This window comes from Staurois parvus, unplaced genomic scaffold, assembly GCF_062004578.1.
Source record: "Staurois parvus isolate SC_StPar_1 unplaced genomic scaffold, SC_StPar_1.0 ptg002366l, whole genome shotgun sequence".
NCBI classification, from domain to species: Eukaryota; Metazoa; Chordata; class Amphibia; order Anura; family Ranidae; genus Staurois; species Staurois parvus.
In genome coordinates, this window is record NW_028320162.1 from 1 (window position 1) to 206,945 (window position 206,945).

A 206,945-nucleotide genomic window follows, 5' to 3' on the forward strand; every position below is an offset into this window, starting at 1 on the left:
TGGTGGCATTTATTCACCACTGGGATTTTTATTTTTTTTGCTAAGTAAATTAAAAAGTCCAAAGATGTTGAAAAAAAGTTTTTCTTATAAAAATTTTGCAAATAAATAATATTTCATCATAAATCTTGGTCAAAAATTATTCTGTTATCTTTTTAGTAAAAAAAAAAAAAAATAACCCAAATTAGTTTATAACCAAAAATTATAATTTTTAAACATTTTGTTTTACATTTTTATTTTTTTATATTATTATTTTTTTTTTTTTTTACATACTGTCACCCTAGCAGTACTACTTGTGGGGGATGATGATTTTTTTTTTTTTACACTGATTGCTTTTACACCCATAAAGGCTGTAAACGCAATCATTTCTCCTTCTCTCTGGCTGCATTCTTGCAGCCATTGAGAACTACTGAGTGAGCTGTGATTGGTCACAGCTGGTAACATGGCACAAGGCTGCTGCGAATAGCCCTGTACCATGTGATCTCTGTGATCATTCACAGATTTCACACGTAGTAAGCAATGATGTCAGAAGTGACATTTTGCTTACTACTCTGCATGTGATCACTGATTGGCCAATCAGTGATCACATGATCGGGACCTCGCAGAGAGGTCTCGTACGATGATCAGTGTTCCACTGTGTCCAGAGGACACAGCGGGCACCGGATCGCGTTGCTGCGCACTCCCAGGGAGCGCGCACAAGCAGGGGGCGGGGAAGCTGTTTATAAACGGTCACCCGACCCTGCAGTGCCACCGTCCAGCCGTTTATATACAACGGCCGGAAGGGAGGTTGTTAAATAAATTCCAGGAGGGGCCACCAGGGGCACTCACAGGCAGTTGGAGGCAGGAAGAAGGGAGGTCTCACCAGTATAAGGCTGAGTGCTGGTCTGTGCTCTCAAAGGACTGCTCAGGAGGAGGGTCAGGGAATCTGATCTGCTCTTAGTGTTTTCAATCTCTCTACTGATGATATCTCCATCCTCATCCTCCTCGGAAGGGATCCTCATGTGTCTCTCCGTCGGCTCCTCTTGAACAGCCACCCCCCTCATGCTGTCCTCCATCTCCTTCAGCTCCTCTCCCAGCTTCTCAATGCTCAGATGAGTCCCGTTGGCCTCGGCCGGAGCTCGGTCTAGGAGTTCATCTATCAGGCTGTCTACAGATTCCGCCGTCTCCCACTTAGAGGATGCCCAGTGCTGTGGATCTCTGTGAGGACCACCTTTCTCCTCCGGTCCATTCTCTGTACCCATTACCAGTTCCTCAACCTCTGTTCTGGAGGGGCTGCTGTCCTCCACCGGTTCACGTTTCACTTTCTTCACTTCTACGTCTTCGGTGCGCCCAGGATGTGAGGCCACCCGCTGTGCACCACCCAAATACCCCTGTTCCTCTGCTATGGAGCCATTCATGAGAACGGGCCCTGCATTACCATCATGAGATGTTTCTGTGTGTCCTCCATCTAGCACCCCTCCCTGACCTCCCGCTCCCTGCCCTTCCTCCTCCTGTAAGCTTCTTTTCTTAGTCCTCGGGGTGACATTGTGCCTCCGCCCCTCCCGCTCTTTGCTCTCCTGGGTTCTGGAGGAAGGGGCAGGTGGGGAGAAGTAGTCCGGCGATACCGTGACTTCATCTGGAGTAGAGGGGGACAGACTACGGGGGCTGGGTTCCTCCCCATCGTAGGGAGCCGACCAGACCCAACAGGCCCGAGTACATCGGTCTATTCCGGCCCGGGCTTCTTGCAGGTACTCTAAATAATTGGAATCCAACTCAGCCACTTCGTCCCACGACAAGGAGCCATGGCGAGGACTTCCGAAGGTGGAGTCTGATGAAGAGAAGCTGGAGGACCTCTGAGAAGGGCTATCAGGGGTCTGACGCATGAAGAAACCCATCCGGGAGGGGGTGGAAGGTCTTGGCACAGTGTTGACAGACGACGTATCAATGCTCGGGCTGCCATGAGCTGAAAAAAACAGACACAGTGACATTCTTTACTTCACATATGTGCTTACTGCTCTTCTAGATCAGCCCATTACATACTCTGCTACAGATGCAGACTGTCTATCATGACAGCTCTCCGCTATACAGTGAGGAACACAAGTATTTGAACCCCCTGCGATTATGCAAGTTCTCCCACTTAGAAATCATGGAGGGATCTGAAATTCACATTGTAGGTGCATGCCCACCCTGAGAGACAGAATTGAAAAAAACAATTCAGGAAATCACATTGTATGATTTTTAAAGAATGTATTTGTCTTGCACTGCTGAACATAAGTATTTGAACACCTAAGAAACAGCAAGAATTCTGGCTCTCAAAGACCTGTTACTGTGCCTTTAAAAAGTCCACCTCTACTCCACTCATTAATCTAACTTAGTAGCACCTGTCTGAGCTCTTTAAAGACACCTGTCCACCCCACAGTCAATCAGATGCCAATTACTACCATGGGCAAGACCAAAGAGCTGTCAAAAGACACCAGACACAAACTTGTGGACCTCCACAAGGCTGGAAAGGGCTACGGGGCAATTGCCAAGCAGCTTGGTGAAAACAGATCAACTGTTAGAAAATGGAAGAGGCTAAAGACGACTGTCAGTCTCTCTCGGACTGGGGCTCCATGCAAGATCTCACCTTGTGGGGTATCACTGATGATAAGAAAGGTGAGGAATCAGCCCAGAACTACAAAGGAGGAGCTGGTCAATGACATGAAGAGAGCTGGGACCACAGTATCAAAGGTCACTGTCGGTAGAACACTACGCCGTCATGGTTTCCAATCATGCATTGCACGGAAGGTTCCCCTGCTCAAGTCATCACATGTCCAGGCCCGTCTGAAGTTTGCCAATGACCATCTGGATGATGCAGAGGAGGCATGGGAGAAAGTCATGTGGTCAGATGAGACCAAAGTAGAACTGTTTGGTCTAAACTTCACTCGTCGTGTTTGGAGGAAAAAGAAGGATGAGTTGCATCCCAAGAACACCATCCCTACTGTGAAGCATGGGGGTGGTAACATCATGCTTTGGGGGTGCTTTTCTGCGAAGGGGACAGGACGACTGCACTGTATTAAGGAGAGGATGAATGGGGCCACTTATTGTGAGCAACAACCTCCTTCCCTCAGTCAGAGCATTGAAGATGGGTCGTGGCTGGGTCTTCCAACATGACAACGACCCGAAGCACACAGCCAGGATAACCAAGGAGTGGCTCCGTAAGAAGCATATCAAGGTTCTGGAGTGGCCTAGCCAGTCTCCACACCTAAATCCAATAGAACATCTTTGGAGGGAGCTGAAACTCCATGTTGCTCAGCGCCAGCCCCGAAACCTGACAGATCTAGAGGAGATCTGTGTGGAGGAGGGGGCCAAAATCCCTGTTGCAGTGCAAACCTGGTCAGGAACTACAGGAACCGTCTGACCTCTGTAATTGCAGACAAAGGCTTCTGTACCAAATATTAACACGGATCTTCTCAGGGGTTCAAATACTTCTGTTCAGCAGTGCAAGACAAATACATTCTTTACAAATCATACAATGGGATTTCCTGAATTTTTTTTTTTAAATCCTGTCTCTCAGAGTGGGAATGCCCCTACAGTGTGAATGTCAGACCCCTCCATGATTTCTAAGTGGGAGAACTTGCAAAATCGCAGGGTGTTCAAATACTTCTGTTCCTCACTGTAGGTACAGGGTCCACCCACCTCATCACATGACACACAGCTCTCCACTATAGCCGCTGGGTCCACCCACCTCATCACATGACACACAGCTCTCCACTATAGCCACTGTGCCCACCCACCCCATCACATGACACACAGCTCTCCACTATAGCCGCTGGGTCCACCCACCTCATCACATGACACACAGCTCTCCACTATAGCCGCTGGGTCCACCCACCTCATCACATGACACACAGCTCTCCACTATAGCCGCTGGGTCCACCCACCTCATCACATGACACACAGCTCTCCGCTATAGCCACTGTGCCCACCCACCCCATCACATGACACACAGCTCTCCACTATAGCCGCTGGGTCCACCCACCTCATCACATGACACACAGTTCTCCGCTATAGCCACTGTGCCCACCCACCCCATCACATGACACACAGCTCTCTGCTATAGGCGCTGGGTCCACCCACCTCATCACATGACACACAGCTTTCCGCTATAGACTCTGCGTCCACCCACCTCATCACATGACACACAGCTCTCCGCTATAGGTGCTGTGCCCACCCACCTCATCACATGACACACAGCTCTCTGCTATAGGTGCTGGGTCCACCCACCTCATCACATGACACACAGCTCTCCGCTATAGGCGCTGGGTCCACCCACCTCATCACATGACACACAGCTTTCCGCTATAGGCTCTGTGCCCACCCACCTCATCACGACACACAGCTCTCCGCTATAGGCTCTGTGTCCACCCACCTCATCACATGACACACAGCTCTCCGCTATAGGTGCTGTGCCCACCCACCTCATCACATGACACACAGCTCTCCGCTATAGGCGCTGGGTCCACCCACCTCATCACATGACACACAGCTCTCTGCTATAGGCGCTGGGTACACCCACCTTATCACATGACACACAGCTTTCCGCTATAGGCGCTGGGTACACCCACCTTATCACATGACACACAGCTCTCCACTATAGGCGCTGGGTACACCCACCTTATCACATGACACACAGCTCTCCACTATAGGCGCTGTGCCCACCCACCTCATCACATGACACACAGCTCTCTGCTATAGGCGCTGTGCCCACCCACCTCATCACATGACACACAGCTCTCCGCTATAGGCGCTGTGCCCACCCACCCCATCACATGACACACAGCTCTCCGCTATAGGTGTTGGGTCCACCCACCTCATCACATGACACACAGCTCTCCGCTATAGGTGCTGGGTCCACCCACCTCATCACATGACACACAGCTCTCCGCTATAGGCGCTGTGCCCACCCACCCCATCACGACACATAGCTCTCCGCTATAGGTGCTGTGCCCACCCACCTCATCACATGACACACAGCTCTCCGCTATAGGCGCTGTGCCCACCCACCCCATCACATGACACACAGCTCTCCGCTATAGGCGCTGTGCCCACCCACCTCATCACATGACACACAGCTCTCCGCTATAGGCGCTGGGTCCACCCACCTCATCACATGACACACAGCTCTCCGCTATAGGCGCTGTGCCCACCCACCCCATCACATGACACACAGCTCTCCGCTATAGGTGCTGGGTCCACCCACCTCATCACATGACACACAGCTCTCCGCTATAGGCGCTGTGCCCACCCACCCCATCACATGACACACAGCTCTCCGCTATAGGTGCTGGGTCCACCCACCCCATCACATGACACACAGCTCTCCGCTATAGGCGCTGTGCCCACCCACCCCATCACATGACACACAGCTCTCCGCTATAGGCGCTGTGCCCACCCACCTTATCGGACATTCAGCACAATACATGTCTCTTGCATTCCCTCACCTTTGGACCACGTGGCATGTTCCTCCTCTCTCTCCGTGCACACCAGGCGGTCCTTGCGGCAACATTGCGGGATGAGGGAGAGGAATTTATCGGCGGTCTTGGAATAAAGATCTAAGTCCTTCACGGCTCGTCTCTGACTCAGCATTACATGATTACACGGGATCAGATACCTGAGCAGGAAGAACACATCGATACGTATTACTACATACCTTGGTTTTAACAGAAAATGCAGAACCCCTGAAAACGATTGTGTACCAGTAGGGATGCACTGAAATTTCAGCGGCCGAAAACAGCCCTATCGGCATTATCGGCTGATACCGGTGCCAATAATGAGATACCCGGCTTCACTGAGGGGCAGACTAATTGGCCGGGGGGTTTAGGGGGCTGTGTGATAGGTAAGCAGTGTATACAGACAGGCCCCTCACCGCCGCTAAATGTCATTGACGTTTCTTTAAACACAATTGCCGGCTTTTTTTTTTTTTAATTCACTCCGAAAAGGAGATGTAATTTGCCCTACCACAAAAGTAAACAAAGGGGCGGGGTCACTTTGTTTACTTTAGTGGTATGGCGAATGACATCTCCTTTTCGGAACTATAAAGTGAAGAAAAAAAAAAAAGCGGCAATTGCATTTAAAAACCGGCAATGAAATGAAGCGGTGGCAAGTGCGGGAGCCCGTCTGTATACACTGCTCCTCTCCTTGCACACACAGCCCCCCCTCCCCTCTACAATGAGGACCTGTCACTCATATGCTATCACATAGGTTACTATTAGTCCCCTTTGTGATAGCAATAAAATCAAAAGTTAAAAAAAAATAAATAAAAAAACACACATTAAAAGTAAAAAAAAATACAAAAAAAACAAAATTTGAGCCTCCCCACCCCCACATATACAGACATTTCAGTTTTCGGCCAAATGCACCCTGAATTTTTGGTTTTGGCACCAGAATTTTCAAATCAGTGCACCACTATATACCAGGAATATCAGATGACGGACAACAGCAGAGAAATGCGGTGCAGGTACAACCAGCTGCCATCGAGGATTATTCATCTTGACATCTTGTAGCCCCCCCATTGTATAAAGTATAACCCCCATCTTGTAGCCCCCCCATTGTATAAAGTATAACCCCCATCTTGTAGCCCCCCCATTGTATAAAGTATAACCCCCCTCTTGTAGCCCCCCCATTGTATAAAGTATAACCCCCATCTTGTAGCCCCCCCCATTGTATAAAATATAACCCCCATCTTGCAGCCCCCCATTGTATAAAGTATAACCCCCATCTTGTAGCCCCCCCATTGTGTAAAGTACAACCCCCATGGTGTGGCCCCTCCATTGTATAAAGTATAACCCCCATCTTGTAGCCCCCCATTGTATAAAGTACAACCCCCATCTTGTAGCCCCTCCATTGTATAAAGTACAACCCCCATGGTGTGGCCCCTCCATTGTGTAAAGTATAACCCCCCTCTTGTAGCCCCTCCATTGTATAAAGTATAACCCCCTTCTTGTAGCCCCCCCCCATTGTATAAAGTACAACCCCCATGGTGTGGCCCCTCCATTGTGTAAAGTATAACCCCCATCTTGTAGCCCCTCCATTGTATAAAGTATAACCCCCATCTTGTAGCCCCTCCATTGTATAAAGTATAACCCCCATCTTGTAGCCCCCCCATTGTGTAAAGTATAACCCCCATCTTGTAGCCCCTCCATTGTATAAAGTATAACCCCCATCTTGTAGCCCCCCCAATGTGTAAAGTATAACCCCCATGTTGTAGCCCCCTCCATTGTATAAAGTATAACCCCCATCTTGTAGCCCCTCCATTGTATAAAGTATAACCCCCTTCTTGTAGCCCCCCCCCCATTGTATAAAGTATAACCCCCATGTTGTAGCCCCTCCATTGTGTAAAGTATAACCCCCATATTGTAGCCCCTCCATTGTATAAAGTATAACCCCCATCTTGTAGCCCCTCCATTGTATAAAGTATAACCCCCATCTTGTAGCCCCCCCCATTGTATAAAGTATAACCCCCATCTTGTAGCCCCTCCATTGTATAAAGTATAACTCCCATCTTGTAGCCCCCCCAATGTGTAAAGTATAACCCCCATCTTGTAACCCCTCCATTGTATAAAGTATCACCCCCATCTTGTAGCCCCCCCATTGTATAAAGTATAACCCCCATCTTGTAACCCCTCCATTGTATAAAGTATAACCCCCATCTTGTAACCCCCCCATTGTGTAAAGTATAACCCCCATGTTGTAGCCCCCTCCATTGTATAAAGTATAACCCCCATCTTGTAACCCCTCCATTGTATAAAGTATCACCCCCATCTTGTAGCCCCCCCATTGTATAAAGTATAACCCCCATCTTGTAACCCCTCCATTGTATAAAGTATAACCCCCATCTTGTAGCCCCTCCATTGTGTAAAGTATAACCCCCATCTTGTAGCCCCCCAACTGTATAAAGTACAACCCCCCATCTTGTAACCCCCCCATTGTATAAAGTATAACCCCCATCTTGTAGCCCCCCATTGTGTAAAGTATAACCCCCATCTTGTAGCCCCCCCATTGTATAAAGTATAACCCCCATCTTGTAGCCCCCCATTGTGTAAAGTATAACCCCCATCTTGTAGCCCCCCATTGTATAAAGTATAACCCCCATCTTGTAGCCCCCCATTGTATAAAGTATAACCCCCATCTTGTAGCCCCCCCATTGTATAAAGTATAACCCCCATCTTGTAGCCCCCCATTGTGTAAAGTATAACCCCCATCTTGTAGCCCCCCATTGTATAACGTATAACCCCCCATCTTGTAGCCCCCCCATTGTATAAAGTATAACCCCCATCTTGTAGCCCCCCATTGTGTAAAGTATAACCCCCATCTTGTAGCCCCCCCATTGTATAAAGTATAACCCCCATCTTGTAGCCCCCCCATTGTATAAAGTATAACCCCCATCTTGTAGCCCCTCCATTGTGTAAAGTATAACCCCCATCTTGTAGCCCCCCCATTGTATGAAGTATAACCCCCCATCTTGTAGCCCCTCCATTGTGTAAAGTATAACCCCCATCTTGTAGCCCCCCCATTGTGTAAAGTATAACCCCCATCTTGTAGCCCCCCCATTGTATAAAGTATAACCCCCATCTTGTAGCCCCCCATTGTATAAAGTATAACCCCCATCTTGTAGCCCCCCCATTGTATAAAGTATAACCCCCCATCTTGTAGCCCCTCCATTGTATAAAGTATAACCCCCCATCTTGTAGCCCCCCATTGTGTAAAGTATAACCCCCATCTTGTAGCCCCCCATTGTATAAAGTATAACCCCCATCTTGTAGCCCCTCCATTGTATAAAGTACAACCCCCCATCTTGTAGCCCCCCCATTGTGTAAAGTGTAACCCCCATCTTGTAGCCCCCCCATTGTGTAAAGTGTAACCCCCATCGTGTAGCCCCCCCATTGTGTAAAGTGTAACCCCCATCGTGTAGCCCCCCCATTGTGTAAAGTATAACCCCCACTCTGGATCCTGTACACCGCACTGTTTGCCCCTCTGTGGAGTTCTCTCACCTGAGCACCAGCTGCAGTAAGACGTCCTCACAGTTCAGGTTGAGCAACGTCTGGAACAGAGTCAGTGACACCATACACAGCTGCAGGACAGACGAGGGGAGAGATCAGAGGGGACACATTGCAGGCCAACTAACATCTAATGACACCAACTAGGAAGCCCGGCATGTATGCTCCTATGTGGGGGGGGGGGGTAGAAGGAATGGGAGAGTCATCTAATGGAGGATTATTGAGTAGCAGTACATAGTAATTCATGCCTCACTCCCGGGAACAAGTTATATAGAAAGTGCGAGCTATTCTAATACTCATAGGGTCAGCACAACTAAAACTGATATTTCAGTCTGGTGTCATCAGGGATGGTGGGAACCCCTCATAATGGGCACAACGGGTGTACAGACCCGAGAACTCAGCACAGTGATGGTGGGAACCCCTCACAAAGGGCACAGCGGGTGCACAGACCCGAGGGCTCAGCACAGGGATGGTGGGAACCCCTCATAATGGGCACAGCAGGCGTACAGAGCCGGGAACTGAGCACAGGGACGGTGGGAACCCCTAATAATGGACCCAGCGGGTGTAGAGAGTTGGGAACTGGGCACAGGGATGGTGGGAACCCCTAATAATGGACCCAGCGGGTGTAAAGAGTTGGGAACTCAGCACAGGGACGGTGGCAACCCCTCATAATGGGCACAGCGGGTGTACAGACCCGCATACTCAGCACAGGGATGGTGGGAACCCCTCATAGTGGGCACAGCGGGTGCACAGACCCGAGAACTTGGCACAGGGACGGTGGGAACCCCTCATAATGAATAAGTATAAATCAGCACACATATATATATAAAATCCTCAGAAATCCCTTAAAGTCATATCAATATCCTTCCCCCGAAGTACTAATAAAACATATATTCATTGACTTAAACCCAAAAACCCACAATTATAGTGAAAAAAATCAAGACCCAAAGAGATTACCCAAAAATAAAAATTATCAAATATATATAAAAGAAGAAAAATAAAATAAAGTCCCAATATGCAAAGTGTCCAAATAACGTGTCCAAACAAAGATCAATTTCTTGATAGGAAGACGCTTCCTACTCCACTGAAGAAGATGCAAATCAATCACAGGTGCTCTTCAAATACCTCAAAAAACAAAATCTCAACATAGTATATTACCTTTTAAATCCCAGAACTAAAGTGCCACACGTGTATCATGCAAAAAAAACACTCCAGTGTCACAGCACTCATGTGAGAAAGAAAAAATTAATAAATATCACTGCAAACTATATATAAAGTGCATAATTACCGTAAAACAAACAGATTCCAGCTTGCAATCAACCACATATGTACGGAGTGTCCTTAGATTGGGATCCTCTTGTTCCTCAGGACCTCACAGACAGACCAGGAATCAGTATGTGAATTATAATCATATATAAAATTTATTGTAGCCACTTACATATAAAAACGATAAGATCAGCAAAACAGCATCCAACTCCTCGTGCCCGGTATACGATCCCCTTTCCGTGTGTAGAGGGTCTCCCGATCACCAGGTAATTCCCCCTTGCTGCTCCTATCCAGCACTATCACTTTGTAGGATCCTTGTTGACAAAGTCCGGAAGAGACGAAACGCGTCCAGGGCACGTGACGTTCCCGGAAGTGCTGCGGCAGCCATTTTGGATTCTGGAATCCCCTGTGTGTTGGAGGTCTGGAGTGTAACGGCGCACTTCAGGTGTCCCCCAGAGCTACAAAGTGATAGTGCTGGATAGGAGCAGCAAGGGGGAATTACCTGGTGATCGGGAGACCCTCTACACACGGAAAGGGGATCGTATACCGGGCATGAGGAGTTGGATGCTGTCTTGCTGATCTTATCGTTTTTATATGTAAGTGGCTACAATAAATTTTATATATGATTATAATTCACATACTGATTCCTGGTCTGTTTGTGAGGTCCTGAGGAACAAGAGGATCCCAATCTAAGGACACTCCGTACATATGTGGTTGATTACAAGCTGGAATCTGTTTGTTTTAGGGTAATTATGCACAAAAACAGCGTGCTTTGGGTGGGGGTGGTGCGGGGGTTTAACCACTTGAGCTCCGGTAGGTTTTACCTCCTTCATGGTCAGGGCATTTTTTTTCTATTCACAGCACTGTGCTACTTTTACTGGTAATTGCGCAGTCATGTAACGCTGCACCGAAATTAAATTTATATCTTTTTTTTTTTTTTTTTGTTTACAAACATTTTTATTTAATGGCAGACTACAGGAACAGCACATTATACAGTTGCAAGAAAAAGTATGTGAACCCCTTGGGATTACGTGGAGTTTTGCATGAATTGGGCATAAAATGTGCTCTGAACGTCATCTAAGTCATAACAATAGAAGAATACAGTCTGCTGAACATAATACTACACAAAAATTAGATGTTGCCATGGTTTAATGGCACATAACATGTAAACATTCACAGTGCAGGGAGGAAAATGTATGTGAGGCCCTAGCTTAATGACTTCTCCCAGAGCTAATTGGAGCCAGGAGTGAGCCAACTTTGACTCCAATCAGTGTGATGATATTGGATGTGTTGCTGACAGCTGTCCTGCCTTTAAAAAACACACACCTGTTTTGGGTTTACTGGTTTCAAGAAGCACTGTCTGATGTGAACCATGCCTCGCAGAAAAGAGCTCTCAGAAGACCTACGATCAAGAATTGTTGACTTGCATGAAGCTGGAAAGGGTTACAAAAGTATCTCCTTGAGCCTTGATGTTCATGTGTCCACGGTAAGACAGACTGTCTACAAATGGAGAAAGTTTAGCACTGTTGCTACTCTCCCTAGGCGTGGTCGTCCTGTAAAAATGACTGCAAGAGCACAGCGCAGAATGCTGCATGAGGTAAAGAAGAATCCCAGAGTGTCAGCTAAAGACGTACAGAAATCTCTGGCACATGCTAACATTTTTGTTGACACATCTACAATAAGGAAAACATTAAACAAGAATGGAGTACATGGGAGGACACCACGGAGGAAGCCATTGCTGTCCAAAAAGAATATTGCAGCACATTTGCAGTTTGCAAAAGAGCACCTGAATGTTCCACAGCACTACTGGCAGAATATACTGTGGACAGATGAAACCAAGATTGAGTTGTTTGGGAAGAACACACAACACTATGTGTGGAGAAAAAAAGGCCCAGCACACCAACATCAAAACCTCATCCCCACTGTGAAACATGGCGGAGGGAGCACCATGGTTTGGGGCTGCTTTGCTGCCTCAGGGCCTGGACGGATTGTTGTCATTGATGGGAAAATGAATTCCAGAGTTTATCAAGACATTTTGCAGGAACACGTGCGACCATCTGTCCGCCAATTGAAGCTCCGCAGAGGATGGGTGATGCAACAGGACAATGACCCAAAGCATACAAGTAATTTAACAAAACAATGGCTGCAACAGCACAGAATACGCCTTCTGGAGTGGCCCAGTCAGAGTCCTGACCTCAACCCGATTGAAATGCTGTGGCATGAGCTTAAGAGAGCGATTCACACCAGACATCCCAAGAATATTGCTACACTGAAACAGTTTTGTGAAGAGGAGTGGTCCAAAATGACTCCAGATCGTTGTGCAGGTCTGATCTGCAACTACAGGAAACGTTTGGTTGAGGTTATTGCTGCCAAAGGAGGGTCAACCAGTTATTAAGTCCAAAGGTTCACATACTTTTTCCTCCCTGCACTGTGAATGTTTACATGTTATGTGCAATTAAACCATGGCAACATCTAATGTTTGTGTAGTATTATGTTCAGCAGACTGTGTTCTTCTATTGTTGTGACTTAGATGACGTTCAGAGCACATTTTATGCCCAATTCATGCAAAACTCCACGTAATCCCAAGGGGTTCACATACTTTTTCTTGCAACTGTATATAGTTTGCAGTGATATTTATTAATTTTTTTTTTTCTCACATGAGTGCCGTGACACTGGAGTGTTTTTTTTTGCATGATACACGTGTGGCACTTTAGTTCTGGGATTTAAAAGGTAATATACTATGTTGAGATTTTGTTTTTTGAGGTATTTGAAGAGCACCTGTGATTGATTTGCATCTTCTTCAGTGGAGTAGGAAGCGTCTTCCTATCAAGAAATTGATCTTTGTTTGGACATATTATTTGGACACTTTGTATATTGGGACTTTATTTTATTTTTGTTCTTTTATATATATTTGATAATTTTTATTTTTGGGTAATCTCTTTGAACCCCTCATAATGGGCACAGCGGGTGTACAGACCCGAGAACTCAGCACGGGGATGGTGGGAACCCCTCATAATGGGCACAGCGGGTGTACAGACCCGAGAACTCAGCACAGGGATAGTGGGAACCCCTCATAATGGGCACAGTGGGTGTACAGACCTGAGAACTCAGCACAGGGATGGTGGGAACCCCTCATAATGGGCACAGCGGGCGTACAGACCTGGGAACGCAGCACAGGGATGGTGGTAACCCCTTAAAATGAGACCCAAGGCCTGAAGTTAACCCCCAGAATGCAGGAATGGGGTGGATTCAGGTCTTACCCGGGAATTGCTGGCAATGCGGCTGATGAGCGTGTTCAGGATGGTAGTGTTGTCGTGGCGATGGAGGAGGATAAAGCGAAGGAACGTTTTCAGCAGTGCGGTCTCACTGATGCTGCGCACGAATAGCTCCAGGTATGCAGTGCTGGCGATCATCTCCTCAATAGAGGTCTGGGATGGAGGGGGAGAGAAGATCAATGCAGGTAGAGAGAACAGGCAAGCGGGTACAGAGAGAAGAGGACAGTGGGTACAGAGAGAAGAGGACAGCGGGTACAGAGAGAAGAGGACAGCGGGTACAGAGAGAAGAGGACAGCGGGTGCAGAGAGAAGAGGACAGCGGGCGCAGAGAGAACAGGAGAGCGGGCGCAGAGAGAACAGGAGAGCGGGCGCAGAGAGAAAAGGAGAGCGGGTACAGAGAGAAAAGGAGAGCGGGTACAGAGAGAACAGGAAAGCAGGCACAGAGAGAACAGGAAAGCAGGTACAGAGAGAACAAGAGAGCAGGTACAGAGAGAACAAGAGAGCAGGTACAGAGAGAACAAGAGAGCAGGTACAGAGAGAACAAGAGAGCAGGTACAGAGAGAACAAGAGAGCAGGTACAGAGAGAACAAGAGAGCAGGTACAGAGAGAACAAGAGAGCAGGTACAGAGAGAACAAGAGAGCAGGTACAGAGAGAACAAGAGAGCAGGTACAGAGAGAACAGGAGAGCAGGTACAGAGAGAACAGGAGAGCAGGTACAGAGAGAACAAGAGAGCAGGTACAGAGAGAACAAGAGAGCAGGTACAGAGAGAACAAGAGCAGGTACAGAGAGAACAAGAGAGCAGGTACAGAGAGAACAAGAGAGCAGCTACAGAGAGAACAAGAGCAGGTACAGAGAGAACAGGAGAGCAGGTACAGAGAGAACAGGAGAGCAGGTACAGAGAGAACAGGAGAGCAGGTACAGAGAGAACAAGAGAGCAGGTACAGAGAGAACAAGAGAGCAGGTACAGAGAGAACAAGAGCAGGTACAGAGAGAACAAGAGCAGGTATAGAGAGAACAAGAGAGCAGGTACAGAGAGAACAAGAGAGCAGGTAGAGAGAACAAGAGAGCAGGTACAGAGAGAACAAGAGAGCAGGTACAGAGAGAACAAGAGAGCAGGTACAGAGAGAACAAGAGAGCAGGTACAGAGAGAACAAGAGAGCAGGTACAGAGAGAACAAGAGAGCAGGTACAGAGAGAACAAGAGAGCAGGTACAGAGAGAACAAGAGAGCAGGTACAGAGAGAACAAGAGAGCAGGTACAGAGAGAACAGGAGAGCAGGTACAGAGAGAACAGGAGAGCAGGTACAGAGAGAACAAGAGAGCAGGTACAGAGAGAACAAGAGAGCAGGTACAGAGAGAACAAGAGCAGGTACAGAGAGAACAAGAGAGCAGGTACAGAGAGAACAAGAGAGCAGCTACAGAGAGAACAAGAGCAGGTACAGAGAGAACAGGAGAGCAGGTACAGAGAGAACAGGAGAGCAGGTACAGAGAGAACAGGAGAGCAGGTACAGAGAGAACAAGAGAGCAGGTACAGAGAGAACAAGAGAGCAGGTACAGAGAGAACAAGAGCAGGTACAGAGAGAACAAGAGCAGGTATAGAGAGAACAAGAGAGCAGGTACAGAGAGAACAAGAGAGCAGGTAGAGAGAACAAGAGAGCAGGTACAGAGAGAACAAGAGAGCAGGTACAGAGAGAACAAGAGAGCAGGTACAGAGAGAACAAGAGAGCAGGTACAGAGAGAACAAGAGAGCAGGTACAGAGAGAACAAGAGAGCAGGTACAGAGAGAACAAGAGAGCAGGTACAGAGAGAACAAGAGAGCAGGTACCGGGTACAATACGCGTCCCTGACCGCGAGTTACAGGTGAAGTTTCATCAATATGTCAATGACATTTTTAACCCCTCGCCCTCCACAGGATCCCCCCCCCTTCCTGACCAGTCATGCAACAATGCGCCCAAATAAAATTTACGTCCTCTTTTCCCCACATATCGATCTTTCTTTCAGTGGTATTTGATCGACTGTGCGTTTATTTTTTGCACTTAAGAAAAAAAAAAAGAACAACAATTTTGAGAAAAACACAATATTTTGGACTTTTTGCTATTAAACCAGTCCAGTGAAAAATTGAAAAAAATCTAATTTCGTTATAAATTTCGGCCAAAATATATTCTGCTCCGTGTCTTTGCTAAAAAAAAAATCCCCATAGGTGTAAATTAACCGGTTTACATGAAAGTTATAGCATTTATAAATGGCGGAATATATATTGAGATTATTATTTTTTTTTAATTTTTACTAGTAATGGTGGCGATCTGCGACTTATAGCGGGACTTCAGCGGGACATTCTGACACTGGGGGGGGAATTGACTTAGTGTCACTGACATCCTCAGTGACACCAATACAGTGATCAGTGCTAATAAAAAGCACTGACACTGTACTAATGGCACTGGGCAGGAAGGGGTTAACGTCTGGGGTGATCAAAGGGTTAACTGTGTGTTGGGAGTGCTTTACTAGGGGGCGGTGTCTGTGTGCTTCACTGTAAGCACACTGCACTGGATGGCTGTGCTGTGCCGTGTACCCGAGCTGACAGGGAGAACCGTTTCGTGTAGAAACAGTTCTCCTCCCCGCCGGAGATGCTTGGCAATCACCAGGCGCCGGCGAGTAATTACCAGCTGGAACCCTGTGACTGGCGACCGCAAAAAGTAGCGCAGGTAGGGCGCATGCACGCCCCCTACCTGGAAATGCAAAATCACGTTTCTGCTATATGGCGGAGGGAATGTGGTGAAATAAAACATTTCTATATTCAGTACATACCTTATTGTAAACCCAGAGATATCATCACTAGAACTTTGTGCTTCTCTATGGGATCAGCAACTTATAGCGGGACTGCGGCGGGCATTCTGGGGGGGGAACTGACTAACTGCCACTGACAGCCCCCAGTGACACCAATTCAGGGATCAGTGCTAATAAAAAGCACTGACACTGTACTAATGGCACTGGGCAGGAAGGGGTTAACATGAGGGGCGATCAAAGGGTTAACTGTGTGCTGTGTGTTTTACTAGGGAGACATGCTGTGCAGAGAGATACAAAGCAGCATGTCCTTGCTGACAGGGAAGAGATCTGTGTTGTTTACATACAGACCTCTCCCCTATCGGCTCTGCCAACGATCATGGAGTCCTGGACCGAGAATCGGCAGCAGGAACCTGGTGATTGACATGTGAGGAGCCAATAGCGCCACGGGTAGGGAGCGAGCAAGTGTGTGCGCGCGCCCCCTGCCCGGAAATGCTAAATCACGTATATATGTGATTTTGAACATCCCTGCCGCCCTGTAGCAATACTTCTACTATAGGGTGGTTGGGAAGTGGTTCATACATCCGTAGTGTGTAAAGGTCTATGGCAGGGGTAGGCAACCTGCGGCTCTCTAGCTGTTGTGGAACTACATTTCCCATGAGGCATTGCAAAGATTACAAAACTGACAGTTACAGCTATGACTTGCAGAAGCATGATGGAACTTGTAGTCCTGCAGCTCTCAGGTTGCCTACCCCTGGTCTATGGTATCTCAGCAGACGTCTCCAACATTCCCAGGTGACCGGCCTGCAGTCTCTGGTAGCAGATGGTTTTGGGAAGTGTAGCAGAGCATTATGGGTCTGGAGGAAACCTGTCCCCGCTTCAGCTTCCTCCAATCATAACTGAGCACCTTACAGTATGGACCCGGTGGTCTCCTACCTTGTGCAATGCCGGGCCCATAACCGGGACCAGGAACCCATTATGTATGTATTCCACCAGCTGGTTCTGGACAAACGGATGAGCCACCTGTGCAGACAGAAAGACAGTTCATCAAAAAGGCCTCAACTCACCGCCAGCCCAGGCTCCGCCCACTGCTGGGCGCTAGCCCAGGCTCCGCCCACTGCTGGGCGCCAGCCCAGGCTCCACCCACTGCTGGCCGCCAGCCCAGGCTGCACCCACTGCTGGCCGCCAGCCCAGGCTCAGCTCACTGCTGACCTGCACAGCAGGTTCCACCCTCCGCTTACCTCAAGCTTAGGCTCCCACCCACTGCTGATCTCCAGTCCAGGTTCCACCCATTAATGGCTTCCAGCCTAAGCTCCACCCACCGATAGCCTCCAGCCCCGACTCCACCCACCGATGGCTGCCAGCCCAGGCTCCACCCACCGATGGCCGCCAGCCCAGGCTCCACCCACCGATGGCCTCCAGCCCAGGCTCCACCCACCGATGGCCTCCAGCCCAGGCTCTACCCACAGTTGACCTCCAGCCCAGGCTCCACCCACTGATGGCCTCCACCAACTGATGGCCTCCAGTCCAGGCTCTACCCACTGCTCACATCCAGCCCAGGCTCCACCCACTGCTCACATCCAAGCCCAGGCTGGCTCAACCCACTGCTTACATCCAGCTCAGGCTCCACCCACTAATGACCTCCAACTCAGGCTCCACCCACTACTGACCTCCAACTCAGGCTGCATCCACTACTGACCTCCAACTCAGGCTGCATCCACTACTGACCTCCAGCTCAGGCTGCATCCACTACTGACCTCCAGCTCAGGCTGCATCCACTACTGACCTCCAGCTCAGGCTCCACCCACTACTGACCTCCAGCTCAGGCTGCACCCACTACTGACCTCCAGCTCAGGCTCCACCCACTACTGACCTCCAGCTCAGGCTCCACCCACTACTGACCTCCAGCTCAGGCTCCAGCCATTGCTGATCGTTGCAGGTCCTCACCTGGGTGACAGCATTACAGAACTCCAGAGAATTCATGAAAAGGACCAAAGAGGACACCCCAATCCAGTCTTCTCTCCGCAGGAAGTGCCAGTCATCGCCACGCACCTCAATCTTACGAGGAAGAGATGAGTAGAGAGCGCTCAGCCCTGTTGCCAGGATCTGCCGACAGGAAAACATCATTGGTTATCTGTGCCAACGAGTAACCAGGTATAGAGCAGGTGTCTGACCCGGAAGAGAACACCAGGGGGCAGCAAGACCCAGCATGTGTGTCTGACCCGGGAGAGAACACCAGAGGGCAGCAAAAGCCAGCATGTGTGTCTGTCCCGGGAGAGAACACCAGGGGGCAGCAATAGCCAGCATGTGTGTCTGTCCCGGGAGAGAACACCAGAGGGCAGCAAAAGCCAGCATGTGTGTCTGACCCGGGAGAGAACACCAGAGGGCAGCAAAAGCCAGCATGTGTGTCTGTCCCGGGAGAGAACACCAGGGGGCAGCAATAGCCAGCATGTGTGTCTGTCCCGGGAGAGAACACCAGGGGGCAGCAATAGCCAGCATGTGTGTCTGTCCCGGGAGAGAACACCAGGGGGCAGCAAAAGCCAGCATGTGTGTCTGACCCGGGAGAGAACACCAGGGGGCAGCAAAAGCCAGCATGCGTGTCTGTCCCGGGAGAGAACACCAGAGGGCAGCAAAAACCAGCATGTGTGTCTGACCCGGGAGAGAACACCAGGGGGCAGGAAAAGCCAGCATGCGTGTCTGACCCGGGAGAGAACACCAGGGGACAGCAAAAACCAGCATGCGTGTCTGTCCCGGGAGAGAACACCAGGGGGCAGCAAAAACCAGCATGCGTGTCTGACCCGGGAGAGAACACCAGGGGGCAGCAAAAACCAGCATGTGTGTCTGTCCCGGGAGAGAACACCAGGGGGCAGCAAAAACCAGCATGTGTGTCTGTCCCGGGAGAGAACACCAGGGGGCAGCAAAAACCAGCATGTGTGTCTGACCCGGGAGAGAACACCAGGGGGCAGCAAAAGCCAGCATGAGTGTCTGACCCGGGAGAGAACACCAGGGGGCAGCAAAAGCCAGCATGCGTGTCTGTCCCGGGAGAGAACACCAGAGGGCAGCAAAAACCAGCATGTGTGTCTGACCCGGGAGAGAACACCAGGGGGCAGCAAAAGCCAGCATGAGTGTCTGACCTGGGAGAGAACACCAGGGGGCAGCAAAAACCAGCACATGTGTCTGACCCGGGAGAGAACACCAGGGGGCACATAATAGAGGTTTCCTATAGCTTCATAAATACAGACTCCAGGGCAGTGCACTTAGTACCTGGTCATACCAGTGCGATTTCAGGTGCAATTTGCTGCGGTGCGATTTCTAAAGTCGTTCTGCATTACCTTTTCTACACTTTTGTTGCGATCTCGCATACATGGAATATATTGGAAATCGCACTGAAAATTGAAAGAAATTGTTGAAAATATTCAAAAGTAGCAATAAAGTCTTTAGAAATTGCACCTGAAATCTCGCTGAAATCGCACACAGCGGTGTGACCGGTGACTACACTTACACGCAGACGTGGACGCCACGCACGGTGACAAGGGGTGTCTGTAAGGTGGCGGCCTATGCTCATTCTATGGGATTGCAATCACTGGGACAGAAGGTACAGATCACCCTCTAGGAACATACCACCACCCCTGAGAGGGGGAGCACACCTCCGACATGTAATAGCACAATGGCTTGCAGGATGTCCCCCCTCCAGACAGAAAGGGAAACCTAAAAATGTGGCTGTAGTTCATGAAACTCTGTAACAGTACAGGATGGTGGCGGGGCAGGGCAGTGTATAGGATGGTGGCGGAGCGGGGAAGGGCAGGATACAGGATGGTGGCGGAGCGGGGAAGGGCAGGATACAGGATGGTGGCGGAGCGGGGCAAGGCAGGGTACAGGATGGTGGCGGAGCGGGGAAGGGCAGGGTACAGGATGGTGGCGGAGCGGGGAAGGGCAGGGTACAGGATGGTGGCGGAGCGGGGAAGGGCAGGGTACAGGATGGTGGCGGAGCGGGGAAGGGCAGGGTACAGGATGGTGGCGGAGCGGGGAAGGGCAGGGTACAGGATGGTGGCAGAGCGGGGAAGGGCAGGGTACAGGATGGTGGCAGAGCGGGGAAGGGCAGGGTACAGGATGGTGGCGGAGCGGGGCAAGGCAGGGTACAGGATGGTGGCGGAGCAGGGTACAGAATGGTGGCGGAGCGGGACAGGGCAGGGTACAGGATGGTGGCGGAGCGGGGAAGGGCAGGGTACAGGATGGTGGCGGAGCGGGGCAAGGCAGGGTACAGGATGGTGGCGGAGCAGGGTACAGAATGGTGGCGGAGCGGGACAGGGTACAGGATGGGGGCAGGGCAGTGTACAGGGGGGCAGTATTGATCAGGCAGGACTCTATACAGAGGGAACAGACTGGGCAGAAGGAAACTTATATACCCTATATCAGTACAGGATGGGTGACCAGGGGGACAGTATTGGTCAGGCAGGAATCTATACAGAGGGTACAGACTGGGCAGGAGGAGACACATACTCTATACAGAGGGTACAGACTGGGCAGGAGGAGACACATACTCTATACAGAGGGTACAGACTGGGCAGGAGGAGACACATACTCTATACAGAGGGTACAGACTGGGCAGGAGGAGACACATACTCTATACAGAGGGAACAGACTGGGCAGGAGGAGACATGTACTCTATACAGAGGGTACAGACTGGGCAGGAGGAGACACATACTCTATACAGAGGGTACAGACTGGGCAGGAGGAGACACATACTCTATACAGAGGGTACAGACTGGGCAGGAGGAGACATGTACTCTATACAGAGGGAACAGACTGGGCAGGAGGAGACACGTACTCTATACAGAGGGTACAGACTGGACAGGAGGAGACACATACTCTATACAGAGGGTACAGACTGGGCAGGAGGAGACACATACTCTATACAGAGGGAACAGACTGGGCAGGAAGAGACACGTACTCTATACAGAGGGTACAGACTGGGCAGGAGGAGACACATACTCTATACAGAGGGTACAGACTGGGCAGGAGGAGACACGTACTCTATACAGAGGGTACAGACTGGGCAGGAGGAGACACGTACTCTATACAGAGGGTACAGATTGAGCAGGAGGAGACACGTACTCTATACAGAGGGTACAGACTGGGCAGGAGGAGACATGTACTCTATACAGAGGGTACAGACTGGGCAGGAGGAGACACATACTCTATACAGAGGGTACAGACTGGGCAGGAGGAGACACGTACTCTATACAGAGGGAACAGACTGGGCAGGAGGAGACACGTACTCTATACAGAGGGTACAGATTGAGCAGGAGGAGACACGTACTCTATACAGAGGGTACAGATTGAGCAGGAGGAGACACGTACTCTATACAGAGGGTACAGACTGGGCAGGAGGAGACACGTACTCTATACCAGTACAGGACGTTTGCAGTTCAGGTAGAAGCAGAGCACAGGGGGGGGGAGGACTATGAGAAGAGGAAGGATCTGGGAAGATCTGGGCCCGGGGCCAGCAGACGGCGGCTCAGGCAGGGAGGAGTCGCATTCCATCGTGGCAGCTCAGGGAGTGTGCGGGAACTGCACACAGGACGATGCCAGGATGCATTACCTCCACCACTCTTCCTGCTCCTCCTACATGGCACTCAGAACTCCTCGAGGTGAAGGCTGATGTGGCAGCTTGAGGACAAAATATCCCCCGAGGGTTCAGGATGAGAGGGTACTATGAGGGTTCCCCCACCCTGCTGACTGCTAGGATCCCAGAAATAGGACGGGATAACAATGCATGCCACACCGAATCACCCGTCCATTTATAGGACAGCATTGTGCAGGAGGAGTACGGATCACCGTTTAGTTACAGCAGCGTTGGTGTACTGAATACATGACACAAGTATTTATATAGGAGGTGATGAATGTGGGGTTGTTCACGGGCCGGGCCATCAGACCAGAAAGTGGGCCGAGCGATGTGCTTGTCATCCCAGGGTAAGTGCTGGGTTCCCATAAATACATATCACAAGGTTAAAGGGGAACTCCAGGCAAACAGAAAAACGAGGCTTCTAGAAGCAGATATTATTTATCTGTGCTGAGGAATGGATTCAAGGGAGAGACCAATGTGTGTGATGGCAGGGAGATACAGGGAGAGACCAATGTGTGTGATGGCAGGGGGATACAGGGAGAGACCAATGTGTGTGATGGCAGGGGGATACAGGGAGAGACCAATGTGTGTGCTGGGAGGGGGATACAGGGAGAGACCAATGTGTGTGATGGGATGGGGATACAGGGAGAGACCAATGTGTGTGATGGCAGGGGGATACAGGGAGAGACCAATGTGTGTGCTGGGAGAGGGATACAGGGAGAGACCAATGTGTGTGATGGCAGGGGGATACAGGGAGAGACCAATGTGTGTGCTGGGAGAGGGATACAGGGAGAGACCAATGTGTGTGCTGGGAGAGGGATACAGGGAGAGACCAAAGTGTGTGATGGCAGGGGGATACAGGGAGAGACCAATGTGTGTGCTGGGAGCGGGATACAGGGAGACCAATGTGTGTGATGGGATGGGGATACAGGGAGAGACCAATGTGTGTGATGGGATGGGGATACAGGGAGAGACCAATGTGTGTGATGGGAGGGGGATACAGGGAGAGACCAATGTGTGTGCTGGGAGAGGGATACAGGGAGAGACCAATGTGTGTGCTGAGAGAGGGATACAGGGAGAGACCAATGTGTGTGCTGGGAGAGGGATACAGGGAGAGACCAATGTGTGTGCTGGGAGGGGGATACAGGGAGAGACCAATGTGTGTGCTGGGAGAGGGATACAGGGAGAGACCAATGTGTGTGCTGGGAGGGGGATACAGGGAGAGACCAATGTGTGTGATGGGATGGGGATACAGGGAGAGACCAATGTGTGTGATGGCAGGGGGATACAGGGAGAGACCAATGTGTGTGCTGGGAGAGGGATACAGGGAGAGACCAATGTGTATGCTGGGAGAGGGATACAGGGAGAGACCAATGTGTGTGATGGGATGGGGATACAGGGAGAGACCAATGTGTGTGATGGGATGGGGATACAGGGAGAGACCAATGTGTGTGCTGGGAGAGGGATACAGGGAGAGACCAATGTGTGTGCTGGGAGGGGGATACAGGGAGAGACCAATGTGTGTGCTGAGGAATGGATTCAAGGGAGAGACCAATGTGTGTGATTGCAGGGGGATACAGGGAGAGACCAATGTGTGTGCTGGGAGGGGGATAAAGGGAGAGACCAATGTGTGTGCTGGGAGAGGGACACAGGGAGAGAGCAATGTGTGTGATTGCAGGGGGATACAGGGAGAGACCAATGTGTGTGCTGGGAGGGGGATACAGGGAGAGACCAATGTGTGTGCTGGGAGAGGGACACAGGGAGAGAGCAATGTGTGTGCTGGGAGCGGGATACAGGGAGAGACCAATGTGTGTGCTGAGAGAGGGATACAGGGAGAGACCAATGTGTGTGCTGAGAGAGGGATACAGGGAGAGACCAATGTGTGTGCTGAGAGAGGGATACAGGGAGAGACCAATGTGTGTGCTGAGAGAGGGATACAGGGAGAGACCAATGTGTGTGCTGGGAGGGGGATACAGGGAGAGACCAATGTGTGTGCTGGGAGAGGGATACAGGGAGAGACCAATGTGTGTGATGGCAGGGAGATACAGGGAGAGACCAATGTGTGTGCTGGGAGCGGGATACAGGGAGAGACCAATGTGTGTGCTGGGAGCGGGATACAGGGAGAGACCAATGTGTGTGCTGGGAGAGGGATAAAGGGAGAGACCAATGTGTGTGATGGCAGGGGGATACAGGGAGAGACCAATGTGTGTGCTGGGAGCGGGATACAGGGAGAGACCAATGTGTGTGATGGGATGGGGATACAGGGAGAGACCAATGTGTGTGATGGGATGGGGATACAGGGAGAGACCAATGTGTGTGCTGGGAGAGGGATACAGGGAGAGACCAATGTGTGTGCTGGGAGAGGGATACAGGGAGAGACCAATGTGCGTGATGGGATGGGGATACAGGGAGAGACCAATGTGTGTGCTGGGAGAGGGATACAGGAAGAGACCAATGTGTGTGCTGGGAGAGGGATACAGGAAGAGACCAATGTGTGTGCTGGGAGAGGGATACAGGGAGAGACCAATGTGTGTGCTGAGGAATGGATTCAAGGGAGAGGCCAATGTGTGTGATTGCAGGGGGATACAGGGAGAGACCAATGTGTGTGCTGGGAGCGGGATACAGGGAGAGACCAATGTGTGTGCTGGGAGCGGGATACAGGGAGAGACCAATGTGTGTGCTGGGAGAGGGATACAGGGAGAGATCAATGTGTGTGCTGGGAGAGGGATACAGGGAGAGACCAATGTGTGTGCTGAGAGAGGGATACAGGGAGAGACCAATGTGTGTGATGGCAGGGAGATACAGGGAGAGACCAATGTGTGTGATGGCAGAGGGATACAGGGAGAGACCAATGTGTGTGCTGGGAGAGGGATACAGGGAGAGACCAATGTGTGTGCTGGGAGAGGGATACAGGGAGAGACCAATGTGTGTATTGGGAGCGGGTTACAGGGAGAGACCAATGTGTGTGCTGGGAGCGGGATACAGGGAGAGACCAATGTGTGTGCTGGGAGAGGGATACAGGGAGAGACCAATGTGTGTGCTGGGAGGGGGATACAGGGAGAGACCAATGTGTGTGCTGAGAGAGGGATACAGGGAGAGACCAATGTGTGTGCTGGGAGGGGGATACAGGGAGAGACCAATGTGTGTGCTGGGAGAGGGATACAGGGAGAGACCAATGTGTGTGCTGGGAGAGGGATACAGGGAGAGACCAATGTGTGTGCTGGGAGAGGGATACAGGGAGAGACCAATGTGTGTGCTGGGAGCAGGATACAGGGAGAGACCAATGTGTGTGATGGGAGCGGGATACAGGGAGAGACCAATGTGTGTGCTGGGAGAGGGATACAGGGAGAGACCAATGTGTGTGCTGGGAGAGGGATACAGGGAGAGACCAATGTGTGTGATGGCAGGGGGATACAGGGAGAGACCAATGTGTGTGCTGGGAGAGGGATACAGGGAGAGACCAATGTGTGTGATGGGATGGGGATACAGGGAGAGACCAATGTGTGTGATGGGATGGGGATACTGGGAGAGACCAATGTGTGTGATGGGATGGGGATAAAGGGAGAGACCAATGTGTGTGCTGGGAGAGGGATACAGGGAGAGACCAATGTGTGTGCTGGGAGGGGGATACAGGGAGAGACCAATGTGTGTGCTGGGAGGGGGATACAGGGAGAGACCAATGTGTGTGCTGGGAGGGGGATACAGGGAGAGACCAATGTGTGTGCTGGGAGGGGGATACAGGGAGAGACCAATGTGTGTGCTGGGAGGGGGATACAGGGAGAGACCAATGTGTGTGCTGAGGAATGGATTCAAGGGAGAGACCAATGTGTGTGATGGCAGGGGGATACAGGGAGAGACCAATGTGTGTGCTGGGAGAGGGACACAGGGAGAGAAAAATGTGTGTGCTGGGATGGGGATACAGGGAGAGACCAATGTGTGTGCTGGGAACGGGATACAGGGAGAGACCAATGTGTGTGCTGGGAGCGGGATACAGGGAGAGACCAATGTGTGTGCTGGGAGCGGGATACAGGGAGAGACCAATGTGTGTGCTGGGAGCGGGATAAAGGGAGAGACCAATGTGTGTGCTGAGAGAGGGATACAGGGAGAGACCAATGTGTGTGCTGAGAGAGGGATACAGGGAGAGACCAATGTGTGTGCTGGGAGGGGGATACAGGGAGAGACCAATGTGTGTGCTGGGAGAGGGATACAGGGAGAGACCAATGTGTGTGCTGGGAGAGGAATACAGGGAGAGACCAATGTGTGTGCTGGGAGAGGGATACAGGGAGAGACCAATGTGTGTGCTGGGAGAGGGATACAGGGAGAGACCAATGTGTGTGCTGGGAGGGGGATACAGGGAGAGACCAATGTGTGTGCTGGGAGAGGGATACAGGGAGAGACCAATGTGTGTGATGGGATGGGGATACAGGGAGAGACCAATGTGTGTGCTGGGAGAGGGATACAGGGAGAGACCAATGTGTGTGCTGGGAGGGGGATACAGGGAGAGACCAATGTGTGTGCTGGGAGCGGGATACAGGAAGAGACCATTGTGTGTGCTGGGAGGGGGATACAGGGAGAGATCAATGTGTGTGCTGGGAGAGGGATACAGGGAGAGACCAATGTGTGTGATGGGATGGGGATACAGGGAGAGACCAATGTGTGTGCTGGGAGGGGGATACAGGGAGAGACCAATGTGTGTGATGGGATGGGGATACAGGGAGAGACCAATGTGTGTGATGGCAGGGGTATACAGGGAGAGACCAATGTGTGTGCTGGGAGAGGGATACAGGGAGAGACCAATGTGTGTGCTGAGAGAGGGATACAGGGAGAGACCAATGTGTGTGCTGGGAGAGGGATACAGGGAGAGACCAATGTGTGTGATGGGATGGGGATACAGGGAGAGACCAATGTGTGTGATGGGATGGGGATACAGGGAGAGACCAATGTGTGTGATGGGATGGGGATACAGGGAGAGACCAATGTGTGTGCTGGGAGAGGGATACAGGGAGAGACCAATGTGTGTGCAGGGAAGGGGATATAGGGAGAGACCAATGTGTGTGCTGAGGAATGGATTCAAGGTAGAGACCAATGTGTGTGATTGCAGGGGGATACAGGGAGAGACCAATGTGTGTGCTGGGAGGGGGACACAGGGAGAGACCAATGTGTGTGCTGGGAGAGGGACATAGGGAGAGAGCAATGTGTGTGATTGCGGGGGGATACAGGGAGAGACCAATGTGTATGCTGGGAGGGGGATACAGGGAGAGACCAATGTGTGTGCTGGGAGAGGGACACAGGGAGAGAGCAATGTGTGTGCTGGGAGAGGGACACAGGGAGAGAGCAATGTGTGTGCTGGGAGAGGGATACAGGGAGAGACCAATGTGTGTGCTGGGAGGGGGATACAGGGAGAGACCAATGTGTGTGCTGGGAGAGGGATACAGGGAGAGACCAATGTGTGTGCTGAGAGAGGGATACAGGGAGAGACCAATGTGTGTGCTGAGAGAGGGATACAGGGAGAGACCAATGTGTGTGCTGAGAGAAGGATACAGGGAGAGACCAATGTGTGTGCTGGGAGGGGGATACAGGGAGAGACCAATGTGTGTGCTGGGAGAGGGATACACGGAGAGACCAATGTGTGTGATGGCAGGGGGATACAGGGAGAGACCAATGTGTGTGCTGGGAGCGGAATACAGGGAGAGACCAATGTGTGTATTGGGAGCGGGTTACAGGGAGAGACCAAAGTGTGTGCTGGGAGCGGGATACAGGGAGAGACCAATGTGTGTGCTGGGAGAGGGATACAGGGAGAGACCAATGTGTGTGATGGCAGGGGGATACAGGGAGAGACCAATGTGTGTGCTGGGAGCGGGATACAGGGAGAGACCAATGTGTGTGCTGTGAGAGGGATACAGGGAGAGACCAATGTGTGTGCTGGGAGCGGAATACAGGGAGAGACCAATGTGTGTGATAGGATGGGGATACAGGGAGAGACCAATGTGTGTGATGGGATGGGGATACAGGGAGAGACCAATGTGTGTGCTGGGAGAGGGATACAGGGAGAGACCAATGTGTGTGCTGGGAGGGGGATAAAGGGAGAGACCAATGTGTGTGCTGGGAGGGGGATACAGGGAGAGACCAATGTGTGTGCTGGGAGGGGGATACAGGGAGAGACCAATGTGTGTGCTGAGGAATGGATTCAAGGGAGAGATCAATGTGTGTGATGGCAGGGGGATACAGGGAGAGACCAATGTGTGTGCTGGGAGGGGTATACAGGGAGAGACCAATGTGTGTGCTGGGAGAGGGACACAGGGAGAGAAAAATGTGTGTGCTGGGAGCGGGATACAGGGAGAGACCAATGTGTGTGCTGGGAGCGGGATACAGGGAGAGACCAATGTGTGTGCTGGGAGTGGGATACAGGGAGAGACCAATGTGTGTGCTGGGAGCGGGATACAGGGAGAGACCAATGTGTGTGCTGAGAGAGGGATACAGGGAGAGACCAATGTGTGTGCTGAGAGAGGGATACAGGGAGAGACCAATGTGTGTGCTGGGAGGGGGATACAGGGAGAGACCAATGTGTGTGCTGGGAGAGGGATACAGGGAGAGACCAATGTGTGTGATGGGATGGGGATACAGGGAGAGACCAATGTGTGTGATGGGATGGGGATACAGGGAGAGACCAATGTGTGTGATGGGATGGGGATACAGGGAGAGACCAATGTGTGTGCTGGGAGAGGGATACAGGGAGAGACCAATGTGTGTGCAGGGAAGGGGATATAGGGAGAGACCAATGTGTGTGCTGAGGAATGGATTCAAGGTAGAGACCAATGTGTGTGATTGCAGGGGGATACAGGGAGAGACCAATGTGTGTGCTGGGAGGGGGACACAGGGAGAGACCAATGTGTGTGCTGGGAGAGGGACATAGGGAGAGAGCAATGTGTGTGATTGCAGGGGGATACAGGGAGAGACCAATGTGTATGCTGGGAGGGGGATACAGGGAGAGACCAATGTGTGTGCTGGGAGAGGGACACAGGGAGAGAGCAATGTGTGTGCTGGGAGAGGGATACAGGGAGAGACCAATGTGTGTGCTGGGAGGGGGATACAGGGAGAGACCAATGTGTGTGCTGGGAGAGGGATACAGGGAGAGACCAATGTGTGTGCTGAGAGAGGGATACAGGGAGAGACCAATGTGTGTGCTGAGAGAGGGATACAGGGAGAGACCAATGTGTGTGCTGAGAGAAGGATACAGGGAGAGACCAATGTGTGTGCTGGGAGGGGGATACAGGGAGAGACCAATGTGTGTGCTGGGAGAGGGATACACGGAGAGACCAATGTGTGTGATGGCAGGGGGATACAGGGAGAGACCAATGTGTGTGCTGGGAGCGGAATACAGGGAGAGACCAATGTGTGTATTGGGAGCGGGTTACAGGGAGAGACCAAAGTGTGTGCTGGGAGCGGGATACAGGGAGAGACCAATGTGTGTGCTGGGAGAGGGATACAGGGAGAGACCAATGTGTGTGATGGCAGGGGGATACAGGGAGAGACCAATGTGTGTGCTGGGAGCGGGATACAGGGAGAGACCAATGTGTGTGCTGGGAGCGGGATACAGGGAGAGACCAATGTGTGTGATGGGATGGGGATACAGGGAGAGACCAATGTGTGTGATGGGATGGGGATACAGGGAGAGACCAATGTGTGTGCTGGGAGAGGGATACAGGGAGAGACCAATGTGTGTGCTGGGAGGGGGATAAAGGGAGAGACCAATGTGTGTGCTGGGAGGGGGATATAGGGAGAGACCAATGTGTGTGCTGAGGAATGGATTCAAGGGAGAGACCAATGTGTGTGATGGCAGGGGGATACAGGGAGAGACCAATGTGTGTGCTGGGAGAGGGATACAGGGAGAGACCAATGTGTGTGCTGGGAGAGGGATACAGGGAGAGACCAATGTGTGTGCTGGGAGGGGAATAAAGGGAGAGACCAATGTGTGTGCTGGGAGAGGGATACAGGGAGAGACCAATGTGTGTGATGGGATGGGGATACAGGGAGAGACCAATGTGTGTGCTGGGAGAGGGATACAGGGAGAGACCAATGTGTGTGCTGGGAGGGGGATACAGGGAGAGACCAATGTGTGTGCTGGGAGCGGGATACAGGAAGAGACCATTGTGTGTGCTGGGAGGGGGATAGAGGGAGAGATCAATGTGTGTGCTGGGAGAGGGATACAGGGAGAGACCAATGTGTGTGATGGGATGGGGATACAGGGAGAGACCAATGTGTGTGCTGGGAGGGGGATACGGGGAGAGACCAATGTGTGTGCTGGGAGGGGGATACAGGGAGAGACCAATGTGTGTGCTGGGAGGGGGATACAGGGAGAGACCAATGTGTGTGCTGGGAGGGGGATACAGGGAGAGACCAATGTGTGTGCTGGGAGGGGGATACAGGGAGAGACCAATGTGTGTGCTGGGAGGGGGATACAGGGAGAGACCAATGTGTGTGCTGAGGAATGGATTCAAGGGAGAGACCAATGTGTGTGATGGCAGGGGGATACAGGGAGAGACCAATGTGTGTGCTGGGAGAGGGACACAGGGAGAGAAAAATGTGTGTGCTGGGATGGGGATACAGGGAGAGACCAATGTGTGTGCTGGGAACGGGATACAGGGAGAGACCAATGTGTGTGCTGGGAGCGGGATACAGGGAGAGACCAATGTGTGTGCTGGGAGCGGGATACAGGGAGAGACCAATGTGTGTGCTGGGAGCGGGATAAAGGGAGAGACCAATGTGTGTGCTGAGAGAGGGATACAGGGAGAGACCAATGTGTGTGCTGAGGAATGGATTCAAGGGAGAGGCCAATGTGTGTGATTGCAGGGGGATACAGGGAGAGGCCAATGTGTGTGATTGCAGGGGGATACAGGGAGAGACCAATGTGTGTGCTGGGAGGGGGATACAGGGAGAGACCAATGTGTGTGCTGGGAGAGGGACACAGGGAGAGACCAATGTGTGTGCTGGGAGCGGGATACAGGGAGAGACCAATGTGTGTGCTGGGAGCGGGATACAGGGAGAGACCAATGTGTGTGCTGGGAGCGGGATACAGGGAGAGACCAATGTGTGTGCTGGGAGCAAGATACAGGGAGAGACCAATGTGTGTGCTGGGAGAGGGATACAGGGAGAGACTAATGTGTGTGCTGTGAGCGGGATACAGGGAGAGACCAATGTGTGTGCTGAGAGAGGGATACAGGGAGAGACCAATGTGTGTGCTGAGAGAGGGATACAGGGAGAGACCAATGTGTGTGCTGAGAGAGGGATACAGGGAGAGACCAATGTGTGTGCTGGGAGGGGGATACAGGGAGAGACCAATGTGTGTGCTGGGAGGGGGATACAGGGAGAGACCAATGTGTGTGCTGGGAGAGGGATACAGGGAGAGACCAATGTGTGTGCTGGGAGAGGGATACAGGGAGAGACCAATGTGTGTGCTGGGAGAGGGATACAGGGAGAGACCAATGTGTGTGCTGGGAGCGGGATACAGGGAGAGACCAATGTGTGTGCTGGGAGAGGGATACAGGGAGAGACCAATGTGTGTGATGGCAGGGGGATACAGGGAGAGACCAATGTGTGTGCTGGGAGCGGGATACAGGGAGAGACCAATGTGTGTGCTGAGGAATGGATTCAAGGGAGAGACCAATGTGTGTTGTGGGAGGGGGATACAGGGAGAGACCAATGTGTGTGCTGGGAGGGGGATACAGGGAGAGACCAATGTGTGTGCTGGGAGGGGGATACAGGGAGAGACCAATGTGTGTGCTGGGAGGGGGATACAGGGAGAGAACAATGTGTGTGCTGGGAGGGGGATACAGGGAGAGACCAATGTGTGTGCTGGGAGAGGGACACAGGGAGAGACCAATGTGTGTGCTGGGAGCGGGATACAGGGAGAGACCAATGTGTGTGCTGGGAGCGGGATACAGGGAGAGACCAATGTGTGTGCTGGGAGCGGGATACAGGGAGAGACCAATGTGTGTGCTGGGAGCGGGATACAGGGAGAGACCAATGTGTGTGCTGGGAGAGGGATACAGGGAGAGACTAATGTGTGTGCTGTGAGCGGGATACAGGGAGAGACCAATGTGTGTGCTGAGAGAGGGATACAGGGAGAGACCAATGTGTGTGCTGGGAGGGGGATACAGGGAGAGACCAATGTGTGTGCTGGGAGGGGGATACAGGGAGAGACCAATGTGTGTGCTGGGAGAGGGATACAGGGAGAGACCAATGTGTGTGCTGGGAGAGGGATACAGGGAGAGACCAATGTGTGTGCTGGGAGAGGGATACAGGGAGAGACCAATGTGTGTGCTGGGAGCGGGATACAGGGAGAGACCAATGTGTGTGCTGGGAGAGGGATACAGGGAGAGACCAATGTGTGTGATGGCAGGGGGATACAGGGAGAGACCAATGTGTGTGCTGGGAGCGGGATACAGGGAGAGACCAATGTGTGTGCTGAGGAATGGATTCAAGGGAGAGACCAATGTGTGTGCTGGGAGGGGGATACAGGGAGAGACCAATGTGTGTGCTGGGAGGGGGATACAGGGAGAGACCAATGTGTGTGCTGGGAGGGGGATACAGGGAGAGACCAATGTGTGTGCTGGGAGGGGGATACAGGGAGAGACCAATGTGTGTGCTGGGAGGGGGATACAGGGAGAGACCAATGTGTGTGCTGAGGAATGGATTCAAGGGAGAGACCAATGTGTGTGATGGCAGGGGGATACAGGGAGAGACCAATGTGTGTGCTGGGAGGGGGATACAGGGAGAGACCAATGTGTGTGCTGGGAGAGGGACACAGGGAGAGAGCAATGTGTGTGCTGGGAGCGGGATACAGGGAGAGACCAATGTGTGTGCTGGGAGCGGGATACAGGGAGAGACCAATGTGCGTGCTGTGAGAGGGATACAGGGAGAGACCAATGTGTGTGCTGGGAGCGGGATACAGGGAGAGACCAATGTGTGTGATGGGATGGGGATACAGGGAGAGACCAATGTGTGTGATGGGATGGGGATACAGGGAGAGACCAATGTGTGTGCTGGGAGAGGGATACAGGGAGAGACCAATGTGTGTGCTGGGAGGGGGATAAAGGGAGAGACCAATGTGTGTGCTGGGAGGGGGATACAGGGAGAGACCAATGTGTGTGCTGGGAGGGGGATACAGGGAGAGACCAATGTGTGTGCTGAGGAATGGATTCAAGGGAGAGACCAATGTGTGTGCTGGGAGGGGGATACAGGGAGAGACCAATGTGTGTGCTGGGAGGGGGATACAGGGAGAGACCAATGTGTGTGCTGGGAGGGGGATACAGGGAGAGACCAATGTGTGTGCTGGGAGGGGGATACAGGGAGAGACCAATGTGTGTGCTGGGAGGGGGATACAGGGAGAGACCAATGTGTGTGCTGAGGAATGGATTCAAGGGAGAGACCAATGTGTGTGATGGCAGGGGGATACAGGGAGAGACCAATGTGTGTGCTGGGAGGGGGATACAGGGAGAGACCAATGTGTGTGCTGGGAGAGGGACACAGGGAGAGAGCAATGTGTGTGCTGGGAGCGGGATACAGGGAGAGACCAATGTGTGTGCTGGGAGCGGGATACAGGGAGAGACCAATGTGCGAGCTGTGAGAGGGATACAGGGAGAGACCAATGTGTGTGCTGGGAGCGGGATACAGGGAGAGACCAATGTGTGTGATGGGATGGGGATACAGGGAGAGACCAATGTGTGTGATGGGATGGGGATACAGGGAGAGACCAATGTGTGTGCTGGGAGGGGGATAAAGGGAGAGACCAATGTGTGTGCTGGGAGGGGGATACAGGGAGAGACCAATGTGTGTGCTGGGAGGGGGATACAGGGAGAGACCAATGTGTGTGCTGAGGAATGGATTCAAGGGAGAGACCAATGTGTGTGATGGCAGGGGGATACAGGGAGAGACCAATGTGTGTGCTGGGAGGGGGATACAGGGAGAGACCAATGTGTGTGCTGGGAGAGGGACACAGGGAGAGAAAAATGTGTGTGCTGGGAGCGGGATACAGGGAGAGACCAATGTGTGTGCTGGGAGCGGGATACAGGGAGAGACCAATGTATGTGCTGGGAGCGGGATACAGGGAGAGACCAATGTGTGTGCTGGGAGCGGGATACAGGGAGAGACCAATGTGTGTGCTGGGAGCGGGATACAGGGAGAGACCAATGTGTGTGCTGAGAGAGGGATACAGGGAGAGACCAATGTGTGTGCTGAGAGAGGGATACAGGGAGAGACCAATGTGTGTGCTGGGAGGGGGATACAGGGAGAGACCAATGTGTGTGCTGGGAGAGGGATACAGGGAGAGACCAATGTGTGTGCTGGGAGAGGGATACAGGGAGAGACCAATGTGTGTGCTGGGAGAGGGATACAGGGAGAGACCAATGTGTGTGCTGGGAGAGGGATACAGGGAGAGACCAATGTGTGTGCTGGGAGGGGGATACAGGGAGAGACCAATGTGTGTGCTGGGAGAGGGATACAGGGAGAGACCAATGTGTGTGATGGGATGGGGATACAGGGAGAGACCAATGTGTGTGCTGGGAGAGGGATACAGGGAGAGACCAATGTGTGTGCTGGGAGGGGGATACAGGGAGAGACCAATGTGTGTGCTGGGAGCGGGATACAGGAAGAGACCATTGTGTGTGCTGGGAGGGGGATACAGGGAGAGATCAATGTGTGTGCTGGGAGAGGGATACAGGGAGAGACCAATGTGTGTGATGGGATGGGGATACAGGGAGAGACCAATGTGTGTGCTGGGAGGGGGATACGGGGAGAGACCAATGTGTGTGATGGGATGGGGATACAGGGAGAGACCAATGTGTGTGATGGCAGGAGTATACAGGGAGAGACCAATGTGTGTGCTGGGAGAGGGATACAGGGAGAGACCAATGTGTGTGCTGGGAGGGGGATACAGGGAGAGACCAATGTGTGTGCTGGGAGAGGGATACAGGGAGAGACCAATGTGTGTGATGGCAGGGGGATACAGGGAGAGACCAATGTGTGTGCTGGGAGCGGGATACAGGGAGAGACCAATGTGTGTGATGGGATGGGGATACAGGGAGAGACCAATGTGTGTGATGGGATGGGGATACAGGGAGAGACCAATGTGTGTGATGGAAGGGGGATACAGGGAGAGACCAATGTGTGTGCTGGGAGAGGGATACAGGGAAAGACCAATGTGTGTGCTGAGAGAGGGATACAGGGAGAGACCAATGTGTGTGCTGGGAGAGGGATACAGGGAGAGACCAATGTGTGTGCTGGGAGGGGGATACAGGGAGAGACCAATGTGTGTGATGTGTTGGGGATACAGGGAGAGACCAATGTGTGTGATGGCAGGGGGATACAGGGAGAGACCAATGTGTGTGCTGGGAGAGGGATACAGGGAGAGACCAATGTGTGTGCTGGGAGAGGGATACAGGGAGAGACCAATGTGTGTGATGGGATGGAAATACAGGGAGAGACCAATGTGTGTGATGGGATGGGGATACAGGGAGAGACCAATGTGTGTGATGGGATGGGGATACAGGGAGAGACCAATGTGTGTGCTGGGAGAGGGATACAGGGAGAGACCAATGTGTGTGCAGGGAAGGGGATATAGGGAGAGACCAATGTGTGTGCTGAGGAATGGATTCAAGGGAGAGACCAATGTGTGTGATTGCAGGGGGATACAGGGAGAGACCAATGTGTGTGCTGGGAGGGGGATACAGGGAGAGACCAATGTGTGTGCTGGGAGAGGGACATAGGGAGAGAGCAATGTGTGTGATTGCAGGGGGATACAGGGAGAGACCAATGTGTATGCTGGGAGGGGGATACAGGGAGAGACCAATGTGTGTGCTGGGAGAGGGACACAGGGAGAGAGCAATGTGTGTGCTGGGAGCAGGATACAGGGAGAGACCAATGTGTGTGCTGGGAGGGGGATACAGGGAGAGACCAATGTGTGTGCTGGGAGAGGGATACAGGGAGAGACCAATGTGTGTGCTGAGAGAGGGATAAAGGGAGAGACCAATGTGTGTGCTGAGAGAGGGATACAGGGAGAGACCAATGTGTGTGCTGAGAGAAGGATACAGGGAGAGACCAATGTGTGTGCTGGGAGGGGGATACAGGGAGAGACCAATGTGTGTGCTGGGAGAGGGATACACGGAGAGACCAATGTGTGTGCTGGGAGAGGGATACACGGAGAGACCAATGTGTGTGATGGCAGGGGGATACAGGGAGAGACCAATGTGTGTGCTGGGAGCGGGATACAGGGAGAGACCAATGTGTGTATTGGGAGCGGGTTACAGGGAGAGACCAAAGTGTGTGCTGGGAGCGGGATACAGGGAGAGACCAATGTGTGTGCTGGGAGAGGGATACAGGGAGAGACCAATGTGTGTGATGGCAGGGGGATACAGGGAGAGACCAATGTGTGTGCTGGGAGCGGGATACAGGGAGAGACCAATGTGTGTGCTGGGAGCGGGATACAGGGAGAGACCAATGTGTGTGATGGGATGGGGATACAGGGAGAGACCAATGTGTGTGATGGGATGGGGATACAGGGAGAGACCAATGTGTGTGCTGGGAGAGGGATACAGGGAGAGACCAATGTGTGTGCTGGGAGGGGGATACAGGGAGAGACCAATGTGTGTGATGGGATGGGGATACAGGGAGAGACCAATGTGTGTGATGGCAGAGGGATACAGGGAGAGACCAATGTGTGTGATGGCAGAGGGATACAGGGAGAGACCAATGTGTGTGCTGGGAGAGGGATACAGGGAGAGACCAATGTGTGTGATGGGATGGGGATACAGGGAGAGACCAATGTGTGTGATGGGATGGGGATACAGGGAGAGACCAATGTGTGAGCTGGGAGAGGGATACAGGAAGAGACCAATGTGTGTGCTGGGAGAGGGATACAGGGAGAGACCAATGTGTGTGCTGAGGAATGGATTCAAGGGAGAGGCCAATGTGTGTGATTGCAGGGGGATACAGGGAGAGGCCAATGTGTGTGATTGCAGGGGGATACAGGGAGAGACCAATGTGTGTGCTGGGAGGGGGATACAGGGAGAGACCAATGTGTGTGCTGGGAGAGGGACACAGGGAGAGACCAATGTGTGTGATGGGAGCGGGATACAGGGAGAGACCAATGTGTGTGCTGGGAGCGGGATACAGGGAGAGACCAATGTGTGTGCTGGGAGCGGGATACAGGGAGAGACCAATGTGTGTGCTGGGAGCGGGATACAGGGAGAGACCAATGTGTGTGCTGGGAGAGGGATACAGGGAGAGACTAATGTGTGTGCTGTGAGCGGGATACAGGGAGAGACCAATGTGTGTGCTGAGAGAGGGATACAGGGAGAGACCAATGTGTGTGCTGAGAGAGGGATACAGGGAGAGACCAATGTGTGTGCTGAGAGAGGGATACAGGGAGAGACCAATGTGTGTGCTGGGAGGGGGATACAGGGAGAGACCAATGTGTGTGCTGGGAGGGGGATACAGGGAGAGACCAATGTGTGTGCTGGGAGAGGGATACAGGGAGAGACCAATGTGTGTGCTGGGAGAGGGATACAGGGAGAGACCAATGTGTGTGCTGGGAGAGGGATACAGGGAGAGACCAATGTGTGTGCTGGGAGCGGGATACAGGGAGAGACCAATGTGTGTGCTGGGAGAGGGATACAGGGAGAGACCAATGTGTGTGATGGCAGGGGGATACAGGGAGAGACCAATGTGTGTGCTGGGAGCGGGATACAGGGAGAGACCAATGTGTGTGCTGAGAGAGGGATACAGGGAGAGACCAATGTGTGTGCTGAGAGAAGGATACAGGGAGAGACCAATGTGTGTGCTGGGAGGGGGATACAGGGAGAGACCAATGTGTGAGCTGGGAGAGGGATACAGGAAGAGACCAATGTGTGTGCTGGGAGAGGGATACAGGGAGAGACCAATGTGTGTGCTGAGGAATGGATTCAAGGGAGAGGCCAATGTGTGTGATTGCAGGGGGATACAGGGAGAGGCCAATGTGTGTGATTGCAGGGGGATACAGGGAGAGACCAATGTGTGTGCTGGGAGGGGGATACAGGGAGAGACCAATGTGTGTGCTGGGAGAGGGACACAGGGAGAGACCAATGTGTGTGCTGGGAGAGGGACACAGGGAGAGACCAATGTGTGTGATGGGAGCGGGATACAGGGAGAGACCAATGTGTGTGCTGGGAGCGGGATACAGGGAGAGACCAATGTGTGTGCTGGGAGCGGGATACAGGGAGAGACCAATGTGTGTGCTGGGAGCGGGATACAGGGAGAGACCAATGTGTGTGCTGGGAGAGGGATACAGGGAGAGACTAATGTGTGTGCTGTGAGCGGGATACAGGGAGAGACCAATGTGTGTGCTGAGAGAGGGATAAAGGGAGAGACCAATGTGTGTGCTGAGAGAGGGATACAGGGAGAGACCAATGTGTGTGCTGAGAGAGGGATACAGGGAGAGACCAATGTGTGTGCTGGGAGGGGGATACAGGGAGAGACCAATGTGTGTGCTGGGAGGGGGATACAGGGAGAGACCAATGTGTGTGCTGGGAGAGGGATACAGGGAGAGACCAATGTGTGTGCTGGGAGAGGGATACAGGGAGAGACCAATGTGTGTGCTGGGAGAGGGATACAGGGAGAGACCAATGTGTGTGCTGGGAGCGGGATACAGGGAGAGACCAATGTGTGTGCTGGGAGAGGGATACAGGGAGAGACCAATGTGTGTGATGGCAGGGGGATACAGGGAGAGACCAATGTGTGTGCTGGGAGCGGGATACAGGGAGAGACCAATGTGTGTGCTGAGGAATGGATTCAAGGGAGAGACCAATGTGTGTGCTGGGAGGGGGATACAGGGAGAGACCAATGTGTGTGCTGGGAGGGGGATACAGGGAGAGACCAATGTGTGTGCTGGGAGCGGGATACAGGGAGAGACCAATGTGTGTGCTGGGAGGGGGATACAGGGAGAGACCAATGTGTGTGCTGGGAGGGGGATACAGGGAGAGACCAATGTGTGTGCTGAGGAATGGATTCAAGGGAGAGACCAATGTGTGTGATGGCAGGGGGATACAGGGAGAGACCAATGTGTGTGCTGGGAGGGGGATACAGGGAGAGACCAATGTGTGTGCTGGGAGAGGGACACAGGGAGAGAGCAATGTGTGTGCTGGGAGCGGGATACAGGGGAGACCAATGTGTGTGCTGGGAGCGGGATACAGGGAGAGACCAATGTGCGTGCTGTGAGAGGGATACAGGGAGAGACCAATGTGTGTGCTGGGAGCGGGATACAGGGAGAGACCAATGTGTGTGATGGGATGGGGATACAGGGAGAGACCAATGTGTGTGATGGGATGGGGATACAGGGAGAGACCAATGTGTGTGCTGGGAGAGGGATACAGGGAGAGACCAATGTGTGTGCTGGGAGGGGGATAAAGGGAGAGACCAATGTGTGTGCTGGGAGGGGGATACAGGGAGAGACCAATGTGTGTGCTGGGAGGGGGATACAGGGAGAGACCAATGTGTGTGCTGAGGAATGGATTCAAGGGAGAGATCAATGTGTGTGATGGCAGGGGGATACAGGGAGAGACCAATGTGTGTGCTGGGAGGGGGATACAGGGAGAGACCAATGTGTGTGCTGGGAGAGGGACACAGGGAGAGAAAAATGTGTGTGCTGGGAGCGGGATACAGGGAGAGACCAATGTGTGTGCTGGGAGCGGGATACAGGGAGAGACCAATGTGTGTGCTGGGAGCGGGATACATGGAGAGACCAATGTGTGTGCTGGGAGCGGGATACAGGGAGAGACCAATGTGTGTGCTGAGAGAGGGATACAGGGAGAGACCAATGTGTGTGCTGAGAGAGGGATACAGGGAGAGACCAATGTGTGTGCTGGGAGGGGGATACAGGGAGAGACCAATGTGTGTGCTGGGAGAGGGATACAGGGAGAGACCAATGTGTGTGCTGGGAGAGGGATACAGGGAGAGACCAATGTGTGTGCTGGGAGAGGGATACAGGGAGAGACCAATGTGTGTGCTGGGAGGGGGATACAGGGAGAGACCAATGTGTGTGCTGGGAGAGGGATACAGGGAGAGACCAATGTGTGTGATGGGATGGGGATACAGGGAGAGACCAATGTGTGTGCTGGGAGAGGGATACAGGGAGAGACCAATGTGTGTGCTGGGAGAGGGATACAGGGAGAGACCAATGTGTGTGCTGGGAGGGGGATACAGGGAGAGACCAATGTGTGTGCTGGGAGCGGGATACAGGAAGAGACCATTGTGTGTGCTGGGAGGGGGATACAGGGAGAGATCAATGTGTGTGCTGGGAGAGGGATACAGGGAGAGACCAATGTGTGTGATGGGATGGGGATACAGGGAGAGACCAATGTGTGTGCTGGGAGGGGGATACGGGGAGAGACCAATGTGTGTGATGGGATGGGGATACAGGGAGAGACCAATGTGTGTGATGGCAGGGGTATACAGGGAGAGACCAATGTGTGTGCTGGGAGAGGGATACAGGGAGAGACCAATGTGTGTGCTGGGAGGGGGATACAGGGAGAGACCAATGTATGTGCTGGGAGAGGGATACAGGGAGAGACCAATGTGTGTGATGGCAGGGGGATACAGGGAGAGACCAATGTGTGTGCTGGGAGCGGGATACAGGGAGAGACCAATGTGTGTGATGGGATGGGGATACAGGGAGAGACCAATGTGTGTGATGGGATGGGGATACAGGGAGAGACCAATGTGTGTGATGGAAGGGGGATACAGGGAGAGACCAATGTGTGTGCTGGGAGAGGGATACAGGGAAAGACCAATGTGTGTGCTGAGAGAGGGATACAGGGAGAGACCAATGTGTGTGCTGGGAGAGGGATACAGGGAGAGACCAATGTGTGTGCTGGGAGGGGGATACAGGGAGAGACCAATGTGTGTGATGTGTTGGGGATACAGGGAGAGACCAATGTGTGTGATGGCAGGGGGATACAGGGAGAGACCAATGTGTGTGCTGGGAGAGGGATACAGGGAGAGACCAATGTGTGTGCTGGGAGAGGGATACAGGGAGAGACCAATGTGTGAGCTGGGAGAGGGATACAGGAAGAGACCAATGTGTGTGCTGGGAGAGGGATACAGGGAGAGACCAATGTGTGTGCTGAGGAATGGATTCAAGGGAGAGGCCAATGTGTGTGATTGCAGGGGGATACAGGGAGAGGCCAATGTGTGTGATTGCAGGGGGATACAGGGAGAGACCAATGTGTGTGCTGGGAGGGGGATACAGGGAGAGACCAATGTGTGTGCTGGGAGAGGGACACAGGGAGAGACCAATGTGTGTGATGGGAGCGGGATACAGGGAGAGACCAATGTGTGTGCTGGGAGCGGGATACAGGGAGAGACCAATGTGTGTGCTGGGAGCGGGATACAGGGAGAGACCAATGTGTGTGCTGGGAGCGGGATACAGGGAGAGACCAATGTGTGTGCTGGGAGAGGGATACAGGGAGAGACTAATGTGTGTGCTGTGAGCGGGATACAGGGAGAGACCAATGTGTGTGCTGAGAGAGGGATACAGGGAGAGACCAATGTGTGTGCTGAGAGAGGGATACAGGGAGAGACCAATGTGTGTGCTGAGAGAGGGATACAGGGAGAGACCAATGTGTGTGCTGGGAGGGGGATACAGGGAGAGACCAATGTGTGTGCTGGGAGGGGGATACAGGGAGAGACCAATGTGTGTGCTGGGAGAGGGATACAGGGAGAGACCAATGTGTGTGCTGGGAGAGGGATACAGGGAGAGACCAATGTGTGTGCTGGGAGAGGGATACAGGGAGAGACCAATGTGTGTGCTGGGAGCGGGATACAGGGAGAGACCAATGTGTGTGCTGGGAGAGGGATACAGGGAGAGACCAATGTGTGTGATGGCAGGGGGATACAGGGAGAGACCAATGTGTGTGCTGGGAGCGGGATACAGGGAGAGACCAATGTGTGTGCTGAGAGAGGGATACAGGGAGAGACCAATGTGTGTGCTGAGAGAAGGATACAGGGAGAGACCAATGTGTGTGCTGGGAGGGGGATACAGGGAGAGACCAATGTGTGAGCTGGGAGAGGGATACAGGAAGAGACCAATGTGTGTGCTGGGAGAGGGATACAGGGAGAGACCAATGTGTGTGCTGAGGAATGGATTCAAGGGAGAGGCCAATGTGTGTGATTGCAGGGGGATACAGGGAGAGGCCAATGTGTGTGATTGCAGGGGGATACAGGGAGAGACCAATGTGTGTGCTGGGAGGGGGATACAGGGAGAGACCAATGTGTGTGCTGGGAGAGGGACACAGGGAGAGACCAATGTGTGTGCTGGGAGAGGGACACAGGGAGAGACCAATGTGTGTGATGGGAGCGGGATACAGGGAGAGACCAATGTGTGTGCTGGGAGCGGGATACAGGGAGAGACCAATGTGTGTGCTGGGAGCGGGATACAGGGAGAGACCAATGTGTGTGCTGGGAGCGGGATACAGGGAGAGACCAATGTGTGTGCTGGGAGAGGGATACAGGGAGAGACTAATGTGTGTGCTGTGAGCGGGATACAGGGAGAGACCAATGTGTGTGCTGAGAGAGGGATAAAGGGAGAGACCAATGTGTGTGCTGAGAGAGGGATACAGGGAGAGACCAATGTGTGTGCTGAGAGAGGGATACAGGGAGAGACCAATGTGTGTGCTGGGAGGGGGATACAGGGAGAGACCAATGTGTGTGCTGGGAGGGGGATACAGGGAGAGACCAATGTGTGTGCTGGGAGAGGGATACAGGGAGAGACCAATGTGTGTGCTGGGAGAGGGATACAGGGAGAGACCAATGTGTGTGCTGGGAGAGGGATACAGGGAGAGACCAATGTGTGTGCTGGGAGCGGGATACAGGGAGAGACCAATGTGTGTGCTGGGAGAGGGATACAGGGAGAGACCAATGTGTGTGATGGCAGGGGGATACAGGGAGAGACCAATGTGTGTGCTGGGAGCGGGATACAGGGAGAGACCAATGTGTGTGCTGAGGAATGGATTCAAGGGAGAGACCAATGTGTGTGCTGGGAGGGGGATACAGGGAGAGACCAATGTGTGTGCTGGGAGGGGGATACAGGGAGAGACCAATGTGTGTGCTGGGAGCGGGATACAGGGAGAGACCAATGTGTGTGCTGGGAGGGGGATACAGGGAGAGACCAATGTGTGTGCTGGGAGGGGGATACAGGGAGAGACCAATGTGTGTGCTGAGGAATGGATTCAAGGGAGAGACCAATGTGTGTGATGGCAGGGGGATACAGGGAGAGACCAATGTGTGTGCTGGGAGGGGGATACAGGGAGAGACCAATGTGTGTGCTGGGAGAGGGACACAGGGAGAGAGCAATGTGTGTGCTGGGAGCGGGATACAGGGGAGACCAATGTGTGTGCTGGGAGCGGGATACAGGGAGAGACCAATGTGCGTGCTGTGAGAGGGATACAGGGAGAGACCAATGTGTGTGCTGGGAGCGGGATACAGGGAGAGACCAATGTGTGTGATGGGATGGGGATACAGGGAGAGACCAATGTGTGTGATGGGATGGGGATACAGGGAGAGACCAATGTGTGTGCTGGGAGAGGGATACAGGGAGAGACCAATGTGTGTGCTGGGAGGGGGATAAAGGGAGAGACCAATGTGTGTGCTGGGAGGGGGATACAGGGAGAGACCAATGTGTGTGCTGGGAGGGGGATACAGGGAGAGACCAATGTGTGTGCTGAGGAATGGATTCAAGGGAGAGATCAATGTGTGTGATGGCAGGGGGATACAGGGAGAGACCAATGTGTGTGCTGGGAGGGGGATACAGGGAGAGACCAATGTGTGTGCTGGGAGAGGGACACAGGGAGAGAAAAATGTGTGTGCTGGGAGCGGGATACAGGGAGAGACCAATGTGTGTGCTGGGAGCGGGATACAGGGAGAGACCAATGTGTGTGCTGGGAGCGGGATACAGGGAGAGACCAATGTGTGTGCTGGGAGCGGGATACATGGAGAGACCAATGTGTGTGCTGGGAGCGGGATACAGGGAGAGACCAATGTGTGTGCTGAGAGAGGGATACAGGGAGAGACCAATGTGTGTGCTGAGAGAGGGATACAGGGAGAGACCAATGTGTGTGCTGGGAGGGGGATACAGGGAGAGACCAATGTGTGTGCTGGGAGAGGGATACAGGGAGAGACCAATGTGTGTGCTGGGAGAGGGATACAGGGAGAGACCAATGTGTGTGCTGGGAGAGGGATACAGGGAGAGACCAATGTGTGTGCTGGGAGGGGGATACAGGGAGAGACCAATGTGTGTGCTGGGAGAGGGATACAGGGAGAGACCAATGTGTGTGATGGGATGGGGATACAGGGAGAGACCAATGTGTGTGCTGGGAGAGGGATACAGGGAGAGACCAATGTGTGTGCTGGGAGAGGGATACAGGGAGAGACCAATGTGTGTGCTGGGAGGGGGATACAGGGAGAGACCAATGTGTGTGCTGGGAGCGGGATACAGGAAGAGACCATTGTGTGTGCTGGGAGGGGGATACAGGGAGAGATCAATGTGTGTGCTGGGAGAGGGATACAGGGAGAGACCAATGTGTGTGATGGGATGGGGATACAGGGAGAGACCAATGTGTGTGCTGGGAGGGGGATACGGGGAGAGACCAATGTGTGTGATGGGATGGGGATACAGGGAGAGACCAATGTGTGTGATGGCAGGGGTATACAGGGAGAGACCAATGTGTGTGCTGGGAGAGGGATACAGGGAGAGACCAATGTGTGTGCTGGGAGGGGGATACAGGGAGAGACCAATGTATGTGCTGGGAGAGGGATACAGGGAGAGACCAATGTGTGTGATGGCAGGGGGATACAGGGAGAGACCAATGTGTGTGCTGGGAGCGGGATACAGGGAGAGACCAATGTGTGTGATGGGATGGGGATACAGGGAGAGACCAATGTGTGTGATGGGATGGGGATACAGGGAGAGACCAATGTGTGTGATGGAAGGGGGATACAGGGAGAGACCAATGTGTGTGCTGGGAGAGGGATACAGGGAAAGACCAATGTGTGTGCTGAGAGAGGGATACAGGGAGAGACCAATGTGTGTGCTGGGAGAGGGATACAGGGAGAGACCAATGTGTGTGCTGGGAGGGGGATACAGGGAGAGACCAATGTGTGTGATGTGTTGGGGATACAGGGAGAGACCAATGTGTGTGATGGCAGGGGGATACAGGGAGAGACCAATGTGTGTGCTGGGAGAGGGATACAGGGAGAGACCAATGTGTGTGCTGGGAGAGGGATACAGGGAGAGACCAATGTGTGTGATGGGATGGAAATACAGGGAGAGACCAATGTGTGTGATGGGATGGGGATACAGGGAGAGACCAATGTGTGTGATGGGATGGGGATACAGGAAGAGACCATTGTGTGTGCTGGGAGGGGGATACAGGGAGAGACCAATGTGTGTGCTGGGAGAGGGATACACGGAGAGACCAATGTGTGTGATGGCAGGGGGATACAGGGAGAGACCAATGTGTGTGCTGGGAGCGGGATACAGGGAGAGACCAATGTGTGTATTGGGAGCGGGTTACAGGGAGAGACCAAAGTGTGTGCTGGGAGCGGGATACAGGGAGAGACCAATGTGTGTGCTGGGAGAGGGATACAGGGAGAGACCAATGTGTGTGATGGCAGGGGGATACAGGGAGAGACCAATGTGTGTGCTGGGAGCGGGATACAGGGAGAGACCAATGTGTGTGCTGGGAGCGGGATACAGGGAGAGACCAATGTGTGTGATGGGATGGGGATACAGGGAGAGACCAATGTGTGTGATGGGATGGGGATACAGGGAGAGACCAATGTGTGTGCTGGGAGAGGGATACAGGGAGAGACCAATGTGTGTGCTGGGAGGGGGATACAGGGAGAGACCAATGTGTGTGATGGGATGGGGATACAGGGAGAGACCAATGTGTGTGATGGCAGAGGGATACAGGGAGAGACCAATGTGTGTGATGGCAGAGGGATACAGGGAGAGACCAATGTGTGTGCTGGGAGAGGGATACAGGGAGAGACCAATGTGTGTGATGGGATGGGGATACAGGGAGAGACCAATGTGTGTGATGGGATGGGGATACAGGGAGAGACCAATGTGTGTGCTGGGAGAGGGATACAGGAAGAGACCAATGTGTGTGCTGGGAGAGGGATACAGGGAGAGACCAATGTGTGTGATGGGATGGGGATACAGGGAGAGACCAATGTGTGTGCTGGGAGAGGGATACAGGGAGAGACCAATGTGTGTGCTGGGAGAGGGATACAGGGAGAGACCAATGTGTGTGCTGGGAGGGGGATACAGGGAGAGACCAATGTGTGTGCTGGGAGCGGGATACAGGAAGAGACCATTGTGTGTGCTGGGAGGGGGATACAGGGAGAGATCAATGTGTGTGCTGGGAGAGGGATACAGGGAGAGACCAATGTGTGTGATGGGATGGGGATACAGGGAGAGACCAATGTGTGTGCTGGGAGGGGGATACGGGGAGAGACCAATGTGTGTGATGGGATGGGGATACAGGGAGAGACCAATGTGTGTGATGGCAGGGGTATACAGGGAGAGACCAATGTGTGTGCTGGGAGAGGGATACAGGGAGAGACCAATGTGTGTGCTGGGAGGGGGATACAGGGAGAGACCAATGTATGTGCTGGGAGAGGGATACAGGGAGAGACCAATGTGTGTGATGGCAGGGGGATACAGGGAGAGACCAATGTGTGTGCTGGGAGCGGGATACAGGGAGAGACCAATGTGTGTGATGGGATGGGGATACAGGGAGAGACCAATGTGTGTGATGGGATGGGGATACAGGGAGAGACCAATGTGTGTGATGGAAGGGGGATACAGGGAGAGACCAATGTGTGTGCTGGGAGAGGGATACAGGGAAAGACCAATGTGTGTGCTGAGAGAGGGATACAGGGAGAGACCAATGTGTGTGCTGGGAGAGGGATACAGGGAGAGACCAATGTGTGTGCTGGGAGGGGGATACAGGGAGAGACCAATGTGTGTGATGTGTTGGGGATACAGGGAGAGACCAATGTGTGTGATGGCAGGGGGATACAGGGAGAGACCAATGTGTGTGCTGGGAGAGGGATACAGGGAGAGACCAATGTGTGTGCTGGGAGAGGGATACAGGGAGAGACCAATGTGTGTGATGGGATGGAAATACAGGGAGAGACCAATGTGTGTGATGGGATGGGGATACAGGGAGAGACCAATGTGTGTGATGGGATGGGGATACAGGGAGAGACCAATGTGTGTGCTGGGAGAGGGATACAGGAAGAGACCAATGTGTGTGCTGGGAGAGGGATACAGGGAGAGACCAATGTGTGTGCTGAGGAATGGATTCAAGGGAGAGGCCAATGTGTGTGATTGCAGGGGGATACAGGGAGAGGCCAATGTGTGTGATTGCAGGGGGATACAGGGAGAGACCAATGTGTGTGCTGGGAGGGGGATACAGGGAGAGACCAATGTGTGTGCTGGGAGAGGGACACAGGGAGAGACCAATGTGTGTGCTGGGAGCGGGATACAGGGAGAGACCAATGTGTGTGCTGGGAGCGGGATACAGGGAGAGACCAATGTGTGTGCTGGGAGCGGGATACAGGGAGAGACCAATGTGTGTGCTGGGAGAGGGATACAGGGAGAGACCAATGTGTGTGATGGGATGGGGATACAGGGAGAGACCAATGTGTGTGATGGGATGGGGATACAGGGAGAGACCAATGTGTGTGCTGGGAGAGGGATACAGGAAGAGACCAATGTGTGTGCTGGGAGAGGGATACAGGGAGAGACCAATGTGTGTGCTGAGGAATGGATTCAAGGGAGAGGCCAATGTGTGTGATTGCAGGGGGATACAGGGAGAGGCCAATGTGTGTGATTGCAGGGGGATACAGGGAGAGACCAATGTGTGTGCTGGGAGGGGGATACAGGGAGAGACCAATGTGTGTGCTGGGAGGGGGATACAGGGAGAGACCAATGTGTGTGCTGGGAGAGGGACACAGGGAGAGACCAATGTGTGTGCTGGGAGCGGGATACAGGGAGAGACCAATGTGTGTGCTGGGAGTGGGATACAGGGAAAGACCAATGTGTGTGCTGGGAGCGGGATACAGGGAGAGACCAATGTGTGTGCTGGGAGCGGGATACAGGGAGAGACCAATGTGTGTGCTGGGAGAGGGATACAGGGAGAGACTAATGTATGTGCTGTGAGCGGGATACAGGGAGAGACCAATGTGTGTGCTGAGAGAGGGATACAGGGAGAGACCAATGTGTGTGCTGAGAGAGGGATACAGGGAGAGACCAATGTGTGTGCTGAGAGAGGGATACAGGGAGAGACCAATGTGTGTGCTGGGAGGGGGATACAGGGAGAGACCAATGTGTGTGCTGGGAGGGGGATACAGGGAGAGACCAATGTGTGTGCTGGGAGAGGGATACAGGGAGAGACCAATGTGTGTGCTGGGAGAGGGATACAGGGAGAGACCAATGTGTGTGCTGGGAGAGGGATACAGGGAGAGACCAATGTGTGTGCTGGGAGAGGGATACAGGGAGAGACCAATGTGTGTGCTGGGAGAGGGATACAGGGAGAGACCAATGTGTGTGATGGCAGGGGGATACAGGGAGAGACCAATGTGTGTGCTGGGAGCGGGATACAGGGAGAGACCAATGTGTGTGCTGAGGAATGGATTCAAGGGAGAGACCAATGTGTGTGCTGGGAGGGGGATACAGGGAGAGACCAATGTGTGTGCTGGGAGGGGGATACAGGGAGAGACCAATGTGTGTGCTGGGAGGGGGATACAGGGAGAGACCAATGTGTGTGCTGGGAGGGGGATACAGGGAGAGACCAATGTGTGTGCTGGGAGGGGGATACAGGGAGAGACCAATGTGTGTGCTGAGGAATGGATTCAAGGGAGAGACCAATGTGTGTGATGGCAGGGGGATACAGGGAGAGACCAATGTGTGTGCTGGGAGGGGGATACAGGGAGAGACCAATGTGTGTGCTGGGAGAGGGACACAGGGAGAGAGCAATGTGTGTGCTGGGAGCGGGATACAGGGAGAGACCAATGTGTGTGCTGGGAGCGGGATACAGGGAGAGACCAATGTGCGTGCTGTGAGAGGGATACAGGGAGAGACCAATGTGTGTGCTGGGAGCGGGATACAGGGAGAGACCAATGTGTGTGCTGAGAGAGGGATACAGGGAGAGATCAATGTGTGTGCTGAGAGAGGGATACAGGGAGAGACCAATGTGTGTGCTGGGAGGGGGATACAGGGAGAGACCAATGTGTGTGCTGGGAGAGGGATACAGGGAGAGACCAATGTGTGTGCTGGGAGAGGGATACAGGGAGAGACCAATGTGTGTGCTGGGAGGGGGATACAGGGAGAGACCAATGTGTGTGCTGGGAGAGGGATACAGGGAGAGACCAATGTGTGTGCTGAGAGAGGGATACAGGGAGAGATCAATGTGTGTGCTGAGAGAGGGATACAGGGAGAGACCAATGTGTGTGCTGGGAGGGGGATACAGGGAGAGACCAATGTGTGTGCTGGGAGAGGGATACAGGGAGAGACCAATGTGTGTGCTGGGAGAGGGATACAGGGAGAGACCAATGTGTGTGCTGGGAGGGGGATACAGGGAGAGACCAATGTGTGTGATGGGATGGGGATACAGGGAGAGACCAATGTGTGTGCTGGGAGAGGGATACAGGGAGAGACCAATGTGTGTGCTGGGAGGGGGATACAGGGAGAGACCAATGTGTGTGCTGGGAGAGGGATACAGGGAGAGACCAATGTGTGTGATGGGATGGGGATACAGGGAGAGACCAATGTGTGTGCTGGGAGAGGGATACAGGGAGAGACCAATGTGTGTGCTGGGAGGGGGATACAGGGAGAGACCAATGTGTGTGCTGGGAGCGGGATACAGGAAGAGACCATTGTGTGTGCTGGGAGGGGGATACAGGGAGAGACCAATGTGTGTGCTGGGAGAGGGATACAGGGAGAGACCACTGTGTGTGCTGGGAGGGGGATACAGGGAGAGACCAATGTGTGTGCTGGGAGAGGGATACAGGGAGAGACCAATGTGTGTGATGGGATGGGGATACAGGGAGAGACCAATGTGTGTGCTGGGAGAGGGATACAGGGAGAGACCAATGTGTGTGCTGGGAGGGGGATACGGGGAGAGAGCAATGTGTGTGCTGGGAGGGGGATACGGGGAGAGAGCAATGTGTGTGATGGGATGGGGATACAGGGAGAGACCAATGTGTGTGATGGCAGGGGGATACAGGGAGAGACCAATGTGTGTGCTGGGAGAGGGACACAGGGAGAGACCAATGTGTGTGATGGGATGGGGATACAGGGAGAGACCAATGTGTGCGCTGGGAGAGGGATACAGGGAGAGACCAATGTGTGTGCTGGGAGGGGGATACAGGGAGAGACCAATGTGTGTGCTGGGAGGGGGATACAGGGAGAGACCAATGTGTGTGCTGGGAGGGGGATACAGGGAGAGACCAATGTGTGTGCTGGGAGAGGGATACAGGGAGAGACTAATGTGTGTGCTGGGAGGGGGATACAGGGAGAGACCAATGTGTGTGCTGGGAGGGGGATACAGGGAGAGACCAATGTGTGTGCTGGGAGGGGGATACAGGGAGAGACCAATGTGTGTGCTGGGAGAGGGATACAGGGAGAGACTAATGTGTGTGCTGGGAGGGGGATACAGGGAGAGACCAATGTGTGTGATGGGAGGGGGATACAGGAAGAGACCATTGTGTGTGCTGGGAGAGTATTTACTGCTTGCTCCTAATATGACTTGGGTGTCCATTCAGAGTAGAGTCCCCACGTAAAGCAAACAATACTTTCACATCCCACTGCCTGTGCCAATGAACCCCTTCTACAGGAAAAGGAGAAAATCTAGGAGAAAAAAAAATGTTCTGCATTGAAAACTTCCGGGAGTGTCAGATGTCACAGTCCCGATGTATTCCGTGTCCCTACAGCACAAAGGGACCAGCAGAAGAAATCGCAGAGTGGACCGGAGGAGGAGACAACACACCCGGAGGTAACCACAGCGTGAGGAGGGAACCCTTCCCTTGTCCACACCGATATCAGCCGGGACCCGCTTCATCATCCCGATAACTGCAGGGTCTGTTCAGGTATGGTGTGTGATAGGAGAATGGTGATCAAAAGAGAGGAGGATGATGAGGAGGAAGAGGAGGATGATGAGGAGAAGTGGAGGAGGAAGAGGAAGATGATGATGATGAGGAGGAGGAAGATGATGATGAGGAGGAGGATGATGAGGAGGAGGAAGAGGAGGAGGATGAAGAGGAGGAGGAGGATGAGGAGGAAGATGAGGAGGAAGGAGGAGGAGGAAGAGGAGGAGGAGGAGGAGGAGGAAGAGGAGGAGGAAGAGGAGGAGGAAGAGGAGGAGGAAGAGGAGGATGATGAGGAGGAGGATGATGAGGTGGAGGAGGAGGATGAGGAGGAAGAGGAGGAGGAGGATGAGGAGGAGGAGGATGAAGAGGAGGAGGATGAAGAGGAGGAGGATGAAGAGGATGAAGAGGAGGAAGAGGAGGAGGATGATGAGGAGGAAAAGGAGGATGATGAGGAGGAAAAGGAAGATGATGAGGAGGAAAAGGAAGATGATGAGGAGGAAAAGGAAGATGATGAGGAGGAAGAGGAGGACGAGGAGGAGGAAAAGGAGGAGGAGGAGAAAGAGGAGGAGGAGAAAGAGGAGGAGGAGAAAGAGGAGGAGGAAGAGGAGGAGAAAGAGGAGGAAGAGGAGGATGAGGAGGAGGAAGAGGAGGAGGATGAGGAGGAGGAAGAGGAGGATGATGAGGAGGAGGAAGAGGAGGATGATGAGGAGGAGGAAGAGGAGGATGATGAGGAGGAGGAAGAGGAGGATGATGAGGAGGAGGAAGAGGATGATGATGAGGAGGAAGAGGATGATGAGGAGGAGGATGATGAGGAGGAAGAGGAGGATGATGATGATAAGGAAGAGGAGGAGGGTGAGGGTGAAGAGGATGATGAGGAGGAAGAGGAGGATGATGAGGAGGAAGAGGAGGATGATGATGAGGAAGAGGATGATGATGAGGAGGAAGAGGAGGATGATGATGAGGAGAAAGAGGAGGATGATGAGGAGGAAGAGGAGGATGATGATGAGGAGGAAGAGGAGGATGATGATGAGGAGGAAGAGGAGGATGATGATGAGGAGGAAGAGGAGGAGGATGAGGAGGAAGGAGGATGATGAGGAGGAGGAGATGAGGATGATAGGAGGAGGAGGATGATGAGGAGGCAGGAGGATGATGAGGAGGCAGGAGGATGATGAGGAGGAAGGAGAAGGATGAGGAGGAGGAGGAGGAAGAGGAGGATGATGATGATGAGGATGATGATGATGAGGAGGATGATGATGAGGATGATGAGGAGGAGGATGATGATGATGAGGATGATGAGGAGGAGGATGATGAGGAGGATGATGATGGGAGGGAGGAGGAGGATGATGATGAGGAGGATGAGAGGATGGAGGACCTGATGAGGAGGAGGATGATGATGGGATGATGATGGAGGAGGATGATGATGAGGAGGAGATGAGGAGGAGGGGATGATGATGAGGAGGAGGAGGATGAGGATGATGAGGAGGAGGAGGATTGCTCCTGGAGTCACCATGACTCTACAAATGTGTATATTCTCAGATGATTTCCATCCTAACACTCGACCGAAGACGAACAACTCCATCGGATCAGGTTTCCCATCACACACACGGCAGACAGCTGGCCAAGTGTCCCGCCCGCACACCCTGAATGTATATTTATATAGAATCACATGTCGTGTCTCCGGGGATTTCCATGCTATAAAAATAAAACCTCCAGCCCTGGCTACAGGCAAAGGTGTCCCACAATCACACTGCGACATCCATCGCCAGGACAGACGGGCAGCAATGATCTACCTAGCAGGGCTACAGCAATAAAAACTTGCCAGGGATTCTAGAAAGCGAGAGTTTTGGCTTTTCATACAATTTTAAAGGAATATAAACATGTTCAGTGCTCTGTTGTTTGATACAGTAATGCACGCTCAGGTACCAAATGACACCAGTCAAAAAAAAAAAAAAAAAAAAGGTTCATTTTTAAAGTAGAAATCCAGGCAAAACCTGAGCAAGCTCAAACTCGCTCCCAGCCCCATGCTTGGCCCTATTATTTCAGGTACTTATATAGCGTCGTCAATATACGCAGCTCTTTACATATATATTGTACATTCACATCAATCCCCGCCCCTGAGGAGCGTACAAAGGTCCCTAACTCACATTCATACATACACATACTAGGGCCAATTTAGACAGGAGCCAATTCACCTCCCAGCATGTCTTTTGAGTGGAGAAGGTAACCAGAGTACCCGGAGGAAACCCACGCAGTACTTACCTGAGTATCCTCTTGATCCAGAGTTGTGCACGAGAGCCTCGGCTGTCCCAGGACTCCCTCTCCTCATTTGCTGAGACAGCACCAGGAGACATTGGCTCACACTGCTGTCAATCAGAGACAGTGACCCAATAAGGAGAGAGCAGGGGGTGTTGGAATTTGGGGGAGCAGAGCCGCGGCTCTAGGTGTCTTATGGACACAGAGAGCCAGGCTTGAGAGTGAGCAGTGCCCCATAGCAAGCGGCAAGCTATTGGGGGCACTTGTCAAGGGGGAGGAGCGTTGTGCACGAGAGCCACGGCTATCCCAGGACTCCCTCTCCTCATTGGCTAAGACAGCAGCGGGAGACATTAGCTCACGCTGCTGTCAATCAGAGCCAGTGAGCCAATAAGAAGAAATCGGGGGGGGGGGGGTTGGAGTTTGGGGGAGCAGAGCCGCAGCGGTGTCTTATGGACGCAGAGAGCCAGGATTGAGAGAGGGCATGCACCAGTGCCCCATAGCAAGTGGCAAGCTATTGGGGGCACTGGTCAAGTGGGAGGAGCGTTGTGCACGAGAGCCTCGGCTGTCCCAGGACTCCCTCTCCTTCTTGTCAATTAGAGCCAGTGAGCCAATAAAGAGAGAATGGGGGGGTTGAAGTTTGGGGGAGCAGAGCCGCGGCTCTAGGTGTCTTGTGGACGCAGAGAGCCAGGCTTGAGAGTGAGCATGCACCAGTGCCCCATAGCAAGCGGCAAGCTATTGGGGGCACTCGTCAAGTGGGAGGAGCGTTGTGCACGAGAGCCTCAGCTGTCCCAGGACTCCCTCTCCTTCTTGTCAATTAGAGCCAGTGAGCCAATAAGGAGAGAATGGGGGGGTTGAAGTTTGGGGGAGCAGAGCCGCGGCTCTAGGTGTCTTGTGGACGCAGAGAGCCAGGCTTGAGAGTGACCACGCACCAGTGCCCCATAGCAAGCGACAAGCTATTGGGGGCACTGGTCAAGGGTGAGGAGCCAGGAGCACCGGCAGGGGACCCGAGGAGAGGAGGATCGGGGCTGCTCTGTGCAAAACTATTACACAGAGCAGGCAAGTATGACATATTTATTATTTAAAAAAAAAAAAAAAAAAAAACCCAAACCTTTAGTACCACTTTAACTGTAGCAAAAAATATATATCTACTTACATCAGAGGTCTCACAGAGCAACGCACGTGACACTGAACCCTCAAGAACGAATCTGTCGTTAATCTATCGGCCGTTGAAGGACACCTGCACCTTTATGCCCCCATTTTTTTTTTTTTATCGGTTGATCCTTCCAGCAACACACTTCCTGCCCTACGGTGTCAACACTCGTTCACTGTTCTGTACATCTATAGCCCTCTGAGCTACACACCGAATATGCATCGCACACAGGAGCCCCCTGATGTATTAGAAGACTAGAGAAGCAGGTACAGGTACTCACAGGACAGAAGAAAGAGTTCTCGGTGATGTACCGGGCCATGGTGGGGTTATCAGAAGACATGGCCATGATGAGAAGCAAAGCATCCCGCGCTTGCTGGCCAATGACCCCCTCGTGGTGGATGAAGGGGACCAGCAAGGAGAAGATCAGGAGGTTGGCAGGACCGTCTTGCCCGGTGGAATCTTGGAAGAAAAGCTCCAGGGTGGAGGGCTCCCGGGCCAAGGAAACGCACAGCTGGTTCAGCAGTAACACCAGGTTGTTTTCCAGTACAGGTGAGGCAGGTCCGGGGGAGAAAGTGCCAAGGAGGGTGACAAGAGGGCGCAGGACAGGCTGGTAGCGTAGGAGAGGTTGGTGGGATTGGCTGATCAGCATCTCAAACAGCTTCAATTGTTCCACCTAGAATCAGAGAAAAGACAGATTGACAAAAGGACCATTACCACACAGGATCCCCCCCAACATCCCCTTCCACTGGACTGGTGAGGGCCTATAATACCCACTGAAGAATCAGCAGCAGGAAAAACTGAATAAGATAGACAAACGTTCTATAAAAGCATTCAACCTCTTGGAATTTTCATTTTTAGTTGTCATGGAACATAAAATGATAGCGGATCTCAGTTTAGTTCTGTTACATTGATCCACAGAAACACGTTCCTTAACCCCTCGCCTACAGGGCACTTATACCCCCTTATTTACCGGGCCAATTTTCAGCTTTCAGCGCTGTCGCACTTTGATTGACAATTGCGCGGTCATGCAAGATTGTACCCATATGACATTTTTATCGTTTTTTTCTCACAAATAGAGCTTTCTTTTGGTGGTATTTAATCGCCGCTGGGTGCTTTACTTTTTGTGCTATAAGCAAAAAAAGTGCAAAAAATTTGAAGAAAAAAAAAAGTTTCTTTGTTTCTATTATAAAATTTTTCAAACAGGTAATTTTTCCCCTTCACTGATGTGCGTTGATGAGGCGGCACTGATAGGCAGCACTGAAGGGCACTGATAGGCGGCACGGATAGGCGGCACTGATGATAGGCAGCACTAATGAGGTGTCACGGATAGGTGGCACTGATATGCGGCACTGATAGGCGACACTGATAATGGGTACTGATAGACAGCACTGATAGGTGGGACTGACTGACAACACTGCTGGGCACTGACTGGCGGCACTGCTGGGCACTGGCTGGTGGCACTGACTGGCAGCACTGATGGGCTGCACTGGTGGGCACAGGTGGGTGGCACTGGTGGGCACAGGTGGGTGGCACTACTGGGCACAGGTGGGTGGCACTACTGGGCACAGGTGGGCGCACTGCTAAGCACAGGTGGGCGCACTGCTGGGCACAGGTGGGTGGAACTTGTGTGTGGCACTGCTGGGCACCGATCATCAGGGCACCGATGATCAGTGCCCTGATGATCGGTGCCGATCCCCGCTCTGACAACTGCCGGTTTTCGGCAGTACTTTCCTCACGATCTGACAGCGTGAGGAAAGTGCAGCCGAGAACCGGCATTTGCATTTCCCAGTGATCAGCGTGTCATTGGACACGGCTGATCACGTGGTAAAAGGCCGCTGTGATTGGCCTTATACCACGTCACGTGATCAGCTGTGTCCGTAGGACACAACGATCACGGAGATCGCCGGAGGCGCGCAGGAGAGCGCGTTCTGGGAGGACGTCATATGACGTCCACCCAGAACTGGCCGGCCGCAGTGCAGCCGTCATTCGGCTATCTGTGGTCAGCAAGTAGTTAAAGGGCAACTAAACTCCGGAAGCTCAAAAAAAAAGCTGGCAGAAGGCAAAGGACTGGCACTGTCCGCGGTCTCCCATTCCTGGTTCTGCGCGGTCTGTCTGGAGGCGGCCATCCTGATAGAAACACGGTTTTCTCTATTGAAATGAGAGCCGAGTTCTGACACTAAAGCCTGACTCCAGGCAGAAAAAAAATGATCCCTTGCACCTAGGCTGTGCCAGCACTGCAGGGGGGTAACAGCTTGATTTGTCCAGGAGAGAGAGGAACCCGTTTTACTTACCTGATGTTCGGCTCCCCCATAATCCAGTGATGGGTTGTCCTGTGGCACCCTCACATCTAGAGCAGGCCTATGGACTCTGCTCTGGTCTTGATGATGTCAGGACCCTAGACTGCTAGAGCGAGAGTACAGAAGCTGCTGGAAGTGGTCTAGCTGTGAGGAGAAGCAGATGATTGGTCAAAGCGGAGCTCCACCCAAAAAGCTTTTGTCCCCCGCTCCCCAATAAGGATTGGCACCTTTGGGGAACGGGGGGGGGGGGGGGACACCTAGACTGCAAGAGCGAGAGTACAGAAGCTGCCTAGCTGTGAAGAGAGGCAGGTGATTGGTTAAAGCGCAGCTCCACCCAAAAGGCCTTTGTCCCTTGCTCCCCATTAAGGATTGGCATCTTTTGGGGAACGGGGGGGGGAGACACCTAGACTGCAAAAGCACATAAGCTGCTGGAAGCGGCCTAACTGCGAGGAGAAGCAGATGATTGGTTAAAGCGGAGCTCCACCCAAAAGGCCTTTGTCCTTCGCTCCCCATTAAGGATTGGCACCTTTGGGGAGCAGAGGGGGAGGGGACACCTAGACTGCAAGAGCGAGAGTACAGAAGCTGCTGGAAGCAGCCCAGCTGCGAGGAGAAGCAGATGATTGGTTAAAGCGAAGCACCACCCAAAAGGCCTTTGTCCCTTGCTCCCCAATAAGAATTGGCACCATTGGGAACAGGGGGGGGTGGGGGGAACCTAGACTGCAAGAGCACAGAAGCTGCTGGAAGCAGCCTAGGTGCGAGGAGAAGCAGATGATTGGCTAAAGCGGAGCTCCACCCAAAAGGGGAAGTTCTGCTTTAAGCCTTTGTCCCCCGCTCCCAGTTAAGGATTGGCACCTTTGGCCCGAATTTGACACGTACCCGCTCCCACTTCTGCTGCGAGTGCCTAGGCGATGGGAAGCGGAAGTTGTCCTCCTCGCCTCCTCCCTGTAGTCTTCTGGGACACGTGACAGGTCCCAGAAGACTACGGGGCCATTCACAAAGCGCAGCGCTTCTCGCACATGCTCAGTAAGCACCCGGCTGTGAAGTTGCAAGATGTCACAGCTGGGTGCCCACTCTGAAGGTGCCGCCGCCAGGGAGAGAAGAAGGCCGGTGAAATCAGCTGTAGTGAGGACACCGCTGGTCTTAGGGACAGGTAAGTGTCTGTATTTTAAAAGTCAGCAGCTACAGGTTTTGTATCTGATGACTTATTTTTTCTTTCTTCAGGTGGAACTGTCTCCTGTCAGTCCTGGCGTTATGTCGTGGTAGGTGGGACAGACCAGGTGTCTTCTGGCCTGTCAATCCTGGCGTTATGTCATGGTTGGTGGTACAGACCCGGAGTCTTCTCGCCTGTCAATCCTGGAGTTATGTCATGGTAGGTGGGACAGACCAGGAGTCTTCTGGCCTGTCAATCCTGGAGTTATGTCATGGTAGGTGGTACAGACCAGGAGTCTTCTCGCCTGTCAATCCTGGAGTTATGTCATGGTAGGTGGGACAGACCAGGAGTCTTCTGGCCTGTCAATCCTGGAGTTATGTCGTGGTAGGTGGGACAGACCAGGAGTCTTCTGGCCTGTCAATCCTGGAGTTATGTCGTGGTAGGTGGGACAGACCAGGAGTCTTCCGGCCTGTCAATCCTGGCGTTATGTCATGGTTGGTGGTACAGACCCGGAGTCTTCTCGCCTGTCAATCCTGGAGTTATGTCATGGTAGGTGGGACAGACCAGGAGTCTTCTGGCCTGTCAATCCTGGAGTTATGTCATGGTAGGTGGTACAGACCAGGAGTCTTCTCGCCTGTCAATCCTGGAGTTATGTCATGGTAGGTGGGACAGACCAGGAGTCTTCTGGCCTGTCAATCCTGGAGTTATGTCGTGGTAGGTGGGACAGACCAGGAGTCTTCTGGCCTGTCAATCCTGGAGTTATGTCGTGGTAGGTGGGACAGACCAGGAGTCTTCTGGCCTGTCAATCCTGGCGTTATGTCGTGGTAGGTGGGACAGACCAGGTGTCTTCTGGCCTGTCAATCCTGGTGTTATGTCATGGTAGGTGGTACAGACCAGGAGTCTTCTCGCCTGTCAATCCTGGAGTTATGTCATGGTAGGTGGTACAGACCCGGAGTCTTCTCGCCTGTCAATCCTGGAGTTATGTCATGGTAGGTGGTACAGACCAGGAGTCTTCTGGCCTGTCAATCCTGGAGTTATGTCATGGTAGGTGGGACAGACCAGGAGTCTTCTCGCCTGTCAATCCTGGAGTTATGTCATGGTAGGTGGGACAGACCAGGAGTCTTCTCGCCTGTCAATCCTGGAGTTATGTCATGGTAGGTGGTACAGACCCGGAGTCTTCTCGCCTGTCAATCCTGGAGTTATGTCATGGTAGGTGGTACAGACCAGGAGTCTTCTGGCCTGTCAATCCTGGAGTTATGTCATGGTAGGTGGGACAGACCAGGAGTCTTCTCGCCTGTCAATCCTGGAGTTATGTCATGGTAGGTGTGACAGATCAGGAGGATTCTCGCCTGTCAATCAAATTCTGCCATGATAGTGGGCAGGACAGTCCGGGGAATCTGAGATGGCCAGGTCCTCCCACTACAGCCATCAGCTAAGTAATTACATTGTCGCTGGTAACAAATGGACTGTAAAAGGGATGTTATACAACCAGCGGCCCGGAAGATCAACGAGCACATCGGCCACCAGTCTTACAAAAGGAAACAAGGGACACGGAGCCCTTGTTATGCATTGCATAGAATGACATTTTAGTTGGTGGCAATTTCAAATATTATCTTTAAGGGAAGGGGGGGTTGCTATCTGCTGCTTCGTTCTTCCGCTATCTGCATAAGTCAGTTATGACAGGTTTTACTGACACCAAGACAAAAATGGTGACAGGGGAGGGACCTCCAGCAGACTTGACAGCCTCAGCTATGTTTCTGTGTGCTGTGTGGAGGGAGGGTGTCTCTTCCCCAAAAATCAGCTTTCAGAGCTCTCCTGATCAAGCTCTGCAGAGTGCAATGCCAGCTCTCTGCCCCCTTTTTTCTGAAAGCTCAGACAAGCTTTCAAATTCTGCACTTTGAACGGATGTAGAGAAGAGAATACTGCAGATAAAGAGGAAAAACTTGTGTAGGAGGATTTGTTTCATCTCTGTATCTCCTGGAGCCTGTCATTTCACTGGGTATATGTGTTTACAACCACTATAAATCACATAGATATGAACGATTTCCATTGAAATCAATGGGCTGTGACTCGTCATGCGACTTTATGTGTACAAAGTGTGAACGGTGCCTTAAACTGTTTACAAGAAAACTTTATACCTTTAAAAAAAAAAAAAAACTCTTCATCGGAGATTATGGCAATGATCCTGCCTTTGTGGAGTCAGGACGGAATCCCCGCATGTGAAATTAAATTGGCCACAATTGCCCAGGGGTCTGTTCTGCCTACTCTGAACCAAGATAGCTAGAACATGAGAGATGGTGATCTCACTGGGGAAAATCTCTTTCCAAATTAGTAACCATGTAACTACAAGCCTGAAGTTGGATATAACCCACGTGCTTTGAAAGTTTTCATCTAGGCAATGTCAGGAACCTTTGACCAGCCCCCTGTTCAATCTGGAGGTCCAATGTGTGGAGGCTCAGAGAGGTGCTGGCCTCAAGTTCCAGAGGTTGGCCAAACCTGGACCAACACATGAGATCAGTCACCTTTCTCTCCTCGGTGAAGTCCCTCTGTAAGTGCCAGTGGAGGAGCTTCTGCAGAATGCCCTCAGATGCCACGTAGGCCAGGATGGGTCCCGGTCCCTCCCCGTCTCGCGGTCGCTCCTCTGCTAAAAGACTCAGCATCTGGTAGGTGTTGTTCCTCACACAGCTCATGTCATCTGTCGTCACATCCGCTGAGGACCCCCGACGCTCCAGAATCCTCAGAACCTGGAAGACAAACACAATGTGACACCCTTTCTGACCCAAGAGATCTCTGATGATACACCTGACAGTCCAAAATCTGAATGACAAGAAACCCACCAATACAAAGTGGACTCTACTACCTACATCTCTGTCAAGGGCCCCAAAGGATCCAGAATCTGCCCAGCCTGAACAGAGAGATACTTTGGATTTCTTAGGATTAGTGGTTCAGGCAACAGGTAATAGGATGCACTGTCTTCTATTATCTCAGGTCTTGGTTTATACATTTGTTGTATAATGACATGATCACTTTGATGAGCTAAAGGCAACCCTTTAACCATTTCACTTCCAGGCCAACTCTGACATTTCTCTCCTACATGTAACAATCAGCATTTTTTGTTAGAAAATTACTTAGAACCCCCAAACATATTATATATATATATATACACAGTGAAGGAAATGCATATTTGCTCCCCGGCTGATTTTGAATGTTTGCCCCTCACAAAGAAATAATCGGTCTAACAATGGAATGTTCGGTGTAACACTGAGAGACAGAATACAACAACAAATTCAGCAGAAATGCGTCTAACAAATGATGACTGATCTGCATGTTCATGAGGGAAAGAAGGATTTGATCCCCTATCATTCAGCAGGATTTCTGGCTCCCAGGTGACTTTCATACAGGTAACAAGCTGAGATTAGAAGCAGTCTCTTAAAGGGAGTGCTGCTAATCTCATTGTGTTACCTGTATAAAAGACACCTGTCCACAGGAGCAATCAAACCATCAGATTCCAAACTCTCCACCATGGGAAAGACCAAAGAGCTGTCCAAGGATGTCAGGGGCAAGATGGTAGACCTACACAAGGCTGGACTGGGCTACCAAACTATGGCCAAGCAGCTTGGTGAGAAGGTGACAACAGTTGGTGCAATCATTCACAAATGGAAGAAACACAAAACAAGTGTCAGTCTCCCTAGGTCTGGTGCACCATGCAAGATCTCACCTCGTGGGGTGTCAATGATCATGAGAACAGTGAGGAATCATCCCAGAACTACACGTGAGGATCTTGTCAATGATCTCCAGGCAGCTGGGACCACAGTCACCAAGAAAACAATTGGTAACACACTACGCCGACAAGGACTAAAATCCTGCAGTGCCCGCAAGGTCCCTCTGCTCAAGAAAGCACATGTCCAGGCCCGTCTGAAGTCTGCCACTGAACATCTGAATGATGCAGAGGAGGACTGGTGGGAAGTGTTGTGGTCAGATGAGACCAAAATTGAGCTCTTTGGCATCAACTCAACTCGCTGTGTTTGGAAGAGGAATGCTGCCTATGACCCCAAGAACACCATCCCAACTGTGACACATGGTGGTGGAAACATTCTGCTTTGGGGGTGTTTTTCTGCCAAGGGGACAGGACAACTGCACCGCATCAAAGGGACGATGGACGGGGCAATGTACCATCAACTCTTGGGTGAGAACCTTCTTCCCTCAGCCAGGGCATTGAAAATGGGTGGTGGATGGGTGTTCCAGCATGACAATGACCCAAAACACACGGCCAAGGCAACAAAGGAGTGGCTCAAGAAGAAGCACATTAAGGTCCTGGAGTGGCCTAGCCAGTCTCCAGACCTTCATCCGATTGAAAATCTGTGGAGGGAGCTGAAAGTTCGAGTTGCCAAATGTCAGCCACCAAACCTTAATGACTTGGAGAGGATCTGCCAAGAGGAGTGGGCCAAAATCCCTCCTGAGATGTGTGCGAACCTGGGGGCCAACTCCAGGAAACGTCTGACCTCTGTGATTGCCAACAAGGGATTTGCCACCAAGTACCAAGTCATGTTCTGTGAAGGGGATCAAATCCTTCTTTCCCTCATGAACATGCAGATCAGTCATCATTTGTTAGACGCATTTCTGCTGAATTTGTTGTTGTATTCTGTCTCTCAGTGTTACACCGAACATTCCATTGTTAGACCGATCATTTCTTTGTGAGGGGCGAATATTCAGAATCAGCAGGGGATCAAATACGCATTTCCTTTGCTGTACATATATATTATGTTTGGGGGTTCTCAGTATTATATATATTTATTAACAGAGGACTTAGGGAATAAAATGGTGGTTTTGCAGTTTTTTATGTCACATGGTATTTGCGCAGTGGCTTTTCAACACAATTTAAAAAAAAAAAAAATACAATTTAGTGAATGTTAGTGCACACAAATACAAGACATATTTCTTTGGTAAAATATAAAAAAACACATCTTACACCGAGAAATATGATACCGAACATGTCACGCTTTATAATTGTGTACTCCTGTAGCACGGCGCCATACTATGGTACCAAAAAATCTGTAAAAGCCTGTACAGGTTACCAGCTTAGAGGTCTGGTGCTAGAATTGTTGCTCTCACTGGTCGCGGCGAGATTTATTTATGCGCCTGCCTATGCATGCTAGCACAGGGGGGCAGGGATGTAAACACCCCTTGTGTAAGCAGTAGCAGTGGCATATCCTCTTCACCCAGAAATCTGGAGTCTGTTGGACCCCAGATCTCTCCTCTGCCCTCAAAATCTTCTGATCATGCCAATACTGGTGTGATCAGAAGCTTTCCCAATCCAAAAATGGCTTTGTTTACATCCAAGCGACAAAATACTTGTCGCTTCTGGTTTCTAATACCATAGAGATGAGCGGGGCCATTCTGGTCCCTGTTCAGCTCTATGGTAAGTCGGCAGCAGTGTCGGCTTCAGTCTTGGGCTCCCCGATGTGACAGGAGAGCAGTAGGAAGGGGGGGGGGAGCACCCCTCCTGCCACTTGTAAAATCCAGTGGCTAATTAGGATGGCTTAGGTGTCGGGAAGGAACCAGAGAGCAATAGGAGGGGGGGGGAGAGCACCCCTCCGACCTCTTGTAAAATCCAGCGGCTAATTAGGATGGCTTTTACATCACAGAGGACAAGCTGTAACTGCAGGCGCCATCCCCATCTATTCACAGTCCAAGATGTCGTATAATGGGCAGGAAGTGGTTAAAAAGGGAGAAGTCACATGACCCTGATGTTTTCAACTGAAGTCAATGAGCTGTGATACAATTAGTCCTGGATACAGTCCTAGCTATCACCCAGCCCCTAGGCTTCAAGTTCATAAACCCCCCTAGCGGTCGCTTCGGAACGATCAAACTGCCTGCGTGTGCAGTGCGTTCTCTCCCTGGCTCTCAGCTCAGCAGCATTCGCTCCAGGGATGCTCAGACTGTGCAGCCTTCCTCTCAAGCTGAGCTGAGCAGTAGAAGACGACCACGCACCTACAGTCTGAGCAGTAGAAGACGACCACGCACCTACAGTCTGGGCAATAGAAGACGACCACGCACCGACAGTCTGGGCAATAGAAGACGACCACGCACCTACAGTCTGGGCAATAGAAAACGACCACGCACTTACAGTCTGGGCAATAGAAGACGACCACGCACCTACAGTCTGAGCAATAGAAGACGACCACGCACCTACAGTCTGAGCAATAGAAGACGACCACGCACTTACAGTCTGGGCAATAGAAGACAACCACGCACCTAGTCTGGGCAATAGAAGACGACCACGCACCTACAGTCTGGGCAATAGAAGACGACCACGCACCTACAGTCTGGGCAATAGAAGACGACCACGCACCTACAGTCTGAGCAATAGAAGACGACCACGCACCTACAGTCTGAGCAATAGAAGACGACCACGCACCTACAGTCTGAGCAATAGAAGACGACCACGCACCTACAGTCTGGGCAATAGAAGACGACCACGCACCTACAGTCTGAGCAATAGAAGACAACCACGCACCTAGTCTGGGCAATAGAAGACGACCACGCACCTACAGTCTGGGCAATAGAAGACGACCACGCACCTACAGTCTGGGCAATAGAAGACGACCACGCACCTACAGTCTGGGCAATAGAAGACGACCACGCACCTACAGTCTGGGCAATAGAAGACAACCACGCACCTAGTCTGGGCAATAGAAGACGACAACGCACCTACAGTCTGGGCAATAGAAGACGACCACGCACTTACAGTCTGGGCAATAGAAGACAACCACGCACCTAGTCTGGGCAATAGAAGACGACCACGCACCTACAGTCTGGGCAATAGAAGACGACCACGCACCTACAGTCTGGGCAATAGAAGACGACCACGCACCTAGTCTGGGCAATAGAAGACGACCACGCACCTACAGTCTGGGCAATAGAAGACGACCACGCACTTACAGTCTGGGCAATAGAAGACGACCACGCACCTAGTCTGGGCAATAGAAGACGACCACGCACCTACAGTCTGGGCAATAGAAGACGACCACGCACCTACAGTCTGGGCAATAGAAGACAACCACGCACCTAGTCTGGGCAATAGAAGACGACCACGCACCTACAGTCTGGGCAATAGAAGATGACCACGCACCTACAGTCTGGGCAATAGAAGACGACCACGCACCTACAGTCTGGGCAATAGAAGATGACCACGCACCTACAGTCTGGGCAATAGAAGACGACCACGCACCTACAGTCTGTGCAATAGAAGACGACCACGCACCTACAGTCTGAGCAATAGAAGACGACCACGCACCTACAGTCTGAGCAATAGAAGACGACCACGCACCTACAGTCTGAGCAGTAGAAGACGACCACGCACCTACAGTCTGGGCAATAGAAGACGACCACGCACCTACAGTCTGAGCAATAGAAGACGACCACGCACCTACAGTCTGAGCAATAGAAGACGACCACGCACCTACAGTCTGAGCAATAGAAGACGACCACGCACCTACAGTCTGAGCAATAGAAGACGACCACGCACCTACAGTCTGGGCAATAGAAGACGACCACGCACCTACAGTCTGAGCAATAGAAGACAACCACGCACCTAGTCTGGGCAATAGAAGACGACCACGCACCTACAGTCTGGGCAATAGAAGACGACCACGCACCTACAGTCTGGGCAATAGAAGACGACCACGCACCTACAGTCTGGGCAATAGAAGACAACCACGCACCTAGTCTGGGCAATAGAAGACGACCACGCACCTACAGTCTGGGCAATAGAAGACGACCACGCACTTACAGTCTGGGCAATAGAAGACAACCACGCACCTAGTCTGGGCAATAGAAGACGACCACGCACCTACAGTCTGGGCAATAGAAGACGACCACGCACCTACAGTCTGGGCAATAGAAGACAACCACGCACCTAGTCTGGGCAATAGAAGACGACCACGCACCTACAGTCTGGGCAATAGAAGACGACCACGCACCTACAGTCTGGGCAATAGAAGACGACCACGCACCTACAGTCTGGGCAATAGAAGACGACCACGCACCTACAGTCTGGGCAATAGAAGACGACCACGCACCTACAGTCTGGGCAATAGAAAACGACCACGCACTTACAGTCTGGGCAATAGAAGACGACCACGCACCTACAGTCTGAGCAATAGAAGACGACCACGCACCTACAGTCTGAGCAATAGAAGACGACCACGCACCTACAGTCTGAGCAATAGAAGACGACCACGCACCTACAGTCTGAGCAATAGAAGACGACCACGCACCTACAGTCTGAGCAATAGAAGACGACCACGCACCTACAGTCTGGGCAATAGAAGATGGCTTAGGTGTCGGGAAGGAACCAGAGAGCAATAGGAGGGGGGGGGAGAGCACCCCTCCCACCTCTTGTAAAATCCAGCGGCTAATTAGGATGGCTTTTACATCACAGAGGACAAGCTGTAACTGCAGGCGCCATCCCCATCTATTCACAGTCCAAGATGTCGTATAATGGGCAGGAAGTGGTTAAAAAGGGAGAAGTCACGTGACCCTGATGTTTTCAACTGAAGTCAATGAGCTGTGATACAATTAGTCCTGGATACAGTCCTAGCTATCACCCAGCCCCTAGGCTTCAAGTTCATAAACCCCCCTAGCGGTCGCTTCGGAACGATCAAACTGCCTGCGTGTGCAGTGCGTCCTCTCCCTGGCTCTCAGCTCAGCAGCATTCGCTCCAGGGATGCTCAGACTGTGCAGCCTTCCTCTCAAGCTGAGCTGAGCAGTAGAAGACGACCACGCATGGACAGCTGAGCAGTAGAAGACGACCACGCACGGGCAGCTGAGCAGTAGAAGATGACCACGCACGGACAGCTGAGCAGTAGAAGACGACCACGCACGGGCAGCTGAGCAGTAGAAGACGACCACGCACGGGCAGCTGAGCAGTAGAAGACGACCACGCACGGGCAGCTGAGCAGTAGAAGACGACCACGCACGGGCAGCTGAGCAGTAGAAGACGACCACGCACGGACAGCTGAGCAGTAGAAGACGACCACGCATCTACAGTCTGAGCAGTAGAAGACGACCACGCACCTACAGTCTGGGCAATAGAAGACGACCACGCACCGACAGTCTGGGCAATAGAAGACGACCACGCACCTACAGTCTGGGCAATAGAAGACGACCACGCACCTACAGTCTGGGCAATCAAAGACGACCACGCACCTACAGTCTGGGCAATCGAAGACGACCACGCACCTACAGTCTGGGCAATCGAAGACGACCACGCACCTACAGTCTGGGCAATAGAAGACGACCACGCACCTACAGTCTGGGCAATAGAAGACGACCACGCACCTAGTCTGAGCAATAGAAGACGACCACGCACCTACAGTCTGGGCAATAGAAGACGACCACGCACCTACAGTCTGAGCAATAGAAGACGACCACGCACCTACAGTCTGAGCAATAGAAGACGACCACGCACCTACAGTCTGAGCAATAGAAGACGACCACGCACCTACAGTCTGAGCAGTAGAAGACGACCACGCACCTACAGTCTGGGCAATAGAAGACGACCACGCACCTACAGTCTGAGCAATAGAAGACGACCACGCACCTACAGTCTGAGCAATAGAAGACGACCACGCACCTACAGTCTGAGCAATAGAAGACGACCACGCACCTACAGTCTGAGCAATAGAAGACAACCACGCACCTACAGTCTGGGCAATAGAAGACGACCACGCACCTACAGTCTGAGCAATAGAAGACAACCACGCACCTAGTCTGGGCAATAGAAGACGACCACGCACCTACAGTCTGGGCAATAGAAGACGACCACGCACCTACAGTCTGGGCAATAGAAGACGACCACGCACCTACAGTCTGGGCAATAGAAGACAACCACGCACCTAGTCTGGGCAATAGAAGACGACCACGCACCTAGTCTGGGCAATAGAAGACGACCACGCACCTACAGTCTGGGCAATAGAAGACGACCACGCACCTACAGTCTGGGCAATAGAAGACGACCACGCACCTACAGTCTGGGCAATAGAAGACGACCACGCACCTACAGTCTGGGCAATAGAAGACAACCACGCACCTAGTCTGGGCAATAGAAGACGACCACGCACCTACAGTCTGGGCAATAGAAGACGACCACGCACCTACAGTCTGGGCAATAGAAGATGACCACGCACCTACAGTCTGGGCAATAGAAGACGACCACGCACCTACAGTCTGGGCAATAGAAAACGACCACGCACTTACAGTCTGGGCAATAGAAGACGACCACGCACCTATAGTCTGGGCAATAGAAGACGACCACGCACCTACAGTCTGCGCAATAGAAGACGACCACGCACCTACAGTCTGGGCAATAGAAGACAACCACGCACCTAGTCTGGGCAATAGAAGACGACCACGCACCTACAGTCTGGGCAATAGAAAACGACCACGCACTTACAGTCTGGGCAATAGAAAACGACCACGCACCTAGTCTGGGCAATAGAAGACGACCACGCACCTACAGTCTGGGCCATAGAAGACGACCACGCACCTACAGTCTGGGCAATAGAAGACGACCACGCACCTACAGTCTGGGCCATAGAAGACGACCACGCACCTACAGTCTGGGCGACCTGGAGCGCTAGCACGGCCTCCTAATCTTCTCTCAACACACAATCAAAAATAACAAATGGTTCCGATGTCTTCAGGCCCTCACCTGAGACCAGTGGTTTTTGAAGACCATCAGGCAGGTCTCTGGGTCGGCGGTCACCAAGGGTTGGAGGCTGACACTACGGCCAGGCTTGGAGCCAGCGCCTCGAGGGTTGAGTTTGCTGAGCCAGCTCATTGCTGCTGGTCTGGGATCACGGGGTGCAGGTGGGGAGGAGAGTGAGTTGAGGGGAGAACAAAGGGGACAATTAGGACACGGAGGGAGACATGACCCCAGCTCATCCCGTCTGTAGACAGGGCCTCTTCATCTTCATGCTGTCAGACTCTGCAGAGACACAGAAAAGGAAACGATTAACCGAAAAACCAACGACTGGACTTCACATCGAATTATCATCATCAGAGCTGATAGAAGACATTCTGGGGTGACCAAAAATAAACAAATTCAGACTCTCTTCATCATACATATACTGATCAGGGCCCCCACACAGTCCCCTCCTCTTCACATCAGAGCCCCCCAATCACACAGTCTCCTCTTCACATCAGAGCCCCCCAATCACACAGTCTCCTCTTCACATCAGAGCGCCCCCCCTCCCCAATCACATAGTCCCCTCCTCTTCACATCAGAACCCCCCAATCACACAGTCCCCTCCTCTTCACATCAGAGCGCCCCCCCTCCCCAATCACATAGTCCCCTCCTCTTCACATCAGAACCCCCCAATCACACAGTCCCCTCTTTACATCAGAACCCCCCAAATCACACAGTCCCCTCTTTACATCAGAGCCCCCCAATCACACAGTCCCCTCTTTACATCAGAGCCCCCCAATACCACAGTCCCCTCTTTACATCAGAACCCCCCCCAATCACATAGTCCCCTCTTTACATCAGAACCCCCCAATAACACAATCCCTTCTTTACATCAGAGCCCCCCAATCACACAGTCTCCTCTTTACATCAGAGCCCCCCAATCACACAGTCTCCTCTTTACATCAGAACCCCCCAATCACACAGTCCCCTCTTTACATCAGAGCCCCCCAATACCACAGTCCCCTCTTTACATCAGAACCCCCCCAATCACACAGTCCCCTCTTTACATCAGAACCCCCCAATAACACAATCCCTTCTTTACATCAGAGCCCCCCAATCACACAGTCTCCTCTTTACATCAGAACCCCCCAATCACACAGTCCCCTCTTTACATCAGAACCCCCCAAACACACAGTCCCCTCTTTACATCAGAACCCCCCCCCCCCAATCACACAGTCCCCTCTTTACAGAGCCCCCCAATCGCACAGTCCCCTCTTTACAGAGCCCCCCAATCACACAGTCCCCTCTTTACAGAGCCCCCCAATCGCACAGTCCCCTCTTTACATCAGAACCCCTTAATCACACAGTCCCCTCTTTACATCAGAGCCTCCCCCAATCACACAGTCCCCTCTTCACATCAGAGCCCCCCCCAATCATACAGGGTCCTCTTTACATCAGAGCCCCCCCCAATCATATAGTCCCCTCTTTACATCAGAGCCCCCCAATCATATAGTCCCCTCTTTACATCAGAGCCCCCCAATCATACAGTCCCCTCTTTACACCAGAACCCCCCAATCACATAGCCCCTTCTTTACATCAGTGTCGCCCCTAATCTCTTCCACTCCCTGTGCCTCAGTCAATGAGGTGGAAGAGACCTGGGAGAGCTTCTGCTCTCATGCACAGCACTGGATCGGGCTCAGGTGGGTAAATATGTTCGGGGGTTCCAAGTCATTTTCTATCAAGAAAAAAAAAAAACAAACAAACTGATTTTTACATGTAAACAAAAACTGTCAGAATAGCCATGGTCTTGAAGTGACATGTTTGGTATCTATTTACTCGTCTTTTATATTTTACCAAAAAATCAGGAATTATATTGTGTTTGCGATCAATAAAATTCATGAAAGTGTATTTTTTTTTTTTAAAGTTGCATTTGAAAAACGTCTGCGCAAATATCTTTTGACATAGAAAAAATTGCAACAGCCACCATTTTATTCTCCATGGCCTCTGCTTTAAGAAAATATAGAACATTTGGGGATTCTAAGTCATTTGTTTTCTAAACGCAGATTTTTACATGTAGGAGAGAAACGTCAGAATCGGCCTGGGGGGGGGGGGGGGTCAAGTGGTTAAAAAAAGCAATAGACTTTATTACCGCTAAAAGTCAATTTACTGGAAAAAAACACATTTGTTTTTTTTCTGACAGCGCATGAAGTTGATATTTCAGGAATGTAGGAAATAACCATGGGGGGGGGGGGGGGGGGGGGGATCTGGGTAGGAAAGGATACAATGTATCAATGTGGAGCTGAGGAATGTAAACAATGTGTAATATTCCACCACAGGGAGATCTCTATGGATGGGGCTTCATTCACATCTGAGAGTAGCGTTTTTCACGCATATTTTACCGCGACTTTCGCACGTTTTCATACCGCCATGTTTTCACTAGCCAATAGAGAACAATATCATCTGTTGCATCATTTGTTGCCAAGTTTTCCTGCTTCAGCTTTTCCATCAGACTTTATTTCTTTTTATTATTATTATTATTATTAATTGGTTTTTTTTTGTTAGCATAAGGGGTTAGAGTGAAGGTCAAGATGGGGGGGGGGGGGGGTTCGTATTTTATTTATTATTTTCTTATTATTTATTTTTGTTAGGGTGATAATAAATAAATGTAAGATAAATACACAAGTATATAAAAATAATTACTATGTAATAATAAATAATAATTAGCCCCTCACCCTTAAATTATTATTCAGAATAATAAAAAATAAACGCCTAAACCCGAACATCCCCATCAGAGTCCCCTTCAAAGTCCTCCTTTACATCAGATTCCCCAGCAACATCCCACCTTACATCAGGGTCCTCATCCAGATCCCAATCAGAATAGCCTCTTATATCACGGTCCCCATCAGAGCCCTCCCTGACATCAGTGTCTTCATCGGAGTCCCCATTTACATCAGGTTCCGCATCAGAGTTCCCCCTTACATCACGATCCCCATCAGTAACCCCCCGCACATCAGATTCCCACCTTACATCAGGACCCCCATCAGAGTCTACTCTTACATCAGGATCCCCATCAGAGTCCTCATCAGAGTCCCCATTTACATCAGGTTCCGTATCAGAGTTCCCCCTTACATCAGGATCCCCATCAGCAACCCCCCGCACATCAGATTCCCACCTTACATCAGGACCCCCATCAGAGTCTACCCTTACATCAGACTCTCCTCTTACATCAGGATCCCCATCAGAGCCCCCCCTTACATCAGTGTCTTCATCAGAGTCCCCATTTACATCAGGTTGCCCATCAGAGTTCCCCCGCACATCAGATTCCCACCTTACATCAGGACCCCCATCAGAGCCCCCCCCTTACATCAGTGTCTTCATCAGAGTTCCCATTTACATCAGGTTTCCCATCAGTGCCCCCCTTACATCATGTTCTTCATAAGAGTCTCCCCCCTTACATCAGTGTCCCTCATAAGCGTGCCCCTTACATCAGTGTCCCCTTCAGAGTCCCCCCTTACATCAGGTTCCTTGTCAGAGTATCTCCTTACATCAGGCTCCTCTTACGAACCCCCCCCCTCACATCGGGTTCCTCATCAGAGTCCCCCTTTACATCAGATTTCTCATCAGAGTTCATCAGCATGCCCTCTCTACATCAGGTTCCCCATCAAAATTCCCTCTCAGATCTGGTGTCCCTATCAGAGTCCCCCATACATCAGGTTCCCCATTAAAGTCCCCCCTTAGATTAGGTGTCCCTATCAGAGTCCCCCATACGTCAGGTTTCCCATCAAAGTCCTCTATTAGATCAGGTGTCCCTATCAGAGTCCCCCATACATCAGGTTTCCCATCAAAACTCTCTCTTAGATCAGGTGTCCTTATCAGAGTCCCCCATCAAAGTCCCCCCTTAGATCAGGTGTCCCTATCAGAGTCCCCCATCAAAATCCCCCCTTAGATCAGGTGTCCCTATCAGAGTCCCCCATACATCAGGTTTCCCATCAAAGTCCCCCCTTAGATCAGGTGTCCCTATCAGAGTCCCCCATAGATCAGGTTTCCCATCAAAGTCCCCTCTTAGATCAGGTGTCCCTATCAGAGTCCCCCATAGATCAGGTTTCCCATCAAAGTCAGCTCTTAGATCAGGTGTCCCTATCAGAGTCCCCCATAGATCAGGTTTCCCATCAAAGTCCCCTCTTAGATCAGGTGTCCCTATCAGAGTCCCCCATACATCAGAAGTGGAGACCATGGGCAGCCTCTTCTGACCTTAGTCCTCAATCAGCGAACACTGATGACCCCCCCCTCCCCCCCCACAGACCTAGATGGGGGATAACACCTAGTTAGCAGACCAGATGTGGTCCTCGGGCCGTAGTTTGGAGACCCCTGTCCTGAGCCCCCTGTCCTGAGCCAATCAGACATTCCCTGGGTCAGCAATGTCTGGTGTTCCTTCTTCTAACAGTCCCCCTGATCTTCTACTCTGAGGCTCTGCACTCCCAGGAACCCTCCACAGGACACACATTCCATATGGAACCTGTCTCCTTCATGGCTTGAGGACATCTGCTGGAGTGGTGGGAACTGACCTCCGGCGGTGGGGAACTGTCCTCCGGCGGTGGGGAACTGTCCTCCGGCGGTGGGGAACTAACTGTCCTCCAGCTCACATCTCCACCGCCTGTCCCCCTGCGTCTTTGCCTGCTGCTCTGTTGAAATCAGACCTGGAGATGAACCCTCGCCCCGTCGAACAATAAAGGATCTCACAGGCAGCTGAGCGGTTGAGTAGTTTGTCCCGGGGTTGGACGTCTCTCAGGAACTGCGGTTGACCTCCACCAGAAGGACGCGGCGTGCGGATTGCGACGTTCGGTCCGGCTCTGTCCGGTCTGCTGAACGTTCCATGTACGACGACACGCGAGGCTCCGATCCTCTCACCTCCAGAGGCTCCGATCCTCTCACCTCCAGAGGCTCCGATCCTCTCACCCTCCAGCACACGGCAGTGAAAGTTCTGACAAGTATCTACATAACACAAGCAGGTGTGGCGGGGAATGCCGGGACATGTCAGGGGATGAAGGACGATGATTCATAGGACTTCCGAAGCCACCGCGGGTGAACCAGCACCACAGACCCGGATCCCCGCGGGTTCTGCAAACGGTTCTGGATCAACAAAGCTGTTTTCGCCCCAGCGGCGGGGTTTACTCCCCCCCCCCCGAAAAGCGATCCTTGGTGGGTTGCTTTTCAGAGAATGGTGGAAGGACATCTCTGAAGACATTCATGCCAAACACGCACCAAACATGATAAAAATATACAGAGTGCAGCGCTAAACATTTAACGAAAATCATAAACAATACAAAAAGTCCTCCTGCAAAAAGATGTAAGAGAATGGCTGCTCAGGTGGTCAGGTGACTTGGTCCTGGTAATCGTGCACGTATGTGACAAAGTAATGCGCACTCACCAGACCCGCATAACACATGCGCCTTAGTATAAATACGGTCCAGATGTCATGCGGTAATGGGTGATCCTCCCTCAGCTGTACGGAAGGCTGGTGGTCCACTCCCCCTTAGGGATCCCCCTAGTGTGAGGTATGGTTCGGATCCAGGTCCCTCCGGTATATCCAGGAGTAGGTCTGCGAATTCAAGTGCTCCCCCAGGGGGGGGTAACAAAGATACTCCCATAGTGTAGTAGTTGGTAATAAAGCAAGGTTTTATTGAAGACAAGGCATAAAAAAACGTTGCGGACAGTTATTGATCAACAACTAACCCGTCTGAGTAGTTAAGATGGCCGCCAGAGCTCCTCGTTGCTCCGACGGCGTGTTACGGCTCCTCCTTACGCGTGTCGTGCTCCAGCACGTCTTCAGAGGGGGGTTGCCAAACACGCCATGCCGTTCGTCACTCGTACTTATGCGGAAGTACGCACATGCGCAGTAAGGTGTAGCCTGACTGGGGACGCGCGGAACGAACTGCGCAGGCGCGGATAGACGTGCGCCATTTTCCCTTGGTCTCCCCGGGTGGATAAACAATACAGACATAATGTCCGTGTATTTACTGCTAGAATGTACTAAAAATGTACAAAGCAAGAGATATAACAACAGTATTTCGGAGCAAAAGGAGGATAAGGACATTCAATGTTACCGCCATGATAATAAACATCCCATAGCGGACATTATGTCTGTATTGTTTATCCACCCGGGGAGACCAAGGGAAAATGGCGCACGTCTATCCGCGCCTGCGCAGTTCGTTCCGCGCGTCCCCAGTCAGGCTACACCTTACTGCGCATGTGCGTACTTCCGCATAAGTACGAGTGACGAACGGCATGGCGTGTTTGGCAACCCCCCTCTGAAGACGTGCTGGAGCACGACACGCGTAAGGAGGAGCCGCAACACGCCGTCGGAGCAACGCGGAGCTCTGGCGGCCATCTTAACTACTCAGACGGGTTAGTTGTTGATCAATAACTGTCCGCAACGTTTTTTTATGCCTTGTCTTCAATAAAACCTTGCTTTATTACCAACTACTACACTATGGGAGTATCTTTGTTACCCCCCCCCCGGGGGAGCACTTGAATTCGCAGACCTACTCCTGGATGTACCGGAGGGACCTGGATCCGGACCATACCTCACACTAGGGGGATCCCTAAGGGGGAGTGGACCACCAGCCTTCCGTACAGCTGAGGGAGGATCACCCATTACCGCATGACATCTGGACCATATTTATACTAAGGCGCATGTGTTATGCGGGTCTGGTGAGTGCGCATTGCTTTGTCACATACGTGTACGATTACCAGGACCAAGTCACCTGACCACCTGAGCAGCCATTCTCTTACATCTTTTTGCAGGAGGACTTTTTGTATTGTTTATGATTTTCGTTAAATGTTTAGCGCTGCACTCTGTATATTTTTATCATGTTTGGTGCGTGTTTGGCATGAATGTCTTCAGAGATGTCCTTCCACCATTCTCTGAAAAGCAACCCACCAAGGATCGCTTTTCAGGGGGGGGGGGAGTAAACCCCGCCGCTGGGGCGAAAACAGCTTTGTTGATCCAGAACCGTTTGCAGAACCCGCGGGGATCCGGGTCTGCGGTGCTGGTTCACCCGCGGTGGCTTCGGAAGTCCTATGAATCATCGTCCTTCATCCCCTGACATGTCCCGGCATTCCCCGCCGCACCTGCTTGTGTTATGTAGATACTTGTCAGAACTTTCACTGCCGTGTGCTGGAGGTGAGAGGATCGGAGCCTCTGGAGGTGAGAGGATCGGAGCCTCTGGAGGTGAGAGGATCGGAGCCTCTGGAGGTGAGAGGATCGGAGCCTCTGGAGGTGAGAGGATCGGAGCCTCTGGAGGTGAGAGGATCGGAGCCTCTGGAGGTGAGAGGATCGGAGCCTCTGGAGGCGAGAGGATCGGAGCCTCTGGAGGCGAGAGGATCGGAGCCTCTGGAGGCGAGAGGATCGGAGCCTCTGGAGGCGAGAGGATCGGAGCCTCTGGAGGCGAGAGGATCGGAGCCTCTGGAGGCGAGAGGATCGGAGCCTCTGGAGGCGAGAGGATCGGAGCCTCTGGAGGCGAGAGGATCGGAGCCTCTGGAGGCGAGAGGATCGGAGCCTCTGGAGGTGAGAGGATCGGAGCCTCGCGTGTCGTCGTACATAAAACGTTCAGCAGACCGGACAGAACCGGACCGAACGTCGCAATCCGCACGCCATAGGGGGATCCCTAAGGGGGAGTGGACCACCAGCCTTCCGTACAGCTGAGGGAGGATCACCCATTACCGCATGACATCTGGACCATATTTATACTAAGGCGCATGTGTTATGCGGGTCTGGTGAGTGCGCATTACTTTGTCACATACGTGTACGATTACCAGGACCAAGTCACCTGACCACCTGAGCAGCCATTCTCTTACATCTTTTTGCAGGAGGACTTTTTGTATTGTTTATGATTTTCGTTAAATGTTTAGCGCTGCACTCTGTATATTTTTATCATGGACTTTTAGGGGTTATTGGTACCTCATTTGTGCGCAGCAGCTTTACAGTTTAAAAGTACTAAAGGCGCTTCTCCCCACCACACGCACCAAACATGTGCCTTGCGGTTCCTGCGCGGTCCTGGCGCGGTGCAAATTAGCTTCCGTGGAAGAGTTCGTCAGGTTAGAACTGTCACACCGGGGGTCACCCAAGCGACACCGCGGGCGCTGAAACGGTGATCCACCATCTGCCCCCATCAAGAGAGAAGACCAGCTAAACATTTAGGACCCGGAATATCGCGTGGAAGCAAAACGCACGTTTCAGAGTGCGCTGACAAAACGCACATCCGTGTGATCCACGTATATCTACATACCTTAGGGTAGGGACGCACCGATATGTCGGAGGCCGATAATGGCCGCCGATAAACGCACCATTTTCCCCCCGTGATTTTGCTGATGTTTTTACCACACTAAGATGCATTTTTCATAGGTCACGCGACTCAAAAAGCGCGGAATAACGCAACACGTGTGCGTTTTTTGATGCGTTTTCAATGTATTTCAGGCCTGGGTTCACACCGACGCAGCTTGCGTTTTTTCCTTTTTGTGTTTTTAACTTTTTTTTTTGTGCATTTTCCTTTTTTTTTTTTATAACTTTTCTTTTGGCCAACTTGCTAGATTAGATGCAAAACGCATCAAAAATAAGTCAAAACCGCACTACATGAATTTTCTGCAGAATCTCCATTGAAGTCTATTGAACGTTTCGCGTTTTAAAGAGTCCCTGTCCTGCAGGAAACCGCGATAAATGGACTGCTGTGCGTTTCTGCATTCCAGGCCGGGTTCACACCGATGCAGCTTGCGTTTTGTCCATTTCGCGTTTTTGACTTTTTTGGCGCATTTTGCGTTTTATTTTTAACCTTTCTTTTGACTTTTTGTGCATTTTCTGTTTTTTTTTTAAACCTTTCTTTTGGCCAACTTGCTAGATTAGATGCAAAACGCATCAAAAATAAGTCAAAACCGCACTACATGAATTTTCTGCAGAATCTCCATTGAAGTCTATTGAACGTTTCGCGTTTTAAAGAGTCCCTGTCCTGCAGGAAACCACGATAAATGGACTGCTGTGCGTTTCTGCATTCCAGGCCGGGTTCACACCGATGCAGCTTGCGTTTTGTCCATTTCGCGTTTTTGACCTTTTTTGGCGCATTTTGCGTTTTATTTTTAACCTTTCTTTTGACTTTTTGTGCATTTTCTGTTTTTTTTTTAAACCTTTCTTTTGGCCAACTTGCTAGATTAAATGCAAAACGCATCATAAATGTGTCAAAACCGCACTACATGCATTTTCTGCAGTCTCCATTGAAGTCTATTGAATAAAAAATGCAACGTTTCACATTTTAAAGAGTCCCTGTCCCGTAGGAAACCAGAATAAATGGACTGCTGTGCGTTTCTGCATTCCAGGCCGGGTTCACACCAATGCAGCTTGCGTTTTGTCCATTTTGCAGTGCGTTTTGCGTTTGACTTTTTTTGTGCATTTTCCAGGGTTTTTTTTAACCTCTCTTTTGGCCAACGTGCTAGATTAAATGCAAAACGCATCAAAAATGCGTCAAAACCGCACTACATGCATTTTCTGCAGAATCTCCATTGAAGTCTATTGAACTTTTCGCGTTTTAAAGAGTCCCTGTCCTGCAGGAAACCACGATAAATGGACTGCTGTGCGTTTCTGCATTCCAGGCCGGGTTCACACCGATGCAGCTTGCGTTTTGTCCATTTCGCGTTTTTGACTTTTTTGGGACAGGGACTCTTTAAAACGCGCATTTTGCGCATTTGGCGCATTTTGCGTTTTATTTTTAACCTTTCTTTTGGCCAACTTGTTGCTGCTAGGCCAGATTGAATGCAAAACGCATCAAAAATGCGTCAAAACCGCACTACATGCATTTTCTGCAGCGTCTCCATTGAAGTCTATTGAACGCTTTGCGCGTTTTAAAGAGTCCCTGTCCCGTAGGAAACCACAATAAATGGACTGCTGTGCGTTTCTGCATTCCAGGCCGGGTTCACACCGATGCAGCTTGCGTTTTTCCATTTTGCAGTGCGTTTTGCGTTTTATTTTTAACCTTTCTTTTGGCCAACTTGTTGCTGCTAGGCTAGATTGAATGCAAAACGCATCAAAAATGCGTCAAAACCGCACTACATGCATTTTCTTCCATTGAAGTCTATTGAATCAAAACTACAACGTTTCGCATTTTAAAGAGTCCCTGTCCTATAGGAAACCACGGCAAATGGACTGCTGTGCGTTTCTGCATTCCAGGCCGGGTTCACACCGATGCAGCTTGCGTTTTGTCCATTTCGCGTTTTTTGACCTTTTTTGGCGCATTTTTCGTTTTTTTTTTAACCTTTCTTTTGGCCAACTTGTTGCTGCTAGGCCAGATTGAATGCAAAACGCATCAAAAATGCATCAAAACCGCACTACATGCATTTTCTGCAGTGTCTCCATTGAAGTCTATTGAACGCTTTGCGTTTTAAAGAGTCCCTGTCCCGTAGGAAACCACAATAAATGGACTGCTGTGCGTTTCTGCATTCCAGGCCGGGTTCACACCGATGCAGCTCGCGTTTTTCCATTTTGCAGTGCGTTTTGCGTTTTATTTTTAACCTTTCTTTTGGCCAACTTGTTGCTGCTAGGCTAGATTGAATGCAAAACGCATCAGAAATGCATCAAAACCGCACTACATGCATTTTCTGCAGTGTCTCCATTGAAGTCTACTGAATCAAAAATGTAACGTTTCGCATTTTAAAGAGTCCCTGTCCCGTAGGAAACCGCGATAAATGGACTGCTGTGCGTTTCTGCATTCCAGGCCGGGTTCACACCGATGCAGCTTGCGTTTTGTCCATTTCGCGTTTTTGACTTTTTTGGCGCATTTTGCGTTTTATTTTTAACCTTTCTTTTGGCCAACTTGTTGCTGCTAGGCCAGATTGAATGCAAAACGCATCAAAAATGCATCAAAACCGCACTACATGCATTTTCTGCAGTGTCTCCATTGAAGTCTATTGAACGCTTTGCGTTTTAAAGAGTCCCTGTCCCGTAGGAAACCACAATAAATGGACTGCTGTGCGTTTCTGCATTCCAGGCCGGGTTCACACCGATGCAGCTCGCGTTTTTCCATTTTGCAGTGCGTTTTGCGTTTTATTTTTAACCTTTCTTTTGGCCAACTTGTTGCTGCTAGGCTAGATTGAATGCAAAACGCATCAAAAATGCGTCAAAACCGCACTACATGCATTTTCTTCCATTGAAGTCTATTGAATCAAAACTACAACGTTTCGCATTTTAAAGAGTCCCTGTCCTATAGGAAACCACGGCAAATGGACTGCTGTGCGTTTCTGCATTCCAGGCCGGGTTCACACCGATGCAGCTTGCGTTTTGTCCATTTCGCGTTTTTGACCCTTTTTGGTGCATTTTTCGTTTTTTTTTTTTTAACCTTTCTTTTGGCCAACTTGTTGTTGCTAGGCTAGATTGAATGCAAAACGCATCAGAAATGCATCAAAACCGCACTACATGCATTTTCTGCAGTGTCTCCATTGAAGTCTACTGAATCAAAAATGTAACGTTTCGCATTTTAAAGAGTCCCTGTCCCGTAGGAAACCGCGATAAATGGACTGCTGTGCGTTTCTGCATTCCAGGCCTGGTTCATACCAATGCAGTTTGCGTTTTGTCCTTTTTGCAGTGCGTTTTTTGGTCCATTTCCAGTGCGTTTTGGACTTTTTTGTGCCTTTTCCATTTTTTCTAACCTTTCTTTTGGGCAACTTGCTAGATTAAATGCAAAACGCATCAAATATGCGTCAAAACTGCACAGCCATTCAAGTCTATTGAATCAAAAATGCAACGTTTCGCGTTTTAAAGAGTCCCTGTCCCGTAGGAAACCGCGATAAATGGACTGCTGTGCGTTTCTGCATAAAGTGCTATAAAAATCGCATAGGTGTGAACCTGGCCTCAATGGGGATGTGCGGTTTTTTTTTTTTTTTTTAACTGACCCAATCTACGCCAAAAATGCGGCATTTTTGAGCTTTCCTTGTGCCTTAAAAAAAAAAAAAAAAAAACAACCCGCAAAAGCGCTTCAAAAACGGTTCAGTGCGGGCGTAAAGGTGCTGAAAATAAATTCAGATTCATTCAATATTGATTAAAAAGTCATAAAAATATAAAAATAAATATTGTCCGTTTCTGTTTTCGGCCAAACGCACCCTGAATTTTTGGTTTCGGTCCAGAATTTTCAGTTTGGCGCACCACTGCCATGGGTGGGGGGGAGGGGGGGGGGGCTCTGAAGTTCCCAGACAGGCCTAGGAACAATGTACCTGACAACAGACAGAAAGCACCGGAAGTGATCACAAGTTCTTGGCAGGATCAGCAGGTGTTCATACGCACTTATTGAAGACACGCCCCCCCGTCTTTCCACCTCATCCAATCAGAGACCACCTTGCATTCGTCGAGGCATTTTCTGAATGGAGCGGTCAACCTCCTGCACTCAGCAAGTGGCAGCTGGGCACCGGACCCGGCCGACAGCGGCGATCACCGGAATGCTTTCCAAATACCCCGACCCAGGGGCGGACTGACCAATCAGGCACTGCCCGAGGGCCCGGGGTCAGTAGGGGGCCCCATGAGATGCCCCTGGTACCTTTCATAGGCTTTTATGGGTGTGGTTTGAGTGTGGGCGAGGACACAGGGGCCCTATGATTTCCTATTACCTGGGGGCCCCACGAGCTGTCAGTCCGCCCCTGCCCCGACCTGATTGGATGCAGCGGCTGTCTGGCCAAAATACCCCGACCTGATCGGATGCAGCGGCTGTCTGGCCAAAATACCCCGACCTGATCGGATGCAGCTGCTGTCTGGCCAAGATACCCCGACCTGATCGGATGCAGCTGCTGTCTGGACAAGATACCCCGACCTGATCAGATGCAGCTGCTGTCCGGCTAAGATACCCCGACCTGATCGGATGCAGCTGCTGTCCGGCTAAGATACCCCGACCTGATCGGATGCAGCTGCTGTCCGGCTAAGATACCCCGACCTGATCGGATGCAGCTGCTGCCTGGCCAAGATACCCCGACCTGATCAGAAGCAGCTGCTGTCTGGACAAGATACCCCGACCTGATCGGATGCAGCTGCTACCTGGCCAAAATACCCCGACCTGATCAGATGCAGCTGCTGTCTGGACAAGATACCCCGACCTGATCGGATGCAGCTGCTACCTGGCCAAGATACCCCAACCTGATCGGATGCAGCTGCTGCCTGGCCAAGATACCCCGACCTGATCGGATTCAGCTGCTGCCTGGCCAAGATACCCCGACCTGATCGGATGCAGCTGCTGCCTGGCCAAGTTTTCGAATTTCTTTGAATTTTCAATCAAAGGATATTGGGCAGGAGGCGGCCAACAGTTCCACATTTCAACCGATTTTTTGGGAACCGGACAGAATTAGCGCCAGCGTTGGGATAAACAATGGCGGCCTGTTCACACTTGGCGCAGCTCCATGTATTTTGGATACAAGGGAAAACATACATGTTCTGCTTTATACAGAACTCACTCCTAGTACCTGGGGAAAAAACCTGCATGACCAACCGAATGGGCACCCCAAACGCACGTTTAACTCGAGCAACAGTACGGGGTTGCGAGTGAGCGAGATGTGCGACTGAAATCCACTCTTACAGTTTTCACAAAGCCTCCAAAAAATGTGTTCCGATCCCAATACTTCTGAGCCAAAAACAACTACATGGATTCCTTCTCCAGCGCCAACGCGGAGCGCGGTACGTAGGCGGCGCGGGTCTCATACCTCCCGGCGGACTCCGACCTTCTCTCTGCAGGAAGACAGTCAGTGTAAATAGAGCGCAGGGTGTGTCACCCGGCTTCCTGACCTCTGTACTACACGGAATCATGGCACTGATCGATATCACATGGAAGAGGAACACGCCAGCATTCCTCAACTCGCTGTACAATGCAGACAAACGCTTGTCCCGCGCAGAGCGCGCCGGGAGCGCCGACACCCGGGACCCATCGCAAGGAAATCTCATAGAAAGTGGAGTATAGGAAATGCCAGCCGTGACCAGTCATTGATGAAATGAGAACATCCAATTACTAGAACAGGGGGGTCAAACTGGGGGCCCTCCTGCAATGCCACATGAAAAGGGGGTCAAACTGGGGGCCCTCCTGCAATGCCACAGGAAAAGGGGGTCAAACTGGGGTCGCTCCTGCAATGCCACATGGGAAGGGGGTCAAACTGGGGTCCCTCCTGCAATGCCACATGGGAAGGGGGTCAAACGGGGGGCCCTCCTGCAATGCCACATGAAAAGGGGGTCAAACTGGGGTCGCTCCTGCAATGCCACATGGGAAGGGGGTCAAACTGGGGTCCCTCCTGCAATGCCACATGGGAAGGGGGTCAAACGGGGGGCCCTCCTGCAATGCCACATGGGAAGGGGGTCAAACTGGGGTCCCTCCTGCAATGCCACATGGGAAGGGGGTCAAACGGGGGGCCCACCTGTAATGCCACATGGGAAGGGAGTCAAACTGGTGGCCCTTCTGCAATGCCACATGGGAAGGGGGTCAAACTGGGGGCCCTCCTGCAATGCCACATGGGAAGGGGGTCAAACGGGGGGACCTTCAGCTGTTGCAGAACTACAAGTCCCATCATGCCTCTGCCTTCGGGGGTCTCGCTTGTAACTGTCAATCTTGCAATGCCACATGGGAAGGGGGGTCAAACTGGGGGCCCTCCTGCAATGCCACATGGGAAGGGGGTCAAACTGGGGGCCCTCCTGCAATGCCACATGGGAAGGGGGTCAAACTGGGGGCCCTCCTGCAATGCCACATGAAAAGGGGGTCAAACTGGGGTCGCTCCTGCAATGCCACATGGGAAGGGGGTCAAACTGGGGGCCCTCCTGCAATGCCACATGAAAAGGGGGTCAAACTGGGGGCCCTCCTGCAATGCCACATGGGAAGGGGGTCAAACTGGGGGCCCTCCTGCAATGCCACATGAAAAGGGGGTCAAACTGGGGTCCCTCCTGCAATGCCACATGGGAAGGGGGTCAAACGGGGGGCCCTCCTGCAATGCCACATGGGAAGGGGGTCAAACGGGGGGCCCTCCTGCAATGCCACATGGGAAGGGGGTCAAACTGGCAGCCCTCCTGCAATGCCACATGGGAAGGGGGTCAAACTGGGGTCCCTCCTGCAATGCCACATGGGAAGGGGGTCAAACGGGGGGCCCTCCTGCAATGCCACATGGGAAGGGGGTCAAACTTGGGGCCCTCCTGCAATGCCACATGGGAAGAAGGTCAAACTGGGGGCCCTCCTGCAATGCCACATGGGAAGGGGGTCAAACTAGGGTCGCTCCTGCAATGCCACATGGGAAGGGGGTCAAACTGGGGTCCCTCCTGCAATGCCACATGGGAAGGGGGTCAAACTGGGGGCCCTCCTGCAATGCCACATGGGAAGGGGGTCAAACTGGGGGCCCTCCTGCAATGCCACATGAAAAGGGGGTCAAACTGGGGTCGCTCCTGCAATGCCACATGGGAAGGGGGTCAAACTGGGGTCCCTCCTGCAATGCCACATGGGAAGGGGGTCAAACGGGGGGCCCTCCTGCAATGCCACATGGGAAGGGGGTCAAACTGGCGGCCCTCCTGCAATGCCACATGGGAAGGGGGTCAAATTGGGGTCCCTCCTGCAATGCCACATGGGAAGGGGGTCAAACGGGGGGCCCTCCTGCAATGCCACATGGGAAGGGAGTCAAACTTGTGGCCCTTCTGCAATGCCACATGGGAAGGGGGTCAAACTGGGGGCCCTCCTGCAATGCCACATGGGAAGGGGGTCAAACGGGGGGCCCTTCAGCTGTTGCAGAATTACAAGTCCCATCATGCCTCTGCCTTCAGGGGTCTCGCTTGTAACTGTCAATCTTGCAATGCCACATGGGAAGGGGGTCAAACTGGGGGCCCTCCTGCAATGCCACATGAAAAGGGGGTCAAACTGGGGTCGCTCCTGCAATGCCACATGGGAAGGGGGTCAAACTGGGGTCCCTCCTGCAATGCCACATGGGAAGGGGGTCAAACGGGGGGCCCTCCTGCAATGCCACATGGGAAGGGGGTCAAACTGGCAGCTCTCCTGCAATGCCACATGGGAAGGGGGTCAAACTGGCAGCTCTCCTGCAATGCCACATGAGAAGGGGGTCAAACTGGCAGCCCTCCTGCAATGCCACATGGGAAGGGGGTCAAACTGGTGGCCCTCCTGCAATGCCACATGGGAAGGGGGTCAAACTGGTGGCCCTCCTGCTGTTGCCACATAGGAAGGGGGTCAAACTGGCGGCCCTCCTGCAATGCAACATGGGAAGGGGGTCAAACTGGCAGCCCTCCTGCAATGCCACATGGGAAGGGGGTCAAACTGGCGGCCCTCCTGCAATGCCACATGGGAAGGGGGTCAAACTGGTGGCCCTCCAGCTGCTGCCAAACTACAAGTCCCAAGTCTACAAGTAGTAACTGTCAATCTTGCAATGCCACATGGGAAGGGGGTCAAACTGGCAGCTCTCCTGCAATGCCACATGGGAAGGGGGTCAAACTGGTGGCCCTCCTGCTGTTGCCACATGGGAAGGGGGTCACACTGGTGGCCCTCCTGCAATGCCACATGGGAAGGGGGTCACACTGGTGGCCCTCCTGCAATGCCACATGGGAAGGGGGTCAAATTGGCGGCCCTCCTGCAATGCCACATGGGAAGGGGGGCAAACTGGCGGCCCTCCAGCTGTTGCCAAACTACTTTTTTTTTTTACTAGTATTGGCGGAAATCAGCGACTTAGAACGGGACATTCTGACACTGGTGGGGAAATGACTTGGTGTCACGGACACCCCCCAGTGACACCAATACAGTGATCAGTGCTAATAAAAAGCACTGACACTGCACTAATGGCACTGGGCAGGAAGGGGTTAACATCTGGGGTGATCAAAGGGTTAACTGTGTGCTGTTTTTCACTATAAGCACACTGCTTTGTATGGCTCAGCTATGCAGAGCCATACAAAGCAGTGTACAGGGGAGAGATCTGTGCTGTTTATTAACAGGTCTCTCCCCCGTCGGAGATACTCGGTAATCACCGGCCGGGACCCGGTGACTGACAGCTGAGGCCGCAAATGGCGGCGTGGGTAGGGCGCAGGTGCCCCCTACCCGGAAATGCGAAATCACGTATATATACACATGATTTTGTGCACCCCTGCCACCCTCTAGCAGTATTTCTGCTATAGGGTGGAGGGGAAGCGGGTAAAATATGTTCCTCAAAAGCCCCAAATTATATAAATCCTCCCCTTCTGTCTTGCACAGTTGTACCGGCTCCTCTCCTGGACAGGCGTCCTATGATTTCACTGCACACTGTGAGCTTCTCGAAATGGCTCCTCTCCTGGACTGGAATGGCTTCCTCTGATTTCACCGCACACTGTGAGCTTCTTGCAATGTGCATTAAAAGCTGCAGAAAATCAGATAGAGCTCCGCCTCATTTCCTGGCTGGAGGAAACCCAGCATCATCTAGTCTCCTCCCCACAGCCTGACTGTCCTTAGCTGCCCCTTTCATTTAGTTGATTTCAGTTCTTTCAATCATGGAGGCTGAGCATGACATGTGGGTGTCGGGCATCAGGTGAGATCTCCAGGAAGGAGCTGGGGACGTAGCCTTCCCAGGGGGCCACTGTGGGGCCCTGACTGTCTCACCATTCCCTGTTGGAAAGGAGGAATAAAAAAGGTTTCCACAAACAATCCTTCACTGCATCAGGAGGGCTGCAAACCTGTAGGCAACATGGAGTCACGGGCTGCTGGAATTGTGCACATCTTCTAAAGGGTGCGGGAGATGTTCCATGTCCGTGGGAGACGCTCGCTGTCCGCGGGAGACGTTCCATGTCTGCTGTCCGCGGGAGACGTTCCATGTCTGCTGCCGCGGGAGACGCTCCATGTCCGCGGGAGATCTCCCGTGTCCGTGGGAGGTGTACGCTGTCCGCGGGAGACCTTCCGTGTCCGCGGGAGACGTTCCATGTCCGTGGGAGGTGTACGCTGTCTGCGGGAGACGTTCCATGTCCGTGGGAGGTGTACGCTGTCCGCGGGAGACCTTCCATGTCCGCGGGAGATCTTCCATGTCCGCGGGAGGTGTACGCTGTCTGCGGGAGACGTTCCATGTCCGCGGGAGACGTTCCATGTCCGCGGGAGATCTTCCATGTCTGCGGGAGATCTTCCATGTCCGCGGGAGATCTTCCATGTCCGCGGGAGGTGTACGCTGTCTGCGGGAGACGTTCCATGTCCGCGGGAGGTGTACGCTGTCCGCGGGAGACGTTCCATGTCCGCGGGAGACCTTCCATGTCCGCGGGAGACCTTCCATGTCCGCGGGAGATCTTCCATGTCCGCGGGAGACCTTCCATGTCCGCGGGAGACCTTCCATGTCCGCGGGAGACCTTCCATGTCCGCGGGAGATCTTCCATGTCCGCGGGAGACGTTCCATGTCCGCGGGAGAACTTCCATGTCCGCGGGAGATCTTCCATGTCCGCGGGAGACGTTCCATGTCTGCGGGAGGTGTACGCTGTCTGCGGGAGACGTTCCATGTCTGCGGGAGATCTTCCATGTCCGCGGGAGGTGTACGCTGTCTGCGGGAGACGTTCCATGTCCGCGGGAGGTTTACGCTGTCTGCGGGAGACGTTCCATGTCCGCGGGAGACCTTCCATGTCCGCGGGAGATCTTCCATGTCTGCGGGAGATCTTCCATGTCCGCGGGAGATCTTCCATGTCCGCGGGAGGTGTACGCTGTCCGCGGGAGACGTTCCATGTCCGCGGGAGACGTTCCATGTCCGCGGGAGACCTTCCATGTCCGCGGGAGACGTTCCATGTCCGCGGGAGACGTTCCATGTCCGCGGGAGACGTTCCATGTCCGCGGGAGACGTTCCATGTCCGCGGGAGATCTTCCATGTCCGCGGGAGATCTTCCATGTCCGCGGGAGACGTTCCATGTCCGCGGGAGGTGTACGCTGTCTGCGGGAGATGTTCCATGTCCGCGGGAGATCTTCCATGTCCGCGGGAGGTGTACGCTGTCTGCGGGAGACGTTCCATGTCCGCGGGAGATCTTCGCTGTCCGCAGGAGATGTTCCATGTCCGCTGGAGGTGTACGCTGTCTGCGGGAGATGTTCCATGTCCGCTGGAGGTGTACGCTGTCTGCGGGAGACGTTCCATGTCCGCGGGAGGTTTACGCTGTCTGCGGGAGATGTTCCATGTCCGCGGGAGGTGTACGCTGTCTGCGGGAGATGTTCCATGTCCGCGGGAGATCTTCCATGTCCGCGGGAGGTGTACGCTGTCTGCGGGAGACGTTCCATGTCCGCGGGAGATCTTCGCTGTCCGCAGGAGATGTTCCATGTCCGCTGGAGGTGTACGCTGTCTGCGGGAGACGTTCCATGTCCGCGGGAGGTTTACGCTGTCTGCGGGAGATGTTCCATGTCCGCGGGAGGTGTACGCTGTCTGCGGGAGATGTTCCATGTCCGCGGGAGGTGTACGCTGTCTGCGGGAGACGTTCCATGTCCGCGGGAGATCTTCGCTGTCCGCAGGAGATGTTCCATGTCCGCTGGAGGTGTACGCTGTCCGCAGGAGATGTTCCATGTCCGCTGGAGGTGTACGCTTGTCTGAGGGAGATGTTCCATGTCCGCTGGAGGTGTACGCTTGTCTGAGGGAGATGTTCCATGTCCGCTGGAGGTGTACGCTTGTCTGAGGGAGATGTTCCATGTCCGCTGGAGGTGTACGCTTGTCTGAGGGAGATGTTCCATGTCCGCTGGAGGTGTACGCTTGTCTGAGGGAGATGTTCCATGTCCGCGGGAGGTGTACGCTGTCTGCGGGAGACGTTCCATGTCCGCGGGAGATCTTCGCTGTCCGCAGGAGATGTTCCATGTCCGCTGGAGGTGTACGCTTGTCTGCGGGAGACGTTCCATGTCCGCGGGAGGTGTACGCTGTCTGCGGGAGACGTTCCATGTCCGCGGGAGACGTTCCATGTCCGCGGGAGATCTTCCATGTCCGCGGGAGGTGTACGCTGTCTGCGGGAGACGTTCCATGTCCGCGGGAGACGTTCCATGTCCGCTGGAGGTGTACGCTGTCTGCGGGAGACGTTCCATGTCCGCTGGAGGTGTACGCTGTCTGCGGGAGACGTTCCATGTCCGCGGGAGATCTTCGCTGTCCGCAGGAGATGTTCCATGTCCGCGGGAGGTGTACGCTGTCTGCGGGAGACGTTCCATGTCCGCGGGAGGTGTACGCTGTCTGCGGGAGACGTTCCATGTCCGCGGGAGGTGTACGCTTGTCTGCGGGAGACGTTCCATGTCCTCAGGAAGCATATAATAAAGCTTGCCCATCGTTACAAGTGAAAACACAGATTTTATTACCACTTTAAGCGCGATCGTTTTCCCTTCCAGCCTGAGTGCAGATCGATCATGTGAGCTCCTGAACAGCCTCCAGGCTCAGTGAACACGGAAATTCCCGTCTCGGTGTGTTTGTGGCTGTCAGGTGCCAGGAGACTCGCCCGCTGGGATTACACAAACATTACAAGGTCTCATGTGACTCTGAACACCCCATCCATGCCGGGGGGGAGGAAGGTGCCAACGTCGATCGATGCCGGGTATGGAGGAGACGGAGGAAGTGACCCTGACCACACAATACCTGTCAGAGTCCTCGTGGTCACATGACATTGGCTTTTGGTTCCAGACTGGAGATAAATACATTGAGTGAAGCTTCATAATCCCACAGCCAGTCGCCGTGCGGCCCCGTCGTCAGTGCCGACCCATTGTCAGTGCGGCCCCGTCCTCAGCGCGGCCCCGTCCTCAGCGCACACATAGAGTTAACACCGTACCCGCAGGACAGTGCTGGCTGCTAGGATCCGAATCTCCCACACAACTCCCAACAGACAACACACGAGCCCCACAGAGGAGGTAGATGAAGAAGAACTGATATTACAGTGTATATTCTACCAACACTGATATCAGATCCTACACACAATCCCCCATCACTGATATCAGATCCTACACACAATCCCCCGTCACTGATATCAGATCCTACACACAATCCCCCGTCACTGATATCAGATCCTACACACAATCCCCCATCACCGATATCAGATCCTACACACAATCCCCCATCACCGATATCAGATCCTACACACAATCCCCCATCACTGATATCAGATCCTACACACAATCCCCCATCACCGATATCAGATCCTACACACAATCCCCCGTCACCGATATCAGATCCTACACACAATCCCCCATCACCGATATCAGATCCTACACACAATCCCCCGTCACTGATATCAGATCCTACACACAATCCCCCATCACCGATATCAGATCCTACACACCATCCCCCATCACCGATATCAGATCCTACACACAATCCCCCATCACTGATATCAGATCCTACACACAATCCCCCATCACTGATATCAGATCCTACACACAATCCCCCGTCACTGATATCAGATCCTACACACAATCCCCCATCACTGATATCAGATCCTACACACAATCCCCCGTCACCGATATCAGATCCTACACACAATCCCCCGTCACTGATATCAGATCCTACACACAATCCCCCGTCACCGATATCAGATCCTACACACAATCCCCCATCACCGATATCAGATCCTACACACAATCCCCCGTCACCGATATCAGATCCTACACACAATCCCCCATCACCGATATCAGATCCTACACACAATCCCCCATCACTGATATCAGATCCTACACACAATCCCCCGTCACTGATATCAGATCCTACACACAATCCCCCATCACCGATATCAGATCCTACACACAATCCCCCATCACCGATATCAGATCCTACACACAATCCCCCATCACTGATATCAGATCCTACACACAATCCCCCATCACTGATATCAGATCCTACACACAATCCCCCATCACTGATATCAGATCCTACACACAATCCCCCGTCACTGATATCAGATCCTACACACAATCCCCCATCACCGATATCAGATCCTACACACAATCCCCCGTCACCGATATCAGATCCTACACACAATCCCCCGTCACTGATATCAGATCCTACACACAATCCCCCATCACTGATATCAGATCCTACACACAATCCCCCATCACTGATATCAGATCCTACACACAATCCCCCATCACTGATATCAGATCCTACACACAATCCCCCATCACCGATATCAGATCCTACACACAATCCCCCATCACTGATATCAGATCCTACACACAATCCCCCATCACTGATATCAGATCCTACACACAATCCCCCATCACTGATATCAGATCCTACACACAATCCCCCATCACCGATATCCCAATTTTTAAAATCCGATACAAAAAGTTCGGAGTTCCTCCTAAAAGCGCCACAACAACTATACAACAGGTTCCGGCCTTCAGAGGGGCCCCGTTCCTGGGGGGGGGGGCGTTATGACGTCACCTCTGGTCTTCATCATGAGAAGATCGCCTCCTTCTTTTGTACCTTTTACCTGCCTGACAATTATGTATTATATATTCAAGCAACAAAAATCAACATTTTTTCTTGCTTAAATATTACTTTGAGCCCCCAAACATGAAATACTTTCTGAAAGCAGAAGCCCTGGAGAATAAAATGGCGGCTGTCGCAATTTTTTACGCGATATTTGCGCGGCGGCTTACCAAATGCAAACTTTCAGGTAAAGAGATATATACTTTCTTGGTGTACACAGACACAATATAATTCCCGATGTTTTGTCACGCCGAGTAAATAGATACCAAACGCATCACGCTACGAAACGGCGCCCGCCCGTGGAATGATGACAAAAATACGGCGCATTAACCCCTTGACGCAAATATGTGCTGTCTGGGCCTTGATGACGAGCGGCCGCATATTTGTGCGCCATGAGAAAATACGTATGTCCGCGACTCCTGCAAACGTCCCGATCTCCCCTTTCGATCGGGACCTTTTCCCCCCCTTCCAGTCCGGACACTTTCCCCCCCTTCCAGTCCGGACGCTTTCCCCCCCTTCCAGTCCGGACGCTTTCACCCCCTTCCAGTCCGGACACTTTCCCCCCCTTCCAGTCCGGACGCTTTCACCCCCTTCCAGTCCGGACACTTTCCCCCCCTTCCAGTCCGGACGCTTTCACCCCCTTCCAGTCCGGACGCTTCCCCCCCCTTCCAGTCCGGACGCTTTCACCCCCTTCCAGTCCAGACGCTTTCACCCCCTTCCAGTCCGGACGCTTTCACCCCCTTCCAGTCCGGACGCTTTCACCCCCTTCCAGTCCGGACGCTTTCCCCCCCTTCCAGTCCGGACGCTTTCCCCCCCTTCCAGTCCGGACGCTTTCCCCCCCTTCCAGTCCGGACGCTTTCACCCCCTTCCAGTCCGGACGCTTTCACCCCCTTCCAGTCCGGACGCTTTCCCCCCCTTCCAGTCCGGACGCTTTCACCCCCTTCCAGTCCGGACGCTTTCCCCCCCCCTTCCAGTCCGGACGCTTTTACCCCCTTCCAGTCCGGACGCTTTCACCCCCTTCCAGTCCGGACGCTTTCACCCCCTTCCAGTCCGGACGCTTTCACCCCCTTCCAGTCCGGACGCTTTCCCCCCCTTCCAGTCCGGACGCTTTCACCCCCTTCCAGTCCGGACGCTTTCACCCCCTTCCAGTCCGGACGCTTTCCCCCCGTTCCAGTCCGGACGCTTTCCCCCCGTTCCAGTCCGGACGCTTTCCCCCCGTTCCAGTCCGGACGCTTTCCCCCCGTTCCAGTCCGGACGCTTTCCCCCCCTTCCAGTCCGGACTCTTTCCCCCCCTTCCAGTCCGGACACTTTCACCCCCTTCCAGTCCGGACGCTTTCACCCCCTTCCAGTCCGGACACTTTCACCCCCTTCCAGTCCGGACGCTTTCCCCCCCCCTTCCAGTCCGGACGCTTTTACCCCCTTCCAGTCCGGACGCTTTTACCCCCTTCCAGTCCGGACGCTTTCACCCCCTTCCAGTCCGGACGCTTTCACCCCCTTCCAGTCCGGACGCTTTCACCCCCTTCCTGTCCGGACGCTTTCCCCCCTTCCAGTCCGGACGCTTTCACCCCCTTCCAGTCCGGACGCTTTCACCCCCTTCCAGTCCGGACGCTTTCCCCCCTTCCAGTCCGGACGCTTTCGCCCCCTTCCAGTCCGGACGCTTTCCCCCCTTCCAGTCCGGACGCTTTCCCCCCCTTCCAGTCCGGACGCTTTCCCCCCCTTCCAGTCCGGACGCTTTCCCCCCCTTCCAGTCCGGACGCTTTCCCCCCCTTCCAGTCCGGACGCTTTCACCCCCTTCCAGTCCGGACGCTTTCACCCCCTTCCAGTCCGGACGCTTTCACCCCCTTCCAGTCCGGACGCTTTCCCCCCCTTCCAGTCCGGACGCTTTCACCCCCTTCCAGTCCGGACGCTTTCCCCCCCCCTTCCAGTCCGGACGCTTTTACCCCCTTCCAGTCCGGACGCTTTCACCCCCTTCCAGTCCGGACGCTTTCACCCCCTTCCAGTCCGGACGCTTTCACCCCCTTCCAGTCCGGACGCTTTCCCCCCCTTCCAGTCCGGACGCTTTCACCCCCTTCCAGTCCGGACGCTTTCACCCCCTTCCAGTCCGGACGCTTTCCCCCCGTTCCAGTCCGGACGCTTTCCCCCCGTTCCAGTCCGGACGCTTTCCCCCCGTTCCAGTCCGGACGCTTTCCCCCGTTCCAGTCCGGACGCTTTCCCCCCCTTCCAGTCCGGACTCTTTCCCCCCCTTCCAGTCCGGACACTTTCACCCCCTTCCAGTCCGGACGCTTTCACCCCCTTCCAGTCCGGACACTTTCACCCCCTTCCAGTCCGGACGCTTTCCCCCCCCCTTCCAGTCCGGACGCTTTTACCCCCTTCCAGTCCGGACGCTTTTACCCCCTTCCAGTCCGGACGCTTTCACCCCCTTCCAGTCCGGACGCTTTCACCCCCTTCCAGTCCGGACGCTTTCACCCCCTTCCAGTCCGGACACTTTCCCCCCCTTCCAGTCCGGACGCTTTCACCCCCTTCCAGTCCGGACGCTTTCACCCCCTTCCAGTCCGGACGCTTTCACCCCCTTCCAGTCCGGACGCTTTCCCCCCCTTCCAGTCCGGACGCTTTCACCCCCTTCCAGTCCGGACGCTTTCCCCCCCCCTTCCAGTCCGGACGCTTTTACCCCCTTCCAGTCCGGACGCTTTCACCCCCTTCCAGTCCGGACGCTTTCACCCCCTTCCAGTCCGGACGCTTTCACCCCCTTCCAGTCCGGACGCTTTCACCCCCTTCCAGTCCGGACGCTTTCACCCCCTTCCAGTCCGGACGCTTTCCCCCCCTTCCAGTCCGGACGCTTTCACCCCCTTCCAGTCCGGACGCTTTCACCCCCTTCCAGTCCGGACGCTTTCCCCCCCCCTTCCAGTCCGGACGCTTTTACCCCCTTCCAGTCCGGACGCTTTCACCCCCTTCCAGTCCGGACGCTTTCACCCCCTTCCAGTCCGGACGCTTTCACCCCCTTCCTGTCCGGACGCTTTCCCCCCTTCCAGTCCGGACGCTTTCACCCCCTTCCAGTCCGGACGCTTTCACCCCCTTCCAGTCCGGACGCTTTCACCCCCTTCCAGTCCGGACGCTTTCCCCCCCTTCCAGTCCGGACGCTTTCCCCCCTTCCAGTCCGGACGCTTTCACCCCCTTCCAGTCCGGACGTTTTCACCCCCTTCCAGTCCGGACGCTTTCCCCCCTTCCAGTCCGGACGCTTTCACCCCCTTCCAGTCCGGACGCTTTCACCCCCTTCCTGTCCGGACGCTTTCCCCCCTTCCAGTCCGGACGCTTTCACCCCCTTCCAGTCCGGACGCTTTCACCCCCTTCCAGTCCGGACGATTTCACCCCCTTCCAGTCCGGACGCTTTCACCCCCTTCCAGTCCGGACGCTTTCCCCCCCTTCCAGTCCGGACGCTTTCACCCCCTTCCAGTCCGGACGCTTTCCCCCCCTTCCAGTCCGGACGCTTTCCCCCCCCCTTCCAGTCCGGACGCTTTTACCCCCTTCCAGTCCGGACGCTTTCACCCCCTTCCAGTCCGGACGCTTTCACCCCCTTCCAGTCCGGACGCTTTCACCCCCTTCCAGTCCGGACGCTTTCACCCCCTTCCAGTCCGGACGCTTTCACCCCCTTCCAGTCCGGACGCTTTCACCCCCTTCCAGTCCGGACGCTTTCCCCCCCTTCCAGTCCGGACGCTTTCACCCCCTTCCAGTCCGGACGCTTTCACCCCTTTCCAGTCCGGACGCTTTCCCCCCCTTCCAGTCCGGACGCTTTCCCCCCCTTCCAGTCCGGACGCTTTCACCCCCTTCCAGTCCGGACGCTTTCACCCCTTTCCAGTCCGGACGCTTTCCCCCCCTTCCAGTCCGGACGCTTTCCCCCCCTTCCAGTCCGGACACTTTCACCCCCTTCCAGTCCGGACGCTTTCACCCCCTTCCAGTCCGGACACTTTCACCCCCTTCCAGTCCGGACGCTTTCCCCCCCCCTTCCAGTCCGGACGCTTTTACCCCCTTCCAGTCCGGACGCTTTCACCCCCTTCCTGTCCGGACGCTTTCACCCCTTCCAGTCCGGACGCTTTCACCCCCTTCCAGTCCGGACGCTTTCACCCCCTTCCAGTCCGGACACTTTCACCCCCTTCCAGTCCGGACGCTTTCACCCCCTTCCTGTCCGGACGCTTTCCCCCCTTCCAGTCCGGACGCTTTCACCCCCTTCCAGTCCGGACGCTTTCACCCCCTTCCAGTCCGGACGCTTTCACCCCCTTCCAGTCCGGACGCTTTCCCCCCCTTCCAGCCCGGACGCTTTCCCCCCCTTCCAGCCCGGACGCTTTCCCCCCCCTTCCAGCCCGGACACTTTCACCCCCTTCCAGCCCGGACGCTTTCCCCCCCCTTCCAGCCCGGACGCTTTCCCCCCCTTCCAGTCCGGACGCTTTCCCCCCCTTCCAGTCCGGACGCTTTCACCCCCTTCCAGTCCGGACGCTTTCACCCCCTTCCAGTCCGGATGCTTTCACCCCCTTCCAGTCCGGACGCTTTCACCCCCTTCCAGCCCGGAGGCTTTCCCCCCCCTTCCAGTCCGGACGCTTTCACCCCCTTCCAGTCCGGACGCTTTCACCCCCTTCCAGTCCGGACGCTTTCACCCCCTTTCCCCCCCAGGCCAATTTTCAGCTTTCAGCGCTATCACACTTTGAATGACAATTGCGCGGTCATGCAACACTGTACCCATATGAATTTTTTAGCATTTTTTTAAAACAGATAAAACTTTACTTTGGTGGTATTTATTCACCGCTGGGATTTTTATTTTTTTTGCTATATAAATGAAAAAGTCCACAAATTAAAAAAAAAAGTTTTTCTTACAAAATGTTGCAAATAAATAAAATTTCATCATAAATTTTGGCCAAAATTTATTCCGTTATCTTTTCAGTAAAAAAAAATAAAAAAAATAACCCAAATTAGTTTATAACCAAAAATTATAATTTTTAACCTTTTTTTATTTACATTTTTATATTATTGGTTTTTTTTTACATACCATCACCCTAGCAGTGCAGTCACCATGGTGACACTGTACTACTTGTGGGGGGTGATGATTTTTTTTTTTTTTTTTTTTACACTGATTGCTTTTACACCCATAAAGGCTGTAAAAGCAATCATTTCTCCTCTCTGGCTGCATTCCTGCAGCCATTGAGAAATAGTGAGAGCGCTGTGATTGGTCACAGCTTGTCACATGGTACAAGGCTGTTGTGACTCATGCTGACAGCAGAGGAAGGAGGCAGTGGACAGAAATGACACTCCGTGCTCTGGACTGAGACGAGTACACACTATAGAGGGATGTGCTTTGTTCATTTTTCATGTCTGAGGTTTACAACCGCTTTAACTTACCTCACCTGTTGTGTTGAGTTGTCTTCCATTCGCAAACTCACACCACCCAGTGAATCCAGCGTTCCTATGCTGCAATCCATCGCACCGCCGCCAGCGAATCCAGCATTCCTGTGCTGCAATCCATCGCACCGCCGCCAGCGAATCCAGCGTTCCTGTGCTGCAATCCATCGCACCGCCGCCAGCGAATCCAGCGTTCTTGTGCTGCAATCCATCGCACCTACGCCAGCTAATCCAGCGCTGCAATCCATCACACCACCGCCAGCGAATCCAGCGTTCCTGTGCTGCAATCCATCGCACCGCCGCCAGCTAATCCAGCGTTCCTGTGCTGCAATCCATCGCACCGCCGCCAGCTAATCCAGCGTTCCTGTGCTGCAATCCATCGCACCGCCGCCAGCTAATCCAGCGTTCCTGTGCTGCAATCCATCGCACCGCCGCCAGCTAATCCAGCGTTCCTGTGCTGCAATCCATCGCACCGCCGCCAGCTAATCCAGCGCTGCAATCCATCGCACTGCCGCCAGCTAATCCAGCGTTCCTGTGCTGCAATCCATCGCACCTCCACCAGCTAATCCAGCGTTCCTGTGCTGCAATCCATCGCACCGCCGCCAGCTAATCCAGCGTTCCTGTGCTGCAATCCATCGCACCTCCACCAGCGAATCCAGCGTTCTTGTGCTGCAATCCATCGCACCTCCGTCAGCGAATCCAGCGTTCCTGTGCTGCAATCCATCGCACCTCCGTCAGCGAATCCAGCGTTCCTGTGCTGCAATCCATCGCACCTCCACCAGCGAATCCAGCATTCCTGTGCTGCAATCCATCGCACCTCCACCAGCGAATCCAGCGTTCTTGTGCTGCAATCCATCGCACCTCCGTCAGCGAATCCAGCGTTCCTGTGCTGCAATCCATCGCACCTCCGTCAGCGAATCCAGCGTTCCTGTGCTGCAATCCATCGCACCTCCGTCAGCGAATCCAGCATTCCTGTGCTGCAATCCATCGCACCGCCGTCAGCGAATCCAGCGTTCCTGTGCTGCAATCCATCGCACTGCCGCCATGCACCTGGTCCCGCGCCGCCATCTTCTCCTCTGACATCAGGAGCCGCCCATCTCTTCTGGGTTCTTGCAGCTGGCCCCCAATAAAGTACTCTAGGCCCGCCCACCAACCGCTGCGTGTCCCTGCTCCTGCAGTTTCCTCTGATATACAAGGGGTCTTCAAAAAATTTCCACACTTTTATATATATAATAGATTTATAAAAAAAAACTTTTTGAAGACCCCCAATGTAATGCCAATGCTTATGGGGGGAGGGGAAGGGTAAAAAAATATATAAAAAAAATATATATATATAGCTCATCGGTCAGACGACGGTCTTTCATCGCCTCTGGCTACAGACAGGGAAAACGAGCGCAAAATCAGCCCTTTAATAACCAGACGGGACGGTCACAGAGCTTCTGCTCATGAATGGGCCCTTTAAAGAAGAATTCCGCACCATCTAAGCGTGAAATGGCTGCATACCCGTACGGAAGAGAAATATATTTTCCATATATTTAGAAAAAAAAATTATACATGCGACATATATTTACAATACATTGGCCTACGCGAATATATTTTAACATGTATTCCAAAAATGTCATTTAAAATATATTTTCCAAAGGCATATATTTAAAAATATATTTTTCAAAATATATTTTCTAGATATTTTTGAACATCTAAAAAAAATGCATTTAAACATAGATTTTTAAATACTTGTAAATGCATTCCAAATGACACTTTGATATTTATGGCAGCGTGTGTTCTGAATATATTTTTAATAATATTTTCACAGATATATTGAAATACTTAAAAATATTTTTCATATATTTTGTAATAAAAATGCTTTTCAACATATATATATATATATACACACATACATATATAATGTTTGGGGGTTCTGGGTAATTTTCTAGTAAAATAATAAATAATAATGAAAAAAAATAACAACTGTGTGTGTGTGTGTGTATATACAGTTGCAAGAAAAAGTATGTGAACCCCTTGGGATTACGTGGAGTTTTGCATGAATTGGGCATAAAATGTGCTCTGAACGTCATCTAAGTCACAACAATAGAAGAACACAGTCTGCTGAACATAATACTACACAAACATTAGATGTTGCCAAGGTTTAATTGCACATAACATGTAAACATTCACAGTGCAGGGAGGAAAAAGTATGTGAGGCCCTAGCTCAGGGGTGGGCAAACTTTTTGACTTGAGGGCCGCAATGGGTTCATATATTGGACCCGGGGGCCGGACCAAGAGTAGATGAATGATGTGTATGTGTCATCCATAGTAAGTATAGTAATATTCCCCCATAGTAAGCATAGTAATTAATCCCCCATATAGTAATTCATCCCCCATAGTAATTCATCCCCCATATAGTAATTCATCCCCCATATAGTAATTCATCCCCCATATAGCAATTCGTCCCCCATATAGCAATTCGTCCCCCATATAGCAATTCATCCCCCATATAGTAATTCATCCCCCATATAGTAATTCATCCCCCATAGTAATTCATCCCCCACATAGTAATTCATCCCCCATATAGTAATTCATCCCCCATAGTAATTCATCCCCCACATAGTAATTCATCCCCCACATAGTAATTCATCCCCCATATTAATTCATCCCCCATATAGTAATTCATCCCCCATATAGTAAGTCCCCCATATAGTAATTCATTCCCCATATAGTAAGTCCCCCATATAGTAATTCATTCCCCATATAGTAAGTCCCCCATATAGTAATTCATTCCCCATATAGTAAGTCCCCCATATAGTAATTCATTCCCCATAAAGTAAGTCCCCCATATAGTAATTCATTCCCCATATAGTAAGTCCCCCATATAGTAATTCATTCCCCATATAGTAAGTCCCCCATATAGTAATTCATTCCCCATAAAGTAAGTCCCCCATATAGTAATTCATTCCCCATATAGTAAGTCCCCCATATAGTAATTCATTCCCCATATAGTAAGTCCCCCATATAGTAATTCATTCCCCATATAGTAAGTCCCCCATATAGTAAGTCCCCCATATAGTAATTCATTCCCCATATAGTAAGACCCCCATATAGTAATTCATCCCCCATATAGTAAGTCCCCCCTATAGTAATTCATTCCCCATATAGTAAGTCCCCCCTATAGTAATTCATTCCCCATATAGTAAGTCCTCCATATAGTAATTCATTCCCCATATAGTAAGTCCCCCATATAGTAATTCATTCCCCATATAGTAAGTCCCCCATATAGTAAGTCCCCCCTGTGTCAATTCACTTACCTTTGCTCCTCCGCGCGTTCCTCTCGTATTCCCGCGCCGTTCTGGTCTTCAGGGAGGACTGTGAGAGAAGAGTTCGTCACGCTGCCCCGCCTACATCCTGGCTGCCCCGCCTACATCCTGACAGCTGCAGAGTCCTGACGCCCGAGAGGAGGGAGGGGGCGGCCATCCTAGAGGGGGGGAGGGGAGAGGAGGAGAGGAGGTCGCCCGCCCGCCCGAGAGGAGGGAGGGGAGCGGGCGCCCGGCACACAGGAGAGCCGCATCTATTGTAAAGAGCCGCGGCTTGCCGACCACTGGCCTTGCGGGAGCCTAGCTCCGCGGGCCGGATTAAAAGGTCCGCCGGGCCGTATACGGCCCGCGGGCCGTAGTTTGCCCATTGCTGCCCTAGCTTAATGACTTCTCCCAGAGCTAATTGGAGCCAGGAGTGAGCCAACCTTGACTCCAATCAGTGTGATGATATTGGATGTGTTGCTGACAGCTGTCCTGACCTTAAAAAACACACACCTGTTTTGGGTTTACTGGTTTCAAGAAGCACTGTCTGATGTGAACCATGCCTCGCAGAAAAGAGCTCTCAGAAGACCTACCATCAAGAATTGTTGACTTGCATGAAGCTGGAAAGGGTTACAAAAGTATCTCCAAAAGCCTTGATGTTCATGTGTCCACGGTAAGACAGACTGTCTACAAATGGAGAAAGTTTAGCACTGTTGCTACTCTCCCTAGGCGTGGTCGTCCTGTAAAAATGACTGCAAGAGCACAGCGCAGAATGCTGCATGAGGTAAAGAAGAATCCCAGAGTGTCAGCTAAAGACCTACAGAAATCTCTGGCACATGCTAACATTTTTGTTGACACATCTACAATAAGGAAAACATGAAACAAGAATGGAGTACATGGGAGGACACCACGGAGGAAGCCATTGCTGTCCAAAAAGAATATTGCAGCACGTTTGAAGTTTGCAAAAGAGCACCTGGATGTTCCACAGCACTACTGGCAAAATATACTGTGGACAGATGAAACCAAGATTGAGTTGTTTGGGAAGAACACACAACACTATGTGTGGAGAAAATAAGGCACAGCACACCAACATCAAAACCTCATCCCCACTGTGAAACATGGCGGAGGGAGCATCATGGTTTGGGGCTGCTTTGCTGCCTCAGGGCCTGGACGGATTGTTGTCATTGATGGGAAAATGAATTCCAGAGTTTATCAAGACATTTTGCAGGAAAACGTACGACCATCTGTCCGCCAACTGAAGCTCCGCAGAGGATGGGTGATGCAACAGGACAATGACCCAAAGCATACAAGTAATTCAACAAAACAATGGCTGCAACAGCACAGAATACGCCTTCTGGAGTGGCCCAGTCAGAGTCCTGACCTCAACCCCATTGAAATGCTGTGGCATGACCTTAAGAGAGCGATTCACACCAGACATCCCAAGAATATTGCTACACTGAAACAGTTTTGTGAAGAGGAGTGGTCCAAAATGACTCCAGATCGTTGTGCAGGTCTGATCTGCAACTACAGGAAATGTTTGGTTGAGGTTATTGCTGCCAAAGGAGGGTCAACCAGTTATTAAGTCCAAAGGTTCACATACTTTTTCCTCCCTGCACTGTGAATGTTTACATGTTATGTGCAATTAAACCATGGAAACATCTAATGTTTGTGTAGTATTATGTTCAGCAGACTGTGTTCTTCTACTGATGTGACTTAGATGACGTTCAGAGCACATTTTATGCCCAATTCATGCAAAACTCCACGTAATCCCAAGGGGTTCACATACTTTTTCTTGCAACTGTATATGTGTGTGTGTATATATATATATATATATATATATATGTGTGTGTGTATATATATATATGTGTGTGTGTGTATATATGTGTGTGTGTATATATATATATGTGTGTGTGTGTATATATATATATATATGTATGTGTGTGTGTGTGTATATATATATATGTGTGTGTGTGTGTGTGTATATATATGTGTGTGTGTGTGTGTATATATATATGTGTGTGTGTGTATATATATCTGTGTGTGTGTGTGTGTGTATATATATATAATATATTTTTACTAGAAAATTACTCAGAACCCCCAAATATATATATATATATATATATACATACACACACACACATATACATACACACACACGTATACATACACACACTTATTGAAATATATTGAATACGGCCAAAATTGTAGCATTTGAAATATATGTCAATATATTTGGGAAGAATATATTAAGAATGTATTTTTTAAATATATTTATCTTCCATGTAGGTAGCATCACCACGTTGTAGCATGCGTGGTCACACATCCTCCATCAGCACTCCGCACCGGACCGAGCCAATAAAAGTTTCCAATCCTTTGTGCCATGTGAGCTTCTCATGTCCCGGAGAGCTGGGACACGCAGTTTGTGAGGGTGTCCACTCCCAATACGTTTAGCTTTTTACAAAAAATAGAAAGGTGAACCAACTCCAATCATCAATAATAATGTTTAATACCCATATGGAAGAAAATAATATTTGAAATATATTTGAAAAATATTCTTCTCAAATATATTGACATATCTTTGAAATGCTATAATTTTGGCCATATTCAATATATTTCAAAATATATTTTAAAAAAAACAAACACACTGTTAAAAAAAATCTGCAGAATATATTTTAAAAAATATATATTTTTTAGATATATTCATCAGATTCTTTCTTAACATATAAAAAAGTCATTTTAACATATATTTGTAAATGCATTCCAAAAATGAAGATTTGTATTTTTAAAGACTTACAAAATATATGAAAAATATTTTTAAAAAATATATTTCAAATATACTGTAAGAAAGACGCATTTTAACATGAAAAAAAAAAATAAAGAGAAATATATGGAATTCGGCCAAAATTGTAGTATTGGGTGGGGTGGAGTGGGGTTGGGTGGAGGGGAGTGGGGTGTGGTTGGGTGGGGTGAGGTGGAATGGAGTGAGGTGGGGTGGAATGGAGTGGGGTAAGATGGGGTTGGGTGGGGGTGAGGTGGGGTAAGTTGGGGTGGGGTGGAATGGGGTGAGGTGGGGTAGCGTGGGGTTGAATGGAGTGGCGTTGGGTAGGGTGGGGTGGGGTGGAATGGAGTGAGGTGGGGTGGAGTGGGGTGAGGTGGGATGAGGTGGGGTGAGGTGGGATGAGGTGGGGTGGGGTGGAATGGAGTGTAGTGAGGTGGGGTGAGGTGGAATGGAATGGAATGGGGTGGTGTGAGGTGAGGTGGGGTGGAATGGAGTGGGGTGGTTGGGTGAGGTGGAATGGAGTGGGGTGAGGTTGGGGTGGGGTGGTGTGAGATGAGGCGATAGGTGAAGTGGGGTGGGGTGAGGTTGGGTGGAATGGAGTGGGGTGGGTTGAGGTTGGGTGGAATGGAGTGGGTTGAGTTTGGGTGAGGTGGGGTGGAATGGAGTGGGTTGGGGTGAGGTGGGATGGGGTGGAATGGAGTGGGGAGGGGTGGAATGGAGTGGGGTGGGGTGAGGTTGGGTGGAATGGAGTGGGGTGAGGTTGGGTGGGGTGGAATGGAGTGGGTTGGGGTGAGGTGGGATGGGGTGGAATGCAGTGGGTTGGGGTGGAATGGAGTGGGTTGAGGTTGGGTGAGGTGGGGTGGAATGGAGTGGGTTGAGGTTGGGTGAGGTGGGGTGGAATGGAGTGGGGTGAGGTTGGGTGAGGTGGGGTGGAATGGAGTGGGGTGAGGTTGGGTGGGGTGGAATGGAGTAGGTTGGGGTGAGGTGGGATGGGGTGTAATGGAGTGGGTTGGGGTGGAATGGAGTGGGTTGAGGTTGGGTGGAATGGAGTGGGGTGAGGTTGGGTGAGGTGGAATGGAGTGAGGTAGAGTGGGGTTGGCTGGGGTGGGGGGACAGTGTGAGTTCAGCATTTTTTGTCCCCGCTCACATGATCACTTTGCGTGGAACATTCCGGGTATATAATACGATTTTCATGCGATTCTGCGTGTCGAGTTTTGTCACCTGAAGAGAAGCTCCTGCCCCTTTTGGGGTGACATCTTTGCTGATTGGCTACTAAGGGGTCAGTGCCCATACACAGCTTGGCCACATTGTAAAGCCCCTCCCCCAGGCTGTGATTGGACAGTGAAAGGAGAAGCGGTAGAGTGATTATCTCATCTCCTCCTCACTCTGATGTCTCCCCCTATCAGCTCCGGCTGGCATTGCAGCTTCAGAGACCAACTCCATGTGCTGTGTATATATATATATCTACAATAGAATATACAAGAATACATAGAAATGACTGAATACAAAGTATCCAACAACTGCAGATATATATATATACCTCTGGTGATGTATGGAAGTATATACTGTATATATTGGAGGGATGATGGGGGGGGGGGGCTCATGGTTCAACACCCCTTCTTGGGCAGGTATAGTTTATGGTGGGTGTATGTCGGTAGCAGTGGTAGTGGCGGTGTATATGGTGGGGGGGTCAGGGTTCAGTGACCCCATCTCAGGGAGTAATAGGTATGTCGGTGTCAGTGGTGGTGGCGGTGTACAATGGGGGATATGCGGTGGGGGTTGTGGCCCCCCCGGGTGGTATAGTTATGTCGGTGTCAGTGGCGGTGTACAATGGGGGGTATACAGTGGGGGTTGTGGCCCCCCCGGGGTGGTATAGTTATGTCGGTGTCAGTGGCGGTGTACAATGGGGGGTATACAGTGGGGGTTGGGGCCCCCCTGGGGTGGTATAGTTATGTCGGTGTCAGTGGTGCTGGCGTTGTACAATGGGGGGTATACAGTGGGGGTTGGGGGGTTGCGGCCCCCCTGGGCTGGTATAGTTATGTCGGTGTCAGTGGCGGTGTACAATGGGGGGTATACGGTGGGGGTTGTGGCCCCCCTGGGGTGGTATAGTTATGTCTGTGTCAGTGGAGGTGGCAGTGTACAATGGGGGGTACACGGTGGAGGTTGGGGGGTTGTGGCCCCCCCGGGGTGGTATAGTTATGTCAGTGTCAGTGGAGGTGGCGGTGTACAATGGGGGGTATACGGTGGGGGTTGGGGGGTACACGGTGGAGGTTGGGGGGTTGTGGCCCCCCTGGGGTGGTATAGGTATGTCGGTGTCAGTGGTGGTGGCGGTGTACAATGGGGGGTATACGGTGGAGGTTGGGGGGTTGTGGCCCCCCCGGGTGGTATAGGTATGTCGGTGTCAGTGGAGGTGGCGGTGTACAATGGGGGGTATACGGTGGAGGTTGGGGGGTTGTGGCCCCCCCGGGTGGTATAGTTATGTTGGTGTCAGTGGAGGTGTACAATGGGGGTATACGGTGGGGGTTGGGGAGTATACGGTGGAGGTTGGGGGGTTGTGGCCCCCCTGGGTGGTATAGTTATGTTGGTGTCAGTGGAGGTGTACAATGGGGGGTATACGGTGGGGGTTGGGGGGTTGTGGCCCCCCTGGGGTGGTATAGTTATGTCGGTGTCAGTGGTGGTGGCGGTGTACAATGGGGGGGTATACGGTGGGGGTTGTGGCCCCCCTGGGGTGGTATAGTTATGTCTGTGTCAGTGGAGGTGGCGGTGTACAATGGGGGGTATACGGTGGAGGTTGGGGGGTTGTGGCCCCCCCGGGTGGTATAGTTATGTTGGTGTCAGTGGAGGTGTACAATGGGGGTATACGGTGGGGGTTGGGGAGTATACGGTGGAGGTTGGGGGGTTGTGGCCCCCCTGGGTGGTATAGTTATGTTGGTGTCAGTGGAGGTGTACAATGGGGGGTATACGGTGGAGGTTGGGGGGTTGTGGCCCCCCCGGGTGGTATAGTTATGTTGGTGTCAGTGGAGGTGTACAATGGGGGGTATACGGTGGGGGTTGGGGGGTACACGGTGGAGGTTGGGGGGTTGTGGCCCCCCTGGGGTGGTATAGTTATGTCGGTGTCAGTGGTGGTGGCGGTGTACAATGGGGGGTATACGGTGGAGGTTGGGGGGTTGTGGCCCCCCTGGGGTGGTACAGTTATGTCGGTGTCAGTGGTGGTGGCGGTGTACAATGGGGGGTATACGGTGGGGGTTGTGGCCCCCCTGGGGTGGTATAGTTATGTCTGTGTCAGTGGAGGTGGCGGTGTACAATGGGGGGTATACGGTGGAGGTTGGGGGGTTGTGGCCCCCCAGGGTGGTATAGTTATATCGGTGTCAGTGGTGGTGGCGGTGTACAATGGGGGGTACACGGTGGGGGTTGTGGCCCCCCCCCGGGGTGGTATAGTTATGTCGGTGTCAGTGGTGGTGGCGGTGTACAATGGGGGGTACACGGTGGGGGTTGTGGCCCCCCCCGGGGTGGTACAGTTATGTCGGTGTCAGTGGCGGTGTACAATGGGGGGTACACGGTGGGGGTTGTGGGCCCCCCGGGGTGGTACAGTTATGTCGGTGTCAGTGGCGGTGTACAATGGGGGGTATACGGTGGGGGTTGTGGCCCCCCCGCGGTGGTACAGTTGTGTCAGTGGTGCTGGCGGTGTACAATGGGGGGTATACGGTGGGGGTTGTGGCCCCCCCCGCGGTGGTACAGTTGTGTCAGTGGTGGTGGCGGTGTACAATGGGGGGTATACGGTGGGGGTTGTGGCCCCCCCCCCGCGGTGGTACAGTTGTGTCAGTGATGTACAATGGGGGGTATACGGTGGGGGTTGTGGCCCCCCCCCCGCGGTGGTACAGTTGTGTCAGTGGTGTACAATGGGGGGTATACAGAGGGGGAGGGGTGGTGATGTATACGGTGGGGGTTGGGAATCAGCGCCCCCTCTGGGGAGGTACAGGTAAGACATGATGGGTGTATGTCGGTGTCAGTGGTGGTGTCGGTGTACAATGGGAGGGGTGTACAGAGGGGGAGGGGAGTCTCCTCAATGTAAGGTGCTGGCAGTGAGGGGGGCACACAGAGATGAATATCGGGGTACACACTCTCCCCCTCCCCCCCGGGCTCTCACCTGTCTCCTCGGCTCCCGGCCGCCATTTTTCTCCGCCGTGTTGCTGCACCTCTAAGGCTCCGCCCCCTCCGCCAGGCATGCCGGGAGATGTAGTATGTGTGCACAGAGCCAGCGGACCGCTGGTCCAGGGGCGACACCTGGCGGAGAGAGAGAGGAACTACAACCTGCCGGAGAGCACAGCCAACCGACACTGTCCCTGGAAGGAAATGTCACCTGGAATGTACCTAATAATAGTGAAGAGGAAAAAAAAGGAAAGCATTTATATATATTTTTTTTTTCACAGTATATATACTATACATTGCTCCTGCAAATGTCTCAACGTGTCCCTGGAAGTTTCCCTATTAATGACCATTCGTTGTCTCTGCATGTGTCCGGGATAATATCATAGGGAATGTTTCTTTAAAATGTCCCTAAGATGGTGTGTATAATGTCCCTGGAAATGTCCTTCATTGTCTCTTCAGTGTATCTACATATATCCTTTCCCTAATAATGTCCCTGGAAATATATATAATCATGTCCTTGAAAATAAATATAATGTCCCCAACAATTTCCTTGGAAATGTTCCAATATTGTCCCTAAATATGTCCCTAATAATATCCTTGGACATATATATATATATATACAGGGCTTTTTTTCAGCAGGAACGCGGGGGAACGCAGTTCCGGCACCTCCAGCACTGAATGTATGTAATGACCAAGGATGCTGGAGGGTCTATTGATGCTGGCTGCTGCAGGGTCTATTGATCTATTGATGCTGGCTGCTGGAGGGTCTATTGGCTGCTGGAGGGTCTATTGGCTGCTGGACAGTCTATTGATGCTGGCTGCTGGTGGGTCTATTGGCTGCTGGAGTGTCTATTGGCTGCTGGTGGGTCTATTGGCTGCTGGAGTGTCTATTGGCTGCTGGTGGGTCTATTGGCTGCTGGAGTGTCTATTGGCTGCTGGTGGGTCTATTGGCTGCTGGAGGGTCTATTGGCTGCTGGAGGGTCTATTGATGCTGGCTGCTGGTGGGTCTATTGATGCTGGCTGCTGGTGGGTCTATTGATGTTAGCTGATATTGGGTCTATTGGCTGCTGGTGGGTCTATTGGCTGCTGGAGACGCTATTGATGCTGGCTGCTGGTGTGTCTATTGGCTGCTGGAGGCTCTATTGATGCTGGCTGCTGGTGGGTCTATTGATGCTGGCTGCTGGAGGATTAATTGATGCTTGCTGCTGGAGCATCTATTGATGCTGGCTGCTGTAGGGTCTATTGGCTGCTGGAGGGTCTATTGGCTGATGGAGGGTCTATTGATGCTGGCTGCTGGTGGGTCTATTGGCTGCTGGAGGGTCTATTGTTGCTGGCTGCTGGAGGGTCTATTGTTGCTGGCTGCTGGAGGGTCTATTGATGCTGGCTGCTGGTGGGTCTATTGGCTGCTGGAGGGTCTATTGTTGCTGGCTACTGGTGGGTCTATTGATGCTGGCTGCTGGAGGGTCTATTGATGCTGGCTGCTGGAGGGTCTATTGATGTTGGCTGCTGGAGGGTCTATTGATGCTGGCTACTGGAGGGTCTATTGTTGCTGGCCACTGGTGGGTGTATTGATGCTGGCTGCTGGAGGGTCTATTGATGTTGGCTGCTGGAGGGTCTATTGATGTTGGCTGCTGGAGGGTTTATTGATGCTGGCTGCTGAAGGGTCTATTGATGCTGGCTGTTGGGAGTGTGTTGTTACTGGGGTGGATCTATTGCCACAGGAGTGACCCCCTGGCTAAATTTCATGGGCTCTGCTGTCCTACTTGCAGGCCTGGGACCCCCATGGTGGGTGTGACAGGTGGAGGGGAGGAAGACCAACAAATGTCTGTTCACTGATCTCCCCTCGAAGATAATAGAAGGCAATCTGCAGCCCCGATAGCTTCATTGGACACATCAGGGGTCTCAAGGACAGCTGGGGTCTAAGTAAAGAGAACCTGTTACCAAAGACTTTATGTCAAAGGGGGGCTGTTGTTCCTCTATGTCAGGGGTGTCAAACTAGCGGCCCTCCAGCTGTTGCAAAAATACAAGTCCCATCATGCCTCTGCCTTTAGGAATCTTGCCTGTAACTGTCAGTCTTGCAATGCATCATGGGACATGTAGTTTGGCAACAGCTGGAGGGCCGCCAGTATGATGCTCAGGCTCTATGCGATATAAAGTTCTAGGGAAAAAAAGTAAAAAAATTAAAATATACCCAAAAACTATATTTCGGATTGGATACAATGTCTCCAGGTGTGCAGTGTCCAGGTGTTAATGTTCTATATGTTGGATTGGATACAATGTCTCCAGGTGTGTAGTGTCCAGGTGTTAATGTTCTATATGTTGGATTGGATACAATGTTTCCAGGTGTGCAGTGTCCAGGTGTTAATGTTCTATATTTCGGATTGGATACAATGTCTCCAGGTGTGCAGTGTCCAGGTGTTAATGTTCTATATTTCGGATTGGATACAATGTCTCCAGGTGTGTAGTGTCCAGGTGTTAATGTTCTATATTTCGGATTGGATACAATGTCTCCAGGTGTGTAGTGTCCAGGTGTTAATGTTCTATATTTCGGATTGGATACAATGTCTCCAGGTGTGTAGTGTCCAGGTGTTAATGTTCTATATTTCGGATTGGATACAATGTCTCCAGGTGTGTAGTGTCCAGGTGTTAATGTTCTATATTTCGGATTGGATACAATGTCTCCAGGTGTGTAGTGTCCAGGTGTTAATGTTCTATATTTCAGATTGAATACAATGTCTCCAGGTGTGCAGTGTCCAGGTGTTAATGTTCTATATTTTGGATTGGATACAATGTCTCCAGGTGTGTAGTGTGCAGGTGTTAATGTTCTATATGTTGGATTGGATACAATGTCTTCAGGTGTGCAGTGTCCAAGTGTTAATGTTCTATATTTCGGATTGGATACAATGTCTCCAGGTGTGCAGTGCCCAGGTGTTAATGTTCTACATTTCAGATTGGATACAATGTCTCCAGGTGTGCGGTGTCCAGGTGTTAATGTTTCATATTTCAGATTGGATACAATGTCTCCAGGTGTGTAGTGTCCAGGTGTTAATGTTCTATATGTTGGATTGGATACAATGTCTTCAGGTGTGCAGTGTCCAGGTGTTAATGTTCTATATGTTGGATTGGATACAATGTCTCCAGGTGTGCAGTGTCCAGGTGTTAATGTTCTATATTTCGGATTGGATACAATGTCTCCAGGTGTGCAGTGCCCAGGTGTTAATGTTCTATATTTCAGATTGGATATAATGTCTCCAGGTGTGCAGTGTCCAGGCGTTAATGTTCTATATGTTGGATTGGATACAATGTCTCCAGGTGTGCAGTGTCCAGGTGTTAATGTTCTATATGTTGGATTGGATACAATGTCTCCAGGTGTGCAGTGTCCAGGCGTTAATGTTTCATATTTCAGATTGGATACAATGTCTCCAGGTGTGCAGTGTCCAGGTGTTAATGTTCTATATTTCGGATTGGATACAATGTCTCCAGGTGTGCAGTGTCCAGGTGTTAATGTTCTATATTTCGGATTGGATACAATGTCTCCAGGTGTGTAGTGTCCAGGTGTTAATGTTCTATATTTCGGATTGGATACAATGTCCCAGGTGTGTAGTGTCCAGGTGTTAATGTTCTATATGTTGGATTGGATACAATGTCTCCAGGTGTGCAGTGTCCAGGTGTTAATGTTCTATATTTTGGATTGGATACAATGTCTCCAGGTGTGCAGTGTACAGGTGTTAATGTTCTATATCTTGGGTTGGATACAATGTCTCCAGGTGTGCAGTGTCCAGGTTTTAATGTTCTATATTTCGGATTGGATACAATGTCTCCAGGTGTGTAGTGTCCAGGTGTTAATGTTCTATATTTTGGATTGGATACAATGTCTCCAGGTGTGCAGTGTCCAGGTGTTAATGTTCTATATGTTGGATTGGATACAATGTCTCCAGGTGTTCAGTGTCCAGGTGTTAATGTTCTATATGTTGGATTGGATACAATGTCTCCAGGTGTGCAGTGTCCAGGCGTTAATGTTCTATATTTCGGATTGGATACAATGTCTCCAGGTGTGCAGTGTCCAGGTGTTAATGTTCTATATTTCGGATTGGATACAATGTCTCCAGGTGTGCAGTGTCCAGGTGTTAATGTTCTATATTTCGGATTGGATACAATGTCTCCAGGTGTGCAGTGTCCAGTTTTTAATGTTCCATATTTCGGATTGGATACAATGTCTCCAGGTTTTCAGTGTCCAGGTGTTAATGTTCTATATGTTGGATTGGATACAATGTCTCCAGGTGTGTAGTGTCCAGGTGTTAATGTTCTATATGTTGGATTGGATACAATGTCTCCAGGTGTGTAGTGTCCAGGTGTTAATGTTCTATATGTTGGATTGGATACAATGTCTCCAGGTGTGCAGTGTCCAGGTGTTAATGTTCTATATTTCGGATTGGATACAATGTCTCCAGGTGTGTAGTGTCCAGGTGTTAATGTTCTATATTTCGGATTGGAAACAATGTCTCCAGGTGTGCAGTGTCCAGGTGTTAATATTCTATATTTCAGATTGAATACAATGTCTCCAGGTGTGCAGTGTCCAGGTGTTAATGTTCTATATTTTGGATTGGAAACAATGTCTCCAGGTGTGTAGTGTCCAGGTGTTAATGTTCTATATGTTGGATTGGATACAATGTCTCCATCTGTGTAGTGTCCAGGCGTTAATGTTCTATATGTTGGAATGGATACAATGTCTCCAGGTGTGTAGTGTCCAGGTGTTAATGTTCTATATTTCGGATTGGATACAATGTCTCCAGGTGTGTAGTGTCCAGGTGTTAATGTTCTATATTTCGGATTGGATACAATGTCTCCAGGTGTGCAGTGTCCAGGTGTTAATGTTCTATATGTTGGATTGGATACAATGTCTCCAGGTGTGTAGTGTCCAGGTGTTAATGTTCTATATGTTGGATTGGATACAATGTCTCCAGGTGTGCAGTGTCCAGGCGTTAATGTTCTATATTTCGGATTGGATACAATGTCTCCAGGTGTGCAGTGTCCAGGTGTTAATGTTCCATATTTCGGATTGGATACAATGTCTCCAGGTGTGCAGTGTCCAGGTGTTAATGTTCTATATGTTGGATTGGATACAATGTCTCCATCTGTGTAGTGTCCAGGCGTTAATGTTCTATATGTTGGAATGGATACAATGTCTCCAGGTGTGTAGTGTCCAGGTGTTAATGTTCTATATTTCGGATTGGATACAATGTCTCCAGGTGTGTAGTGTCCAGGTGTTAATGTTCTATATTTCGGATTGGATACAATGTCTCCAGGTGTGCAGTGTCCAGGTGTTAATGTTCTATATGTTGGATTGGATACAATGTCTCCAGGTGTGTAGTGTCCAGGTGTTAATGTTCTATATGTTGGATTGGATACAATGTCTCCAGGTGTGCAGTGTCCAGGCGTTAATGTTCTATATTTCGGATTGGATACAATGTCTCCAGGTGTGCAGTGTCCAGGTGTTAATGTTCCATATTTCGGATTGGATACAATGTCTCCAGGTGTGCAGTGTCCAGTTGTTAATGTTCCATATTTCGGATTGGATACAATGTCTCCAGGTGTTCAGTGTCCAGGTGTTAATGTTCTATATTTCGGATTGGATACAATGTCTCCAGGTGTGCAGTGTCCAGGTGTTAATGTTCTATATTTCGGATTGGATACAATGTCTCCAGGTGTGCAGTGTCAAGGTGTTAATGTTCTATATTTCAGATTGGATACAATGTCTCCAGGTGTGCAGTGTCCAGGTGTTAATGTTCTATATGTTGGATTGGATACAATGTCCAATCCAAAATATAGAACATTAACACCTGGAGACTACACACCTGGAGACATTGTATCCAATCCAACATATAGAACATTAACGCCTGGACACTGCACACCTGGAGACATTGTATCCAATCTGAAATATAGAACATTAACACCTGGACACTGCACACCTGGAGACATTGTATCCAATCCGAAATATAGAACATTAACGGATTGGATACAATGTTTCCAGGTGTGCAGTGTCCAGGTGTTAATGTTCTATATTTCGGATTGGATACAATGTCTCCAGGTGTGTAGTGTCCAGGTGTTAATGTTCTATATTTCAGATTGAATACAATGTCTCCAGGTGTGCAGTGTCCAGGTGTTAATGTTCTATATTTTGGATTGGATACAATGTCTCCAGGTGTGTAGTGTCCAGGTGTTAATGTTCTATATGTTGGATTGGATACAATGTCTTCAGGTGTGCAGTGTCCAGGTGTTAATGTTCTATATTTCGGATTGGATACAATGTCTCCAGGTGTGCAGTGCCCAGGTGTTAATGTTCTATATTTCAGATTGGATACAATGTCTCCAGGTGTGCAGTGTCCAGGCGTTAATGTTTCATATTTCAGATTGGATACAATGTCTCCAGGTGTGCAATGTCCAGGTGTTAATGTTCTATATTTCGGATTGGATACAATGTCTCCAGGTGTGTAGTGTCCAGGTGTTAATGTTCTGTATTTCGGATTGGATACAATGTCTCCAGGTGTGCAGTGTCCAGGTTTTAATGTTCTATATTTCGGATTGGATACAATGTCTCCAGGTGTGTAGTGTCCAGGTGTTAATGTTCTATATTTTGGATTGGATACAATGTCTCCAGGTGTGTAGTGTCCAGGTGTTAATGTTCTATATTTTGGATTGGATACAATGTCTCCAGGTGTGCAGTGTCCAGGTGTTAATGTTCTATATTTCGGATTGGATACAATGTCTCCAGGTGTGTAGTGTCCAGGTGTTAATGTTCTATATTTTGGATTGGATACAATGTCTCCAGGTTTGTAGTGTCCAGGTGTTAATGTTCTATATTTCAGATTGGATACAATGTCTCCAGGTGTGTAGTGTCCAGGTGTTAATGTTCTATATTTCGGATTGGATACAATGTCTCCAGGTGTGCAGTGTCCAGGTGTTAATGTTCTATATTTCGGATTGGATACAATGTCTCCAGGTGTGCAGTGTCCAGGTGTTAATGTTCTATATGTTGAATTGGATACAATGTCTCCAGGTGTGTAGTGTCCAGGCGTTAATGTTCTATATTTCGGATTGGATACAATGTCTCCAGGTGTGTAGTGTCCAGGTGTTAATGTTCTATATGTTGGATTGGATACAATGTCTCCAGGTTTGTAGTGTCCAGGTGTTAATGTTCTATATTTCAGATTGGATACAATGTCTCCAGGTGTGTAGTGTCCAGGTGTTAATGTTCTATATTTCGGATTGGATACAATGTCTCCAGGTGTGCAGTGTCCAGGCGTTAATGTTCTATATTTCGGATTGGATACAATGTCTCCAGGTGTGTAGTGTCCAGGTGTTAATGTTCTATATGTTGGATTGGATACAATGTCTCCATGTGGGCAGTGTCCAGGTGTTAATGTTCTATATTTCGGATTGGATACAATGTCTCCAGGTGTGCAGTGTCCAGGTGTTAATGTTCTATATTTCGGATTGGATACAATGTCTCCAGGTGTGCAGTGTCCAGGTGTTAATGTTCTATATTTCGGATTGGATACAATGTCTCCAGGTGTGCAGTGTCCAGGCGTTAATGTTCTATATGTTGGATTGGATACAATGTCTCCAGGTGTGTAGTGTCCAGGTGTTAATGTTCTATATGTTGGATAGAATACAATGTCTCCAGGTGTGCAGTGTCCAGGCGTTAATGTTCTATATGTTGGATTGGATACAATGTCTCCAGATGTGCAGTGTCCAGTTGTTAATGTTCCATATTTCGGATTGGATACAATGTCTCCAGGTGTGTAGTGTCCAGGTGTTAATGTTCTATATTTCAGATTGGATACAATGTCTCCAGGTGTGCAGTGTCCAGGCGTTAATGTTTCATATTTCAGATTGGATACAATGTCTCCAGGTGTGCAGTGTCCAGGTGTTAATGTTCTATATTTTGGATTGGATACAATGTCTCCAGGTGTGCAGTGTCCAGGTGTTAATGTTCTATATTTCGGATTGGATACAATGTCTCCAGGTGTGTAGTGTCCAGGTGTTAATGTTCTATATTTCGGATTGGATACAATGTCCCAGGTGTGTAGTGTCCAGGTGTTAATGTTCTATATGTTGGATTGGATAAAATGTCTCCAGGTGTGCAGTGTCCAGGTTTTAATGTTCTATATTTCGGATTGGATACAATGTCTCCAGGTGTGTAGTGTCCAGGTGTTAATGTTCTATATTTTGGATTGGATACAATGTCTCCAGGTGTGTAGTGTCCAGGTGTTAATGTTCTATATTTCGGATTGGATACAATGTCTCCAGGTGTGTAGTGTCCAGGTGTTAATGTTCTATATTTCAGATTGGATACAATGTCTCCAGGTGTGTAGTGTCCAGGTGTTAATGTTCTATATTTCAGATTGGATACAATGTCTCCAGGTGTGCAGTGTCCAGGTGTTAATGTTCTATATTTCGGATTGGATACAATGTCTCCAGGTGTGTAGTGTCCAGGTGTTAATGTTCTATATGTTGGATTGGATACAATGTCTCCAGGTGTGCAGTGTCCAGGCGTTAATGTTCTATATTTCGGATTGGATACAATGTCTCCAGGTGTGCAGTGTCCAGGTGTTAATGTTCTATATTTTGGATTGGATACAGTGTCTCCAGGTGTGTAGTGTCCAGGTGTTAATGTTCTATATTTCGGATTGGATTCAATGTCTCCAGGTGTGCAGTGTCCAGGTGTTAATGTTCTATATGTTGGATTGGATACAATGTCTCCAGGTGTGCAGTGTCCAGGTGTTAATGTTCTATATTTCGGATTGGATACAATATCTCCAGGTGTGTAGTGTCCAGGTGTTAATGTTCTATATGTTGGATTGGATACAATGTCTCCAGGTGTGCAGTGTCCAGGTGTTAATGTTCTATATTTCGGATTGGATACAATGTCTCCAGGTGTGCAGTGTCCAGGTGTTAATGTTCTATATTTCGGATTGGATACAATGTCTCCAGGTGTGTAGTGTCCAGGTGTTAATGTTCTATATTTCGGATTGGATACAATGTCCCAGGTGTGTAGTGTCCAGGTGTTAATGTTCTATATGTTGGATTGGATACAATGTCTCCAGGTGTGCAGTGTCCAGGTGTTAATGTTCTATATTTTGGATTGGATACAATGTCTCCAGGTGTGCAGTGTACAGGTGTTAATGTTCTATATCTTGGGTTGGATACAATGTCTCCAGGTGTGCAGTGTCCAGGTGTTAATGTTCTATATTTCGGATTGGATACAATGTCTCCAGGTGTGTAGTGTCCAGGTGTTAATGTTCTATATTTTGGATTGGATACAATGTCTCCAGGTGTGCAGTGTCCAGGTGTTAATGTTCTATATGTTGGATTGGATACAATGTCTCCAGGTGTTCAGTGTCCAGGTGTTAATGTTCTATATGTTGGATTGGATACAATGTCTCCAGGTGTGCAGTGTCCAGGCGTTAATGTTCTATATTTCGGATTGGATACAATGTCTCCAGGTGTGCAGTGTCCAGGTGTTAATGTTCTATATTTCGGATTGGATACAATGTCTCCAGGTGTGCAGTGTCCAGGTGTTAATGTTCTATATTTCGGATTGGATACAATGTCTCCAGGTGTGCAGTGTCCAGTTTTTAATGTTCCATATTTCGGATTGGATACAATGTCTCCAGGTTTTCAGTGTCCAGGTGTTAATGTTCTATATGTTGGATTGGATACAATGTCTCCAGGTGTGTAGTGTCCAGGTGTTAATGTTCTATATGTTGGATTGGATACAATGTCTCCAGGTGTGTAGTGTCCAGGTGTTAATGTTCTATATGTTGGATTGGATACAATGTCTCCAGGTGTGCAGTGTCCAGGTGTTAATGTTCTATATTTCGGATTGGATACAATGTCTCCAGGTGTGTAGTGTCCAGGTGTTAATGTTCTATATTTCGGATTGGAAACAATGTCTCCAGGTGTGCAGTGTCCAGGTGTTAATATTCTATATTTCAGATTGAATACAATGTCTCCAGGTGTGCAGTGTCCAGGTGTTAATGTTCTATATTTTGGATTGGAAACAATGTCTCCAGGTGTGTAGTGTCCAGGTGTTAATGTTCTATATGTTGGATTGGATACAATGTCTCCATCTGTGTAGTGTCCAGGCGTTAATGTTCTATATGTTGGAATGGATACAATGTCTCCAGGTGTGTAGTGTCCAGGTGTTAATGTTCTATATTTCGGATTGGATACAATGTCTCCAGGTGTGTAGTGTCCAGGTGTTAATGTTCTATATTTCGGATTGGATACAATGTCTCCAGGTGTGCAGTGTCCAGGTGTTAATGTTCTATATGTTGGATTGGATACAATGTCTCCAGGTGTGTAGTGTCCAGGTGTTAATGTTCTATATGTTGGATTGGATACAATGTCTCCAGGTGTGTAGTGTCCAGGTGTTAATGTTCTATATGTTGGATTGGATACAATGTCTCCAGGTGTGTAGTGTCCAGGTGTTAATGTTCTATATGTTGGATTGGATACAATGTCTCCAGGTGTGTAGTGTCCAGGTGTTAATGTTCTATATGTTGGATTGGATACAATGTCTCCAGGTGTGCAGTGTCCAGGCGTTAATGTTCTATATTTCGGATTGGATACAATGTCTCCAGGTGTGCAGTGTCCAGGTGTTAATGTTCCATATTTCGGATTGGATACAATGTCTCCAGGTGTGCAGTGTCCAGTTGTTAATGTTCCATATTTCGGATTGGATACAATGTCTCCAGGTGTTCAGTGTCCAGGTGTTAATGTTCTATATTTCGGATTGGATACAATGTCTCCAGGTGTGCAGTGTCCAGGTGTTAATGTTCTATATTTTGGATTGGATACAATGTCTCCAGGTGTGCAGTGTCAAGGTGTTAATGTTCTATATTTCAGATTGGATACAATGTCTCCAGGTGTGCAGTGTCCAGGTGTTAATGTTCTATATGTTGGATTGGATACAATGTCCAATCCAAAATATAGAACATTAACACCTGGAGACTACACACCTGGAGACATTGTATCCAATCCGAAATATAGAACATTAACGGATTGGATACAATGTTTCCAGGTGTGCAGTGTCCAGGTGTTAATGTTCTATATTTCGGATTGGATACAATGTCTCCAGGTGTGTAGTGTCCAGGTGTTAATGTTCTATATTTCAGATTGAATACAATGTCTCCAGGTGTGCAGTGTCCAGGTGTTAATGTTCTATATTTTGGATTGGATACAATGTCTCCAGGTGTGTAGTGTCCAGGTGTTAATGTTCTATATGTTGGATTGGATACAATGTCTTCAGGTGTGCAGTGTCCAGGTGTTAATGTTCTATATTTCGGATTGGATACAATGTCTCCAGGTGTGCAGTGCCCAGGTGTTAATGTTCTATATTTCAGATTGGATACAATGTCTCCAGGTGTGCAGTGTCCAGGCGTTAATGTTTCATTTTTCAGATTGGATACAATGTCTCCAGGTGTGCAGTGTCCAGGTGTTAATGTTCTATATTTCGGATTGGATACAATGTCTCCAGGTGTGTAGTGTCCAGGTGTTAATGTTCTGTATTTCGGATTGGATACAATGTCTCCAGGTGTGCAGTGTCCAGGTTTTAATGTTCTATATTTCGGATTGGATACAATGTCTCCAGGTGTGTAGTGTCCAGGTGTTAATGTTCTATATTTTGGATTGGATACAATGTCTCCAGGTGTGTAGTGTCCAGGTGTTAATGTTCTATATTTTGGATTGGATACAATGTCTCCAGGTGTGCAGTGTCCAGGTGTTAATGTTCTATATTTCGGATTGGATACAATGTCTCCAGGTGTGTAGTGTCCAGGTGTTAATGTTCTATATTTTGGATTGGATACAATGTCTCCAGGTTTGTAGTGTCCAGGTGTTAATGTTCTATATTTCAGATTGGATACAATGTCTCCAGGTGTGTAGTGTCCAGGTGTTAATGTTCTATATTTCGGATTGGATACAATGTCTCCAGGTGTGCAGTGTCCAGGTGTTAATGTTCTATATTTCGGATTGGATACAATGTCTCCAGGTGTGCAGTGTCCAGGTGTTAATGTTCTATATGTTGAATTGGATACAATGACTCCAGGTGTGTAGTGTCCAGGCGTTAATGTTCTATATTTCGGATTGGATACAATGTCTCCAGGTGTGTAGTGTCCAGGTGTTAATGTTCTATATGTTGGATTGGATACAATGTCTCCAGGTTTGTAGTGTCCAGGTGTTAATGTTCTATATTTCAGATTGGATACAATGTCTCCAGGTGTGTAGTGTCCAGGTGTTAATGTTCTATATTTCGGATTGGATACAATGTCTCCAGGTGTGCAGTGTCCAGGCGTTAATGTTCTATATTTCGGATTGGATACAATGTCTCCAGGTGTGTAGTGTCCAGGTGTTAATGTTCTATATGTTGGATTGGATACAATGTCTCCATGTGGGCAGTGTCCAGGTGTTAATGTTCTATATTTCGGATTGGATACAATGTCTCCAGGTGTGCAGTGTCCAGGTGTTAATGTTCTATATTTCGGATTGGATACAATGTCTCCAGGTGTGCAGTGTCCAGGTGTTAATGTTCTATATTTCGGATTGGATACAATGTCTCCAGGTGTGCAGTGTCCAGGCGTTAATGTTCTATATGTTGGATTGGATACAATGTCTCCAGGTGTGTAGTGTCCAGGTGTTAATGTTCTATATGTTGGATAGAATACAATGTCTCCAGGTGTGCAGTGTCCAGGCGTTAATGTTCTATATGTTGGATTGGATACAATGTCTCCAGATGTGCAGTGTCCAGTTGTTAATGTTCCATATTTCGGATTGGATACAATGTCTCCAGGTGTGCAGTGTCCAGGTGTTAATGTTCTATATTTCGGATTGGATACAATGTCTCCAGGTGTGTAGTGTCCAGGTGTTAATGTTCTATATTTCAGATTGGATACAATGTCTCCAGGTGTGCAGTGTCCAGGCGTTAATGTTTCATATTTCAGATTGGATACAATGTCTCCAGGTGTGCAGTGTCCAGGTGTTAATGTTCTATATTTTGGATTGGATACAATGTCTCCAGGTGTGCAGTGTCCAGGTGTTAATGTTCTATATTTCGGATTGGATACAATGTCTCCAGGTGTGTAGTGTCCAGGTGTTAATGTTCTATATTTCGGATTGGATACAATGTCCCAGGTGTGTAGTGTCCAGGTGTTAATGTTCTATATGTTGGATTGGATAAAATGTCTCCAGGTGTGCAGTGTCCAGGTTTTAATGTTCTATATTTCGGATTGGATACAATGTCTCCAGGTGTGTAGTGTCCAGGTGTTAATGTTCTATATTTTGGATTGGATACAATGTCTCCAGGTGTGTAGTGTCCAGGTGTTAATGTTCTATATTTCGGATTGGATACAATGTCTCCAGGTGTGTAGTGTCCAGGTGTTAATGTTCTATATTTCAGATTGGATACAATGTCTCCAGGTGTGTAGTGTCCAGGTGTTAATGTTCTATATTTCAGATTGGATACAATGTCTCCAGGTGTGCAGTGTCCAGGTGTTAATGTTCTATATTTCGGATTGGATACAATGTCTCCAGGTGTGTAGTGTCCAGGTGTTAATGTTCTATATGTTGGATTGGATACAATGTCTCCAGGTGTGCAGTGTCCAGGCGTTAATGTTCTATATTTCGGATTGGATACAATGTCTCCAGGTGTGCAGTGTCCAGGTGTTAATGTTCTATATTTTGGATTGGATACAGTGTCTCCAGGTGTGTAGTGTCCAGGTGTTAATGTTCTATATTTCGGATTGGATTCAATGTCTCCAGGTGTGCAGTGTCCAGGTGTTAATGTTCTATATGTTGGATTGGATACAATGTCTCCAGGTGTGCAGTGTCCAGGTGTTAATGTTCTATATTTCGGATTGGATACAATATCTCCAGGTGTGTAGTGTCCAGTTGTTAATGTTCTATATTTCGGATTGGATACAATGTCTCCAGGTGTGTAGTGTCCAGGTGTTAATGTTCTATATTTCGGATTGGATACAATGTCTCCAGGTGTGCAGTGTCCAGGTGTTAATGTTCTATATTTCGGATTGGATACAATATTTCCAGGTGTGCAGTGTCCAGGTGTTAATGTTCTATATTTTGGATTGGATACAATGTCTCCAGGTGTGCAGTGTCCAGGTGTTAATGTTCTATATGTTGGATTGGATACAATGTCTCCAGGTTTGTAGTGTCCAGGTGTTAATGTTCTATATTTCGGATTGGATACAATGTCTCCAGGTGTGTAGTGTCCAGGCGTTAATGTTCTATATTTCGGATTGGATACAATGTCTCCAGGTGTGCAGTGTCCAGGTGTTAATGTTCTATATTTCGGATTGGATACAATGTCTCCAGGTGTGCAGTGTCCAGGTGTTAATGTTCTATTTTTCGGATTGGATACAATGTCTCCAGGTGTGCAGTGTTCAGGTGTTAATGTTCTATATTTCGGATTGGATACAATGTCTCCAGGTGTGTAGTGTCCAGGTGTTAATGTTCTATATGTTGGATTGGATACAATGTCTCCAGGTGTGTAGTGTCCAGGTGTTAATGTTCTATATGTTGGATTGGATACAATGTCTCCATGTGGGCAGTGTCCAGGTGTTAATGTTCTATATTTCGGATTGGATACAATGTCTCCAGGTGTGCAGTGTCCAGGTGTTAATGTTCTATATTTCGGATTGGATACAATGTCTCCAGGTGTGCAGTGTCCAGGTGTTAATGTTCTATATTTTGGATTGGATACAATGTCTCCATGTGGGCAGTGTCCAGGTGTTAATGTTCTATATTTCGGATTGGATACAATGTCTCCAGGTGTGTAGTGTCCAGGTGTTAATGTTCTATATTTTGGATTGGATACAATGTCTCCAGGTGTGTAGTGTCCAGGTGTTAATGTTCTATATTTTGGATTGGATACAATGTCTCCAGGTGTGTAGTGTCCAGGTGTTAATGTTCTATATTTCGGATTGGATACAATGTCTCCAGGTGTGTAGTGTCCAGGTGTTAATGTTCTATATTTCAGATTGGATACAATGTCTCCAGGTGTGTAGTGTCCAGGTGTTAATGTTCTATATGTTGGATTGGATACAATGTCTCCAGGTGTGCAGTGTCCAGGTGTTAATGTTCTATATTTCGGATTGGATACAATGTCTCCAGGTGTGCAGTGTCCAGGTGTTATTGTTCTATATTTTGGATTGGATACAGTGTCTCCAGGTGTGTAGTGTCCAGGTGTTAATGTTCTATATTTCGGATTGGATACAATGTCTCCAGGTGTGCAGTGTCCAGGTGTTAATGTTCTATATGTTGGATTGGATACAATGTCTCCAGGTGTGCAGTGTCCAGGTGTTAATGTTCTATATTTCGGATTGGATACAATGTCTCCAGGTGTGTAGTGTCCAGTTGTTAATGTTCTATATTTCGGATTGGATACAATGTCTCCAGGTGTGTAGTGTCCAGGTGTTAATGTTCTATATTTCGGATTGGATGCAATGTCTCCAGGTGTGCAGTGTCCAGGTGTTAATGTTCTATATGTTGGATTGGATACAATGTCTCCAGGTGTGTAGTGTCCAGGCGTTAATGTTCTATATGTTGGATTGGATACAATGTATCCAGGTGTGTAGTGTCCAGGTGTTAATGTTCTATATTTCGGATTGGATACAATATTTCCAGGTGTGCAGTGTCCAGGTGTTAATGTTCTATATTTTGGATTGGATACAATGTCTCCAGGTGTGCAGTGTCCAGGTGTTAATGTTCTATATGTTGGATTGGATACAAAGTCTCCAGGTGTGTAGTGTCCAGGTGTTAATGTTCTATATGTTGGATTGGATACAATGTCTCCAGGTGTGCAGTGTCCAGGCGTTAATGTTCTATATTTCGGATTGGATACAATGTCTCCAGGTGTGCAGTGTCCAGGTGTTAATGTTCTATATTTCGGATTGGATACAATGTCTCCAGGTGTGCAGTGTCCAGGTGTTAATGTTCTATATTTCAGATTGGATACAATGTCTCCAGGTGTGCAGTGTTCAGGTGTTAATATTCTATATTTCGGATTGGATACAATGTCTCCAGGTGTGTAGTGTCCAGGTGTTAATGTTCTATATGTTGGATTGGATACAATGTCTCCAGGTGTGCAGTGTCCAGGCGTTAATGTTCTATATTTCGGATTGGATACAATGTCTCCAGGTATGCAGTGTCCAGGCGTTAATGTTCTATATGTTGGATTGGATACAATGTCTCCAGGTGTGTAGTGTCCAGGTGTTAATGTTCTATATTTCGGATTGGATACAATGTCTCCAGGTGTGCAGTGTCCAGGTGTTAATGTTCTATATTTCGGATTGGATACAATGTCTCCAGGTGTGTAGTGTCCAGGTGTTAATGTTCCATATTTCGGATTGGATACAATGTCTCCAGGTGTGTAGTGTCCAGGTGTTAATGTTCCATATTTCGAATTGGATACAATGTCTCCAGGTGTGTAGTGTCCAGGTGTTAATGTTCTATATTTCGGATTGGATACAATGTCTCCAGGTGTGTAGTGTCCAGGTGTTAATGTTCTATATGTTGGATTGGATACAAAGTCTCCAGGTGTGTAGTGTCCAGGTGTTAATGTTCTATATTTTGGATTGGATACAATGTCTCCAGGTGTGTAGTGTCCAGGTGTTAATGTTCTATATTTCAGATTGGATACAATGTCTCCAGGTGTGCAGTGTCCAGGCGTTAATGTTTCATATTTCAGATTGGATACAATGTCTCCAGGTGTGTAGTGTCCAGGTGTTAATGTTCTATATGTTGGATTGGATACAATGTCTCCAGATCTGCAGTGTCCAGGTGTTAATGTTCTATATTTCGGATTGGATACAATGTCTCCAGGTGTGTAGTGTCCAGGTGTTAATCTATATTTCGGATTGGATACAATGTCTCCAGGTGTGTGGTGTCCAGGTGTTGATGTTCTATATTTCGGATTGGATACAATGTCTCCAGGTGTGCAGTGTCCAGGTGTTAATGTTCTATATTTCGGATTGGATACAATGTCTCCAGGTGTGCAGTGTCCAGGTGTTAATGTTCTATATTTCAGATTGGATACAATGTCTCCAGGTGTGCAGTGTCCAGGTGTTAATGTTCTATATTTCAGATTGGATACAATGTCTCCAGGTGTGCAGTGTCCAGGTGTTAATGTTCTATATTTCGGATTGGATACAATGTCTCCAGGTGTGTAGTGTCCAGGTGTTAATGTTCTATATTTCAGATTGGATACAATGTCTCCAGGTGTGCAGTGTACAGGTGTTAATGTTCTATATGTTGGATAGAATACAATGTCTCCATCTGTGTAGTGTCCAGGTGTTAATGTTCTATATTTAGGATTGGATACAATGTCTCCAGGTGTGCAGTGTCCAGGTGTTAATGTTCTATATTTCAGATTGGATACAATGTCTCCAGGTGTGTAGTGTCCAGGTGTTAAAGTTCTATATGTTGGATTGGATACAATGTCTCCAGGTGTGCAGTGTCCAGGTGTTAATGTTCTATATTTCGGATTGGATACAATGTCTCCAGGTGTGTAGTGTCAAGGTGTTAATGTTCCATATTTCGGATTGGATACAATGTCTCCAGGTGTGTAGTGTCCAGGTGTTAATGTTCTATATTTCAGATTGGATACAATGTCTCCAGGTGTGTAGTGTCCAGGTGTTAAAGTTCTATATGTTGGATTGGATACAATGTCTCCAGGTGTGCAGTGTCCAGGTGTTAATGTTCTATATTTGGGATTGGATACAATGTCTCCAGGTGTGTAGTGTCAAGGTGTTAATGTTCCATATTTCGGATTGGATACAATGTCTCCAGGTGTGTAGTGTCCAGGTGTTAATGTTCTATATTTCGGATTGGATACAATGTCTCCAGGTGTGTAGTGTCCAGGTTTTAATGTTCTATATTTCGGATTGGATACAATGTCTCCAGGTGTGTAGTGTCCAGTTGTTAATGTTCTATATTTCGGATTGGATACAATGTCTCCAGGTGTGTAGTGTCCAGGTGTTAATGTTCTATATTTCGGATTGGATACAATGTCTCCATCTGTGTAGTGTCCAGGCGTTAATGTTCTATATGTTGGATTGGATACAATGTCTCCAGGTGTGTAGTGTCCAGGTGTTAATGTTCTATATTTCGGATTGGATACAATGTCTCCAGGTGTGCAGTGTCCAGGCGTTAATGTTCTATATTTCAGATTGGATACAATGTCTCCAGGTGTGTAGTGTCCAGGTGTTAATTTTCTATATTTTGGATTGGATACAATGTCTCCAGGTGTGCAGTGTCCAGGTGTTAATGTTCTATATTTCGGATTGGATACAATGTCTCCAGGTGTGCAGTGTCCAGGTGTTAATGTTCTATATTTTGGATTGGATACAATGTCTCCATGTGGGCAGTGTCCAGGTGTTAATGTTCTATATTTCGGATTGGATACAATGTCTCCAGGTGTGTAGTGTCCAGGTGTTAATGTTCTATATTTTGGATTGGATACAATGTCTCCAGGTGTGTAGTGTCCAGGTGTTAATGTTCTATATTTTGGATTGGATACAATGTCTCCAGGTGTGTAGTGTCCAGGTGTTAATGTTCTATATTTCGGATTGGATACAATGTCTCCAGGTGTGTAGTGTTCAGGTGTTAATGTTCTATATTTCAGATTGGATACAATGTCTCCAGGTGTGTAGTGTCCAGGTGTTAATGTTCTATATGTTGGATTGGATACAATGTCTCCAGGTGTGCAGTGTCCAGGTGTTAATGTTCTATATTTCGGATTGGATACAATGTCTCCAGGTGTGCAGTGTCCAGGTGTTAATGTTCTATATGTTGGATTGGATACAATGTCTCCAGGTGTGCAGTGTCCAGGTGTTAATGTTCTATATTTCGGATTGGATACAATGTCTCCAGGTGTGTAGTGTCCAGTTGTTAATGTTCTATATTTCGGATTGGATACAATGTCTCCAGGTGTGTAGTGTCCAGGTGTTAATGTTCTATATTTCGGATTGGATGCAATGTCTCCAGGTGTGTAGTGTCCAGGTGTTAATGTTCTATATGTTGGATTGGATACAATGTCTCCAGGTGTGTAGTGTCCAGGCGTTAATGTTCTATATGTTGGATTGGATACAATGTATCCAGGTGTGTAGTGTCCAGGTGTTAATGTTCTATATTTCGGATTGGATACAATATTTCCAGGTGTGCAGTGTCCAGGTGTTAATGTTCTATATTTTGGATTGGATACAATGTCTCCAGGTGTGCAGTGTCCAGGTGTTAATGTTCTATATGTTGGATTGGATACAATGTCTCCAGGTGTGTAGTGTCCAGGTGTTAATGTTCTATATGTTGGATTGGATACAATGTCTCCAGGTGTGCAGTGTCCAGGCGTTAATGTTCTATATTTCGGATTGGATACAATGTCTCCAGGTGTGCAGTGTCCAGGTGTTAATGTTCTATATTTCGGATTGGATACAATGTCTCCAGGTGTGCAGTGTCCAGGTGTTAATGTTCTATATTTCAGATTGGATACAATGTCTCCAGGTGTGCAGTGTTCAGGTGTTAATATTCTATATTTCGGATTGGATACAATGTCTCCAGGTGTGTAGTGTCCAGGTGTTAATGTTCTATATGTTGGATTGGATACAATGTCTCCAGGTGTGCAGTGTCCAGGCGTTAATGTTCTATATTTCGGATTGGATACAATGTCTCCAGGTATGCAGTGTCCAGGCGTTAATGTTTCATATTTCAGATTGGATACAATGTCTCCAGGTGTGTAGTGTCCAGGTGTTAATGTTCTATATGTTGGATTGGATACAATGTCTCCAGGTGTGCAGTGTCCAGGTGTTAATGTTCTATATTTCGGATTGGATACAATGTCTCCAGGTGTGCAGTGTCCAGTTGTTAATGTTCCATATTTCGGATTGGATACAATGTCTCCAGGTGTTCAGTGTCCAGGTGTTAATGTTCTATATTTCGGATTGGATACAATGTCTCCAGATGTGCAGTGTCCAGGTGTTAATGTTCTATATTTCGGATTGGATACAATGTCTCCAGGTGTGTAGTGTCCAGGTGTTAATCTATATTTCGGATTGGATACAATGTCTCCAGGTGTGTGGTGTCCAGGTGTTGATGTTCTATATTTCGGATTGGATACAATGTCTCCAGGTGTGCAGTGTCCAGGTGTTAATGTTCTATATTTCGGATTGGATACAATGTCTCCAGGTGTGCAGTGTCCAGGTGTTAATGTTCTATATTTCAGATTGGATACAATGTCTCCAGGTGTGCAGTGTCCAGGTGTTAATGTTCTATATTTCAGATTGGATACAATGTCTCCAGGTGTGCAGTGTCCAGGTGTTAATGTTCTATATTTCGGATTGGATACAATGTCTCCAGGTGTGTAGTGTCCAGGTGTTAATGTTCTATATTTCAGATTGGATACAATGTCTCCAGGTGTGCAGTGTACAGGTGTTAATGTTCTATATGTTGGATAGAATACAATGTCTCCATCTGTGTAGTGTCCAGGTGTTAATGTTCTATATTTAGGATTGGATACAATGTCTCCAGGTGTGCAGTGTCCAGGTGTTAATGTTCTATATTTCAGATTGGATACAATGTCTCCAGGTGTGTAGTGTCCAGGTGTTAAAGTTCTATATGTTGGATTGGATACAATGTCTCCAGGTGTGCAGTGTCCAGGTGTTAATGTTCTATATTTCGGATTGGATACAATGTCTCCAGGTGTGTAGTGTCAAGGTGTTAATGTTCCATATTTCGGATTGGATACAATGTCTCCAGGTGTGTAGTGTCCAGGTGTTAATGTTCTATATTTCGGATTGGATACAATGTCTCCAGGTGTGTAGTGTCCAGGTTTTAATGTTCTATATTTCGGATTGGATACAATGTCTCCAGGTGTGTAGTGTCCAGTTGTTAATGTTCTATATTTCGGATTGGATACAATGTCTCCAGGTGTGTAGTGTCCAGGTGTTAATGTTCTATATTTCGGATTGGATACAATGTCTCCATCTGTGTAGTGTCCAGGCGTTAATGTTCTATATGTTGGATTGGATACAATGTCTCCAGGTGTGTAGTGTCCAGGTGTTAATGTTCTATATTTCGGATTGGATACAATGTCTCCAGGTGTGCAGTGTCCAGGCGTTAATGTTCTATATTTCGGATTGGATACAATGTCTCCAGGTGTGTAGTGTCCAGGTGTTAATGTTCTATATTTTGGATTGGATACAATGTCTCCAGGTGTGTAGTGTCCAGGCGTTAATGTTCTATATTTCAGATTGGATACAATGTCTCCAGGTGTGTAGTGTCCAGGTGTTAATGTTCTATATTTTGGATTGGATACAATGTCTCCAGGTGTGCAGTGTCCAGGTGTTAATGTTCTATATTTTGGATTGGATACAATGTCTCCAGGTGTGCAGTGTCCAGGTGTTAATGTTCTATATTTTGGATTGGATACAATGTCTCCATGTGGGCAGTGTCCAGGTGTTAATGTTCTATATTTCGGATTGGATACAATGTCTCCAGGTGTGTAGTGTCCAGGTGTTAATGTTCTATATTTTGGATTGGATACAATGTCTCCAGGTGTGTAGTGTCCAGGTGTTAATGTTCTATATTTTGGATTGGATACAATGTCTCCAGGTGTGTAGTGTCCAGGTGTTAATGTTCTATATTTCGGATTGGATACAATGTCTCCAGGTGTGTAGTGTCCAGGTGTTAATGTTCTATATTTCAGATTGGATACAATGTCTCCAGGTGTGTAGTGTCCAGGTGTTAATGTTCTATATGTTGGATTGGATACAATGTCTCCAGGTGTGCAGTGTCCAGGTGTTATTGTTCTATATTTTGGATTGGATACAGTGTCTCCAGGTGTGTAGTGTCCAGGTGTTAATGTTCTATATTTCGGATTGGATACAATGTCTCCAGGTGTGCAGTGTCCAGGTGTTAATGTTCTATATGTTGGATTGGATACAATGTCTCCAGGTGTGCAGTGTCCAGGTGTTAATGTTCTATATTTCGGATTGGATACAATGTCTCCAGGTGTGTAGTGTCCAGTTGTTAATGTTCTATATTTCGGATTGGATACAATGTCTCCAGGTGTGTAGTGTCCAGGTGTTAATGTTCTATATTTCGGATTGGATGCAATGTCTCCAGGTGTGTAGTGTCCAGGTGTTAATGTTCTATATGTTGGATTGGATACAATGTCTCCAGGTGTGTAGTGTCCAGGCGTTAATGTTCTATATGTTGGATTGGATACAATGTATCCAGGTGTGTAGTGTCCAGGTGTTAATGTTCTATATTTCGGATTGGATACAATATTTCCAGGTGTGCAGTGTCCAGGTGTTAATGTTCTATATTTTGGATTGGATACAATGTCTCCAGGTGTGCAGTGTCCAGGTGTTAATGTTCTATATGTTGGATTGGATACAATGTCTCCAGGTGTGTAGTGTCCAGGTGTTAATGTTCTATATGTTGGATTGGATACAATGTCTCCAGGTGTGCAGTGTCCAGGCGTTAATGTTCTATATTTCGGATTGGATACAATGTCTCCAGGTGTGCAGTGTCCAGGTGTTAATGTTCTATATTTCGGATTGGATACAATGTCTCCAGGTGTGCAGTGTCCAGGTGTTAATGTTCTATATTTCAGATTGGATACAATGTCTCCAGGTGTGCAGTGTTCAGGTGTTAATATTCTATATTTCGGATTGGATACAATGTCTCCAGGTGTGTAGTGTCCAGGTGTTAATGTTCTATATGTTGGATTGGATACAATGTCTCCAGGTGTGCAGTGTCCAGGCGTTAATGTTCTATATTTCGGATTGGATACAATGTCTCCAGGTATGCAGTGTCCAGGCGTTAATGTTCTATATGTTGGATTGGATACAATGTCTCCAGGTGTGTAGTGTCCAGGTGTTAATGTTCTATATTTCGGATTGGATACAATGTCTCCAGGTGTGCAGTGTCCAGGTGTTAATGTTCTATATTTCGGATTGGATACAATGTCTCCAGGTGTGTAGTGTCCAGGTGTTAATGTTCCATATTTCGGATTGGATACAATGTCTCCAGGTGTGTAGTGTCCAGGTGTTAATGTTCCATATTTCGAATTGGATACAATGTCTCCAGGTGTGTAGTGTCCAGGTGTTAATGTTCTATATTTCGGATTGGATACAATGTCTCCAGGTGTGTAGTGTCCAGGTGTTAATGTTCTATATGTTGGATTGGATACAATGTCTCCAGGTGTGTAGTGTCCAGGTGTTAATGTTCTATATGTTGGATTGGATACAATGTCTCCAGGTGTGCAGTGTCCAGGTGTTAATGTTCTATATTTCGGATTGGATACAATGTCTCCAGGTGTGCAGTGTCCAGTTGTTAATGTTCCATATTTCGGATTGGATACAATGTCTCCAGGTGTTCAGTGTCCAGGTGTTAATGTTCTATATTTCGGATTGGATACAATGTCTCCAGATGTGCAGTGTCCAGGTGTTAATGTTCTATATTTCGGATTGGATACAATGTCTCCAGGTGTGTAGTGTCCAGGTGTTAATCTATATTTCGGATTGGATACAATGTCTCCAGGTGTGCAGTGTCCAGGTGTTGATGTTCTATATTTCGGATTGGATACAATGTCTCCAGGTGTGCAGTGTCCAGGTGTTAATGTTCTATATTTCGGATTGGATACAATGTCTCCAGGTGTGCAGTGTCCAGGTGTTAATGTTCTATATTTCAGATTGGATACAATGTCTCCAGGTGTGCTGTGTCCAGGTGTTAATGTTCTATATTTCAGATTGGATACAATGTCTCCAGGTGTGCAGTGTCCAGGTGTTAATGTTCTATATTTCGGATTGGATACAATGTCTCCAGGTGTGCAGTGTCCAGGTGTTAATGTTCTATATTTCGGATTGGATACAATGTCTCCAGGTGTGTAGTGTCCAGTTGTTAATGTTCTATATTTCAGATTGGATACAATGTCTCCAGGTGTGCAGTGTACAGGTGTTAATGTTCTATATGTTGGATAGAATACAATGTCTCCATCTGTGTAGTGTCCAGGTGTTAATGTTCTATATTTAGGATTGGATACAATGTCTCCAGGTGTGCAGTGTCCAGGTGTTAATGTTCTATATTTCAGATTGGATACAATGTCTCCAGGTGTGTAGTGTCCAGGTGTTAAAGTTCTATATGTTGGATTGGATACAATGTCTCCAGGTGTGCAGTGTCCAGGTGTTAATGTTCTATATTTCGGATTGGATACAATGTCTCCAGGTGTGTAGTGTCAAGGTGTTAATGTTCCATATTTCGGATTGGATACAATGTCTCCAGGTGTGTAGTGTCCAGGTGTTAATGTTCTATATTTCGGATTGGATACAATGTCTCCAGGTGTGTAGTGTCCAGGTTTTAATGTTCTATATTTCGGATTGGATACAATGTCTCCAGGTGTGTAGTGTCCAGTTGTTAATGTTCTATATTTCGGATTGGATACAATGTCTCCAGGTGTGTAGTGTCCAGGTGTTAATGTTCTATATTTCGGATTGGATACAATGTCTCCATCTGTGTAGTGTCCAGGCGTTAATGTTCTATATGTTGGATTGGATACAATGTCTCCAGGTGTGTAGTGTCCAGGTGTTAATGTTCTATATTTCGGATTGGATACAATGTCTCCAGGTGTGCAGTGTCCAGGCGTTAATGTTCTATATGTTGGATTGGATACAATGTCTCCAGGTGTGCAGTGTCCAGGTGTTAATGTTCTATATGTTGGATTGGATACAATGTCTCCAGGTGTGTAGTGTCCAGGCATTAATGTTCTATATTTCGGATTGGATACAATGTCTCCAGGTGTGTAGTGTCCAGGTGTTAATGTTCTATATTTCGGATTGGATACAATGTCTCCAGGTGTGCAGTGTCCAGGTGTTAATGTTCTATATGTTGGATTGGATACAATGTCTCCATGTGGGCAGTGTCCAGGTGTTAATGTTCTATATTTCGGATTGGATACAATGTCTCCAGGTGTGCAGTGTCCAGGTGTTAATGTTCTATATTTCGGTTTGGATACAATGTCTCCAGGTGTGTAGTGTCCAGGTGTTAATGTTCTATATTTCGGATTGGATACAATGTCCCAGGTGTGTAGTGTCCAGGTGTTAATGTTCTATATTTTGGATTGGATACAATGTCTCCAGGTGTGTAGTGTCCAGGTGTTAATGTTCTATATTTTGGATTGGATACAATGTCTCCAGGTTTGTAGTGTCCAGGTGTTAATGTTCTATATTTCAGATTGGATACAATGTCTCCAGGTGTGTAGTGTCCAGGTGTTAATGTTCTATATTTCAGATTGGATACAATGTCTCCAGGTGTGCAGTGTCCAGGTGTTAATGTTCTATATTTCGGATTGGATACAATGTCTCCAGGTGTGCAGTGTCCAGGTGTTAATGTTCTATATGTTGGATTGGATACAATTAGAGATGAGCGAATCGAAGTATCCGAAGTGGAATTCGAGTCGAATATCGGAAAAATTTCGATTCGTGCCGAATCCGAAAAACAGCCTAATTCGGACGCGCGAATCGAAATTTTTCCGAAAATGGCGGCTGACATGTGCGGCGACGGAGCGGGGATGTCGGGGAAGGCGCGCAGACAAGGCGCGCTGCCCCATAATGCATTCCTCAACGACATGTGATCGCATCAGCCAATCAGCAGCCAGCCAGCCAGCACTGTGTAATGGTCGAGGTATATATAGCGGCCATTTTTGGAAATCTTCATTTGCCTGCAGTCATTGAACAGAGGCAGACCGCTCTGTACTAGGGACAGGGACAGAGTTAGGGCCACAGAAACGAGAATTGGGGACAGAGAGAAGTTACTTAGGGACAGAGAACCATTACTCAGGGACACAGACTTGTTAATGAGGGCCACAGAATCGTTATTTAGGGACAAAGAAACGCTAGTTAGGGCCACAGAATTCATACTCAGGGACAGACAGAATTTTCACTCAGTGCCAGAGAATTGTTACTTAGGGCCACAGAAACGTTATTAGGGCCACAGAATTTTTACTCAGGGACAGACAGAATTGTTACTGAGTGCCAGAGAATTGTTACTCAGGGACAGACAGAATTGTTACTGAGTGCCAGAGAATTCTTACTCAGGGCCACAGAATTCATACTCAGGGACAGACAGAATTGTTACTCAGGGACAGACAGAATTGTTACTGAGTGCCAGAGAATTGTTACTCAGGGACAGACAGAATTGTTACTGAGTGCCAGAGAATTGTTACTCAGGGACAGACAGAATTGTTACTGAGTGCCAGAGAATTGTTACTCAGGGACAGACAGAATTGTTACTGAGTGCCAGAGAATTGTTACTCGCACAGACACAAAATTGTTACTTGCACAGACACAGAATTGTTACTCGCACAGACACAGAATTGTTACTCAGGGCCACAGAATTCATACTCAGGGACAGACAGAATTGTTACTGAGTGCCAGAGAATTGTTACTCAGGGACAGACAGAATTGTTACTGAGTGCCAGAGAATTGTTACTCAGGGACAGACAGAATTGTTACTGAGTGCCAGAGAATTGTTACTCAGGGACAGACAGAATTGTTACTGAGTGCCAGAGAATTGTTACTCAGGGACAGACAGAATTGTTACTGAGTGCCAGAGAATTGTTACTCGCACAGACACAAAATTGTTACTTGCACAGACACAGAATTGTTACTCGCACAGACACAGAATTGTTACTCAGGGCCACAGAATTCATACTCAGGGACAGACAGAATTGTTACTGAGTGCCAGAGAATTGTTACTCAGGGACAGACAGAATTGTTACTGAGTGCCAGAGAATTGTTACTCAGGGACAGACAGAATTGTTACTGAGTGCCAGAGAATTGTTACTCGCACAGACACAAAATTGTTACTTGCACAGACACAGAATTGTTACTCGCACAGACACAGAATTGTTACTGAGTGCCAGAGAATTGTTACTCAGGGACAGACAGAATTGTTACTGAGTGCCAGAGAATTGTTACTCAGGGACAGACAGAATTGTTACTGAGTGCCAGAGAATTGTTACTCAGGGACAGACAGAATTGTTACTGAGTGCCAGAGAATTGTTACTCGCACAGACACAAAATTGTTACTTGCACAGACACAGAATTGTTACTCGCACAGACACAGAATTGTTACTCAGGGCCACAGAATTCATACTCAGGGACAGACAGAATTGTTACTGAGTGCCAGAGAATTGTTACTCAGGGACAGACAGAATTGTTACTGAGTGCCAGAGAATTGTTACTCAGGGACAGACAGAATTGTTACTGAGTGCCAGAGAATTGTTACTCGCACAGACACAAAATTGTTACTTGCACAGACACAGAATTGTTACTCGCACAGACACAGAATTGTTACTCAGGGCCACAGAATTCATACTCAGGGACAGACAGAATTGTTACTGAGTGCCAGAGAATTGTTACTCAGGGACAGACAGAATTGTTACTGAGTGCCAGAGAATTGTTACTCAGGGACAGACAGAATTGTTACTGAGTGCCAGAGAATTGTTACTCGCACAGACACAAAATTGTTACTTGCACAGACACAGAATTGTTACTCGCACAGACACAGAATTGTTACTCAGGGCCACAGAATTCATACTCAGGGACAGACAGAATTGTTACTGAGTGCCAGAGAATTGTTACTCAGGGACAGACAGAATTGTTACTGAGTGCCAGAGAATTGTTACTCAGGGACAGACAGAATTGTTACTGAGTGCCAGAGAATTGTTACTCGCACAGACACAAAATTGTTACTTGCACAGACACAGAATTGTTACTCGCACAGACACAGAATTGTTACTCAGGGCCACAGAATTCATACTCAGGGACAGACAGAATTGTTACTGAGTGCCAGAGAATTGTTACTCAGGGACAGACAGAATTGTTACTGAGTGCCAGAGAATTGTTACTCAGGGACAGACAGAATTGTTACTGAGTGCCAGAGAATTGTTACTCGCACAGACACAAAATTGTTACTTGCACAGACACAGAATTGTTACTCGCACAGACACAGAATTGTTACTCAGGGCCACAGAATTCATACCCAGGGACAGACAGAATTGTTACTGAGTGCCAGAGAATTGTTACTTAGGGACAGACAGAATTGTTACTGAGTGCCAGAGAATTGTTACTCAGGGACAGACAGAATTGTTACTGAGTGCCAGAGAATTGTTACTCGCACAGACACAAAATTGTTACTTGCACAGACACAGAATTGTTACTCGCACAGACACAGAATTGTTACTCAGGGCCACAGAATTCATACTCAGGGACAGACAGAATTGTTACTGAGTGCCAGAGAATTGTTACTCAGGGACAGACAGAATTGTTACTGAGTGCCAGAGAATTGTTACTCAGGGACAGACAGAATTGTTACTGAGTGCCAGAGAATTGTTACTCGCACAGACACAAAATTGTTACTTGCACAGACACAGAATTGTTACTCGCACAGACACAGAATTGTTACTCAGGGCCACAGAATTCATACTCAGGGACAGACAGAATTGTTACTGAGTGCCAGAGAATTGTTACTCAGGGACAGACAGAATTGTTACTGAGTGCCAGAGAATTGTTACTCAGGGACAGACAGAATTGTTACTGAGTGCCAGAGAATTGTTACTCAGGGACAGACAGAATTGTTACTGAGTGCCAGAGAATTGTTACTCAGGGACAGACAGAATTGTTACTGAGTGCCAGAGAATTGTTACTCGCACAGACACAAAATTGTTACTTGCACAGACACAGAATTGTTACTCGCACAGACACAGAATTGTTACTCAGGGCCACAGAATTCATACTCAGGGACAGACAGAATTGTTACTGAGTGCCAGAGAATTGTTACTCAGGGACAGACAGAATTGTTACTGAGTGCCAGAGAATTGTTACTCAGGGACAGACAGAATTGTTACTGAGTGCCAGAGAATTGTTACTCGCACAGACACAAAATTGTTACTTGCACAGACACAGAATTGTTACTCGCACAGACACAGAATTGTTACTGAGTGCCAGAGAATTGTTACTCAGGGACAGACAGAATTGTTACTGAGTGCCAGAGAATTGTTACTCAGGGACAGACAGAATTGTTACTGAGTGCCAGAGAATTGTTACTCAGGGACAGACAGAATTGTTACTGAGTGCCAGAGAATTGTTACTCGCACAGACACAAAATTGTTACTTGCACAGACACAGAATTGTTACTCGCACAGACACAGAATTGTTACTCAGGGCCACAGAATTCATACTCAGGGACAGACAGAATTGTTACTGAGTGCCAGAGAATTGTTACTCAGGGACAGACAGAATTGTTACTGAGTGCCAGAGAATTGTTACTCGCACAGACACAAAATTGTTACTTGCACAGACACAGAATTGTTTCTCGCACAGACACAGAATTGTTACTCAGGGCCACAGAATTCATACTCAGGGACAGACAGAATTGTTACTGAGTGCCAGAGAATTGTTACTCAGGGACAGACAGAATTGTTACTGAGTGCCAGAGAATTGTTACTCAGGGACAGACAGAATTGTTACTGAGTGCCAGAGAATTGTTACTCGCACAGACACAAAATTGTTACTTGCACAGACACAGAATTGTTACTCGCACAGACACAGAATTGTTACTCGCACAGACACAGAATTGTTACTCAGGGCCACAGAATTCATACTCAGGGACAGACAGAATTGTTACTGAGTGCCAGAGAATTGTTACTCAGGGACACCTAATCGTTGAATTAAATAGTATGTCAGACAACATGCAGAGGAGTGGCAGAGGAGGCAATGTTTTAGGAGCGAGCAGACGTGGCAGCAGAGGAAGGGGTCGAGGCAGCAGTATTCGCAGCCAGAGGCCAGTGCTCCCGGTGTCATCCAGCGGTCGTGTCTCCACCGACAACCCTGCCGTAATTGATTGGTTGGCTCGGTCGTCTTCCTCTTCCCAGGTCACCTCTGACACCTACAGCCAACGGTCGGTGGGTACGTCAGACACAACCGTTAGTTGGCATGGCCCGGGAGCAAGCCCACTGAAATCACGTGTCGTCTACCTGCCCCTGTCCTTTGCTGTTCCCTCACCAAGCGAAGTATCGCATGCTGTGGGCTCAGCCCCACTGTACAGTGAGGAAGAGCTAACAGAGGGCGGTCAGGAACGGGGGGAGACATCGGCCTTTTCAGCAGCCAAGCGAACAAGTACTGGCGAGGAGAGTGGCTCGGTAGCCGGTCTAGAGACAGGTCTGTCTCCTGACCCAGACGCAGCCGAGGGGGCTAGTAGTGAGGCGGAGACCCTATTTGATGATGAGGAGGTTGATCGCACTTGGCAGCCTCGTCGTCATCAGGCAATTTCTTCCGCATCATCAGGAGAAGAGGGTGGCAGCTTGGCAGCGAGCAAAACAGTCGGTGGGTTGCCCAGGAGACAGCAGCAGGGTCGCATCAGTGTCAGTGGAGCCAAACGTTTACGGAGTAGAGCACCAGCTCCACTGCAGCCTACCACCACGGCCAGTAGTGGTGCCGGTGCGCACGGAGGAAGTAGCAGTCAGCCAGTGAAGAGTAGCGGGGGCAAAGTTTCCTACTCGGTGGTGTGGCAATTTTTCCTCAAGCCGCCCGAGGAAGTAAACGTAGCCGTATGTCGACTATGTGGCCAGAAATGCAAGCGTGGCCAGGGGGCCCATGTTGGGACTACAGCGTTGCGTCAGCATATGCAGCGTCACCATTCGGTGGCCTGGGAAAACCGTGATAAAGATACGGCGGTTCTGCCTGCCCCAGCCCCCGCTCCATCACCCGCTCCGTTACTTGCTCCGTCACCCGACGTCGTCAATCGCCCTCTATCAGCCAGTCAAGGCTCCAACACCTCTGCTGAGGGGAGTTGTCGCTCATTGGCATCTTCCGCTCGTTCAGATGCTCCTTCTCCTGCTACTCCTCTTCTCGGATTCCGTCAACAGTCTTTCTTGGAATCCGTATCCAAGAGACAACAGTTTGCGAGCACGCACCCGACGGTGCAAAAGCTGAACGTCCTCCTGTCCAAGTTGCTGGTGCTGCAGTCCCTCCCTTTCCAACTGGTGGACTCAGCACCTTTCCGAGAAATGATGGCTTGTGCCGCGCCGCGGTGGAGAGTGCCAAGCCGTCATTTCTTTGCCCAAAAGGCAGTGCCAGCCCTGCATTCACATGTAGAAGAGATGGTGGGCCAGTCTTTGAGCATGTCGGTCTCTGCCAAAGTGCACGGCAGCGCCGACGTGTGGAGCTGTAACTACGGTCAGGGACAGTACATGTCATTTACGGCCCACTGGGTGAACGTGGTGCCGGCACAGCCGCACCAGCAACTTGGACAGGTCACGACGCTTTTGCCTCCACGTTTGCACGTCCTTGGTCCAGCAAGCATGTCCGCCTCTACCACCTCTTTTTCCGCCGTGTCCTCAGCCGCCACCCCCGTGCCAAGTCCCATTACCCGACCGGCATATCACATGTGCAGGGCGCAACGGTGTCACGCTGTGCTGCACCTGGTATGCCTTGGCGAACGTAGTCACACAGGGGAGGAACTGCTGAGTGTAATGAACAGAGAAATCGACAGATGGCTGTCTCCGCGCAAACTAAAAATCGGAACCATGTTGACTGACAACGGAAAGAACATGGTGTCTGCTCTGCGTCAAGGAAGGTTGTGCCATGCGCCATGCATGGCTCACGTGTTCAATCTGGTTGTCAAGCGGTTCCTAAAATCCACCATCCCACTGCAAGACATCCTTAAAATGTCACGTAAACTGTGCATGCATTTCAGCCATTCCTACACCGCAAAGAACACCCTCATTGAGCTGCAGCGGCAGAACGGAATTCCACAGCATCGCCTGATCTGCGACGTTGCAACAAGGTGGAATTCAACCCTACACATGTTAGACCGCCTTTACGAGCAGCGAAAGGCCATCACCGATTTCCTGATGTTACAAGCGGATAAAGGTACTCCCCTGTGTAACTTAGATGTCAGCCATTGGCAGCTCATGCGTGACACCTGCCGCTTGCTCAGGCCCTTTGAGGAGGCCACGCTATTCGTGAGTCGGCAGGACTATGGGATGAACGACGTCATTCCTCTGTTGCACGTCCTGGAACAAATGCTGTTAACAATGGCTGGTCAGGGTGCGGTAGACGTGGCGCACAGATCTCAACGCCACATGACCCCTGTGGGGGCAGGACAGGAAGAAGAGGAGGAGGTAGAGGAGGACATTTGTGCTCAGGAATTATTGAGTGAAATGGGTGGTTTTTCCACTCAGCGGACAGGAGTGGAGGAGCAGGAGCATCTGGTAGAGGAGGAGGAGGAGGAGACAGAGGACCCAGACGCACCGTGGCAGTATGCTGTGGAGATGGAGGCAGGGAGTCCCTCGCATTCCTTGGCACAAATGGCCCATAGCATGCTCGGTTGCTTGCGTAGCGACAGCCGAATAATAACCATCAGACAGAGGGATGACTTTTGGCTGTCCACCTTGTTGGACCCTCGCTACCGGTCCAAAATGGTGGCCTTTTTCACACCTGCTGAGAGGGAGGCCAAAATTACGTACTATAAAAACCACCTATGTAGTCAGTTGGTCTCTGCCTTTGTGCGCCAACGTCCATCCTCAGACACTGTGGGCCCTGTGCGCTCGCGTTCCGCTGGCATGGCAGCAGGGGAGGGGTGGGGTGGTAGGAGCAGTGGCAGCTCCACCAGCAGCGGCTGCCTCAGTCTGCAGTCGATGATGAGTAGCTTTCTTCACCAGCGCAGTGAGGAAACTACTAACCAGCCGCAGCAGCAGCAGCAGCATCAGGTGGACCTGGAGCAGGAGCTCAAACAACAGGCTTGGGCCTACTTGGACAGCACCCTGCCAACCGAGGTAGACAATCCCCTTGACTACTGGGCAACGAAACTTGACCTTTGGCCCCAACTAGCTGAATTTGCCCTTGAAAGGCTGTCATGCCCGGCCAGTAGCGTGGCATCGGAGCGCGTGTTTAGTGCGGCAGGAGGTATTGTAACTCCGCGGAGGACACGACTGTCCACCCAAAGTGTGGAGAGACTCACGTTTGTGAAAATGAATCAGGCGTGGATTAGTCTGGATTTCAAACCACCAGTTCCTGACACAACTGACTAAATCCGCCATGAATCATGCCTCAAACATGTGCCACTTTCAGGTCTCCTCACACTGCTGGTGTGTTTAATTTTTTGACATAGGGTGCTGGCAGATTACGGGCCTCCTATAGCTGCTGCCAGGCCCCTAATCTGCCATAGGCCCCTATATACCGCCTCCTCATGCTGCTGCTAGGTCCAGAGTCTGTCATGGGTCCCTGTACGGCCTCCCATTGCTGCTGTCTCCATCGCCACACTCTGCCATGTGCCACTTTCAGGTCTCTTCACACTGCTGGTGTGTTTAATTTTTTGACATAGGGTGCAGGCAGATTACGGGCCTCACATAGCTGCTGCCAGGCCCCTAATCTGCCATGGGCCCCTATATACCGCCTCCTCATGCTGCTGCCAAGTCCAGAGTCTCTCATGGGTCCCTGTACGGCCTCCCATTGCTGCTGTCTCCATCGCCACACTCTGCTGCCATGTGCCACTTTCAGGTCTCTTCACACTGCTGGTGTGTTTAATTTTTTGACATAGGGTGCAGGCAGATTACGGGCCTCACATAGCTGCTGCCAGGCCCCTAATCTGCCATGGGCCCCTATATACCGCCTCCTCATGCTGCTGCCAAGTCTAGAGTCTCTCATGGGTCCCTGTACGGCCTCCCATTGCTGCTGTCTCCATCGCCACACTCTGCTGCCATGTGCCACTTTCAGGTCTCTTCACACTGCTGGTGTGTTTAATTTTTTGACATAGGGTGCTGCAAGATAACGGGCCTCACATAGCTGCTGCCAGGCCCCTAATCTGCCATGGGCCCCTATATACCGCCTCCTCATGCTGCTGCCAAGTCCAGAGTCTCTCATGGGTCCCTGTACGGCCTCCCATTGCTGCTGTCTCCATCGCCACACTCTGCTGCCATGTGCCACTTTCAGGTCTCTTCACACTGCTGGTGTGTTTAATTTTTTGACATAGGGTGCAGGCAGATTACGGGCCTCACATAGCTGCTGCCAGGCCCCTAATCTGCCATGGGCCCCTATATACCGCCTCCTCATGCTGCTGCCAAGTCTAGAGTCTGTCATGGGTCCCTGTACGGCGTCCCATTGCTGCTGTCTCCATCGCCACACTCTGCTGCCATGTGCCACTTTCAGGTCTCTTCACACTGCTGGTGTGTTTAATTTTTTGACATAGGGTGCAGGCAGATTACGGGCCTCACATAGCTGCTGCCAGGCCCCTAATCTGCCATGGGCCCCTATATACCGCCTCCTCATGCTGCTGCCAAGTCTAGAGTCTCTCATGGGTCCCTGTACGGCCTCCCATTGCTGCTGTCTCCATCGCCACACTCTGCTGCCATGTGCCACTTTCAGGTCTCTTCACACTGCTGGTGTGTTTAATTTTTTGACATAGGGTGCTGCAAGATAACGGGCCTCACATAGCTGCTGCCAGGCCCCTAATCTGCCATGGGCCCCTATATACCGCCTCCTCATGCTGCTGCCAAGTCCAGAGTCTCTCATGGGTCCCTGTACGGCCTCCCATTGCTGCTGTCTCCATCGCCACACTCTGCTGCCATGTGCCACTTTCAGGTCTCTTCACACTGCTGGTGTGTTAAATTTTTTGACATAGGGTGCAGGCAGATTACGGGCCTCACATAGCTGCTGCCAGGCCCCTAATCTGCCATGGGCCCCTATATACCGCCTCCTCATGCTGCTGCCAAGTCTAGAGTCTGTCATGGGTCCCTGTACGGCCTCCCATTGCTGCTGTCTCCATCGCCACACTCTGCCATGTGCCACTTTCAGGTCTCTTCACACTGCTGGTGTGTTTAATTTTTTGACATAGGGTGCAGGCAGATTACGGGCCTCACATAGCTGCTGCCAGGCCCCTAATCTGCCATGGGCCCCTATATACCGCCTCCTCATGCTGCTGCCAAGTCCAGAGTCTCTCATGGGTCCCTGTACGGCCTCCCATTGCTGCTGTCTCCATCGCCACACTCTGCTGCCATGTGCCACTTTCAGGTCTCTTCACACTGCTGGTGTGTTTAATTTTTTGACATAGGGTGCAGGCAGATTACGGGCCTCACATAGCTGCTGCCAGGCCCCTAATCTGCCATGGGCCCCTATATACCGCCTCCTCATGCTGCTGCCAGGTCCAGAGTCTCTCATGGGTCCCTGTACGGCCTCCCATTGCTGCTGTCTCCATCGCCACACTCTGCTGCCATGTGCCACTTTCAGGTCTCTTCACACTGCTGGTGTGTTTAATTTTTTGACATAGGGTGCAGGCAGATTACGGGCCTCACATAGCTGCTGCCAGGCCCCTAATCTGCCATGGGCCCCTATATACCGCCTCCTCATGCTGCTGCCAAGTCTAGAGTCTCTCATGGGTCCCTGTACGGCCTCCCATTGCTGCTGTCTCCATCGCCACACTCTGCTGCCATGTGCCACTTTCAGGTCTCTTCACACTGCTGGTGTGTTTAATTTTTTGACATAGGGTGCAGGCAGATTACGGGCCTCACATAGCTGCTGCCAGGCCCCTAATCTGCCATGGGCCCCTATATACCGCCTCCTCATGCTGCTGCCAAGTCTAGAGTCTCTCATGGGTCCCTGTACGGCCTCCCATTGCTGCTGTCTCCATCGCCACACTCTGCTGCCATGTGCCACTTTCAGGTCTCTTCACACTGCTGGTGTGTTTAATTTTTTGACATGGGTGCTGGCAGATTACGGGCCTCCCATTGCTGCTGCCAGACATGTAATCTGCCATGGGCCCCCGTACCGACTCCTCATGCTGTGACGTTGCAACAAGGTGTAATTCAACCCTACATATGTTAGACCGCCTTTACGAACAGCTAAAGGCCATCACAGATTTCCTGATGTTAAAAGCGGATAAAGGTACTCCCTGTGTAACTTAGATGTCAGCCATTGTCAGCTCATGCGTGACACCTGCGCTTGCTCAGGCCCTTTGAGGAGGCCACGCTATTCGTGAGTCGGCAGGACTATGGGATGAATGAGGTCAAATCGGCCATGGGCCCCCGTACCGCCTGTTCACGCTGATGCTGGTCCCACAGTGTGACCTGGGTCCCTGTACGGCCTCCCATTGCTTCCACTCTGCCATGTACCTCTTTGAAATCTCCTCACACTCCTGCGGTTGTCCATTTTGTCATAGGTTGCTGGCAGATTAGCGGCCTTCCATAGGTGCCGCCAGGCCCCATATCGACCATGGGCCCCCGTACCTCCTGGTCACGCTGCTGCTGAGCCCACAGTGTGACCTGGGTCCCTGTACGGCCTCCCATTGCTTCCACTCTGCCATGTGCCACTTTGAAATCTCCTCACACTCCTGCGGTTGTCCATTTTGTCATAGGTTGCTGGCAGATTACAGGCCTTCCATAGGTGCCACCAAGCCCCATATCGGCCATGGGCCCCCGTACCGCCTGGTCACGCTGCTGCTGGGCCCACAGTGTGACCTGGGTCCCTGTACCGCCTCCCATTGCTCCCACTCTGCCATGTGCCACTTTCAGGTCTCCTCACGCTCCTGCTGGTTTCCATTTTGTCATAGGTTGCTGTATGGCCTCCCATTGCTGCTGCCTCCACCGCCACACTGTGGCTCCAAACACTGGTTTTGGCCCCGTGACTGGCCAAAGGAGTGAAGTGTGCAGTGATTCTAAGATCGACGGCACTCATCTGCATGTCATACTGACAGACAGTATTATTTCTCTTCCCCAGCAGACTCCAAGGGCATTTAAATTAAAGGTACAGTGTTCTGCACTAATATTAAGTCTCTCTGAAGCCTAGAAACACCCTTTTTTAAGTTAAATTCACAGCGAATTTATTCGACTCGAATCGAATATTGTCCACGAATTCGCCGAATCAGTCGAATCGAATTTTTCATTTCTTCGCTCATCTCTAGATACAATGTCTCCAGGTGTGTAGTGTCCAGGTGTTAATGTTCTATATGTTGGATTGGATACAATGTCTCCAGGTGTGTAGTGTCCAGGTGTTAATGTTCTTTATGTTGGATTGGATACAATGTCTCCAGGTGTGCAGTGTCCAGGTGTTAATGTTCTATATTTCGGATTGGATACAATGTCTCCAGGTGTGTAGTGTCCAGGTGTTAATGTTCTATATTTCGGATTGGATACAATGTCTCCAGGTGTGCAGTGTCCAGGTGTTAATGTTCTATATTTCGGATTGGATACAATGTCTCCAGGTGTGCAGTGTCCAGGCGTTAATGTTCTATATGTTGGATTGGATACAATGTCTCCAGGTGTGTAGTGTCCAGGTGTTAATGTTCTATATTTCGGATTGGATACAATGTCTCCAGGTGTGTAGTGTCCAGGTGTTAATGTTCTATATTTCGGATTGGATACAATGTCTCCAGGTGTGCAGTGTCCAGGCGTTAATGTTTCATATTTCAGATTGGATACAATGTCTCCAGGTGTGCAGTGTCCAGGTGTTAATGTTCTATATTTTGGATTGGATACAATGTCTCCAGGTGTGCAGTGTCCAGGTGTTAATGTTCTATATTTCGGATTGGATACAATGTCTCCAGGTGTGTAGTGTCCAGGTGTTAATGTTCTATATTTCGGATTGGATACAATGTCCCAGGTGTGTAGTGTCCAGGTGTTAATGTTCTATATGTTGGATTGGATAAAATGTCTCCAGGTGTGCAGTGTCCAGGTTTTAATGTTCTATATTTCGGATTGGATACAATGTCTCCAGGTGTGTAGTGTCCAGGTGTTAATGTTCTATATTTTGGATTGGATACAATGTCTCCAGGTGTGTAGTGTCCAGGTGTTAATGTTCTATATTTCGGATTGGATACAATGTCTCCAGGTGTGTAGTGTCCAGGTGTTAATGTTCTATATGTTGGATTGGATACAATGTCTCCAGGTGTGCAGTGTCCAGGTGTTAATGTTCTATATTTCGGATTGGATACAATGTCTCCAGGTGTGCAGTGTCCAGGTGTTAATGTTCTATATTTTGGATTGGGTACAGTGTCTCCAGGTGCGTAGTGTCCAGGTGTTAATGTTCTATATTTCGGATTGGATTCAATGTCTCCAGGTGTGCAGTGTCCAGGTGTTAATGTTCTATATGTTGGATTGGATACAATGTCTCCAGGTGTGCAGTGTCCAGGTGTTAATGTTCTATATTTCGGATTGGATACAATGTCTCCAGGTGTGTAGTGTCCAGTTGTTAATGTTCTATATTTCGGATTGGATACAATGTCTCCAGGTGTGTAGTGTCCAGGTGTTAATGTTCTATATTTCGGATTGGATACAATGTCTCCAGGTGTGCAGTGTCCAGGTGTTAATGTTCTATATTTCGGATTGGATACAATATTTCCAGGTGTGCAGTGTCCAGGTGTTAATGTTCTATATTTTGGATTGGATACAATGTCTCCAGGTGTGTAGTGTCCAGGTGTTAATGTTCTATATGTTGGATTGGATACAATGTCTCCAGGTTTGTAGTGTCCAGGTGTTAATGTTCTATATTTCGGATTGGATACAATGTCTCCAGGTGTGTAGTGTCCAGGCGTTAATGTTCTATATTTCGGATTGGATACAATGTCTCCAGGTGTGCAGTGTCCAGGTGTTAATGTTCTATATTTCAGATTGGATACAATGTCTCCAGGTGTGTAGTGTCCAGGTGTTAATGTTCTATATGTTGGATTGGATACAATGTCTCCAGGTGTGTAGTGTCCAGGTGTTAATGTTCTATATGTTGGATTGGATACAATGTCTCCATGTGGGCAGTGTCCAGGTGTTAATGTTCTATATTTCGGATTGGATACAATGTCTCCAGGTGTGCAGTGTCCAGGTGTTAATGTTCTATATTTCGGATTGGATACAATGTCTCCAGGTGTGCAGTGTCCAGGTGTTAATGTTCTATATTTCGGATTGGATACAATGTCTCCAGGTGTGCAGTGTCCAGGCGTTAATGTTCTATATGTTGGATTGGATACAATGTCTCCAGGTGTGTAGTGTCCAGGTGTTAATGTTCTATATTTCGGATTGGATACAATGTCTCCAGGTGTGTAGTGTCCAGGTGTTAATGTTCTATATTTCGGATTGGATACAATGTCTCCAGGTGTGCAGTGCCCAGGTGTTAATGTTCTATATTTCAGATTGGATACAATGTCTCCAGGTGTGCAGTGTCCAGGCGTTAATGTTTCATATTTCAGATTGGATACAATGTCTCCAGGTGTGCAGTGTCCAGGTGTTAATGTTCTATATTTTGGATTGGATACAATGTCTCCAGGTGTGCAGTGTCCAGGTGTTAATGTTCTATATTTCAGATTGGATACAATGTCTCCAGGTGTGTAGTGTCCAGGTGTTAATGTTCTATATTTCGGATTGGATACAATGTCCCAGGTGTGTAGTGTCCAGGTGTTAATGTTCTATATGTTGGATTGGATACAATGTCTCCAGGTGTGCAGTGTCCAGGCGTTAATGTTCTATATGTTGGATTGGATACAATGTCTCCAGGTGTGTAGTGTCCAGGTGTTAATGTTCTATATTTCGGATTGGATACAATGTCTCCAGGTGTGCAGTGTCCAGGTGTTAATGTTCTATATTTCGGATTGGATACAATGTCTCCAGGTGTGTAGTGTCCAGGTGTTAATGTTCTATATGTTGGATTGGATAAAATGTCTCCAGGTGTGCAGTGTCCAGGTTTTAATGTTCTATATTTCGGATTGGATACAATGTCTCCAGGTGTGTAGTGTCCAGGTGTTAATGTTCTATATTTTGGATTGGATACAATGTCTCCAGGTGTGTAGTGTCCAGGTGTTAATGTTCTATATTTTGGATTGGATACATTGTCTCCAGGTGTGTAGTGTCCAGGTGTTAATGTTCTATATTTCGGATTGGATACAATGTCTCCAGCTGTGTAGTGTCCAGGTGTTAATGTTCTATATTTCAGATTGGATACAATGTCTCCAGGTGTGTAGTGTCCAGGTGTTAATGTTCTATATGTTGGATTGGATACAATGTCTCCAGGTGTGCAGTGTCCAGGTGTTAATGTTCTATATTTCGGATTGGATACAATGTCTCCAGGTGTGCAGTGTCCAGGTGTTAATGTTCTATATTTTGGATTGGATACAGTGTCTCCAGTTGTGTAGTGTCCAGGTGTTAATGTTCTATATTTCGGATTGGATTCAATGTCTCCAGGTGTGCAGTGTCCAGGTGTTAATGTTCTATATGTTGGATTGGATACAATGTCTCCAGGTGTGCAGTGTCCAGGTGTTAATGTTCTATATTTCGGATTGGATACAATGTCTCCAGGTGTGTAGTGTCCAGTTGTTAATGTTCTATATTTCGGATTGAATACAATGTCTCCAGGTGTGTAGTGTCCAGGTGTTAATGTTCTATATTTCGGATTGGATACAATGTCTCCAGGTGTGCAGTGTCCAGGTGTTAATGTTCTATATGTTGGATTGGATACAATGTCTCCAGGTGTGCAGTGTCCAGGTGTTAATGTTCTATATTTCGGATTGGATACAATGTCTCCAGGTGTGTAGTGTCCAGGCGTTAATGTTCTATATGTTGGATTGGATACAATGTCTCCAGGTGTGTAGTGTCCAGGTGTTAATGTTCTATATTTCGGATTGGATACAATATTTCCAGGTGTGCAGTGTCCAGGTGTTAATGTTCTATATTTTGGATTGGATACAATGTCTCCAGGTGTGCAGTGTACAGGTGTTAATGTTCTATATGTTGGATTGGATACAATGTCTCCAGGTGTGTAGTGTCCAGGTGTTAATGTTCTATATGTTGGATTGGATACAATGTCTCCAGGTGTGCAGTGTCCAGGCGTTAATGTTCTATATTTCGGATTGGATACAATGTCTCCAGGTGTGCAGTGTCCAGGTGTTAATGTTCTATATTTCGGATTGGATACAATGTCTCCAGGTGTGTAGTGTCCAGGTGTTAATGTTCTATATGTTGGATTGGATACAATGTCTCCAGGTGTGCAGTGTTCAGGTGTTAATATTCTATATTTCGGATTGGATACAATGTCTCCAGGTGTGTAGTGTCCAGGTGTTAATGTTCTATATGTTGGATTGGATACAATGTCTCCAGGTGTGCAGTGTCCAGGCGTTAATGTTCTATATTTCGGATTGGATACAATGTTTCCAGGTATGCAGTGTCCAGGTGTTAATGTTCTATATTTCGGATTGGATACAATGTCTCCAGGTGTGCAGTGTCCAGGTGTTAATGTTCTATATTTCGGATTGGATACAATGTCTCCAGGTGTGTAGTGTCCAGGTGTTAATGTTCCATATTTCGGATTGGATACAATGTCTCCAGGTGTGTAGTGTCCAGGTGTTAATGTTCCATATTTCGGATTGGATACAATGTCTCCAGGTGTGCAGTGTCCAGGTGTTAATGTTCCATATTTCGAATTGGATACAATGTCTCCAGGTGTGTAGTGTCCAGGTGTTAATGTTCTATATTTCGGATTGGATACAATGTCTCCAGGTGTGTAGTGTCCAGGTGTTAATGTTCTATATTTTGGATTGGATACAATGTCTCCAGGTGTGTAGTGTCCAGGTGTTAATGTTCTATATGTTGGATTGGATACAATGTCTCCAGGTGTGTAGTGTCCAGGTGTTAATGTTCTATATTTTGGATTGGATACAATGTCTCCAGGTGTGTAGTGTCCAGGTGTTAATGTTCTATATGTTGGATTGGATACAATGTCTCCAGGTGTGCAGTGCCCAGGTGTTAATGTTCTATATTTCGGATTGGATACAATGTCTCCAGGTGTGCAGTGTCCAGTTGTTAATGTTCCATATTTCGGATTGGATACAATGTCTCCAGGTGTTCAGTGTCCAGGTGTTAATGTTCTATATTTCGGATTGGATACAATGTCTCCAGATGTGCAGTGTCCAGGTGTTAATGTTCTATATTTCGGATTGGATACAATGTCTCCAGGTGTGTAGTGTCCAGGTGTTAATCTATATTTCGGATTGGATACAATGTCTCCAGGTGTGTGGTGTCCAGGTGTTGATGTTCTATATTTCGGATTGGATACAATGTCTCCAGGTGTGCAGTGTCCAGGTGTTAATGTTCTATATTTAGGATTGGATACAATGTCTCCAGGTGTGCAGTGTCCAGGTGTTAATGTTCCATATTTCAGATTGGATACAATGTCTCCAGGTGTGTAGTGTCCAGGTGTTAAAGTTCTATATGTTGGATTGGATACAATGTCTCCAGGTGTGCAGTGTCCAGGTGTTAATGTTCTATATTTCGGATTGGATACAATGTCTCCAGGTGTGTAGTGTCCAGGTGTTAATGTTCCATATTTCGGATTGGATACAATGTCTCCAGGTGTGTAGTGTCCAGGTGTTAATGTTCTATATTTCGGATTGGATACAATGTCTCCAGGTGTGTAGTGTCCAGGTGTTAATGTTCTATATTTCGGATTGGATACAATGTCTCCAGGTGTGTAGTGTCCAGTTGTTAATGTTCTATATTTCGGATTGGATACAATGTCTCCAGGTGTGTAGTGTCCAGGTGTTAATGTTCTATATTTCGGATTGGATACAATGTCTCCATCTGTGTAGTGTCCAGGCGTTAATGTTCTATATGTTGGATTGGATACAATGTCTCCAGGTGTGTAGTGTCCAGGTGTTAATGTTCTATATTTCGGATTGGATACAATATTTCCAGGTGTGCAGTGTCCAGGTGTTAATGTTCTATATTTCGGATTTGATACAATGTCTCCAGGTGTGCAGTGTCCAGGTGTTAATGTTCTATATGTTGGATTGGATACAATGTCTCCAGGTGTGTAGTGTCCAGGTGTTAATGTTCTATATGTTGGATTGGATACAATGTCTCCAGGTGTGCAGTGTCCAGTTGTTAATGTTCCATATTTCGGATTGGATACAATGTCTCCAGGTGTTCAGTGTCCAGGTGTTAATGTTCTATATTTCGGATTGGATACAATGTCTCCAGGTGTGCAGTGTCCAGGTGTTAATGTTCTATAGTTCGGATTGGATACAATGTCTCCAGGTGTGCAGTGTCCAGGTGTTAATGTTCTATATGTTGGATTGGATACAATGTCTCCAGGTGTGTAGTGTCCAGGTGTTAATGTTCTATATGTTGGATTGGATACAATGTCTCCAGGTGTGTAGTGTCCAGTTGTTAATGTTCTATATTTCGGATTGGATACAATGCCTCCAGGTGTGTAGTGTCCAGTTGTTAATGTTCTATATTTCGGATTGGATACAATGTCTCCAGGTGTGTAGTGTCCAGGTGTTAATGTTCTATATTTCGGATTGGATACAATGTCTCCAGGTGTGCAGTGTCCAGGTGTTAATGTTCTATAGTTCGGATTGGATACAATGTCTCCAGGTGTGTAGTGTCCAGGTGTTAATGTTCTATATTTCGGATTGGATACAATGTCTCCATCTGTGTAGTGTCCAGGCGTTAATGTTCTATATGTTGGATTGGATACAATGTCTCCAGGTGTGTAGTGTCCAGGTGTTAATGTTCTATATTTCGGATTGGATACAATATTTCCAGGTGTGCAGTGTCCAGGTGTTAATGTTCTATATTTCGGATTGGATACAATGTCTCCAGGTGTGCAGTGTCCAGGTGTTAATGTTCTATATTTTGGATTGGATACAATGTCTCCAGGTGTGCAGTGTCCAGGTGTTAATGTTCTATATTTCGGATTGGATACAATGTCTCCAGGTGTGTAGTGTCCAGGTGTTAATGTTCTATATTTCGGATTGGATACAATGTCCCAGGTGTGTAGTGTCCAGGTGTTAATGTTCTATATGTTGGATTGGATAAAATGTCTCCAGGTGTGCAGTGTCCAGGTTTTAATGTTCTATATTTCGGATTGGATACAATGTCTCCAGGTGTGCAGTGTCCAGGTGTTAATGTTCTATATTTTGGATTGGATACAATATTTCCAGGTGTGCAGTGTCCAGGTGTTAATGTTCTATATTTCGGATTGGATACAATGTCTCCAGGTGTGCAGTGTCCAGGTGTTAATGTTCTATATTTTGGATTGGATACAATGTCTCCAGGTGTGCAGTGTCCAGGTGTTAATGTTCTATATTTCGGATTGGATACAATGTCTCCAGGTGTGTAGTGTCCAGGTGTTAATGTTCTATATTTCGGATTGGATACAATGTCCCAGGTGTGTAGTGTCCAGGTGTTAATGTTCTATATGTTGGATTGGATAAAATGTCTCCAGGTGTGCAGTGTCCAGGTTTTAATGTTCTATATTTCGGATTGGATACAATGTCTCCAGGTGTGCAGTGTCCAGGTGTTAATGTTCTATATTTTGGATTGGATACAATGTCTCCAGGTGTGTAGTGTCCAGGTGTTAATGTTCTATATTTCGGATTGGATACAATGTCTCCAGGTGTGTAGTGTCCAGGTGTTAATGTTCTATATGTTGGATTGGATACAATGTCTCCAGGTGTGCAGTGTCCAGGTGTTAATGTTCTATATTTCGGATTGGATACAATGTCTCCAGGTGTGCAGTGTCCAGGTGTTAATGTTCTATATTTTGGATTGGGTACAGTGTCTCCAGGTGCGTAGTGTCCAGGTGTTAATGTTCTATATTTCGGATTGGATTCAATGTCTCCAGGTGTGCAGTGTCCAGGTGTTAATGTTCTATATGTTGGATTGGATACAATGTCTCCAGGTGTGCAGTGTCCAGGTGTTAATGTTCTATATGTTGGATTGGATACAATGTCTCCAGGTGTGTAGTGTCCAGGTGTTAATGTTCTATATTTCGGATTGGATACAATGTCTCCAGGTGTGCAGTGTCCAGGTGTTAATGTTCTATATTTCGGATTGGATACAATATTTCCAGGTGTGCAGTGTCCAGGTGTTAATGTTCTATATTTTGGATTGGATACAATGTCTCCAGGTGTGTAGTGTCCAGGTGTTAATGTTCTATATGTTGGATTGGATACAATGTCTCCAGGTTTGTAGTGTCCAGGTGTTAATGTTCTATATTTCGGATTGGATACAATGTCTCCAGGTGTGTAGTGTCCAGGCGTTAATGTTCTATATTTCGGATTGGATACAATGTCTCCAGGTGTGCAGTGTCCAGGTGTTAATGTTCTATATTTCAGATTGGATACAATGTCTCCAGGTGTGTAGTGTCCAGGTGTTAATGTTCTATATGTTGGATTGGATACAATGTCTCCAGGTGTGTAGTGTCCAGGTGTTAATGTTCTATATGTTGGATTGGATACAATGTCTCCATGTGGGCAGTGTCCAGGTGTTAATGTTCTATATTTCGGATTGGATACAATGTCTCCAGGTGTGCAGTGTCCAGGTGTTAATGTTCTATATTTCGGATTGGATACAATGTCTCCAGGTGTGCAGTGTCCAGGTGTTAATGTTCTATATTTCGGATTGGATACAATGTCTCCAGGTGTGCAGTGTCCAGGCGTTAATGTTCTATATGTTGGATTGGATACAATGTCTCCAGGTGTGTAGTGTCCAGGTGTTAATGTTCTATATTTCGGATTGGATACAATGTCTCCAGGTGTGTAGTGTCCAGGTGTTAATGTTCTATATTTCGGATTGGATACAATGTCTCCAGGTGTGCAGTGCCCAGGTGTTAATGTTCTATATTTCAGATTGGATACAATGTCTCCAGGTGTGCAGTGTCCAGGCGTTAATGTTTCATATTTCAGATTGGATACAATGTCTCCAGGTGTGCAGTGTCCAGGTGTTAATGTTCTATATTTTGGATTGGATACAATGTCTCCAGGTGTGCAGTGTCCAGGTGTTAATGTTCTATATTTCGGATTGGATACAATGTCTCCAGGTGTGTAGTGTCCAGGTGTTAATGTTCTATATTTCGGATTGGATACAATGTCCCAGGTGTGTAGTGTCCAGGTGTTAATGTTCTATATGTTGGATTGGATACAATGTCTCCAGGTGTGCAGTGTCCAGGCGTTAATGTTCTATATGTTGGATTGGATACAATGTCTCCAGGTGTGTAGTGTCCAGGTGTTAATGTTCTATATTTCGGATTGGATACAATGTCTCCAGGTGTGTAGTGTCCAGGTGTTAATGTTCTATATTTTGGATTGGATACAATGTCTCCAGGTGTGTAGTGTCCAGGTGTTAATGTTCTATATTTTGGATTGGATACATTGTCTCCAGGTGTGTAGTGTCCAGGTGTTAATGTTCTATATTTCGGATTGGATACAATGTCTCCAGGTGTGTAGTGTCCAGGTGTTAATGTTCTATATTTCAGATTGGATACAATGTCTCCAGGTGTGTAGTGTCCAGGTGTTAATGTTCTATATGTTGGATTGGATACAATGTCTCCAGGTGTGCAGTGTCCAGGTGTTAATGTTCTATATTTCGGATTGGATACAATGTCTCCAGGTGTGCAGTGTCCAGGTGTTAATGTTCTATATTTTGGATTGGATACAGTGTCTCCAGTTGTGTAGTGTCCAGGTGTTAATGTTCTATATTTCGGATTGGATTCAATGTCTCCAGGTGTGCAGTGTCCAGGTGTTAATGTTCTATATGTTGGATTGGATACAATGTCTCCAGGTGTGCAGTGTCCAGGTGTTAATGTTCTATATTTCGGATTGGATACAATGTCTCCAGGTGTGTAGTGTCCAGTTGTTAATGTTCTATATTTCGGATCGGATACAATGTCTCCAGGTGTGTAGTGTCCAGGTGTTAATGTTCTATATTTCGGATTGGATACAATGTCTCCAGGTGTGCAGTGTCCAGGTGTTAATGTTCTATATTTCGGATTGGATACAATGTCTCCAGGTGTGCAGTGTCCAGGTGTTAATGTTCTATATTTCGGATTGGATACAATGTCTCCAGGTGTGTAGTGTCCAGGCGTTAATGTTCTATATGTTGGATTGGATACAATGTCTCCAGGTGTGTAGTGTCCAGGTGTTAATGTTCTATATTTCGGATTGGATACAATATTTCCAGGTGTGCAGTGTCCAGGTGTTAATGTTCTATATTTTGGATTGGATACAATGTCTCCAGGTGTGCAGTGTACAGGTGTTAATGTTCTATATGTTGGATTGGATACAATGTCTCCAGGTGTGTAGTGTCCAGGTGTTAATGTTCTATATGTTGGATTGGATACAATGTCTCCAGGTGTGCAGTGTCCAGGCGTTAATGTTCTATATGTTGGATTGGATACAATGTCTCCAGGTGTGCAGTGTTCAGGTGTTAATATTCTATATTTCGGATTGGATACAATGTCTCCAGGTGTGTAGTGTCCAGGTGTTAATGTTCTATATGTTGGATTGGATACAATGTCTCCAGGTGTGCAGTGTCCAGGCGTTAATGTTCTATATTTCGGATTGGATACAATGTTTCCAGGTATGCAGTGTCCAGGTGTTAATGTTCTATATTTCGGATTGGATACAATGTCTCCAGGTGTGCAGTGTCCAGGTGTTAATGTTCTATATTTCGGATTGGATACAATGTCTCCAGGTGTGTAGTGTCCAGGTGTTAATGTTCCATATTTCGGATTGGATACAATGTCTCCAGGTGTGTAGTGTCCAGGTGTTAATGTTCCATATTTCGGATTGGATACAATGTCTCCAGGTGTGCAGTGTCCAGGTGTTAATGTTCCATATTTCGAATTGGATACAATGTCTCCAGGTGTGTAGTGTCCAGGTGTTAATGTTCTATATTTCGGATTGGATACAATGTCTCCAGGTGTGTAGTGTCCAGGTGTTAATGTTCTATATTTTGGATTGGATACAATGTCTCCAGGTGTGTAGTGTCCAGGTGTTAATGTTCTATATGTTGGATTGGATACAATGTCTCCAGGTGTGTAGTGTCCAGGTGTTAATGTTCTATATTTCGGATTGGATACAATGTCTCCAGGTGTGTAGTGTCCAGGTGTTAATGTTCTATATGTTGGATTGGATACAATGTCTCCAGGTGTGCAGTGTCCAGGTGTTAATGTTCTATATTTCGGATTGGATACAATGTCTCCAGGTGTGCAGTGTCCAGTTGTTAATGTTCCATATTTCGGATTGGATACAATGTCTCCAGGTGTTCAGTGTCCAGGTGTTAATGTTCTATATTTCGGATTGGATACAATGTCTCCAGATGTGCAGTGTCCAGGTGTTAATGTTCTATATTTCGGATTGGATACAATGTCTCCAGGTGTGTAGTGTCCAGGTGTTAATCTATATTTCGGATTGGATACAATGTCTCCAGGTGTGTGGTGTCCAGGTGTTGATGTTCTATATTTCAGATTGGATACAATGTCTCCAGGTGTGCAGTGTCCAAGTGTTAATGTTCTATATTTCGGATTGGATACAATGTCTCCAGGTGTGCAGTGTCCAGGTGTTAATGTTCTATATTTCAGATTTTATACAATGTCTCCAGGTGTGCAGTGTACAGGTGTTAATGTTCTATATGTTGGATAGAATACAATGTCTCCATCTGTGTAGTGTCCAGGTGTTAATGTTCTATATTTAGGATTGGATACAATGTCTCCAGGTGTGCAGTGTCCAGGTGTTAATGTTCCATATTTCAGATTGGATACAATGTCTCCAGGTGTGTAGTGTCCAGGTGTTAAAGTTCTATATGTTGGATTGGATACAATGTCTCCAGGTGTGCAGTGTCCAGGTGTTAATGTTCTATATTTCGGATTGGATACAATGTCTCCAGGTGTGTAGTGTCCAGGTGTTAATGTTCCATATTTCGGATTGGATACAATGTCTCCAGGTGTGTAGTGTCCAGGTGTTAATGTTCTATATTTTGGATTGGATACAATGTCTCCAGGTGTGTAGTGTCCAGGTGTTAATGTTCTATATTTCGGATTGGATACAATGTCTCCAGGTGTGTAGTGTCCAGTTGTTAATGTTCTATATTTCGGATTGGATACAATGTCTCCAGGTGTGTAGTGTCCAGGTGTTAATGTTCTATATTTCGGATTGGATACAATGTCTCCATCTGTGTAGTGTCCAGGCGTTAATGTTCTATATGTTGGATTGGATACAATGTCTCCAGGTGTGTAGTGTCCAGGTGTTAATGTTCTATATTTCGGATTGGATACAATATTTCCAGGTGTGCAGTGTCCAGGTGTTAATGTTCTATATTTCGGATTTGATACAATGTCTCCAGGTGTGCAGTGTCCAGGTGTTAATGTTCTATATGTTGGATTGGATACAATGTCTCCAGGTGTGTAGTGTCCAGGTGTTAATGTTCTATATGTTGGATTGGATACAATGTCTCCAGGTGTGCAGTGTCCAGTTGTTAATGTTCCATATTTCGGATTGGATACAATGTCTCCAGGTGTTCAGTGTCCAGGTGTTAATGTTCTATATTTCGGATTGGATACAATGTCTCCAGGTGTGCAGTGTCCAGGCGTTAATGTTTCATATTTCAGATTGGATACAATGTCTCCAGGTGTGCAGTGTCCAGGTGTTAATGTTCTATATTTCGGATTGGATACAATGTCTCCAGGTGTGTAGTGTCCAGGTGTTAATGTTCTATATTTCGAATTGGATACAATGTCCCAGGTGTGTAGTGTCCAGGTGTTAATGTTCTATATGTTGGATTGGATACAATGTCTCCAGGTGTGCAGTGTCCAGGTGTTAATGTTCTATATCTTGGATTGGATACAATGTCTCCAGGTGTGCAGTGTCCAGGTTTTAATGTTCTATATTTCGGATTGGATACAATGTCTCCAGGTGTGTAGTGTCCAGGTGTTAATGTTCTATATTTTGGATTGGATACAATGTCTCCAGGTGTGTAGTGTCCAGGTGTTAATGTTCTATATTTTGGATTGGATACAATGTCTCCAGGTGTGTAGTGTCCAGGTGTTAATGCTCTATATTTTGGATTGGATACAATGTCTCCAGGTGTGTAGTGTCCAGTTGTTAATGTTCTATATTTCGGATTGGATACAATGTCTCCAGGTGTGCAGTGTCCAGGCGTTAATGTTTCATATTTCAGATTGGATACAATGTCTCCAGGTGTGCAGTGTCCAGGTGTTAATGTTCTATATTTCGGATTGGATACAATGTCTCCAGGTGTGTAGTGTCCAGGTGTTAATGTTCTATATTTCGAATTGGATACAATGTCCCAGGTGTGTAGTGTCCAGGTGTTAATGTTCTATATGTTGGATTGGATACAATGTCTCCAGGTGTGCAGTGTCCAGGTGTTAATGTTCTATATCTTGGATTGGATACAATGTCTCCAGGTGTGCAGTGTCCAGGTTTTAATGTTCTATATTTCGGATTGGATACAATGTCTCCAGGTGTGTAGTGTCCAGGTGTTAATGTTCTATATTTTGGATTGGATACAATGTCTCCAGGTGTGTAGTGTCCAGGTGTTAATGTTCTATATTTTGGATTGGATACAATGTCTCCAGGTGTGTAGTGTCCAGGTGTTAATGCTCTATATTTTGGATTGGATACAATGTCTCCAGGTGTGTAGTGTCCAGTTGTTAATGTTCTATATTTCGGTTTGGATACAATGTCTCCAGGTGTGTAGTGTCCAGGTGTTAATGTTCTATATTTCAGATTGGATACAATGTCTCCAGGTGTGTGGTGTCCAGGTGTTAATGTTCTATATTTCGGATTGGATACAATGTCTCCAGGTGTGCAGTGTCCAGGTGTTAATGTTCTATATTTCGGATTGGATACAGTGTCTCCAGGTGTGTAGTGTCCAGGTGTTAATGTTCTATATTTCGGATTGGATACAATGTCTCCAGGTGTGCAGTGTCCAGGTGTTAATGTTCTATATGTTGGATTGGATACAATGTCTCCAGGTGTGTAGTGTCCAGGTGTTAATGTTCTATATGTTGGATTGGATACAATGTCTCCAGGTGTGTAGTGTCCAGTTGTTAATGTTCTATATTTCGGATTGGATACAATGCCTCCAGGTGTGTAGTGTCCAGTTGTTAATGTTCTATATTTCGGATTGGATACAATGTCTCCAGGTGTGTAGTGTCCAGGTGTTAATGTTCTATATTTCGGATTGGATACAATGTCTCCAGGTGTGCAGTGTCCAGGTGTTAATGTTCTATAGTTCGGATTGGATACAATGTCTCCAGGTGTGTAGTGTCCAGGTGTTAATGTTCTATATTTCGGATTGGATACAATGTCTCCATCTGTGTAGTGTCCAGGCGTTAATGTTCTATATGTTGGATTGGATACAATGTCTCCAGGTGTGTAGTGTCCAGGTGTTAATGTTCTATATTTCGGATTGGATACAATATTTCCAGGTGTGCAGTGTCCAGGTGTTAATGTTCTATATTTCGGATTGGATACAATGTCTCCAGGTGTGCAGTGTCCAGGTGTTAATGTTCTATATGTTGGATTGGATACAATGTCTCCAGGTGTGCAGAGTCCAGGTGTTAATGTTCTATATTTCGGATTGGATACAATGTCTCCAGGTGTGCAGTGTTCAGGTGTTAATGTTCTATATTTCGGATTGGATACAATGTCTCCAGGTGTGTAGTGTCCAGGTGTTAATGTTCTATATGTTGGATTGGATACAATGTCTCCAGGTGTGCAGTGTCCAGGCGTTAATGTTCTATATTTCGGATTGGATACAATGTCTCCAGGTATGCAGTGTCCAGGCGTTAATTTTCTATATGTTGGATTGGATACAATGTCTCCAGGTGTGCAGTGTCCAGGTGTTAATGTTCCATATTTCGGATTGGATACAATGTCTCCAGGTGTGTATTGTCTAGGTGTTAATGTTCCATATTTCGGATTGGATACAATGTCTCCAGGTGTGCAGTGTCCAGGTGTTAATGTTCCATATTTCGGATTGGATACAATGTCTCCAGGTGTGTAGTGTCCAGGTGTTAATGTTCTATATTTCGGATTGGATACAATGTCTCCAGGTGTGTAGTGTCCAGGTGTTAATGTTCTATTTTTCGGATTGGATACAATGTCTTCAGGTGTGCAGTGTCCACGTGTTAATGTTCTATATTTCGGATTGGATACAATGTCTCCAGGTGTGCAGTGCCCAGGTGTTAATGTTCTATATTTCGGATTGGATACAATGTCTCCAGGTGTGCAGTGTCCAGGTGTTAATGTTCTATATGTTGGATTGTATACAATGTCTCCAGGTGTGCAGTGTCCAGGTTTAATGTTCTATATTTCGGATTGGATGCAATGTCTCCAGGTGTGCAGTGTCCAGTTGTTAATGTTCTATATTTCGGATTGGATACAATGTCTCCAGGTGTGAAGTGTCCAGGTGTTAATGTTCTATATTTCGGATTGGATACAATGTCTCCAGGTGTGAAGTGTCCAGGTGTTAATGTTCTATATTTCGGATTGGATACAATGTCTCCAGGTGTGTAGTGTCCAGGTGTTAATCTATATTTCGGATTGGATACAATGTCTCCAGGTGTGTGGTGTCCAGGTGTTGATGTTCTATATTTCGGATTGGATACAATGTCTCCAGGTGTGCAGTGTCCAGGTGTTAATGTTCTATATTTCAGATTGGATACAATGTCTCCAGGTGTGCAGTGTACAGGTGTTAATGTTCTATATGTTGGATAGAATACAATGTCTCCATCTGTGCAGTGTCCAGGTGTTAATGTTCTATATTTAGGATTGGATACAATGTCTCCAGGTGTGCAGTGTCCAAGTGTTAATGTTCTATATTTCAGATTGGATACAATGTCTCCAGGTGTGTAGTGTCCAGGTGTTAATGTTCTATATGTTGGATTGGATACAATGTCTCCAGGTGTGTAGTGTCCAGGTGTTAATGTTCCATATTTTGGATTGGATACAATGTCTCCAGGTGTGCAGTGTCCAGGTGTTAATGTTCTATATCTTGGATTGGATACAATGTCTCCATCTGTGTAGTGTCCAGGTGTTAATGTTCTATATTTCGGATTGGATACAATATCTCCAGGTGTGTAGTGTCCAGGTGTTAATGTTCTATATTTCGGATTGGATACAATGTCTCCAGGTGTGTAGTGTCCAGGTGTTAATGTTCTATATTTTGGATTGGATACAATGTCTCCAGGTGTGTAGTGTCCAGGTGTTAATGTTCTATATGTTGGATTGGATACAATGTCTCCAGGTGTGCAGTGTCCAGGTGTTAATGTTCTATATTTCGGATTGGATACAATGTCTCCAGCTGTGCAGTATCCAGTTGTTAATGTTCCATATTTCGGATTGGATACAATGTCTCCAGGTGTGCAGTGTCCAGGTGTTAATGTTCTATATTTCGGATTGGATACAATGTCTCCAGGTGTGCAGTGTCCAGGTGTTAATGTTCTATATTTCGGATTGGATACAATGTCTCCAGGTGTGCAGTGTCCAGGTGTTAATGTTCTAAATTTCGGATTGGATATAATGTCTCCAGGTTTGTAGTGTCCAGGTGTTAATGTTCTATATTTTGGATTGGATACAATGTCTCCAGGTGTGTAGTGTCCAGGTGTTAATGTTCTATATTTCGGATTGGATACAATGTCTCCAGGTGTGTAGTGTCCAGGTGTTAATGTTCTATATGTTGGATTGGATACAATGTCTCCAGTTGTGTAGTGTCCAGGTGTTAATATTCTGTATGTTGGATTGGATACAATGTCTCCAGGTGTGCAGTGTCCAGGTGTTAATGTTCTATATTTCGGATTGGATACAATGTCTCCAGGTGTGTAGTGTCCAGGTGTTAATGTTCTATATGTTGGATTGGATACAATGTCTCCAGGTGTGTAGTGTCCAGGTGTTAATGTTCTATATTTCAGATTGGATACAATGTCTCCAGGTGTGTAGTGTCCAGGTGTTAATGTTCTATATGTTGGATTGGATACAATGTCTCCAGGTGTGTAGTGTCCAGGTGTTAATGTTCTATATTTCAGATTGGATACAATGTCTCCAGGTGTGTAGTGTCCAGGTGTTAATGTTCTATATGTTGGATTGGATACAATGTCTCCAGGTGTGCAGTGTCCAGGTTTTAATGTTCTATATGTTGGATTGGATACAATGTCTCCAGGTGTGCAGTGTCCAGGTGTTAATGTTCTATATGTTGGATTGGATACAATGTCTCCAGGTGTGCAGTGTCCAGGCGTTAATGTTCTATATTTCGGATTGGATACAATGTCTCCAGGTGTGCAGTGTCCAGGTGTTAATGTTCTATATGTTGGATTGGATACAATGTCTCCAGGTGTGCAGTGTCCAGGCGTTAATGTTCTATATGGTGGATTGGATACAATGTCTCCAGGTGTGCAGTGTCCAGGTGTTAATGTTCTATATGTTGGATTGGATACAATGTCTCCAGGTGTGCAGTGTCCAGGTGTTAATGTTCTATATTTTGGATTGGATACAATATCTCCAGGTGTGCAGTGTCCAGGTGTTAATGTTCTATATTTCGGATTGGATACAATGTCTCCAGGTGTGCAGTGTCCAGGTGTTAATGTTCTATATTTCGGATTGGATACAATGTCTCCAGGTGTGTAGTGTCCAGGTGTTAATGTTCTATATTTCGGATTGGATACAATGTCTCCAGGTGTGTAGTGTCCAGGTGTTAATGTTCTATATTTCGGATTGGATACAATGTCTCCAGGTGTGCAGTGTCCAGGTGTTAATGTTCTATATTTCGGATTGGATACAATGTCTCCAGGTGTGCAGTGTCCAGGTGTTAATGTTCTATATTTCGGATTGGATACAATGTCTCCAGGTGTGCAGTGTCCAGGTGTTAATGTTCTATATTTCAGATTGGATACAATGTCTCCAGGTGTGCAGTGTCCAGGTGTTAATGTTCTATATGTTGGATTGGATACAATGTCTCCAGGTGTGTAGTGTCCAGGTGTTAATGTTCTATATTTTGGATTGGATACAATGTCTCCAGGTGTGTAGTGTCCAGGTGTTAATGTTCTATATTTCGGATTGGATACAATGTCTCTAGGTGTGTAGTGTCCAGGTGTTAATGTTCTATATTTCGGATTGGATACAATGTCTCCAGGTGTGCAGTGTCCAGGTGTTGATGTTCTATATTTCGGATTGGATACAATGTCTCCAGGTGTGCAGTGTCCAGGTGTTAATGTTCTATATGTTGGATTGGATACAATGTCTCCAGGTGTGTAGTGTCCAGGTGTTAATGTTCTATATGTTGGATTGGATACAATGTCTCCAGGTGTGTAGTGTCCAGGTTTTAATGTTCTATATTTCGGATTGGATACAATGTCTCCAGGTGTGAAGTGTCCAGGTGTTAATGTTCTATATTTCGGATTGGATACAATGTCTCCAGGTGTGTAGTGTCCAGGTGTTAATGTTCTATATTTCAGATTGGATACAATGTCTCCAGGTGTGTAGTGTCCAGGTGTTGATGTTCTATATTTCGGATTGGATACAATGTCTCCAGGTGTGCAGTGTCCTGGCGTTATGAGCAGGTGAGGGGCGGCTCTGTCAGCTCTGATAATCGGCACATTTCCGGTCTCAGGTGTGCCTCCCAGGTCCCAGGGGGGGTCGGCTGACTCAGCCTGATTCCGTTACCAAGGATTACTGAGACGCAGGCAGGTATCACAGCCCTGAGAAGTCATCTATAGCGGCATTGTAGGGTCAGGGGGTGCCATCACAGCTGCCACCATGAACACCCTGACGCAGATGATGACCCACCGAGGGGAGAGGATGAAACAGGAGAAGGAAGAGATCACAGCCTGGACCAAACCGCTGGAGAACACTGAGAATTCCAGGTATAGAGGAATGGAGAAATTCTTCATTGGAATGTTACGAAATGTCATAGAAGAGGTGACCCCTGTGGCCCATCTTCTTCTCTGTATCAGGTTTTGAGACATTTTGGTGTGTTGTCCAGATGTGGGCATGCACTAGTGAACAGCACTGTGCCCCGGGGTATGTGTCCCTTTTGCCCCTTCCTTTTCCTGGCCCTCTACCCCAGAGCATCCTGTGCCATTTTGTGATCTCAGTGCATCTCATGGCTTCAGAGAATTCTTTATCATCTAGTGGCCCCTGTACTCATCAGAGTCATCTATGTCATCTAGGGGCTCCTGTGCACCCCATGACTCCAGAGCATCCCGTGTCATCTAGGGGCTCCTGTGCACCCAATGACTCCAGAGCATCCCGTGTCATCTAGGGGCTCCTGTGCACCCCATGGCTCCAGAGCATCCTGTGTCATCTAGGGGCTCCTGTACACCCCATGACTCCAGAGCACCCCATGACTCCAGAGCATCCTGTGTCATCTAGGGGCTCCTGTGCACCCCATGGCTCCAGAGCATCCTGTGTCATCTAGGGGCTCCTGTGCACCCCATGACTCCAGAGCATCCCGTGTCATCTAGGGGCTCCTGTGCACCCCATGGCTCCAGAGCATCCTGTGTCATCTAGAGGCTCCTGTGCACCCCATGACTCCAGAGCATCCTGTGTCATCTAGGGGCTCCTGTACACCCCATGACTCCAGAGCACCCCATGACTCCAGAGCATCCTGTGTCATCTAGGGGCTCCTGTGCACCCCATGACTCCAGAGCATCCTGTGTCATCTAGGGGCTCCTGTACACCCCATGACTCCAGAGCATCCCATGACTCCAGAGCATCCTGTGTCATCTAGGGGCTCCTGTGCACCCCATGACTCCAGAGCATTCTGTGTCATCTAGAGGCTCCTGTGCACCCCATCATTCCAGAGCATCCTGTGTCATCTAGGGGCTCCTGTACACCCCATGACTCCAGAGCACCCCATGACTCCAGAGCATCCTGTGTCATCTAGGGGCTCCTGTGCACCCCATGAGTCCAGAGCATCCTGTGTCATCTAGGGGCTCCTGTACACCCCATGACTCCAGAGCATCCCATGACTCCAGAGCATCCTGTGTCATCTAGGGGCTCCTGTGCACCCCATGACTCCAGAGCATTCTGTGTCATCTAGAGGCTCCTGTGCACCCCATCATTCCAGAGCATCCTGTGTCATCTAGGGGCTCCTGTACACCCCATGACTCCAGAGCATCCTGTGTCATCTAGGGGTTCCTGTACACCCCATGACTCCAGAGCACCCCATGACTCCAGAGCATCCTGTGTCATCTAGGGGCTCCTGTGCACCCCATGACTCCAGAGCATCCTGTGTCATCTAGGGGCTCCTGTGCACCCCATGACTCCAGAGCATCCTGTGTCATCTAGGGGCTCCTGTGCACCCCATGACTCCAGAGCATCCTGTGTCATCTAGGGGCTCCTGTGCACCCCATGACTCCAGAGCATCCTGTGTCATCTAGGGGCTCCTGTGCACCCTAAGACTCCAGAGCATCCTGTGTCATCTAGAGGCTCCTGTGCACCCCATGACTCCAGAGCATCCTGTGTCATCTAGGGGCTCCTGTACACCCCATGACTCCAGAGCACCCCATGACTCCAGAGCATCCTGTGTCATCTAGAGGCTCCTGTGCACCCCATGACTCCAGAGCATCCTGTGTCATCTAGAGGCTCCTGTGCACCCCATGACTCCAGAGCATTCTGTGTCATCTAGGGGCTCCTGTGCACCCCATGACTCCAGAGCACCCCATGACTCCTGAGTAACCTGTATCATCTAGTGGCTCTTGAGCACCCAAGAAAATTCAGTGTCATCTATTGGCTCCAGATTACCACAGAGCATCCTGTTTTGCCTTGCAACCTCAGTGCTCCCCCCTGCCAGGGCGGACTGACCATTCGAGAACTCGGGCACCGCCCGAGGGCCTGGGGTCAGTAGGGGGCCCCATGAAATGCCCCTGGTACCTTTTTATAGGCTTTTATGGGTGTGCTTTGAGTGTGGGCAAGGACACAGGGGCCCCATGATCCCCTATTGCCCGGGGGCCCCATGAGTTGTCAGTCCACCCCTGCCCCCTGCCATGCATTGCACAGCATCCTACGTGATCTTGGTGCACCCTTGTCCTCCTCATGACTTGAGCGCGCTCCAGAGCATTATGTGTCATATAGTGACTCCAGATTATTTCCAGAGCATCCCGTTTCACCTTGTGACCTCATTGCACCCCATACCTCCAGGACATCCCACAGCATCCTATGTGATCTTGGTGCACCCCTGTGCTCCTCATGACTTCAGTGTCCTTCAGAGTATTCTGCGTCATCTTGTGACTCCAGGTTACTCCAGCTCATCCCGTGCCACCTTGTGACCTCAGTGTACCCCTGTGCACCCCATGCTTTCAGTGCATCCCACGGCATCCTACTCCAGATTACTCCTGTGCCCTTTGTCATCTTTTGACCTAAGTGTACCCCTGTGCACTCCATGACTCCAGAGCACCTTAAACCATCATGTGTCATCTTCTGGCTCTACTGCACCAAAGAGCGTCCTGTGTTACCTTGCGTGCCCCTGTGCATCCCATGACTCCAGTGCATCCCATGACTCCAGTGTACCCTAAACCATCATGTCTCATCTTCTGACTGTACTGCACCCAAGAGAATCCTGTGTCACCTTGCGTGCCCCTGTGCATACCATGACTCCAGTGCATCCCATAGCATCCAGCGTGGTGCACCACCATACTCCTCGTGATTTCAGTGCTCTCCAGAGCATTTAGTGTCATCTAGTGACTCAAGTGCACTCGAGAGTATCCAGTGTCACATCATTGATCCCCTGTGTACTCCTTGATTCCAGTGCACCTTGAATCCTGTGTCACCTTGTAACCTCAGTGCATCTCTGTGCAGTGCATCCCAGAACATCCTATGTAATCTGGGTGCACCCATACACTCCTCGTGACTTCCGATTACTCCAGAGCATCCCGTGTCACCTTGTGATCTCAGTGTGCCCCTGTGCACCCCATGACTTCAGTGCATCCCAGAGTATCCTATGCCCCCTTGTGATCTCAGTGCACCCCTGCCATCCCCTGACGTCAGTGCCCTCCAGAGCATCCTCTATCATCAAGTGGCTTTTAAGGCACCCTGTGCCCAATGTCTAACACCCTCTTAAGTTGTCTGCTACACTTCACAGTTAGTACCTTCTACTGCCTCTCTACTTGAGTACACTCCTGAAGTCACTCAGGCTGTCTTCTCAGTGGACAAGTACTCCTGTCCTTAATAATAATGGGGGTAAGTGTGGGATGACTGGACCATATATGAGGGAAATCACTGACCTTCTCTGTTTTCCATCCAGCACCCAGAAGCGGTCCTGGATTCTGGACCCCTCCAGAGACTTGTACTACGCCTGGCTCAATGTCATGGTCTTCCCAGTCACCTACAACTTGGTCATCATCATCTGCAGGTAATGACAAGCTCATTACAGAGCCCCTGGATAATGGCCACCTGACATTTCACAGAGCTTAGCCAGATAATAAAAATAATGAAGCTAGCACACATAAATACATTTTTAATAATTAAATTTGGAAAAATGATAGAGTACATAGCAAAACCTAAAGATACATCTGACTACATTAGGCACCCCAGAAATTCTGCCTCCATTAAACATAAGGCCACTGATCGAAGCTTAGAAGGTCATGATGCACTATTATTTACCAGGGAGGCACCAAAAAGGAGGTACAGGTGGAGGTGGATGACAACCATTCAGGGCACCAACCCAACCTGACCCCAATGTGGAACTTGATTTGAGAAATGGGTGTTATGTAATGTGAGTGGTGGGGGATACCTCCGCTTTTTCACCCTTTTGGCATTTCTACTTTCCTACAATAAATCAGCCCTCCTGGATGCTCTCAACATGGAACCTGCCAGGTTCCCAGAATATGTTGCCTATCACAAGACCCCTCTGGCTATTCATACCTTTTATAGGTCACAAGCAAGGATGAGCTAAGGTTTGGGCCGAACTGGACTCAAACCTGTGGGAAACTGTCACATGATCAGGGGCGGACTGACAACTCATGGGGCCCCCGGGCAATAGGGGATCATGGGGCCCCTGTGTCCTTGCCCACACTCAAAAAAGCCTATAAAAAAGGTACCAAGGGCATTTCATGGGGCCCCCTACTGACCCCGGGCCCTTGGGCAGTGCCCGAGTGCTCGAATGGTCAGTCCGCCCCTGCACATGATAGCAGGCCACTGGCCCAATCAACTGGGGCTGTGAAATTCTCTCCTCCACAGCTACACATAACAAATGGTTTAGGATGCTGATGACATAATTGACCTAATATGGTCATACTGGACAATGTCATTGACCAAATGGCAGAAAACTTATCCAACTAAAATTTAAAGCCTTTAGAGTTGGACTTTGAAAAAATTATTGAAATAAAACTAACCAGAGGCAATTATAGTTCCCAATTATATAACCCTAGGCCTAGGGTTGGAGTGCTGCAGGAATCTCCCCTCCTGGGAAGAAACCCTAAAGATGGTTGCATGCGATGTCCTGTTCTGGCCTAGAGGAAGCAACTGTCCCTCACAAGAGAGGTGGGGAGTGATTGATTGGGAGGTATGAAATGTAGTGGCCCTAGCCGTGTTCTGTGTTGCATATCCTCTACGTGTACAACCATGTGGTGGGGGAGCGAAAGAGCTCTTTAACTCCTGCCTGGCATTAGTTGGCTCCATGAGACTTGCTGAGGTGCTATGGGCACAGGGTTCTCCTGTGAGCATCAATACAAAAGTGCTCAAAGACTGGTCTAACCACCACCACCCAGTAGCCTATTCCATACCCCCCTCAGTCCTTAAAGCACATGGTTCCTATAGCAGTTACACCGAGCACCCGTTCATTTCTAGAAGACATTCCCACCTTGAGGTTAAGAGAAGTAGGAGTAGACCCAACAAAAACTCTTTACTGAAGCACTATTGATTTACATATGTAGTACTAACCCCTTAGGAGTTGCAGACATTTTGGGTCCCCCTATAGTCCTGCATAGCCAGGCAACACACATTTTCACATCAATTTACACCCAGGAGACAGTAACCAGTCTTTGAGCTTTGTTTTTTAAGTTTTATTAGGGGATTTGAACTGGGATAAGGTTAGGGGTGTACGGGATGCCCAATGGAACTGTGAAACTGAGGACAACTTCCTGGAACTATATACAAGTTTTTACACAAAAAATCCTCTTCTTGGAAAGCTAGCCAGCATCTCCAGTTCTACCACCCCAGACCTTGATTCTCCTAATCCAGCTGTTCTGAGTAAATCCCTGAGCCGGGGGTCCAGTGCCTGTCACTTCAAGGGAAGATAGTCTTGGGTAGTTGCTAATCTGGTCCTTCCTCTATCTGACCCAGGGGATGCATGTCTACTCACTCAGTTCTTCTCCTGTGCTACTGATGGGTCGGTGGCTGATACCAGGCTTTCTAGCTGTGCTGCTCCTTCCCTGTTACACAGGCGGTTCTCTCTCTGGGGGCCGGTTAAGTCCCAAGCTTTCCTCCTTCCAAGCTTCCTGCCTGGAGGTGAGCCACTCTTCCATCTGGGCCCCCTCCCAGGCTTCAGCTCTCCAGCCTCACTTTCTCTCCCTCTTCCACCCAAACTCTCTGGTGAGCCAGCTTGGTTACTCTTAAAGGCTGTCCTGGCCCTTAGACAAACCTTCTGTTGAGGATTGGCCAGGATCTTCTAAGAGTACCTTCACCCACTGCTAGATCTTTCTCCAAAGTTCCAAAGCAGGGGGGAAGTCCTAGAGAGCTGGTCTTCAGAGCTTTTCAGCTCTGACCACAATTTGACCCACCTGGCTATCACACCCAGGCTGCTACTTAGCCCTCCTCACCTACAATTGAATTAGAGCTGCCCCTAGCTACCTAGGAGGGTGCTACACATATGTACATCCTTCCAGTGATCCCATTGGTAACGGCACATTCCTTAGCTGCAAACAGAGTACAGCAGAGATGAGAGCTGAGTCGAGTAGCAGCCTATACCTGTAGGGGATGCCAGAGTCCTACATCCCATGATGAAAGGATATGTTGGTCCCATTAGTCCTGCACCTCTCCTTCCTTGCTTCCTCTCTAAGTGGAAGCTCCCAGAAATCACAAAGATTACATCTTTGAATGCCTTGGTTCACTGCTTCCCATGAGCAGCTGACCTCTAAGTGGACTCAACAGACTATTTTTAAAAAGCCCTTTTACTCAAGATGCCTCATACTGGCAGGGCTGACACTTCCTCACTTTCTAAGTTACACCCCTTTAACTACAATGGGGACCTCTAGCAGCAACATAGGCACTCACACTGCCTACTCTCCACTATAGGGTTCCCAATCCTTACTATAGCTACATCCAGACCCAATCCTTTGAGCATACACAGAATCCTTTCCATGTTGTCCAGCCTTGAAATAGAAAGATTGAGATACCACTTGAACCTCAATTGCCAAGGAGCCATGTCCTATGTTTAAGTGTCCAGCCCGCATAGCCCTGTGAGAGAGGGATGTCTAGTAGTATGTGCATAAGACCAAAGATGAACCTCCTGGTATCCGTTGCTCCCTCCCCGCTCCTTCCTATTGCCCATGCACTGGTACAATACATCTATCTAAGTTTAACTTTAAAGTTACTGGTGCCCATCTTTCTTCCATCTTGAGAAAAGATTTCATCACTGACATGAATATTCCTGGAACCTTACTGCCAAGTAAGTGGGCTTAGGACATTCACAATGTAGCTGCTAGCAGACTGAAGATCAGTGCTTATTGGAGATTAGTAGTAATAGCAAAGAGAGCTGTTAATACTACAATATACAAGAACATTTTAGACAAATGTTCTCTTCCAACCGTGTGTAGCGCCTTTTCTGTTCTAGCACAACTGTGCCCCTGTGTACAAAGCCAGCTCCATAAACACATGCTTTGACCAACTTGGTGTGGAGAAACTTGAGTTATACAGAGCCCTCACCTCAACCCTACTGAACACCTTTGGGATGAATTAGAATGCCAATGGCGATCCAGGTCTTCTGATCCAATATCAGTACTTGACCTCACAAATTATTATTATTATACAGTATTTATAAAGTGCCAATAGTTCGCTCAGCGCTGTACATTACAAAGGGGGACAGAACATGTGACAGAACAACACCAATACAATACAATACACGAGGAGATCGAGGGCCCTGCTCTTTCGAGCTTACAATCTAGGAGGGAGGGGATGGTGGCACAGGAGGAGATAGCTGTGGGGGATGGAGTGGTAGGAAGAGTGGAGGAGGTCGGCAAGTTAGCAGGGGGTGGGGTAGGCTTCCCTGAAGAGATGGGTTTTCAGGGTGCGCCTAAAGGAGAGGAGAGTAGGTGATAATCTGATGGGTTGGGGCAGGGAGTTCCAGAGGATGGGTGACACCCTGTTGAAGTCCTGGAGGCGGGCATGGGAGGAGGAGACCAGGGAACTAGAGAGAAGGAGGTCTTGTGAGGAGCGGAGTGTGCGTGTTGGGCGGTACTTGGATATTAGGTCAGTGATGTAGTTCGGGGCAGTATGGTGGACGGCTTTGTACGTCAGTGTTAGGATTTTGAATTTGATCCGTTGCGCAATTGGAAGCCAGTGGAGGGATTGGCAGAGGGGGGTGGCGGAGATGGAGCGGTTGGAAAGGTGAATGAGTCTGGCAGCCGTATTATGACCACTAGATGTCACTGATGATCATAGAAAACAAGTATTTATTTTCTATGATCTTTAGCTCCATTTAATGGCTCCTTATATTGCTGGTCACTCAATCTAGTGGCCACAGTGTGGTATTTTCTTGAACCATTTTATTTTATATGAATGAACATTTGACCTGTAGAGGAAACAGGAATATGATGATCTCCACTTTCTTCTGGGTCCTGTGCTGGTGGCTGTCCTGCTGCATTCTGAACACAGGAGGTTGACTGCATTGTCCAACAAATTTCCATCTAGCTACTTCAACAGAAGTCGGTTGAAAATGAACTTTTGTCAAGTTGGGTGGTGCTGACAGGACCACCCATGGCTTGAGTTTCAGATGATCCAGCAGAAACTCTGCCAAATTTTGATAAAGCAGTTTCCATGGGGGGAGATTTCCTAAAAGTGGCGCACTCAGAATCTGGCTCAGCTGTGCATGGAAGCCAATCGTATTCTTCTTCAGAACTTCAGCTTGTTCAATTAAAGTGTTACTAAACCCACAACAGTTACATCAGTGTGTATATGTAGGAAAGCATGCTTGTTATACTCACTGTGGAATCTAAGGGGTTAATCCTCTGCACTGTGTAAAAATGCTGTTTGATCCTGACTTCTCTGATCCTCCCTTTCTTCCATTGTCCCCCTCTTATCTCCTGATAAGACATATCGTGGAGACACTCTGCACATGCTCAGTTTAGTGTGTATTGCTAGAGTTTTTTTTTTCCTTTTTGAGAGAGTGCATGTGATCAGCACAGGGCTAATCAGCACTATCCAGACAGAAGTCAGGGGTTCTGCATCCTCCTAGAGCAGAAATAAAATTCCTCCTGCCAGTAAATAATTGCACTTCCATGTTCTGATGGGCACAAATTCCCAAAGACACCCCAAAATCTTTTTGAAAGCCTTCCGAGAAGAATGCAGGCTGTTATAGCTTCAAATAAGGGAGGCCACTCCATATTAATTTCCATGGTTTTTGAATGGGATGGCCAGCAAGCTCATAGATGTGTGGTGGTCAGGTGTTTACAAAGGATTGACCATATTGGGTTTGATTTACTAAAACCAGAGAGTGCAAAATCTGGTGCAGCTGAAACGTACCCATGGTACGTTTCAAACTTTAGCTGGAACCTGGAAGCTGATTGGTTTCTATGCAGAACTGCACCAGCTTTTGCGCCCTCCAGTTTTAGTAATCAACCCCATAGTTTTTTTTAAAGGTAGAAGAACCTTCCTGGCTCTCTGCTTCTCTCTTTAATGTTAGCTTGTGTTGTCCAAAAATAAAAGTACTTTCTTAGTAGCCTTGCAGTGGTCCTGATACCTATCGCTCTGTACTTCTCCCACCAGGTCCTGTTTCACAGAGCTGCAGTATGACTACCTAAGCATCTGGCTGAGCCTGGACTACCTGTGTGATATTCTCTACATTCTGGACATCGTCGCCAACTTTCATACAGGTCTGGGCAGCGTAGCATTGCATATATATTTAATGTTTTGCAGCTTCATAAAAAGAGAACTCACAAAATGTCTAAGAGAGAAAGAAAAATAGGCTAGAAATACTCTACTGTTCTGACTCAACTACGAGACTATAAACTTTATCTCCAGCCATGTATACAGCTATACGACTTGGTGTTGAATTTATCCCTTGCATCGGGTCAGACAGTTTAACTCAGATGAGGAAACCCATTTGAATGTTCCATTTAATGGAGAATAATCATAGGTAGAAAAAAAACGATAATGTTGTAATCCTCATGGAGAGATGCATTCAGGTAGACAGGATACAGTGGAATATTTACCAGAGAGAGGCAGGGGGGAGGAATATACACAAGTACGCTGAGGGAAAGAGCTCAGCTTAGACAGAAGGAGATGGCTTACAGACACAGAGTAATAATAAACAAGTGATGGTCACAGAGAAATAATAATGAATCAAATAGTGTAACACAACATCTACTTACGGGAGTAAATTTAATCTCTCAAGTGAAAATTTGCAGTGAATGTGACCGGTCCTCTCCAGGTTGGAGTTTGCTGGCCTACAGCAGTTTGCTTCACTGCGGAACCTGGTTGACTTGAGTCACCAGGTAAAGAATACTTGTAAAAGAAGCAGAGGAACCCCCCAATAAAGTAGAAGATCATGCTCTAGTGTTCCTTGGATGACCTCTGGTAGGATGTAATGGGGATCCTACTTGTTGGGGAGAAAATCCCGGCCCCTTGTGACATCAGCAACTTTAGGAGCTATCCTAATAAAATAAAGTGCAGTATCTCTTTATTGGGGTAGTCGTGTCACATGGGGCTCCAACAACTTGCCCAAACCGGTCGATTGGCAAGTGGAGACAGGTTTGGATTTTCTCTGAAGTTTCCTTTAATATTTACAGTTGTGCTTAAAAGTTTGAATCCCCTGGCAGAAATTGTGAAATTTTGGCATTGAAATTGAAACTTTGACTGATCGTGCTAAAACAAAATGTCTTTTATTTAAGGATAGTAATCATAGGAAGCCATTTATTATCACATCGTTGTTTGGCTACTTTTAAAATCATCATGATAACAGAAATCACCTCAATGGCGCGGGTCAGAAGTCTCCGCCCCCTGGATCAGAAGTCTCCGCCTCCTGGAATGTTTGGCCTTGGTACAGACACACAAGGTGACACACACGGATTACAATGCCAATTAATCCCAAATCTGTTGCTTTTTTAATTGCAATTAATGTCAGTGTATAAATAGTTATTGAGTTTGTTGGTTCTCACGTAGATGAACTGAGCAGGCTAGATACTGAGCCATAGGGAGTAGAGAAGAACTGTCAAAAAGACCTGAGTAGCAAGGTAATGGAACTTTATAAAGATGAAAAAGGATATAAAAAGATATCTAAAGCCTTGAATATGCCAGTCAGTATTGTTCAGTCTAGGAGCGGACTGACCATTTGGGAACTCGGGCACTGCCCGAGGGCCCGGGGTCAGTAGGGGGCCCCATGAGATGCCCCTGGTACCTTTTAATAGGCTTTTTTGGGTGTGGTTTGTGTGTGGGTGGGAGCACAGGGGCCCTGTGATCCCCTATTGCCCAGGGGCCCCATGAATTGTCAGTCCACCCCTGGTTCAGTCACTTATTAAGAAGTGGAAAATTCGAGGATCTCTTGATACCAAGCCAAGGTCACGTAGACCAAGAAAGATTGCAGCCACAACTGCCAGAAGAATTGTTTGGGACACAAAGAAAAACCCCACAGGTAACCTCAGGAGAAATACAGGCTGCTGTGATAAAAAAAACAGCGTGGTTGTTTCAAGGAGCACAATACGACGATACTTGAAAAAAAATGAGCTGCATGGTTGAGTTTCCAGAAAAAAGCCTTTACTGGGCCAATTCCATAATAAAGCCCAGTTACAATATGCCTGATATTACCTCCTCACAGCTGCTGGCACACTGTAATCTGGAGTGATGAGACCAAAATAGAGCTTTATTGTCACATAAGCACAATGCTTGGAAAGGAGTCAACAAGGCCTATAGCGACAATAAAATTATCCCCACTGTGAAGCATGGTGGCGGCTCACCGATGTTTTGAACATATGTGAGCTCTAAAGGCACGGGGAATCTTGTGAAAATTGATGGCAAGATGAATGCAGCATGTTATAAGAAAACACTGGCAGGTAATTTACATTCTTCTGCAGTAAAGCGGCGCATGGGACGCTCTTGGACTTTCCAGCACGACAATGACCCTAAGCACAAGGCCAAGTTGACCCTCCAGTGGTTACAGCAAAAAAAGGTGAAGGTTCTGGAGAGGCCATCACAAGTCTCTTGACCTTAATATCATCGAGCTGCTCTTGGGAGATCTCAAACGTGTGGTTCATGTAAGACGACCAAAGACTTTGCATGGCCTGGAGGCCTTTTGCCAAGACGAATGGGCAGCTCTACCACCTACAAGGATTCAGGGGCCTCATAGACAAAAGATCGACCGCCATCATTGATGATAAAGGGGGAAATACACAGTATTTAGAACGAAGGGGATGCAAACTATTGAACAGGGGGCATGTCATTGGTTCACTTGTTGCCATGTTCTGTTTTATGATTGGGCCATTCTGTTATGACCTCCAGTTACAGAATATGAATCCCATAAGAAATAAAAGAAATGGGTTTTTCCGGCTCACTCGTGTTTTCTTGGTGCATACAATATATTACCAATTCTCCAAGGGGAGGCAGACTTTTGAGCACAACTGTATGTCCTGCTGGAGTGAAAAAGTTTAGCAATTTCCTAACGAGGCGTTCATTTCTTCTTCTTTAGGGTTTTTGAAAGAAGGGATCCTGGTGACGGACAAGAAACAGATCGCTCGGCGGTACCTGAGCTCCTCCAAGTTCCGTTGGGATCTCCTTTCTGTGCTTCCAACTGACTTCCTTTATTTCAAGTTTGGCATCCATACACCGGCCGTGCGAATTAATCGCTTCCTCCATGTCCAGCCTCTCTTCGAGGCCTTCGATCGCACAGAGACTCGAATCCCGTATCCAAATGTTTTCCGGATCTGCAAACTGATGGCCTACATTTTCGTGGTCATCCACTGGAACAGTTGTGTTTATTTTGCCCTGTCCAACTATATCGGGTTTGGCAAGGATGAGTGGGTGTACCCTAATATCTCCGACCCCGACTTTGCCAGCCTGGGGCGTCAATATGTCTATAGTTTTTACTTCTCCACCCTCATCCTCACCACCGTGGGGGATGTTCCTGCACCCGTGCAGGAGGAGGAATACCTTTTCATGACGGCGGACTTCCTCATTGCCGTTCTGGGGTTTGCCACCATCTTGGGGAGCATCAGCTCCGTGGTCGCCAACGTGAACGACGGAGATAAAGCCTTCTACCCTGATTATGACCAAGTCAAGCAGTACATGAAGATGTACAAAGTGAACAAAAGTGTGAGGAAGAAGGTCATCGCCTGGCATCAGCACCTTCAGATCAACAAGAAGATGACCAACGAAAACCAGATCTTGATGAACCTGCCAGAGAAGTTGAGGGTGGAGGTGGCCGTCAGCGTCCATATGTCCACATTGAGCAAAGTGCAGATCTTCCAGAACTGCGAGAAGGGCCTGTTGGAGGAGCTGGTGCTGAAGCTGAAGCCACAGGTCTACAGCCCCGGGGAGTTCGTGTGTAAGAAGGGCGACATTGGGCGTGAAATGTACATCATCAAAGAGGGGAAGCTGGCGGTGGTGGCAGATGATGGTGTGACGCAGTTTGCTGTCCTTGGTGCAGGGAACTACTTTGGAGAAATAAGCATCCTCAACATCAAAGGTAGGCGATGACTTGGCTTCGGTAGCAAAATTGTACCTTAAGGAAGCGGTTTACATCTGTTTATGGGTCTTTGGTGGGGTTTCCAGAATGTATAACTGTCCATCCAGTTCTGAGATTTACACAGCTCTGTAACCCAGCACAGGGCAGGAGAATTTTCTTTGCTGTAGTTCAGTACAGGGGCGGACTGACAACTCATGGGGCCCCTGGGAAATAGGGGATCATGGGGCCCCTGTGCCCTTGCCCAAACTCAAAAAAGCCTATGAAAAAGGTACCAGGGGCATCTCATGGGGCCCCCTACTGACCCTGGGCCCTCAAGCAGTGCCTGAGTTTCCAAATGGTCAGTCCGACCCTGGTTCAGTAACACTTTCAGGTCTTGTCCCGCCCCCAGCCTGTGATTGCATGTTTAAAAGGAGAAGCACCTAACTGATGAGCTCGTCTCTCTGATCTCTCCTCCTACCAGTATGGTCGTTGAACTGCAGCACACCTGACTGGCATGCCCCCAGGTCCTGAACCTGGTCCTGGTCTAAGATATTCCCCCACCCCCTATTCTCGCAACTAATCAGATAGAGCCCACCTCATTATCTGGCTGGAGAACATCCAGCATTATCTAGCTATTTCCTCCCCAGCCTGACTATCCCTGGCCCACCTCTTTCATTCATTGAATTTTTGAGCATGGAGGCTCAACACCACAGGTGGATATTACCCAGGGTGGTCTGCATGAAAATACAGCCTGCCTAGGAGAATCCAGAATGATATCCACCCATCAAGGCATTTTAATTTGCATAAATCCTCCCAAGGGCCAGCCCACTGCTTGCATCCGGGCCAGGGGCGGACTGACCATTTGGGAACTCGGGCACTGCCCAAGGGCCCGGGGTCAGTAGGGGGCCCCATGAAATGCTCCTGGTACCTTTCATAGGCTTTTTTGGGTGTGGTTGGAGTGTGGACGAGGATACAGGGGCCCCATGATCCCCTATTGCCCAGAGCCCCATGAGTTGTCAGTCCGCCCCTGATCTGGGCTGCAGGCTCTTGAGAGGAGTACTGAGGAAGAGTGCTGTGATACTTTCAGGAAGCTACATACAGCACCCTGCCGGCCCCTCCCACTAGTCATGATCTGCCTGCATTGCATAGAGATGCACAAAGGCCCAGTGATGATATCACCAGGTCTAAAATAGTATATAATTAAAAAGTTATTAGCCTGTTGGGGAGGGGGGAGGTGGGAACCAGGAAAGGCAAAATATAAGCAGATTAGTTTTCAGCTTTAATGAAAAGACATAATCTCCGCCCCCTTAGCCAGTGTGTCTATAATCCCCCTGGAGATGTAATAGCCAGTGATAACACCCCTGTGCTCATTGTCCAGGTAACACATCTGGGAATCGCAGAACAGCCAATATCAAAAGCATCGGCTATTCGGATCTCTTCTGCCTCTCCAAGGAGGACCTGAAGGAAGTCCTCACCGTGTACCCCGACGCCAAAACCATCCTGGAAGAGAAAGGACGGGAGATCCTCCTCAAGATGAACAAGCTGGATGAGAAGCTGGCGGCCGAGCTGGAGGCCAAGCAGCTGGAGATGGAGGAGAAGGTGCAGAGGCTGGAGGCCAACCTGGAGTCCATGCAGACCAAGCTGGCCCGGCTCCTGGCTGAGCTGGAGTCCAGCGCCGCGAAGATACTCCAACGGATTAAACGTATGGAGTGGGAGATCAGCCTGTGGGAGGAGGAACCTACAGAGGACAAACCCACAGATAAGTCTGAGGACGAAGAGTGACCCAATGGTGGAAACCACCAGAAACACAATGAAAGGGTCATGTGATGGGCTACCCTCCCTGTGCAAATGAGGGGGTGAGGGAGGAACATGACTGTTCTACAAAACTCCCAAAGAGCAACTATAAATATATATGAGAACTACTGAATACACCCAGGAGATGCTGCAGTCAATGTATAAAGTTAGCAAGTCAATTCAATGAAATCAAGGGGTCCATCAATGAAATCATTGCTGTGTGATCGCGAATTATACCTATAATGTGTCAAATACATTTATTTCCTATGATCGGTAGCTCCATCTAGTGACCCTAAGGCTGAAATTTTCCTGAAATACCTCAATCAAGACAATACCGCATTGCGACCACTAGATGGAGATGATGATCATAGAAAATAAACATTTAGACACATTACAGGGATTATTTGCAATGGCTGTGTGAATGCCAAGACATTCGCACAGCAATTGTTACAAAATATAGACCTTTGAATCCTGAGTTTTACAAAATCCCATACAACCTTGCAGCTTAATTGAGACATTGTAGTGGGTGGGTCTATTCCCTTAGGTCACAAGACTATAGGCTGGGAGAGGCAGCCAGAAGAATACAGTGGGAGGGACTGACATATACCGCAGTGATGTACAGAGAACACTGAGCCAGTCACATCAGTCTCTGTACCAGAGGAGCTTACACTCTAATGACTCCTCCCCCACAGTCACATCAGTCTCTGTACCAGAGGAGCTTACACTCTAATGTCCCCTCCCCCACAGTCACATCAGTCTCTGTACCAGAGGAGCTTACGCTCTAATGACTCCTCCCCCACAGTCACATCAGTCTCTGTACCAGAGGAGCTTACGCTCTAATGTCCCCTCCTCCGCAGTCACATCAGTCTCTGTACCAGAGGAGCTTACGCTCTAATGTCCCCTCCCCCGCAGTCACATCAGTCTCTGTACCAGAGGAGCTTACGCTCTAATGTCCCCTCCCCCGCAGTCACATCAGTCTCTGTACCAGGGGAGCTTACGCTCTAATGACTCCTCCCCCACAGTCACATCAGTCTCTGTACCAGAGGAGCTTACGCTCTAATGTCCCCTCCTCCGCAGTCACATCAGTCTCTGTACCAGAGGAGCTTACGCTCTAATGTCCCCTCCCCCGCAGTCACATCAGTCTCTGTACCAGAGGAGCTTACGCTCTAATGTCCCCTCCCCCGCAGTCACATCAGTCTCTGTACCTGAGGAGCTTACTCTCTAATGTCCCCTCCCCCGCAGTCACATCAGTCTCTGTACCAGGGGAGCTTACGCTCTAATGACTCCTCCCCCACAGTCACATCAGTCTCTGTACCAGAGGAGCTTACGCTCGAATGACTCCTCCCCCGCAGTCACATCAGTCTCTGTACCAGAGGAGCTTACGCTCTAATGTCCCCTCCCCCGCAGTCACATCAGTCTCTGTACCAGAGGAGCTTACGCTCTAATGTCCCCTCCCCCGCAGTCACATCAGTCTCTGTACCAGAGGAGCTTACGCTCTAATGTCCCCTCCCCCACAGTCACATCGGTCTCTGTACCAGAGGAGCTTACGCTCTAATGTCTTATGGCGGTTTATTTATATTCATTACACATTTTGTAGAATATATGTATTTATTGACCAGTATGTGTGTGTGCGTATGTACAGTGTGAATATATATATATATATATATATACAGTCATGGCCGAAATTGTTGGCACCCTTGATATTTTTCCTGAAAATCAAGTATTTCACACAAAAAAGGTATTGCATTAACACATGTTTTGCTATACACATGTTTATTCCCTTTGTATGTATTGGAACAAATATAAAACAGAGGCAGAAAAGCAAATATGACATAATGTCACACAAAACCCCAAAAATGGGCTGGACAAAAGTATTGGCACCCTTAACTTAATATTTGGTTGCACACCCTTTGGAAAACATAACTGAAATCAGTCGCTTCCTATAACCATCAATAAGCTTCTGACACCTCTCACCCGGAATTTTGGACCACTCTTCCTTTGCAAACAGCTCCAGGTCTCTCTTATTGGAAGGACACCTTTTCCCAACAGCAATTTTAAGATCTCTCCACAGGTGTTCAATGGGATTTAGATCTGGGCTCATTGCTGGCCACTTCAGAACTCTCCAGCGCTTCTTTGCCATCCATTTCTGAGTGCTTTTTGACGTATGTTTGGGGTCATTGTCCTGCTGGAAGACCCAGGATCTTGGACGCAAACCCAGCTTTCTGACACTGGGCCCTACAGTGCGACCCAAAATCCTTTGGTAATCCTCAGATTTCATGATGCCTTGCACACAGTCAAGGCACCCAGTGCCAGAGGCAGCAAAACAACCCCAAAACATCATTGAACCTCCACCATATTTTACCGTAGGTACTGTGTTTTGTTCTTTGTAGGCCTCATTCCGTTTTCGGTAAACAGTAGAATGATGTGCTTTACCGAAAAGCTCTATCTTGGTCTCATCTGTCCACAAGACGTTTTCCCAGAAGGCTTTTGGCTTACTCAAGTACATTTTGGCAAACTGTAGTCTTGCTTTTTTATGTCTCTGTGTCAGCAGTGGGGTCCTCCTGGGTCTCCTGCCATAGCGTTTCATTTCATTTAAATGTCGACGGATAGTTCGCGCTGACACTGATGCTCCCTGAGCCTGCAGGACAGCTTGAATGTCTTTGGAACATGTTTGGGGCTGCTTATCCACCATCCGGACTATTCTGCGTTGCAATCTTTCATCAATTTTCCTCATCCGTCCACGACCAGGGAGATTAGCTACAGTGCCATGGGTTGCAAACTTCTTGATAATGTTGCGCACTGTGGACAAAGGCAAATCTAGTTCTCTGGAGATGGACTTGTAACCTTGAGATTGTTGATATTTTGCCACAATTTTGGTTCTCAGGTCCTCAGACAGTTCTCGTCTCCTCTTTCTGTTGTCCATGCTTAGTGTGGCACAGACAGACACACAATGCAAAGGTTAAGTGAACGTCTCTCCTTTTTATCTGCTTTCAGGTGTGATTTCTATATTGCCCACACCTGTTACTTGCCCCAGGTGAGTTTACAGGAGCATCACATGCTTGTAACATTCTTATTTATCCGCAGTTGTGAAAGGGTGCCAATACTTTTGTCCAGCCCATTTTTGGAGGTTTGTGTGACATTATGTCGAATTTGCTTTCTTTCCTCCCTTTTTTTGTTTTGTCCCAATACACACAAAGGGAATAAACATGTGTATAGCAAAACATGTGTTAATGCAATACGTTTCGTGAGAAATACATGATTTCCTGGAGAAATATCAAGGGTGCCAACAATTTCGGCCATGACTGTATATATATACACACACACTGTCTCTATCTATCTATCTATCTCTATATCTGTGACATAAATGTGCATATTTGAGTAGCTGAGAGGTGACCTGTAGCAATATGTAATGCTAAATGTAGTTTCAGTCCTTGTCATTAAAGAAATAAGGTATTCAGAGACAGATGGTCATCAATTAGCATCTGAAGGGACTAGCTTCCTCTGGAAGTGGCAGCTGGGTGCTAAAAAGAATTTGTCACCTATATGTAATCAGACTCTGCTGCCTTCCTGAAGCTTAAAAGAGAAACGCAGACAGTTTGGCTTCATGACACCAGGGGTCCTGAGCTGTCTAGGGAGCTCTAAAAGTATATACATACATCAAAGGAGTAGGTTTCATCCCTCATAAAAGTTAAAATAGTAGTTGCAGAGAGATGAAAATACTTCCTTCTGATGGGCCACTCTGTAGGCTACATCGGCATATAAAAACTATATTTGTTGCCTATGTAGAATTCGAGAAAAATGCAGGAAATGGTTATGTGGCGCTGGAGTGCGATAGAGGAACAGTGATTGGTACTGTCGCGATTGGATTGAGCGCTGGTGTCGGAAATTCAATCCCCGACTTGGTGATTCAAGCCGGTCTTGGTCCAATTGACTTTGGGCAGTTCGGCACCCAGAACAGCCTGAGCCAATTGGCTAAGAACTCATGTCCAGCCTACGTCCATATCCCCATAAATTGAGGACACGGACATTTGGGCAGTGGTTCGATCGACTAACGGATTACAGACTCTCGGACTTGCTCCAGTCGCAGGGTAAAGCTTGGTAAAAGTTTTATTTCTGTTTTTTATTCCCTATTATTTTATAGCAAATACTCTATGTGTGTCTTGTATTTTTTGTAACTTTTTATACTTTGTACATATTTTATGCACTGCCCACTTTCGGGATATTTAATCGTAAAATTAATAAGTGACTTCTGTGTATTTAAGCACGGGCTCATATCTCCGGAGAGATTAGATTGCATTGTATGTTAGTGCCTTTATTTGTTCGGCCAAGCTTATTACCAATCTGTATGCAATTGCACTGCGTGTGGGCAGATTGCGTCCAGATTGTAAAGGTAGCAGATCTGCCAGACGGAGATCTGTGTATGTGTGGTGTCCCAACAGACCGTTCTGCGGATAAACGGATGGGTCGTGGCCAGCTACCATTTATGGTGTGTCTGGTGTGCGGGTGCGTGCACAGTGGAAGGGTGATTAACCACTTGCCGTCCGCCTACTGTTTTTAAACGGCAAGACGGTGTCACTCTAGGGGCGGGTTGCCGTTCATAAACGGCACCCACATTTTCTAGTTGTGCACGCTCCCTCGGAGCACGCAGCACTGCGATCCGGTGCCCGCTGTGTCCTCCGGACACAGTGGAACACCGATCAACGGACGGGACCTCTGTGCGAGGTCCCGATCATGTGATCACTGATTGGCCAATCAGTGATCACATGCAGAGTAGTAAGCAAGATGTCACTTGTGACATCATTGCTTACTACGTGTGAAATCTGTGAATGATCACAGAGGTCACATGGTACAGGGCTATTCACAACAGCCTTGTACCATGTGACAAGCTGTGACCAATCACAGCTCACACAGTATTTCTCAATGGCTGCAAGAATGCAGCCACAGAGAAGGAGAAATGATTGCTTTTACAGCCTTTATGGGTGTAAAAGCAATAAGTGTAAACAAAAAAAAAAAAAAAATCTTCATCACCCCCCACAGGTAGTACAGTGTCACCATGTACTGCTAGGGTGGCAGTATGTTAAAAAAAAATAATAATATAAAAAAATAAAATAAAAATGTAAAAAAAAATTTAGAAAAATGTTTGATTATAAACTAATTTGAGTTATTTTTTTTTTTGCTAAAAAGATAACGAAATAAATTTTGGCCAAGATTTATGATGAAATATTATTTATTTGCAAAATTTTATAAGAAAAACACTTTTTTTCAAAATTTTTGGACTTTTTCATTTAAATACCAAAAAAAATAAAAATCCCAGGGGTGAATAAATACCACTAAAATAAAGCTTTATCTGTCTCAAAAAAATGCTAAAAAATTCATATGGGTACAGTGTTGCATGACTGCGCAATTGTCATTCAAAGTGTGACAATGCTGAAAGCTGAAAATTGGCCTAGATAGGAAGGGGGTGAAAGTGTCCGGACTGGAAGGGGGGGAAAGTGTCCGGACTGGAAAACTGGAAGGGGAGGAAAGAGTCCGGATTGGAAGGGCGGGAAAGAGTCCGGACTGGAAGGGCGGGAAAGTGTCCGGACTGGAAGGGCGGGAAAGTGTCCGGACTGGAAGGGCGGGAAAGTGTCCGGACTGGAAGGGCGGGAAAGTGTCCGGACTGGAAGGGCGGGAAAGTGTCCGGACTGGAAGGGCGGGAAAGTGTCCGGACTGGTAGAGGGTGAAAGTGTCCGGACTGGAAGGTGGGGAAAGTGTCCGATCTTGAAGGGGGGGAAATTGTCCGGACAGGAAGGGGGGGAAAGTGTCCGGACTGGAAGGGGGGGAAAGTGTCCGGACTGGAAGGGGGGGAAAAGTGTCCGGACAGGAAGGCAGGGAAAGTGTCCGGACAGGAAGGCAGGGAAAGTGTCCGGACAGGAAGGGGGGGAAAGTGTCCGGACAGGAAGGTGGGGAAAGTGTCCGGACAGGAAGGCGGGGAAAGTGTCCGGACAGGAAGGGGGGGAAAGTGTCAGGACTGGAAGTGATTAACACCGGGGATTCTGGCTTGTAGGATATGAAAATGGTATAGCGAGCGCTACAGACAAGAGTGTATAAGCAGCTAGAACACCAAAAAAGGCAACCAACCAACCTTACAATAATCAATAAACAGAGAAGATAGGTGCAGCGCTATGATCAAAATACAGAAAAAAATTCTCTATAAATTATATATGCATCTAAATACCAATGATCAAAGAGATGCAAGATGTGATACAATGATAAACAGTGCGCTAATCGGTAGGAAATAAAAAGTCCTCATCCCAGATCAGTGGTTGTGAGAGATGAAAAATCCTAAGAACAGATAGAATGCGCACTCTGAGGACGTGCATCGCACGAAACGCGTCAGGGGGGGCTACAGCTTATGGACATCTAGCCACTATATGTGGCCAACATTTATGGAGTATTTCTGACGCCCACACGGTTTGATGAATCCTGGCTACTGTTCTTCGTGGTGAAACAGAGGGTAGTACGGAGTGCGATCTGACCAGAGCCCTGAAGGTGGAGAGAATTTGCTGAATATACTTCTCTACATGCGTTATTTAAACGCACCTCTGGTGAGTGCGCATTCTATCTGTTCTTAGGATTTTTCATCTCTCACAACCACTGATCTGGGATGAGGACTTTTTATTTCCTACCGATTAGCGCACTGTTTATCATTGTATCACATCTTGCATCTCTTTGATCATTGGTATTTAGATGCTTATATAATTTGTAGAGAATTTTTTTCTGTATTTTGATCATAGCGCTGCACCTATCTTCTCTGTTTATTGGCTTGTAGGATAGCTGGAGGGATCTTAGAAGGGTGTGTGATTACTAAGCTGCTCCTAAACTCTAATAAGTGCACCAGATTGTATATAAGATTTGTATCTGCCAGTGTGTGGTCGACCAGCTGGATTGGAGTGGAGTCTCCCTCCGGTGCTGGCCAAGAGGTAGTGCGGGCTGTGGAAGTATATCATGGCTGGTCTTATATACGGTATATATATTCAAAGTTAAGTCCCCTTTATTCCCTCTTACCCCAAGTTACGGCCACACGTGCGCATGCATGTCATGACTGTTGGTCTGTTGGATTTCTATGACTCTACTACACCTGCTAGGAAATTATTTGCCATGTAGAAATATCATTTCCACCAAAAACAGAGATTGATCCGGTTAGTGATGTCTGACTGCTAGTATTTTGAACACAACTATATATATATACACACACACACGTATATACACACACTACTCACAAAAATTACAGGACAACTTTGAAAACCCATCAGATCTCAATGGGGAGGAATCTCCTGCTGGATCTCTACACTGACATGGACGGGGGATGAGTGAGGAACGTAAGGACGCCCCATCGTTTGATGGAAATGAAAATGATTGAGCTACAGAGGACTGAATTCATAGACACCTAGAAAATCAAAGTGAAGAAATGATGCAGCAGGCGAGTCCATGTTGGCGAAATGTCATTGCAGCAAAAAACGCAACACAAAAGGCAATGCAGAAATGGCGTTTTTGCTGCATTTGTGCCAGGTTTTTGATGCGTTTTGCATTTTAAATCTGCTCAGCAACTAGAAAAAAAAAGAGTAAAAAGTAAAAAAGAAAAATGCATAAAAAACGCAAGTACAAAAACGCAAAACGCAATGCAGAAACAGTTCAAACGCAACCTGCATAGGTGTGAACCTAGTCTCAGTCCTTGAGATATAAGTATTGTCCCCGCCCTCCAAATCATGTGATTCAGGTGTCCCAATCCCCTTCATGGTCACAGGTGTATACAATCCATCCCCTAGGCATGCAGACTGCTTCTATAAACATTGGTGAAAGAATGGGTCGCTCTCAGGAGCTCAGTGACTCCAAGCGTGGTCCCGTGATAGGTGGTCACCTGTGCAATAAGTCCATCCGTGACATTTCCTGGCTACTAAATATTCCACGCTCAACTGTTAGTGGGATTATAACAAAGTGGAAGCAACTGGGAACAACAGCCACTCAGCCACCAAGTGGTAGGCCACGTCACATGACAGGGCGGGGTCAGCGCATGCTGAAGCGCACAGTGCGCAGAAGTCACCAACTGTCTGCAGAGTCAATAGCTAAAGACCTCCAAACTTGGTGTGGCCTTCAGATGAGCCCAACAACAGTGCGTAGAGAGCTTCATGGAATGGGTTTCCATGGCCGAGCAGCTGCATCCAAGTCTTCCATCACCAAGTGCAATGCCAAGCGTAGGATGCCGTGGTGTAAAGCACGTCGCCACTGGACTCTAGAGCAGAGGAGGCGTGTTCTCTGGAGTGACCAATCACGCTTCTCTGTCTGGCAATCTGATGGACATGTCTGGTTTTGGCGGTTGCGAGGAGAACGGTACTTGCCTGACTGCATTGTGCCAAGTGTAAAGTTTGGTGGAGGGGGGTGTATGGTGTGGGGTTGTTATTCAGGGGTTGGGCATGGCCCCCTAATTCCAGTGAAGGGAACTCTTAAGGTGACATTTTGGACAATTTTGTGCTCCCAACTTTGTGGGAAGAGTTTGGGGATGGCCCCTTCCTGTTCCAACATGACTGCACACCAGTGCACAAAGCAAGGTCCATAAAGACATGGAGGAGCCAGTTTGGGGTGGAGGAACTTGACTGTCCTGCACAGAGTCCTGACCTCAACCCCATAGAACACCTTTGGGATGAATTAGAGTGGAGACTGCGAGCCAGGCCTCCTCCCCCGACATCAGTGCCTGACCTGACACATGTGCTTCTGGAAGAATGGTCCAACCTTCCCATAGACACCCTCCTAAACCTTGTGGACGACCTTCCCAGAAGAGTTGAAGCTGTTACAGCTGCAAAGGGCGGGGCCAACTCAATATTGAACCCTACGGACTAAGATGGGGGGCCATTAAAGGTCATGTGTGTGGAAAGGCCGGCCGACCAATACTTGGGGCAATATAGTCCAGGTGTGATGGGATGGGAATTGGAAGTTTTAGGATAGATGTAATTCAATACTTTGACCAATAGATGTCCTCAGTAAGCAGCAATCATGTATCAATGAACACAACTGGAGATATGTGAAGGATCAATAAATTTGTTATCATTTTGGTGATTAGAAGACCAGTTTAGATAACAACAAAGAGTTATAAAATCTTACTCCAGTTAATCTTTAAAAAAACACATTTGCTGATTGGCCGTATATTACCCCTCCCCTCCCTGAGATAAGACGTTGTGAAATGCTTCCAAGTTCTGTTGATAAAACTCTGTCAGGGTTGTCTGTATTTCTGTAAAGAATCCGGTAAGCTGGTAAGAATTGTGAGCTGACGGCTACAGCTGGTGGTCAGCTTACTGTTTAACAAGGGCCTTAGTTGTGGCCCCTGACATCACCAAAGGGCCACATACTACAGGAGATGGTCAGAGACTGCAGACATAGTACAGGAGATTGGTCAGAGACTGCGGACATACTAAAAGAGACTGTCAGAGACTGCAGACATACTAAAAGAGACGGTCAGAGACTGCAGACATGATGCAGGAGATGGTCAGAGACTGCAAACATACTACAGGAGACGGTCAGAGACTGCAGACATGCTACAGGAGATGGTCAGAGACTGCAGACATAGTACAGGAGACAGTCAGAGACTGCATAGTACAAGAGATGGTCAGAGACTGCAGACATAGTACAGGAGATGGTCAGAGACTACAGACATACTGCAGGAGATGGTCAGAGACTGCAGACATACTACAGGAGATGGTCAGAGACTGCAGACATAGTACAGGAGATGGTCAGAGACTGCAGACATAGTACAGGAGATGGTCAGAGACTGCAGACATACTAAAGGAGATGGTCAGAGACTGCAGACATACTACAGGAGATGGTCAGAGACTGCAGACATACTACAGGAGATGGTCAGAGACTACAGACATACTACAGGAGACGGTCAGAGACTGCTGGCATACTACAGGAGATGGTCAGAGACTGCAGACATACTACAGGAGATGGTCAGAGACTGCTGGCATACTACAGGAGATGGTCAGAGACTGCAGACATGAAACAGGAGATGGTCAGAGACTGCAGACATACTACAAGAGATGGTCAGAGACTGCAGACATAGTACAGGAGATGGTCAGAGACTGCAGACATACTACAAGAGATGGTCAGAGACTGCAGACATACTACAGGAGATGGTCAGAGACTGCAGACACAGTACAGGAGATGACCAGAGACTGCGGACACAGTACAGGAGATGGTCAGAGACTGCAGACACAGTACAGGAGATGACCAGAGACTGCGGACACAGTACAGGAGATGACCAGAGACTGCAGACACAGTACAGGAGATGACCAGAGACTGCGGACATGACACAGGAGATGGTCAGAGACTAGAGACATAGTACAGTAGATGGTTAGAAATTGCAGACATGGTACAGGAGACGGTCAGACTCCAGACAGTACAGGAGACGGTCAAAGACTGCAGACCAGAGCTCTGTGCACTGTGTATCATGAACAATTGCTGATTATTCTAATCCTGCTGTCAGTGCTGCAGATCTCCTCCCACCTCTCTCTGCCACTTCCTGTTTGCATGCATTTGCTCCCCCATCCATGGACCCTGCCACTAGTCTCCACCAGGGCATACGTGGTAGAGTGACAACAAAGGAGCCTAATTTGTCAGCAGTTGTCACCCTATAACAGGAAGTGCCTGAACAGGGGCCTCCATGGTGGGATCACCAGGGGATATTTTATTGAAAGCTGCGGATTTAAGGAGATTGAAAATAACTTTTGAAATGGCAATGAAGTGGACCGTCACCTCTCTCACTGGTCTATTCCCCCCTGGGGGTCAGGAAGATCTGCCGGATCACGTGACCACTGTAATTGGCTGTCACAGTGATCACATGGCAAGGAGCTGCTCCCGTCGGCTTTCAGTTTTTACCATTCATATAGCAGAGACCCCCCGTGGCATGTCAGGCCACAGGGGTCCTTACCGTATTACTGGCAGAGACCTGACCTTTTTCTGTGCCTGGCAGAGGATTCGTCCCATGGACCTGGCCAGTGCGTTCACCCAATCTCAATTCAAGATGGCAGCACAGGAGAGGAGGGGCATGGGGAGACCTTTGAAAACGCTGGACTCCATGGACTGGTAGAACGTTGTTCACTTTGTATAGAGAGATGAGCATTCAACTTTTACACCACCAGGGGTCTGACCATCTGCTCGGGGGCCCCGTCCTTCCCGTTTCTGGAGCTCTGCAGATGATTCCTTTTCTTCTGCCCGCACATTGAGCTCTCGCTTCCCTGTTTCTGCACGGACACTTCCTCCTCCTCCGTCATTTACAGTCTGCACAGTGACACCTTTCTGCTCACTCTCTGACAGCCGGACGTAACAAACCACAAAGCAGGAGGTATGAGGGTCCCGATCATTACAGGTCACAACTAATAGGGAACAGGAGGTATGAGGGTCCCGATCATTACAGGTCACAACTAATAGGGAACAGGAGGTATGAGGGTCCCGATCATTACAGGTCACAACCAATAGGGAACAGGAGGTATGAGGGTCCCGATCATTACAGGTCACATCTAATAGGGAACAGGAGGTATGAGGGTCCCGATCATTACAGGTCACATCTAATAGGAAACAGGAGGTATGAGGGTCCCGACCATTACAGGTCACATCTAATAGAGAACAGGAGGTATGAGGGTCCCGATCATTACAGGTCACATCTAATAGGGAACAGGAGGTATGAGGGTCCCGATCATTACAGGTCACATCTAATAGAGAACAGGAGGTATGAGGGTCCCGATCATTACAGGTCACATCTAATAGAGAACAGGAGGTATGAGGGTCCCGATCATTACAGGTCACATCTAATAGGGAACAGGAGGTATGAGGGTCCCGATCGTCACAGGTTACATCTAATAGAGAACAGGAGGCATGAGGGTCCCGATCATTACAGGTCACATCTAATAGAGAACAGGAGGCATGAGGGTCTTGATCGTTACAGGTTACATCTAATAGGGAACAGGAGGTATGAGGGTCCCGATCATTACAGGTCACATCTAATAGGGAACAGGAGGCATGAGGGTCCCGATCATTACATTACAGGTCACATCTAATAGGGAACAGGAGGTATGAGGGTCCCGACCGTTACAGGTCACATCTAATAGAGAACAGGAGGTATGAGGGTCCCGATCGTTACAGGTCACATCTAATAGGGAACAGGAGGTATGAGGGTCCCGATCATTACAGGTCACATCTAATAGAGAACAGGAGGTATGAGGGTCCCGATCATTACAGGTCACATCTAATAGGGAACAGGAGGCATGAGGGTCCCGATCATTACAGGTCACATCTAATAGAGAACAGGAGGTATGAGGGTCCCGTTCATTACAGGTCACATCTAATAGGGAACAGGAGGTATGAGGGTCCCGATCATTACAGGTCACATCTAATAGAGAACAGGAGGTATGAGGGTCCCGATCATTACAGGTCACATCTAATAGGGAACAGGAGGTATGAGGGTCCCGACCATTACAGGTCACATCTAATAGGGAACAGGAGGTATGAGGGTCCCGATCATTACAGGTCACATCTAATAGGGAACAGGAGGTATGAGGGTCCCGATCATTACAGGTCACATCTAATAGGGAACAGGAGGTATGAGGGTCCCGATCATTACAGGTCACATCTAATAGGGAACAGGAGGTATGAGGGTCCCGATTATTAGAGGTTACATCCAATAGAGAACAGGAGGTATGAGGGTCCCGATCATTACAGGTCACATCTAATAGAGAACAGGAGGTATGAGGCTCCCAATCATTACAGGTCACATCTAATAGAGAACAGGAGGTATGAGGGTCCCTGTCAGGATCCAGGTGTTCTGCGGCATCGCGTCGGGCGGCGCATGCGCAGAACACCAACTCTCTCTACCCGGCGGGCGGTAGGACCTGGCCACGCATGGCGGGGTTCGCGCATGCGCACTCGGGATCACGGACGCGCGCCTGGCACCAATGACAGCGGGAGGCGGGCTATTTAAACGTAGGAACAGGTATGTTAGTTGCCGTTTGGTCTTGTATCCTGTGTCCTGTATCCTGTTCCTGTGTTGCTGTATACTCCGTTGCCGACCTCTGCTTGTTCCTGATCCTGCTCTTCTCCTGTTTAACCCCTGGCTTGCCTGACTACTCTTCTGTCTGATCCCAGGTACTGTATTTGCCCGCATCCTGCTGAACCTGGCTTGTGACCTGACCATTCTTAGCTCGCTCCTCTGTACCTCGCTGCCCGCATAATACCGACCCGGCCTGTCTGACCACGCATACCGTACCCGACCATCCATCCGGTTTGGATCAGACCAGTGTATCTGTCTGCCTCTTCCAAAGTAGATTCCGTTCCTGCACTCCCCTGTCAGTATTCTCTACCACCGCAGGACGCACTCGGGGGTCGCGACCTGGTTTCAGTCTGCACCAAGTCCATCCCCACCATCAGGGGCCCTGGTGAACAGCAGGCTGGGACTTAGACCCCGCGTCCTGAGAGCGTCCGTGCGGTGGGCTGCTAGAGACTCTGCCAGGCGGCATAACAGTCCCGATCGTCACAGGTTACATCTAATAGGGAACAGGAGGTATGAGGGTCCCGATCGTTACAGATTACATCTAATAGAGAACAGGAGGTATGAGGGTCCCGATCATTACAGGTCACATCTAATAGGGAACAGGAGGTATGAGGGTCCCGATCATTACAGGTCACATCTAATAGGGAACAGGAGGTATGAGGGTCCCGATCATTACAGGTCACAACTAATAGGGAACAGGAGGTATGAGGGTCCCGATCATTACAGGTCACATCTAATAGAGAACAGGAGGTATGAGGGTCCCGATCATTACAGGTCACATCTAATAGGGAACAGGAGGTATGAGGGTCCCGATCATTACAGGTCACATCTAATAGGGAACAGGAGGTATGAGGGTCCCGATCATTACAGGTCACATCTAATAGGGAACAGGAGGTATGAGGGTCCCGATCATTACAGATTACATCTAATAGGGAACAGGAGGCATGAGGGTCCCGATCATTACAGGTCACATCTAATAGAGAACAGGAGGCATGAGGGTCCCGATCATTACAGGTCACATCTAATAGGGAACAGGAGGTATGAGGGTCCTGATCATTACAGGTCACATCCAATAGAGAACAGGAGGTATGAGGGTCCCGATCATTACAGATTACATCTAATAGGGAACAGGAGGCATGAGGGTCCCGATCATTACAGGTCACATCTAATAGAGAACAGGAGGCATGAGGGTCCCGATCATTACAGGTCACATCTAATAGAGAACAGGAGGTATGAGGGTCCCGATCATTACAGGTTACATCTAATAGAGAACAGGATGTATGAGGGTCCCGATCATTACAGATTACATCTAATAGGGAACAGGAGGTATGAGGGTCCCGATCATTACAGGTCACATCTAATAGAGAACAGGAGGTATGAGGGTCCCGATCATTACAGGTCACATCTAATAGGGAACAGGAGGTATGAGGGTCCCGATCATTACAGGTCACATCTAATAGAGAACAGGAGGTATGAGGGTCCCGATCATTACAGGTCACATCTAATAGGGAACAGGAGGTATGAGGGTCCCGATCATTACAGCTTACATCTGATAGAGAACAGGAGGTATGAGTGTCCCGATCATTACAGGTTACATCTAATAGGGAACAGGAGATATGAGGGTCCCGATCATTACAGGTCACATCTAATAGAGAACAGGAGGTATGAGGGTCCCGATCATTACAGGTTACATCTAATAGGGAACAGGAGGTATGAGGGTCCCGATCATTACAGGTTACATCTAATAGGGAACAGGAGGTATGAGGGTCCTCACTGTAAAAGGAGGATCTATCTGGATCCATGTAGCTTCTATATGAATGCTCACTACACGCTGACTTCCCTTTTCTCTTTCAGCAGAACACTGGGGACCTTCCTTATATTGCAGTTGATTTAAGGTCAGCCGCCACTTCTGCCTTCTGTCTATAGAAGACATCTGTGCAGCTTCTGCATCCCAACAGACATACAGCGCCATTAAAAAGTCTTCACACCCCTTTAAATTTTCCACATTTCGGCATGTTACAACCAAAAACCTAAATGTATTTATTGGGGTTTTATGTGATAGACCAACACAAAGTGGCACATAATTGTGAAGTGGAAGGAAAATGATAAATGGTTATCAAAAGTTTTTACAAATAAATATCTGAAAAGTGTGCAATACATTTATATTCAGCCCCCTTTACTCTGATACCGCTAACTAAAATCTAGTGGAACCAATTGCCTTCAGAAGTCACCTAATTAGTACATAGAGTCCCCCTGTGTGTCATGTGATCTCAGTATAAATACAGCTTTTCTATGAAGCCCTTAGAGGTTTGTTAGAGAACATTAGGGAACATACAGCATCATGAAGGCCAAGGAACACACCAGTCAGGTCAGGGATAAAGTTGTGGATAAGTTTAAAGCAGGGTTAGGTTGTATAAAACTATGTTCCAAGCTTTGACCATCTCACATAGCACTGTTCAGTCCATCATCGGGAAATGGAAAGAGTATGGTACAACTGCAAACCTACCAAGACATGGCCGTCCACCTAAACTGACAGGCCGGGCAAGGACAGCATTCATCAGAGAAGCAGCCAAGAGGCCCATGGGAACTCTGGAGGAGCTGCAGAGATCCACAGCTCAGGGGGGAGAATCTGTCCACAGGACAACTATTAGTCGGCACTCCACAAATCTGGCCTTTATGGAAGAGTGACAAGAAGAAAGCCATTGTTGGAAGAAAGCCATAAGAAGTCCCGTTTGCAGTTTGTGAGAAGCCATGTGGGGGGCACAGCAAACATGTGGAAGAAGGGGCTCTGGTCAGAGGAGACCAAAATGGAACTTTTTGGCCTAAAAGCAAAACTCTATGTGTGGCGGAAAACTAACACTGCACATGTTCCGGAACGGTTGGTAAGGTGGATGAGTCTGACAGCAGCATTCATGATGGACTGAAGAGGGGATAGCCTGCGATGAGGTAGGCCAATGAGGAGGGAGTTACAGTAGTCAAAGCGTGATATAATAAGGGAGTGAATGAGTTGCTTAGTGGTTTCTGAGGTTAGGAACGGTCGTATCTTGGAGATGTTACGGAGGTGAAGTCTACAAGATTTGGACAGCGATTGGATTTGGGGCTGAAAGGGCAGATGGGAGTCTAGGATTACACCTAGTACCCTGGCATGAGGGGAGGGAATGATGGTTCTATTATTGATCTTGATGGAGAAGTCAGGGAAGGGGGCACGGGCTGGAGGGCATAGTATGAGCTCTGTGACATTTATGTAATATTTGGGTAGCTGAGATGTGATCAGTAGTAATATGTCATTGTAGATTTAGTTTCATTCCATGTATTAAAGATAGGTGTTCAGTATTCAGTCAGACATATGTTCACCAATTAGCATCTGAAAGGACAGAGCAGCTTCTAGGCTGGAGGTGACACCGAGGTGCCAATAAAACCTTGTCAACTATGTAGCCAGAGTTTGCCACCTTCTAGAAATCTAAAAAGAAGGGCTCTAGCCATTTCGGCTTTGGGAAGCAGCGGGAGACCAGGAGTGGCTCCGATCTGTCTGCCAGCTATGATTTATATCCACAGATCAGAGGAATATATTTCATCTCTCATAAAAGCTAAAATATTAGTTGCAGAGAGATGAAAATCCTTCCTTCTGATTGGACACCTTGTAGGCTCCATCTACATGTAAAGCTGTATTTGTAGCCCCTGTGGAATCCTAGAAACGGTTATATGGCGCCTGATTGCAACAGCTGAACAGTGATTGGTACTGTCGCGATCGAACTGATGCGCTGATGTCGGAAATTCTATCCCTGACTTGATGATTCAAACTGTTCCTGGTCCAACTGACTTTGGGCACTTCAGAACCCAGAATGTCCTGCGGGCTGGTACAGGAACACCCCCCAGGGTTGATTGGCAAAGGGCTAATGTCCAGCCTACATCCATATTTCAATAAATTGAGGACCCTGAGATATGGACGGTGTGATTCGTACGGAGCCGGTTCCATATGGCTGGCGGATCGCGGACTATCTCTGACTTGCTCCAGTCGCAGGATAAATCTTGGTAAAAGTTTTATTTCTGTTTTTATTCCCTTTTATAGTGAATAGCCAATTGTGTGTCTTTTTGGATTTTCTGTATTATCTGTATATCTTTATACTTTGTACATATTTTATGCACTGCCCACTTTTGGGATATTACATTATTAAATTAATAAGTGACTTCTGGGTACTTAAGCTCGGGCTCATATCTCCGGAGAGATTGTTGTATTGCAGTGTCTATATATGCTTGGTCAAGTTCATTGCCTATCTGTACGCAATTGCACTGCGTGTTGGCAGATTGCATGCAGATTGTAAAGTAGCAGATCTGCCAAATGGAGATCTGTGTGTGTGTGGTGGCCCAGCAGACCAGTCTGCGGACAAACTGTTGGGTGGTGGCAAGCTACCGTTTGTTGTGTGTCTGGTGTGGGGGTGTGTGGACAGTGGAAGAGTCATTAACACCGGGGTTGTATCTTGTAGGATAGCTGGAGGAATCCTAGAAGGGTGTGCCAATTTCTAGACTGCTCCCCAAAACTTAGAGTGCACCAGATTGTATATAAGATTCGTATCTGCCTGTGTGTGGTCAGCCAGCTGGATTGGAGAGGAGTCTCCCTCTAGTGGTGGACAGAGGTAGCGCGGGCTGTGAAAGTGTATCACGGCCAGTCTTATATGCTCAAAGCAAGTCCCCCTCATTCCCTCTTTACCCCAAGTCACAGCCGGATGTGCACGCCTCGGTTAGCTAGTCGCTGGGGGCATGTGTGTGTGGTGTAGATCCGTGACAAGCTCCATTTTAGAAAGACTGAGTTTGAGGACGTGGAGTGACATCCATGCCGATATGTCACTTAGTAGGTTAGTAATGCGAGAGGAGACTGAAGAGGTGAGGGGTAGAAAGATAGATTTGTGTGTCATCAGCATAGAGATGGTACTTAAAGCCGTGGGAGTTTATCAACTGACTAAGGGAGGAGGTGTAGATGGAGAAGAGAAGGGGTCCAAGGACAGAACCTTCAGGGACCCCTACAGAAAGAGGAAGTGGAGAGGAAGAGACCAAGTTATAGGTAACTCTGAAGGAGCACTGCGATAGGTAGGAGGAGAACCAGGAGAGAGCAGAGTCTCGGAGGCCAAAAGAGTGTTTTGTTTTTTTGAGGAAGGGATGGTCAACAGTATCAAAAGCCGCAGAGAGATTAAGTAGTAAGAGTACGGAGTAGTGGCATTGGTTGGGATGAGTACGGAGTAGTGGCATTGGTTGGGATGAGTACGGAGTAGTGGCCATTGGTTGGGATGAGTACGGAGTAGTGGCCATTGGTTGGGATGAGTACGGAGTAGTGGCCATTGGTTGGGATGAGTACGGAGTAGTGGCCATTGGTTGGGATGAGTACGGAGTAGTGGCCATTGGTTGGGATGAGTACGGAGTAGTGGCCATTGGTTGGGATGAGTACGGAGTAGTGGCCATTGGTTGGGATGAGTACGGAGTAGTGGCCATTGGTTGGGATGAGTACGGAGTAGTGGCCATTGGTTGGGATGAGTACGGAGTAGTGGCCATTGGTTGGGATGAGTACGGAGTAGTGGCCATTGGTTGGGATGAGTACGGAGTAGTGGCCATTGGTTGGGATGAGTACGGAGTAGTGACCATTGGTTGGGATGAGTACGGAGTAGTGGCCATTGGTTGGGATGAGTACGGAGTAGTGGCCATTGGTTGGGATGAGTACGGAGTAGTGGCCTCTGGTTGGGATGAGTACGGAGTAGTGGCCTCTGGTTGGGATGAGTACGGAGTAGTGGCCATTGGTTGGGATGAGTACGGAGTAGTGGCCTTTGGTTGGGATGAGTATGGAGTAGTGGCATTGGTTGGGATGAGTACGGAGTAGTGGCCATTGGTTGGGATGAGTACGGAGTAGTGGCCATTGGTTGGGATGAGTACGGAGTAGTGGCCTCTGGTTGGGATGAGTACGGAGTAGTGGCCATTGGTTGGGATGAGTACAGAGTAGTGGCCATTGATTGGGATGAGTAAAGAGTAGTGGCCATTGGTTGGGATGAGTACGGAGTAGGGGCCATTGGTTGGGATGAGTACGGAGTAGTGGCCATTGGTTGGGATGAGTACGGAGTAGTGGCCATTGGTTGGGATGAGTACGGAGTAGTGGCCGTTGGTTGGGATGAGTACGGAGTAGTGGCCATTGGTTGGGATGAGTACGGAGTAGTGGCCATTGGTTGGGATGAGTACGGAGTAGGGGCCATTGGTTGGGATGAGTAAAGAGTAGTGGCCATTGGTTGGGATGAGTACGGAGTAGTGGCCATTGATTGGGATGAGTAAAGAGTAGTGGCCATTGGTTGCGATGAGTACGGAGTAGTGACCATTGGTTGGGATGAGTACGGAGTAGTGGCCGTTGGTTGGGATGAGTACGGAGTAGGGGCCATTGATTGGGATGAGTAAAGAGTAGTGGCCATTGGTTGGGATGAGTACGGAGTAGGGGCCATTGGTTGGGATGAGTACGGAGTAGTGGCCGTTGGTTGGGATGAGTACGGAGTAGTGGCCGTTGGTTGGGATGAGTACGGAGTAGTGGCCATTGGTTGGGATGAGTACGGGAGTAGTGGCCATTGGTTGGGATGAGTACGGAGTAGTGTCCATTGGTTTTAGCAGTTAGTAGATCATTAGTGAGTTTTAGTAGGGTGGTTTCAGTGGAGTGTAGAGAGCGAAAGCCAGACTGTAAAGGGTCATGAAGGTTGTTGTCAGTGAGGGAGGAGCTCAGGCGATTGTAGACTAAGCGTTCAAGAGTTTCGAGGTAAACGAGAGCAGGGAGATGGGTCTTACATTGTTCAGGTTGGTGGGGTCCAAGGAGGACTTATTAAGTATGGGAGTGATGTGCGCATGCTTTAGAGGGGAGGGGAAGGCACCAGTAGAGAGGGAGAGATTGAAGATGTGAGTGAGGGAGCATAGGATGGAAGAAGAGGGTGACCGTAGTAGTGAGGGGACAGGATCCAGGGGGCAGGTGGTGAGAAGGGCTTCTGAGAAACCTTAGTGACCTCTTCGGTAGTAGCGAGGTCAAAAGAGGAAAGTGTTGGGGGAGGTTTAGTATAAGGTGTGCTAAGTGGGATGGATGTCTGTGCAGTGGAGAGGCCCCTACGAATTGCATCAATCTTGTTTTTGAAATGATAAAAAGAAAGATGAGCGAGCGCTAAAAGTCAGTGAGCAGCTAAACACCAAAAGGTACCAAAAACCTCCAAAAATGAACAATAAAATAGCCGGGTGTAGCGCTTAAAAGTTAATAATCATAATAAGATAAAGGAAACCATACATCATATAACATGTCAAGCCGACTCAGCAGCTTATAAACAGAATAAAAGCATCAATGTGTTAAATGACGACAGTCCTAAAAAACAAGTGACAACGTGACAGTGCAAACACATATAAATAAGTGTATTGAGTCACTAATCCGTGACTCCCCATGTGCACGGTGTCAGGTACAAGTCCAAATATTAAGGTGCCTAAAGGTCTTCCGGATCCAAATGACTGGTGATAAAGAAAAGTGTAAAGACTGCGCACTCACCAGATGTGCAATCACACTGCGCATTTAGAGATATCAATCTCAAAGGACCAGGGTGTCCCCTTTAAAGGTCTGGTCAGGTCTGGAGCCCCTCTTAAATCGACATCCGCTGCCCATGGATGGCTCGCCTCCTCTGTGGATAGTAGCTCAGAAAAAAGGAGGACGAGGATGAGGTCAGGGTGGAAGAGCCCCCCGCTCCTCTGCAGCCCCCACTGGAGATCCTGGGGAAGAGCTTGGATGACTGGGGCTCCCCCACTACTGTCTCACTGTCCCCCGACACACTGCCCCCCACCTATTTTACTTATCTCCCCCATCCCATTGCCCCCCATCCATCACACTGCCCCCACCTGTCACCCTGCCCCCCACCTGTTCTACTTCCCTCCCCCATCCCATTGCCCCCCATCCGTCACACTGCCCCCACCTGTCACCCTGCCCCACACCTGTTCCACTTCCCCCCTCCTGTCCCCCACATTGTCCCACTGCCACCCCATCTCTCCCCTCTGCCCCTCAGCCGTCCCTCTACGCTCCTCCCGTCTGGTTGCCTCAATCCTGTCACATGCCCCCCGTCATGCTGCCCCCCACCTGTCCCTCTGCGCTCCTCCTGTCCCACTGCCCCCCACCTGTCCCTCTGCGCTCCTCCTGTCCCACTGCCCCCCCCTGTCCCTCTCCGCTCCTCCTGTCCCACTGTCCCTCTGTGCTCCTCCTGTCCCACTGTCCCTCTGTGCTCCTCCTGTCCCATGCCCCATCACGCTGTCCCTATGTGCTCCTCCTGTCCCACTGCCCCCCACCTGTCCCTCTGTGCTCCTCCTATCCCTCTGCGCTCTTCCTGTCCCACTGCCCCCCACCTGTCCCACTGTCCCTCTGTGCTCCTCCTGTCCCGCTGCCCCTATCCTGTCCCATGCCCCCCATCATGCTGCCCCCCACCTGTCCCACTTCCCCTCACCTGTACCTCTGCACTTCTCCTGTCCCACTGCCCCCCACCTGTCCCTCTGTGCTCCTCCTGTCCCTCTGCGCTCCTCCTGTCCCACTGTCCCTCTGCGCTCCTCCTGTCACATGCCCCCCGTCACGCTGCCCCCCACCTATCCCTATGTGCTCCTCCTGTCCCACTGCCCCCCACTTGTCTCTCTGTGCTCCTCCTGTCCCACTGCCCCTATCCTGTCCCATGCCCCCATCATGCTGCCCCCCACCTGTCCTTCTGCACTCCTCCTGTCCCACTTCCTCTCACCTGTACCTCTGCGCTTCTCCTGTCCCACCGCCCCTCACCTGTCCCTCTGCACTCTTCCTCTCCCTCCTGTCCCGCTGCATGATCCTGTCCCTCTGCGCTCCTCCTGTCCCACTGCCCCTATCCTGTCCCATGCCCCCCGTCACGCTGCCCCTTACCTGTCCCTCTGCACTCCTCCTGTCCCGTTGCCCCTCACCTGTCCATCTGCACGATCCTGTCCCTCTGCGCTCCTCCTGTCCTGCTGCACGATCCTGTCCCTCTGCGCTCCTCCTGTCCTGCTGCACGATCCTGTCCCTCTGCGCTCCTCCTGTCCTGCTGCACGATCCTGTCCCTCTGCGCTCCTCCTGTCCCTCTGCGCTCCTCCTGTCCCGCTGCCCCTCACCTGTCCCTCTGCGCTCCTCCTGTCCTGCTGCACGATCCTGTCCCTCTGCGCTCCTCCTGTCCCTCTGCGCTCCTCCTGTCCCGCTGCCCCTCACCTGTCCCTCTGCACTCCTCCTCTCCCGCTGCCCTTCACCTGTCCCTCTGCGCTCCTCCTGTCCTGCTGCCCCTCACCTGTCCCTCCGCACTCCTCCTGTCCGGCTGCACGATCCTGTCCCTCTGCGCTCCTCCTGTCCTGCTGCATGATCCTGTCCCTCTGCACGATCCTGTCCCTCTGCACTCTTCCTATCCCACTGCCCCTCACCTGTCCCTCCGCGCTCCTCCTGTCCCGCTGCACGATCCTGTCCCTCTGTGCTCCTCCTGTCCCGCTGCACGATCCTGTCCCTCTGTGCTCCTCCTGTCCTGCTGCATGATCCTGTTCCTCTGCGCTCCTCCTGTCCCGCTGCCGCTCACCTGTCCCGCTGCACGATGCTGTCCCTCTGCACGATCCTGTCCCTCTGCGCTCTTCCTGTCCCGCTGCCCCTCACCTGTCCCTCCGCGCTCCTCCTGTCCCGCTGCCGCTCACCTGTCCCTCTGCGCTCACCTGTCCCTCTGCGCTCCTCCTGTCCTGCTGCATGATCCTGTGCCTCTGCACGATCCTGTTCCTCTGCACGATCCTGTCCCTCTGCACGATCCTGTCCCTCTGCACGATCCTGTCCCTCTGCGCTCTTCCTGTCCCGCTGCCCCTCACCTGTCCCTCCGCGCTCCTCCTGTCCCGCTGCCGCTCACCTGTCCCTCTGCGCTCACCTGTCCCTCTGCGCTCCTCCTGTCCTGCTGCATGATCCTGTCCCTCTGCACGATCCTGTTCCTCTGCACGATCCTGTCCCTCTGCGCTCTTCCTGTCCCGCTGCCCCTCACCTGTCCCTCCGCGCTCCTCCTGTCCCGCTGCACGATCCTGTCCCTCTGCGCTCCTCCTGTCCTGCTGCATGATCCTGTCCCTCTGCGCTTCTCCTGTCCCGCTGCTGCTCACCTGTCCCTCTGCGCTCCTCCTGTCCCACTGCACGATGCTGTCCCTCTGCGCTCCTCCTGTCCCGCTGCACGATGCTGTCCCTCTGCGCTCCTCCTGTCCCACTGCCCCCCACCTGTCCCTCTGCGCTCCTCCTGTCCCTCTGCGCTCCTCCTGTCCCGCTGCCGCTCACCTGTCCCTCTGCGCTCCTCCTGTCCCGCTGCCGCTCACCTGTCCCTCTGCGCTCCTCCTGTCCCGCTGCACGATGCTGTCCCTCTGCGCTCCTCCTGTCCTGCTGCACGATCCTGTCCCTCTGCCTCCCCACCCATCACGCTACCCTCCCACCTGTCCCAATGGCCTACACCTGTCCTGATATCCCTCCCCCCTCCATCATGCTGCCCCCATCCTGTCCCACGAGCCCCCCCATGTCACACTGCCCTCCATCATGCTCCTGTTCTGAAGAGGTGGATCTTAAACAGCAAAGGGAGGGACACATTTAGATGCGGAGGGGGAGGGGAGCAGCACAAAGCCAACATACACCACTGGGTCTCTGTGCTTCTCTATTCACTGCACTGTTGTCACAACACACAGCAATGCACATGGGCACATTATGTGGCCCCGCTGGTGTAAACTGGGGCCCCCAGGGGGAGGCGCTTCATCTTGTGAAGTGATCCCATGGAGATTTTCCAGCAGACGACTGCTTCTCCAAGGATGAAAAAACTGCATCACCGACGATGAGAGGGATAGCAATGATGAGCTCACTACACACATTACAATCTGATTGTACGATATCCTTACAGCTGACCATACACTATACAATCTGATTGTACGATCTCCTTACAGCTGACCATACACTATACAACCTGATTGTACGATCTCCTTACAGCTGACCATACACTATACAATCTGATTGTACGATTTCCTTACAGCTGACCATACACTATACAATCTGATTGTACGATTTCCTTACAGCTGACCATACACTATACAATCTGATTGTACGATCTCCTTACAGCTGATCATACACTATACAACCTGAGTGTACGATCTCCTTACAGCTGACCATACACTATACAACCTGAGTGTACGATCTCCTTACAGCTGACCATACACTATACAATCTGATTGTACGATCTCCTTACAGCTGACCATACACTATACAATCTGATTGTACGATCTCCTTACAGCTGACCATACACTATACAACCTGAGTGTACGATCTCCTTACAGCTGACCATACACTATACAATCTGATTGTACGATCTCCTTACAGCTGACATACACTATACAATCTGATTGTACGATCTCCTTACAGCTGACCATACACTATACAATCTGAGCGTACAATCTCATTGAACAATGTAGTACAAGGGCCTGTCTGATTGGATAGTTTCGGTTTGTGATTTATAGTTGATTGTACGGAGATTGTATATGGGGTCGGGACTTTTCTGCGGCTTCACTTGCTGCATGCTTGTTGTAGAGAATTCTGCAGCCAGGAGGGGGGAGGGGGCATTGTGGGAAGGAGATCAGTGCTGGCAGTGTGACCCCTCCCCCAGGCCCCGCCCCCAGCATGGATACAATGTATCATCACCTCTCAGTGTAAACAGTCTGCATTGTCTGCACTTCCTGTCCGGAGAGCTGACACTCCACCAATCAGATTCCTGACTCCGCCCCACTGCTGCAGTCTGATCACTGCCCTCTGCCCAGGACAGGGGGCCCCTCTTCCTGGTTGTCACCAGAGGGCCACATCCCCTATACAGGGTGAAGGAGGGAGAGAGAAGAGAGCATCCCATCCATCCAGGGGGATCAGAGCGAGGTGTGGATGTCTCCGTAGACCCGGTGCACCCCCTGGTATAGAGGCACACCATGCCCCCCATGCTGGGAGTCCTCACTGCGCTGCTGCTGTGCTCCTCGGGGTCCAGCCTCCCCCTCTCCGCTGACACCCCCCCCATATCTCTGGACTACAGCTGGCAGAATGTCACCTGCACCACCTGTAAGGCGCTCTTCACCGCCCTGGACATCAGCCTGCAGGTGAGGAGAGCTGGGAGTGTGAGGGGTTAATGTATTTCACTAAGGTGGCTGGAGGGGGGATGTGTACTGGGCTGGGAGTTTAGAGGTTAATGTATTTTGCTGCCATGGGAATGAGGGGGTTAATGTGCTGGGCTGGGAATGAGGGGGTTAATGTGCTGAGCTAGGAATGAGGGGGTTAATGTGCCGGGCTGGGAATGAGGGGGTTAATGTGCCGGGCTGGGAATGAGGAGGTTAATGTGCTGGGCTGGGAATGAGGAGGTTAATGTGCTGGGAATGAGGAGGTTAATGTGCTGGGAATGAGGGGGTTAATGTGCTGGGCTGGGAATGAGGGGGTTAATGTGCTGGGCTGGGAATGAGGGGGTTAATGTGCTGGGAATGAGGGGGTTAATGTGCTGGGAATGAGGGGGTTAATGTGCTGGGAATGAGGGGGTTAATGTGCAGGGCTGGGAATGAGGGGGTTAATGTGCCGAGCTGGGAATGAGGGGGTTAATGTGCCGGGCTGGGAATGAGGGGGTTAATGTGCCGGGCTGGGAATGAGGGGGGTTAATGTGCCGGGCTGGGAATGAGGGGGGTTAATGTGCCGGGCTGGGCATGAGGGGGTTAATGTGCCGGGCTGGGCATGAGGGGGTTAATGTGCTGGGCATGAGGGGGTTAATGTGCTGGGCATGAGGGGGTTAATGTGCTGGGCATGAGGGGGTTAATGTGCTGGGCTGGGCATGAGGGGGTTAATGTGCTGGGCTGGGCATGAGGGGGTTAATGTACACACTGGCAGGGAGAGGGTTAATACACAAGTATTGGGGGGGGGGGGACTGGCAGTGAAGGGTGTCTGGGTATTGTCCAGTGTCGCCCTCTGCTGCTGACATGTAGAAGGTCACCCCCCCCCCCCCCATTGGGCTGGGCTCTGGTTTCTGTGGCCCGTGGTTGGTATGTGGAACTTATCTTACCCCCAACCCCCCCCCCCCCCCCCCGGGTCACATGATCAGCCCTCTGCTCCCATCATGTGACAGCCTTGGCTGGGGGAAGGGGGGCCCAGACTCCACCATTGGGTGACTAGCGCCCCCCTTTACCAACCTGATGTGTGTGTGTGTGGGGGTCAGATCGGGATTGTGGGGTTCAGGTGAGGAGAAATCTGACCGTCCAGAACACCCAATCAGCTGGAGGATGTAAGTAGCCGATCAGGGGCATGCAGTGTGACAACGCCGGAGTTATTCCATAACGGGGCCCCGTGGCCCTTCATTGGACAGAGCTGTCCATCTCCCCGGGACTTTTCCTCCTTCCACCACCCCCCCCCCCCCCCACACACACACACACACAAACACAACGGGTTTTCCAGGTCGCCATTCCACACTTTATACCTGTAAAGCTAGCCATGCGATCTGATTGTACAATCTCCTTTCAGGTGACCATACAATCTGATTGTACAATCTCCTTTAGATCTAGGAGTGCTGGGGCCTGACTGGATGGAAATGATTTGGATTGTTTTGGTTGGTCCTAAAATGAATATATGACATCGGACACGGATTGTACAATCAGATTGTGAAGTGTGTGCCGAGCCAGATTGTACAAAGATTGTATAAGGGCAGCTGACCATACACTATACAATCTCCTTTGGATTTACCAACAACTATGTAGTACAAGGGCCTGTCTGGATAGTTTCGGTTTGTCATTCTGGTAAATCTATACTTGATTGTACGGAGATTGTATATGGGGTCGGGACTTTTCTGCGGCTTCACTTGCTGCATGCTTGTTGTAGAGAATTCTGCAGCCAAGAGGGGGGAGGGGGGCATTGTGGGAAGGAGATCAGTGCTGGCAGTGTGACCCCTCCCCCAGGCCCCGCCCCCAGTATGGATACAATGTATCATCACCTCTCAGTGTAAACAGTCTGCATTGTCTGCACTTCCTGTCCGGAGAGCTGACACTCCACCAATCAGATTCCTGACTCCGCCCCACTGCTGCAGTCTGATCACAGCCCTCTGCCCAGGACAGGGGGACCCTCTTCCAGGTTGTCACCAGAGGGCCACATCCCCTATACAGGGTGAAGGAGGGAGAGAGAAGAGAGCATCCCATCCATCCAGGGGGATCAGAGCGAGGTGTGGATGTCTCCGTAGACCCGGTGCACCCCCTGGTATAGAGGCACACCATGCCCCCCATGCTGGGAGTACTCACTGCGCTGCTGCTGTGCTCCTCGGGGTGCAGCCTCCCCCTCTCCGCTGAGACACCCCCCATATCTCTGGACTACAGCTGGCAGAATGTCACCTGCACCACCTGTAAGGCGCTCTTCACCGCCCTGGACATCAGCCTGCAGGTGAGAAGAGCTGGGAGTGTGAGGGGTTAATGTATTTCACTAAGGTGGCTGGAGGGGGGAGGGGGGGTTAATGTATAGTACTGGGCTGGGAGTTTAGAGGTTAATGTATTTTGCTGCCATGGGAATGAGGGGGTTAATGTGTTCGGCTTTGCTGGGCAGGAATGAAGGAGTTAATGTGTTGTGCTGGAAGTGAAGGGGTTAATGCATAGGGCTGGGCGTGATGGGGTTAATCTATTATGCTGCACTGGGAGTGACGGGTTAATGCATAGTGCTGGACTGGGAATGACAGGGTTACTGTACAGTGCTGGGAATGAGGGGGTTAATGTACAGTGCTGGGCATGAGGGGGTTAATGTACAGTGCTGGGAATGAGGGGGTTAATGTACAGTGCTGGGAAATGAGGGGGTTAATGTACTGGGCTGGGAATGAGGGGCTTAATGCACTGTGCTGGGCTGGGAGTGTGGGGGTTAATGTACTGGGCTGGGAGTGTGGGGGTTAATGTACTGGGCTGGGAGTGTGGGGGGTAATGTACTGGGCTGGGAGTGTGGGGGTTAATGTGCTGGGCAGGGAGTGGGGGGGTTAGTGTTTTGGGCTTTGCTGGTTGGGAATGAAGGAGTAAATGTGTTGTGCTGGAAGTGAAGGGGTTAATGCATATGGCTGGGCATGATGGGGTTAATGTATTGTGTTGCCCCGGGAATGAGGGGGTTAATGTATTATGCTTTACTGGAAGTGACAGGTTAATGCATAGTGCTGAGCTGGGAATGAGGGGGTTAATGTGCTTTGCTGGCAGTGACGGAGTTAATGTGCTGGGCGTGATGGGGTTAATGGGCTGGGAGTGACGGGGTTAATGTACTGTGCTGGAAGTGACAGGGTTAATGTACTGTGCTGGGCTGGAAGTGACAGGGTTAATGGGCTGGGAATGATGGGGTTCATGTACTGTGTTGGGCTGGGAATGAGGGGGTTAATGCACTGGGCTGGGAATGAGGGGGTTAATGCACTGGGCTGGGAATGAGGGGGTTAATGCACTGGGCTGGGAATGAGGGGGTTAATGTACAGTGCTGGGAATGAGGGGGTTAGTGGGCTGGGAATGAGGGGGTTAGTGGGCTGGGAATGAGGGGGTTAATGTGCTGGGCTGGGAATGAGGGGGTTAATGTGCTGGGCTGGGAATGAGGGGGTTAATGTGCTGGGCTGGGAATGAGGGGGTTAATGTGCTGGGCTGGGAATGAGGGGGTTAATGTGCTGGGCTGGGAATGAGGGGGTTAATGTGCTGGGCTGGGAATGAGGGGGTTAATGTGCTGGGCTGGGAATGAGGGGGTTAATGGCTGGGAATGAGGGGGTTAATGTGCTGGGCTGGGAATGAGGGGGTTAGTGTGCTGGGCTGGGAATGAGGGGGTTAGTGTGCTGGGCTGGGAATGAGGGGGTTAATGTGCTGGGCTGGGAATGAGGGGGTTAATGTACACACTGGCAGGGAGAGGGTTAATACACAAGTATCTGGGGGGGGGGGGGGGAGGACTGGCAGTGAAAGGGTGTCTGGGTATTGTCCAGTGTCGCCTCTGCTGCTGACATGTAGAAGGTGTCTTCCCCCCCCCCCCCCTTCCTCTGATCATTGGGCTGGGCTCTGGTTTCTGTGTACCGGCACTTTAATAACCACATCCAGGGTGTGCTGGGATCCCAGCCTCTGATTGCCTGGGGGGGGAAGTTGGCATGTGGAACTTATTTACCCCCCGCTTCCCATCCCCCAGGTCATATGATCTGCCCTCCGCTCCTATCATGTGACAGCCCTGGCTGGGGGAAGGGGGGCCCAGACTCCACCATTGGGTGACTAGTGCCCCCCCCCCCCATTACCAGCCTGAGATCTATAAAACGATTAGCGGCGTTCAGTGTGGGGGGGATCGTTTTTTTTTTTGGGTTCAGTTGAGGTGAAATCTGACCGTCAGCTGGAGGATGTAAGTAGCTGATCGGGGGGCCCAGGGGGGGGGGGCAATTTGTCTTGAGGGAGTCATTCATAACAAGGGGGCCTGCCGTGGCCCTTCATTGGACGACACAGTACACCGGGGTTTTCATGTCTCCATTCCATACATTTACCTTTAAAGCTAGCCATACAAACGCCTTTCAGGGATATACACCATACAATCTCACCCCTCCTCCTCTTCTCTCACCTCCTCTCTTCGCTCTCTCTCCTCTCCGTCTCTCTC

The 206,945-nt window shown here is 49.3% G+C and overlaps 2 protein-coding genes across 2 annotated transcripts; one reads left to right on the top strand and one right to left on the bottom strand.

The window, feature by feature from the left end:
• Positions 1-266: 266 nt before the first annotated feature.
• On the bottom strand, positions 267-106,778 carry LOC149431174 (FHF complex subunit HOOK-interacting protein 1B-like). The gene is made up of 10 exons (XM_089665827.1): positions 106,705-106,778; positions 68,706-68,981; positions 60,514-60,735; positions 54,825-55,217; positions 18,282-18,440; positions 17,271-17,357; positions 13,541-13,708; positions 9,009-9,088; positions 5,460-5,629; positions 267-1,939 (listed from the first exon to the last, which is right to left on the bottom strand). Exons 2-10 carry the CDS (start codon positions 68,832-68,834, stop codon positions 822-824), a joined length of 2,526 nt encoding a protein of 841 aa, XP_089521953.1. The 5' UTR covers positions 68,835-68,981; positions 106,705-106,778; the 3' UTR covers positions 267-821.
• Positions 106,779-162,368: 55,590 nt separating this feature from the next.
• Positions 162,369-178,857, top strand: CNGA4 (cyclic nucleotide gated channel subunit alpha 4). Its single transcript, XM_089665828.1, has 5 exons — positions 162,369-162,475; positions 165,856-165,963; positions 171,534-171,640; positions 174,448-175,443; positions 176,801-178,857. Exons 1-5 carry the CDS (start codon positions 162,369-162,371, stop codon positions 177,202-177,204), a joined length of 1,722 nt encoding a protein of 573 aa, XP_089521954.1. The 3' UTR covers positions 177,205-178,857.
• Positions 178,858-206,945: the final 28,088 nt, after the last annotated feature.

What these genes read in the sequence shown, in the direction of transcription:
- LOC149431174 (XM_089665827.1), bottom strand. Translation starts at nt 68,834, where the DNA reads ATGAGCTGGCTCAGCAAACTCAACCCTCGAGGCGCTGGCTCCAAGCCT. An exon ending in TCAAAAACCACTGGTCTCAG is followed by an intron (nt 60,736 to 68,705) that starts GTGAGGGCCTGA and finishes TTTGTCTTCCAG; the next exon opens with GTTCTGAGGATTCTGGAGCG. An exon ending in ACATGCCACGTGGTCCAAAG is followed by an intron (nt 1,940 to 5,459) that starts GTGAGGGAATGC and finishes TGTTTTTTTCAG; the next exon opens with CTCATGGCAGCCCGAGCATT.
- CNGA4 (XM_089665828.1), top strand. Translation starts at nt 162,369, where the DNA reads ATGAACACCCTGACGCAGATGATGACCCACCGAGGGGAGAGGATGAAA. An exon ending in TTGGTCATCATCATCTGCAG is followed by an intron (nt 165,964 to 171,533) that starts GTAATGACAAGC and finishes TTCTCCCACCAG; the next exon opens with GTCCTGTTTCACAGAGCTGC. An exon ending in CGTCGCCAACTTTCATACAG is followed by an intron (nt 171,641 to 174,447) that starts GTCTGGGCAGCG and finishes CTTCTTCTTTAG; the next exon opens with GGTTTTTGAAAGAAGGGATC.